We start from the raw sequence: 226,744 nt of genomic DNA on the forward strand, positions 1-226,744 counted from the left end.
TGGAAAGAAGGACCAGGGGAGACAGGACAGCAGCCTTCCAATATCTCAGGGGTGGCCACAAAGAAGAAGGAGTCAATCTATTCTCCAAAGCACCTGAGGGTAGAACAAGAAGCAATGGGTGGAAACTAAACAAGGAGAGAGGCAACTTAGAACTAAGGAGAAATTTCCTGACAGTCAGAACAATTAATCAATGGAACAGAAGTTGCCTCCAGAAGTTGTGAATGCCCCATCACTGTATGTTTGAAGCAGATGTTGGGTAACCATCTGTCTGAAATAGTGTAGGGTTTCCTGCCTAAGCAGAGGGTTGGACTAGAAGACCTCCAAGGTCCCTTCCAACTGTTGTTGTTGGGGCGGCATACAAATCCAATAAATAAAATAAATAAATTATTATTATTATACATCACGCAGCCCTAGGTGCTTGGGAAGCACCCGACTGGTGATGAAATACGAAATCCAGCATAGTGATCTCGTTTATTATTATTATTATTATTATTATTATTATTATTATTATTATTATTATTCTCCAAAGCACCTGAGGGTAGGACAAGAAGCAATGGGTGGAAACTAAACAAGGAGAGAAGCAACTTAGAACTAAGGAGACATTTCCTGACAGAACAATTAACCAGTGGAACAGCTTGCCTCCAGAAGTTGTGGGTGCTGCACCCACAACTTTTTAAAGAAGAAATTGGACAGACATTTGTGTGAATTGGTACAGGGCTGTTGCTTGCCCAGGCGGGGGGTTGGACTAGAAAACCTCTAAGTCCCTTCCAACTCTGGAATAGAATACAATTCTTTCTTGGCCAAGTGTGATTGGACACACAAGGAATTTGTCTTTGATGCATATGCTCTCATTGTACATAAAAGAAAAAGATACATTTGTCATGTGGTACAACACTTAATGATTGTCATAGGGGTCAAATAAGCAATGAGGAAAAAAATCAATATTAATAAAAATCTTAGGATACAAGCAACAAGTTACAGTCATACAGTCCAAAGTGGGAGGAAAAGGATGATAGGAAGGATGAGAAAAAACTAGTACAATACATTTGTCACAAGGTAGAACACTTAATGGTTGTCATAGGCGTCAAATAAGCAATGATGAAACAATCAATATTAATAAAATGTCAAGGATACAAGCAGCAATCATACAGTCATAAGTGGGAGGAAATTGGGCAATCTGTTATTAGCATTTAGCATTTCTACTTATATACCACTTCCGAGAGCTTTTCCCTCTAAGCGGTTTACAGAATCAGCCTCGAAGGAAGGAAGGAAGGTTAGAAGAAGGAAAGAAGGTGAGACGAAGGAAGGGAGGAAGGGAGGGAGATAGGGAGGAGAGCGAGGGAGGGAGGGGAGAATGAGGGGAGAGAAAGGGAAGGAGGGAGGAGGAATAAGGAGAAAGAAAGAAAGAAACGAAGGAAGGAAGGACAGAAGGAAGGAAGGAAGGAAAGAGGGATGAGGACAAGGAAGGAAGAAAGGAAGTAAGGAAGTAAGGAAGTAAGGAAGTAAGGAAGTAAGGAAGTAAGGAAGGAACGAAGGAAGGAACGAAGGAAGGAACGAAGGAACGAAGGAACGAAGGAACGAAGGAACGAAGGAACGAAGGAACGAAGGAACGAAGGAACGAAGGAACGAAGGAACGAAGGAACGAAGGAACGAAGGAACGAAGGAACATCAATAGCATTTTAGACTTATATACCGCTTTGTAGTGCTTTTACAGCCCTCTCCATGCGGTTTACAGAATCAGCCTCTTGCCCCCAACAATCTGGGTCCTCATTTGACCCACCAAGGAAGGAAGGAAGGAAGGAAGGAAGGAAGGAAGGAAGGAAGGAAGGAAGGAAGGAAGGAAGGAAGGAAGGAAGGAAGGAAGGAAGGAAGGAAGGAATAACAATAGCATTTAAACTTATATACCGCTTCGTAGTGCTTTCACAGCCCTCTCTAAGCAGTTGACAGAATTAGCCTCTTACCCCCAACAATCTGGGTCCTCATTTGACCCACCTCGGAAGGACGGAAGGCTGACTCAACCTTCAGCCAGTGGTGAGATTTGAACTTCTGAACTACAGCTAGCAGTTAGCCAAAGTAGCCTGCAGTGCTGCACTCTAACCACTGCATCACCCCAGCTCTTTTATTCTGTTAACCACTGGTGCATTTTTGTGCCTTTGGGTTGAAAGATTAAATAAACCTTCCAACCAACTTCTAGAGCAGTACCGCTAATCCACTGTCTGGAACCAGACCTCCCAATTCTTCGCGACCCCTCGAAGACGAAAATTAAAAATAACCCAGTGCTTTTAAAAAAAGAGGATAAAAAAGAGGCACCTCCTTCCATCTATGGTGGTCATGTCCCAAAGGGAAAAAGTACTGGAAGCAACTTAGAAAGTGTCTACAGAAATAACCAATGTAGCACAGAACTGGAAAAAGAGGATACACCATCAGAAAGAGAAATTATTAAGAAAATATATGACTGTGCAGAAATGGACAGACTTACCCAAAAACTCAAAAACAAAGAAGACTCAAAATACTACAAAATTTGGGAAAAATTTTATGAATGGGTAACAACAAGAAAAAAAGACAAAAAATTAAAATTAAAATTAGATGATACATGAAAATAACAATGATAGTGAACAAATACTAGATTCTGAACATCTTCAATTGATCTGATATTAAACTCAATCCAAACTGACCTTAGATAAAGTGTATGTCAGAATAAAACCTTTTAAAAACCACGGCAGCCATATGCCGCATACCAACAATTAAAGAAATTTGGAACTGTTACAAAACAGTTCAATGGGGGGGGGGGGGGGGTATGGGTGAAGGAAGGGCAAGAATGTACAAAGTATTTAGATAGAAAGTTTAGACTTTACTCTTAATTGTTGAAATAACAACCTTTTCGCTTTGAAATGACATGGAATATCTGTACAAAATAATTAAGAAGATAAGCACAATGATTATATAATTATAAATATATGTCGAAACAGTGATGTAAAATAAGATATATTTGCTCTTCCTTTGTAACCTTTGTAATATAATAAAAACTATTAAAAAGAAAAAAGAAATAACCAATGTAGCAATTGAATTTACACCTGAGTTCTTTCTCCTAGGCATTATTAGGAATTCATACGTTAAAAATGTTAAGTATTTAATATTACACATTATAACAGCCGCAAGAATAGCTTACGCAAGAAAATGGAAAAACCCACAGCTACCTAGCGACAAGGAGATAATTGAGAAAATATACGATTGTGCAGAGATGGACAGGTAAACTATGATATTGACAAAATTGAACGGGTCCAAAGACGGGCTACAAGAATGGTGGAAGGTCTTAAGTATAAAATGTATCAGGAAAGACTTAATGAACTCAATCTGTATAGTCTGGAGGACAGAAGGAAAAGGGGGGACATGATCGAAACATTTAAATATGTTAAAGGGCTAAATAAGGGTCCAGGAGGGAAGTGTTTTTAATAGGAAAGTGAACACAAGAACAAGGGACACAATCTGAAGTTAGTTGGGGGAAAGATCAAAGGCAACATGAGAAAATATTATTTTACTGAAAGAGTAGTAGATCCTTGGAACAAACTTCCAGCAGACGTGGTTGGTAAATCCACAGTAACCGAATTTAAACATGCCTGGGATAAACATATATCCATCCTAAGATAAAAATACAGGAAATAGTATAAGGGCAGACTAGATGGACCATGAGGTCTTTTTCTGCCGTCAGTCTTCTATGTTTCTATGTTTCTATGGAACTGAACAATCAAAAGCACTGAGGTTACTACTCTACCTGGACAAAGTCGTACAATTGGACACAAAAAAGCAAATCAACAATCAGAGATAGAACTTTACAAAGAAATATGTGTAAAAATAAATAACATATGAATAACATGTTAAAGGGTTAAATAAGGTCCAGGAGGGAAGTATTTTTAATAGGAAAGAGAACACAAGAACAATGGAAAATCTGAAGTTAGTTGGGGGAAAGATCAAAAGCAACATGAGAAAATATTATTTTACTGAAAGAGTAGTAGATCCTTGGAACAAACTTCCAGCAGACGTGGTTGGTAAATCCACAGGAACTGAATTTAAACATGCCTGGATAAACATATATCCATTGTAAGATAAAATACAGAAAATAGTATAAGGGCAGACGAGATGGACCAGGAGGTCTTTTTCTGCCGTCAGTCTTCTATGTTTCTAACATATCAATGTAAATGTAAATATATGGATGTCAACCCATTGGAAAGTATTAAAATGTACTAAGATGTAGATATGCCTGGGAGAAACATAGATCCATCCTAAAATAAAATACAGGAAATAGTATAAGGGCAGATTAGATGGACCAGGAGGTCTTTTTCTGCTGTCAATCTTCTATGTTTCTATATTAAAATGCAATAAAAAATATATTTTAAAAAAAGAGGGTAACAAGGAGTTATGGATTCTTCTGATCTATTTCAATGCTGGATTACCTATTAAAGCATCTTAAACAAAACCATCTCTCATAGTTCACCTCACCAAGACAATTGCAAATAACAGTGAGGAACAGCAATTTCGTTGTTTTAAATCTACTAGGACTTGTTTTCAACTAACTTTTGGGCTCTGGATCCAAACATAACCACAGTTTTTGTCTATCACGTCAACTTTTTAAGCTACAGGATACCCACAAAAGTCATACAAATTGTGCACATACAAGAATGGAAAGTAAAAACTTACCAAATATACTGTTTACAAATAATAATGTTATTCATACAAAAGCTATAATAGTTACTGCAAGTTAAATTGTGTCATACAAATAGTTGGTTTTTTTATCGAATGGTAATTATATATATTAAGGTAAAAAATTTCGCTTATAGCCTTTTCTGTTTAATCTGTGGACATTCTCACTTAATGCTCCAACAATAGTCAGCCATCATATATATACATCCCATCTACCTTGATCCCCTGCTTCCATGACCTTCAAATCTTGGTGGAATTGCACGCCCGGCTCACCGCTGACTGCACCAAGATTTTCTGGGAAGTTAGCAAGATGGCTATGTGAAAAATGTAATTTGATGCTCTTGTTGCCTAATTAACTATATTATATATATATATATATAAGGCGTAGAGAAAAAATGTGATGTGATAGAAATCTAGAAACCTAGAAGATTGATGGCAGAAAAGACCTCATGGTCCATCTAGTCTGCCTTTATACTATTTCCTGTATTTTATCTTAGGATGGATCTATGTTTATCCCAGGCATGTTTACATTCAGTTCCTGTGGATTTACCAACCACGTCTGCTGGAAGTTTGCTCCAGGATCTACTACTCTTTCAGTAAAATAATATTTTCTCATGTTGCTTTTGATCTTTCCCCCAACCTAACCTCAGATTGTGCCCCCTTGTTGTTGTGTTCACTTTCCTATTAAAAACACTTCCCTCCTGAACCTTATTTAACCCTTTAACATATTTAAATGTTTCAATCATGTCCCTTCTGTCCTCCAGACTATACAGATGGAGTTCATGAAGTCTTTCCTAATAAGTTTTATGCTTAAGACCTTCCACCATTCTTGTAGCCCGTCTTTGGACCCGTTCAATTTTGTCCATATCTTTTTGTAGGTGAGGTCTCCAGAACCGAACACAGTGTTCCAAATGTGGTCTCACCAGCGCTCTATATAAGGGGATCACAATCTCCCTCTTCCTGCTTGTTATTAGCCTCTAGCTATGCAGCCAAGCATCCTACTTACTTTCCCTACCGCACCGACCAAACTGTTCATTCCATTTTGAGACTGTCAGAAGAAAACTAACTACACAGTTTTGAAAGCAGCATGTCTAATTAACTACAAAAGAGCTCTAAAATCCAACTTAACAGAAATTGTGTTACAAATTGTTCCCCAGAGAGATGAACGAAGAAGCGCGGGGTGGGGGGGTGGGGGGATTAAGCCATTACCCTGCCTGAGCTTCTTCTGGGTCTTTGTGGAACATCTAGGCTGGGAAAGTCTTCTTATGCATTTTTCCCCCAAAGGGGGGGGGGGAACCTCACCTGGTCACACCTTTCTCTCCCAAGCTTTTGGAAGAAGGATGGGTTTCCTGAAGTTGTGGCAACCACCAAACCTCCACCGCATACTATTCCTGACAACTATTTCCTCCCACTAAATCACCACCACCTCCTAAAGCTGGCTTAAGAAGAAGGAGATGTTTACCTGGATACAGAAGGGGTGGGAGCTATCTCAGTGGAGGACACAGGTACAAGTTGTTGCCGGGTGGGAGAAGAGGCACAGGGCGATCTCCTGGCTGATGTCAACCGATGGAACAGAAGTTGCCTTCGGAAGTTGTGGGAACTTCATCCCTGGAGAATTATTTGTAAGAAATGGTGTAGGGTCTCCCCTGGTCTTGCTCTTCACCAGACTGTCCATGCCAGACTGTCCATGCCCAACCTAACACATGGCAACTTCAAATATTGGTCTAACACATGGCAACTTCAAATATCAACCAGCAAATGTTCTACCCTCCACATCGGCAAAACGAATCCAAACTGGTGTGCCTTTCGTCCCCTGTCCAATTTTCTTTCCTTTCTCTCACTTATCATATATATATTCTTTCTTTCATATATCCTCTCCTCTAAGTTCACTTTACCCTTATATATATTACTACATGTCTATTTTTCTTCCTATGTATTTGTGTACAGTATTGGACAAATGAATAAATTAAAATAAAATAAATAAAATATATAAACTGAATAAACAAAATCTCAGAGCCAACCCCCACTCAGTAAAAGACCTTGGAATTCTAATATCAAATGATCTAAGTGCCAAAGCCCCACTGCAACAATATCGCCAAAAAGGCTTCAAGAGTTGTTAACCTGATCCTATGCAGCTTCTGCTCTGGCAATCTCACACTACTCACCAGCATAGTTCCCTCTAAGCTGAGCAGTGAGCAATCGCTCACTTAAAAATCATCATCAACTCAGAGTTTTCCAAACCTGCCCAGAAGCCGAGAGGGAAATTTTATTATTATTTCTGTGTCGCCCAGTCCCGAAGGGACTGCCGCTCAGACACTATACTTTTCCTGCCCCACCCCAAAAAAAATTTAGAGAGAACACTGCTCACCAGAGCCTACAAAACTTTTGCCAGGACCCATCCTTGAATACAGCTCATCTGTCTGGAACCCATACAACATCTCGGACATCAACACCCTTGAAAATGTCCAAAGATACTTCACCAGAAGAGCCCTTCACTCCACCTCTTGAAACAGAATACCCTACGAAAATAGACTAACAATCCTAGGTCTAGAAAGCTTAGAACTATGGCGCCTAAAACACGATCTAAGTATTGCCCACAAGATCGTGTGCTGTAACGTTCTTCCTGTCAATGACTACTTCAGCTTCAACCACAACAACACAAGAGCACGCAACAGATTCAAACTTAATATGAAACCGCTCCAAACTTGACTGTAAAAAATATGACTTCAGCAACCAAGTAGTCTAAGCGTGGAACTCATTACTTAACTCAGTAGTGTCAACCCCTAACCCCCCAACATTTTTCCCTTAGACTCTCCACGATTGACCTCCTCCAGGTTCCTAAGAGGTCAGTAAGGGGCGTGCATAAGTGCACCAGTGTGCCTTCCGTCCCCTGTCCAATTGTCTTTCCTTATCTCATTTATCTTTTCTTCCTTTCAAATATGTTCACCTCTACTTTTATATCTTTTCTTCTATTCTTTTCTTTACTTATAGTATTACATATCTATTCTCTTCAATGTGTATTATGTATTGGACTAACCAACTAACTAACAAAATAAATAAATAAATAAATAAATAAATAAACAAATAAATAAATAAATCACCTCTCTTCATGTGTTTTAGCTCCCAGTCCCCTTATCATCCTGGTTGCTCTCTTCTGCCCTTTCTCTAGAGCAGTGGTTCTCAACCTTTCTAATGCCACGACCCCTTAATACAGTTCCTCATGTTGTGGTGACCCCCAACCATAAGTCTAGCCCCAATTTTCCAAGAGAGATTTAAGTTGATTGGCAGGAAGGTCAGAGGAACGGCCCCACTGTAAACGCCCTGATTGGCCGGATTGTAAAGATATATTCCAAGGCGCCAGAATAGAAGCTTTGGTTCCTAACACCTTGGGAAGTTTGTCTTAGGTGACCCCTTGTGAAACAGTCATTCGACCCCCAAAGGGGTCCTGACCCCCAAGTTGAGAACCACTGCTCTAGAGTCTCAATGTCTCCCATAGGTCATCTAGTCCAACCCACCCACCCTCGGTCAAACAGGAGTCCCTACACCATTACAGACAAATGGCAGTACAGTGTTCCCTCGATTTTCGCGGGTTCGAACTTCGCGAATAGCCTATACCACGTTTTTTAAAAAATATTAATTAAAAAATACTTTGCAGGGTTTTTTTCTATACCACGTTTTTCCCCATCCGATGACATCATACATCATCACCAAACTAATAATTTTTGCAAATAAATAACAAAAAAAATTATTGTTAATAAATAATTATGTTTATAAATATCAGGATCACTAAGTGTTTTATTCAACAGTGAGTACCAGTAATAGGGGTGAGTAAATGGTTGCTAAGGGAATGGGAAATGGTAATTTAGGGGTTTAAAGTGTTAAGGGAAGGCTTGGGATACTGTCCATAACCAAAAATGGTGTATTTACTGCCGCATCTCTACTTCGCGTGTTGTGGTTAGCTCTGGCCCCAGCTCCTGCCCCAAGGACTGTGGATGTGGGGGAGACATCCACATGCTGCAGGCCTGTTTTGCCCCCGGTGGAATCTTATGATGAAGGCTTCTTTGACCAAGAAGACATGAGTGACAGGGAGGAGGAGAGTGGGGCAGACAGCTCAGAAGGAGATCAATTATCTCTCTCCTCCTTGGATTCAGAACCAGAGTTAATGATACAGCCACGCATGCGGAGAGCGATGCATAGGCAGCAACAACTGAGAGATTATTATCAAAGAAAATGAGGCCACCTGTGGTTGGGTGGGGCTGTGGTCATTAGTGAGGCTGCTATAAAGAGCAGCCTGTGGGTTTGGCCATTGTGGAGGATTATCTGATCGTGTTTCGTGACTGCTTTACTGACTTCGACCTTTTGTCTGCTGATTTTTCCCCGCTTTGAAACTAAACAAGAGCAAAGTGTGTTTCACTTTGTGAAAGAAGAAGGACTGTGAATTGCCTCACAGCTGCAAGATAAGTATCACAGAACTGATAAGGGACTTGTACAAATTACCAGTTTGTTTGGAGACCAGTGCTCTTTGCTATACCGAAAGGAGGGCTTGGTTTAAGTGAATTTTCATTATAAAGAACATTGTTTTGAATTTTCAAACGTGTGTGTGCCTGAAATTTGTACCTGTGAACTTTTGGGAGGAGTCTACCAGAGAGCCCGACAGAACATCGTGGAAATGCGAATTTTGTGGCCGGTCTCGGGAACGCATCCCCCGTGAAATCGAGGGAACACTGTACAATCCCCTTTGAAAGTCTCCAATTTTGGAGCGCAGGCAACTTCTGTTCTACTTGGTTGATAGCTTTCACCGTCAGAAAGTTCCTCCTTTTTTCCAGGTGATGAATCTCTCCTTATTGTTCCTCACCTGGCCTTCTGATGCTTTGGAAAACAGCCTGACCCCTCCTCTCTGTAGTATATTGGATATTGGAAGACTGCTATCCTGTCTCCTCTGGTCCTTCTCTTTGGTAGACTATCCATGCCCAGTTCCTGCAACCTCTCTTCATATGTTTTTAGCTTCCAGTCCCCTTATCCTCCTGGTTGCTCTCCTCTGCCTTTCTCTTAAAGTCTCAGTGTCTTCTCTCCCTTCACCATGACCCCTCTCTCCCTACACACCCACACGCAACTGGACAACCTTCAAACACCATGGGGCTGCCAGAAGTCCCCTTCCAAAAATACTCAGCAGGTCATCAAAAAATACTCAGCCCGAGAAGATAATTAATAATAATAATAATAATAATAATAATAATAATAATAATAATAATAATAACAATAATAACAACAACAACAACAACAACAACAACAACATAGAAACATAGAAACATAGAAGTCTGACGGCAGAAAAAGACCTCATGGTCCATCTAGTCTGCCCTTATACTATTTTTCTGTATTTTATCTTAGGATGGATATATGTTTATCCAGGCATGTTTAAATTCAGTTACTGTGGATTTATCTACCACATCTGCTGGAAGTTTGTTCCAAGGATCTACTACTCTTCAGTAAAATAATATTTTTCTCATGTTGCTTTTGATCTTTCCCCCAACTAACTTCAGATTGTGTCCCCTTGTTCTTGTGTTCACTTTCCTATTAAAAACACTTCCCCTCCTGAACCTTATTTAACCCTTTAACAACAACAACAACAACAACAACAGAGTTTGGAAGGGATCTTGGAGGTCTTCTAGTCTGACCTCCTCCTTAGGCTAGGGAAACCCTACACCACTTCAGACAGATGGTTATCCAACATCTGCTTAAAAACTTCCAGTGTTGGGACATTCACAACTTCTGGAGGCAAGCTGTTCCACTGATCAACCGTTCTGACTGTTAGGAATTTTCTCCTTAGTTCTAAGTTGCTTCTCTCCTTATTTAGTTTCCACCCATTGCTTCTTGTCCTGCCCTCAGGTGCTTAGAGAACAACTTGACTCCTTCTTCTTTGTGGCAACCATTGAGATATTGGAAGACTGCTATCATGTTCCCCAAGTTGTGAACTCCCCAACTTTGGACATTTTCAAGAGGAGATTGGACTGTCATTTGACTGGGGTGCTGTAGATTTCCTGCTTAAGCAGGGGGTTGGACTTGATGACCTGCAAGGTCCTTTTCAACTCTAATAAATAAATAAATAAATGTCCCCCTAGTCCTTCTATTCAGTGAACTAGCCATGCCCAGTTCCTGCCACCGTTCTTCATATGTTTTAGCCTCCTGTCCCCTAATAATTTCTGTTGCTCTTTTCTGCACTTCTCAATATCCTTTTTGCATCATGGTGACCAATTTTGTTTTGTTAGATAGAGCCCATTGTTCAGTTTTCAAGATCCTTCTGTATTTTGCGCCTATAGAAACATAGAAGTCTGACGCAGAAAAAGACCTCATGGTCCATCTAGTCTGCCCTTATACTATTTTCTGTATTTTATCTTAGGATGGATCCATGTTTATCCCAGGCACGTTTCAATTCAGTTACTGTGGATTTACCAACCACGTCTGCTGGAAGTTTGTTCCAAGGATCTACTACTCTTTCAGTGAAATAATATTTTCTCACGTTGCTTTTGATCTTTTCCCCAACTAACTTCAGATTGTGTCCCCTTGTTCTTGTGTTCACTTTCCTATTAAAAACACTTCCCTCCTGAACCTTATTTAAACCCTTTAACATATTTAAATGTTTCGATCATGTCCCCCCTTTTCCTTCTGTCCTCCAGACTATACAGATGGAGTTCATGAAGTCTTTCCTGATACGTTTTATGCTTAAGACCTTCCACCATTCTTGTAGCCCATCTTTGGACCCGTTCAATCTTCTGGAGTGTTGGCTATTCCTGCCAGTTTGGTGTTATCTGCAAATTTGATGAGTTCCCCATTTATCCCCTCGTCCAAGTCATTGATGAAGATGTTGAAGAGTTCCTGGACCTAAAACAGAGCCTTGGGGTTCTCCATTACATCCATCCCTCCAGGTAGATGTAGTTCTATTGAGCACTACACATTAAGTGCGGTTCGTTAGCCAGTTATGAATCCATCTGGAGGTCCATCCCACATTTTATGTTGGTTGCCTCTATGTTGGTTGAGGCAGGCAGGAATCCCTTGAGTACCATTTGTTGGGGGTCAGGGAAAAGGGAGGGTCTTGCCTTCTCTTTCTGCTCAAGATCCCCATGGACAATTGGGGGGGCACTGTGTAACACAGAATGCTGGACTCGATGGGCTTTGGCCTGATTCCGCAGGGCTTTTCTTAGGTTCTTATGTTCTTATTTTCTACTTTATTTAGTAGTAGGTTATGGTCTACTTTGTCAAAAGCCTTACTGAAGTCCAAGTAAACCATATCGACAGCATCCCTCTGGTCCACTGATTTAGTAACTTTGTCAAAGAATGCTATAAGAATTAGACCTTGGCCCTCTGACCAATAAATGTAAAGTATGGTGTGATTGGACTGTATGATTGCGTATTACATTAGGGTTTTCAGTTGTATTTTAAATTATTGGATTTGTGCTACATGCTTATGTTTGTATCTATTCTGTGAGCTGCCCTGAGTCTTCAGAGTGGGGCGGCATACAAATCTAATAAATAATAATAATAATGATTATTTATTTATTTATTTGATTTGATTTGATTTGATTTGATTTGTATGCCGCCCCTCTCCGTGGACTCGGGGCGGCTAATAACGGTGATAAAGACAGCATGTAGAAATCCAATATTAAAACAGCTAAAAACCCTTGTTATAAAACCAATCATACATACAAACATACCATGCATAAATTGTAGAAGCCTAGGGGGAAAGAATATCTCAGTTCCCCCTTGCCTGACGGCAGAGGTGGGTTTTGAGGAGCTTATGAAAGGCAAGGAGGGTGGGGGCAGTTCTAATCTCTGGGGGGAGTTGGTTCCAGAGGGCTGGGGCCGCCACAGAGAAGGCTCTTCCTCTGGGTCCTGCTAAACGACATTGTTTACTTGACGGGACCCAGAGAAGGCCAACTCTGTGGGACCTAACTGGTCGCTGGGATTCGTGCAGCAGAAGGCGGTCCCGGAGATAATCTGGTCCGATGCCATGAAGGGCTTTATAGGTCATAACCAACACTTTGAATTGTGACCGGAAACTGATAGGCAACCAATGCAGACTGCGGAATAATAATAATGATGATGATGATGATGATGATGATGATGATGATGATAATAATAATAATAATAATAATAATAATAATAATAATAAAGAATGCTATAGATTTCAACCCAAAGAAGGTAGGAGGGAGGCGGAAAGAGGTTTTTCAGATCTAAGAAGTTCTTAGAAGTTTTTTTCCTCCAGAAAAGGTCCCAGTGTCTGTTTTTAATTGCTTTTTTTTCTGTTACACACATGCCCAACCTATTCTGGAACAAAGTGTTCAGGCCGCACCACCGATTCAACATTGCTTCCTTTCCGTGCAGCTCATCATGTGCTGGCGAGGAATTTACACAAAGACGTTCTGTCCTCGCAGCCAGGCGCACGGGAGGCTGGGCTGCTGCGGTGAGATGCCAAGCTATCGAACAATCTCAGCCACATCGATTCTCACCACTTCCTCTTTTGGCTGCATTTGCTTATCTGATGGGAGTTTGGCAATCTTCAGTAAAACCATCAGGAAGCAGTGCGGAGGCTGGGTTTATCTCCCAAGCACATGGAATGGCAGGCCACATGTTAGCAGACAAAGGGAGGAAAATGAGATGGTTCCCTTGTTTGTTTGTTTGTTTGTTTGTTTGTTTGTTTATTCATTTATTCATTCATCCGTTCATCCGTTCATCCGTTCATCCGTTCATCCGTTCATCCGTTCATCCGTTCATCCGTTCATCCGTTCATTCGTTCATTCGTTCATTCGTTTATTCGTTCATTCATTTCTTTGTTCATTCGTTTATTTGTTCATTTGTTTATTTGTTCATTCATTCATTTATTTATGATTGGTTGTTTGTTTGTTTGGTTGGTTGGTTGATTGATTGTACTTATATGCTGCTCATTCCAAAATGGAAAGAAAAGGACTGATAATAATAATAATAATAATAATAATAATAATAATAATAATAAGAAGAAGAAGAAGAAGAAGAAGAAGAAGAAGAAGAACAACAACAACAACAACAACAACAACAACAACAGAGTTGGAAGGGAACTATAGTAATAATTATTATAATAAATTAACAACAACAATAACAACAGAGTTGGAAGGGATCTTGGAGGTCTTCTAGTCCAACCCCCTGCTGAGGCAGGAAACCATACATTACTTCAGACAAATGGTTCTCCAACTAGACATACTCAGTTCCTGCAACCGTTCTTCCTATGTTTTATCCTTTTGTCTCCTAATCCTCTTTGTCACTCTTTTCTGCACTCTTTCTAGAGTCTCAACATCCTTTTTGCATCGTGGTGACCAAAACTGAATGCAGGAGTATTAACATTTCACATGATCTTCATTCTCTCCCTCTGTTAATGCAGCCTAGAACTCTGTTGGCTTTTTTGGCAGCTGTTGCACACGGCTGGCTTCTACTTAAATGGTTGTCCACTAGGACTCCACGGGAATAGAATAGAGTAGAGTAGAGTAGAGTAGAATAAAGAATAGAATAGAATAGAATAGAGTAGAGAAGAGTAGAGTAGAGTAGAGTAGAATCGAATCAAATCGAATCGAATAGAATAAAATAGAATTCTTTGTTGGCCAAGTGTGATTGGACACCCAAGGATCTGGTCTCTGGTGCAGAAGCTCTCAGCATACAAACAAACAACAAGGTGATAAATCTTGATGATAATCATAAAATACCTTCATCATAAATCACAGCATACAACACTCACTGATAAACACAGGATAACTAAATAACCAGTCAACACACATCACAATCAGATACTAAATTAAGGCCACCAACATCAATCATGAGAGTCAAACAACCGAGCTGTTTGTCAGAAGGTGCTTAGAATGCAGGGAAAATGGGAAGGCTTAAATAGTGATTGAAATACTCCAGTTCCCATCTTCCCCTGCCAATGAGACTTTGGACTTTGGGGTTGGGAGCAGTGGGGGTTGTAGTCACACCAGGAAAAACTGGTATGGAAGTGAGAGAAAGTTTATTTTTTTAATTGCTTCTTTCCCTAGGGCAGGGTTAGGCAACGTTTTGCTCTTCTATGACTTCTTCTTCTTGTTGTTGTTGTTGTTGTTCTTATTTTTATTGTTATTGTTATTGTTATTATCAATACAACACAGCAAACGAGATCACTATGCTGGATTTCGTATTTCATCACCAATTGGGCACTTCCCAAGCACCTAGGACTGTGTGATGTAGCGGCAAATTATGTGTGCTGATCCCAGTAAAGCGGCCTTTTGCAATTGACAGATGGAGATTTTGTCAATTCTGATGGTTTTCAAATGTCCACTGAAATCCTTTGGCACTGCGCCCAGTGTGCCAAGGACCACTGGGACCACTTTCACGGGCTTATGCCAGGGTCATTGCAGCTCGATTTTTAGATCTTTGTATTTTGCAAATTTCTCTAGCTGCTTCTCCTCAATTCTTCTGTCTCCTGGGATTGCGATGTCGATGATCCATACTTTCTTTTTCTCCACAATCAGGATGTCTGGTGTGTTATGCTTCAGAATTTGGTCAGTCCCACAGTGGTTTTGTTGCTCATTTTTCACCACTTTTTTCGGGCTTATGATCCCACCAGTTCTTTGCCACTGGTAGATAGTAGTTCTGGCACAAGTTCTAGTGGATCATCTGTGCCACAGCATCGTGTCTATGCTTGTAGTCAGTCTGTGAGATCTTTTTGCATCAGCTGAGTATGTGACCGATTGTTTCATCTGTTTCTTTACACTATTATTATCATCATCATCATCATCATCATCATCATCATCATCATTATTATTATTATTATTATTATTTCATAGAAGAGCCAACTTAGGCTACCCCTGCTCTAGAGTGAGATATATAAGCTCCTTCCCCCAATTCTAACATGCAAATTGATTGTTACTGCCCATTAACGATCCTGAGAACTGCCAATCTCCCGGGGGGGGGGGGGGAGCAGAATCCCTGCCTAATTATCACTCCAGTTGCGTTCATTAAGCCTCATGAACTAGGGAGGGGCCCCCTTCGCTCTGAATGAGCCTGCGGTGCGATGAGGCCACATGGTCACTAGAGGGCGGAAGAGGCGAGGAAGAGCGCTCGAAGGAAGAAGGCGAATGAATGAATAAGGCCGAAGGAAGGTGGCAAGAGGCGATCGGGCTCTCACCAGGCCGGGACCGGATCTCTGGCTGAGTGGATGCTACTGAGTGTGTTTGTGTGAGCTATAAACCATAGTGAAAAGAGCCTTTTCTGTGGTGGCCCCAACCCTCTGGAACCAGGTCCCCCCCGGAGATCAGAACTGCCCCCACCCTCCTTTCCTTTCGTAAAGTTCTTAAGACCCATCTCTGCCGACAGGCATGACGGAACTGAGACATCTCCCCTGGGCCTATACAGTTTATACATGGTATGTTTGTGTGTATGCTTGCTTTTAATAATGGGGGTTTTAGTGTTTTTTAAATTATTAGATTTGTTCTTACATTGTCTTTGTTATTGTTGTGAGCCGCCCCGAGTCTATGGAGAGGGGTGGCATACAAATCTAATAAATAATAATAATAACAATAATAATAATAATAATAATAATAATAATAATAATAATAATAATAATAATAATAATACTTGCCTGCCTGTCTGTCTCTATCATTTGTCTCTATATCTATCTATCCATCCATCCATTCATATTTTGTCTGTCTATCTATCTGTCTCTCTGTCTTTCTCCCTCCCTCTCTCCCTCCCTCCCTCCCTATCTATCTATCTATCTATCTATCTATGTTGCTTCTATCACTCTACTTCTATCTACATCCATCTATCCATCCATCCATCCATCCATCCATCCATCCATACATCCATCTTTTATCTGTCTGTCTGTCTTTTATCTATCTCATGTGTCTCTATCTAAATCTATCATCTATTCTATCTATCTTTCTATCTATCTATCTATCTATCATTTAACTCATGTATCTCTTTCTCAATTTAAATCTATCATCTATTTTCTCTCTCCATCCATCCATCCATCCATCTATTTATCTATCTATCTATCTATTACATTTGTTTGGGCTCAGTGTATAAGTCTATCCCCTCATCTAGGTTGTTCATGAATCTATTAGAGAATCCTGAGCCTAGGGTGGAACCTTGTAGTACCCTGCTGCTTACTTCTCTCCATGTGGACACGGACCCATTGAGGGCTACTCACTGGGTATGGTCAGTGAAGGGCTACCAAACTTTTTACTACTTATGTAGAATGCCCTGCATTTTCTTTCAACATCTTTCATTTTCGCTACCCCACTCCATTCCCCCCGTCTGGGCAGTAGCCCACCCCTGGGTACGGTTGGTCAGCCAGTTGCAGATGATGTAAAACTCTTCACCACCACTGATAACACAACTACTCTACAAAAAGACCTAGACTCGGTTTCTGACTGGTCCAACACATGGCAACTCCAAATCTCAACCAGCAAATGCTCTGTCCTACACATTGGCAAAAAGAATCAGAACTTCAAATACAACCTTAATAAAGAAATTATCACAGATAATCCCCACTCGGTCAAGGACCTCGGAATACTAATAACTAAAGATCTAAGTGCCAAATCCCACTGCAACAACATCGCTAAGAAGGCCTCAAGAGTTGTTAATCTAATCCTAAGTAGCTTCTGCTCTGGCAATCTCACACTACTTACCAGAGCTTACACAACTTTCGGCAGACCCATCCTCGAATAAAGCTCATCTGTTTGGAACCCATACCGCATCTCGGACATTAACACCCTTGAAAATGTCCAAAGATACTTCACCAGAAGAGCCCTTCACTCCCCCTACGAAACTAGACTTACAATCCTGGGTCTTGAAAGCTTAGAACTACGACGCCTTAAACATGATCTAAGTATTGCCCGCAAGATCATATGCTGCAATGTCCTGCCTGTCAAAGACTACTTCAGCTTCGATCACAACAACACAAGAGCACACAACAGATTTAAACTTAATATTAACCGCTCCAAACTTGACTGTAAAAAATATGACTTTAATAATCGGGTTGTCAAAGCGTGGAACTCATTACCGGACTCTGTAGTATCATCCCCTAACCCCCAACATTTTACCCTTAGACTGTCCACGGTCGACCTCTGCAGATTCCTAAGAGGTCAGTAAGGGGCGTGCATAAGCGCACTAGAGTGCCTTCTGTCCCCTCTCCTATAGTCTCTCCTATATTTCGTATTTCTTCTCTACCATATCCTCTATAACTGGTGAGACCACATTTGGAATACTGTGTTCAGTTCTGGAGACCTCACCTACAAAAAGATATTGACAAAATTGAACGGGTCCAAAGACGGGCTACAAGACTGGTGGAAGGTCTTGAGCATAAAACGTATCAGGAAAGACTTCATGGACTCAATCTGTATAGTCTGGAGGACAGAAGGAAAAGGGGGGACATGATCGAAACATTTAAATATATTAAAGGGTTAAATAAGGTCCAGGAGGGAAGTGTTTTTAATAGGAAAGTGAACACAAGAACAAGGGGGCACAATCTGAAGTTAGTTGGGGGAAAGATCAAAAGCAACATGAGAAAATATTATTTTACTGAAAGAGTAGTAGATCCTTGGAACAAACTTCCAGCAGATGTGGTAGATAAATCCACAGTCACTGAATTTCAACATGCCTGGGATAAACATAGATCCATTGTAAGATAAAATACAGAAAATAGTAGAAGGGCAGACTAGATGGACCATGAGGTCTTTTTCTGCCGTCAGACTTCTATGTTTCTATGTTTCTATAACCTTCATTGTGTATTATTGTGCATCGGCCAAAATAGATAGATAGATAGATAGAGACAGATAGATAGATAGATAGATAGATAGATAGATAGATAGATAGATAGATAGATAGAGACAGATAGATAGATAAAATGAAAAATAAATAAATAAAATAAAATAAATAAAATAAATAAAATAAATAAAATAAATAAAATAAATAAAATAAAATAAAATAAAATAAAATAATAAAATAATAAATAAAATAAAATAAAATAAAATAATCCATCTGGTTGTGTTGCTGTCTATCCCATTGGTGAAGGCTTTTCCTAGCTAGACCCACAATGCAGAAAGGGGAACCGTATTCTTTGGGGTACAGCTGCCCCTCCCGCTGCCCAGCCACATTGGGGAAGGGGGTCCCATTCCAGCAGCAGCCTTCCTGATCTAGTGTGGAGCCTCCAGGGATCCTGCTAAGCTCCTTCCCGCACCTAGAGCGAGCCTCCCTCCTTTCTCCCTCTTTCCACAGGTCCCCGGAAGTGGAGGCTGTGGCTTCTGAGTCACCCCAAACAGGATGCGCCTGGCAGGGAGCCCGATGCCCTGTTGCCTTCGGTCTGTTTGCAGGCCCGGAGCTTCGCCCGCAGCTGCAGCTGCCCGGTTGCATAAGACACCCGCTGATGCAACTGGCGCCTTTTTGCAAAAAAAGTTCTCTCTTGTTTCGCCACCTTGCTGGGTTGCAAAACTTACCAGGAAACATAGAAACCTAGAAGATTGACGGCAGAAAAAGACCTCCTGGTCCATCTAGTCTGCCCTTCTACTATTTCCTGTATTTTATCTTACGATGGATGGATGTTTATCCGAGGCATGTTTAAATTCAGTTCCTGTGGATTTACCAACCACGTCGCTGGAAGTTTGTTCCAAGGATCTACTACTCTTTCAGTAAAATAATATTTTCTCACGTTGCTTCTGATTCCCCCCCCCCCAACTAACCTCAGATTGTGCCCCCTTGTTCTTGGGTTCACTTTCCTATTAAAAACACTTCCCTCCTGAACCTTATCTAACCCTTTGACATATTTAAATGTTTCGATCATGTCCCCCCTTTTCCTTCTGTCCTCCAGACTCTACAGATTGAGTCCATGAAGTCTTTCCTGATACGTTTTATGCTTAAGACCTTCCACCATTTTTGTAGCCCGTCTTTGGAGCCGTTCAATTTTATCCATATCTTTTTGTAGGTGAGCTCTCCAGAACTGAACACAGTATTATTCCAAATGTGGTCTCACCAGCGCTCTATACAGTGGGATCACAATCTCCCTCTTCCTGCTTGTTATACCTCTAGCTATGCAGCCAAGCATTCTACTTGTGTTCCCAATTCCACACACTAGATACAAATACTTAATATTAGGTCGCTTGATAGTGATAGTCAACAATATGGTTGACAAATTATGTCTTATTTATTTATTTGTTTGTTTTGTCACAAACGTATTGGTCGTATACAAAGATAATATTTATATACATGATACTATTAAGAGAGAAACACTAGGACAGGGAATGGAAGGCACACTGGTGGACTTATGCACGCCCCTTACTGACCTCTTAGGAATCCGGAGAGGTCAATAGTGGAGAGTCTAAGGGTAAATTTTGGGGGGTCAGGTGATGATACTACAGAGTCTGGTAGTGAGTTCCATGCATCAACTACTTGGTGAATAAAGTCGTATTTCCTGCAGTTGAATTAATTTTAAGTTTGTATCTGTTGTGTGCTCGTGTGTTGTTGTGGTTGAAGCTGAAATAGTCATTGACAGGAAGGAAGTTGTAGCAGATGATTTTGTGGGCTATGCTTAGGTTGTGCTTAAGGCGACGTAGTTCTAAGCTTTCTAAACCTAGGATTGTAAGTCTAGTTGCGTAGGGGATTCTGTTGCGAGTGGAGGAGTGGTGGGCTCGTCTAAAGTATCTCTGGACATTTTCTAGAGTGTTAATGTCCAAGATGTGGTGTGGGTTCCAGATAAATGAGCTGTATTCAAGGATTGGTCTGGTGAAAGTTTTGTGAACTCTGGTTAGTAGTGTGAGATGACCGGAGCAGAAGCTATGTAGGATTTGGTTCACAACTCTTGAAGCCTTTTTGGTGATATTGTTGCAATGGGTGTTGGCACTTAGGTAATCGCTTTCCGGAAGACAAGTAAGTGGAGAGATTTGGGGAAAATTGATTCCAAAGGGTTGGAGCCACCACAGAGAAGGCTCTTCCCCAAGGCCCCACCAGCCGACATTGTTTGACGGACGGGACCTGGAGAAGGCCAACTCTGCCACAGCGAGGTATAATTTGAAAGTTCACATCCCTTGTCCCCCCCCAACCCGCAAACATGTCACGTTGCCCAATCAGGTTGTGCCAGTGTGGCCGGTCCTCCTTCCATTTCCGCCCAGATGGGTGGGCCTAGGATGACCTTGAACTCCTCAAAAGAATGCTTTGTGCCTGCACCTATTCCCTCCTGAAAATCCCCCCTCCCAAGTTCCCATCAACATCAGGACTTCTATGGATAGTGTGGCAAGCCGTTAATTTATCGCCAACTTCTGCACCGGCTTGACAGATATTTCATTACCCAACTAGGTAACAATATCAGTGCTAGAAGGGAGTAGGGTTGGGTTTCCCTGGCAAAACTCTCTTGGGGTGCATTATAAGGAAAGAGCCTGCTGTTTTATTTTCCCTGAGAACCGGTGCCTTCAATAATGTCTTCTATAATTGATGGACTTAGGTCTAATTAACCCGCTTAAGAATATAATTCTGCTCCGTGTTTACTCAGCAATCGGGTCCCTTGTGTAGCAACCGACTTTTCTTCTTCCTGAGCAATTAAAGTTCCATGTGCAGGAAAGGACGGGGGGAGTGCAGCTTAGTCCTTGAGGTACGGCCACAATTGAGCCCCTCCTTCCGGCTGCAAAGTGAGACATTTGAGTTTCGTCCCATTTTACAACGTTCCCTGCCAGAGATGTTAAGTGAATCACTGCAGTTGACAAAAGAAAATAGAATAGAATAGAATATAGAAAAATAGAATAGAATAGGATTTTAGAATAGAATGGAACATAGAAAATAAGAATAGGATAGAATAGAATAGAATTAGAATAGAAATATGCAATATGCAATAGAATAGAATATAGAAAATAAGGATAGAATAGAGCAGAACATAGAATAGAATATAGAAAAATGGAATAGAATAGAATTAGAATAGAATATAACATAGAAAATAAGAATAGAATAGAATTAGAATAGAATAGAATATGCAATAGAATATAACATAGAAAATAAGAATAGAATTAGAATAGAATAGAATATGCAATAGAATTAGAATAGAATAGAATATGCAATAGAATAGAATAGAATATAGAAAATAAGGGTAGAATAGAATAGTACATAGAATAGAATAGAATAGAATATAGAAAATAAGGATAGAATAGAACAGAATAGAATAGAACATAGAATAGAATAGAATAGAATTAGAATAGAATAGAATAGAATATGCAATAAAATAGAATAGAATAGAATATAGAAAATAAGGATAGAATAGAATAGAACATAGAATAGAATAGAATAGAATATAGAAAGTAAGGATAGAATAGAGCAGAACATAGAATAGAATAGAACATAGAACAGAAGAGAAAATGAAAGAGAAGAGAAGAGAATACAAGTAGAATATGGAATGGAATGGAATAGAAATAAGAGGAGAGGAGAGAAGAAGATACCTTGTAGGTTGCCTAATCCAACTTCCCACTTAAGTAAGAGTCCCCACAACATCCTATCCTATCCTATCCTATCCTGACAGGCGGCAGTCCAGTCTCTTCTTAAAAACCTCTAGTGACGGAGCACCCACAACCTCTTGAGGCAAGCAGTTCCCCAGGTTAATTGTCCTCGCTATTAGGAAGTTCCAGCTTGCTTCTCTCCTTCATTAGTTTCCATCCATTGTTGTAAATTGTACAGATTATAGTAGTAAGTAAGTCGTGGATTCCCTGCCAAAGATTCAACTCCACATTTGCTCTTCCATCTGATTTGACCCGTCCTGAACTCTCGGTTTCCAACCTGGAGTTTAGCAACTCGGGAGATGGCAACGTGTTGAAATAGGACGCAGCTGTTCTTTTGTGTGTGTGATGATTGTGGTTGTTGTTTCAGGGTGGGGCTTAGCAAGCTGTATTGATCAAGGACGCCTTTGGTGTGAAAGGAAGGAGAAGCAACAGCTGGAAAAAGGAACCTGGACAATGGTTTTTTAAAAAAACAGCAGATCACATGACAACTTATATCACCTCTGCATATATTTATACATATACGTACACTGCTCAAAAAAATAAAGGGAACACTTCAACAACACAATAGACCTCCAAGTAAATCAAACTTCTGTGAAATCAAACTGTCCACCTAGGAAGCAACACTGATGGACAATCAACTTCACCTGCTGTTGTGCACATTCAACTTTTGTACAGAACAAAGTATTCAAGGAGAATACAGTATTTCATTCATTCAGATATAGCATGTGTTATTTGAGTGTTCCCTTTATTTTTTTGAGCAGTATATATTATTATAAATAAATGTACCTTACAGTATAATAACTATTAAACAGTAATAGAATAATACTGCTGGCATTTACAAATCAAGAATTTACGAATTGCATAAATGTGCATAGGAGCAGTTTGCTTAAAGGTGTGAGTCAACTGAAATAGTTGACCCATAGCATTCTTTTCTTTTTCTTTATTTATTCTTCCTTCCTTTTTTTTCTTTCCTTTTCTCTTTTCATCCCTCTTTTCTTTCTTTTTCCTTTTAACCGTATATAAATTTAGTCTTGACGTATGTGATAAGACAACTAAATAAGAACAACCCATTGTCAATATGAGTCTTCGGAGAGGGGCAGCATACAAATCTAAATAATAGTAGTAGTAGTAGTAGTAATAATAATAATAATAATAATAATAATAATAATAATAATAATAATAATCCCGCTATATAGAGTGCTGGTGAGACCACATTTGGAATACTGTGTTCAGTTCTGGAGACCTCGCCTACAAAAAGATATTGATAAAATTGAACAGGTCCAAAAACGGGTTACAAGAATGCTGGAAGGTCTTAAGCATAAAACGTATCAGGAAAGACTTCATGAACTCAACGTGTATAGTCTGGAGGACAGAAGGAAAAGGGGGGGACATGATCGAAACATTTAAATATGTTAAAGGGTTAAATAAGGTTCAGGAGGGAAGTGTTTATAATAGGAAAGTGAACCCAAGAACAAGGGGACACAATCTGAAGTTAGTTGGGGGAAAGATCAAAAACAACATGAGAAAATATTATTTTACTGAAAGAGTAGTAGATCCTTGGAACAAACTTCCAGCAGACATGGTTGGTAAAAAAGAAAGTATGGATCATCAACATCGCAATCCCAGGGGACAGCAGAATTGAGGAGGAGCAGCTAGAGAAATTAGTGAAATACGAAGATCTAAAAATCGAGCTGCAATGACCCTGGCATAAGCCCGTGAAAGTGGTCCCAGTGGTACTTGGCACACTGGGCGCAGTGCCAAAGGATTTCAGTGGACATTTGAAAACCATCAGAATTGACAAAATCTCCATCTGTCAATTGCAAAAGGCCGCTTTACCTGGGGATCGGGCAAACAATAATTCGCCGCTACATCACGCAGTCCTAGGTGCTTGGGAAGCGCCCGACTGATGATGAAATACGAAATCCAGCATAGTGATCTCATTTGCTGCGTTGTATTGATATAATAATAATGATAATAATAATAATAATAATAATAATAATAATAATAATAATAATATTAAAATATTATTATTATTATTATTATTATTATTATTATTATTATTATTATTATTATTATTATTATTTATTAGATTTGTATGTCACCCCCTCTCCGAAAATTAGGGGTGGCTCACAGACTCAGGGCGGCTTATAAAAAATAAAATAATAAAAGGAAAGAGTAAAATAAAATAAAAAAATATTTTAAATTAAACAAATATAAAAAATAAAATCTGGGAAGAATAACCGACTCGGATAGAATTCTGCAACCCAATCCTGGTCCACAGAGATTGAATTTCATTTGTGTCAAATAAAATGATCACAATTTCTTCTTTTTTCTTTTTCTTTTAAACGCATCAGGCATGGGGGAATTGAGACATCTCCCCCAGGCTTATACAGTTTTATGTATGGTATGCTTGTGTTGTACAGTTTTTAATGATGGGTTTTTTAGATGCTTTTAAAAAAAATATTAGATTTGTTACATTGCACATTGTTATTATTGTTGTGAGCCGCCCCGAATCTCCGGAAGAGGGCGGTATACAAATCTAATAAATTATTATTATTATTATTATTATTATTATTATTATTATTATTATTATTATTATTATTATGTCAATACAACACAGCAAACAAGATCACTATGCTGGATTTTGTATTTCCTCACCAGTCGGGCGCTTCCCAAGCACCTAAGATTGCGTGATGTAGTGGCGAATTATGTGTGCCAATCCCAGTAAAACGGCCTTTTGCAATTGACAGATGGAGATTTTGTCAATTCCGAATGTCCGCTGAGATCCTTTGGCCCTGCGCCCAGCGTGCCAAGTACCACTGGGACCACTTTCATGGGCTTATGCCAGAGTCGTTGCAGCTCGATTTTTTAGATCTTTGTGTTTCACTAATTTCTCTAGCTGCTTCTCCTCAATTCTGCTGTCCCCTGGGATTGCGATGTCGATGATCCATACTTTCTTTTTCTTCACGATCACAATGTCTGGTGTGTTATGCTTCAGAATTCGATCAGTCTGAAGTCAGAAGTCCCACAGTAGTTTTGCTTGCTCATTTTTGACCACTTTTTCGAGCTTATGATCCCACCAGTTCTTTGCCACTGGTAAATGGTAGTTCCGGCACAAGTTCCAGTGGATCATCTGTGCCACAGCATCGTGTCTATGCTTGTAGTCAGTCTGTGTGATCTTTTTGCAGCAGCTGGGTATGTGATTGATTGTTTCATCTGTTTCTTTACAGAGTCTGCACTTTGGATCATCTGTTGATTTTCAATTCTGGCTTTGACAGCATTTGTTCTAATGGCCTGTTCTTGTGCTGCCAGTATTAGTCCTTCTGTCTCCTTTTTGAGTATTCCTCTTGTAAGCCATGACCAGGTCTTTTCCTTATCCACTTTGCTTTCAATCTTCTCCAAGAACTGGCCATGCAATGCTTTGTTCCGCCAACTGTCCATACGGCATTATTTGTAAGACGAGAACAACCTATTCTGTTGCTCTTGTTGTTGTTGTTGTTGTTATTATTATGACGATGATTATTATTATTATTACTACTTCTATTACTACTGCAAGTTAAATTGTGTTCATACAAATACTAGTTGTTTTTTTTTTAATTGAACGGTAACCATACATATTAAGGTAAAAAAAATTGCTTATAGCTTTTTCTGGAGTGTTTAATCTGTGGACATTCTTTATTATTATTATCAGGAAAACCCTTTTTTCAGTCTCCTCCCCCAGTGGATTTCTCCTCTTCCCGCCGTGTGTGTCCGGTGTGTCCAAACTCACGTGTGGCCGGCTGGGAGGGAGGGGGAGGACTCCCGAGCTGTGCAAGGCAGCAGCTGTGCTCACCGCACACACCCAGAATGTGCAAGGGGCTGTGTGGGCGTGTTTGCTCACCCACTGGGGGGTGTGGAGGGGGGAGAGAAGAGAGCTGGAGAGTCATGTTTAGATAAGTGCAGCCCTGCCAAAAGGAGGAGGCTGGCTGGGAAGTTTTTCCGCAGACAAGCTGGCGCCTCGGTACACCTGGGGAAGCTCAGGTTAAATGCGGTGCGCATTCCAGAGCTGCGCATTACAGCTGATTGAAACATTAACAAACAGGCGAGCCGAGCCAGGCTCCAGATGGGTTGGGTGGGAGCCAGAGGTGTGGGGGAGGGGGGGAGGGGAGGGAGGGAGCGCATGGATGAGTGCGCTCAGCAAACACCACCAGCTTTGCGTGGCTATGCGCCGTCTCTTTTTAATTTTTTTTATTAAAAATAAACTTTATTTGTAACACACAAAACACAAACAACCACACACACACACACAAAACATTAAAAGTTGGACAATTTGTAACGTGCCTGTCATACAATTCTAACAGTGCTTATTTTCTATTACACGGATTTTATTTAGACTAGACTAGAAAAGAATAGAGTAGATAAAACTTAATATAACTTATTGAAACTTATCAGGAAAGGCTTCATGAACTCAACCTGTCTAGTCTGGAGCAGTGTTTCCCAACCTTGGCAACTTGAAGATATTTGGACTTCAACTCCCAGAATTCCCCAGCCAGTGAATGCTGGCTGGGGAATTCTGGGAGTTGAAGTCCAGAAATCTTCAAGTTGCCAAGGTTGGGAAAGACTGGTCTGGAGGACAGATGGAAAAGGGGGGGGACAGGATCGAAACATTTAAATATGTTAAAGGGTTAAATAAGGTCCAGGAGGGAAGTGTTTTTAATAGGAAAGTGAACACAAGAACAAGGGGACACAATCTGAGGTTAGTTGGGGTAAAGATCAGAAGCAACATGAGAAAATATTATTTTCCTGAAAGAGTAGTAGATGCTTGGAACAAACTTCCAGCAGACGTGGTTGGTAAATCCACAGGAACTGAATTGAAACATGCCTGGGATAAACATAGATCCATTCTAAGATAAAATACAGGAAGTAGTATAAGGGCAGACTAGATGGACCATGAGGTCTTTTTCTGCCGTCAGTCTTCTATGTTTCTATGCTAGAGTAGAGCAGAGCAGAGCGGACTGGACTAGAATAGAATTAGAATAGAATGGAATGGAAGGGAAGAGAAGAGACTAGAATGGAATGGAATGGAATGGAATAGAATAGAATTCTTTAGTTGCCAAGTGTGATTGGACACACAAGGAATTTGTCTTTGGTGCAGATGCTCTCAGTATCCACAAAAGAAAAGAGACATTTGTCGAGAATCATGAGGTACAACACTTAATGACTATCATAGGGGTCAAATAAGCAAATCAGGAAACAATCAATATTAATATAAATCTTAAGGACAGAAGCAACACGTGACAGTCATACAGTCATAAGCAGGAGGAGATGGGTGATAGGAATGGTGAGAAAAACCTAGTAGTAATAGAAGTGCAGATTTAATAAATAGTTTGACAGTGTTGAGGGAATTATTTGTTTAGCAGAGTGATGGCATTCGGGGGGAAACTGTTCTTGTGTCTAGTTGTCTTGGTGTGCAGCGCTCTGTAGCGACGTTTTGAGGGTCGGAGTTGAAATAATTTGTGTCCAGGATGCGAAGGGTCAGTAAATATTTTCCCCTCCCTCTTTTTGACTCGTGCAGTCTACAGGTCCTCAACAGAAGGCAGGTTGGCAGCCATTGTTTTTCTGCAGTTCTGATTCTCCTCTGAAGTCTGTGTCGGTCTTGTTGGGTTGCAGAACCAAAACAGACAGTGATAGAGGTGCAGATGACAGACTCAATGATTCCTCTGTAGAACTGAATCAGCAGCTCCTTGGGCAGTTTGAGCTTCCTGAGCTGGCGCAGAAAGAACATTCTTTGTTGTGCTTTTTTGATGACGTTTTTGATGTTAGGTGACCATTTTAGGTCTTGAGATATGATAGAACCTACTGTTGAAACTGTGTTGTCGAGTATTGTGAGAGATGGTAGGATAGGAGGAGTTCTCTTATGTTCTACCACCCTTTCTACGGTTTCGAGTGTGTTCAGTTCTAGAGAGTGCCAGGTTGCACAATTTGCGCGCAACCCTCTCTTTCCTTCAATTTTTCATATTTTTTGTTTCACGCGCAGAAGCAAAATCTCCCTTGGGTGCGTGCGAGATTTTGGCGGTTTTTTTGCTTTCACGCAATGCGCGGAAACAAAAAAAATTCCAAAATCTCACGCATGTGTGCATTTCCTCATAAGATTCCAGCACATTCTCCGCTTCCTGCGCATGCTTTTTAATATGTTTGTGAGTGACATAGGGGAAGGTTTGCCTATTTGCCAATGACTCTAAAGTGTGCAATAGGGTTGATATTCCTGGAGGGGCCTGTAATATGGTAAATGATTTAGATTTACTAGATAAATGGTCAAAGCAATGGAAACTGCAATTTAATGTTTCCAAATGTAAAATAATGCACTTGGGGAAAAGGAATCCTCAATCTGAGTATTGCATTGGCAGTTCTGTGTTAGCAAAAACTTCAGAAGAGAAGGATTTAGGGGTAGTGATTTCTGACAGTCTCAAAATGGGTGAGCAGTGTGGTCGAGCAGTAGGAAAAGCAAGTAGGATGCTTGGCTGCATAGCTAGAGGTATAACAAGCAGGAAGAGGGAGATTGTGATCCCCTTATATAGAGCGCTGGTGAGACCACATTTGGAGTACTGTGTTCAGTTCTGGAGACCTCACCTACAAAAAGATATTGACAAAATTGAATGGGTCCAAAGACAGGCTACAACAAAGGTCCCCAAACTTGACATCTTTCAGACTTGTGGACTTCAACTCCCAGAATTCTCCACAAGTCTTAAAGTTGTCAAGTTTGGAGATCCTTGGGCTACAAGAATGGTGGAAGGTCTTAAGCATTAAACGTATCAGGAAAGACTTCATGAACTCAATCTGTATAGTCTGAAGGACAGAAAGAAAAGGGGGGACATGATTGAAACATTTAAATATGTTAAAGGGTTAAATAAGGTTCAGGAGGGAAGTGTTTTTAATAGGGAAGTGAACCCAAGAACAATGGGACACAATCTGAAGTTAGTTGGGGGAAAGATCAAAAGCAACATGAGAAAATATTATTTCACTGAAAGAGTAGTAGATCCTTGGAACAAACTTCCAGCAGATGTGGTAGATAAATCCACAGGAACTGAATTTAAACATGCCTGGGATAAACATAGATCCATTGTAAGATAAAATACAGAAAATAGTATAAGGGCAGACTAGATGGACCAGGAGGACTTTTTCTGCCATCAGACTTCTATGTTTCTATGCCCAGAAGAAAAACATGCTGGGGATATGTGTGCAAAACTCATGTGTGCATGAAAGACAATTGAAGCTGCATGCGCAGTGCACCATTAGCGGCAGCAGTAGCAATCCGAATTCTCCGGAGGTTTCCAGCTCCTTTTAATGTCCCATTTGTACTTTTCCCCATTGCCACTCTGGGAAACTGAGGCTGAAACCCTCCCAGGCCTTTTAGGGTTCCTGTGGAGCAGGCGGAATCGGCCCGGTTGCAGTGACTTTCTGCAGAAACTGGGTGGGTTAGGGTTGTGATGAGTAATGCGGCCGCTTCCTTGAGTGGGAAGGAACCAGTGGTTGCCAGGTGGAGGAGACACGGCAGCGAGTAAATGGGTTGTGCAGCTGCTAAGCTGGGGGCAGAGTTTACCAGGTGGAGCAGAGCTGGATTGCGGAAAGAATAGAGTTGGGATTACGAGACCTAGGAGATTTGCAGACTAAAAAAGCCAACACAATCCTAAGCTGCATCAACAGGGGAATACACTCCAAGACCAGGGAAGTCTTAATACCACTCTACTAAGCCCACACCTGGAGTACTGTGTTCAGTTCTGGTCACCACACTTCAAAAGAGACATTGAAACTCTGGAGAAGGTGCAGAAAAGAGTAACCATGATGATTAAGGGATTGGAAACCAAGACTTACGAAGAGAGACCGAGGGAACTGGGCATGGATAGCCTAGAGAAAAGGAGGGCCAGAGCGGACATGATAGCAGTCTACAAGTATACAAGGGGATGTCACAGAGAGGAGGGGATCACTTTATTCTTCAGGGCACCAGAGGGCCGGACGAGGAACAACGGCTGGAAGCTGACCAAGGAGAGATTCAACATGGAGATAAGGAGGAACTTCCTGACGGTCAGAGCGATCAACCAATGGAACAACCTACCAGCGGACATTGTGAACTCCAACACTCTGGACATTTTTAAGAGAAGATTGAACTGCCACTTGACTGGTGTACTATAGGGTTCCTGCTTGGGCAGGGGGTTGAACTCGATGGCCTTCGTGGTCCCTTTCAACTCTAACAATAAATAAATAAATGAATGAATGAATGAATGAATGAATGAATGAATGAATGAATGAATGAACGAACGAACGAATGAACGAACGAACGAACGAACGAACGAATGAATAACTACAATGGATTAAAGGCCTGGAAGACTAAAACGTGAATGGTTGCAGGATTCACCATGTTGGAGAGGGACCTTGGAGGTCATCTAGCCCAATCCCCTTCCCAAGCAGGAGACCCTACATCATTACCTGACTCAGTAATGTCAACTTTTAACCCCCAACATTTTTCCCTTAGACTATCCACGATTGACCTCTCCAGGTTCCTTAGAGGTCAGTAAGGGGCATGCATAAGTGCACCAGTGTGCCTTCCGTCCCCTGTCCAATTGTCTCTCCTTATCTCATTTATCTTTTCTTCCTTTCAAATATGTTCTCCTATACAGTACTTTTATATCTTTTCTTCTATTCTTTTCTTTATATTACTACATATCTATTCTCTTCAATGTGTATTATGTATTGGACTAACTAACTAACTAGCTAACTGAATGAATGAATGAATGAATGAATGAATGAATGAATGAATAAATAAATAAATTTCTGACTGAGGTGACTCCAGTTTCTTCTTGAAAACTTCCAGTGATAAAGTTCCCACAACTTCCGAAGGCAACTTCTGGTCCACCAGGTGATTGTTCTCACTATCATTACATTTCTTTTTATTTCTAAGTTGAATCTCTCCTTAATCAGTTTCCATCCATCATTTCTTGACTGGGCTTAGAAAAATAGAAGCCTAGAAGACTGACGGCAGAAAAAGACCTCCTGGTCCATCTAGTCTGCCCTTATACTATTTCCTGCATTTTATCTTAGGCTGGATATATGTTTATCCCAGGCATGTTTCAATTCAGTTCCTGTGGATTTGCCAACCACGTCTGTTGGAAGTTTGTTCCAAACATCTACCACTCTTTCAGGAAAATAATATTTTCTCACGTGGCTTCTGATCTTTCCCCCAACTAACCTCAGATGGTGTCCCCTTGTTCTTGTGTTCACTTTCCTATTAAAAACACTTCCCTCCTGAACCTTATTTAACCCTTTGACATATTTAAATGTTTTGATCATGTCCCCCCTTTTCCTTCTGTCCTCCAGACTAGACAGATTGAGTTCATGAAGTCTTTCCTGATACGTTTTATGCTTAAGACCTTCCACCATTCTTGTAGCCCGTCTTTGGACCTGTTCAATTTTATCCATCTCTTTTTGTAGACGAGGTCTCCAGAACTAGACACAGTATTATTCCAAATGGGGTCTCCCCAGCGCTCTATATAGCAGGATCACAATCTCCCTCTTCCTGCTTGTTATACCTCTAGCTATTCAGGCTTCAGGTGCTTTGAAAAACAGGTTGAGTCTCCACCCATCTGGCAGCCCTACCTTGGAGGAAGGGAAATATAATTAAAATTAGCTGAGATTAATTTATGGCAGGGAAAAAACCCATGTTAATCTACAGGGCTCAAAAATCAGAAATAATACCCAGTATCTTTTCTGACTCCCTAATTTTTGAAATGGAATAACAGAACTGGAAGGGGCCTTGGAGGTCTTCTAGTCCAACCCCCTGCTGAGGCAGGAAACCCTACACTACTTCAGACAGAAGGTTATCCAACATCTTCTAAAAAACTTCCAGTGTGGGGGCATTGACAACTTCTAGAGGCAAGCTGTTCCATTGGCTAATTCTTCCCACTGTCAGAAAATTCCTCCTTAGTTCTAAGTTGCTTCTTTCCTTGTTTAGTTTCCACCCATTGCTTCTTGTCCGACCCTCAGGTGCTTTGGAGAATAATTTGACTTTCTCTTCTTTGTGGCAATCCCTGATTTAATTCGGCTCCCAAAAACTTTTATCTCTAAACAAAATTAGTGAGTCGGAAAAGGCACCATCTGCTATTAAATGTAGACTGTTTGTTGGGTTTACCTAAAAGTAGTCCCTGATTTATGAGTGCAATGGATACCAACATTTCTGTCGCTAAGCGAGACAGTTTGAGTTTTGCCTTATTTTACCAGGTTTTTTTGTAAGCGTGAAAAAGGAGTCATGGATAACTCTTCAATGATGTAACTTTGAACAGTTATTAAACGAATTGTTTTTAATGGAGGACTACTTACCTATGCAATTAATATGAAGATTGGCCCTTTGAGAACGTCTGGACTTCAACTCCCAGAATTCCTGACCCAGCATGAAGGATGGCCCTTTGAGAACGTCTGGACTTCAACTCCCAGAATTCCTGAGCCAGCATGAAGGATGGCCCTTTGAGGACTTCTGGACTTCAACTCCCAGAATTCCTGACCCAGAATGAAGAAGGGTGGCTCTTTGAGGACTTCAACTCCCAGAATTCCTGAGCCAGCATGAAGGATGGCCCTTTGAGGACTTCTGGACTTCAACTCCCAGAATTCCTGACCCAGAATGAAGAAGGGTGGCTCTTTGAGGACTTCAACTCCCAGAATTCCTGAGCCTGCATGAAGGATGGCTCTTTGAGTACTTCTGGACTTCAACTCCCAGAATTCCTGACTGAGCATGGGGAAGGTTGGCCCTTTGAGGATTTCTGGTGTTCAAACTCTCAGAATTCTGGGAGTTGAAGTCCACAATTGATCAAAGGATCCATCTTTTCCACCTCTGGTTTAGAGCTCAAACCTGGTTCCACTAGTCCTAAAAGTCACCAAGGTTGCTGGCTGAGGAATTCTGGGAGTTGAAGTCCACAAGTCTTAAATTGGCCACTCAACCTGCCAGCCAGTCTCTAAGCCTTTTATGAGACCGTGGAAGTATGTAGAATCCTAGGGTGGCTGAGGAAGGGACCCCAGAGGTCATCTAGTCCAATGCCCGCTCAAGGTAGGAAACTTACCATCCTGGGTTCAGCACTTTTTCATTCCCAACCTGACCGAGACAAAAAAGTTTGGCCTCTTCTCTTCACTCAACACATTCACATAAAAACACATCTTCCGTCACTTTAAACTTGTGGACTTTTAACAAATGCCGGCTGGGGAATTCTGGGAGTTGAAGTCCAGAAAGCAGACATGCTTGGAGAAACACTGTTCTGATTGACGGCCATCCCTGACTTACAATTGGTGGGGCTTCCACTCTTGACCTCTTGAATAACCACCTCTTCGACTATGCCTCCCCCTCTCAATATAGACTGTGACATCAAACCTGAGATTCCCCTAACTGAGGGGCAGGCAAAGTTGGCTCATCTATGACTTGTGGACTTCAACTCCCAGAATTCCTGAGCCAACCATGCTAGCTCAGGAATTCTGGGAGTTGAAGTCCACATGTCATAGAAGAGCCAAATCTGCCTACCCCTGCCCTAACAGCACAGGTGAAGATGATAGTTGGGGAGCTCATCAAATTTGCAGACGACACCAAACTGGCAGGAATAGCCAACACTCCAGAAGAAAGGTGCAAAACACAGATGGATCTTGACAAACTTGAACAATGGGCGCTATTTAACAAAATGAAACTAAATAGTGAAAAAAGTCAGGTTCTACATTTAGGTAAGAGAAATAAAATGCACAGGTACAGTATAGGTGGCACATTCCTCAACAGTAATAACTGAATCCCAGCGACCAGTTAGGTCCCAGAGTGGGTCTTCTCCAGGTCCCATCAACTAAACAATGTCGCTTGGCGGGACCCAGGGGAAGAGCCTTCTCTGTGGTGGCCCCGGCCCTCTGGAACCAACTCCCCCCAGAAATTAGAATTGCCCCCACCCTCCTTGACAGCTTAAAACCCACCTCTGCCGCCAGGCATGGGGGAACTGAGATATTCTTTCCCCCTAGGCCTTTACAATGTTGTGCATGGTATGTCTGTCTGTCTGTATGTTTGGTTTTATAACAAAAGTTTTTAACTGTTCTAGTATTGGATTATTATTATATGCTGTTTTATTGCTGTTGTTAGCCGCCCAGTCTGTGGAGAGGGGCAGCATACGAATCCAATAAATAAGTAAGTAAGTAAGTAAGTAAGTAAGTAAATAAATAAATAAATAAATAGAGAGGGACCTTGAAGTCCTAGTGGACAACCATTGAAATAGGAGCCAGCCGTGTGCAGCAGCTGCCAAAAAAGCCAACACAGTTCTAGGCTGCATTAACAGAGGGAGAGAATCAAGATCACTTTAATACCACTTTATAAGGCCTTGGTAAGGCCACACTTGGAATACTGCAACCAGTTTTGGTCGTCAAAATGTAAAAACGATATTGAGACTCTAGGAAAAGTGTAGAGAAGAGCAACAAAGATGATTAGGAGATTGGAGGCTAAAACATATGAAGAACGGTTGCAGGAATTGGGCATGGCTAGTTTGATGAAAAGGAGGACCAGGGGAGATATAACAGTGGTCCAATATCTCAGGGGTTGCCACAAAGAAGAGGGAGTCAACCTATTCTCCAAAGCACCTGAATGTAGGAGAAGCAGCAATGTGTGGAAACTAAACAAGGAGAAAAGCAACTTAGAACTAAGGAGAAAATTCCTGACAGTGAGAACAATTAATCAGTGGAACAGCTTGCCACCAGAAGTTGTGAATGCTACAACAGTGGAAGTTTTTAAGAAGGGACTCAATCATTTATCTGAAGTGATGTAGTGTTTCCTGCCGAAGCAGGGGGTTGGACTAGAAGACCTCCAAGGTCCCTTCCAACTCTGTTATTATTATTATTAACAGCATAGCTTGGTGTCTCCCCAAACCCACGCCCCAACAACCACTCCTCCCAGCCCCAATGAAATGACACTACAAAAAAGGCCTTTTTTTCACAGCATATATGCATTTGTTAACAAGAGCAAAAAAAACTATGGTAGAAAAATATTCTCAGAAATACGAGCATTGTAATATACAATACAGAGTTGATTCTCAGAAAACTGAGACATATTCGCGGGAGGTTTCAGTCCCTGCTTTAAGAAAGCAGAATAAAAAGGCACTTTTTCCCATCCAGAGATGCAGGGATGGTACAATTTTTGAGTCCCAGTTCTAGCAGTTGGTCCCTTTCTGGAATGGGAAGTACCCAGAGTGATGAGATGAGGATTCCTCCCTCGCGTCTTGACCTCCCAAAATCCCAGTTTCCATCCACCGTCCAGCTCAAAATCTCGGGACGCTGCACCCTGTTTTCCCAGCCATTGGAGGGATAGGAATTATTTCTTCTCGGAAGGCTTTTTTTCAAAGGGATTTCTTCAGCGGCACAAGATTCGGTCGCAAGCAGGCTGTTTGGAAAGACAAAAGCCAAAACAACTTGTTAAATACACACACACAAAAAATCGGCAGTTGAAACATAGAAGACTGACGGCAGAAAAAGACCTCATGGTCCATCTAGTCTGCCCTTATACTATTTTCTGTATTTTATCTTAGGATGGATATATGTTTATCCCAGGCACGTTTCAATTCAGTGACTGTGGATTTACTAACCACGTCTGCTGGACGTTTGTTCCAAGCATCTACTACTCTTTCAGTGAAATAATATTTTCTCACGTTGCTTTTTATCTTTCCCCCAACTAACTTCAGATTGTGTCCCCTTGTTCTTGTGTTCACTTTCCTATTAAAAACACTTCCCTCCTGGACCTTATTTAACCCTTTAATATATTTAAATGTTTCGATCATGTTCCCCCTTGACGACAGTTGTGTCGTCAAGGGGGGGGGGAAATAGAGATTAATTAATTGTACGGTTTTGGTGGTCAAAAGAGGAATGGAGGGGAAAAAATACACCAGTTTGTAGATGCCACTGGAGTGAAGATTAACCAGCCCCCCCCCTTTTTAAAGAGAGTTGTGAACATGCCCTAAAGCAGCTGTTTCGTCGAGAGATTTCTTTTGTTGCAACTGGTTTAATTCCGGTCTCTTTTAAGAACAGAAAAGCCACGAGATAATAATAATAAAATGACCACTTCGCTAGAATCCAACAACAGATGGCCATGGACTGGCATGATTAAAAGAATCCTTCATATCATCATTAAATAAAATAAATAAACTTGGATTTATAATGGGGTAGGGTCAAAGATCTTCAAACTTGGCAGCTTTAAGACTTGTGGACTTCAACTCCCAGAATTCTCCAGCCAGCATAGCAAGGAATGAAAGTAGGTAGGAAGGAAGGAAGGAGGGAAGGAAGGAAAGAAAGGAGGGAAGGAAGGAAAGAAGTGGGAAGGAAGGAAGGAGGGAAGGAAGGAGGGAAGGAAGGAAAGAAGGAGGGAAGGAAGGAAAGAAGGAGGGAAGGAAGGAAGGAAGGGAGAAAGAAAGACAGAAAGAAAGAAAGAAAATTTGAGGCTCAGGATTGAATTGAGAGGTCCTTGGAGTTGGATGAGGCTGGTTTTCTTGTGAAGGTTTCATGGCCCATGAATAGAATAGAATAGAATTCTTTATTGGCCAAGTGTGATTGGACACACAAGGAATTTGTCTTTAGTGCAGATGCTCTCAGTGTACATAATAGAAACTATGCATTTGTCAATGGAACAACTACTTCCTGGGTGTATAATGGGGAGGAAGCAGCTGCAAACTTTGTACAAAACTAGACAAAAAGTATACTGCTCAAAAAAATAAAGGGAACACTTCAACAACACAATCTAACTCGAAGTAAATCAAACTTTTGTGAAATCAAACTCTCCACTTAGGAAGCAACACTGATTGACAATCCATTTCACATATTGTTGTGCACATTCAACTTTGTACTGAACAAAATATCCAATGAGAATATTTCATTCATTCAGATCTAGAATGTGTGGTCCCTTTATTTTTTGAGCAGTGTATATTTTATACAAAAGCCTAAAAATGTCAGGAACTTTTTTTTTATTTAAAAAAAATTCCTTTCTCCATTTGAGTGCAATTGCAAAGTTAAACCGGACAGATTTTGAATAGGGGGTGACCCAACTCAGAAGGCAGTTGACAAATTATCGGAGAAATCATTTCTAATGTCAAGATCCTAAAAGGTGACCTCCACCTCCCAGGGATCCAGTTTGCCTAGCGCCTTCTGTGGCTCACCAATTCTTCCTGAAAAGCCAAAAACAAACTTTCCAAAAACTTCTGTCTCGTTAGAAAACTGCTATCGCCCCCAAATGGGGCCGAACTATCCAAATTCAGCAAAAAATGTCCTTTTCTATAATTCTGCAAAACCTTGGCCAAGCTTCAAGTCGGGGGGGGGGGGGGGGGGGCTGGCCAAACCCATTGCTTGTGAGTGGGGGCAGTCAATGCCCATCCGAAGGATTGGCAAGGATAGTGAAAATGCCCTTCGAATAACTGACTGGCCTTTCCCAAGTGCCATTCGTGAAATTTATTTGGAGGAAGAGCAGGAAACACCGCACCGCCACCTGCGACAGCAATTGCGACACAGAAACTAGCAAAAACTCTGCAAAAGACAACTGCGGTCTGCTGACTTTAGTTCAGCAGTTCAAATCTCGCCGCCGGCTCAAGGTTGACTCAGCCTTCCGTCCTTTCGAGGTGGATAAAATGAGCACCCAGATTGATGGTTGGGCAATGTGCTGATTCTATAAACCACTTAGAGAGGCCTGTAAAAGCACTGTGAAGCGGTATATAAGTCTAGATGCTATTGCTATTTCCTTCTTTCTTTCTTTCCTTCCCTCCTCCCTCCCTCCCTTCTTTCTTTCTTCCTCCTTGCTTGATTTCTCTTGGCCGGTAAAATGAGGAAGCGGTATATAAGTCCAAATGCTAATGCTATTTCTTCCTTCCATCCTTTGTTCCTTCCTTCCTTCCTTCCCTTCCATCCATCCATCCAAGGTGGGTCAAAGGAGGACCCAGATTGTTGGGGGCAAGAGGCTGACTCTGTAAAGCGCTTAGAGAGGGCTGTAAAAGCGTCATGAAGCCGTATCTAAGTCTAAATATTATTGCTATTTCCTTCCTTCTTTCATTCTTTCTTTCCTTCCCTCCTCCCTTCCTTCCTCCTTGCTTGTTTTCTCTTGGTTGGTAAAATGAGGACCCAGATTGTTGGGGGAAATATGCTGATTCTGTAAACCGATTAGAGGGCTGGAAAAGCACTGTGAAGAGGTATAGAAGTCTAAATGCTATTGCTATTTCATTTTTTCTTTTCTTCTTCTTTCTCTCCCTCCTCCGTCCCTCCCTTCTTTCCTCCTTGCCTGCTTTCTCTTGTCCTTCCTTCCTTCCTTCCTTCCTTCGGTCAGTAAAATGCGGTCCCAGATTGTTGAGGGCAAATATGCTGACTCTCTGTAAACCACTTAGAGAAGGCTGTAAAGCACTGTGAAGTGGTATACAAGTCCAAATGCTAATGCTATTTCCTTCTTCCTTTCTTTCTGTCTTTCTTTCATCCTTCCTTGCTCTTCCTTCCATCCATCCTCCCTTGATGGGTCAAATGAGGACCCAGATTGTTGGGGGCAAGAAGCTGATTCTGTAAAGCGCTTAGAGAGGGCTGTAAAGCCCTGTGAAGTGGTATATAAGTCTAAATGCTATTGCTATTTCCTTCCTTCCTTTCATCCATCCTTCCAAAGTGAGTAAAATGAGGACCCAGATTGTTGGGGGCAAGAGGCTGATTCTATAAACAGAGAGGGCTGGAAAAGCACTTTGAAGCGGTATAGAAGTCTAAATGCTATTGCTCTTCCTTCCTTCCTTCCAAGGTGAGTAAATTGAGAACCCAGATTGTTGGGGGCAAGAAGCAGATTCTGTAAACTGCTTAGAGAAGGCTGCAAAAGCACTAGGAAGAAGCGGTATAGAAGTCAAAATGCTCTTGCGGAGCCTGGCAGTGCCCTGTAGGGTGGCAGAGATGGCCAGGGACCCAGAGATCGCTCCTTGCGCCCCCCTCTCCTCTCTCCCGGGGGGAGGGGGCAGGCGCGGCTCACCTCGGCTCCTCCGGCCGCCTCCTCCCCGTCCCGCGGCGGGTCTTGCAGCTCCAGCTGGAGGTCCCATATGTAGTCGATGACGTGCTGGAGGATCTCCACCTTGGAGACGCGGCGGTGGCGGGGCAAGGTGGGCACCAGGGCGGCCAGGCGGGAGTAGCAGCCCTTCATGTCCAGCAGCAGCGAGGCGGCGGCGGCAGCGGCGGCCGCTTGATCCGCTCGGCCCAAGCCCCGGGAAGCGCAGCTCGGACCAGGGGCCCCAGCGGCGGCGGCGGCGACCACCTTCATGTTTCAACGGACGTAAATCCGAGGACTGCGCACCAACACAGAGCAACGCCCCCGTCTATCGCAGCCGCGAGTGGCGCTCCGCCGCGAGAGCGCCGGCTTTTATACGGCTCCGAACGTCGGAGGCGGAGCCTCGCGACTTGCCGAGCGACCAATGACAAAGGGCCGCGGCTCGCCGGGCGACCAATGACAAAGGAGAAGGGCGCGGCTTCCCGCTCTCACGCTTTTCATTGATGCCGGGCCATCAACGCCGGGCGACCAATGAGGAAGAAGAGGGGCGCGGCTTCCCGATCTCACGCTTTTCATTGATGGGATTTTATTTTATTTTTTTGCAAACACGTGTTTCGCTCCCTTGGCTAATCGTGGGGAGGGGGGGGAGAAGGGGATCGGGCCCAGCTGCAGGTGGAGGCCGCCCCGGGACATGTGGGGGGGGGGGAGGTTTGAAAGGAGTTGATGGACAGCTTTTGACACTTCTCTCTCCCGCTTCTCCGTCGCCGCGACCCGCTGAGACGGAAGCAAACGCGTGTCGGAACATTCCTTTCCTCGCCTCGCTCTTCCGCGCCTCCGGGCTTCCCCCTCCCCCTTCAGGAAATTTCTTTGGGGAGAAAGAATTCAGCAGGCGATGATCCCGAGGAATGTTGCGTTGATACCTTTTTGTCCCCTCGCTTGAGTTGGGATGGGGCTGGACTAGATGACCTTAAAACATCCTTCCGACTCTAAGAATCATCTAATCTAATTTAATGACTGTAGGTTGTTGTTTGTATCCTTAAGATTTTTATTAATATTGTTTCCTCATTGCTTATTTGACCCCTATGACAATCATTAAGTGTCACGATTCTTGAGCACATCCACTAAAGACAAAGTTCTTGTGTGCCCAATCACATTTGGCCAATAAAGAATTCTATTCTATTCTATTCCATTCCATTATTCTATTCCATTATTCTATTCTATTCCATTCCATTATTCTATTCTATTCCATTCCATTATTATATTATATTCTAATTTATCTTTTCTTTGATGTACACTAAGAGCATATCCACCAAAGACAAATTTCTTGTGTGCCCAATCACATTTGGCCAATAAAGAATTCTATTCTATTCCTCTATTCCATTCCATTATTCTATTCTATTCCATTCCATTATTCTATTCTATTCCATTATTCTATTCTAATTTATCTTTTCTTTGATGTACACTAAGAGCATATCCACCAAAGACAAATTTCTTGTGTATCCAATCAGACTTGGCCAATAAAGAATTCTATTCTATTCCATTCTATTCTCCTCCCTTCCACTCCGGGGGAAAAAAACTGAGGCCGAAACAGCGACAAGCCAATATCTAATCTTGGCTTTCATCCTAGATGGGCTTTTTATGTGAACAGAGCCAGCGAATACAGCACGGGATGGTTGATAAATAACTCAGGTCGGTTTCCTGGTTCCAGCAACCTCGAAGGTATAGGATAGATAGACTCTCCTGCTTGCAGCAAGGGGCTGGGCTAGAAGACCTCGACGGTCCCTTCCAGCTGTCTTCGATTCCGACTCGAATTCTATCATCTTCACGCACGCGCGTCGTCTCAAGTTGTCCCTGGCAGGAATGGTGGTCGAAGGTGGACGGCTGGAATTTAGTTACTCAGTCAGCGGTCACAATCTACCCTCTTTTCTCCGCGTGTGTGTGTATTGATTGCGTTTTGTGTTATTTGCCGTGTTTTTCTGCACATTTTAACTGTTGTGTTATTTGTGTGTCATTTATTGTTTTTGTGTATCTAATATAATGTGTTTTGTATGTCATTTAGTGTATTTGGGAGGGGTATGTGTGAGAGAGATATAGATAGATAGATAGATAGATAGATAGATAGATAGATAGATAGATAGATAGATAGATAGATAGATAGATAGATGATAAAGATAAAGAGATGATAGATGAAATAGAAGATAGGTAGAAGATAACATAGATAGAAGAGATAGAAGAAACAGAAAGATAGATAGATACAAGATAAGATAGAAGAAATATAAGATAGGTAGAAGATAAGAGAAGAGATAGAAGATGGATGGATCGATGGGTAGGTAGATACTGTAGGTAGGTAGAAGAGAGAAGATAAGATAGAAGAAATAGAAGATAGAAGATAAGATAGAAGATAGATAGATAGATAGATAGATAGATAGATAGATAGATAGATAGATAGATAGATAGATAGATAGATAGATAGATAGAATAGAATAGAATTTTTATTGGCCAAGTGTGATTGGACACACAAGGAATTTGTCTTGGTGCATATGCTCTCAACGTACATAAAATAAAATACAGTATACATTTGTCAAGATAGATAGGAAGAAAGACAGAGAGAGATCGGCCTGAATTGTCACAGGAGGGACGAATTGGTCTCCACGTTTACTTTGAATGTGAAAATAACCAGCCGGGCAAAGAGGCGACAACCCCCCCCCCCGGGGAAAAAATCCACGCGGAAAGCTTCCCATGCCACGGGCGGGAACCGCGATCCCCGGGGGAACGCAGCCGCGGGGGAGGGGAGGCAGAGGGAGGATCGCTGCGTGGTCTCCCATCCCGCTCTCCGAACGCAACCGGCTCCTTCGCCACGCTCTCTCCTCCGTCCGCCCCCCCCCCCCCCCCCCAGAAAATCCTTCGGCTCTTACACCGATTTCCCCCTTCCCCCCCCCCCCAGTTACGTTCACACGACCTCCGGGGCCCCCGCCCTGCCCCGCAGCCGCCCTCCCCCGCCTCCCGCCGCTTCCCTGCCTGGACAAGCCGCGCAGACCTGCAGGCGCCAGGGCCCGTGACGTCACCCATTCATAAAAATCCGCCGCGCTGTCAGCTTGGCGCCGGGCGGCCGGTGCCCATGGCAACCAGAAGAGCGCGGGGCGGGGCCTTGCTGAATAGCGCCTCCGCCCGCCGCGCTCTTCCATTCACCTGGCAGGCCGCCCTTGGAAGCCGCGCAACTAGGCTCTTTTAGAATAGAAGAGCATTCTTCCTTGGGCAAGTGTGTTTGGACACCCAAGGAATTTGTCTTTGGTGCAGATGTTCTCAGTGTACACAATAGAAAAAGATACATTAGAATAGAATAGATTAATAGATGACCTACAAGGTCCCCTACAACTCTAATAACAAATAAATATAGGATAGGATAGAATAAAATAGAATAAGATGGAGTGGAGTAGAGTAGAATTGTGGAATAGAATAGAATTGTGGAATAGAATAGAATTGTAGAATAGAATAAGAAATGGAGTGGAGTAGAATAGAATACTGTATAATAGAAAGAGTGGATTAGAGTAGAATCGTGGAATAGAATATTATTTTATGGAAAGAGCAGTAGATGCTTGGAACAAACTTCCAGCCAACGTAGTTGGTCAATCCACCACAACTGAATTGAAGCATGCCTGGGATAAACATAGATCACATCCTAAGATGAAAAACAGGAAATAGTGTAAGGGCAGACTAGATGGACCAGGAGGTCTTTTTCTGCCGTCAATCTTCTACGTTTCTAAAATAGAATTGTAGAATAGGGGGTGTGCATAAGTGTATTTTTGTGCCTACCATTCCTGTCCTATTGTATTTTTTTAATCTTTTCTATCTCTACTTTAGACTTATGTTAAACATACGATACAATACTATATTTCTATGGCAAATAAATAAATAAATAAATAAATAAATAATAGAATATAGAATAAATTGGAATAGAATAGAATAGAATCATAGATTGGAATACACTAGAATAGGAAAGAATGGAATGGAGCAGAGTAGAATAGAATCGTAGAACAGAACAGAACAGAATTCTTTATAGGCCAAGTGTGATTGGACAGACAAGACATTTGCCTGGTGCCTTTGCCCTATGAAGCGGTATATAAGTCTACCTGCTATTGCTAGGATGCCCCAAATTCGAAGGGAGACCTGACTTGACTCACTGGCAAGAGCCCTCTCTCCAACTCACATATCATACATCACAATGTTTTTATTTATTTATTTATTCATTTATTCTTTGTCCAATATACAATACATATGAAAGAGAATAGACATTCAGTGATATATAAAAGATAGGAAGTAAAAAGGAAGAGAAGTAGGTGGGAAGGAAAGAATATACTGTATATGATAAGTGAGAAAGGAAAGATAATTGGACAGGGGACGAAAGGCACATCAGTGCACTTATCTACGCCCCTTACTGGCCTCTTAGGAACCTGGAGAGGTCAATCGTGGAGAGTCTGAGGAAGAAATGTTGGGGGTTGGGAGTTGACACTATTGAGTCCGGTAATGAGTTCCACGCTTCGATGACTCGAATGTACTCCCTGTTAGCGACTACTTCACCTTTAACAACAACAACACAAAAGCACACAATAGATGCAAACTAAATGTAAATCATTCGCTCCAAACTAGACTGCAGAAAATACGATTTCAGCAATCGAGGGGTCAAAGCCTGAAATTCATTACTGGACTCTGTGCTTTCTTCCCCCAACGACCAAAATCTTCAACCTTACATTATCTACAATCGACCTCTCCCCTTTTCTAAGATGTCTGTAAGGGGCGTGCATAAGAGGCTACCATTCCTGTCCTAATGTCTTTTCTATCTTTTCTATCTCTATTTTATACTTATATAATCCCAGCCGCCAATTAGGTCCCACAGAGTGGGTCTTCTCTGGGTCCGGTCAACTAAACAATGACATCTGGCGGGCCCCAGGGGAAGAGCCTTCTCTGTGGCGGCCCTGGCCCTCTGGAACCAACTCCCCCCCAGAGATTAGCCCCCACCCTCCTCGCCTTTCATAAGTTATTTAAAACTCATCTTTGCCACCAGGCATGGGGAAACTAACACACATCCCAATTGTCAAGGTTGGTGTATGGTTTGATTGGATTGTGTGATTATTTTACTTTATTATAAGGGTTTTAAATTGTACTGTATTTTTAAAATTGGATTTGTACACTGTTTATGTTGTTGTGAGCCACCCGAGATACAAACTAACTAACTAACTAACTAACTAACTAACTAACTAACTAACTAGATAGATAGATAGATAGATAGATAGATAGATAGATAGATAGATAGATAGATAGATAGATAGATAGATAGATAGATAGATAGATAGATGATAGGTAGGTAGGTAGGTAGGTAGGTAGATTAGATAGATTAGATAGATAGATAGATAGATAGATAGATAGATAGATAGATAGATAGATAGATAGATAGATAGATAGATAGATAGATAGATAGATGATAGATAGATAGATTTAAACATACTACAATACAATACTATATTTGTATGACAAATAAAATAAATAAATAAATAAAACTCACATCGCCTAACTGGGGACTCTAGGCGGCATACGAATGAATGAATGAATGAATGAATGAGCAAGGAAGAAAGAAGGAAGGAGAGAAAGACAGAAAAAAGAAAAGAAGAAAGAATATATATTGTATGAATATATTGTATATTATTTAATGAATGAATGAACAAGAAAGGAAAGAAAGGAAGGAAAGAAAAAGAAAGGAAGAAAGAAAGAAAGAGAAAGAAAGAAAAAATATATATGTTGTATGATTTACTTTGGTTGTGAGCCACCTAGAGTCCCCAGGGAGAGAGGTGGCATACAAATTACATGAATGAATGAATGAATGAATGAATGAAAAATAGAAGGAAGGAAAGAAAGAAAGAAAGAAGGAAAGAAAGAAAGAAAGAAAGAAAGAAATGGAGAGCAAGATCTGACTTGGCTCACTGGCAGGAGCCCTCTAGGCAGAAAAAAAATTGGGGGGGTCCTTCCCGCGCCTGCCTCTTCCCCCCCTGCCCCCCCCTCGGCCTGGAAGGAAGGCGGAGGGGGGGGTGAGCCGTGCAGCTGTGCGGGCTATTGTCGGCGTCGGCCGGCTTGAGACGGCGAGCCCAGACAGAGCGGCTCCATCGCTGCCCTGCATTGTTCTCCGCTGCCCCCGGGCCGGGCGGGGTGGTGGGACCGGCTGCCAAGAAAGCCGGACCCGAGCGAAGACTGAGCCCGCAGGAGAAAGGGAGGGAGGGGGTTCGGTTCTCAGGAGCCCACCGCGGTGGGAATGCGCGGACACGTGTTTTGGCAAGCGACCCGGGTCTTGCGGAAGGGCCCGCTGCTCCTTTCTTGCGCCCCGGTTCTCCAGCCCTTCCTCCATAAACTCCCACCGTTGAATTTAATGGGTTTTCTAAATGGTTTTAGGAGTTTTTATATTGTACTGTATTGGGCGTTTTATTTCGGTTGTGAGCCGCCTAGAGTCCCCTAGGAGGTAAGCGGCATGCAAATTGAATGAATGAATGAATGAGAGAGAAGGAAGGAAGGAAAGAGAGAAAGAAAGAAAAATTTAGAGTCCCTAAGGAGTTAGGTGGCATATAAATTGAATGAATGAATGAATGAGAGAGAAGGAAGGGAGAGAGAGAAAGAAAGAAAGAATAATATTTATTTATTTATTTATTTATTTATTTATTAGATTTGTATGCCGCCCCTCTCCGAAGACTCCCTAAGGAGTTAGGTTGCATACTAATTGAATGAATGAATGAATGAATGAGAGAAGGAAGGTAAGAGAGAGAGAAAGAAGAAAGAAAGAGAAAGAAAGAAAGAATCATATATTGTATGGTTTATTTTGGTTGTGAGCCGCCTAGAGTCCCTAGGGAGGGAGGTGGCATACCAATTGAATGAATGAATGAATGAGAAAGAAAGAAAGAGAAGGAAGGAAAGGAAAAGAAAGAAAGAGAAGGAAGGAAGGCAAATAAATAAAAGAAAGAAAGAGAAGGAAGGAAGGCAAATAAATAAAAGAAAGAAATAGAAGGAAGGAAGGGAAAGAAAGAAAGAAAATTTGAGGCTCAGGCTTGGATTGAGGGGTGTCCTTGGCATTGGCTGAGGTTGGTTTTCTTGTGAAGGTTTCATGGCCCAACATATCCTTCCTAGCCCTGATGAAGTTCCCTAACTAGGTCATGAAACATGCTAGAAAGACACCAAACCCGGAGGCCACCAAAGACCCCAGAGTCCTCCTCCTCCTCCTCTCTACAGCCTCTCTCCCTTCTGGCACTGATACTGTTCCCTAGTTGGGTCATGAAATCCACCAAGCTCAGAAAGCACTAAGGACCCCACTGACTTCCTCCTCCTGTTCCTCCTCCCCCCTACAAACTTCGCTCCCTTCTAGCACTGATGATGTTCACTAGTTGGGTAATGAGACGTCTTCGTCAAACATGTACAAGACAGTAGGTATTGGTGTAAACATAAACATTGGCAAAGTAGGTACAGGTAAATTAGGCAATAGGACTAGATTGCTTCTTGTAAACTATGAAACCTGTGCTAAAAAGTGGCCAAAGGAACTGACCATGTTGTATGGACCCAGCTGATTCCTGGACGGTTGATATAATTCGCTGGCTTCATCCTTGCCAGCCAAAAGATGGCATGTTTTGGGCTTATTTATTCTATTTTATTCTATTTTATTTTATTTTTTATTGATTGATTGATTGATTGGATTTGTATGCTGCCCCTCTCCGTAGACTCGGAGCGGCTAACAACAGTAATAAAAAACATCATATAAATCCAATACTAAAAGAACTAAAAAATCCTTATTGTAAAATCAAACATACAGTACATACAAACAAACATACCATGCATAAATTGTAAAGGCCTAGGGGGAAAGAATATCTCAGTTCCCCCATGCCTGACGGCAGAGGTGGGTTTTAAGGAGCTTACGAAAGGCAAGGAGGGTGGGGGCAATTCTAATCTCCGGGGGGAGTTGGTTCCAGAGGGCCGGGGCCACCACAGAGAAGGCTTTTCCCCTGGGTCCCGCCAAATGACATTGTTTTGTTGACGGGACCCGGAGAAGGCCCACTCTGTGGGACCTAACCAGTCGCTGTGATTCATGCAGCAGAAGGCGGTCTTGTAGATACCCTGGCCCGGTGCCATGAAGGGCTTTGTAGGTGATGACCAACACTTTGAATTGTCAAACAATTATAGAATTAGAGTGTGTATTAACATAACAAAGTATAAAGAAGTGATGAAAAGGATAATAGGACTGAAGGACAGAGACGGTAGGCACAATAGTGCACTCATGCACACCCCTTACAGACCTCTTAGAAAAGGGGAGAGGTCAACAGTAGATAATTTAAGGTTGAAGATTTTGGGGTTGTGGGGAGAAACATAGAAACATAGATTGACAGCAGAAAAAGACCTCACGGTCCATCTAGTCCTCCCTTATACTATTTCCTGTATTCTATCGTAGGATGAATCTATGTTTATCCCAGGCATGTTTAAATTCAGTTACTGTGGATTTACCAACCACGTCTGCGAGAAGTTTGTTCCAAGCATCTACTACTCTTTCAGTAAAATAACATTTTCTCACATTACTTCTGTGCCCCCTTATTCTTGTGTTCCCTTTCTTATTGAAAACACTCCCTCCCTTATTTAACCCTTTAACATATTTAAATGTTTCGATCATGTCCCCCCTTTCCCTTCTGTCCTCCAGACTCTACAGATTGAGTTCATGAAGTCTTTCCTGATACGTTTTATGCTGAAGACCTTCCACCATTCTTGTAGCCCATCTTTGGACCCGTTCAATTTTATCCATCTCTTTTTGTAGGTGAGGTCTCCAGAACGTGACACAGTATTATTCCAAATGTGGTCTCACCAGCACTCTATGCAGCGGGATCACAATCTCCCTCTTCCTGCTTGTTATACCTATACCTATGCAGCCAAGCCTTCTACTTGCTTTCCCTGCCGCCTGACTGCACTGTTCATCCATTTTGAGACTGTCAGAAATCACCACCCCTAAGAAACAACAGTCAGGTAGTGAATTCCAGGCGTTGACTGCTCAATTGCTGAAATTGTAGATTTACATTTAGTTTGTATCTATTGCGTGCTCTTGTGTTGTTGCTGTTAAAGGTGAAGTAGTCACTAACAGGAAGGATGTTATGGTGTATGATTTCATGAACAACAGTTAAATCAGTTCGGAAGTGACGTAGTTGTAAATGGTCTCAATGTGGTATTTGAATTCTGGAGGAGTAAGATAGTTTGTTTCCAGAGGAGGAGGGAAGGACTCTTCTTCTGAAATATTTCTCAATTGTATTAATGTCTGTTATGCAATGTGGGTTCCATACAGGTCAGCTGTTTTCCAGAATTGATTACCTCTGAGACGCCTTCTGCTGCACAAATCCGGTCAGGTCCCACAGAGTTGGTCTCCTCAGGGTCCCATCAGCCAGAAAATGTCATCTGGCAGGACCTAGGGGAAGAGCCTTCTCTGTGGGGGCCCCAGCCCTCTGGAATCAGCTCCCCCCCCCGGGATTCACACTGCCCCCACCCTCCTTGCCTTCCGAAAAAGTTTAAAGACTCATCTTTGTCGCCAGGCCTGGGGTCATTGATCTTTCCCCCTGACCAATGAGTGTTTTTAGTGTGTTTTATGGAGTGAATGATAATGAATGTTTTAAATTATTTTAGGATTTTTAGGGTTTCTTAATTATATTAATTGAATTAGAAATACTACTATATTTTTATATATCAAACTGCCCAAGGAGCTGCTGATCCAGTTCTGCAGAGGAATAATTGAGTCTGTCATCTGCCCCTCTATCACTGTCTGGTGCGGTTCTGCAACCCAACAGGACCGACACAGACTTCAGAGGAGAATCAGAACTGCAGAAAAAACAATGGCTGCCAACCTACCTTCCATCGAGGACCTGTAGACTGCACAAGTCAAAAAGAGGGCGGGGAAAATATTGACTGACCCCTCGCATCCTGGACATAAACTGCTTCAACTCCCACCCTCAAAACGTTACTACAGAGCTCTGCACACCAAGACAACTAGACACAAGAACAGGTTTTTCCCGAATGTCATCACTCTGCTAAACAAATAATTCCCTCAACATTGTCAGACTTTTTATTAAATCTTTTCTTATTTTAAATATTAGATTTGTTATATGTTGTTTCATTATTGTTGTTAGCAGCCCAGAGTCTACGGAGAGGGGTGGCATACAAATCTAATGAATGAATGAATGAATGAATGAATGAATGAATGAATGAACGAACGAACGAACAAACAAACAAACAAATAAATAAATAAATAAATAAATAATCTGCACTTCTATTCTACTAGTTTTTCTCATCATTCCTATCATCCTTTTCCTCCCACTTAGGACTGTATGACTGTAACTTGTTGCTTGTATCCTAAGATTTTTATTAATATTGATTGTTTCTTCATTGCTTATTTGACCCCTGTGACCATCATTAAGTGTTGTACCACATGAGCATCTGCACCAAAGACAAATTCCTTGTGTGTCCAATCACACTTGGCCAATAAAATTCTATTCTATTCTATTCATCTTGTGAGCTGCCCTGAGTCCTCGGAGAGGGGCGGCATACAAATCCAATTAATAAAATGAATAAATTGGTCTGACGAATGTTTTGAAGCTCTGGTTAGCAGTTCTGTTAGATATAGGGGTAGTGATTTCTGACAGTCTCAAAATGGGTGAGCAGTGTGGTCGGGCAGTAGGGAAAGCAAGTATGATGCTTGGCTGCATAGCTAGAGGTATAACAAGCAGGAAGAGGGAGATTGTTATCCCCTTATATAGAGCGCTGGTGAGACCATATTTGGAATACTGTGTTCAGTTCTGGAGACCTCACCTACAAAAAGATATTGACAAAATTGAACGGGTCCAAAGACGGGCTACAAGAATGGGGGAAGGTCTTAAGCATAAAACTGACCAGGAAAGACTTCATGGACTCAATCTGTATAGTCTGGAGGACAGAAGGAAAAGGGGGGACATGATCGAAACATTTAAATATGTTAAAGCAGGGGTAGGGAACGTTGGCTCTTCTATGACTTGTGGACTTCAACTCCCAGGATTCCTGAGCCAATCATTCTAGTTCAGAGAATTCTGGGAGTTGAGCCAATCATTCTAGTTCAGAGAATTGTGGACTTCAACTCCCAGGATTCCTGAGCCAATCATTCTAGTTCAGAGAATTCTGGGAGTTGAAGTCCACAAGTCATAGAAGAGCCAACGTTCCCTACCCCTGTGTTAAAGGGTTAAATAAGGTTCAGGAGGGAAGTGTTTTTAATAGGAAAGTGAACCCAAGAACAAGGGGGCACAATCTGAAGTTAGTTGGGGGAAAGATCAAAAGCAACGTGAGAAAATATTATTTTACTGAAAGAGTAGTAGATCCTTGGAACAAACTTCCAACAGACGTGGTTGGTAAATCCACAGTAACTGAATTTCAACATGCCTGGGATAAACATAGATCCATCCTAAGATAAAATACAGGAAATAGTATAAGGGCAGACTAGATGGACCAGGAGGTCTTTTTCTGCCGTCAATCTTCTATGTTTCTATGTTTCAGTTGGGGTGAAGCCGATCGTGTGAACGCAGCTATTTGTTCCCCAAACGTTGGGGAGGAAGGAGGCTTGGCATCTGCAGGGGCCTCAAATACTTCTTCCTTCGCTGGCAGATCAAAGATGGAACTTCAAAAGGCAGCGCAGTTTTTAGGAAGGTGGAGTTTGCAAATAGCTGCCTAAACAGCACCTGCAGCAGCTTCCAGAAAGCGCCTCCTGGGCGCAGCACCTGAGCCCAGGTGTGCTGCTACCCGCCGGTGCTTCCCTTCCAATCGGCCCCTCCCTATCCCAGGTAGCTTCCCATGGCCATAGAGCTAATCCACCCAAGGACGTTCCCATGGCGCTACAGGTCACCCTGTCTTCACCGCCATCCAGCTGACCGATAAGGCATCAGGTATGGGCCAACAGGTGGGCTGTACTTGCGGAACCGGTCTGGCGAGGCCTTGAGGGAAGCGGGCAGCCAAGTGTCACTCAAGCTCTGCTTTGGTTTCTAAAACAGGTCAAGGAGTTTTCAACCTTGGCCCCCTTGGAAAAACGGGTGGACTTCAACTCCCAGAATTCCCCAGTTGAAGCCACTGGACAGTTCTGGCCACCGCATCTCAAGAAGGATATAATGGACCTGGAAAAACTGGAACTGGACTGAAATGTCTTAATTTTATCATCTTTTCCAATTTTTCTTTTTATTTATTCTTTGTCCAATATACAATACATATAAGAGAATAGACATTAAGTAATATATATAAAGATAGAAAGTAAAAAAGAAGAGAAGTAGATGGGAGGGAGAAAAAATATATGATATAAGAGATAAGGAGAGAATACTGTATATAAGTATATATATATATATATATATATATATATATATATATATATATATATATATATATATATATATATATATTTTGTTTGTTTTCGTAGATTTGTTTTCGTAGATTTTCATGGGTATATGTATGTAGATTGTTCTGAGTTCGGGTTTTGCCCCGTGTAATATTTTGAGTGTCTGTGTGACGTTTCGGTGAAATCACATTCACCATCATCAGGCTGAAGTTTTAAGCTTCGTGTTGCTGTAAATATGGAAATTTCCATATTTACAGCAACACGAAGCTTAAAACTTCAGCCTGATGATGGTGAATGTGATTTCACCGAAACGTCGCACAGACACTCAAAATATTACACGGGGCAAAACCCGAACTCAGAACAATCTACATATATATATATATATATATATATATATATATATAGATAGATAGATAGATAGATAGATAGATAGATAGATAGATAGATAGATAGATATAGAGATAGATAGATAGATAGATAGATAGATAGATAGATAGATAGATAGATAGATAGATAGATAGATAGATAGATAAGGAGATAATATATATGATATATGAGATAAGGAAAGACAATTGGACAGGGGACGATAGGCACATCAGTGCACTTATATACGGCCCTTACTGGCCTCTTAGGAACCAGGAGAGGTCAATCGTGGAGAGTCTAAGGGAGAAATGTTGGGGGTTTGGGGATGACACTATGGAGTCCGGTAATGAGTGCCACGCTTCGACAACTCAATTTTTAAAGTCATATTTTTTACAGTCAAGTTTGGAGCGGTTAATATTAAGTTTGAATCTGTTGTGCGCTCTTGTGTTGTTGCGGTTGAAGCTGAAGTAGTCGTTGACCGGAAGGACGTTGCAGCATATGATCTTGTGGGCAATACTTAGATCATGTTTTAGGCACCGCAGTTCTAAGCTTTCAAGATCCAGGATAGTTAGTCTATTTTTGTAGGGTATTCTGTTTTGAGTGGAGGGCTCTTCTGGTGAAATATCTTTGGACGTTTTCGAGAGTGTTGATGTCTGAGATGTGGTGTGGGTTCCAGACAGATGAGCTGTACTTTGAGAATGGGTCTGGCATTGTTTGTTTTGCCGATGTGTTTGTGTTAAGGTTGTTTATGTATTTTTTGTGTATAACTTTTTAATCTTTAAATTTCAATAAAAACTTTTTTTTTTAAAAAAGGAATTGGAAAAGGTGCAAAAAAGAGCAACCAGAATGATCAAGGAAACGGAGCCCCTCCCTTATGAAACCAGGTGGCAACGTCTTGGTCTCTTCAGCCTTGAAAGACGGCGTTTAAAGGGTGACTTGATCGAAGGGTATAAAATCCTGCATGGGATAGAAAAAGTGGATGGAGAAATATTATTTTCTCTTATCACACAATCCTAGGATTAGGGGGCCCTCCCTAAATCTCATAGGTGAGAAAGCGAGGACAAATTAAGGGAAATATTTCTTTAACCAGAGGGTCCTTGGTTGATGGAATTCCCATCCAGAAGAGGTTGTGACAGCTGTCAGCCTGGAGAGCTTCAAGGCAGGATTGGACAGATTCATGGATGCCAAGTGTATCATAGGTAGTTATTGAAAAGGATGTCCAAGTGCCGCCTCTATGTTGGTTGAGGCAGGCAGGATTCCCTTGGGTCCCATTTGTTGGGGGTCAAGGGAAAGGGAGGGTTTTCCCTTCTCTTTCTGCTCAAGATCCCCAGGGACAATTGGTGGGACACAAAATGCTGGACTCAATGGGCTTTGGCCCGATTCAGCTTGGCTCTTCTTAGGTTCTTATGTCCCCAGCTGGCAAAGAATTCTGGCAGTTTACAACGAGAAATAATGGTGTGAATGGAACGAGAGATTGTGTGTTGCCTTTCCTTTCTGGAGGGAAATTGCAATTTATGGAGGCTCAGAAACTGGGGGATTCTGGGAGTTGGAGTCCACTGGTTTAAAACTGGAAAAACAGTGGTGTATGAACTGTGGAAAGTCATCATTTGCCCACTCCGGTGCAAGTGAATATGAAGTCATTAAAAGAAGATGATGGTTTAGTGACCATACAAAACTTTTGCCAGACCCATCCTAGACTACTGCTCATCTGTCTGGAACCCATACCACATCTCAGACATCAACACCCTTGAAAATGTCCAAAGATATTTCACCAGAAGAGCCCTTCACTCCTCCACTCGAAACAGAATATCCTACGAAAATAGACTAACAATCCTGGGCCTAGAAAGCCTAGAACTACAGAGCCTAAAACACGATTTGAGTATTGCCCACAAGATCATATGCTGCAATGTCCTGCCAGTCAATGACTACTTCAGCTTCAACCGCAACAACACAAGAGCACGCAACAGATTCAAACTTAATACGAACTGCGCCAAACTTGACTGTAAAAAATATGATTTCAACAATCGAGTTATCGAAGCTTGGAACTCACTACCTGACTCAATTGTGTCAACCCCTAACCCCCAACATTTCTCCCTTAGATCTCTCCAGGTTCCTAAGAGGCCATTAAGGGGCGTACATAAGTGCACTGGTGTGCCTTTCGTCCCCTGTCCAATTGTCTTTCCTTTCTTTCACCTATCATATATATTCTCTTCCTTTCATATATCCTCTCCTCTAAGTTCACTTTCACCCTCATTTATATTATCACATGTCTATTTTTTTCCTATGTACTTGTGTATTGGACAAATGAATAAATAAATAAAATAAAATAAAATAATTTAAAGTTACAAGGGTTATCTGGAAAGGAAGGTTACAAGGCACTTAGCTCTCACTCTGTTCCCAAGGACAGCTCTCAAAAAAAGGGGACTTATGTCCATTGTTTGTGCTTATATATCAGTATACTTGCATCCCGTTGCAGCAGCTCCCATGACCATGCGATCCAAATTTGAGATGTGTTTTATAATAATAATAACAACAACAACAACAACAACAACAACAACAGAGTTGGAAGGGACCTTGGAGGTCCTCTAGTCCAACCCCCTGCTTAGGCAGAAAACCCTGCACTACTTCAGACAGATGGTTATCCAACCTCTGCTTAAAAATCTCCAGTGTTGGAGTATTCACAACTTCTGGTGGCAAGATGTTCCACTGGTTAATTATTCTAACTGTCAGGAAATTTCTCCTTAATTCCACGTTGCTTCTCTCCATGATTAGTCTCCACCCATTGCTTCTTGTTCTCTCCTCTGGGGCTTTGGAGAATAGCTCGACTCCACATTCTTTGTGGCAACCCCTGAGATATTGGAAGGCTGCTATCATGTCTCCCCTGGTCCTTCTTTTCATTAAACCAGCCCTGCCCAGTTCCTGCAACTGTTCTTCATAGGTTTTAGTCTCCAGTCCCCTAATCCTCTTTGTGGCTCTTCTCCGCACTCTTTCTAGAGTCTCAACATCCTTTTTGCATCGTGGTGTCCAAAACTGGATGCCGTATTCCAGGTGTGGCCTCACCAAGGCCTTATAAAGTGATATTAACACTTCATGTGATCTTGATTCTCTCCCTCTGCTAATGCAGCCTAGAACTATGTTGGCTTTTTTGGCAGCTGCTGCACACGGCTGGCTCACATTTCAATGGTTGTCCACCAGGACTCCAAGATCCCTCTCATAGTTACAACTGTTGAGCAATGTACCACATATACTGTACCTGTGCACATACAGTGGTACCTCTACTAAAAACACCTCTACTTAAGAACTTTTCTAGATAAGAATCGGGTGTTCAAGATTTTTTTGCCTCTTCTCAAGAACCATTTTCCACTTATGAACCCGAACCTCCAAACTGTAACTGGAAAAGGCGAGGAGAAGCCTCCATGGGGCCTCTCTGGGAATTTCCTGGGAGGAAACAGGGCCGGAAAAGCTGGGGTTGAAGCCTCCATGGGGCCTCTCTAGGAATCTCCTGGGAAACAGGGCCGGAAGAGCAGGGAGAAGCCTCCGTGGGGCCTCCTTAGGAATCTCCTGGGAGAAAACAGGGCTGAAAAAGGCAGGGAGAAGCCTCCGTGGGGCCTCTCTTCGATTCTCCTGGGAGGAAACAGGGCCGGAAGAGGCAGGGAGAAGCCTCCGTGGGGCCTCTCTAGGAATCTACTGGAAGGAAACAGGGCTGGAAAAGGCGGGGAGAAGCCTCCGTGGGGCCTCTTTAGGAATCTCCTGGGAGGAAACAGGGCCTCCACCCTCCCTGTGGTTTCCCCAATCGCACACATTATTTGCTTTTACATTGATTCCTATGGGGAAAATTGCTTCTTCTTACAAACTTTTCTACTTAAGAACCTGGTCACGGAACGAATTAAGTTCACAAGTAGAGGTACCACTGTACTGTACCTGTTTTGCGAACCTTCTGACATGCAAAATCAATGGAGAAGCCGGAATCAATCACCCCCTGTGTGACTCGCATCAGAACTGCAGCAATAAAAGGTCATTAAAACGGGAGCGACTTTCTTGCTCAGCAACGGAATATTTGGGGCTCCGTGTAATGGCGCATCCTAGCGAGATAGTTTTGAGGACATGATCCCAGCCACGCAGCTTCCTTGGCACAAATGGGAAATGTCGTTTGTTTTTTTTCACGGCAACGGCGGTCACGTTTACCCGGTGACTTCACGAAAATAAGTCCGCGCGGTTTTTCTTCGTTTATTTATTTGCAAGTATTTATAGACGGCCCGATTTCCAGCAAGGGCTGTTTTGATGCTGGCTTCTTCCAGGATGTGATTTGCAAATTTCCAGCCCTGGGAATTTCCACGCCCGAGTCCTAAGCAGGGCCAAGCCTGCTTATTATTTTGGGACATTGGCCAGGTTGGGCTTTTAAATATTGTCACCTGAGCTTGGTGGGAGGGTGGGTAGAAAGGGGAGAGCAATTGCACGTCTGAAGTATGTTCCTATTTTTTAAAAAATTTATTTATTTATTAGATTTGTATGCCGCCCCTCTCCGTAGACTCGGGGCAGCTCACAACACAATAAAACAGTTCATGACAAATCTAATAATTTTCAATTTAAAATATTTAAAAACCCCATTGTTAAGCAGACATACGTACAAACATACCATACATAAATTGTATAAGTCTGGGGGAGATATCTCAGTTCCCCCATGCCTGACGACAAAGGTGGGTTTTGAGGAGTTTACGAAAGGCAAGGAGGGTAGGGGCAGTTCTAATCTCTGGGGGGAGCTGGTTCCAGAGAGTCGGGGCCGCCACAGAGAAGGCTCTTCCCCTGGGGCCTGCCAACCGACATTGTTTAGTTGATGGGACCCGGAGAAGGCCCACTCTGTGGGACCAATAATATTTTATTTGAAATATTATTTGCCCTCCAGTCACAGCCAATGGATTTGTCCTCCTGGCTGTGCTTTCTATCTGGGGTGGGTATTGGTGTTGGCCCGATGTAACCTTTGTGTGTTTTTGAGAAAAGCTTTTGTCTGTGGGATGGTGGTGACCCCTCTGGAAGGAATTATTTTTCACCCGCAGTCTTTTGAAAGAAAGCCACTGTTTTTTCTTTGCACAAAACCTCAGATCCTTCAGAGAAATTTTCTCTGGGCCACTTTGCTCTGTCAAGAAGTTTTCGATAGCTTCATCCCATCTCATGCAGATATTTTTATTTTATTTTATTATCATCTCTTTTATTCATTAAATGTGAAACACAGTCAACTGCATGTCACAAATACCACTGACTGGTGACATGGGTTCCTACCAGCGTCCTAGGTATCAGCCAGGCACCTTTTAAAAAATATACAGTGGTGCCTCTACTTACGAACTTAATGCGTTCCGTGACCAGGTTCTTAAGTAGAAAAGTTTGTAAAAAGAAGCAATTTTTCCCATAGGAATCAATCTAAAAGCAAATAATGCATGCGATTGGGCAGACCACAGGGAGGGTGGAGGCCCTGTTTCCTCCCAGGAGATTCCTAGAGAGGTCCCACGGAGGCTTCTCCCTGCCTCTTCCAGCCCTGTTTCCTCCCAGGAGATATCTAGAGAGGCCCCATGGAGTCTTCTCCCCGCCTCTTCTGGCCCTTTTTCCTCCCAGGAGATTCCTAGAGAGGTCCCACGGAGGCTTCTCCCCACCTTTTTCAGCCCTGTTTCCTCCCAGGAGATTCCTAGAGAGGCCCCACGGAGGCTTCTCCCTGCCTCTTCTGGCCCTGTTTCCTCCCAGGAGATACCTAGAGAGGCCCCATGGAGTCTTCTCCCCGCCTCTTCTGGCCCTTTTTCCTCCCAGGAGATTCCTAGAGAGGCACCATGGAGGCTTCTCCCCACCTTTTCTGGCCCTGTTTCCTCCCAGGAAATTCCTAGAGAGGCCCCACGGAGGCTTCTCCCCACCTTTTCCAGCCCTGTTTCCTCCCAGGAGATTACTAGAGAGGCCCCATGGAGGCTTCTCCCTGCCTCTTCTGGCCCTGTTTCCTCCCAGGAGATTCCTAGAGAGGCCCCACAGAGACCTCTCTCCGCCTTTTCCAGCCCTGTTTCCTCCCAGGAGATTCTTAGAGAGGCCCCACAGAGGCTTCTCTCTGCCTTTTCCAGTTAGAGTTTCAGAGGCTGGGGTTTGTAAGTGGAAAATGGTTCTTGAGTAGAGGCAAAAAAATCTTGAACACCCGGTTCTTATCTAGAAAAGTTCGTAAGTAGGGGTGTTCTTATGTAGGGGTACCACTGTATGATGTTCCACTTACACTCTCCAGAAGTATAAAAAAGAGCAAGGCACTTTCTTTCATGCATGGTGGAGGTGTCCCAAAGCTAAAAAATATTGGAGGAATCTCCATAGATGGTTAGAAGAAATAACAGGAACTATGGTTGAATTTACCCCGGAATTCTTTTTATTAGGTATTATCAGGAAAATATATCCCCAAAAAATTAAATATTTATTGCTACATATCATGACAGTGGCAAGAATTCCCTATGCACAAAAATGGAAGGATTCAAAAGTACCTGGAGATAAAGAGATAATTTTAAAACATCTTCGATTGTGCAGAAATGGACCGTTTAACCATGGGATTGAACGATAAAAAAGATTTGGACTATTATTCTAGACAATGTTGTATAAATGGATACAAAAAAGGAAAGCAAACTCACAGTGAAAATTGGTTTATTATACAAGATTATGTGTCCAGATATATGTACATATAGTATGCTGCTCAAAAAAATAAACAGAACACTCAAATAACACATCCTAAATCTGAGTGAATGAAATACTGTATTCTCATTGAATATTTCATTTCCACAACTATTCCATTTGCACAACAGCTTGGGAAATTAACTGTCAATTAGTGCTGCTTCCTAAGTGGACAGTTTGATTTCACAGAAGTTTGATTTACTTGGAGTTATATTCTGTTGTTTAAGTGTTCCATTTATTTATTTATTTTGAGCAGTATATATGGACAAGGATGTTAAAGTACAGATGTTGACCCACTTGAAAATATTAAACTTATCTGTGTGTAAGTGTTTGTTTATATGTTGTGTTTGTGGTTCTTTTAATATGGGGCTACCTTTGAAAAGTGTTTGGAAACTTCAGATCGTGCAGAATGCGAGAGCCATCGTGGGGCTTCCAAGCTTCGCCCATATTTCATCAACACTCCGTGGTCTGCATTGGCTGCCGATCGGTTTCCGGTCACAATTCAAAGTGTTGGTAATGACCTTTAAAGCCCTACATGGCATTGGGCCAGAATACATCCGGAACCGCCTTCTACCGCACAAATCCCAGCGGCCGATAAGGTCCCACAGAGTTGGCCTTCTCCGGGTCCCGTCGACCAAACAATGTCGTTTGGCGGGCCCCAGGGGAAGAGCCTTCTCTGTGGCAGCCCCGGCCCTCTGGAACCAACTCCCCCCAGAGATTAGAACGGCCCCCACCCTCCTTGTCTTTCGCAAATTACTTAAGACCCACCTTTGTCGCCAGGCATGGGGGACTTAAGTTATCCTTTTCCCCTAGGCTACTACAAGTTATGCATGGTATGTTTGTGTGTATGCTTGGTTTTTTATAATAAGGGTTTTTTAGTTGTTTTTATTAATTGGATTGTTCATGTTGTTTTACCACTGTTGTTAGCTGCCCCGAGTCTGTGGAGAGGGGCGGCATACAAATCCAATTAATAATAATAATAATAATAATAATAATAATAATAATAATAATAATATTCAATAAAATTACTATTTTTAAAATATATATGATGTTCTGAGTAGCGCAGTTTTTTGCAGTTCCGCTGCTGTTGTAATGTCTTGATTAGTTGATGGGGGTAACACCTTGAGTAGTTGATGCAGTTCAGGTCACCCCAATCTGCAAATATCAGCTAATCTGCATCAACTATTCAAGGCGTTGCCCCACCAACAAATCAGGACGTTACAACACAGCCAACCAACCCACTTGCAGAAGTTGAACCAGCACTCCACACACCCCCACCAGTATTTATAGAGGGAAGGCAGCTCAGACCTCGCTTTCTTCACCCGAGAACAAAACCAAAGACAACAGCCTGAAGATGAGGAGTGGGACCTGGTTGAAACGTTGCCAAGATTCTATCAAGCTCAACTCAGGAAGCTCAAACTGCCCAAGGAGCTGCTGATCCAGTTCTACCGAGGAATCATTGAGTCTGTCTTCTGCACCTCTATAACTGTCTGGTTCGGTTCTGCAACCCAACAAGACCGACACAGACTTCAGAGGAGAATCAGAACTGCAGAAAATACAATGGCTGCCAACCTGCCTTCCATTGAGGACCTGTAGACTGCACGGGTCAAAAAGAGGGCAAGGAAAATATTTACTGACCCCTCGCATCCTGGACATAAAGTATTTCAACTCCTACCCTCAAAACGTTACTACAGAGCACTGCACACCAAGACAACTAGACACAAGAACAGTTTTTCCCCCGAGCGCCATTACTCTGCTAAACAAATAATTCCCTCAAACACTGTCAAACTATTTACTAAGTCTGCACTACTATTACTACTAGTTTTTTCCCATCATTTCTATCACCCATTTTCTCCCGCTTATGACTGTATGACTGTCACTTGTTGCTTCTGTCCTTAAGATTTATATTAATATTGATTGTTTCTTCATTGCTGATTTGATCCCATGACAATTATTAAGTGTTGTACCTCCTGATTCTTGATAAATGTCTCTTTAATTTTATGTACACTGAGAGCATCTGCATCAAAGTCAAATTCCTTGTGTGTGAAATCACACTTGGCCAATAAAAGAATTCTATTCTATTCTGTTCTGTTCTATGTAATTTCTATTCTATTCTATTCCTTAAGTGTTGTACCACATGATTCTTGACAAATGTATATTTTTCTTTTACGTACACTGAGCGCATCTGCACCGAAGTCAAATTCCATGTGTGTCACATTTGGCCAAGAAAGAACAAAGAAGAGAATTCTGCATTTCTCACACTACTCATCAGAGCCTGCAAAACTTTTGCCAGACCCATCCTTGAATACAGCTCATCTGTCTGGAACCCATACCACATCTCGGACATTAACAACTTTGAAAACGTCCAAAGATATTTCACCAGAAGAGCCCTTCACTCCTCCACTCGAAACAGAACATCCTACGAGACTAGACTAAGAATCCTGGGTCTAGAAAGCTTAGAACTACAGCTAAACTAAAACTACAGCTTAGAACTAAAACACGATTTAAGTATTGCCCACAAGATCATATGCTGCAACGTCCTACCGGTCAATGACTACTTCAGCTTCAACCGCAACAACACAAGAGCACGCAACAGATTCAAACTTAATATTAACCGCTCCAAACTTGACTGTAAACAATATGACTTTAACAATCGAGTTGTCGAAGCGTGGAACTCATTACTGGACTCAATAGTGTCAACCCCTAACCCCCAACATTTCTCCCTTAGACTCTCCACGATTGACCTATCCAGGTTCCTAAGAGGCCAGTAAGGGGCGTACATAAGTGCACTGGTGTGCCTTATGTCCCCTGTCCTATAGTCTCTCCTATATCTCATTTATCACATATATTTTCTTCCTCTCATATATCTTCTCCTCTATTTTTACATATTATCTTTATATATATTACTTCATGTCTATTCTCTTCCATATGTATTGTGTATTGGACGAATGAATGAATGAATGAATGAATAAATGAATAAATAAATAAAATAAAAATTTGTCATTTTAAAATCATTTCTATCCATAAAATTCTTGTATTTCGGGTCTATGCTATTCATCCAATGCTGCCTTCTCCTTCCAACTGAGTTCTGAGTTTGTTTTTCCCAAACTGGGCTTCCCCATTCAGTGGTTTCCCCCCCAGTTCTCCATTTGGGGAGGGGGCTGCAGGGTTCCCACAGGGGCTCTCAAAGCAGCTAATTAGTTCCCATCTGCTGCCCAGCAGCCCCCTCCCCTCCATGGGGGTCTTTGAGCTTCTTTTCTGCTTTTCTTTGTCTGCAGGAATCTCGGGCCAGGAGAACAATTGGGAGAGGGGGGACCGCAGCCCCCCACCCCTCCGTTTGCATCTGGGCCTTCTGTCCCCATTAGCCCCCCCTCCATGTCAAAGCTTGGCCAGGGGTCATAGGTCAGGGGACCGCCGGCTCTTGCAGCCCAGGATGGAGATGCCCAGCTCACTGGGCACCATCGCTCCGGAGGGAGGGGCTGGGGGCAGACAGGAAGAGAGTGCTCCTGAGCATGTGCCGAGGGTTCAGCCCATCCAAAGAAGGGGATGTGTTGAGGATGGGCATCCCGTCAGTATTGGGGCTGGGGGAGGTGTCGAGATCTGGGTTCAGATTTGGCAAGGGGATCCATTGAGTCACCTTGTGTCAGCTGCTTTAGACCTTTGAGATATACAGGCCTTGTCAGCAGGGGGCCTGCCTCGGTGTCTCTGTTTCTGTGTGTGTGTTTGTGTGTGTATCATCTATCTACCTACCTACCTACCTATCTGTCTCTATCATCTATCTATCTATCTATCTATCTATCTATCTATCTATCTATCCATCCATTTATCATCTATCTACATTCTTATTATTATTATTATTATTATTATTATTATTATTATTATTAATTAGACTTGTATGCCGCCCCTCTCCGCAGACTCGGGGCGGCTCACAGCAACAATAAAACAATGTACAACAAATACATATCTACCTTTCTATCTACTTACCTACCTTCCTTCCTCTATCTATCAGTCTATCTGTCTAGCTGTCATCTATCCATCCATCCATCCATCCATCCATCCATCCATCCATCTATTATCTATCTATCTATCTATCTATCTATCTATCTATCTATCTTATCTATCTATCTATCTTATCTATCTAACTTATCTAACTTACCCATCTAGCAATCATCTATTTATCTACCCATCCATCCATCCATCATCTACCTACCTACCTACCTACCTATCATCTACAGTACCTATATCTATCTAACATTATCATCTATCTACCGACTTATCATCTCTCTCTCTCTCTCATCCATCCATCCATCCATTTATCATCTACATACCTACCTACCTTTCTGTCTGTCTGTCTGTCTCTCTGTCTGTCTATCTATCTAGCTATTTATCTATCTCTATCTACCCATCCATCCATCATCTACCTATCTACCTACCTACCTATCATCTATCCATCTATCTATCTATCTATCTATCTATCTATCTATCTATCTATCTATCTATCTATCATCTGTATCTATAGATAGAGATGATACCGATAGATAGGAGAGAGAGAGAGAGAATAGAGACATATTTTATCTATTTATCTTTCAATCTATATCATCTATTTCTCTCTTTAGTTAGCTATCTTTATGACTATCTCTATCTCAGTTATCTAATCACTTATTCTTTCTATCTATTTATCCATCCATCCATCTATCCATTATTTATCTGTCCACTCATCAGTTGGTCTATATTTATTTCCCTGCCCCCCTCTCTCTTCAGGTGCTTAGTACCTTCCCCCCCCCCAGTACAAAACAACCCCACTCGCTCCCATTTCAAGGAAAGCAGGTGGAGTCATTGGGGGGAGGGCTTTCCTACTCCTCTTATATAATAATCTTGCAACCCCCAACTGCAGCTTGGACCAGCTTGGCTGGGGTGTATGTGTTTGTGGTTTCAAATGGGGTTGTGTTGTTTTGCAAAGCCACCCTGGGCAGATGTTATAACCATAACTCATAACTGCTCCGAACTCGACTGCAAAAAATATGACTTTAGTAATCGAGTGGTTGGAGCTTGGATCTCACTACCAGACTCTGTAGTATCATCCCCTAACTTCCAAAATTTTACCCTTAGACTGTCCACTGTTGACCTCTTCCGATTCCTAAGAGGTCAGTAAGGGGCCTGCATAAGTGCGCCAGCGTGCCTTCCACCTCCTGTCCTAATCTTCATGACAAATCTAATAATTTAAAAACATTAAAAACCCATTATTAAAGCAGAAATACACACAAATATACCATACATAAATTGTATAGGCCCGGGGGAGATGTCTCAATTCCCCCATGCCTGATGGCAGAGGTGGGTTTTAAGGAGTTTACGAAAGGCAAGGAGGGTGGGGGCAATTCTAATCACCGGGGGGAGCTGGTTCCAGAGGGTCGGGGCCGCCACAGAGAAGGCTCTTCCCCTGGGACCCGCCTGTTGTGGTTAGCTCTGGCCCAGCTCCTGCCCCAAGGACTGTGGATGTGGGGGAGACATCCACATGCTGCAGGCCTGTTTTGCCCCCGGTGGAATCTGTTGATGAAGGCTCCTCTGACCAAGAAGACATGAGTGACAGGGAGGAGGAGAGTGTGGCAGACAGCTCAGAAGGAGATCAATTATCTAGCTCCTCCTTGGATTCAGAACAAGAGTTAATGATACAGCCACGCATGTGGAGAGCGATGCATAGGCAACAACAACTGAGAGATTATTATCAAAGAAAATGAGGCCACCTGTGGTTGGGTGGGGCTGTGGTCATTAATGAGGCTGCTATAAATAGCAGCCTGTGGATTTGGCCATTGTGGAGGATTATCTGATGGTTGTGTTTCGTGACTGCTTTACTGACTTTGACCTTTTGTGTGCTGATTTTCCCTCGCTTTGAAACTAAACCAGAGCAAAGTGTGTTTCACTTTGTGAAAGAAGAAGGACTGTGAATTGCCTCACAGCTGCAAGCTAAGTATCACAGAACTGATAAGGGACTTGTACCAATTACCAGTTTGTTTGGAGAGGAGTGCTCTTTGCTATACCAAAAGAGGGCTTGGGTTAAGTGACTTTCCATTATAAAGAACATTGTTTTGAATTTTCAAACGTGTGTGTGTCTGAAATTTGTACCTGTGAATTTTTGGGAGGAGTCTACCAGGGAGCCCGACAGAACACCGCCAAACAACATTGTTTAGTCGACGGGACCTGGAGAAGGCCAACTCTGTGGGACCTAACCGTGGGATGTACTGGGATGTACTTGACAAAACAAACAAATAAATAAATAAAAAACAATAAATAAATAAATGTTGCAGTTCCAGGCCGTCTCTGGAAGGAGGGGAGGGATTCAGCCCCATCCCAGGGAAGGGGATTGAAGCTCAGCCTCCTTTCCTCCCTCACCCCCCCACCCCGCCTACTCGGCTGGTGGGAAAACCAAACAGGTGTTTCCCAAGCCATGGAATGCCTGTTGCCTCTTTGCCCACGTTCCCCAGCCGGGGGACCTCTTCATTACCATTTGAATTCTGGGGAAAAGCTGGGGGGGGCACCCTCCAGGACCAGCCTCCCGGCCATATGGCGCCTGGTCTCAGCTAAGCTGGGAACCGCTGCCCAGCACCTTGAGCTTAGCGAAGGTTGCCCGGCAGCAGCCAAGATAAAAGAGACCGACGTCTAGAAGGTTGTGGGAAGACCACACAAGACAACGGCAGCCTTCTGGGGGTCTCGCCCTTCGCAGCAGCCAAGCCTGCTGGGGGAGACGGGGATGGGCTGGACACATTTGCTTCTGTCGTCCAGACACTCGAGTCAAAATGACAAGCTGGAAACATAGAAACATAGAAGACTGACGGCAGAAAAAGACCTCCTGGTCCATCTAGTCTGCCCTTGTTCTATTTCCTGTATTTTATCTTAGGATGGATCGATGTTTATCCCAGGCAGGTTTAAATTCAGTCACTGTGGATTTACTAACCATGTCTGCTGGAAGTTTGTTCTAAGCATTTACTAAGCTGGCAAGAACCTTGGAGGTCTTCTAGTCCAACCCCCCTACTCAAACAGGAGACCCTATAGCTGTGCCGCATGGCAATAAGGCCAAGTGATTATTTCAGGGTTCAAAAAAATATAAGATTGTCTTATTTTGGGGGAAGGAAGGAAGGAAAGAAGGAAAGAAGGAAGGAAGCAAGAAAGCAAGAAAAGAAAGGAGGGAGAAAGGAAGGAAAGGAGAGAGAAAGGAAGCAAGGAAGGAAGGAAAGGTGGGAGAAAGGAAGGAAGGAAGCAAGGAAAGAAGGAAGGAAGGAAGGAAGGAAAGGTGGGAGAAAGGAAGGAAGCAAGGAAAGAAGGAAGGAAGGAAGGAAGGAAAGGAGGGAGAAAGGAAGGAAGGAAGGAAAAAAGAAAGAAAGAAAGAAAGAAAGAATAGTTGAGGCTCAGGCTTGAATTGAGAAGTCCTTGGGGCTGGTTGAGGTTGGTTTTATTGTGAAGGTTTCATGGCTCATATATAGAACAGAACAGAATAGAATAGAATTATTTTATTGGCCAAGTGTGATTGGACACACAAGGAATTTGTCTTTAGTGCAGATGCTCTCAGTGTACATAAAAGAATAGAGACATTTCTCAAGAATCATGAGGTACAACACAATGATAGTCATAGGGGCCTTTCCTATTAAAAACTCTTCCCTCCTGAACCTTATTTAACCCTTTAACATATTTAAATGTTTCAATCATGTCCCCCCTTTCCCTTCTGTCCTCCAGACTATACAGATTGAGTTCATTAAGTCTTTCCTGATACGTTTTATGCTTAAGACCTTCCACCATTCTTGTAGCCCGTCTTTGGACCCCTTCAATTTGATCCATATCTTTTTGTAGGTGAGGTCTCCAGAACTGAACACAGTATTATTCTAAATGGGGTCTCACCAGCGCTCTATACAGTGGGATCATAATCTCCCTCTTCCTGCTTGTGATACCTCTAGCTATTTATCTTCCTATTATTATTATTTTATTCATTTGTCCAATACACAAATACATAGGAAGAAAAATAGACATGTGATAATATAAAAGAGGGTGAAGGTGAACTTAGAGGAGAGGATATATGAAAGGAAGAGAATATATATGATAGGTGAAAGAAAGGAAAGACAATTGGACAGGGGACGAAAGGCACACCAGTGCACTTATGTATGCCCCTTACTGGCCTCTTAGGAACCTGTCCTATGTCCTTAAGTTTTCCCTCCAAAATCCCAGTGGCTCCCTCTCTCTTTTTTGCCCCTTTCTTCAAATCCCTGGTTTCTTTTCAGGCAGCATTTCTGAGCCATTGGGGGAAGAGGAGGGGGGGGGAAGTGGGCAAATCTGAGGTTCATGGGGAGGGGGCTGCAAAGAATGAATGGCTGGCTGGCTTTGGTCCAGATGGTGCTCCCTTGGGCTGGGATATGGCTGGGCTCTTCAATTGCAGATCAAGAGAATGGGGGAAACCTTAGCATAACAAAGAGGGTCTCCAGGCCCAGCTGTGGAAAAGATGAGGTGCTCTGGGATGGGATTGAGGAGGGGGTCGAGGGAGGAGGCGGCGAAATCAAATGCACAGATCTGAGCCCCTTTGAGAAGAAGGGAATGTGCTTGCCCCCAAAATTTATTTTATTTATTTATTCGTTCGTTCGTTCGTTCGTTCATTTATTTATTTATTTGTCAAACAATTATAGGGTGGTAATTTGTACATATAAAACATTAGATAAGTAATGATAAAAAGTAGACAATAGGACAGGGACGGTAGGCACAATGGTTAAATAAGGTCCAGGAGGGAAGTGTTTTTAATAGGAAAGTGAACACAAGAACAAGGGGGCACAATCTGAAGGTAGTTGGGGGAAAGATCAGAAGCAACGTGAGAAAATATTATTTGACTAAAAGAGGAGTAGATCCTTGGAACAAACTTCCAGCAGACGTGGTTGGTAAATCCACAGTAACTGAATTGAAACCTGCCTGGGATAAACTTAGATCCATCCTAAGATAAAATACAGGAAATAGTATAAGGGCAGACTAGATGGACCAGGAGGTCTTTTCTGCCGTCAGTCTTCTATGTTTCTATGTTTCTATGGTGCGCTTATGCAGCCCCTTACAGACCTCTTACAAAGGAGGAGAGATCAATTATAGATAGTCTAAGGTTAAAGGTTTTGGGGTTAGGAGTAGAAACCCCAGAGTCAGTGCATTCCAGGCATTGATGACTCTGTTGCTGAAGTCGTATTTTTTGCAGTCAAGTTTGGAGCGGTTGACATTTAGTTTAAATCGATTTCGTGCTCGTGTGTTGTTGCGGTTGAAGGTGAAGTAGTCATTAACAGGCAGGACATTTTGTCTTCCGTAAACTACTTAAGACCCACCTATACCGCCAGGCATGGGGGATTTGAGACACCTTTCCCCCAGGCTTATTATAATTTATGTTTTGGTATGTATGTGCTGTTTGGTTTTAATTATGATAGGATTTTTTAGTTTTTTAATATTAGATTTGTGCCTGTATAATACTGTTTTTATCGTTGTTGTGAGCCGCCCCGAGTCTTCGGAGAGGGGCGGCATACAAATCTAATAAATTGTTAATTATTATTATTATTATTATTATTATTATTATTATTATTATTATATGATTTTATGAACTATAATTAAGTCAGAACAGAGATGATGGTTCTATGTAGGATCCACTACCCCAAATTTGGCGGATCTTTTTGGCAAATGGAGCCTTGGGCTTTCAATTCTTTCAAAATTTAAAATATTTAAATTTAAAGTTTAAAATATCCTGAGCCTATCCTCTGGAGCAGGGGCAGGCAAAGTTGGCTCTTCTATGACATGTGGACTTCAATTCCCAGAATTCCTGAGTTAGCATAATTGGCTCAGGAATTCTGGGAGTTGAAGTCCACAAGTCATAGAAGAGCCAACTTTGCCTATCCCTGCTCTGGGGTATTGGCTATTCCCACCAGCTTGGTGTCATCTGCAAATTTATTTAATTCCCCTTCTGTTCCTTCACCTTGGTCATTCTTTCTCTTCTCTTCTCCATATCCTTCCTCCTGCACGCTACAGAGCTTTCATATTAACAATGGTTTAATCCCAGAGGTTTAGCTGGCTGAAGCGTAGCTATCAGAGAGTTGTTGCTAATGGCGAGTATTCTGAGCAGAGCCTGGTTACAAGCGGTGTGCCACAAGGGTCTGTTCTGGGTCCTATTCTTTTTAATATGTTTATGAGTGACATAGGGGAAGGTTTGGTAGGGAAGGTTTGCCTATTTGCCGACGACTCTAAAGTGTGCAATAGGGTTGATATTCCTGGAGGCATCTGTAATATGGCAAATGATTTAGCTTTACTAGATGAGTGGTCAAAGCAATGGAAACTGCAGTTTAATGTTTCCAAATGTAAAACAATGCACTTGGGGAAAAGGAATCCTCAATCTGAGTATTGTATTGGCAGTTCTGTGTTAGCAAAAACTTCAGAAGAGAAGGATTTAGGGGAGGTGATTTCTGACAGTCTCAAAATGGGTGAATGCTGTCAGGCAGTAGGGAAAACAAGTAGAATGCTTGGCTGCATAGCTAGAGGTATAACAAGCAAAAGAGGAAGATTGTGATCCTGCTGTATAGAGTGCTGGTGAGACCCCATTTGGGGTACTGTGTCCAGTTCTGGAGACCTCACCTACAAAAAGATATTGGAAAAAATTGAACAGGTCCAAAGACGGGCTACAAAAATGGTGGAAGGTCTTAAGCATAAAACTTATCAGGAAAGACTTCATGAACTCAATCTGTATAATCTGGAGGACAGAAGGGAAAGGGGGGGGGACAGGATTGAAACATTTAAATATTTTAAAAGGTTAAATAAGGTTCAGGAGGAAAGTGTTTTTAATAGGAAAGTGAACTCAAGAACAAGGGGGCAAAATCTGAGATTAATTGGGGGAAAGATCAGAAGCAACGTGAGAAAATATTATTTTATTGAAAGAGTAGTAGATGTTTGGAACAAACTTCCAGCAGATGTGGTTGGTAAACCCACAGTAACTGAATTTAAACATGCAGACTAGATGGACCACAAGGTCTTTTTCTGCCGTCAATCTCCTAGGATTCTATGCTTCTGTTATGTGTCAGGTGCCTCCCTTTATGAATCCTAAAGTCCCATATAGAACTTTAACTTCAAGGCTGCCCCTGAAGAAGAGGTGGGGGCAGGGGGTCATTCTCCAAAGCCCTTGGAAACAGGACAAGAAACAACCCATGGAAACTTCATCCAAGGAGAGAAGCCGCCTAGAAATAAGGAGAAATTTTGCAACAAGGAGAACAATTTAACCAGTGGAATTACCTGCCTCCAGAAGTTGTGGGCGCTTTCATTGCTAGAGGTTTTTAAGAAAAGCTTGGACAGCCATTTGTCTGAACTGGAATAGGGTTTCCTGCCTGAGTGGGGGGGGGGAATAGACTATATGACCTCCAAGGTCCCTTCCAACTCTTGTGGTTCTGTATCCTGATGGTCCCATTTGATCCTGGTCCTTTTTGCATAGCCCTCAGTTTCCCAGCCTGGCATCCAGAGGACGGAGAAACGTGGTGGAGACGGAAACGGACGTGAGGTGGAGCAGGAAATTGAAAACAATCCCAGCCCCAGCCTCTGGTTCCAGCTGGTCTAGTCTGATGGTGGTAGAGGAGAAGGAGGTGGGAAGAACCTGCTGGAATTCAGGGTCACTTTTTTTTTTAACCTTCCTGGTCTTAGAGGATATTCCCAGATCTTTTTGGACCCGAAAATGTACAGGATATTACGGAGCTGATCAGGCCTGTCCGTTTGCATTCCGTTAGCTGCGTTCATACAACTCCCATAACTTGGCTTGAATATGTACATAGGAGTTATGACCGGTTCCTTAGCATAGATTGACCAACCATTGTCCTTTTAGGACCTGTGGACTTCGGCTCCCAGAATTCCAAAGTCGGCAGGTTGGGAATTGAAATCCACCCATCTTCAATTGGCCAAGATGGACCAGAGGAATAATAATAATAATAATAATAATAATAATAATAATAATAATAATAATAATAATAGATGATCCACTGGACCTTGTGCCGGAACTACCATTTACCAGTGGCAAAGAACTGGTGGGATCATAAGCCTGAAAAAGTGGTTGAAAATGAGCAAGCAAAACTACTGTGGGACTTCCAACTTCAGACTGACCGAATTCTGAAGCATAACACACCAGACATTGTGATCGTGGAGAAAAAGAAAGTATGGATCATCGACATCGCAATCCCAGGAGACAGCAGAATTGAGGAGAAGCAGCTAGAGAAATTAGTGAAATACGAAGATCTAAAAATCGAGCTGCAACGACTCTGGCATAAGCCAGTGAAAGTGGTCCCAGTGGTACTTGGCGCGTTGGGCGCAGTACCAAAGGATCTCAGCAGACATTTGAAAACCATCGGAATTGACAAAATCTCCATCTGTCAATTGCAAAAGGCCGCTTTACTGGGATAGGCAAACATAATTTGCTGCTACATCACACAGTCCTGGGTGCTTGGGAAGCGCCCGACTGGTGATGAAATACGAAATCTAGCATAGTGATCTTGTTGGCTGTGTTGTATTGACATAATAATAATAACAACAACAACAACAACAACAATAATTGTTGTTTTGTTGTTGTTATTATTATTATTGTTGTTGTTGTTGTTATTATTTATTTGATTTGCATTGATTTGATTTGATTTGATTTGCATGCCGCCCCTCTCCGAAGACTCGAATGTTGTCAATATAATTTATCTGAATTTCAGTAAGGCTTCTGACAAAGTAAACCACAACCTAAAGTAGGAAAATGTGGGATGGACAGCAACACCACCAGATGGATTCAAAACTGGCTGACCGACCACACTCAATGTGTAATGCTCAATGGAACTACGTCTACAAGGCTCTGTTTTAGGCCCAGTACTCTTCAAACATCTTCATCAATGACTTGGACAAGGGGATAGATGGGGAAATCATCAGATTTGCAGGTGACACCAAACTGGCAGGAATAGGCAAAACTCCAGGTGATAGGCACAAAATACAGAAGGATCTTGACCAACGTAAACAATGGGCGCTATCTAACAAAATGAAATTCAAGGGTGAAAAAAGTCAGGTTCTACATTTAGGCAAGAAAAACAAAATGCACAGGTACAGTATATGTGCTACCTTGCTCAACAGTAGTAAGTATGAGAAGGATCTTGGAATCCTAGTGGACAACCATTTAAATATAAGCCACTGGCCAAAAAAGCCAACACAGTTCTAGGCTGCATTGACAGAGGGAGAGAATCAAGAACACGTGAAGTTTTAATACCAGTTTATAAGGCCTTGGATAAGACCACACTTGGAATCCTGCATTCAGTTTTGGTCGCCACAATGCAAAAAGGATGTTGAGACTCTAGAAAAAGTGCAGAGAAGAGCAACAAAAAGGATTTAGGGCACTGGAGGCTAAAACATATGAAGAACAGTTGCAGGAACTGGGCAGGGCTAGTTTAATGAAAAGAAGGACCAGGGGAGACAGGATAGCAGTCTCTCAATATCTAAACGGTTGCCACAAAGAAGAGGGAGTCTTCTATTCTCCAAAGCACCTGAAGATAGAACAAGAAGTAATGGGTGGAAACTAATCAAGGAGAGAAGCAACTTAGAACTAAGGAGAAATTTCCTGACAGTTGGGACAATTAATCAGTGGAACAGAAGTTGCCTCCAGAAGTTGTGAATGCTCCAACGCTGGAAGTTTTTAAGAAGATGTTGGATAACCATCTGTCTGAAGCAGTGCAGGGTTTCCTGCCTAAGCAGGGGGTTGGACTAGAAGACCTCCAAGATCCCTTCCAACTCTGTTGTTGTTGTTGTTGTTGTTATTTCCAGAATTCCGGAGCCAGCAGGTTGGGAATTGAAATCCACCCATCTTCAATTGGCCAAGATTGACAAACACTGTTCTACATCAGTGTTTGAAGATGGGTAGACTTCAAGCCCCAACCTTCTGGCTCCAGAGTCCTGAAAATAACAACCACCACAACAATAACAACAACAATGTTTTCAAATAGGTGCTAGGACTCTTTTTCAATTGATTAAGTCGCATTATTTGAATAGCCATAAAAAGGACACATGATAGACAGCATTATTGATTGAAGAGCACAGTCATATTTTAAGGTTTTGTCCTGAACCCACAAGGTTCAGTAGGATAACAGATTAGGCAAGTAGCTCAATTTTCTTCAATTGCTATAAAAGTTCAGTTCTAAGAGAATGATTAAAATGACTAAAGCATTTATGGGTTAAAAACCTACTATTTAATTATTTCCTATTTTAAAAGTAATTAAGGACCATGCTAAGGTACCAGAGAAGGAAGGACAATTAAAAACTATTAAGTATTCAATAAACAGGGCATAAACGTACTACGACACTGCGTCCCTCCCTGTGGGGGTAGCAGCCCATTACTAAATACCACCCCTGACCCTATGGGAGCATCGGCCGTCCTCCATGGACGTTGCAAAGGGCCAAAGCCGGCATCAAGTGTCCAGAGGCGGGTGACCTCCAGGCCAGCTGCCCCCATGCATCGATTCCGTGCCTGGACTTTTGTGCAAAGCCAAAGGGAGGGAGGTTTCCTGGCTGGCCGGCATTTCCTCTGCGGGAGGGGCCGGCCAAGCTTTTCCCCATCTGGAGAGACCCCCACCGTGAGCAGGAAGGTGGCCTGAACAGCTGGCCAGACAGGCTGGAGCCAGGCTTCGTGGGGAGGGAGGGAGGGGGTGGCAGCAGCACAGGGAGGGTTGTGATTGCAGTGGCCCAGGTGTTTGGGGCAACCGAGGCAGGGGGGGAGGAGAGGAAGAAAAAGGGGGGCGCCTTCTGTAATGCCACCCTCCCCATCTCCATCCCACCCTCCCATGCAGGCAGAATAGGTGGTTCAAAATTGTTTCCTACTAACCCAAATGGATTCATATACAGTATACCAAAAAGAGAGAAGTAGAATACTCACGAAGCCCAGAAAATAGAATAAAATAGAACAAAATAGAATAAAATAGAATAAAATAGAATAAAATAGAATAAAATCCTTTATTGGTTATTGTTATTGTTAACAACGAGTATTCTGAGCAGAGTCAGGTTGCAAGCGGTGTGCCACAAGGGTCTGTTCTGGGTCCTATTCTTTTTAATATGTTTGTGAGTGACATAGGGGAAGGTTTGGTAGGGAAAGTTTGCCTATTTGCCGATGACTCTAAAGTGTGCAATAGGGTTGATATTCCTGGAGGCGTCTGTAATATGGTAAATGATTTAGCTTTACTAGATAAATGGTCAAAGCAATGGAAACTGCAGTTTAATGTTTCCAAATGTAAAATAATGCACTTGGGGAAAAGGAATCCTCAATCTGAGTATTGTATTTGCAGTTCTGTGTTAGCAAATACTTCAGAAGAAAAGGATTTAGGGGTAGTGATTTCTGACAGTCTCAAAATGGGTGAACAGTGCAGTCAGGCGGTAGGGAAAGCAAGTAGGATGCTTGGCTGCATAGCTAGAGCTATAACAAGCAGGAAGAGGGAGATTATGATCCCGCTATATAGAATGCTGGTGAGACCACATTTGGAATACTGTGCTCAGTTCTGGAGACCTCACCTACAAAAAGATATTGACAAAATTGAACGGGTCCAAAGACGGGCTACAAGAATGGTGGAAGGTCTTAAGCATAAAACGTATCAGGAAAGACTTCATGATCTCAATCTGTATAGTCTGGAGGACAGAAGGAAAAGGGGGGACATGATCAAAACATTTAAATACAGTGGAACCCCGACATAAGAGCTGCTCTACTTAAGAGCAACTCGAGATAAGAGCTGGGAGGGGAGAGATATTTTTGTTCTACTTACAAGCCCAAATTCGAGATACAAGCGCCAAGGAGCTGTCTCCTGAAGCCAAACGCTAACTTCCGCGTTCGGCTTCAGGAGACAGCTGCGAAGCGGCGCGCGTGTTTTAAAAGGTTGCAGCCGGCCTGGGGGGCTCGGGGGGGTGCTTGCAGCTTTCTTTCTTGCTCTTTTTCTTTCTCTCTTTTACCTTCCCTTCCTCTATTTCTTCTTTTCTTTCTCCTTCCCACCTTCTTCCCTCCCTCCCTCCCTTCACTCATTCCTCTCTTACTCTCCCCTTTCATAAGTTTCCTTGCTTCCTTCCTCTGTTCCTGTCCCTTCCCCCTTTCTTTCTTTCTTTCTTTCTTTCTTTCTTTCTTTCTTTCTTTCTTGCTCTTTTTCTTTCTCTCTTTTACCTTCCCTTCCTCTATTTCTTCTTTTCTTTCTCCTTCCCACCTTCTTCCCTCCCTCCCTCCCTCCCTTCACTCATTCCTCTCTTACTCTCCCCTTTCATAAGTTTCCTTGCTTCCTTCCTCTGTTCCTGTCCCTTCCCTCTTTCCTTCCTTCCTTCCCACCCTCCGTCCATTCATTCACCCATTCCTCTCTTGATCGCTTAAAGCCGGTCCCTGGTGCAAAAAGGGTTGGGGACCTCTGTCCTACAGGATTGGGTGGCAGAGAAGTTGAACATATGTAAATTTAAAAGTTTAAGAAAGTTTACAAGTTAAGTGAAAGAAACTTCATTATTCATTTATATGTACATGTACATTTCTTCATTAAAAACATGTCTTTCTGCATAATTTAGACTAACTTTGTGAGTTTTTTGAGGGCTGGAACCAATTAAAATTATTTACATTAATTCCTATGGGGAAAAGTCGTTCGAGATAAGAGCTGCTCGACTTAAGAGCCCAGGTCCGGAACGAATTAAACTCGTATCTCGAGGTACCACTGTATATTAAAGGGTTAAATAAGGTCCAGGAGGGAAGTGTTTTTAATAGGAAAGTGAACACAAGAACAAGGGGACACAATCTGAAGTTAGTTGGGGTAAAGATCAAAAGCAACATGAGAAAATATTATTTTACTGAAAGAGTAGTAGATCCTTGGAACAAACTTCCAGCAGACGTGGTAGATAAATCCACAGTAACTGAATTTCAACATGCCTGGGATAAACATATATCCATCCTAAGATAAAATACAGAAAATAGTATAAGGGCAGACTAGATGGACCAGGAGGTCTTTTTCTGCCGTCAGACTTCTATGTTTCTATGTTTATTGGCCAAGTGTGATTGGGCACAGCAAGGAATTTGTCTTTGGTGCAGATGCTCTCAGTGTACAGTGTACAAAATTAGACATTGATGCAATATTATTATAAAATATTATTATATTATAAAAATGAATAATATATATATTATGTACATATACATACATGAATACATACATGTGTATGTATACACACACACATATATATATATATACTGCTCAAAAATATATACTTATACTAATATATACTTATTACTTATTACTAATATATACATATATATGTATATGACGGTCTTGGTATACTCGGGTTTCTTCCTGTGTAGGTTTCAGAAATTTCTGGCGACGTTTCGACGAGGTCCCACTTGTCATCTTCAGGCTGGAGCTTCTGTCCTTGTCCTAGGGAAGAAACCCGAATATAACAAGACCATCATACCTGTACCCATGAAAAGCTACGAAAACAAATATATATATATTTGTTCGCCCTAGAACAAGGACAGAAGCACCAGCCTGAAGATGACAAGTGGGACCTCATCAAAACATCGCCAGAAATTTCTAAATCCTACATGGGAAGAAACCCGAATATTGAATGTGCACCACAACAGGCGAAATTGATTGTCAATCAGTGTTGCTTCCTAAGTGGACAGTTTGATTTCACAGAAGTTTGATTTACTTGGAGTTATATTCTGTTTTTTAAGTGTTCCCTTTATTTTTTTTTAGCAGTGTAGAGTAGTAGAGTATAAATTGCCTGACCCAGGGCAAGAAATCCATTGATTTATATAAACAATAGGGATGTAAAGTAACAACAACAACAACAGTTAGAAGGGACCTTGAAGGTCTTCTACTCCAACCCCCTGCTTAGGCAGGAAACCCTACACCGCTTCAAACAAATAGTTATCCAACATCCTCTTAAAAACTTCCAGTGCTGGAGCATTGACAACTTAGTTTTATGACCTATAAAGCCCTACATGGCATTGGACCAGAATATCTTCGGGACCATCTTCTGCCCCACGAATCCCAGCGACCGGTCAGGTCCCACAGAGTTGGCCTTCTCCGGGTCCCGTCGACTAAACAATGCCATCTGGCGGGACCCAGGGGAAGAGCCTTCTCTGTGGCGGCCCCGGACCTCTGGAATCAACTCCCCCCAGAGATTAGGACTGCCCCCACCCTCCTTGGCTTTCAAAAGCCTTTTGAAAACTCTTGAAGACCCACCTATGTCGCCAGGCATGGGGAAGCTGATATACCCCTAGCTACTATGGTTTTATGTATGGTCTGTTAGGTTGTGTGGCTGTTTTTTTCTTTTTATAACATTAGATTTGTACATGGTGTATTATTGTTGTGAGCTGCTCTGAGTCCTCGGAGAGGGGCGGCATAAAAATCTAATTTATTACTATTGCTATTGCTATTGCTATTGCTATTACTATTACTATTACTATTATTATGGAGGCAACTTCTGTGCCACTGGTTAATTGTTCTGTCAGGAAATTTCTCCTTAGTTCTAAGTTGCTTCTCTCTTTGTTTAGTTTCCACCCATTGCTTCTTGTTCTGCTCTCTTCCTTGTGGCAACCCCTGAGATATGAAATGTATGGCAAAGACAGGCTAGATACAAGTAAGGATTTATTAAATAAGATACTGTAAGTAATACCGATAGACATGTGGAAGAAATGGATGCTGAAACGAATTAGAAACGTAAACATTTATATGTACCGGTATATGAAATTTTGTACTGATCTTCAGCTAATAATTAAGATAGGAAGTTGGATTCCTAAAATTATGTTTTTATGTTACGTCATGTTTTTTTATAAAATAACAGAAATATTAATGCTAATAATAATAATAATTAAAAAACAGAATACTAATACTAATAATTCTATTATTATTACTACTAGTAGTAGTAGTAGTAATTGAATTATTAGTATTAGTATTAATATTTCTGTTATTTTATAAAAAACGTGACATAACATAAAAACATACTACTACTACTAGTAGTAGTAGTAGTAGTAATAATAATAATAATAATAATAACAACAACAACAACAACAAGAGCAATAGAATAGGTTGTTCTCGTCTTACAAAGTTACCAGGGCCCTGAAAAAGATGACTTAATGATAGTTTGTTCTACATTTATGACTCTCGCAGCTGAGGATTGAAAATTGGCAACCAGTTTGTATTTATTTATTTATTTTTATTTATTTATCTATTTATTTTGTCAAACAATTATAGGGTGATAATTTGTACAAATAAAACATTAGATAAGTCATGATAAAAAGAAACAAAAGAAGACAATAGGACAGGGAGGGTAGGCACAGTGGTGCGCTTATGCACGCCCCTGTATTTAGGACGGTTGAGGTATCCTGGTGTAAGAGGGTCACGTGACGATGGAGCTTTTGCAAACTACAGACCAGTCGGTAGGGAAGCTGTTGGGGTGATTCACTTAACAACGGGGCGAGACAGGTGGAGGAAATGAGGCCATATGCCCTGAACGGTTCTCTCACTTAGCAACAGAAATTTGGGACTCTCTTGGGATTCCTAAGTTGAGCACTTAGGTTGGAAGGGACTCCAAAGGTCTTCTAGACCAATTTGGTATAGGCCATACCAAATACCATACCAAATTTGGTATAGGCAGGGGATGATGGGAAATGTTGTACAACCCAGGCAGTGCACCCAGGCTGGTATGGACTGGCTGAGTCTGTCAGAGGACAAAGTTTTCAGGACAGTTGGCAGGAAAACTTATTCAGCAGTCAGTCTCTTTCTCTCTCATTCTTTCTCTTCCTCTACTTTCTTTCTCTTCTTTCCTTTCTTCCTCCCTTCCTTCCTCCCTCCCTCCTTTCCTCCCTTCCTTCCTTCCATCCATCCATCCATCCATCAATCCTTCTTTCTTTCTTTCTTTTTTTCCTTCTTACTTTCTTTTTTCTTTCCTTCCTTCCTTCCCTCTTTCTTTCTTTCTTTCTTTCATTCTTCTCTTTTTTCTTTCCTTCCTTCCTTCCTTCCTCCCTCCCTCCTTTCCTCCCTCCCTCCCTTCCATCCATCCATCCATCCATCAATCAATCCTTCTTTCTTTCTTTCTTTCTTTCTTTCCTTCCTCCCTTCCTTCCTTCCTTCCTCCCTCCCTCTTTTCCTCCCTCCCTTCCTTCCATCCATCCATCAATCCTTCTTTCTTTCTTTCTTTCTTTCCTTCCTTCCCTCTTTCTTTCTTTCTTTCTTCCTTCCTTCTCTTTTTTCTTTCCTTCTTTCTTTCTTTCTTTCTTCTTTTTCTTTTACTTTTCTTTCCAATTCTCCCATTCTCTTCTCCGGCCCAGGGTCAGGCGCCCTTCCTTGCAGCCGAGGCCACTAACTACATGGGCGAAAACCAACATCTGGAGTCTAGACTTGGTGACTCGGAGGGCTGGACTTCTGCGGGCCAGCAGTGCCCGGCTTGGCTGAACCCTGTTTGCTTAGCTGGAGCTATTTAATCGCCACTCCAGCGGCCTCTCTCTCCTCCTGGCGAGCCAAGGAAGGCGGCTGCAAGGAAGAAGCTGTGACAGCCATGCAGCAACATCTGCGGGAGGCGGCAAAGGGTCGCCCCATGCTAGGGGTGCGAGGCGCCGGGACTGTGGCTCCCGGCAGACGGATGGCGGGCGAACTTTCAATGCTGTTTGTGTGGATGGCAGAAGCCGGCCAGCAAACAAAGATACTTCACCAGAAGAGCCCTTCACTCCTCCACCCGGAACAGAACACCCTACGAAACTAGACTCACTATCCTGGGTCTAGAAAACTTACAACTACGACGCCTTAAACATGATCTAAGTATTGCCCACAAGATCATACACTGCAGAGTCCTGCCTGTCAATGACTACTTCAGCTTCAACCACAACAACACAGGAGCACACAAAAGATTTAAACTTAATATTAACCGCTCCAAATTGGACTGTAAAAAATACGACTTTAGTCATCGAGTTGTCGAAGCATGGAACTCATTACCGGACTCTGTGGTATCATCCCCTAACCCCCAACATTTTACCCTTAGACTCTCCACAATTGACCTCTCCAGATTCCTAAGAGGTCAGTAAGGGGCATGCATAATAATAACAATAATAACAACAACAACAATAACAACAACAACAACAACAATAATAATAATAATAATAATTATTATTATTATTATTTATTAGATTTGTATGCCACCCCTCTCCGAAGACTTCCGTCCCCTGTCCTCATGTTTCTCTCTTACTGGTATCACGTATATAAATATTATATCTTTGTATACCACCAATATGCACGTGACAAAACAAAGAAACCAATTATGCTAGCCCCGGAATTCTGGAAATTGAAGTCCACATGACATAGAAGAGCCAACTTTGCCTACCCCTGCCCTGCCCCAGAGGCAGGCTCAGGATCTAGATAAGTGCACCAGCGTGCCTTCCGTCCCCTGTCCTAATGTTTCTCTCTTACTGGTATCATGTATATAAATATTATATCTTTGTATACCACCAATACGTACATGACAAAACAAACAAACAACAAATATGTCTCTCTCGTGCCCCCTAGGCCATCAGCTGGGAGGGTCCCTTGGAAAGCCTTCATGGCATCGGACCAGAATACCTCTGGGACCGCCTTCTGCCACACAAATCCCAGCGGCCAATCATGTCCGACAGAGTTCGCCTTCTCCAGGTCCCATCAACTAAACAATGCCGTTTGGCAGGACCCAGGGGAAGAGCCTTCTCTGTGGCGGCACCGGCCTTCTGGAATCAACTCCCCCCGGAGATTCGAATTGCCCCTACTCTTCCCGCCTTCCGCAAGATGTTGGAGACCTATCTATGTCGCCAGGCATGGGGGGAATAACTATCTTGTCCACCTTTTTTCTGACTGTAATATATGAGAATGGTATGATTGTGCAGTAATGATCGTTTTTTAATATTTATGGGTTTTAAATTGTTTCTAACTTAAATTGGATTTGTACTTTGTATATTGTATTGCTGTTGTTGTGAGCCACCCCGAGTCTTCGGAGAGGCGCGGCATACAAATCTAATAAAACTAATAAAACTATAAACAACACCAGCAACAGAGGGTTACATTGATGTGGTGGGCTCTGCACCCCTCCCCAGAACAAGGCAGGCCCAAGGGGAGAAGAGGGAAGTGTCCAGAAAGGACCCACCTGCATCTGAACAGAAGGGTCAGTGTGAAGGCTGGCCGGAGAAGAGGGGGGGGCAAGCAAAACCCCCGCTGGGTCATCACTCCAGATGTGAAAACAACAGTGGCTCACCCCAGCTGCAGATCTGCAGTCTTTACTAGATAAGTGGTCAAAGCAATGGAAACTGCAATTTAATGTTTCCAAATGTAAAATAATGCACTTGGGGAAAAGGAATCCTCAATCTGAGTATTGCATTGGCAGTTCTGTGTTAGCAAAAACTTCAGAAGAGAAGGATTTAGGGGTCGTGATTTCTGACAGTCTCAAAATGGGTGAGCAGTGTGGTCGGGCAGTAGGAAAAGCAAGTAGGATGCTTGGCTGCATAGCTGGAGGTTAACAAGCAGGAAGAGGGAGATTGTGATCCCGCTGTATAGAGCGCTGGTGAGACCACATTTGGAATACTGTGTCCAGTTCTGGAGACCTCACCTACAAAAAGATATGGATCAAATTGAACGGGTCCAAAGACGGGCTACAAAAATGGTGGAAGGTCTTAAGCATAAAACGTATCAGGAAAGACTTCATGAACTCCATCTGTACAGTCTGGAGGACAGAAGGAAAAGGGGGGACATGATCGAAACGTTTAAATATGTGAAAGGGTTAAATAAGGTCCAAGAGGGAAGTGTTTTTAATAGGAAAGTGAACCCAAGAACAAGGGGACACAACCTGAGGTTAATTGGGGGAAAGATCAGAAGCCACGTGAGAAAATATGATTTTTACTGAAAGAGTAGAAGATGCTTGGAACAAACTTCCAGCAGACGTGGTTGGTAAATCCACAGTCAATGAATTCAGACATGCCTGGGATAAACATAGATCCATCCTAAGATAAAATACAGGAAATAGTATAAGGTCAGACTAGATGGACCAGGAGGTCCTTTTCTGCTGTCAATCTTCTATGTTTCTGATTCATCAGCAGTTCAAATCTCATCACCGGTTCAAGGTGGACTCAGCCTTCCATCCTTCCGAGGTGGGTAAAATGAGGACCTGGATTGTGGGGGCAATAGGCTGGCTCTGTTAAAAAAGTGCTATTGCTAACATGTTGTAAGCCGCCCTGAGTCTAAGGAGAAGGGAGGCATAAAAATTGAATAAATAAAATAAATAATAAATAAATCTGGTTTAGCTTCGGAAGTTGGCTACTATAGACAGTCCTCGACCTACAGCACTTCACTTACTGACCATTTGTGAAGTTATAGCAGTCCTGAATAAAAGGGACAGGACCGGGGTTTTTTTCACGCTTATATGACTTGCCACATCCCGTGATCAAAATTTGGACGCTTGGCAAAAAACGGCTCATATTTACAACGGTTTGCAGAATCCCAGAATTTCACTTTTGGATTCACTTAACAACCATGGCAGGAAAGGTCATAAAATGGGTCGAAAAACATCTTAACAGCTGTGTTGCTTAGCAATGGAAAATGTGGGGCTCCGTTGCAGTCTACCTGTATCTTTAAAATTGCCAAGGTTGAACACACACAAACAGCTCTAGCCAGGATGAGGCTGAAAGAACCAGATTGCCAGATGTTTTGGGGGTGGGTGGGGGCTAATAATTTGTCTGGGGTGGAATAGCAATAGCATTTCAGTCAACTAAGCTCTCTACATGGGGCTACCTTTGAAAAGTGTTCAGAAACTTCAGATCGTGCAGAACGCAGCCACGAGAGCCATCGGGGGGCTTCCAAGATTCACCCACGTTTCCTCAACACTCCGTGGCCTGCATTGGCTGCCGATCAGTTTCCGGTCACAATTCAAAGTGTTGGTCATGACCTTTAAAGCCCTACATGGCTTTGGACCAGATTACCTCTGGAACCGCCTGCTACCGCATGAATCCCAGCGACCGGTTAGGTCCCACAGAGTTGGCCTTCTCCGGGTCCCGTCGACTAAACAATGTCGTTTGGCGGGCCCCAGGGGAAGAGCCTTCTCTGTGGCGGCCCCGGCCCTCTGGAACCAACTCCCCCCGGAGATTAGAATTGCCCCCACCCTCCCTGTCTTTTGTAAACTACTCAAGACTCACTTATACCGCCAGGCATGGGGGAACTGAGATATTCCTTCCCCCTAGGCCATTACAGGTTATGCATGGTATGTTTGCGTGTCTGTTTGGTTTTATAATAAGGGTTTTTAGTTGTTTTATTAACTGGATTGTCACATGCTGTTTTTATCATTGTTGTTATAATAATAATAATAATAATAATAATAATAATAATAATATTATTATTATTATTATTATTATTATTATTATTATTAATTATTTGGACTTATATACCGCTTCCCACTGCATGTTGTCCCCGACAATCTGGCTCCTCATTTTATCGACCTCGAAAGGACGGAAGGCTGAGTCCACCTGGAGTCTGAGATTCGATCTGACAAACTGCTGGCAGATGGTGAGCAGCAGGAGTAGCTTGCAGTGCGGCACTGTAACCCCTGCACCACACAGGCTCTGTAGGGGGTTGGATTAGAAGACCTCCAAAAGTCCCTTCCAGCCCTCAGATATTAAGCCCGAGTGATTTGCAATTCATCCTGGGGTGAAAATTCATTTGTGGTTGGAGCAAATGGTGCAGAAGCTTAAGTGAAGCCGTCCACCTGGTAAACTTGCAAGATTCGTTCTTCTCCCCATATCCATGTATATATCCTCTGTTTGTTATATAGGTGGGTTTAGGCATAATCTTTTAAATTAACTGATTCTATCATGTTTATGTTGTGTATATTGGAAGTGGCGACCCTTGGAGAGCTGTATGCAATAAAATTTCATTTTAAGGTAGGTCGATTAGTGTACATTCAAAGTGACAATAAAGCTATTCTATTCTGTTCTGGTTCCGTTCCATATGTTCTGTTCTGTTGTTACCTATCCTGTCCTGTCCTATTCTATTCTGCATTCTCTTCTATTCTATTCCATCCCATCCCATATTCTATTCTATTCCATTCTGCATTCTACTCTATTCTATTTTATTCCATTCCATTCCATTTTCTATTCTACTCTATTCTGCATTCTATTTATTTTATTACATTCCATTTTCTATTCTATTCTGCATTCTATTCTATTCCTATTCTGCATTCTATTCTATTCTATTTTGCATTCTATTCTATTTTGCATTCTATTCTATTTTATTCCATTCCATTTCCTATTCTGTTCTATTCTACTCTGCATTCTATCTATTCCTATTCTATTCTGCATTCTATTCTATATTTTATTCTATTCTGCATTCTACTCTACTCTATTTTATATTCTATTCTATTACATTCTACATTCTATTCTATTCTGCATTCTATTGTATTCCTATTCTGCATTCTCTTCTCTTCCATTCCATTCCTTTCCAAATTTTCTCTTCTCTTCTCTTCTCTTCCATCCCATCCCATATTCTATTCTATTCCATTCTGCATTCTATTCTATTCTATTCTGCATTCTATTCTATTTTATTCCATTCCATTCCATTTTCTATTCTGTTCTATTCTATTCTGCATTCTATTCTATTCCTATTCTGCATTCTATTCTATTCTATACAGTATTCTATTCTATTCTGGATTCTATTCTATTTTATTCCATTCAATTCCACTTTCTATTCTGTTCTATTCTATTCTATTCTTTCTTGTTTTGTCCTGTTCTATTTGTACAGTTTGGGCATGGGGTGGCAGTGAACATAATAACTGGAGTTGGGTTGATACAATCCGAGGCTACTCATTGGGTAAATTCCAGGCCAAATACAGCTGGTTTCACTGAGCGCATGAGGCTGTTAAGAGGAGATAAAATCAGCCTATTATATAGCAAACATGCAGAAACCAGGCCCCTTAACCGGCAGGGGTGAGCGTGTTGTGTGAATGTATACAAGCTTCTGGGTGTTCCAGGACTCTTGAGAGGCGCTGGGCTGTCAAATGCAAATTTCCATTTCAAGCCAAAAATCTTCCTTGGCTGCCATATGGTCTTGATCTAAAGCCAGGATTGGCTTTAGCCTCCCAGCTGGTTTACCCTGCTAATTTTTGACTAGTGCAAAGCCTAGCCAGGGATAATTAACACACACACACATATACAAATGTTATTTATTATTTATTGAACCAAACCAAACTTTTTTCTGCCCGGAGGGCCTTTAAAGCAATGTCACCAGTTGTCTCTTTTTTTAATGCGAACCACTAAAAATCTGATGTTATAACTTTCAACTGACTGACACAGAAAAGGTTTGAAAGGTAAGGGGAGGGTTGATTCATTGTGAAAGGGGTGCAGAGCATAGTTGGGGCCACAAAGATGGTCCCTTCTTATGAGCTGGATGGTGGGGCGATCTTTTAAGAAAATTTCTCGTAATCTAACAACTCCAAATAAGTCCCTATCAAGAGAAAAGGACCCCCAAATCAAATCTGAATTTGTTAAAATTATCATGGAATCCTAGGGACTTTGGAGGTCCTCTAGTCCAACCCCAGATAAGGAATGTTGCTTAATGTTGCAACCCCCACCCAGAAAATCTGGCAGTTTGGGTCTTTCAGCATTGATCCCTCCATGCTTTTGACTGCTGCCCCACAGAATCTTACAGTCCACATAGGTGGACTTCAACTTCCAGAATTCCCCAGCCAGTGTGCTTTAAGATGGTGGACTTCAACTCCCATAATTCCCCAGCCAGCATGGTTTAAGATGGTGGACTTGAAATCCCAGAATTCCCCGACCAGCGTGGTTTAAGATGTCTGGAGTTCAAGTCCCAGAATTCCCCAGACAGCGTGGTTTAATATGATGGACTTCAAGTCCCAGAATTCCCCAGACAGCGTGGTTTAATATGATGGACTTCAAATCCCAGAATTCCCCGACCAGCGTGGTTTAAGATGTCTGGACTTCAAGTCCCAGAATTCCCCAGACAGCGTGGTTTAATATGATGGACTTCAAGTCCCAGAATTCCCCAGACAGCGTGGTTTAATATGATGGACTTCAACTCCCAGAATTCCCCAGCCAGTGTGTTTTAAGATGGTGGACTTCAAGTCCCAGAATTCCCCAGCCAGTGTGGTTTAATATGATGGACTTCAACTCCCAGAATTCCCCAGACAGCGTGGTTTAATATGATGGACTTCAACTCCCAGAATTCCCCAATCAATATGCTTTGAAATGGAAGTACTTCCAACTCCCAGAATTCTCCAGTGAGCATACTTTAAGATGGGTGGACCTCAGCATCAGAACTGCCTAGCCAACATCCTTTGAGGAATTCTGGGAGTTGAAGTCCACACATCTCAATGTGGCCGAGCCATTAATGTGACTCCTGTTTATTAGTCCAGAGTCACACGCTGCCCTCTGCTGTCCAGATTGAGAAATGATCTGGATTATCAGGGATGGATTTAAAGAACTTGATTGAAAGAAAAACACCTGGGCAAAAGGTATTCCAAGGCCTTTTGAGCAGGTGACGCACCTGTTTGGCTTCTCCAATAGAGGTCTACCAGCAACTATGAGCCGAGGTGGCGCAGTGGGTAGAGTGCAGTACTGCAGGCCACTAAAGCTGACAACTGCCTTCAGATATGGCTTGTGTGCCACCTGTGACAGCCCTATCCCATGCCAGACAAATGGTTGTCCAGTCTCTTCTTGAAACCTCCATTGTTGGAGCACCCACAACCTCTGGTGGCAAGCAGTTCCACTGCTTAATTGTTCTGTCAGGAGGTTTTTCCCTAGTTCTGAAGCATTTAAATGTGTTAAGGGGTTAAATAAGGTTCAGGAGGGAAGTGTTTTTAATAGGAAAGTGAACACAAGAACAAGGGGACACAGTCTGAAGTTAGTTGGGGGAAGGATCAGGGGCAACATGGGAAAATATTATTTGACTGAAAGAGTAGTAGATCCTTGGAACAAACTTCCAGCAGACGTGGTTGGTAAATCCACAGTAACTGAATTTAAACATGCCTGGGATAAACATATATCCATCCTAAGATAAAATACAGAAAATAGTATAAGGGCAAACTAGATGGATCATGAAGTCTTTTTCTGCCGTCAGTCTTCTATGTTTCTAGGTTTCTAACTTGCTTCTCTCCTTGATTAGTTTCCACCCATTGCTTCTTGTTCTACCCTCAGGTGCTTTGGAGAATAGCTCGACTCCCTCTTCTTTGTGGCAACTCCTGAGATATTGAAACACTGCTATCAAGTCTCCCCTGGTCCTTCTTTCCATCAAATTAGCCATGCCCAGCCCAGTTCCTGCAACCGTTCTTAGTAACATAGAAGATTGACAGCAGAAAAAGACCTCCTGGTCCATCTAGTCTGCCCTTATACTATTTCTCCTATTTTATCTTAGGATGGATCTATGCTTATCCCAGGCATGTTTAAATTCAGTATTTAAATTTAAATACCAACCACGTCTGCTGGAAGTTTGTTCCAAGTATCTACTACTCTTTCAGTCAAATATTTTCTCACGTTACTTCTAATGTTTCCAACTAACTTCAGATTGTGTCCCCTTGTTCTTGTGTTCACTTTCCTATTAAAAACACTTCTCTCCTGAACCTTATTCAACCCTTTAACACATTTAAATGTTTCGATCATGTCCCCCCTTTCCCTTCTGTCCTCCAGACTAGACAGATGGAGTTCACGAAGTCTTTCCTGATACGTTTTATGCTTAAGACCTTCCACCATTCTTGTAGCCCGTCTTTGGATCCATTCAATTTTGTCAATATCTTTTTGTAGGTGAGGTCTCCAGAACTGAACACAGTATTATTCTAAATGGGGTCTCACCAGCGCTCTATACAGTGGGATCACAATCTCCCTCTTCCTGCTTATTATACCTCTAGCTATGCAGCCAAGCATTCTACTTGCTTTCTCTACTGCCTGACTGCACTGCACTTCTTCATGTTTTAACCTCTAGTCTCCTAATCCTCTTTGTTGCTCTTCTCTGCACTCTTTCTACAGTCTCAATATCCTTTTTGCATCGTGGCGACCAAAACTGAAAGTTCCACTGGTTAATTGTCCTCACTATCAGGAAATTTCTCCTTAGTTCTAAGTTGCTTCCCTCCTTGATTAGTTTCCACCCATTGCTTCTTGTTCCACCCTCAGGTTCTTTGGAGAATAGCTTGACTCCTTCTTCTTTGTGGCAACCCCTGAGATATTGGAAGGCTGCTATCATGTCTCCCCTGGTCCTTCTTTTCATTTAAATCATATCTACCCAATTCCTGCAACTGTTTTTTAATTACTATTGGTCATACTGTTGCTTTCACAGTCGTTCTATTTCTATTTGCGGGCCTTCGGATTTGGTTGCCTTTCTCCAAGTTTTTATTGTTTTATCAAATTGATTTGATGACCGTCTCATGTAACCGATGTCCCCTTGTTGCCTCTGTAGACCATGAGACCTGCTAGTACTATCCACATAACATTTTGGGTTTGGCAATATATAAACCAGCTAACAATGAATGTTTGTATGTATTGAAGCACTACAGCTTTAAGAGTCAGTGTTAGAGATTGCCACAAGAGGGAGACAGAAATGTGATTCTCTGTTATTTCTGTTTGGAATTGCTGATTCATTGTGACTGCTGTAGTACGAACCGTGTGTTCGATGATAGTTTATGGGGCTACCTTTGAAAAGTGTTCGGAAACTTCAGATCGTGCAGAATGCGGCCGCGAGAGCTATTGTGGGGCTTCCCAGATTCGCCCACGTTTCTACAACACTCCGTGGTCTGCACTGGCTGCCGATCAGTTTCCAATCACAATTCAAAGTGTTGGTAATGACCTTTAAAGCCCTACATGGCATTGGACCAGAATACTTCTGGAACCGCCTTCTACCGCACGAATCCCAGTGGCCGATAAGGTCCCACAGAGTTGGCCTTCTCCGGGTCCCGTCGACCAAACAATGTCGTTTGGCGGGCCCCAGGGGAAGAGCCTTCTCTGTGGCGGCCCCGACCTTCTGGAACCAGCTCCCCCCAGAGATTAGGATTGCTCCCACCCTCCTTGCCTTTCGCAAACTCCTTAAAACTCACCTCTGCCGCCAGGCATGGGGGAACTAAGACATCTCCCCCAGACTTTTTATATTTCATGTTTGGTATGTATGTGCTGTATGGTTTTTAGGAATTTTTATATATTTTTTATTATTAGATTTGTCCCATTGTTACACTGTTTCTTATTACTGTTGTGAGCCGCCCCGAGTCTTCGGAGAGGGGCGGCATACAAATCTAATAAATAATAATAATAATAATAATAATAATAATAATAATAATAATAATAAATATTTGTAAGCTGTTCAAGTAAGGCTTATAGTATTGTTGATGCATTGAGAGTTATTGACTGATTTGACTATGTACGACTGGACTGTTTAACTTGATTATGATATTTGCTGAGTAAATACTATTTATACCAGTGGTTCTCAACCTGGGGGTGGGGAGCCCTTTGGGAGTCAAACAACCGTTTCACAGGGGTTACCTAAGACCCTGGGGAAAGACAAATTTCTTCACGGTGTTAGGAACTAAAGCTTATATTCTGGCCCCTTGGAATATATTTTTACAATCCGACCAATCAGGCGTTTACAGTGGGGGAGGGGGTCCCGCTGGGTGACTTTCCTGCCAATCAGCTTAAAGCTCTGTGGGAAGAATCGGCGCTAGACTTATGGTTGGCGGTCACCAAAACACGAGGAACTGTATTAAGGAGTCGCAGCATTAGAAAGGTTGAGAACTACTGATTTATACGCTTTGATGTATCTGGTTTGTACGACTGAACCATTAATCATATCTCCTGACTATCTTGTGGATACCTGTGAGAATTCCACATCCCCTTTGCATATGTCAGCACCATCTACTGTTTTGGTTGGGTTTCCAATATATTAAGATAAACCAGCATTGAACGTTAGAAGGAAATAACGATATTGCTTTAAGAGCCAGGCAGCAATTATGGGCTAGGCTGCAATTTGGTAATATAAAGGAGACAGATGTGCTGCTCTCTGTTACATTCTCATTCTGTTGTTGCTCTGCATTATGTTATTTATTTATTTTATTTATTAAATTTGTATGCCGCCCCTCTCCTTATGCTGCCTTGTCATGTAATGTTGGTTATACAGTGATCCCCCGCTCGTTGCGAGGGTTCCGTTCCAGGACCCCCCGCAACGAGCGGGTTTTCGCGAAGTAGCGCTGCGGAAGTAAAAACACCATCTGCGCATGTGCAGATGGTGTTTTTAACTTCCGCAGCGCTAGCGAGGAGCCGAAGATTGGGGGCGGCGCGGCTGTTTTAAAACGTCGCCGCCGACATGGGGGGCTCGCTAGCACCCCCCTGAACCCCCAACCCGGGTTTGGGGGGGTGCTAGCAAGCCCCCCATGTCGGCGGCGACGTTTTAAAACACCCGCGCAGCTTTCCAATGAGTCCCGAAGACAAACGCGGAAGTTTGACGTTTGTCTTCGGGACTCATTGGAAAGCTCCGATCGTTTTAAAACAGGCGTGCCGTTCTCCGCTGACTCCTGGCGAACTTCCCCGCTTTAGGAGTCAGCGGAGAACGGCGCGCCTGCTTTAAAACGATCGGAGCCGGCCGGCTCCGATCGTTTTAAAACAGGCGCGCCGTTCTCCGCTGACTCCTGGCGAACTTCCCGGGCGAAGGGCGGGCGAGCGGGTGCTGGGGGGGGCTTTGCCCTCCCGCCAGCAAGAGGGGGAAGACCCAGGGAAGCCGCCCAGCAGCTGATCTGCCCGGCGCCATCTACGCATGCGTGCCCATAGAAAAAAGGGCACGCATGCGCAGATGGTGTTTTGACTTCCGGGTTCAAAAATCGCAAATTACCCTGTTCGCAATGGTCGGGGACGCAATAACCGGGGATCACTGTATTGTTATTTATATGTGCTGGTTAAGTATTAATCTCTGAGCTGTGTGCAATATTATGTACAGAGTATGCTAAGAGCTGTGTGCAAGATATTGTGAAGAATAGATTATACTGATGTGAAAGTATTAAGAGAATAAGAGAATAGGCTGTCTGCTAATACTAAATGGTATACGGCGATACCTCGTCTTACGAACTTAATTCGTTCCGTGACCAGGTTCGTAAGTAGAAAAGTTTGTAAGACGAAGCAATTTTCCCCATAGGGATCAATGTAAAAGCAAATAATGCGTGCAACCCCATCCCAAAAGTCACCCCTTTTGCCTTGCGCCGCTGGGAATCCCCACCTCTGGACTTCCGTTGCCAGCCGAAGCACCTGTTCTTGCGTTGCTGGGATTTCCTTGAGTCTCCCCTCGCTGGGATTCAAAGCAGCGCCGGCAAAAATGAAGGGCTTCCCAGCGAGGGGAGACTCAGGGGAATCCCAGCATTTCGGCTGGCAACGGAAGTCTGGAGGTGGGGTTTCCCAGTGAGGGGAGGCTCAGGGGATTCCCAGCGCTTCAGCTGGCAACGGAAGTCTGAAAGCGGGGATTCCCAGCGAGGGGAGCCTCAGGGGAATCCCAGCGCTTAGGCTGGCAACAGAAGTCCGGAGGTGGGGCATCCCAGCGGCGGCAGCTCGGCTTCGTAAGGTGAAAATAGTTCGGAAGAAGAGGCAAAAAAATCATAAACACCGGGTTCGTATCACAAAAAGTTCGTATGAAGAGGCGTTCGTAAGACGAGGTATCACTGTATTATATCTGCTGTGGCTGAAGAAGATAATATGCTATATCTGTATTATAATTACTGTGTATATCCTGTAAATAATACCTTTAATATCCTGTTGACTTGTATTGTTGTCTGACCAAGCCACCACTGCCACATGTACTCTGGTTACAATACAGTACGTCTATCATTGGGTCTAGGCCAGTGTTTCCCAACCTTGGCCACTTGAAGATATTTGGACTTCTACTCCCAGAATTCCCCAGCCAGCGAATGCTGGCTGGGGAATTCTGGGAGTTGAAGTCCAGGTATCTTCAAGTGGCCAAGGTGGGAAACACTGATCTAGGCCTAGTGTATAATGCTGACAACATAATAATAATTCAGGGGTCACTCTACATACACCTTAACAAGACCCCAAATCCAGCCCCCACGATCACACCTCCCAGGTCCCAAGAATTATCCGTTCCGGTCCTCTTCTGGCTTTCATTTTTTTCCCTTTTAATATGAGAAGAAGCAAATCCACAATACAAAATTTAAAAATCAGAACCCCAGACCCCCTCCCTCTACCTCCCCAACCCTCCCCCCAGGTAATGAAGAAAGGAAGGGGGGGGGGGACTGGTGTCAAAAGCTTCTTTCGAGGAGGGGGAGAACCGTGGGAGGTAGGTGAGGAGGGGGAGAACCCTTAACTCCGTAAGCCCCCCCCTGCCTTTTTCCTCCCCCAGGGAGGGGATTCCAAGGAAGGCAGATCTGAGCCGCCAAAAGTCCGACAGACAGACAGACAGACGCACAGAGAGACAAGCGGACCCCACATATGGCTGTCGCGCTATCCAGTTTGGCTTGGAAAACAAAAATGAAAACCGTTTGCGATTTGGGGAAGGGGGAGGTCGGAGGGAGGGGGGGAGGAAGCCCAGCCTGGCCGGTCGTTCGCCGTTATTTCTCTTTCTTCTCGGGTTCTGTCTCTGTCACGTCTTCTTTGAGGTCTTCCTTGCCTTCCTTCGGGACGGTGTTCTCCTCGTAGCTGGGGAGAAAGAGGGAAAGGAGGGTGAGTGGGGCCGACTCCTGGCCAGAGGGGGGTCAGTTATAGTGCCCTTCCCCACCAGAATCTCAATTTAGGTCATTTTAAGTCCCAGAATTCTCCAGCAGCAGGCTTTAAGATGGGTGGACGTCCACTCCCAGAATTCCTCACTCAACAGGCTTTAAGATGGGTGGACGTCCACTCCCAGAATTCCCCAGCCAGTTAAACAACTAAGGCAAGAAAAGTTGCACAATGGAGCAAACTCGCTTCAATTTCTCAGTTAACCACATACATTTCGGGCTCCGTGGTAGTCGTAACTCCAGAACTACCTGTATCGTTCTGATGAACAACTGCCATAATTTGCTTAAAAACTGGTCGCAAGAAAGATCGTAAAATTGGACAAAACCCAGAAATACTGTCCTTCACTCCTCTCGAAACAAACTACCTTACTCCTCCAGACTTCAAATACATAATACCTCTAGATACGAGCTGCTCCACATGCAAGTATTCCAAGTTACGAGCCACGACGCGAGCGAAATTTCTGTTCGACACCCGAGCTCAAATTCGGGATATGAACCGAGCTTCCACTAGGTGGCGCAAGAATCCGTGCTTCTGGTTATTTCGGCGCGGAAAAACAAAGTCTAAAGGTATTCGTTTGAGATGCGAGTTGATCGACATACGAGCTCGGGTCTGGAACGAATTAAACTCGTATCTAGAGGTACTACTGTACTACGGTTAGACAATCTACATTTACGTCACCTCCGAACTGATTTAACTGTTGTTCCTAAGATCATACACAATAACATCCTTCCTGTCAGTGACTATTTCACCTTCAACAACAACAACAACACAAGAGCACGTAATAGATACAAACTAAATGTAAATCGCTCCAAATTTGACTGCAGAAAATACGACTTCAGCAACAGAGCAATCGATGCCTGGAACTCATTATGTGACTCAGGGGTTTCTTCCCCTAACCCCCAAATCTTCCCCTTTTCCAAGAGGTCTGTAAGGGGCGTGCATACGCGCACCATTGTGTATATCGTCCCTGTCTTTCAGTCCTATTATCCTATTATCCTTTTATTTATTTATTTATTTATTTATTTATTTATTTATTTATTTATTTATTTATTATTTAGATTTGTATGCCGCCCCGAGTCTGCGGAGAGGGGCGGCATACAAATCTAAATAATAAATAAATAAAATAAATTTTAAACGCTTCTTTATACTTTGTTATGTTAATACAATCTATAACTCTATACTTGTTTGACAAATACAACAAATAAACAAACAAACAAACACACACACACATACATACATACATACATACATACATATCCAGACAACTACTGGGGGTAGTTAAGGATGTGGTATTAATCCCTTATGTTATTCTATTTCTTTTCTTGTAGGACATGGCCTTTTCCTGAGGGTAGGCCGCCTGTCAGGCCCAAGCCATTTTATTTGGGTTCTTTGGCCTGCCACACTTTATGCTATTTTCATGCTTTATGCTATTAAAAAATTTAAATAATTTTATTAGGAAGGATAAATTCATATACATTATAAAACGACAAACACAAATACACACAAACATTTAAAAACTAGAGAGATCTAGAGTTCTCTCTTCCCTTACGTATATATTAATGCAGATTTTTCATATTGGTATTTTTCAATGCTTTCAAATTTAATTCTATGTCTTATATAAATAAAGGTAATTACTTAAGTTTATAATATATAAAAGAAAAAAGATGGAAACAGAAGCAAAAGTTAAATGTAAATTACCAATGATATTCATTCTGGGTTAAATAAGTGATTCTTACCAGATCATAAGAAATCTGGTATTTATCTGATTTTTACTTATGTATAATTTTAGCATATTTAACAAAAAAGAAATAAAAAATTCTCTATTTTTGTTCTTATATCTCCTTGATGTGACGTAAAGAAAAAAATTATTTGTTCCCCTTTTTTGCAGCCAATTATACCATTTATCCCAAATTTTGTAGAAGACTAAGTCTTCTTTCTTTTTAATATGCATGGTTAATCTATTCATTTTATGTTATTTTAAAATGTACTCTAAGCCGTGGGAATCTGGGAGCGGGAATTGCATGAAGGATATCTGCAGGTAGCCATGACAAATTCCTTCTAGATTGGTCAAGGTCATTCTTTGTCTCTGCACTCCTTCACCTGCACGGAAGGCGATGGGAGTTTGCCGCCAAGTTGGCAGGTGAAGATTGGTCAACGTGATGGATATGGGGGTTGTAGGGACCAGGGTTTGAATTTACAACTGGGTGCAGAAATCCCTGGGACTTCAGAATCGGGTTTCTCCCAGATGTACCAATATGGCTCTGCTAGTAAATTGGAACTTTTGAAGAATACTTTGCCTCGGACTCTTGATTTGATTTCCGATGCTATTTGGAACCCTGGCATTCGTGAGAATTAAAAATACAGTGGTACCTCGACATACGAGTTTAATTCGTTCCAGACCCAAGCTCGTAAGTCGATCAACTCGCATCTCGAACGAATGCCTTTAGACTTTGTTTTTTGCGCCGAGATAACCGGAAGCAAGGAGATTCTTGCGCCACCTAGTGGAAGCTCGGCTCGTATCCCGAATTTGAGCTCGGGTGTCGAACAGAAATTTCGCTCATGTCGCGGCTCGTAACTTGGAATACTCGCATGTGGAGCAGCTCGTATCTAGAGGTACCACTGTAACTTATTAATATTATTATTATCATTATTATCATTATTATTATTATTATTATTATTTAGATTTGTATGCCGCCCCTCTCTGTTATTGATGAGTGGCTCATGCCTTGCCCCTACCCTGGACCCTCCCCACTTGCCAGGGCCCTCGATTCTCACCCTACCTGGCCAGAGTCTCGCAGCGGGCAGGGCCTTGCCTTGGGGGGGCAGGGAGGAAAAGGGGGGGCTACATGACACTGGGATTCTGCTGACGGCGTCTGTGGGAACACGTCGGGCTCTGCTGCATAGAATCGGCCAAGCTGGACGGAGACCCGGAGACGTTAGGAAAATGGATGAGCCGCGGGGTGTGGGGCAAGATTTCGGCAGAAGACTCATAGCTGCAGAACACAGAGAGAAAGAGAGAAGGGGGGCAGGTAGGGAGGGGTAGGGAGGAGAGACAAAGTGGGGAGGGGGCAAAAGAAGAAAGAGAAGCTTAGGAAGAGTTGGCGAGGTGTAGATGAGCTGGCAAAGCTGCCCGCAATCCCTTTTGAGCTCGATTACCCCCAGAGGAAAGAGTTTGCAGGAGGGGCTGTCAAAACTGGGGTGGGGGGACCCATAGGGTGACCTGATGACAGAATAAAGAGAGTTGGAAGGGACCTTGGAGGTCTTCTAGTCCAACCCCCTGCTCCAGCAGGAGACCTTAGCACCAGCTAGGGGGAACCTTTTTTTCCGTGCGTGTGTACATGCCCGTTCCTATAGTTCAATGCCCCCCGCAGCCCGCCCCTTGCACATGTGCGCATGTCCCGTGCTGCCCCGCCTCCCCGCAGGCACACATGATACCCTCCTGCGCCCCCTTTTGTAAGCCGCCGAGAGTCCTTCGGGAATTGAGTGGCATATAAATTAGATTGATTGATTGATTGAATGAAGGAATAAATAAATACATTTATTTGGGTCTAGCAGGCCTCCCTGAAGCCTCATATAAATTTGAATGAATGAATGAATGAATGAATGAATGAATGAATACATAAATATGGGCCTAGCAGGCCTCCCAGAAGCCTCATATAAATTAGAATAAACAAACAAATAAATTTGGGCCTAGCAGGCTTCCCTGAAGCCTCATATAAATTAGAATAAATAAACAAAGAAACAAATAAATTTGGGCCAAGAAGGCCTCCCTGAAGCCTTATATAAATTAGAATAAACAAACAAATAAATTTGGGCCAAGAAAACCTCCCTGAAGCCTTATATAAATTAGAATAAATAAACAAACAAATAAATTTGGGCCAAGCAGGCCTCCCTGAAGCCTCATATAAATTAGAATGAATGAATGAATAAATAAATAAATTTGGGGTTAGCTGGTTTCCCTAAAGCCTCGTATAAATTAGAATAAATAAATTTGGGCCTAGCAGGCCTCCCTGAAGCCTCATATAAATTAGAATGAATGAATAAATAAATGAATTAATTAATTAATTTGAGGTTAGCAGGCTTCCCTGAAGCCTCATATAAATTAAATTAGATTAGATTAAAGAAACAAACAAACAAATTTGGGCTTGGCAGGCCTCCCTAAAGCCTCCAGAGGGCGGAAATGGCTCATTTCCCAACTTCTGGTGGGTCAGGAGGCCCGTTTTTCATCCTCCGAGGCCTCCAGAGGTTTCCTTGGAGCCTGGGGAGGGCAAAAACGGCCTCCCTCGAGGCTGAAAATGCCTTCCAGGAGCCTCTGCGGAGCCCTGTGCTTACCTGGCATCCAACATGGGTTCCTTGGAGACTCCAGGGAGGGGAGAGGCAGCATGGGCAGGGCCAGACTGGCGCACAGATGCACACTGGAGCTGAACTAGGAGAACTGCTCCCATGCACGCAGGTATGGCTCTATGTGCCACTGTATTGATTGACATTTGCCCTCTGGAGTAGTGAAGCCCAAATTTCATCTCCTGTCACTCTACAGTGGAGAAAAGCCTCGCCTTCAATCTCGAAACAGTCAAGAAATTCTCAGGGCAGCACTGACTGTCGATTTTGTGTGCTTCAATAAGCATCTCGGGCCCCCATCGCAGCAGCATTCATGCCCTTAGCATTCAGGTAGCGCATTACAGCGCGCACTTCACCCTTGGAGGGAAATGGAATGAGGACGCTCATCTCTAACCTTCCCTACAACGCCTGTCGATGATCTACTGACCCCTGGCACTGCTCATTCTCTTCCGCTGGCTTCCTGCTACACGATAGTCATACCAATAGTCGTTTGGCGGGACCCAGGGGAAGAGCCTTCTCTGTGGCGGCCCCGACCCTCTGGAACCAACTCCCCCCAGAGATCAGAATTGCCCCCACCCTCCTCGCCTTTCGTAAGCTCCTTAAAACCCACCTTTGTCGTCAGGCTTGGGGGAACTGAGATATTCCCTTCCCCCAATTTATGCATGGTAGGCTTGTGTGTATGTTTGGTTTTTTAAATAAGGGTTTTAAAAATTATTTTAAATATTAGATTTGTTATATGATGTTTCATTATTGTTATTAGCTGCCCCGAGTCTACGGAGAGGGACGGCATACAAATCTAATAAATGAATGAATGAATGAATGAATGAATGAATGAATGAATGAATGAATGAATGAATGAATAAATAAATAAATAAAATTCTCCCGTGAACATTCCCCACAGAGCTATGTGCCTAGTAACCATACTTTCTGGATAACCTTCGTACTACTCCACTCTCGATGCCAAGCCAAGCATGGAAGAACAATGTTCAAAAATTCCCTGAGATATGGTGGTCATATCTCAACAGATGCCATAACTCTTAGAAATGGGGTCATGAGATGTCTACAAGCCAACATCCTGCCTCAAGAGAGCAGGAAGGACCCCACAATCTTCTTCCTCCTCTCCCACTCCACAGACCCCACTCTCCCTTCTAGCACTGATCATGTTCCCTAGTTGGGTAGTGAAGCGTTTGCAAGAAAACAACCAAGCTCAGAGAGCACCAAGTACCCCACAGTCCTCCTCCCTCTCCTTCCCCCTCCATTCCCTCTTCTGTCTTCCTCCTCTTCCTCCTAGCACTGATGATGTTCCCTAGTTGGGTCATGAAACGTCAGCCAAAAAACCAAACTAAGCTCACAGAGCACCAAGTGGTCCTTTTCCTCCTCCAAGAAAAAATTCTGACGCTTGGCAACTGGTTCGTATTAATGATGATTGCAGTCTCCAAAGGTCATACGATTTTGGGCTCAACTGCGGTCATAAGGCGAGAACTACCAGTATCTGAGTTTTGAGCCTGTGGCGGAGACCCTAACTCACAAAAGGAGGCTACTCTTTAGGGAAGTCTGCCCACCACTTCTGTAGACTTACTGAGGAGGACGGAATTATCATCCCAGCACTCACAAACTACTGCGTTACACTTTACGACCACCTAAAAGTCATAAAATCAGGTTATGGATAAAACCACTTTAAGTCCATCACAGCTTATGAACCCTTAACGCGGAAGTGGATGATCTCTGGCGGGCCCGGGACAGGAGTTTATCCTCTGTCCTGGTGCTTCTTGACCTCTCAGCGGCTTTCGATACCATCGACCATGGTATCCTTCTGTGCCGGCTGGAGGGGTTGGGAGTGAGAGGCACTGTCCTCCAGTGGTTTTCCTCCTACCTCTCCGGTCGGTCGCAGTCGGTGTTAGTGGGGGGTCAGAGGTCGACCCCGAGGTCTCTCCTTTGTGGGGTGCCTCAGGGGTCAGTCCTCTCCCCCCTGCTATTCAATATCTACATGAAACCGCTGAGTGAGATCATCCAAGGGCATGGGGTGAGGTATCATCAGTACGCAGATGATACCCAGTTGTACATCTCCACTCCATGTCCAGTCAACGAAGCAGTGGAAGAGATGTGCCGGTGTCTGGAGGCTGTTGGGGTCTGGATGGATGTCAACAGACTCAAACTCAACCCGGATAAGACGGAGTGGCTGTGGTCTTGCCTCCCAAGGACAATTCCATCTGTCTGTCCATTACTCTGGGGAGGGAATTACTGACCCCCTCAGAGAGGGTCCGCAACTTGGGCGTCCTCCTCCATCCACAGCTCACATTAGAGAAACATCTTTCAGCTGTGGCGAGGGGGACGTTTGCCCAGGTTCGCCTGGTGCACCAGTTGTGGCCCTATCTGGACCGGGAGTCATTGCTCACAGTCACTCATGCCCTCATCACCTTGAGGTTCAACTACTGTAACGCTCTCTACATGGGGCTACCTTTGAAGAGTGTTCGGAAACTTCAGATCGTGCAGAATGAAGCTGCGAGAGCAATCATGGGCTTCCCTAGGTATGCTCATGTCACACCGACACTCCGCAGTCTGCATTGGTTGCCGATCAGTTTCCGGTCACAATTCAAAGTATTTGTTGTGATCCATAAAGCCCTTCATGGCATCAGGCCAGAATATCTCCGGGACCACCTTCTGCCGCACGAATCCCAGCGACCAGTTAGGTCCCACAGAGTGGGCCTTTTCCGGGTCCCGTCAACGAAACAATGTCATCTGGCGGGACCCAGGGGAAGAGCCTTCTCTGTGGTGGCCCCGACCCTCTGGAACCAGCTCCTCCCAGGGATCAGGACTGCCCCCACCCTCCTTGCCTTTCGCAAACTTCTTAAAGCCCACCTCTGCCGTCAGGCATGGGGGAACTGAGACATCTCCCATGGTATGTTTGTGTGTCACAAAAAAATAAGTCATGTGGTAAGTCATGTGGTCATTTCGTGACTTGAGAGCGGAAATTCCAGGCTCTGTGATGGTCATTAGTCGAGGACTAGACGTACCACACAAAATGGACTCACCTGAACATGTCGGCCACTTCTCCTTTGACCAAGGCGACCAGGAGAGGGAAACCGATGCAGGCCGGAACCAGGTACAAGAGGGCAGGCTGAGGAAGGAAGAGCAAGAGAGAACGGTAGAAGGCGAGGGGCAGGCCAGAGAGAATCAGGGTCCAGCCTGCTAAGATACCTCCCCTCCAGCGGAGGTGCTCACGAGCTTTTCGTGGTTCCCGGTGGGAAGCCTCCAATCTGGTGGGCTTTTGATTCCCAGAATTCCTCAGCCTTGGAAGTCCATAACTTTTGCTCTTCTGATACTTCTCGTCCCCAAGTCTACTACAGCTCCTGCTCCTCCACTACTTCTCTTTGGAAGTTCTACATTCTTTTCCCAAGCCTACTACAGATCTTGTAGTTTCGCTACATCTTTTGGGAAGTTCTATACTTTATCCCCAAGTTTACTACAGATCCTGCTACTCCACTTTTTGTTTTGGGAAGTTCTACATTCTTTCCTCAAATCTACTACAGATCCTGTCCCTTCACTACTGGTTTTTGGAAGTTATACACTCTTTCCCTAAGTCTACTACAGCTCCTACTTCTCCACTACTTCTCTTTGGAAGTTCTACATTCTTTCTCCAAGTCTACTAGAGCTCCTGTTCCTTCACTACTCCTCTTTGGAAGTTCTACACTTTTCTCCCATCTACTACAGCTCCTGCTCCTCCAATACTTCTCTTTGGAATTCCTACACTTTTCCTCCAAGTCTACTACAGCTCCTGTTCCTTCACTACTCCTCTTTGGAAGTTCTACACTTTTCTCCCATCTACTACAGCTCCTGCTCCTCCAATACTTCTCTTTGGAATTCCTACACTTTTCCTCCAAGTCTACTACAGCTCCTGTTCCTTCACTACTTCTCTTTGGAAGTTCTACACTTTTCCCCTAAGTCTACAACAGGTCTTGTTCCTCGTTTACTTTTTGAGCCGAGGTGGCGCAGTGGTTACGGTGCAGCACTGCAGGCTCCTTCAGCTAACTGCTAGCTGTAGTTCAGCAGTTCAAATCTCACCACCGGCTCCAGGTCGACTCAGCCTTCCTTCCTTCCCAGGTGGGTCAAATGAGGACCCAGATTGTTGGGGGCAAGAGGCTGATTCTGTAAACCGCTTAGAGAAGACTATAAAAGCACTATGAAGCGGTATGAAGCTCTTTTTTTTTGGAAATCCTACTTCTTGAGAAAAGTTCTTATTTGGCTTAGACGGCTTCAGACTGTTTCAATTTCCCAAATGAATACTTAAGTGCCAACCTCACTACACCCAACTCCCTCTCTACTCAGCGTTTACAGCCACAGTTTGCTGAACTGGATTGTCCTTTATGACTTGTGGACTTCAACTCCCAGAATTCCTGAGCCCCATCCCTGTCTTAAAGGGATACATAGAAACAGAAGATTGACTGCAGAAAAAGACCTCCTGCTCCATCTAGTCTGCCCTTATACTATTTCCTATATTTTATCTTAGGATGGATATATGTTTATCCCAGGCATGTTTAAATTCAGTTCCTGTGGATTTACCAACCACGTCTGCTGGAAGTTTGTTCCAAGCATCTACTACTCTTTCAGTGAAATAATATTTTTTCATGTTGCTTCTGATCTTTCCCCCAACTAACCTCAGATGGTGTCCCCTTGTTCTTGTGTTCACTTTCCTGTTAAAAACACTTCCCTCCTGAACCTTATTTAACCCTTTAACATATTTAAATGTTTCGATCATGTCCCCCCTTTTCCTTCTGTCCTCCAGACTCTACAGATTGAGTTCATGAAGTCTTTCCTGATACGTTTTATGCTGAAGACCTTCCACCATCCTTGTAGCCCGTCTTTGGACCCGTTCAATATGATCCATATCTTTTTGTAGGTGAGGTCTCCAGAACTGGACACAGTACAGTGTTCCCTCGATTTCCGCAGGGGATGCGTTCCAAGACCACCTGCGAAAGTCGAATTTCCGCGAAGTAGAGATGCGGAAGTAAATACTGTATACCATTTTTGGCTATGGACAGTATCACAAGCCATCCCTTAACACTTTAAACCCCTAAATTACCCTTTCCCATTCCCTTAACAACAATTACTCACCATTATTACTAGTACTCACCATTGAATAAGACACTTAGTGATCCTGATATTTATAAACATAATTATTTATTAACAATAATTTTTTTTATTTATTTATTTGCAAAAATTATTAGTTTGGCGATGACGTATGACGTCATCGGGTGGGAAAAACCGTGGTATAGGGAAAAACCCCGCAAAGTATTTTTTAATTAATATTTTTTGAAAAACTGTGGTATAGGCTATCTGCGAAGTTGGAACCCACAAAAATCGAGGGAACGCTGTATTCCAAATTCCAAAGACACATACATGGCCTATGTGTGTGTCCTCTCCCAGATTTCCACGGCTCATTTTTTGTTCCTGCAACGCTACTCAGCTCCTATGACCTGGTCTGGGGGAGGTGGGGGCCGGTCCAGGTAACTCACCTGAGCATGTTTGAAGACATGCATGATGAAGATAGTCACGCTGAGTCCGAAAATGTAGGCCACGAAACTGGTGTAGAAATACGTGTGGGTATTCTTCTTCAGGCTGTCATGATAAGAAAAGGGATGACAGAATTAGGACAGTCCAGAACTCACGTACAAACCCACAGGTTGAGCGAATTACGAAAATGGACCCAAAGAGAAAGTGGTGGTCAAGGAATAACAGTAAGAACAGAGCGAGAAGCATGTGCACACCAATGGTGCACAAATGGACCCTTTTGGCACGAACAAATGACTGGTCAATCTCTTTTTTAAAACCTCCAGAGATGAAGCACCCACAACTTCTGGAGACAAGTTGTTCCACTGATTAATTGTTCTGACTCTCAGGAAATTCCTCCTTAGTTCTAAGTTGCTTCTCTCCTTGATTAGTTTCCACCCATTGCTTCTTGTTCTACCCTCAGGTGCTTTGGAGAATAGGTTGACTCCCTCTTCTTTGTGGCAACACCTGAGATATTGGAAGGCTGCTATCATGTCTCCCCTGGTCCTTCTTTTAATTAAACTAGCCATACCCAGTTCCTGCGACCATTCTTCATATATTTTAGCCTCCAGTCCCCTAATCCTCTTTGTTGATTGATTTGATTTGATTGATTTATTGGATTTGTATGCCGCCCCTCTCCGCAGACTCGGGGCGGCTAACAACAGTAATAAAACAGTATATGACAATAATCCAATACTAAAAACAGTTAAAAACCCATTATATAAAAACCAATCATACATACAGACATACCATGCATAAAATTGTAAAGGCCTAGGGGGAAAGAGGGTCTCAATTCCCCCATGCCTGGCGGCAGAGGTGGGTTTTAAGCAGCTTACAAAAGGCAAGGAGGGTGGGGGCAATTCTAATCTCTGGGGGGAGTTGGTTCCAGAGGGCTGGGGCCGCCACAGAGAAGGCTCTTCCCCTGGGTCCCGCCAAGCGACATTGTTTGGTTGACGGGACCCGGAGAAGACCCACTCTGTGGGACCTAACTGGTCGCTGGGATTCGTGCAGCAGAAGGCGGTCCCTTTGTTGCTCTTCTCTGCACTCTTTCTAGAGTCTCAACATCATTTTTGCATTCTGGTGACCAAAACTGGATGCCGTATTCCACGTGTGGCCTTACCAAGGCCTCATAAAGTGGTATTAACCCTTCACATGATCTTGATTCTCTCCCTCTGTTAATGCAGCCTAGAATTTTGTTGGGTTTTTTGGCAGCTGCTGCACAAGAGTGGCTCATATTTAAATGGTTTTTCCACTAAGACTCCAAGGTCCCAGTTCTGTCCATAAGTTACTTCTGTCATGTCAACTAGACATCCCCAATTCCTGCAACTGTTCTCCATATATTTTAGCCTCCAGTCCCCTAACCATCTTTGTTGCTCTCAAATCAACCTTCTCTGCTCTCTGTTCTCTTAATGCTGGAAGGTGGGTGGGGGTTTTCAATTGTTAAGTTGTTGCAAAGGGTTTACCTGATATCAAAGCGCAGGAGAAGAGCGATGAAGATACCTGGAGGAAGAGAAGGCTGGATAAAGTCACTGAGAATCTAATGTTTTCAGTCCAGTTTTCCTGCCAGGCAGCTGGATTGTCTCATTCCAATGAGCAACCGGCCTACAGTGCCCCCTTGTGGCTACAAATTCAACATACAAAATACAAAACTCCTTGACTAAAAAACACAGTGCAGTCCCAACGTTTCCGATGTTAAGCAAGACAGTGGTGGATTTTGCACCCATTTACAGCTTTCCCAGCTGCAGTTGTTAAGCGAATTGCTACGGTTATTAAATTATTAATGTGATTGTTAGAAAGAAAGAAAAAAGAGAAGGAAAGAAAGAAAAAAAGGAGGGAAGGGAAGGAGAGAGAGAAAGGAAGGAAGGAAAAAAGGAGAGATAAAAGAAAAGAAGGAAGGATGAAGAAAGAGAGAGAGAGAGAAAGAAAGAAAGAAAGAAAGGAGGGAAGGTAGGAGGGAAGGGAAGGAGAGGAAGGAAGGAAGGAAGGAAGGAAGGAAAAAAGGAAGGAAGGAAGGAAAAAAGGAAGGAAAAAAGGAAAGAAGGAAGGAAGGAGGGAAGGAAGGAAGGGAAGAAAGAAGGAAGGAAGGAAGGAAAGTGGGGGAGGGAGGGAATCAGGGAGGAGAGATAAAAGAAAAGAAGGAAGGATGAAGAAAGAAAGAAAGAAAGAAAGAAAGAAAGAAAGAAAGAAAGAAAGAAAGAAAGAAAGAAAACCAACCAACCAACCCTCATACCATTTGCCTTACCAGGAATCACAATGTCCCCTAAGCCCAGCATGGCAAAATTGTCGGCTTCCAGGCCCTTCTCCAGCAGGTCTTGGGGGAAAACCACTGCAGGGGAAGAAGAACGAGAGTGGTGAGAAAGACAAATGGAAAAACCCATTGCAGGGGGAGGAGCCCCGGAAATTGGCACAAAAGACATTCAAGGGCAGTTGGTTCTGGGCTGGGAGGGGTCTTTTAGCCATAGAAAAGGGAAAGCCCTCCACTCTAAAGCAGGGGTCTCCAACCTTGGCCAGAGAGGGCTGCAAAAGCACTAGGAAGCGGTATATAAGTCTAAGTGATACTGCTATTCCTTCCTTCCTTCCTTCCTTCCTCCCCCCCCCCGCCCCTCCCCTTCCTTTCCTCCCTTCCAATGCAGTATGGCATTGCCCATGAGCCGCCCCGAGTTTGCGGAGAGGGGCGGCATATAAATCCAATAAATCTAATATAAATCCAATAAATCACTGCCAGCAATTCGATCCTGGCCAGCTTAAGGTCGATTCAGCCTTCCATACTTCCAAGGTGGGTCAAATAAGGACCCAGATTGTTGGGGCAAATATGCTGACTCTGTAAACCGTTAAGAGCAGAGGTGGGCAATTAATTTTGCCATGGGGCCGAATGAGAAATTGGGAGGGTTTTAGAGGGCTGGATTAATATAATTAACTCAGTTCTATCCAATACTGTATATTATTGGGTAGAACTCAGTTAATTATATTATAATTATATGTATATGTGTATATATGTGTGTGTGTGTGTGTGTGTGTGTGTGTGTGTTTTCATAGATTATATTATACTATATATTATATTATAATTATAAATTAATTGCCTACCCCTTCCTTCCTTCCTTCTCCAAATAGAGAGAAGCTTCTGTCTCTCTGATTTTCTCTGCCTTTTATTTCTGCTTTTGGGCAGTTCTTTACTTCTCTTTCAAAATATTCCTTTCAGGTGCCTCTCTTCAATTGACCTACATTGTCAGTTGAGAAAACATAGTGGAGGCTTTGCCTGAAAGTAGTTTTGGATTCCTCTTCTTCCTCCCCTCCCTTTTTTTCCCTGAGAGGTGGGGTGGGGGTTTGCTTTAAATTTCTTGGAAAGGCCAATGAAACCAATGAACAATTTAAAAAATGAGCATTTATTGGACTTTTGCAAAAGGGCATGGGAAGAGAATTTCTCCTTCCTTCCTTCCCTCCTTCCTCCATTTCCCCTTCTTCCTTCCTTCCTTCCTCCCTCCCTCCATTTCTCCTTCCTTCCTTCCAACCTCCGCAGGCTGGTTACAGACAGCAGGCGGGCCGCATCCAGCCCGCAGGCCACCCTTTGCCCAGGTCTGGCTTAGAGAGTGCTGTAAAAGTACTGTGAAGCGGAATATAAGTCTAAATGCTATTGCTACGAACTTGAATCATGGTGAACTGTCATTAAAGGCTTTGGGGGGGGGGGGTGAGGGGGGGTTCCATAGCTACTCACATTTGATGGGGGCTTCAAATGACTTGGCCACAGTCACCATCACATTGGTGCCAAATACCTAGGAAAGAGGAGAGCAGAATTAGAGAAGAGGGGTGATCGGCAGGCTGCGATCCATCAGGTGCAGCATAGTTGCAAGAGAATCTGTTTCTACCATACTTCTGAGCTTTTGGGGTATAATTTTTTTTAAAGTATTTTTCTCCAACTTAAAAACATACATGAATGAAAACACATATACCAGTGATGGTGAACCTTTTAGAGACCGAGTGCCCAAACTGCAACCCAAAACCCACTTATTTATCTCAAGGTGCCAACATGGCAATTTAACCTGAATAATGAGATTTTACTACCTAACGTAATGATAAACAAGGCAGAGTTCAGCTAATTGTTCTAAGAAAAACGGGATAGATTCAGTTTTATACCCCTTCATTTTTTTTCTGCTTTTGAAATATTTTATTTATTTATTTATTTATTTATTTATTTTTATATTTATTTATTTATTTTGATTTGATTTGATTTGATTTGTATGCCGCCCCCTCTCCGAAGACTTGGAGCGGCTCACAACAAGAATACAAAATACAAATCCAATGATTAAAACAGGAACACAGTTAAAAACCCTTGATTTAAAAACATTCATACAACCCAAACAAACCATACATAAAATGGAGCGGTCGAGGAGAATCAATTTCCCCACGCCTGGCGGCAAAGGTGGGTTTTTAGAAGTTTACAAAAGGCAAAGAGGGTGGGGGCAGTCCTAATCTCCAGGGGGAGTTGATTCCAGAAGGCTGGGGCCGCCACAGAGAAGGCTCTTCCTCTGGGTCCCGCCAGACGGCATTGTTTTGTCAACGGGACCCGGAGAAGGGCAACTCTGTGGGACCTAATCGGTTGCTGGGATTCGTGCGGCAGAAAGAGGTCCCGAAGGTATATATTGGCATTTAGAAGCAATTAAAACTACTCTCTTTGCAGGAGATTCTCCCTAACCCACCTTCTACCTGGCTTTGGTAAGTCAACTGGTCTGGGAAAATAAGGTGTGGCCTTGTGAGCGGATCAGGCATTAGATGGTAGCCAAGTGTTGTGGTTAGCTCTGGCCCAGCTCCTGCCCCAAGGACTGTGGGTGTGGGGGAGACATCCACATGCTGCAGGCCTGTTTTGCCCCCGGTGGAATCTGCTGATGAAGGCTCCTCTGACCAAGAAGACATGAGTAACAGGGAGGAGGAGAGTGTGGCAGACAGCTCAGAAGGAGATCAATTATCTAGCTCCTCCTTGGATTCAGAACAAGAGTTAATGATACAGCCACGCATGCGGAGAGCGATGCATAGGCAGCAACTGCTAAGAGATTATTATCAAAGAAAATGAGGCCACCTGTGATTGGGTGGGGCTGTGGTCATTAGTGAGGCTGCTATAAAGAGCAGCCTGTGGGTTTGGCCATTGTGGAGGATTATCTGATGGTTGTGTTTCATGACTGCTTTACTGACTTTGACCTTTTGTGTGCTGATTTTTCCCCACTTTGAAACTAAACCAGAGCAAAGTGTGTTTCACTTTGTGAAAGAAGAAGGACTGTGAATTGCCTCACGGCTTCAAGCTAAGTATCACAGAACTGATAAGGGACTTGTACAAATTACCAGTTTGTTTGGAGACGAGTGCTCTTTGCTGTACCAAAAGAGGGCTTGGTTTAAGGGAATTGTCATTATAAAGAACATATTTTTGAATTTGCAAAGGTGTGTGTGTCTGAAATTTGTACCTGTGAATTTTCAGGAGGATTCTACCAGAGAGCCCAACAGAACACCAAGGAGGAAGAGTAGAAAAGGCTAATAAATAAAGAACTAAAGAATGTCGCCCACAGGATCTGCCGAGCCTGGGAACAAACAGGGGACTTTACCCAAAAGACGTCGTAGATGAAGAGGCCTCCAAGCAGGATGCAGCCCGTGCTGACGTTGTTCAGGTGTAGGAGTTCCACCCCATTGAGGGAGAAGGCCAGGCCGAAGAGGTTGTTGGCAATCCAGTGCTGGGGGGAAAAGAGAAGAACTACCCTGAGCCACGCTTCCCTACCCACATCCCACACCAGTGATGGGCTGCACCCATTAGGGGTGGGATAGAGCACTGTTTCCCAACCTTGGCATACTTGAAGATATCTGGACTTCAACTCCCAGAATTCCCCAGCCAGCATTCGCTGGCTGGGGAATTCTGGGAATTGGAGTCCAGATATCTTCAAGTTGCCAAGGTTGGGAAACACTGGGATCGAGAATGGAATAAATTCTTTCTTGGCCAAATGTGATTGGACACACAAGGAATTTGTGTTTGGTGCAAATGCTCTCAGTGTATATAAAAGGAAATGATACATTTGTCAACAATAGAATAGAAGAGAATGGAATATAGAATAGAATAGAATTATTTTATTGGTCAAGTGTGATTGGACACACAAGGAATTTGTGTTTGGTGCAGATGCTCTCAGTGTATTAAAAAAATGATACATTTGTCAACAATAGAATAGAAGAGAATGGAATATAGAATAGAATAGAATAGAATAGAATTATTTTATTGGTCAAGTGTGATTGGACACATAAGGAATTTGTGTTTGGTGCAGATGCTCTCAGTGTATATAAAAGGAAATGATACATTTGTCAACAATAGAATAGAAGAGAATGGAATATAGAATAGAATAGAATAGAATTATTTTATTGGTCAAGTGTGATTGGACACACAAGGAATTTGTGTTTGGTGCAGATGCTCTCAGTGTATAAAAAAATGATACATTTGTCAACAATAGAATAGAAGAGAATGGAATATAGAATAGAATAGAATAGAAAAGAATTCTTTATTGGTCAAGTGTGATTGGACACACAAGGAATTTGTGTTTGGTGCAGATGCTCTCAGTGTATATTAAAAATATGATACATTTGTCAACAGTAGAATAGAAAAAAATAGAATGGAATGGAATATAGAATAGAATAGAATAGAATTAGAAGTCTTTATTAGCCAAGTGTGATTGGACACACAAGGAATTTTTCTTTGGTGCAGATGCTCTCAGTGTTCATAAAAGAAAAACATGCATTTGTCAAGAATCATGAGGTGTACATGATTATCATAGGGATCAAATAAGCAATCAGAAACAATCAATATTAATAGAAATCTTAGGATACAAGCAACAAATTCACAGCCCTACAGTAATAAGTGGGAGGAAATGGGTGATAGGAATGATGAGAAAAACTAGTAGAATAGAAGTGCAGATTTAGTAGAAAGTCTGACAGTGTGGAGGGAATTATTTGTTTAGCAGAGTGATGGCATTTGGGAAAAAACTGTTCTTGTGTCTAGTTGTCTTGGTGTGCAGTGCTCTGTAGCAACGTTTTGAGGGCAGGAGCTGAAACAGTTTGTGTCCAGGATGCGAGGGTTCCGTCAATATTTTCCCCGCCCTCTTTTTGACTCGTGCAGTATGCTAGTCCTCATTCTCAAGTGCTACTGCTATCCTGCCTGCCTCGCCCGCAGTTCAGCCTACCTTCCTCAGCAGGTACCAGACACCCACAACGCTGCTCACGGCCAGGCAGACGAGATCCTTGGTGTCAAACTCATAGTTCACAACCTCTGCAACAATACAAAGACATTTTCACATTTTAAATTATGAAATAGAATGGAAACTGGAAATGAACCTGGTATAGTATTGTATGGTATGTCTGTATGTATGTTTGGTTTTTATAATAACGGGTTTTTAATTGTCTTTAGTATTGGATTATTATTGTATGCTGTCTTGTTATTGCTGTTAGCCGCCCCGAGTCTCCGGAGAGGAGGGGCGGCATACAAATCCAATCAATCAATCAATCAATCAATCAATCAATAAACAAACCTATTAGGAATTATTAGAGATATTGGGGAAGAATTCAGCTCTGGTTAGAAGACATAGTGGAGAGACAAGTAGAAAAGAAACCTGGATTATTTTTACTAGGTATAGCTCGCGAACACTTTGATCAAGATCAATTGTTCTTAAAAATAGTTTTTTATTCATTATTTACACTAAAACAAAAACAGGACAAATACAATGCAAAGAAAAGAAGGCAATACAGCAATGCACACAATACACAAAAACGAAAGAATAAAAAAAAAATGAAACAGAGAAAAAAACAACAACATATATTTGCCAGCCTGTAGGTTGCCATTGTTACTACAGCTTTCACTATTGTTTACTACAGTGTTTCCCAACCTTGGCAACTGGAAGATATCTGGACTTCAACTCCCAGAATTCCCCAGCCAGCATTCGCTGGCTGGGGAATTCTGGGAGTTGAAGTCCAGATATCTTCCAGTTGCCAAGGTTGGGAAAACCTGTATTAGAGGACAACATAGAAAGGTAGATTATTAATTATATCAGCAAGATTGGGTTTTGCACAAAATTGGAAAAAAAGGAAACATACCAAGCAAAGAGATAGTGATTAGGAAAATGTGCAAAATTAACCAAACTTACATTAGAATTACAGAACAAACAAGATAAAGAACATTATACCATATGGGGCAAACTTTATAGCTGGACAGAAAAGAAAAAAAGGTTCAAATTAACCTTTAAGAAAAAGGGGAAATCGTAGAATTTATATTAAGCTTGTTGTTCTTGTTGTTACGGGTTTTTTTCTCTGTTTGGGTCTTGTGTTTTGAATAAAAATTTATTTTAAAAATATTTTTCAGTCACTAGTGTGAGGCTATGTTGAAGCTGGTCTACCCTAAAGATGAAGAAGGCGTGTTAAGCGAGGTGACGAAAAATCAGGGATTTTGTTTAAAAGATCCCTTTTGGAGGAAGGATAAGAAGCAATTGAATCCTTATGGAAATGTAGGGAGGGAAATGTCAGCTGAACCAGATGAAAGAAAGTTGGGCTTGAGACCATAGGAGCCTGCCCCCCAAATCCCATCAACAGGTGCCAAACGTGTAAATCAAGAAGGCAAGGGTAGCTGTCAGGTCTTGTCAATGCTCCAAGCTTCGTCTGAACAAGGGAACAAACTGAGGACCCGGATTGTGGGGGCCATAGGCTGGCTCTGTTAAAAAGTGCTATTGCTAACATGTTGTAAGCCGCCCTGAGTCTAAGGAGAAGGGAGGCATGAAAATTGAATGAATGAATGAATGAATGAATGAATGAATGAATGAATGAATGAATGAATGAATGAATGAACGAACAAACAAACAAACAAACAAACTTACCTTCTTTTGCTTCTCCAGAACCTTGAGTAAAAAGGAGTTGATACTGCTTGTTGGGAAAGTTGCCTGGGAAAAATTTATTCATCATGGGGCTGAAATGAGATCGGAGGAAGAGGAAGGTGAAAAAAAAGAAGGAAAGGGACTGTTGTTTTAAAATGCAGGGCAGCTGTATGGAAGGAAATCAGACAAAAATATCTTTTACAGATACCTTTAAAAAGACTATTTACGGGACCCTCTCCTGCCGCATACCTCCCAGGGGCCAATTAGATCACAGAGTTGACCTTCTCCAGGTCCCATCAACTAAAGCAATACAGGTTGGCAGGTCCACGGGGAAGGGCCTTCTCTGTGGCTGCCCCAGCCCTATAGAACCAACTACCACCACCACCCCTACGATGTCCGCACTGCTCCCACCCTACTGGCCTTCCGAAAGGCCATGAAAACCTGGCTCTGCCGGCAGGCCCAGGCACTGTGAATGTTAATATCTAGTAATGGTGATTGACTGGTATGTATGTGTGTTTGATTTGATAGATCGCTAGGGTTTTTATAATGTGTTTACAATGGTTTTTACTGGTTTTTTTATTATTTATATTTGACTTTTGTATCACTGTATTGTATTATTTATTGTTGTAAGTCGCCCTGAGTCCTATGGGATTGGGCAGCATGGAAGTCAAATAAATTAAATTAAATTGAATTTATTTATTTATTTAGAAACATAGAAGATTGATGGCAGAAAAAGACCCATCTGGTCTGCCCTTCTACTTTTTCCTGTATTTTATCTTAGAATGGGTATATGTTTATCCCAGGCATGTTTCAATTCAGTTCCTGTGGATTTACCAACCACGTCTGCTGGAAGTTTGTTCCAAGCATCTACTACTCTTTCAGTCAAATATTTTCTCATGTTGCTTCTGACCTTTCCCCCAACTAATCTCAGATTGTGTCCCCTTGTTCTTGTGTTCACTTTCCTATTAAAAGCACTTCCCTCATGAACCTTATTTAACCCTTTAACATATTTAAATGTTTCGATCATGTCCCCCCTTTCCCTTCTGTCCTCCAGACTATACAGATTGAGTTCATGAAGTCTTTCCTGATACGTTTTATGCTTAAGACCTTCCACCGTTCTTGTAGCCCATCTTTGGACCCGTTCAATTTTGTCAATATCTTTTTGCAGGTGAGGTCTCCAGAACTGGACACAGTATTCCAACGGGGCAGCATACAAGTCCAATTCATGAATAAATAATTTTTTTGCCCGTTTTTTGCAAAAAATGGTGTGGGCAAATGGTCTGGGGATCCCGCAGAGAGCTCCTGGAGAGTGGGGGGAAGGCAAAAATGCCTCCATTTTTGTGAAAAAATAGCCGATAAACGACCCTACAATCACCAGCCAAATTGCAGGGGTCAGAAGAGACGATTATAATCATCCCCAAGGACGTCTGACATAAGCCTTATCTCCTATTCCTTTTTTAAAAAAAACAAAGCAAAAGCTTTATTTTCTCTGTCTCGCATCGCTCGAGACAGCGAGACAGGCCGCGTGTCAATTAAACGAATAAGCATCCCGGCATTACAAGCTTCCTAGATGTTTTGCACTCGCAGTACATTGTGTTCTTGGCGTTTCTGGCCTTTACCTGATGGTGTGGGACAGGGCCAGGATCCCGAGGACGAAGAAATACATGGAGAGCAGCAGGTTGATATATTCTTGGGAGAAGATCTAAGAGGCAGGACAAAAACCAGACCAGGTGAAACTTCAGCTTTCCCAACAACACAAATGAAATTGTACGTAAGCAAGTAAGCAAGTATGTAAGTAAGTAAGTACCGGTAAGTAAGTAAGTAAGTAAGTAAGTAAGTAAGTAAGTAAGTAACTAAGTAAGTAAGTACCGGTAAGTAAGTACAGTAAGTAAGTAAGTAAGTACCGGTAAGTAAGTAAGTAAGTAAGTAACTAAGTAACTAAGTAACTAAGTAAGTAAGTACCGGTAAGTAAGTACGGTAAGTAAGTAAGTAAGTACCGGTAAGTAAGTAAGTAAGTAAGTAAGTAAGTAAGTAATTACCAGTAAGTAAGTAAGTATGTAAGTAAGTAAGTAAGTAAGTAAGTAAGTAAGTAAGTAAGTAAGTAAGTAAGTAAGTAAGTATGTAAGTAAGTAAGTAAGTAAGTAAGTACCAGTAAGTATGTAAGTAAGTAAGTACCGGTAAGTAAGTAAGTATGTAAGTAAGTAATTAAGTAAGTAAGTAAGTAAGTAAGTACCGGTAGGTAAGTAAGTAAGTAAGTACCAGTAAGTATGTAAGTAAGTAAGTAGTGGTAGGTAAGTAAGTAAGTAAGTAAGTAAGTACCAGTAAGTAAGTAAGTATGTAAGTAAGTAAGTATGTAAGTAAGTAAGTAAGTAAGAAAGTAAGTACCAGTAAGTAAGTAAGTAAGTAAGAAAGTAAGTAAGTAAGAAAGTAAGTACCGGTAAAGTAAGTAAGTAAGTACCAGTAAGTATGTATGTAAGTAAGTATGTAAGTATGTAAATATGTAAGTAAGTATGTAAGTAAGTAAGTAAGTATGTAAGTAAATAAGTATGTATGTAAGTATGTAAGTAAGTAAGTAAGTAAGTACCAGTAAGTAAGTAAGTACCAGTAAGTATGTAAGTAAGTAAGTACTGGTAAGTAAGTAAGTAAGTAAGTAAGTAAGTAAGTAAGTACCAGTAAGTAAGTAAGTAAGTACCGGTAAAGTAAGTAAGTAAGTATGTATGTAAGTACCAGTAAGTAAGTAAGTAAGTATGTAAGTAAGTAGTAAGTAAGTAAGCACCGGTAGGTAAGTAAGTAAGTAAGTAAGTAAGTAAGTAAGTAAGTAAGGAAGGAAGGAAGGAAGGAAGGAAGGAAGGAAGGAAGGAAGGAAGGAAGGAAGGAAGGAAGGATGCTGTATACTTTTGTAATACTTTTGTATGTCTTTTCTAAATAATTTTTTTTTTTAAAAATTCAGACTCCTGGCAACTGTGACTGCAACGGTCATAAATGTGAAAAACAATTATAAGTGGCGTCTTCAGGTGCTGTTGCAACTTCAAACAATCACTAAATGAATGATCGCCAAGTCCGGGGTTATTTGTGCAACATTTTAATGTTTTCTTAACTTTGTTTGATCAGCCTGCAACTGGCCCGGATTCGCGTGACGCTGAAGTGGGCAGCCTATAAGTGCAATCAGTAAAGGACGTTAAGTAAATATTCAGCTACGAGAAGAAGGGAGCCGATGAGGAAAGTTCCGTTCCAATGGGGCATCCCAGGTTCCTTTGTGGCTCAGCGCCTCCGTTTACAAACCCGCTCCGGGCACAGAACAAACCCCAAAGACAAACAAATCCTATTGCCAAGGGTTACTTCTAATTTACGCCACTGTGTTTTGACAGGCATTCAAAGCCGCGCCTGGCATCAGATTAACACCCAGGAATCAGGAGTGGTAACACGAGCATCTTCAAGAAATAAGAATATGAATACATATGAATACATATCCTTGAAAGTACAAAGCTGAAGGGATCAGATCCGGTGGCCTAGAGGTTAATTCTCTGCCTTACAAGGCAGAAGCCCCAGGATCAAATCCCAGTAAGGGTATGGCTAGCTGATGAGGCCAGAACAAGGCCGAAATAGCGCTATCCTACTCTCCCTTAATTTTCAAATTCAGCAAAAAAACCATGTGACACATTTATATATGTCACATGTTATTTTGATGAATTTGAAAATTAAGGGAGACTAGGATAGATCTATTTTGGCCTTATTTTGGCCTCATCAACTAGCCATACCCACTGGGACTTGAACCTGCAACCTTTGCATTGTAAGGCAGAGAATTATCCTCTAGGCTACAGTATCCAATCCCTTCAGCTCTGCACCAGGGAAGGGTTACATATATTTATATTATATATATATGACAGTCTTGGTATATATATATCACATGTTTTTGCTGAATGTTGAAAATTAAGGGAGATTAGGATAGCACTATTTCGGCCTTATTATATATATATTCATATATGTGTTCGCCCTAGAACAAGGACAGAAGCACATATATATATGTAGATTGTTCTGAGTTCGGGTTTTGCCCCGTGTAATATTTTGAGTGTCTATGAGACGTTTCGGTGAAATCACATTCACCATCATCATGCTGAAGTTGTAAGCTTCGTGCTGCTGTAAATATAGAAATATAGATAGATAGATAGATAGATAGATAGATAGATAGATAGATAGATAGATAGATAGCTCAAAATAACACATCCTAGATCTGAATGAATGAAATATTCTCATTGAATATTCCATTTGCATAACTATTCCATTTGCATAGCAGCATGTGAAGTTGACTGTCAATCATTGTTGCTTCCTAAGTGGACAGTTTGATTTCACAGAAGTTTGATTTACTTGGAGTTATATTGTGTTGTTTAAGTGTTCCCTTTATTTTTTTGAGCATATACCATATTTTTCAGAAGATAAGATGCACCCTTCCCCCCCTAAAAGAGGCTGATAATTTGGGTGCGTGGTATACTCTGAATGTAGCTTTTCCCCCCCAGCCGTAATTAGCTGCTAACAATCTTCCCAGCTCTTACAGCTTGCAAACTCTTTGATAGTTACTTTCTGCAAAGAATGTTTTCCAAACCCTGTCTTTGTAGGGGATTTTTTTAATTCTCTATTTCTTCCGAATGTTTCTTTCCAACCTTAACCAGGTGCTAAACAATGTTCCCAGCTCTTACGGGCTTGCAAGCTCTTCCTTTCATTGTTACTCTCTGCAAAGAATGTTTTCCAAGCCCTAAGTCTTTGCAGGGTTTTTTTCATTGCTCTATTTGCTCCAAATGCTTCTTTGCAGGTGCTAATGATGTTTCCAGCTGTTACTGGCTTGCAAGCTCTTTCACTGTTACTCTCTCCAAATAAGGTTTTTTTAAAGCCCTAACCCGGGGATAAAATAATGTGCTAAAGCTGTCCAAACTAAGGACGCTAACCAGATGAATACCTGGTAGGCAGATTCTTTTCCCTATTTTCCTCACCTAAAACTAAGGTGGGTTTTATACTCCCGTAGGTCTTATATTCCCAAAAATGCGGTATATTGATTTTCTGTTCTGCAGCTTTTTCACTCCCTTCCCCTACATTAAATCTGTTTAGGACCCTACTGCAAATAATAAGGAGAAGGGCAGCATAAAAATCGAATAAATGAATGAATAAATGAATGAATAAATAAATGAATAAATAAATAAATAGATAAATAATCTACAAACAAAAAGTCTGTAAGGAGTTGGGCGACTTATACATTCAATAAATTAAATTAAATTAAATTAAATCATAAACAGGATTAAGCCACTAGCAACTCCTAGTTTTTACAAGACCTGGGGCAAGCTGGGCCTTTCCCTCTGAAAACGAGAACCCATGTGGGCATCCAGACGATCCTTGAGAAAGCTCATTCCTCCTCCACAGGCTAACATTTGTAGGCGGGCGTCCTTAAAAAATACATCAGAAAAACTACTTTTTCATTCCCACAATAATAATTAATTAATTAATTAATTAGATTTGTATGCTGTCCCTCTCCAAGGCGTCAGTAGAGAGGAGGGGAATTATAGGAGATGAAAATAGCGGCCGCGGAGTCCTTGGTGCTCCTTGAATTTGGTCAGGGACTATTATTATTTTTGGGGCAGACGTTTTATGAAGTAATTTGGTAACATCGAACACTCCCTACTTCTAACACTGATGATGTTCACGAGTTGGGTCATAAAACATCTACAAGAAAACCACCCAGCTCAGAGAGCACCAAGGACCCCGCAGTCCTCCTCCTCCTCTCCCCCTTCTACTTCATTCCGCTTAGCCCACATCGTTTTAGCACTGATGATGTGTCCCAGCTGGGTAAAGAAACGTCTGTGAGAAAACCATCCATCGGCTTCCCCTTTGGCCTGAGGTCACCAAAGGGGGAATCACATCAGCCCTGGACGCCGCGACTGTGCTAAGTAAGTCTGTGGCCAAGGGTCTGAATTTGGATCGCTTGACCAGCGGGATGTCTGAACGGTTTTAATGGTGAAATTGGCTCTAAATCGCTTTTTCCAACCATCTGTTAGAAAGGAATGTGTACTATTGATATTTCCTTCCTTCCTCTCTTGCCCTCCTTCTCTTTTTCTCTCTTTTTCTTTCTCCTTCTCTCTCCTTCTCTTTCTTTCTCTCTTTTTCTTTCTTTCTCTTTCTCTCCTTCTCTTTCTTTCTCTCTCGTCTTTCTCTTTTTCTTTCTCCTTCTCTCTCCTTCTTTCTTTCTCTTTTTTTCTTTCTTTCTCTTTTTCTTTCTCTCCTTCTCTTTCTCTCTTTTTCTTTCTTTCTCTCTTTTTCTTTCTCTCTCTTTCTTTCTCTCTTTTTCTTTCTTTCTCTCTCTCTCTTTCTAAAGGCTACTTCAACTAACTGCTAGATGTAGTTCAGTAGTTCAAATCTCACCACCAGGTTCAAGGTCGACTCAGCCTTCCGTCCTTCCGAAGTGGGTCAAATGAGGACCCAGATTGTTGGGGGCAAGAGGCTGATTCTGTAAACTGCTTAGAGAGGGCTGTAAAAGCACTAGGAAGTGGTATATAAGTCTAAGTGCTATTGCTATTTCTTTCCTTCCTTCCGCCTTTCCTCTCTCTCTCCCTTTCTCTCTTTTCTCTCTCTCTCTCTCTTCCTTCCTTTCTTCCTCTCTCTCTCCCCCTCTTTCTTTCTTTCTCTCTTTTTCTTTATCTTTCTCCCTCTCCCTCTTTTTCTTTCTCTCTCTCTCTCTTTCTAAAAGCTACTTCAACTAACTGCTAGCTGTAGTTCAGCAGTTCAAATCTCAGGGGCCTTCCTTCCTTCCCAGGTGGATCAAATGAGGACCCCAATTGTTGGGGGCAAGAGGCTGACTCTGTAAACCGCTTAGAGAGGGCTGCAAAAGCACTGTGAAGCGGTATATAAGTCTAAATGCTATTGCTAATCCACCATCTTGAAGGAAACATGATTTGCCAAATTAATGACACTTCTTAGCCTAACGGGCACAGGCCGCGACGTTGCCCCGAGATTGGCAAACAGCTCGAACGTCTCAGGGAGAAGGTGAGGCTGCAAAAGGGCTGGAGAGGAGGAAATGGGGATCCCCCCCCTCCACTGCATGGGAAGCATGGTATTGCCTGGAGAAAGCCAGTGTTGTCTAGAGGTTAAGGCACTGGACTAGAAACCAGGAGATATTGCATTCTAGTCCCGCCTTAGGCATGAAAGCCGATTGGGTGATTTTGGATCAATCACAGGAGACTGTGAGTTCTAGTCCCGCCTTAGGCATGAAAGCTAGTTGGGTGGCTTTGGGCCAATCACCAGGAGACGGTGAGTTCTAGTCCTTCCTTTGGCATGAAAGTCAATTGGGTGGCTTTAGGCCAATCACAGGAGATTGTGAGTTCTAGTCCCGCCTTAGGCATGAAAGCTGGTTGGGTGACTTTGGGCCAATCACAGGAGATTGTGAGTTTTAGTCCTCCCTTAGGCATTAAATCTTTGGAGAAGGGCGGCATACAAATCTAATGTATTGTTGTTGTTGTTGTTGTTGTTGTTGTTGTTATTATTATTATTATTATTATTATTATTATTATTATTTCCAGCTAGGTGACTTTGGGCCAATCACCAGGAGACAGTGAGTTCTAGTCCTGCCTTAGCCATTTAGCCACGAAAGTTGGTTGGGTGACTTTGCATCAATCACTAGGAGACTGTGAGATCTAGTCCTGCCTTAGGCATGAAATTCGATTGGGTGACTTTAGGCCAATCACAGGAGATTGTGAATTCTAGTCCTCCCTTAGGCATTAAATCCAGGTGGGTGACTTTGGGCCAATCACCAGGAGGTGAGTTCTAGTTCCGCCTTAGGCACAAAAGCCAGCTGGGGGACTGTGAGCCAATCACCAGGCCAGGGTGAGTTCTAGTTCCTGGCTGGGGAATTCTGGGTATTGAAGTCCCCCCATTTTCAAACTGCCAAGGTTGAGAATCACTTCCTCTTACAGTAAAGAGTGAGAACGCAAAATGCCTTCCTAGAGCAGTGCTTCCCAACCTTGGCAACTTGAAGATATCTGGACTTCAACTACCAGAATTCCCCAGCCAGCGAATGCTGTCTGGGGAATTCTGGGAGTTGAAGTCCAAATATCTTCAAGTTGCTATGGTTGGGAAACACTGTCCTAGAGAATAGCCACCAGGCCATTTGCATTATGGATTATAAAATGTTTTTAACTTTTCCTGTTTGTCTCTGGCATTTTTTTTTCCCGACTTGCCTGAGGAAGCACCCTTGAATATTTTATGATATACTGAGCTCATATTCAAGCATCGAATCGCAGCGGGATCAGATCAGACTATCGCTCCTGTGACCTTTCCCTGCTGATGTAAAGGCTAAGATATTTTATAACTAAGTTGGCTTTAAAGCTTGCATTTGATTCTCACCCAATCCACGCGTGGTGGCTCTGGCTTCCCTGAAAATAATCCGCTTTTGATGCACAATAGCAGGTCTCTCACACTAAAAACCCTGCACAAACTTTTTTCTTAAAAAAGCTGATTATAGAGTAACTGATCTATAATTATCTGCGGCTTTCTTGACCTTTGGGAAACAAAACAGTTGCATTCCTCTGAATGGAACCAGTTTCTCCAGGATATGACAGACCAAACCAGGCCAAGCAGTTAAAAGGTGAGATTAGCAAGAGCATTTAGACTTATATATCACTTCGTAGTGCTTTTATAGCCCTCTCTAAGCACTTTACAGAATCAGCATATTGCCTCAAACAATCTGGGTCTCATTTGACCGAGGGAGGGAGGGGAGGGGGAGGGAGGGAGGGGAGGGGAGGGGAGGGAGGGAGGGAGGAAGGAAGGAAGGAAGGAAGGAAGGAAGGAAGGAAGGAAGGAAGGAAGGAAGGAAGGAAGGAAGGAAGGAAGGAAGGAAAGATAGCAATAGCATTTAGACTTATAGAAACATAGAAGACTGACGGCAGAAAAAAAACCTCATGATCCATCTAGTCTGCCCTTATACTATTTCCTGTATTTTATCTTAGGATGGATATATGTTTATCCCAGGCATGTTTAAATCCAGTTCCTGTGGATTTACCAACCATGTCTGCTGGAAGTTTGTTCCAAGCATCTAGTACTCTTTCAGTAAAATAATATACCGTTTCCTAGTGCTTTTACAGCCCTCTCTGTTTACAGAATCAGCCTCTTGCCCCCAACAATCTGGGTCTTCATTTGACCTACCTCGGAAGGATGGAAGGAAGGGAGGACGGAAGGAAAAAAGGAAGGAAGGAAGGACGGAAGGAAAAAAGGAAGGAAGGAAGGATTTCGACTTATATACAGTTTCCTAATGCTTTTACAGCCCTCTCTGTTTACAGAATCAGCCTCTTGCCCCCAACAATCTAGGGAGGGAGGGAGGGAGGGAGGGAGGGAGGGAGGGAGGGAGGGAGGGAGGGAGGAAGGAAGGAAGGAAGGAGAGGGGTGGCATACAAATCTAATAAATAAATAAGGAAGGAAGGAAAACAGCATTTAGACTTATATACCACTTCATAGTGCTTTTACAGTCTTCTCTAAGTGGTTTACAGAATCAATCTTTTGTCCCCAACAATCTGGGTCCTGATTTGACCCACCTCGGAAGGATGGAAGGCTGAGTCAACCTTGAGGTGGTGGTGAGATTTGAACTGCTGAACTACAGCTAGCCTGCAATGCTGCACTCTAACCACTGCACCACCCCGGCTCTTAATTAGGTTTGGCCTCCAAAAGCACACACTCCTTTCTGACAGATGGTAGGAAAAAGCTTCCAACCTATCCAAGGGGAACTGCAGCCCTTCCTGGTCACAAGATAAAAAATATTGGATTAGCTTCAAATCAGGGGAAATACAGTACACTGCTCAAAAAAATAAAGGGAACCCTCAAATAACACACCCTAGATCGGAATGAATAACATATTCCCAATGAATACTTCGTTCTGTACAAAGTTGCACAAGAACAGCATGTGAAATCGACTGTCAATCAGTGTTGCTTCCCAAGTGGACACTTTGATTTCACAGAAGTTTGATTTATTTGAAGTTATACTCTGTTGTTTAAGTGTTCCTTTTATTTTTTTTGAGCAGTGTGTAAATAGAGAGCAAAACCTCACTACTTTCTAGAAACATAGAAACAAAGAAGACTGACGGCAGAAAAAAGACCTCATGGTCCATCTAGTCTGCCCTTATACTATTTCCTGTATTTTATCTTAGGATGGATACATGTTTACCCCAGGCATGTTTAAATTCAGTTCCTGTGGATTTATCTACCACGTCTGCTGGAAGTTTGTTCCAAGGATCTACTACTCTTTCAGTGAAATAATATTTTCTCACATTGCTTCTGATCTTTCCCCCAACTAACCTCAGATTGTGTCCCTTTGTTCTTGTGTTCACTTTCCTATTAAAAACACTTCCCTCCTGGACCTTATTTAACCCTTTAACCTATTTAAATGTTTCGATCATGTCCCCCCTTTCCCTTCTGTCCTCCAGACTAAACAGATTGAGTTCATGAAGTCTTTCCTGATACGTTTTATGCTTAAGACCTTGCACCATTCTTGTAGCCCGTCTTTGGACCCGTTCAATTTTGTCAATATCTTTTTGTAGGTGAGGTCTCCAGAACTGAACACAGTATTATTCCAAATGTGGTCTCACCAGCACTCTATATAAGGGGATCACAATCTTCCTCTTCCTGCTTGTTATACCTCTAGCTATGCAGCCAAGCATCCTACTTGCTTTTCCTACCGCCCGACCACACTGCTCACGCATTTTGAGACTGTCAGAAATCACTACCCCTAAATCCTTCTCTTCTGAAGTTTTTGCTAACACAGAACTGCCAATGCAATACTCAGATTGAGGATTCCTTTTCCCCAAGTGCATTATTTTACATTTGGAAACATTAAACTGCAGTTTCCATTGCTTTGACCATTTATCTAGCACTGATGATGTTATATATTTGGGTTATGAAATGTCTGCAGGAAAACTACCAAGCACCAAACACCTTCTTCCCACACAGTCTTCCTCCTGTTCTTATTCTCTTTGCTTCCTCTCCCCTACTCCTACTCCTTCTTTACTCCACACTCTCTCCCAGCACTGATGCTGTTGTCTAGCTGGGTAATGTTTCTTTGCAGGTGCTAACAATGTTCCCAGCTCTTCCTGCTTGCAGGCTCTTTCCCTGTTACTCTCAGCGAAGAGTGTTTTCCAAACCCCGTTTTTGTAGGGTTTATTTTTCATTCTCTATTTGCTCCAAATGTTTCTTTCCAGCCCTAACCGGGTGCTAACAATGTTCCCAGCTCTTATCGGCTTGCAAGCTCTTTCTTTTTTTAAAATTTTATTTTATTTTACAAATGTGACATACAAGACAAAAGAAAAAAACATACATAAAAACGTATACATACAACATTTGGGAAATGAAAGTTTCCCCGCCTTTTTTGGGGGGATGTTTGATCAGAGAATTACACTTCTTTTACATAATATTAATTTTTGAATTCTTTTCTTTGACCTGTTGCTTTGCGTAAATTTTTATTTATTTCTTTATTGTTCTTTTCTTTAGCCAATCATAAAATTTTGCCCATGCTTTATATAGTAATCTGATTCTTCTTTTCCCTCTAATCTTTTGGATAGCCTGTCCATCTCCGCACAGTCTAGTATTTTTTTAATTATTATGTTTTCTTCCTGTATTTTGTCTGTTTTCCACTGGGCATATATTATTCTGGCAGCTGTTAGTATATGTATAACTAGGTATCTTACTTCTTTTTCTATTTTTTTTATTAAAAATACCCAATAAATATAATTCTGGGTTTTTTTTCCGATTTCTTCATTTGCTATTTCTTTTAACCAATTTGTTATTTTATTCTAAAACTTTTTTGCCTGTGTGCATGTCCACCATTGGCTTGCAAGCTCTTTCACTGTTACTCTCTGTGAAATTTTCTTTTTCCAAACCCTGTTTTTGTAGGGTTTATTTTCATTTTCTATTTGCTCCAAATGTTTCTTTCCAGCCCTAACCAGGTGCTGACAATGTTCCCAGCTCTTACCCACTTGCAAGCTCTTTCATTCTTACTCTCTGCGAAGAAGAATGTTTTTCAAGCCCTTGGTCTTTGCAGGTTTCCCTCCCCCCCCCCCCATTGCTCTACTTTACAAATCCCACTCCTTTCTAACGCTGATGATGTTACCTAGTCAGGTTATGAAACGTCTGCAAGAAAACAACCCAGCTCAGAAAGCACCAAGGACCTCATAGTTCTTTTTCTCTTCTCCTCCTCCTCCTCCTCTTCCCCCCTCCATAACCCCTCTCTCCCACCTAGCACTGATGATGTTACCTAATTGGGTCATGAAAAGTCTGGGAGAAAATAACCAAGCTCAAGGAGCACCAAGGATCCCACAATCCTCCTCTTCCTCCTCCTCCTTTTTTCAACCCCCACTTCCTTCTAGCACTGATGATGTTCCCTAGTTGGGTCGTGAAACGTCCACGAGAAAACAACCAAGCTCAGAAACACCAAAGACCCTAGAACAGTGTTTCCCATATATGCACAAAATTGGAAGGGGGAAGATATCCCCAAAGAGGAGGAGGTTATTAAGAAAATATTAGACTGCGCTGAAATGGATATGATGACAAGACGGTTAAATAACCAAGAAGAATCTGAATTTTATGTGATTTGGAATAAAGTGTATACATGGATAGACAAAAAGAAGAATTAAAAATGCGTATTAGTAGTATGGTTAGGATTTAATTTTTGTGTTTGTACTTTGCTTAGATATGAAGTTTATGTTTTGTTTTTCATAATAAGGTAATATAAAATTTCTTCTTTTCACTTAAAGTAATAGGTTGACTTAACACATTAATAATGTATTCTTTTTTCTGTAATGCAATTTGACTTCTTGAACAAGCGGGGTATCTGCAACCCCAATTTTATGTTAAATGTGTGTTTGTATGTTTGTCAATTTTAAGAAAATCAATAAAGTTTATTAAAAAAAGAAAGAAAAAAGAACAGTGTTTCCCAACCTTGGCAACTTGAAGATATTTGGACTTCAACTCCCTGGGAGTTGAAGTCCAAATATCTTCAAGTTGCCACGGTTGGGAAACACTGCCCTAAAATCTTCCTCCTCCTCCTCCTCCTCCTCCTCCTCTCCACAAGCCACATTCCCTTCTAGCACGGATGATGTTACCTAGTCAGGTTACGAAATGTCTGCAAGAAGATATTTAACCAAGAGAGAGAGAGAGAGCACTAAGGACCCCAGAGAAGAAATCTCCCCCACCCAGTTGTTGCATGACTTACTTTGAAGAAGAGATACAGGCCTAGGAGGGTACAGCTGGCAACGATAGGAAAACGGGCTGCGTCTCGGCTGGTGATGGTTTCGGGCATATCCGATGCATTCTAGAAAGAAACAGACCACGATTTGAGATTCCACCCCTGGGTGTAGCAGGCGAGAAGCCAGGCTCTTCGACTGCATTGCAGTAATCGAGATAGAAGGGTCTTGACAAACTTGAACAACGGGCACTCTCTAACAAAATGAAATTCAGTGGTGAAAAAAAGGAAGGTCCCAGCGGCCGATAAGGTCCCACAGAGTTGGCCTTCTCCGGGTCCCGTCGACTAAACAATGCCGTTTGGCGGGCCCCAGGGGAAGAGCCTTCTCTGTGGCGGCCCCGGCCCTCTGGAATCAACTCCCCCCCCAGAGATTAGAACTGCCCCCACCCTCCTTGTCTTTCGCAAATTACTTAAGACCCACCCGTATCGCCAGGCATGGGGGAACTGAGACACCTCCCCCAGGCTTTTACACTTTATGTAGGGTATGCGTGTGTTGCATGGTTTTTTAAATGATGGGTTTTTAACCGTCTTTTAATATTAGATTTGTTTTCCATTGTAACATTGTTATTGTTGTTGTTGTGAGCCGCCCTGAGTCTTCAGAGAGGGGCGGCATACAAATCTAATAAATAATAATAATAATAATAATTATTATTATTATTATTATTATTATTATTATTATTATTATTTAGGCCAGAAAAACAAAATGCACAGGTACAGTAATAATTGTGAGAAGGATCCTAGAGTCCTGGTGGACAACCATTGAGATAGGAGCCAGCCGTGTGCAGCAGCTGCCAAAAAAGCCAACCCAGTTCTAGGCTGCATCAACAGAGGGACAGAATCAAGATCACGTGAAGTATTAATACCACTTTATAAGGCCTTGGTAAGGCCACACCTGAAATGCGTTCAGTTTTGGTCACCCTGATGCAAAAAGGATATTGAGACTCTAGAAAGAGTGCAGAGAAGAGCAACAAAGAGGATTAGGGGACTGGAGGCTAAAACATCGGAAGAACAGTTGCAGGAACTGGGCACAGCTAGTTTAATGAAAGGGGGAGACAGGATAGCAGCCTTCCAGTATCTCAGGGGCTGCAACAAAGAAGGAGTCAAGCTATTCTCCAAAGCACTTTGTGTGACAACTTCTGAACTTTTCTTTTAACTCCCCTAAAATGGATTTTGTCATTATATATTGTTTTTATCATTGCTGTAAGCCGCCCCGAGTCTACGGAGAGCGGCAGCATACAAATCTAATAAATAAATAAATAATAATAATAATAATAATAATTTTTTTTAAAAAAAACAAACAGCAAACAACAAAAACTCTACAGAGTTGCAGCCATTTTCATTAGTCCTTTGCCCTAGAGATGTTTTGAATCACACTTTCCATTCTCCGTGCCCTGGTTTGGAGCTGCTGGCTGAATCCGATGTACGAGCAGCAATCCAAAATATCCAGAGAATGTCTGGGTTTTAAGGGGGATTTTTTTTTGGAAAAGATTCTGTTTTTTTTAAAAAAAAACAAACAAACCTCAGGTCCTTCGGTTTTAAATCAGATTGGAAAGTAAGCCGACGAAAAAAGGAGAATTTTGCTCCAAAAATCAAGGACAGGATGGAGATTTTTGGGGGTGGTGTGGGGTAGAGAATTTATAGATCCCAGATGTTGCCTCAATGACAACATGCCTCGAAACCTCGCGGAGAAATGTAGTTCGGCAAGATAGGAAGGAGGAATGGAGAAGTTCTGTGTTAGCCAAAACTTCAGAAGAGAAGGATTTAGGGGGAGTGATTTACAAGTCTCAAAATGGGAGAACAGTGTGGTCAGGCGGTAGGGAAAGCAGGTAGAATGCTTGGCTGCATAGCTAGAGGTATCACAAGCAGGAAGAGGGAGATTGTGATAGAGCGTACAGAGCGCTGGTGAGACCCCATTCGGAAGACTGTGTTCAGTTCTGGAGACCTCACCTACAAAAAGGTACTGAAAATAAAATTAAAATAATAATAATAAATAATAATAATAATAATAATAAAATTGAACAGGTCCAAAGACGAGCTACAAAAATGGTGAAAGTTCTTAAGCATCAAACGTATCAGGAAAGACTTAATGAACTCCATCTGTATAGTCTGGAGGACAGAAGGAAAAGGGGGGACATGATCGAAACATTTAAATATGTTAAAGGGTTAAATAAGGTCCAGGAGGGAAGTGTTTTTAATAGGAAAGTGAACACAAGAACAAGGGGACACAATCTGAAGTTAGTTGGGGGAGAGATCAGAAGCAACGTGAGAAAACATTATTTGACTGAAAGACTAGTAGATGCTTGGAACAAACTTCCAGCACACATGGTTGGTCAGTCCACAGGAACTGAATTTAAACATTACTGGGGTAAGGATAGATCCATCCAAAGATAAAATACAGGAAATAGTAGAAGGGCAGACTAGATGGACCAGGAGATCTTTTTCCACCGTCAATCTTCTATGTTTCTATGTATATTTCTATGCCGCTCCTCTCCGAGTCTACGGAGAGGGGCAGCATACAAATCTAATAAATAATAATAATAATAATAATAATAATAAGCCGCTATCCAAACCATGTGGGGTTTACTTCATCTGCCTGTGACATAAAAGGGCAGACTAGATGGATCATGAGGTCTTTTCCTGCTGTCATCTTTTTGTAGGTGAGGTCTCCAGAACTGGACACAGTCTTCCAAACGGGGTCTCACCAGCGCTCTATGTAGCGGGACCACAATCTCCCTCTTCCTGCTTGCTATACCTCTAGCTATGCAGCCAAGCATCCTACTTGAATAACCACTGTGCCACCAAGGCTCAGCCAAACTGAGGAATTTTGGGAGTTGAAGTCCACAAGTCTTTAAACATAGAAACATAGAAGACTGACGGCAGAAAAAGACCTCATGGTCCATCTAGTCTGCCCTTATACTATTTCCTGTATTTTATCTTACAATGGATATATGTTTATCATAGGCAGGTTTCAATTCAGTTACTGTGGATTTACCAACCACGTCTGCTGGAAGTTTGTTCCAAGGATCTACTACTCTTTCAGTAAAATAATATTTTCTGATGTTGCCTTTGATCTTTCCCCCAACTAACTTCAGATTGTGTCCCCTTGTTCTTGTGTTCACTTTCCTATGAAAAACACTTCCCTCCTGGACCCTATTTAACCCTTTAACATATTTAAATGTCCCCCCTTTTCCTTCTGTCCTCCAGACTCTACAGACTGTCCTCCAGACTATAAAGTTGCAAGGGTTGGAGACCCCTGCTTTAGGAAATAGGTTGACACCCCTATCCCCCGTCTTTTTTGTGGCGGCCCCTCCAAATAATGGAATCCTGCTATAAAGTCGCTCCCAATCCTTCTTTTTATTAAACCAGACCTAGCCAATTCCTGCAACTGTTCTTCGTATGTTTTAGCCTCCAGCCACTTCCTTCTCCTCCTCCTTGTTGCTCTTGTCTGGCCTGTTTCAAGAGCAGTGTTTCCCAACCTTGAAAACTTGAAGATATCTGGACTTCAACTCCCAGAATTCCCCAGCCAGCATTCACTGGCTGAGGAATTCTGGGAGTTGAAGTCCAAATATCTTCAAGTTGCCAAGGTTGGGAAACACTGTTCTAGAGTCTCAACATTTTTTTTTTTTAATCGTGGCAACCAGAACGTGATGCAGGATTACAAAGTATTGTCCAATAGAAACATAGAAGATTGACGGCATCCAGTCTGCCCTTACATTCCCTTTATTTTATCTTAGGATGGATTTATGTTTATTGACTTTATTTATTTATTTATTTATTTGTTGGATTTGTATGCCGCCCCTCTCCGTAGACGTATCTCAGGCAGGTTTAAATTCAGTGACTGTGGATTGACCAACCACGTCTGCTGGAAGTTTGTTACAAGCCTCTACTACTCTTTCAGTCAAATAATATTTTCTCACATTGCTTCTGATATTTCCCCCAACTAACCTCAGATTGTGGCCCCTTGTTTTTGGGTTCACTTTCCTATTAAAAACACTTCCCTCCTGAACCTTATTTAACCCTTTTAACATATTTAAATGTTTTGATCGTGTCCCCCCTTTCCCTTCTGTCCTCCAGACTATGCAGATTGAATTCATGAAGTCTTTCCTGATAAGTTGTGATCCTCACTTAGAGTTTTAACCATACTTTCCAAAGTCCTCTGGCAGTTGGGTGACATATAAATTAAATTAATAATAATTAATTGATTAATACTGGATTAAAACCCTGGACACATTCAGGCACCAGCAGCCACCAGCAGCTGTTAGTAGCCACACTTAAAATATGCTGCAGGAAGAGTAGAACCACATAGCCTGAAACTGGACAGCTGCTGCGAACGTCAGCAACTGAATCCAGAATGAATACACCCAATGCAAATCTTGACCTTTTGCACGGGTCACTGCATGTTCCCGAAGCAGTCGAAGTGTGTGAAGAGGTGGGACCTCTTTCTCATCGGGACCTCTTGGCTACTAACACATCAGCTCTTTTGGCCTGTTTTAGCTCACATCCGTGTGAAGGCTCCTCCTGGTATACATTCAGGAAGGGCAAGGAAAAAAACGAAGCAGAACCACCCTATTAAAATGTTTTGGCTTAAGGGGAGAGTGAGGCAACAAGGGGGGAAGGAGGGAGAAAAAGGGAAGGAGAGAGAAAGACAGAGAAAGAAAGAGGAAGTGAGGGGAGGGAGGGAGGGAGGGAGAGAGGAAGAAAGGAAGAAAGGAAGGAAGGAGGGAGGGAGAAAGAAAAGAAAGAAAGAAAGAAAGGAAGGAAGAAAGAAAGGAAGGAAGGAAGAAAGGAGGGCGGGAGGGATAGAAAGAAGGAAGTAACCGAAAGATAGAAATATGGGAGGGAGGGAGGGAGGAAAACATGAATAGTACTGTATTTATATGAATCTTTGGAGGAGGGAGGTTTTTATCCATTGTTTGATTTATTTTGAGACAGGCAGTTTAGAAGTGCGCAATATAAAGAAGGGGAGAAGAAGCGGAGAATAGGAAAGAGGCAAAAATTTGTGTGTTTTCCCCCCTCTATCGATTCAAAGCGAGCGGGGCGGGAACCATACCTTTAGTCAATCATTTGCACTAATCCTGGCGACCAGCTGTGATTTCACACACCCACAGCCTGCTGCCAAAAAAGGATGGGGGGAAGGCATCCAAAAAAGGATGGGGGGAAGGATGGGGGGAAGGAAGGGGACACCCCCTATTGCCGTACATGGAATCCCCTGTTGCCTCAAACACACAGAGACATAGAAGATTGACAGCAGAAAAAGACCTTGTAGTCCATCTAGTCTGCCCTTATACTATTTCCTGTATTTTTATCTTAGGATGGATGGATGTTTGTCCCAGACAAGTTTAAATTCAGTTCCTGTGGATTTACCAACCACATCTGCTAGAAGTTTGTTCCAGGCATCTACCCGTCTTTTAGTAAAATAATATTTTCTCACGTTGCTTCTGATCTTTCCCCCAACTAACTTCAGATTGTGTCCCCTTGTTCTTGTGTTCACTTTCCTATTAAAAACACTTCCCTCCTGAACCTTATTTAACCCTTTCATACATTTAAATGTTTCGATCATGTCCCCCCTTTTCCTTCTGTCCTCCAGACTCTACAGATTGAGTTCATTAAGTCTTTCCTGATAAGTTTTATGCTTCAGACCTTCCACCAGTCTTGTAACCCATCTTTGGACCCGTTCAATTTTGTCAATATCTTTTTGTAGTTGAGGTCTCCAGAACTCAACTACCACCCCGAGTCTGCGGAGAGGGGCGGCATACAAATCTAATAAATAATAATAATAAAATAATAATAATAATAATAACTGGACACAGTATTACAAATGAGGTCTCAACAGCGCTCTATACACACACACACCAGTCTTATTGGTCCCAATCAATTCTGCTGGTACAGATGGTCAGAACCAGCCAAGGTGGGAGCCCCGGAGGGAGTAAAATACACACCATCCCAAATGCAAGTGGGACGTAGACTACACCCCGTCTCTTAAGGGTCCCTTCAAAGTTGCACATAGTCCTCGACTTACGACCACAAGAGAGACCAAATTCTCATTGCTGAGCAAGGCGTTTCCTAAGCGAACCATGCTACCCACCCCAATTTCACAACCTCTCCGTCCACAATCTTCACCGTCATTAAGTGAGCAAATCTGGCTATCCCCACGGACTTTGCTGGTCAGGAGGTGGCAAAAAAAAGTGGGGGGGGGGGAAATCATGAGCCTCGGTGGGGCAGTGGTTAGAATGCAGTTCTGCAAGCTACTTCTGCCAATCACCGGCTGACAACAGTTTGGCAGATTGAATCTCACCAGGCTCAAGGTTGACTCAGCCTTCCATCTTTCTGAGGTGGGTAAAATGAAGACCCAGATTGTTGGGGGCAAAAATGCGGATTCTCTGCAAACTGCTTAGAGAGGGCTATAAAGCACTGTGAAGCGGTATATAAGTCTAAATGCTAAATGGCTGGAAAGCATGATGAAGCGGTATATAAGTCTAAAGGCTATTGCTATTCCTTCCTTCCTTTACGGTATTGCAGGCTAACTCTGCCCACTGCCAGCAATTCGATCCTGACCAGCTCAAGGTTTGACTCAGCCTTCCGTCCTTCCAAGGTGGCTAAAATCAGGACCCAGATTGTTGGGGGCAAATAGGCTGATTCTGTAAACCACTTAGAGAGGGCTGGAAAAGCACTATAAAGCGGTAGATAAGTATAAAGGCTGTTGCTATTACTATGCCTTCCTTTGCAGTATTGCAGGCTAACTTTGCCTACTGCCAGCAGTTCAATACTGACCAGCTCCAGGTTATCTCAGCTTTCCAAGGGAGGTAAAATGAAGACTCAGATTGTTGGGGGCAAGAAGCTGATTCTATAAACCGCTTAGAGAGGGCTGTAAAAGCACTGTGAAGCAGTATATAAATGCTATTGCTATGTAACACACCTGCCCTGGGACACTGCACGACCGTCGTAAAGACGAGTCACTCGCCCAGCGTGTGACTTTTGGGTCGTTCAGTGTGAAAAACGGTCCCTTTCTGAGAGGTTGTAACTGGGCGACACTAAATGCACGGTCGTAAGTCGAGGATTAGCTTCATGAAATTTGGCCCCTTTAAGAGGCGGGTGGACTTCAACTCCCAGGATTCCCCAGCCAGCTTTGCTTTGCTGGCCGGGGGAATCCTGGGAGGTGAAGTCCACCCGCCTCTTAAAGGGGCCAAATTTGATTTTTTTTTTTAAGAGACGAAAGCCCACACAACTGAGATAGACTGCCCCTGCTTGGGGAGGCTCTCCTCCTCCTTCTCTTTCCTCACCTTCCCTTTGGCGCAGGTGACGGAGCGCAGCGCCCCGAAGAAGATGGGCAGCAGAGCCATGACCACCAGGCTTCCGTAGGCCAAGGCCATGCCTTCCGGGGTGGCCGGGGGTCGCGTGCCGGCCGTGGGGGCTTCGGCCGCCCCGCTGCCGTTGTGCGCCTCGGCCTGCTCCATCGCCGCCACAAGCCCGCACTTCCGACCCGGCAGAGGCGGCCCCGCAAGCGCCCAGGGACACGTTCTCTTACCAGCCGGAAGTGGGCCGCGGCGCATGCGCCGGCGTCGCCACCCCGCGGGCACGCCCCCTGGAAACGACGGCGGCCCTGCCCGTTGCTAGGCAGCCGCCACCGCCGGGCCTACTAGGAGTAAAAGGGGGGAAAACCCGACTGGGTCGGCTCTTTCCCTCCCACCTTCACCCCTCCGGGCCTCGACAGTGGGGCCCTGAAGGTACGACATCCTTTCCTCCCGCTTCCCCCCCATCTCGGTTCCCCCGACGTGGCATTCCCACGTAATGATGGCGAGACACGTGTCAGGAGCTGCTTGTGCTGGGAGGATGATTCTCACCGCCTTTGTTGTCATTATTGGTGCGATATTGCAGCAATTATTATTTCTGTCATTACTGAGATTATTGTTGATGCTACCGCGGAGTCCCGGAGTCCCATTGGGATTGGGCGGCATAGAAGTCAAATTAATTAAATTAAATTAAATTATTATTGCTTATGATGATGATGCTATGTATGTTTTTGGCCTGAGTGGGAAGGCCTGATTTTTAATAATTGGGGTTTTATATTAATTGGATTTAGAACATTGTATTGTTTCTTTTATACGCTGTAAACTTCCCCAGTCCTCAGAGAGGGGCAGCATATAAATCCAATCAATCAATCATTGTTGTTGTTGTTATTACTACTATTATGTTTTAAAATGTATTTTCTATATTCTGTTGTAAGCAGCCCAGAGTCCTTCGGGAGTTGGTTGCCATAGAAATACTGTACAATAAATTAAATTCTTGCTTTCGTGCTTTCTTTCTCTCTCTCCCTCTTTCTTTCTTTCTTTCTTTCTTTCTTTATCTCTCCCTCCCTCTTTCTTTCTTTCTTTCTTTCTTTCTTTCTTTATCTCTCCCTCCCTCTTTCTTTCTTTCTTTCTTTCTTTATCTTTCCCTCCCTCTTTCTTTCTTTCTTTATCTCTCCCTCCCTCTTTCTTTCTCCCTCCCTCCCTTCTTTCTTTCTCCTGGTGATTGGCCCAAAGTCACCCAGTCAATTTTGACGCCCAAGGCAGGACTTGAACTCACCCTCTCCTGGTGATTGGCCCAAGGCCACCCAGTCAGCTTTCATGCTTAAGACTGGACTACAACTTACTGTATCCTGGTGATTGAAAAATCACTTGCCCAGCTTTATTGCCAAAGGCGGGACTAGAATTCACCATCTCCTGGGGATTTGACACCTAGTCACTTCTCACGACTAACCCAGCATTTCCTGGTGATTGGCCCATTCACCCAGCCAGCTTTCATGCCTAAATTGGGACTAGAATTCATCTGAAAAGCCAACTGGATCAAGGTTTTGTTTTTTTTAAGCAAGACATTTCCTTACCCATCCAAGTAACTTCATCAGTGCAGTTGAAAATAATTTTAATCATCATCTTTTTCTGGAGACCTCACCTACAAAAAGAGATTGACAAAATTGAACGGGTCCAAAGATGGGCTAGAAGAATGGTGGAGGGTCTTAAACATAAAACTTATCAGGAAAGACTTCTTGAACTCAATCTGTAGAGTCTGGAGGACAGAAGGGAAAGGGGGGACATGATCGAAACATTTAAATATGTTAAAGGGTTAAATGAGGTTCAGGAGGGAAGTGTTTTCAATAGGAAAGTGAACACAAGAACAAGGGGACACAATCTGAGGTTAGTTGGGGGAAAGATCAAAAGCAACGTGAGAAAATATTATTTCACTGAAAGAGTAGTAGATCCTTGGAACAAACTTCCAGCAGACATGGTTGGTAAATCCACAGGAACTGAATTTAAACCTGCCTGGGATAAACATATATCCATTGTAAGATAAAATACAGGAAAATAGTATAAGGGCAGACTAGATGGACCATGAGGTCTTTTTCTGCTGTCAGTCTTCTATGTTTCTATGTTTCTATTGATTTGATTTAACCTTTTTAGATACTTTTGGCCTGGATGATTGAGTCTTTGTTTGCATATTGACTGTGTGAGAAACAATCAGAAATTTGACGGAATAGTGAAGCAGAAGGCAGTTTATTGCACGTAAAGTACATTCTTGCGAGAGCAAGTGGCTAGCAGGTAGGAACACAGATGAATACATTTCTTCAACTGTTAATTCTCTCCACTCAAACCACAAATTCCTCCCTGTAGCCGTTTTCACAAACACGACGGGGTTGCAATCTTCCTGGAATGCTGGTTTCTCCATGAATTTCCCCATACTTAATCGGTTTCCCCACCTTTTCTACAGTTCCTTTTTTCCCATGCTACCTTTTGTCCTTTTTTTTATTTCTTAACTATATTTTTTGTTTCCTTACAATCCTTGCAGCATCAGCGTAACAAATTGACGCAATCGGTTAATTACTTTCTCCACTATGTGAATAGACCCTGTGGTTAAAACTGTTAACTAATCTGCTTGATCAAGCTGACTCTCTTACAGGAATAACAATTTCTTCGTGTTTTCCAGTCTTGAATTTTTTTTACCTTTACTGTCCTAATGTCCTACTGAACTTTTATTTATTTATTATTTATTTATTTATTTTATTTATTGGATTTGTATGCCGCCCCTCTCCGCAGACTCGGGGCGGCTAACAACAGTAATAAAACAGCATATAATAATAATCCAATACTAAAAACAGTTAAAAACCCATTATTATGAAAACCAAACATACATACAGATATACAGTACCATGCATAAAATTGTAAAGGCCTAGAGGGAAAGAGTATCTCAATTCCCCCATGCCTGGCAGCAGAGGTGGGTTTTAAGCAGTTTACGAAAGGCAAGGAGAGTGGGGGCAATTCTAATCTCTGGGGGGAGTTGGTTCCAGAGGGCCGGGGCCGCCACAGAGAAGGTTCTTCCCCTGGGTCCCACCAAGTGGCATTGTTTAGTTGACGGGACCCGGAGAAGGCCCACTCTGTGGGACCTAGCTGGTCACTGGGATTCATGCGGCAGAAGGCGGTCTGTGAGATAATCTGGTCCGGTGCCATGAAGGGCTTTATAAATCATAACCAACACTTTGAATTGTGACCGGAGACTGATTGGCAACCAATGCAGACTGTGGAATGTTGGTATAACATGGGCATATTTGGAAAAGCCCATGATTGCTCTTGCAGCTGCATTCTATGCATTTTATGCCCACATTTCTTTAAAAATAGCTTTATTTGCAAAAAAACCCCACCAACATTATCTCCATCAGTTTCTTACAACTGGAACTGAATGGAATATAATACAATTTTATTGGCCAAGTGTGATTGGACACACAAGGAATTTGTCTTTGGAGCAGATGCTCTCTGTGCACATAAAAGAAAAGATAAATTGGCCAAGAACCATAAGATATAGCACTCCAGCGGCTTTCTTGGAGCCCAGGGAGGGTGAAAATGCCACCGCACCCTCCCCCAGATGCCCTCGGAGGCCGAAAATGCCCTCCCAGACCTTCTACGTAAGTTGAAAATCATCTGGCCAGCGTGCTGGAACTGAGCCAGAGCAACAGCTCATGTGTCAGCAGATATGGTTTAACATGCCACAGGTTCGCCATCACTGCATTAGACCAAGTTTGAGCGATGATGATGTTCCCAAAGAGGGGAAGCCGTAGAGAAAGAGTATCTTGAGGGCACATACCATATTTTTTGGAGTATAAGTTGCACTGGAGTGTAATACACACCTTAGTTTTTTGGGAGGAAAATAAAAAAAAGAATCTGCTTACCAGATATTAATCTGGCTAGCGTCCTTAGTCTGGTCAGCTTCAGCACATTATTTTATTCCCTGTTTAGGGCTTTAAAAAAAACCTTATTGGGAGAGAGTAACAATGAAAGAGCTTGCAAGCTGGTAACCTGGGAACCTCATTAGCACCTGGTTGGGGCTGGAAAGAAACATTGGGGCAAATAGAGAATGAAAAAAAACCCTACATAGACAGAGTTTGGAAAACATTCTTAGCAGAGAGTAACAATGAAAGAGCTTGCAAGTAGGTAAGAGCTGGGAACATCTTTAGCACCTGGTTAGGGCTGGAAAGAAACTTACTCAGAGCTAGTAGAGCAATGGAAAAAACCCTGCAAAGACTTAGGGCTTGGAAAACATTCTTCGTAGAGAGAAACAATGAAGGAGCCTGCAAGGTAAGAGCTGGGAACATTGTTAGCAGCTAGTTAGGGCTGGGAGGGTGGGGGAAGCTATATTCATTATCTCAGGGACCGCCTTCTGCTGCACGAATCCCAACAACCAGTTAGGTCCCACAGAGTGGGTCTTCTCCGGGTCCCGTCAACTAAACAATGTCGCTTGGCGGGACCCAGGGGAAGAGCCTTCTCTGTGGCGGCCCCGGCCCTCTGGAACCAACTCCCCCAGAGATTAGAATTGCCCCCACCCTCCTTGCCTTTCGTAAGCTTCTTAAAACCCACCTCTGCCGCCAGGCATGGGGGAACTGAGATACTCTTTCCCCCTAAGCCTTTACAATTTTATGCATGGTTTGTCTGTATGTATGTTTGGTTTTATAATAAGGGTTTTTAACTGTTTTAGTATTGGATTGTTATATGCTGTTTTTATTACTGTTGTTAGCCGCCCTGAGTCTACGGAGAGGGGCGGCATACAAATCCAATAGATAGATAGATAGATAGATAGATAGATAGATAGATAGATAGATAGATAGATAGATAGATAGATAGATAGATAGATAGATAGATAATAAATAAATAAATTCAGAGTATAAGACGCATCCAAATTATCAGCTTCTTTTAGGGATGAGAAAGGTGCGTCTTATACTCCAAAAATACGGTAATGGCATTCTTTTGTTGGTGGCATCTGGGGCATGCCATCCTTGCTGAGGGCAGGAACAATAGGAGAACTGGAAGCGCGAAGGCCTTGGTAGAGAATGGCTAGCGCTCTAAACTCCCCCAGCACCCAGCTATCTCCAGCCTTGTTTGGGAGGGGGGAAATCTCATTTTGCAAGGTGTGCTTTGATGACAGAGGCTGTGTGTGCGTTTCTTTCATTTTTTTCTCCAGTCACACCCTTTTCTTTCTTTGGAAAGGATCACAGGAGATAACATGACAAGAAGCGATGGATGGCAACTGCGCAAGAAGAGAAGCAATCTAGAACTAAGGAGAAGTTTCCCGACAGTGAGAATAATTAACCAGTGGAACAGTTGGCTACCAGAAGTTATGAATGCTGGAAGTTTTTAAGAAGCGATTGGACCACCATTTGTCTGAAATGAGCAGGGGGTTGGACTAGAAGACCTCCAAGGTCCCTACTGTTACTATTATGAATACAGTGTTCCCTCGATTTTCGCGGGGGATGCGTTCTGAGACCGCCCGCGAAAGTTGAATTTCCGCGAAGTAGAGATGCGGAAGTAAATACACTATTTTTGACTATGGACAGTATCACAAGCCTTCCCTTAACACTTTAAACCCCTAAATTGCAATTTCCAATTCCCTTAGCAACCATTTAGATTATTACTCACCGTGTTTCTTTATTAAAATTTATTTTAAAAAAATATTTATTAAAGGTGGACAAAAGTTTGGTGATGATATATGACATCATCGGGCAGGAAAAACCGTGGTATAGGGGGGGAAACCACGAAGTATTTTTTAATTAATATTTTTGAAAAACCATGGTATAGACTGTTCGCGAAGTTCGAACCCGCGAAAATCGAGGGAACACTGTATAACTAGTTGGGTGCTACAATATGTAATTAACCAACAATGTATGTTTGATCATGTTTCTTTAAGAGTAATGATTCTGTTGGCCATAAGGGGGAGCCAGCAGCATTTTCTCTCGGTGGGAGAATTATTGTAGAATTGCTGTGTGTAGAGTATTGTGTGTTCTCGGTTTGTATTTGTATATGATTGATTGATGTCTCTGTGAATGACTTGGATTGTTACTGACTATTCTATTGGACATATGTAAATAATATTTATACTTAAATTAGATTGATCTGGGTTATTGGTTGGCTATCTACTACTGCCACATTTACTCTGTATAGTTTCGTCTCAGGAATATTGTACACAATTCTTTGATGTGCTAACATTGGTTAATGGGCCCAGAGTGTGATTTCTAGTGTGTGCATATTTGTTTTTCCAGTGTTATAAACCCAGTGAGAGTATTGCTTGTGAGTATTGTCAGCAATGGCTCAGCTGCAGTCCAGTAAAGTTTTCTCCATAACCCAGTTGGATGGGACGAACTATAGTTCCTGGTCGACAAAATGCAGTATGCTGTTACGCTGCGAAGGACTCTGGGATGTGGTCATTAACCCACCAGATATAACTGGTTTGGACCCTGATGTCGAGGACGACGCCCAGAAAATATCAGCGTTTGAACGGGACAATGAAAAAGCCTATAGCCTGATAGGACTGACACTGGACGATAAGCAGTTGGTTCATATCCGTGGAGTGAATTCAGCTGCTAAGTGTTGGGACATTTTGAAGCAGATTTATGTCCGTGAAAGTGTGGGGGCTCACATCCATCTTACACGGAAGCTGTTTCGCACTCGTTTGCAAAAAGGTGGAGACATGTTAGCTCACTTGACTTTGATGAAAGAGATTTTGTATGAGCTCCATGAAAAGGGACTTATTTTCTCCGAGCTGCATCAAGTATACATAATTCTTTCATCGCTGGATGAGAGCTATGATGACTACGTATCCTCATTGGAGGTGTTGCCCGGGGATGACCTTACAATGGCTGCTTTATCTGGACGGCTGCTGGAGGAGTCGAGAAGACGCCGGGACAGGCAGCAATTGAGAGATAAGCCACAACCACAAGAGAAGAAAGAAAAACGTTTCCCAAATGTTTATTCTCTAAGGAAATGTTATGCGTGTGGAGAAAAGGGCCATATAGCTAAATACTGTAAAAGAAATGGTAAACCGAGAGATGGAAATTATTAATTGCTTATAATGATATCGGTGTAGATATGAAGAAATAAGTCTAGAATGTTCATTGTAATTTATGGGTTGTTGATTAATAACCAGAATGTTTCTTTAGCTAGGCTGGAAAATGAAAGCAGCCAGAGAAGGCGGAATAAACTATGTTTAAAAGAAAAACTGTTAATGCTATATATCCCTTAATTACAGTATAATTTGGGAATTGAGATCCTCTTTCCCCCTAGGCCTTTACAATTCTATGCATGGTATGTATGTATGTATGTTTGGTTTTTATATTAATGGGTTTTTAATCATTTCTAATACCAAATTACTATTGTACACTGTTTTATTGTTGCTGTTAGCCGCCCTGAGTCTCCGGAGAGGGGCGGCATACAAATCCAATCAATCAATCAATAAATAAATAATAAATAAATAAATAAATAAATAAATTACTATCAGTAAAGTTTTGGTGCAGATGGGATAAACTGTAATATTTTAAAAAGATAGTTGCATTATTGAGAAACCAGGTAAGAAGGTTACTGCATGGCTACATAATGGTTTGTATATGCATTTAGAGATAAACCTCCAATTCAGGCTTGTCAGTACTATGTACTTCACCGTTTGAGTTAGTCAACATATGAACTAACCAGCAATGTATGTTTGGAGGAATTAGCATAATGTTGCTTTAAGGGCTGCAATTAGCTATAAAAGGGCGTCAGATGTGTTATTGCTGTTATTGTTGCTAATGCTTGCTATTGCTCTTGCTAACACTAACTCCCTGGTCTCACTCTCTGCTAGTTTTGTCTGTGTGACTATACTATAGACTTGTGTGCTAAATAATAATAATAATAATAATAATAATTATTATTATTATTATTATTATTATTATTATTATTATTATTATTATTATTTATTGGATTTGTATGCCGCCCCTCTTCGCAGACTGGTCTATGGTCTATATATTATGGATGTAAGTAATACCTATGGTATTATATAGAATTGTGTGTTCTACAGGAGAGAAATATTGTAGAATTATATATATATAGAGAGAGAGAGAACTGTGTTTTGAAGGGGAATATTATTTGTTAGCTGCTGTATGTATAGAACTGTATATTCTGATATCTGGTTTATATATGATTGCTTGACTTGGATATGTATGAAGTGACTATTTACTTACTACTAGTGAATATATGTAAATAATATTTATACTCTACTTAATCTGAGTTAATTGGCTGAATAACCACCACTGCCACATATACTCTGTTTTTAAGTTTAGAATTCTAACATTGCCCAGTGTGGGATGCTAACAAGGCTAATTCTGTATTTGGTCATAAGAAGCCAAATGATGAATGTATTCATTTATTGCATAGAAGAATGGGTCATCTGAATTTTCAACTTTTCGGGTGCTACAATACGTAATTTGTAATTACATATTGTAGCCAACAATGTATGTTTGATAATGTTTCTTTAAGAGTAATGTTTCTTTTGGCCATTAGAGGGAGCCAGCAGCATTTCCTCTTGGGGGAGAATGCTTGTAGAATTGCTGTGTGTAGAGAACTACAGTATGTGTTCTGATCTTGGTTTGTACTGTATTTGTATATTTATTGATTGATTGATTGATTGATTGATTGGATTTGTATATGATTGATTGATGTCTTTGTGAATGACTTAGATTATTATCGACTATTCTATTGGATATACAGTATGTAAATAATATGTATACTTAAATTGGATTGATCTGGGTTATTGGCTGGCTATCTACTACCGCCACATTTAGTTTTGTATAGTTTTGTCTTAGGAATATTGTACATAATTGTTTGACATGCTAACATCTGCCAACTCTGTTATCCTGACAAAATACAGTGGTACCTCTACCTACAAATGCCTCTACTTACGAACTTTTCTAGATACAAACTGGGTGTTCAAGATTTTTTTGCCTCTTCTCACGAACCATTTTCCACTTACAAACATGAGCCTCCAAAACTATAACCGGAAAAGGCAGGGAGAAGCCTCCGTGGGGCCTCTCTAGGAATCTCCTGGGAGGAAACAGGGCCGGAAAAGGTGGGGAGAAGCCTCTGCGGGGCCTCTCTAGGAATCTCCTGGGAGGAAACAGGGCCGGAAAAGGTGGGGAGAAGCCTCTGCGGGGCCTCTCTAGGAATCTCCTGGGAGGAAACAGGGCCGGAAAAGGTGGGGAGAAGCCTCCGTAGGGCCTCTCTAGGAATCTCCTGGGAGGAAACTGCCAGAAAAGGCGGGGAGAAGCCTCCATGGGGCCTCTCTAGGAATCTCCTGGGAGGAAACAGGGCCTCCACCCTCTCTGGGGTTTCCCCAATCGCATGCATTATTTGCTTTTACCTTGATTCCTATGGGAAAAATTGCTTCTTACAAACTTTTCTACTTAAGAACCCGGTCACGGAATGAATTAAGTTCGTAAGTAGAGGTACCACTATATAAGGGATTAGCACCAGACTAGGGGGAAAAAATTCACAGTGCTATTCCAACTTCAAATGGTCACTGAACGAACTGTTGTAAATCGCGGACTAAGTGTACATACAACTCAGGATTATATTCCATCTATCTAATGGACAATCCATGAAACCTTATTTATACTAATCTGTGGAACAACTTGCCTTTAGAAGTTGTGAATGCTCCAATCCTGGAAGTTTTAAAAAAGATGTTGGATCACTATTTGTCTGAAGTGTAGGGTTTCCTGCCTAAACAGGGGGTTGGACTAGAAGACCTCCAAGGTCCCTTCCAACTCTGTCATTGTCATTGTTGTCGTTGTTGTTGATCATAATAAAGGATTATCTTGCAAGGCCTGATTCATATGATTAGTGAAAACTATTTTATTGCCATTCCAGAAACAGAATGTTGGATGCGCAGCCTTGCACCTCCTACAAGGTCTTCTAATTATTATTATTATTCTTTTCAGGTGAGGAGGGGGAGTAGAACGACTAACTTCTTAGCATCAGAGCATGTTAATATACTACATAAGAAATTCTAATAATTGAAGGTCATTTCTTAGCAAGCACTTAGAAGCGAAGAGAACCATATGTGCCAAATTTCAAATTTTTAGGCTTTAAAGTTCTGGAGATTTTGTGATAAATGAATGGTGTTCGGCTTATAGATAGATAGATAGATAGATAGATAGATAGATAGATAGATAGATAGATAGATAGATAGATAGATAGATAGATAGAGATAGACAGACAGACAGACAGACAGACAGACAGACAGACAATGATAGATAGATAGATAGATAGATAGATAGATAGATAGATAGATAGATAGATAGATAGACAGACAGACAGACAGACAGACAGACAGACAGACCGACGATAGATAGATAGATAGATAGATAGACAGACAGACAGACAGATAGATAGATAGATGATAGATAGATGATAGATAGATAGACAGACAGACAGACAGACAGACAATGATAGATAGATAGATAGATAGATAGACAGACAGACAGACAGACAGACAGACCGACGATAGATAGATAGATAGATAGATAGATAGATAGATAGATAGATAGATAGATAGATAGATAGACAGACAGATAGACAGACAGATAGACAGACAGATAGATAGATGATATAGACGATAGATAGACAGAGACAGACAGATAGATAGATAGATAGATAGATAGATAGATAGATAGATGATAGATAGATAGACAGATGATAGATAGATAGATAGATAGATGATATAGATAGATAGATAGATAGATAGATAGATAGATAGATAGATAGATAGATAGATAGATAGATAGATAGATAGATAGATAGATAGTGTTCTGTCTGGGTTCCCCCAGACCTCAACACCAACTGGAAAAAACAGCCAGACACTCTGGTAAAAGCCAAAAGTATTTTATAGCTGGAAAAAATAAACACAGAGGAAAACCTGTTCTTCCCAACAGACAAGCTATAATACGTTACAGCAGAGTCCTGATGTCCAGACAATACAGCAAGCTTCTTGCTGGCAACCCCCCCCCCCCCCCCAAGGTTTCAATAGTCAAAGGCACAAACCAGGATTCCAAGACGCCAAAGTTCACAGCCAGGTCCCAAGACTCTCAAAGATAAAACTCCACAAGCCAGGAAGGGTGGGTCTGCCTTTTAGCCTTTCCAAAGAGCACCACACCCAAACCCAGCTGTTGCCTCTTTAATGCTGAAAGTACTTAGCCAATTGCTCCCTTCTCTGAGTAGCTCTTCTCTGTCGCAGATCAATTATGGCTTGTGCATTTTCCTCTAAGGAATCCAGGCTGCTTGCTGGGGAGAGCTCCCTCTGGTGGGACTCTGGCTGTCCTCCCTCTTCTTCAGCCTGGGATTCCTCCTCCTCGTCTGCCTGCACCTCCTGTTCCTCAGCCTCTCCCTCTGAGCTGGAAACCGACAGAAGATCAGCCGTTCCCTGAGGGGCCTCAGATGGAACCACAACAGATAGATAGATAGATAGGTAGGTAGGTAGGTAGGTAGGTAGGTAGGTAGGTAGGTAGGTAGGTAGATAGATAGATAGATAGATAGCAGACAGACAGACAATAGATAGGCAGATAGACTAATAGACATAGATGATAGACAGACAGAAGAATAGAATAGAATAGAATTCTGATTGGACAAACAAGGAATTTGTCTTTCGTGCAGATTCTCTCAGTGTACATAAAATAAAAGAGAGCGTGACAGATAGCTGATAGATGGACACAGAAAGACAGACAGATATATTGATAGATAGACAGACAGACTCATAGACTGATAGGTATGTAAGAAGACAGACAGAGACAGATTGATAGATAGAGGCAGGCAGGCAGACAGATAGATAGATAATAGAGTGTAGATAGAGAGACAGACTCAGTGATGGGCTACCAAAATTTTTACTCACTTTGGGTGTGGCTTATGCATTTTCTTTCAACATCTTTCAGTGCAAATTGGGGGCTCTGAGGTGGAACTCCATTTTCGCTCCCCCACTGCATTCTCCCCCGTCCGGGCAGTAGCCCATCCCTGGATCGACTGATAGTGTATGTATGTATGTATGAATGCATTTATTTATTTATTTATTTATTTTTATTTTGTCCAATACATAATATACATTGAAGCGAATACATATGTAATAATATAAGTAAAGAAAAGAATAGAAGAAAAGATATAAAAGTATAGGTGAACAAATTTGAAAGGAAGAAAATATAAATGAGATAAGGAGAGACAATTGGACAGGGGATGGAAGGCACACTGGTGCACTTATGCACGCCCCTTACCTCCAAGGTATCTGGAGAGGTCAATCGTGGAGAGTCTAAGGGAGAAATGTTGGGGGTTAGGGGTTGACACTACTGAGTCAGGTAATGAGTTCCACGCTTCGACAACTCGGTTGCTGAAGTCATATTTTTTACAGTCAAGGTAGACACAGACAGACAGACAAATAGAGTTGATTGGTGAGAGTTGGACCAATTATCGCAGGGGATTCTGGGCCGTAGGCTCATCCGGAAACCCTGGTGGGAAATCTGTCAGATCGGGAAATCAAGCCACAATGGGATTGCAGGAAGAGCAGGCCCCACGGAGAGTCCGTACCAGAATCTCAGCCTCCAGGGGGTAGCAGAATCCCATTAAATGGACTCTCCTGGTTGTGGAAAATCTGTAAAGTCAGCCGTCCAGCCTCTGTTTCTCCCAAAGCTGCTTTTGCAGTTGGCAAGTGGACTTCCTTGGGGGGGTTTTTCCCTTCTGAAGACATTTCGCTTCTCATCTGAGAAGCTTCTTCAACTCTGATTGGATGGTGAGGAACAGAAGGGTTTAGACTCCTTTCAAGAAAGCTGGACATTTGCATCCTTTGAGAGCAGGGGTCTGCAACCTTAAACAAAAGAGCCACCTGGACCCGTAGATCCCCCCAGAAAATAAAACACCGGGATCCACAAAACCAGGGTGGATAACTTGACGTCACTCACTTCCACCAGACACATGACTCCCTTAGCCACGCCTACCCAGCCAGTGCTTAGGGCAAAGGACAGGTCATTAAAAAACCCCAGGAACCACAAAACCCAAAATAGTGATAGAGTTCCATAGAGCAGAGGTCTCCCAACCTTGGCAACTTTATGAGATGTGGACTTCAACTCCCAGAATTCATACTCAGACTGACTACAAGCATAGACATGATGCTGTGGCACAGATGATCCACTGGAACTTGTGCCGGAACTACCATTTACCAGGGGCAAATAACTGGTGGGATCATAAGCCCAAAAAAGTGGTCGAAAATGAGCAAGCAAAACCACTGTGGGACTTCCGACTGACCGATTTCTGAAGCATAACACACCAGACATTGTGATCGTGGAGAAAAAGAAAGTATGGATCATCGACATCGCAATCCCAAGAGACAACAGAGTTGAGGAGAAGCAGCTAGAGAAATTAGTGTAATACGAAGATCTAAAAATCGAGCTGCAACGACTCTGGCATAAGCCGGTGAAAGTGGTCCCAGTGGTACTTGGCACGCTGGGCGCAGTACCAAAGGATCTCAGCGGACATTTGAAAACCATCGGAATTGACAAAATCTCCATCGGTCAATTGCAAAAGGCCGCTTTACTGGGATCGGCAAACATAATTCGCCGCTACATCACGCAGTCCTAGGGTGCGTGGGGAAGCGCCCGACTGGTGATGAAATATGAAATCCAGCATAGTGATCTCGTTTGCTGTGTTGTATTGACATAATAATAATAATAATCTGGGTCCTCATTTGACCCATGGAGGAAGGATGGAAGGTCAACCTTGAGTCAACCTTGAGCGGGTGGTGACATTTGAACTGCTGAACTATAATTAGCAGTTAGGTGAAGGAGCCTGCAGTGCTGCACTCTAACCACTGTGCCGAAATACTCCGAAACCCTCTCCCGGAGGGGAGCAACAGAAACAGACAGTGAAGTTGGTGTGTGTGTGTGTGTGTGAGAGAGAGAGAGAGAGAGAGATCTTCAACCTTAGACAGTCTTCAGTTGACCTCTCCCCGTTTCAAGGGGTCTGTAAGGGGCGTGCATAAGCGCACCATTGTGCCTACCGTCCCTGCCCTACTCTCCTATTGTCTTTTAAAATTATTAATTTGTATGTTACATTTATATAAACTACTATCCTGTACTTGATTGACAAAAATAAATAAATACAAATAAATAAATGCTTTGAATGCATGATGGATTTGGGTGACTGAAAGGGATGCGCTCAGAAAAAAAAAATCGCCCGTGTGAACTTTAGCCCAGTTTAAGTTCTGTGGTCGAGTCTGCGAAACCTCCTGGGTGCTTTTTGCCCTTCCTGGGAAGTTGCTTGTGCAAAGCTTCCCATCGTCCGATGTGGCAAGAAACGACACCCGGGAGGTTTTTGCCTCTGTACAAATCGATGGGGAGACCACACTTGGAGTCCTGTGTACAGTTCTGGTCACCGCACCTCAAGAAGGACGGAATGGAACTGGAAAAGGTGCAAAAAAGGGCAACAAGAATGGCCAAGGGGATGCCAGTGGGTTCGTATTTATGTCGATCGCAGCATCCTGGGGAGAGTGACGTGATTCCCCATTCCACCAATTTTGCAACCCTCGGACAAGCAAAAGTCCGCAGAGAATCCAGATTCACTTAACCAGGGGAAAGAAAAGTCTTAAAAAGTCTTTGTATTTGTATTTATATGCCGCTCTGCATCCTTATTAGAGTCAAATACAAATAATAAATCATTATTATGATTTAATAATGATTTAAACAGGGATTTAAACAGGGAGAGGTCCTCGCTTTACGACCACAATATCAGCCCAACTACTTGTGGTCGTAAGGTGAGGACTTCTCCCTGTACGTGGAGCAAAACTTCTCTCGGCTTCTTTCTGAGTGATCTTCTGCAGCGGGGCGAAGTTTGCAGCTCTCGAGTGAAACCGCCTTGTAAAAAGACTACTCAGATGTTCCACACAGCTGGAAAGGAGCCAGGAATCACTGGAAAATTGGCCGAAAAATGCATTTTCCTTTGGAATTCTTCCTTTCTTCGTAGAGTTGTTGATTAGCACGTTGGCGTTGGGGTTATTGTTTCCTATTGAAACATTTTTCCAATTTCCCAGCATCTTCTTTGTTTATATTTTTTTATATTTGTCTCCATAGTCCATATGTACATCTAATGCACAGACCTTGAAACATGTCAACAACATACATAAGTATACATTTTTATCCAATCTATCATGAATCAATATCCTGTTTTAGCACGTATTTTATACTGCTATTTACCAGTCTGTTATTCCTCCTTTCTTTACTCTCCCTTCCCTCTTTCTCCATCTCTTCCTTCTACCTTCTAACTCCTTCTCTCCCCATTCCTACATCCCTCCACTTCTTCTCTTCTTCCTTCACTTTTCCACTTCCTATAGGAGAAACCCTTCCGTCCTTCCACCTCTCACAATACTAGACAACACAGTATCAGCAGTAGAGACCTTCAAATTTCTGGGTTCTATCATATCTCAAAACCTAAAATGGTCACCTAACATCAAAAACGTCATCAAAAAAGCACCACAAAGAATGTTCTTTCTGCGCCAGCTCAGGAAGCTCAAACTGCCCAAGGAGCTGCTGATCCAGTTCTACAGAGGAATCATTGAGTCTGTCATCTGCACCTCTATAACTGTCTGGTTTGGTGCTGCAACCCAATAGGACCGACACAGACTTCAGTTCAGAGGAGAATCAGAACTGCAGAAAAAACAATGGCTGCCAACCTGCCTTCTGTTGAGGACCTGTATATTGCACGAGTCAAAAAGAGGGCGGTGAAAATATTTACTGACCCCTCGCATCCTGGCCACAAATTGTTTCAACTCCTACCCTCAAAACATTGCTACAGAGCACTGCACACCAAGACAACCAGACACAGGAACAGTTTTTTCCCGAACGCCATCACTCTGCTAAACAAATAATTCCCTCAACACTGTCAAACTTTTTACTAAGTCTGCATTACTATTACTCCTAGTTTTTCTCATCATTTCTATCACTCATTTCCTCCCACTTATGACTGTAACTTTGTTACTTGTATCCTAAGATTTTTATTAATACTGATTGTTTCTTCATTGCTTATTTGACCCCTATGACAATCATTAAATGTTTCTTCACAAATCTATATGTACACTGAGAGCATATGCACCAAGACAAATGCCTTGTGTGTCCAATCACACTTTGGCAATAAAAATTATATATACTATTCTTTTTCTCCTACATTCCCTCTCCCTAACATTCTAATCCTCAAAATCTCATTTTGTCGCCTGGGCTTACCACCTTTTATTAGATTATTATTAGAGTTGAAAGGGACCCTATATGTCATCTAGTCCAACCCCCACCCACCCCCGCCGCCCAAGCAGGATTCCCTACACCATTTCAGACAATCTCCCTTTGAAAGTCTCACACGCAGAAGGCTTGCAGAGGGTTAAAAACAAAGGAAATGGCGGCATTTGGGCAGGTGGGCAGGTGGGCGGAGCCTCAAACTGCTGCTACTACTGGTTCTCCGAAACGTCGATGATGGCCACTATTGGTACAGCCAAACCAGGTCAAACATAGAAACATAGAAGACTGACAGCAGAAGAAGACCTCATGATCCATCTAGTCTGCCCTTATACTATTTTCTGTATTTTATCTTAGGATGGATATATGTTTATCCCAGGCATGTTTAAATTCAGTTACTGTGGACTTATCTACCACGTCTGCTGGAAGTTTGTTCCAAGGATCTACTACTCTTTCAGTAAAATAATATTTTCTCATGTTGCCTTTGATCTTTCCCCCAGCTAACTTCAGATTGTGTCCCCTTGTTCTTGTGTTCACTTTCCTATTAAAAACACTTCCCTCCTGGACCTTATTTAACCCTTTAATATATTTAAATGTTTCGATCATGTCCCCCCTTTTCCTTCTGTCCTCCAGACTCTACAGATTGAGTTCATTAAGTCTTTCCTGATACGTTTTATGCTTAAGACCTTCCACCATTCTTGTAGCCTGAAGTAGACCCAGAGACAGGGTTTTGAGCAATCGGTACTTTTATTCAGCTCAGAGAACAAGTGACAGCTCAGCAAGTAAAGTGACAGTTCAGCGAGTACCGACTGGCTCTGCAGGGAGAAACCGCTTCTTTTATACTTTTGCGGTTCCCGCCAAAGCGAGAGCCGGCCGCGTCTGAGCCAATCAGGAGCGACTTCCTGCTTGGGCTCAGACAGCGCTGGAAAAGAGGAACAAACTATTTACAGCGTTACAAGGTAGCCATTCCAGGATACAACACCCCTCCCCTCATAGTTGGACTCATCCATCAAGAAAGCCACGTGACGAAGTCGTCCAATCGGTGAGGCCTTCGAGGCTCTCGCGCTGACCTGCGCAGTCCATTTTCTCCTTCGCCACTGACTGTGGAGGATGGCTCGCCGCTGCTCTCCCGGTGCGGCGGACTTGGCCTGGCGGGCCCAACGAAGGCCTCGGAGGACGAGGATGGCTCGGCGTCGCTGGATGGTTCCCCCTGGCCCGATAAGTCTCTTTGCGTGTTTCTTAGTTCGGGCAATGTACAAAAGTCTGTTGAAGGGGGAGAGTCCGAGTCAGCGGGTTGTTGCAATTGGTTTTCAGTTCGTTTCCGAATGTGGTCTATGTGTCGTTTCCACAAACGACCATCCTCCAGTTTAACAATATAAGTTTTGGGTGCGTTTTGCTTAACAATAATTCCCTTCATCCAGTTTACATTTCCATCAAAGCATTTTACATATACATTTTGACCCAAATACATTTCTCTTTCTGGTTTCATGCACATTTGGTTATTATTCACACAGAACCTTGGGTTTAACCTGTCTAATGGTGACCTCAACTTTCTCCCCATCAATAACTCTGCAGGGCTTACATGTGTGTGCGAGTTAGGGGTAATGTGCTGGGTTAATAAGAATTGGTCCAAGTTCTGTTGCACATCTCCAGGGCCTGACCTGTGCAATGCCTCCTTTGCCACCCTTACGTAACGTTCTGCCAACCCGTTAGCCCAGGGCGAGTAAGGCGAGATGAGGGCATGTCTGACCCCTAGGCCATCTAGGAATAATTCGAATTGCCTGGCTGTTAGTTGTGGTCCATTGTCAGACACTAATAGATCAGGGCAACCATGGGATGCAAACAGTCTGCTCAATACCTTGATAGTGGCACTTGTGGTTATGTTGTTCATTGCTATTATTTCCAACCATTTGGAGAAAGCATCAACCACTATTAGGAAGTACTGAGACCCCACTGGGCCAGCAAAATCAATGTGGATCCTAGACCAAGGGCCAGCAGGCTGTTCCCACTCAGCCGGAGTTGTTTTGGGGGGACTGGGCCTAGACTCTTGGCACGGGTCACACTTTGAAACCCAACTTTCAATATCAGCATCAAGCCCTGGCCACCATAAATGCCCCCTTGCTAGGCTCTTCATCCTGACAATCCCAGGATGGCCCACGTGTAACATTTTGAGTACCTTTTCCCTTAGGCGTTTGGGGATGATCACTCTATCCCCCCACAGCAAACAACCTTTTACATATGATAATTCAAGCCTTTTGTTCTTAAAATCACACAATTCAGGTTTAACAATATCATTTTGCCATCCCTTTAGAACACAGTTCACCACTTGTTTAAGGATTTGGTCTTGCTGCGTGTGTGCAGCTACCTCTTTTGCTGTGGTTAGTGGGTTTTCCTCGAGTTCTATCATTAGCACATCTGTGGCAGGAACAGGGTCTTCTACCAAGTCTGCTATGGGGCATCTGCTGAGGCCGTCTGCATGATTGATTTCCTTCCCCCCCTTGTGGGTGAGCTCATACTGATACCCTGAGAGGAAAAGGGCCCATCTGATTAGTCTTGGAGACATAAAAGGTGGAGTGGGCTTGTTGGGGGCTAGCAGGCCTAGTAGGGGTTTGTGGTCAGTGACTAGCTCAAAGCTTCTCCCAAAAATGTAATTGTGAAACTTCTTTACCCCTGCCACTAATGCTAGAGCCTCCTTGTCTAACTGGCTATAATTCCTCTCTGTGCTGGTCATGGTTCTTGAAAAGAATGCTATTGGGGCCTCTGTCTTATTCGGTAGAACGTGAGCTAAGACTCCTCCTATGCCGTACGGCGAAGCGTCGCACGTGAGCCTAATGGGTAGTGAAGCACTATATTGGACTACTACACTTTTAGAAGTTATTAAATTTTTTATTTGAGAAAAAGCTTCACGTTCAGTTTTCCCCCATGTCCAGCGGGCTTCCTTCTGGAGTAAACGATGGAGAGGCTCTGCTACTGTTGCCTTCTGCTTTAAAAAAACAGAATAAAAATTAAGGAGGCCCAAAAATGCCTGCAACTCATTCTTATCTTGTGGCTCTGGGGCTTCTCTAATTGCTCTCAGCTTCTCTGTTGTGGGGTGGATACCTTCCTTATCTATTTTATACCCAAGGAATTCAACACTGTCAGTTCCCCAGACACATTTATCAGGCTTGATTCGTAACCCTTTGTCCTGTAGCCTCTTAAGTACTTCCCTTATTCTTTTGTTCACTTGCCCCTGGTTTTCCCCTGCAATTAAGATGTCATCAAAATATGGAATTGCCCCATTTACCCCTGACAATAGGCGTTCCATGATGCTCTGGAATATTCCTGGGGCTATGCTTACCCCAAACTGTAACCTCGTGCATTTGAAAGCCCCCCTGTGTGTTACAATCGTTTGGGCGTTTGCTGTTTGTTCATCGACCGGAAGCTGCTGGTAAGCCTGGGCCAGGTCGATCTTTGCGAACCTTTTTCCCTCCCCCAGGGAGTGTAAGAGTTGTTGCACGACCGGGATGGGGTAGGGGTGGTGTTGGAGTGCCTTATTCAAGGTTGATTTGTAATCAGCGCAAACTCTTAAAGAGCCATCTGGCTTCAATGGTGTCACTATGGGAGTTTCCCATGGCCCCTGTTCCACAGGGACCAAAATACCTTGACTAATGAGTTTGTCCAGCTGCATGTCCAGCTTGGGGAGAAGCGGAAGGGGAACCCTGCGAGGTTTCAGTCTGACCGGTGGGACCTTTGGGTCGATAGAGAAAGATATAGGGGGTCCCTTATACAATCCCAAGGTGGGGCTGAACACTTCAGGGAACTCTTTCACAAAGTTAGGCATATTATCACAGTTTACATTACACACACCCGAAATTTCGATCCCCAACGGTTCCATCCACGCTAGACCCAGCAGGGAGTGTTTGGCCCCCGTCACAATAAGCATGGGAAGGGTACATTTCACATTCTTAAAGGCAATAGGTACATTTGCTGTTCCCAGGACCGAGATTACCCCCCCTTGGAAGTCTCTGATCACCAATGAGGTTTGAGTTAAGTCAGCCTTAGACACCTTAGGCATGTATAGTTTAAATTTTTCCCAGGGCATGATGGTATATCTCGAGCCCGTATCCAGCTCCATTGAGCAAGGCTGGTTATTTAGTAACAATGAGATAACAATTTTAGCCCCCTTTTTGGTTGCCGTGTTATTCACGGAAAATTTAGAGTTACCTCTATTGTAGTCGCGGTTAGCGCTTGAGTAGTTCCTTTGACCCGAGCTGCGGAACGGTCTCCTTTCTCGCGATTGGGGGGGTTGGTTTTGAGGTCGCTGGTATTGTTGTGTGGCAAACGTTTCTTCTGGTGCCGTTGCTCTGCATGCGATGGCGATGTGGCCTCTCCGGTTGCAACGGTGGCAAGTAGCGTCTCGGAAGGGGCATCGATGGCGCTGGTGATTTCCCCGGCAGCCCGCGCAGGGGGCTGGGTGAGTAGCTCTAGGATGTCTCGGCTGGTCTTGCAGGAGGAGGCAGTTGTCCCCGTTTCTAGTCGGCTGGCTGAGGTCGTCTGTTCCCTCGGCGCTGGGAGACTCGGCGTTGATTTTGGCAATGATTTCTCGCCTTCCGTGCTCCTTTAATTCTCTTGCCGCTGCGTCGGCTGCTTCCGCGGTTTGTGCTAATTTAATTACGGTTTGTAGCGTCGGCTCTTCTTCGGTGAGGAGTTTGTTTCTCACCGAGTTGTTCTTCATGCCGAAAACCAAGGCGTCGGTAAGGCGAGCTTCCGGGTCTTGAAACTTGCATTGAGCAAGTACCGTTCGAAGCCGCGTTGTGAATTGGCTGATTGACTCGGTTTCTCTCTGAGCCATCATGTGAAATTGATGCCGGTAAACCATGGCTGGTCTGGTTGGTTTAAAGTGGCTCGCTAGTTTCTGTTGAAGGACGTCCCACGCTGTGGCTCTTGCTTGTTCTGGCTCGGTGAGAGTTTGGGCAAGTCTACGGATCTCTGCGCCGCAGTAGTTGAGAAAAATAGCCCGTCTGCGATCGGCTCCGGCGTCCTGCATTCCCGCCGCCTCGAGGAATATCTCGAAGGTGGCCATGTACTCGTCCCATGTCATTTTCTCGGAATCGAAGAGTTCTGGAGCCTGGCCGATCTGGATTTTGTCCATGTTGCACGCGAAGTTCTTCCGTTCGTTCGTCGCCAGTGAAGTAGACCCAGAGACAGGGTTTTGAGCAATCGGTACTTTTATTCAGCTCAGAGAACAAGTGACAGCTCAGCAAGTAAAGTGACAGTTCAGCGAGTACCGACTGGCTCTGCAGGGAGAAACCGCTTCTTTTATACTTTTGCGGTTCCCGCCAAAGCGAGAGCCGGCCGCGTCTGAGCCAATCAGGAGCGACTTCCTGCTTGGGCTCAGACAGCGCTGGAAAAGAGGAACAAACTATTTACAGCGTTACAAGGTAGCCATTCCAGGATACAACATAGCCCATCTTTGGACCCGTTCAATTTTGTCAATATCTTTTTGAACGGGTCCAAAGATGGGCTACAAGAATGGTGGAAGGTCTTAAGCATAAAACGTATCAGGAAAGACTTAATGAACTCAACATATTATTATTATTATTATTATTATTATTATTATTATTATTATTATTAATACTTGTATGCTGCCCTTATCCTTACCCTTATGTTGGATCGACCAAGGAGAAAAACCACAGCCATACAAACCCACCCTGGCAGAGGAAAGTTCTAAATCGAACGAGCCCCAAATTTCATATTATTTATTTGCCAAGGCAAATGATTCTTCAGTGCACCTCTTTTTGTCTTTCAAAGAACCCATCAACATTTCTGAATGGAAGCTGATTTCAGGAGAAGGGAGGGAGACGGTTAGCTGGGGTTTTTTTTTAATGTCCTCTTTTAAAAATGCTCCGAGCATCTATTTTAAGGCTCCCAGAGAGATGAATCATGTATTCACATTTCAAGCTGAGAGCTAAGATAAGAGGCTCTTGGGAGCAATGGTTCTTTCTCATTCCCCCCTCCTTCCAAAAAAACCCCTTGGCCATTTGCCTTCTGTTGCTGTTTCTTTTGGACAGTGTCCTTTTTCTATTTTGTATTTTTAATCTTTTGAATAAAATGATGTTCGTGTACGAAGAGGACCTGCATCATGGAGTCTGTCATCTGCACCTCTATAACTGTCTGGTTTGGTTCTGCAACCCAACAGGACCGACACAGACTTCGGAGGAGAATCAGAACTGCAGAAAAAACAATGGCTCCCAACCTGCCTTCCGTTGAGGACCTGTAGACTGCACGAGTTAAAAAGAGGTCGGTGAAAATATCTACTGACCCCTCACATCCTGGACACAAACTTTTTCAACTCTTACCCTCCAAACGTCGCTACAGAGCCCTGCACACCAAGACAACCAGACACAAGAACAGTTTTTTCCCCGATCGCCATCACTCTACTAAACAAATAATTCCCTCAACAGTTTCAAACTTTTTACTAAGTCTGTACTGTACTGTACTTCTGTTTCTGCTAAACAAATAGTTCCCTCAACACTGTCAAACTATTTACTAGGTCTGCACTACTATCACTACTAGTTTTTTCTCATCATTTATATCACTCACTTATGACTGTATGACTGTAACGTATTGCTTTATTCTTAATATTTTTTTATTAATATCGACTGTTTCCTCATTGCTTATTGGACCCCTATGACAATCATTAAGTGTTGTTCCTCATGATTCTTGACAAATGTATCTTTTCTTTTATGTACATTGAGAGCATCTGCACCAAAGACAAATTTCTTGTGTGTCCAATCACACTTGTCATTGGCAATAAAGAATTTTATTCTCTAAAGAATTCTACTTATGACTGTTCATTCTTTCTCTCTCCCTCTCCCTCTCTCTCTTATTTTTATTTATTTATTTATTCATTCATTTGTCCAATACACAATACATATGGAAGAGAATAGACATGAAGTAATATATATAAAGATAATATGTAAAAATAGAGGAGAAGATATATGAAAGGAAGAAAATATACATGATATATGAGATAAAAGAAAGACAATTGGACAGGGGACGAAAGGCACAATAGTGCACTTATGTACGCCCCTTACTGACCTCTTAGGAACCTGGAGAGGTCAATCGTGGATAGTCTAAGGGAGAAATGTTGGGGGTTAGGGGTTGACACTATGGAGTCCGGTAATGAGTTCCACGCTTTGACAACTCGATTGTTAAAGTCATATTTTTTACAGTCAAGTTTGGAGCGGTTAATATTAAGTTTGAATCTGTTGCGTGCTCTTGTGTTGTTGCGGTTGAAGCTGAAGTAGTCGTTGACCGGAAGGACGTTGCAGCATATGATCTTGTGGGCAATAATTAGATCGTGTTTTAGGCGCCTCTTTCTCTCTTCTTTTATGTACACTGAGAGCATCTGAACCAAAAACAAATTCCTTGTGTGTCCAATCACACTTGGCAATAAGGAATTCTATTTGACAGCTAATGGGTTGTGGGCTATACGTGATGCGTCTGGACACATGAATAAAATAAGTACTGTGTTCAGTTCTGGAGACCTCACCTACAAAAAGATATTGACAAAATTGAACGGGTCCAAAGACGGGCTACAAGAATGGTGGAAGGTCTTAAGTATAAAACGTATCAGGAAAGACTGAATGAACTCAATCTGTATAGTCTGGAAGACAGAAGGAAAAGGGGGGACATGATCGAAACATTTAAATATGTTAAAGGGTTAAATAGGGTTCAGGAGGGAAGTGTTTTTAACAGGAAAGTGAACACAAGAACAAGGGGACACAATCTGAAGTTAGTTGGGGGAAAGATCAAAGGCAACATGAGAAAATATTATTTTACTGAAAGAGTAGTAGATCCTTGGAACAAACTTCCAGCAGACGTGGTTGGGAAAACCACAGTAACTGAATTTAAACATGCCTGGGATAAACATATATCCATCCTAAGATAAAATACAGGAAATAGTAGAAGGGCAGACTAGATGGACCAAGAGGTCTTTTTCTGCCGTCAGTCTTCTATGTTTCTATGTTTCTATGTTTCTAAAACACTAAGAACGACAACCAAATAAAAGAGGATAGGAGACAATGAGCATCCTTATTCTATCCTCTTTAGGAGGATAAGAGGATATTAGAATACCGTCAATGCTGTTGGTGCTTTCTGTGAAGTTTAAATCAATATTACAAATTTCTCTCCACAATTCTTAATCTTTCAAAATCTCACATGAAAGACGATAGGAAACCTTTGTTTGTTTTCCTGCACAATTTTTGGACACCCTTTTGCATGTACGCATAAATTTATTTATTTATTTTGTCCAATACACAATGAGGGTTTTAGTGGGTATATATCTATATATACATAATAAAATACATGTTGAAGGTTATAGAGGAGATACTCACAGTAAAATATATCTAAGAAAGAATAGAAAAGAAGATATAGGAATAGAACATATCAATGAAAGAATAGAAGAAGAGATATAGGAATAGAAGAAAGGAATAGGAGATATAGGAGAGCAATAGGACAGGGGACGGAAGGCACTCTAGTACACTTGTACTCGCCCCTTACTGACCTCTTAGGAATCTGGATAGGTCAACCATAGATAATCTAAGGGTAAAATGTTGGGGGTTTGGGGATGACACTATGGAGTCCGGTAATGAGTTCCACGCCTCGACAACTCGGTTACTGAAGTCATATTTTTTACAGTCAAGTTTGGAGTGGTTAATATTAAGTTTAAATCTGTTGTGTGCTCTTGTATTGTTGTGGTTGAAGCTGAAGTAGTTGCCGACAGGCAGGACGTTGCAGCATATGATCTTGTGGGCAATACTTAGATCTTGTTTAAGGCGTCTTAGTTCTAAACTTTCTAGGCCCAGGATTGAAAGTCTAGTCTCATAGGGGATTCTGTTTCGAGTGGAGGAGTGAAGGGCTCTTCTGGTGAAGGATCTTTGGACATTTTCAAGGGTGTTAATGTCTGAGATGCGATATGGGTTCCAAACAGATGAGCTGTATTCAAGGATGGGTCTGGCAAAAGTTTTGTAAGCTTTGGTAAGTAGTGTGAGTTTGCCAGAGCAGAAGCTACGTAGGATTAGGTTTACAACTCTTAAAGCCTTCTTGGCTATACAGTAGTCCCTCACCTATCGCTGGTGTTACGTTCCAGACCCGGCCGCGATAGGTGAAATCCGCGATGGAGGATTTATCGACTGATAGTACTTAGTTAAGTATTTATATTGTAATTGTTTGGTAAGTTTTCATTGTTTTAAGTGTTTATAAACCCTTCCCACACAGTATTTATTTTAGATACAGTATTTAAATACAGTATTTACAATTTTAGATTTTTTTTTTTTAAAAAAACACCTGCCGATCGAGTTCGGCAGGCTGTTTAAATCTGCCGATCGACTTCATCAGAAACCCGCGATGAAGTGAAGCCGCAGTAGGTGAAGCGCGGTATAGCGAGGGACTACTGTATTGTTGCAGTGGGCTTTGGCACTTAAATCTTTTGTTATTAGCATACCAAGGTCTTTAACCGAGTGGGGATTATCTGTGATAATTTGATTATTCAGTTCGTATTTGGAGTTCAGATTTTCCTTCATGGCTTTATGTTTCTTTGCAACCGGTGAATCAAAGTTAGTGTGGCTTATAGAAGTCAAATGAATTGAATGAAATTATCCAGCCCACTGGCTTAACTTGACGGGCGAATCTACTTTGTCCTGACGAAGAAAATATGCCCCTTTCATCCATCCGTCTGATAAATTATAACCTAACAAGGACCTGGCTGCAGTAAGTAGATCTCTTTGCTGCGGCAGCTCCAACTTTTAAACAACTTGCAAAAAACCACAATTGTTTTGTTTCCATATAATCAGCTCAATTCTTGGAAAATTCCCCTCCTGGCTCACCCGTCCTATTTATAAAAACGGCAGCACAGGGGATGATGCTAGAAGGAAAACACACCGTGAGGAAGCTGTAATGTTGGAAGCCTTGGCAACAGAACAGTGAATTGAGGGCACAGTCTGGGTGCAACTTGTTAGAGAGATGCCAGAGAGTATAGAAAGTGTGCAGAGAAGAGCTCCAAAGTGAGGGACCAACAGCGCACACACACCTCCTAGAAGAATGAAATATTTTGAGGAATATTTGTTAGGTTCAGTGCAATCAATTGCTTCCAGGAATGGTGGGTTATTCCATCATTGGAGGTTTCCAAAAACAGACTGTGGATTTCACAGGCATGATATAATGTCACTTGTCACTTTGTAGGGGAGGTTTGCCTATTTGCTGATGACTCTAAAGTGTGCAATAGGGTTGATATTCCTGGAGGCGTCTGTAATATGGTAAATGATTTAGCTTTACTAGATAAATGGTCAAAGCAATGGAAACTGCAGTTTAATGTTTCCAAATGTAAAATAATGCACTTGGGGAAAAGGAATCCTCAATCTGAGTATTGTATTATTATTGACCCAAATCAGCATGGCTTTACTGAAGGCAAATCATGTCAGACTAATCTCATTGATTTCTTTGACTATGTCACAAAGGTGTTGGATCAAGGTGGTGCCGTGGATATTGCCTATCTGGACTTCAACAAAGCCTTTGATATGGTTCCACATAAAGAGCTGATAGATAAATTAGTGAAGATTGGACTTAATCCCTGGATAGTTCAGTGAATTTCGAGTTGGCTGAAGCATAGACATCAGAGAGTTATTGTTAATGGCGAGTATTCTGAGCAGAGACAGGTTACAAGCGGTGTGCCACAAGGGTCTGTTCTGGGTCTTATTCTTTTTAATATGTTTGTGAGTGACATAGGGGAAGGTCTGGTAGGGAAGGTTTGCCTATTTGTTGATGACTCTAAAGTGTGCAATAGGGTTGATATTCCTGGAGGCGTCTGTAATATGGCAAATGATTTAGCTTTACTGGATAAATGGTCAAAGCAATGGAAACTGCAGTTTAATGTTTCCAAATGTAAAATAATGCACTTGGGGAAAAGGAATTCTCAATCTGAGTATTGCATTGGCAGTTCTGTGTTAGCAAAAACTTCAGAAGAGAAGGATTTAGGGGTAGTGATTTCTGACAGTCTCAAAATGGGTGAGCAGTGTGGTCGGGCGGTAGGAAAAGCAAGTAGGATGCTTGGCTGCATAGCTAGAGGTATAACAAGCAGGAAGAGGGAGATTGTGATCCCCTTATATAGAGCGCTGGTGAGACCACATTTGAAATACTGTGTTCAGTTCTGGAGACCTTACGTACAAAAAGATATTGACAAAATTGAACTGGTCCAAAAACGGGCTACAAGAATGGTGGAAGGTCTTAAGCATAAAACGTATCAGGAAAGACTTAATGAACTCCATCTGTATAGTCTGGAGGACAGGGAAAAAAAGGGGGACATGATCAAAACATTTAAATATGTTAAAGGATTAAATAATGTCCAGAAGGGAAGTGTTTTTAATAGGAAAGTGAACACAAGAACAAGGGGACACAATCTGAAGTTAGTTGGGGGAAAGATCAAAGGCAACATGAGAAAATATTATTTAACTGAAAGAGTAGTAGATCCCTGGAACTCTTCTTTGTGGCAACCCCTGAGATATTGGAAGACTGCTATCCTGTCTCCCCTGGTCCTTCTTTTCATTAAACTAGACACATACCCAGTTCCTACAACCGTTCTTCATGTGTTTTAGCCTCCAGTCCCCTAAATCCTCTTTGTCGCTCTTCTCTGTCCTCTTTCTTGTTACACCAAAGACTTTTTTTAAACTCCGTGAATGGCTCCTCGCCAGCCCTGCCCCCAGAAACGGTTAGAGAGGCATGAAATTAAATAGGAGCTGACATATCCCAGACCCAACAATTTATGACAGGCCCAATCAACCTCCAGCAACGTCCATCATTGTCTTAACCAGGGCTGTCAATCTACCTCCCACTCACCCCTCACGCACCAATTTTCTATTTTTGAAATCTCAGGGAGGCAGGAGATAAAACTTAGAAACTCATGATTTAACCGGCTGCAGGGAGGCTGCAAAGAGGGGAAAACTTGACTTGCTAGACATTAGACATGAACAAATATATTCCGCCCTCCTAGATTTATGCCACCCAGGGATGCATTACTCAAGAGCCAAGAATTTGAGGGTCTCGGGTGGAAAAAATACATTTTAGTGTTAAAATGATTTGCAAAACTGGCATTCTCTCTCACGTCACACATCCTCCAGATTTCACTAATTTCCCCATGTGTTGTGGTTAGCTCTGGCCCAGCTCCTGCCCCAAGGACTGTGGATGTGGGGGAGACATCCACATGGTGCAGGCCTGTTTTGCCCCCGGTGGAATCTGCTGTTGAAGGCTCCTCTGACCAAGAAGACAGGAGTGACAGGGAGGAGGAGAGTGGAGCAGACAGCTCAGAAGTAGATCAATTACTGTATCTAGCTCCTCCTTGGATTCACAACAAGAGTTAATGATACAGCCACGCATGCGGAGAGCGATGCATAGGCAACAACAACTGAGAGATTATTATCAAAGAAAATGAGGCCACCTGTGGTTGGGTGGGGCTGTGGTCATTAGTGAGGCTGCTATAAAGAGCAGCCTGTGGGTTTGGCCATTGTATCTGTGCATTTTTGGGAAGATTCTACCAGAGAGCTCGACAGAACACCATGGAGAGATGGCACCTCAAAATACAGACCGTTGAAGGGACCATTCCAAGTTCCAACGATGCTGGAAAATGGGACCTGTGCGACCTGTTTTTTAACACTTTTCGACCATTGCAGCCTCTCTGTGGTCCCGCGATCGAAATTCAGACACTCGGCAACTGACTTGTATTATGACGGTTATAAGTGGGATGAGTTGGATTCACTTAACAACCCGGTTACCGAGACATCACCTACAAAAAGATGTTGATCAAATTGAACGGGTCCAAAGACAGGCTACAAGAATGGTGGAAGGTCTTCAGCATAAAACATATCAGGAAAGATTTAATGAACTCAATCTGTCTAGTCTGGAGGACAGAAGGGAAAGGGGGGACATGATCAAAACATTTAAATATGTTAAAGGGTTCAATAAGGTTCAGGAGGGAAGTGTTTTTAATAGGAAAGTGAACCCAAGAACAAGGGGACACAATCTGAGGTTAGTTGGGGGAAAGATCAGAAGTAACATGAGAAAATTTGATTTGACTGAAAGAGTAGTAGAAGCTTGGAACAAACTTCCATTAGACATGCTTGGTCAATCCACAGGAACTGAATTTAAACATGCCTGTGATAAACATAGATCCATCCTAAGATAAAATACAAGAAATAGTATAAGGGCAGACTAGATGGACCATGAGGTCTTTTTCTGCCGTCAATCTTCTATGTTTCTATGTTTCTAAAAATATATTGATAAACCTGAACAGGTCCAAAGACGGGTTACAAAAAGAGTGGAAGGTCTTAAGCATAAAACGTATCAGGAAAGACTTCATGAACTCAGTCTGTAGAGTCTGGAGGACAGAAGGTAAAGGGGGGATGTGATTGAAACATTTAAATATGTTAAAGGGTTAAATAAGGTTCAGGAGGGAAGTGTTTTTAATAGGAGAGTGAACACAAGAACAAGGGGACACAATCTGAAGTTAGTTGGGGGAAAGATCAGAAGCAACGTGAGAAAACATTATTTCACTGAAAGAGTAGTAGATCCTTTGAACAAACTTCCAGCAGACGTGGTTGGTAAATCCACAGTCACTGAATTGAAACATGCCTGGGATAAACATATATCCATTGTAAGATAAAATACAGGAAATAGTATAAGGGCAGACTAGATGGACCAGGAGGTCTTTTTCCGCCGTCAATCTTCTATGTTTCTATTTATATGCCACTAACCATGTGGAGGGTACTTAATCTGCCTGTGACATAACTGACCTGACATTCTTTAAAAGAAATGTAGTCCTCGCCTTACGACTACAATTGAGCCCAAAGTTCCGTTGCTAAGGGAAGAGAGTTTTGAATTCAGTTTGCCCCATTTCTCTCCCTACCAGAGTTGTTAGGTGAATCACTGCAGTTGTTACCTTAAACTTGGTCCCTTTAAGACTTTTTGCATGCACTGGCTGAGGAATTCTGGGAATTGAAGTCCACAAGTCTTAAAGGGACCATGTTTGGAGATGGGTCCAACTGTGGGATTCTGGGAGTTAGTCCACATGTCTTAAAAAAGCAACGTTTGGAGACCTGCTGGCTGGAGGATTCTGGGAGTTGAAGTCCACAAGTCTCAAACGGGACCACGTTTGGAGACCTGCCCAGCTGGGGGATTCTGGGAGTTGGTCCACAAATCTTAAAGGGGACATGTTTTGAGACCTGCCCAGCTGGAGGATTCTGGGAATTGAAGTCCACAAGTCTTAAAGGGGCCACGTTTGGAGATCGGTCCAGCTGGGGGATTCTGGGAATTGAAGTCCACAAGTCTTAAAGGGACCACGTTTGGAGACCTGCCAGCTGGAGGATTCTGGGAATTGAAGTTCACAAGTCTTAAAGGGGCCACGTTTGGAGACCTTCCGGCTGGAGGATTCTGGGAATTGAAGTCCACAAGTCTTAAAGGGGCCACGTTTGGAGACCTGCCGGCTGGAGGATTCTGGGAATTGAAGTCCACAAGTCTTAAAGGGGCCCCGTTTGGAGACCTGCCGGCTGGGGGATTCTGGGAGTTGAAGTCCACAAGTCTTAAAGGGGCCACATTTGGAGACCTTCCGGCTGGAGGATTCTGGGAATTGAAGTCCACAAGTCTTAAAGGGGCCACATTTGGAGACCTGCCAGCTGGAGGATTCTGGGAATTGAAGTCCACAAGTCTTAAAGGGGCCACATTTGGAGACCTGCCGGCTGGAGGATTCTGGGAATTGAAGTCCACAAGTCTTAAAGGGGCCCCGTTTGGAGACCTGCCGGCTGGGGGATTCTGGGAGTTGAAGTCCACAAGTCTTAAAGGGGCCACATTTGGAGACCTTCTGGCTGGAGGATTCTGGGAATTGAAGTCCACAAGTCTTAAAGGGGCCACATTTGGAGACCTGCCAGCTGGAGGATTCTGGGAATTGAAGTCCACAAATCTTAAATGAGCCACATTTGGAGACCTGCCAGCTAGGGGATTCTGGGAATTGAAGTCCACAAGTCTTAAAGGGGCCACATTTGGAGACCTGCCAGCTGGAGGATTCTGGGAATTGAAGTCCACAAGTCTTAAAGGGGCCACGTTTGGAGATCGGTCCAGCTGGGGGATTCTGGGAATTGAAGTCCACAAGTCTTAAAGGGACCACGTTTGGAGACCTGCCAGCTGGAGGATTCTGGGAATTGAAGTCCACAAGTCTTAAAGGGGCCACGTTTGGAGACCATCCGGCTGGAGGATTCTGGGAATTGAAGTCCACAAGTCTTAAAGGGGCCACGTTTGGAGACCTGCCGGCTGGAGGATTCTGGGAATTGAAGTCCACAAGTCTTAAAGGGGCCACGTTTGGAGACCTGCCGGCTGGGGGATTCTGGGAGTTGAAGTCCACAAGTCTTAAAAGGGCCACATTTGGAGACCTGCCAGCTGGAGGATTCTGGGAATTGAAGTCCACAAGTCTTAAAGGGGCTACGTTTGGAGACCTGCCGGCTGGAGGATTCTGGGAATTGAAGTCCACAAATCTTAAATGAGCCACATTTGGAGACCTGCCAGCTAGGGGATTCTGGGAGTTGAAGTCCAGAAGTCTTAAAGGCCCATGTTTTGAGACCTGCCCAGCTGGGGGATTCTGGGAATTGAAGTCCACAAGTCTTAAAGGAGCCACGTTTGGAGATCGGTCCAGCTGGGGGATTCTGGGAGTTGAAGTCCAGAAGTCTTAAAGGGGCCATGTTCGGAGACGCCTGTTCTTACAAGAGCCCTCTGTGTTTTGTCCAAGTCGTAGCCCTTCGGCTGCTTCTAATCTCTGCCCAGATGTGGCGGTTATCTCCCTCCCCACCACTTCCTGTGTTTGCGCCCCGCATTTTTTGTGTCGGATCTCACTGTTTCCATTCCTCCCCTTGCCAACTTTCCATCCACAGCTCTGCTTTCTCTCCCTCCCCTCCTTTCTCCCCTTCCATCTCTTGCCGAATGACCAAGTGCATTGAAAATGAATTTTTTAAGAACACTTTTTTTGTTCTTTTTTTCCGCAGGATGAGAGGGGGGAGCAGGCAGCCTGCAGGGCAGGGAGTGGGGGCTGGGAGGGGGCTAGATTGGTGGTGGTGGGAGATATTCCGGGAACGTGCAAACGCATTGCAGGAAATCCCCCGGTTTCTTTGGCCAGCTCATTCCTAGTCAGGAGGCCAAACACGAGATTTGTTAAGCATTGCAAAGCACTTGATAAATATGTTGCATTTCTTTCTTTCGTTTTAAAGGGGTTTTTTAAATTTTATTCATTTATTTATATTTATATTGGTTTTGTCAAGTATGTATTGGTGGGATATGAAGATATAATAGTAGATGCTTGGAACAAACTTCCAGCAGACGTGGTTGGTCAATCCACAGTAACACATGGCAACTCCAAATCTCAACTAGCAAATGCTACACATTGGGAAGAAGAATCTGAACTCCAAATACGAACTGAATAATCAAATTATCACAGATAATCCCCACTCGGTTAAAGACCTCGGTATACTAATAATAAAAGATTTAAGTGCCAAAGCCCACTGCAACAACATAGCCAAGAAGGCTTCAAGAGTTGTAAACCTAATCCTACGTAGCTTCTGCTCTGGCAATCTCACACTACTTACCAGAGCTTACAAAACTTTTGCCAGACCCATCCTCGAATACAGCTCATCTGTTTGGAACCCATATCGCATCTCAGACATTAACACTCTTGAAAATGTCCAAAGATACTTCACCAGAAGAGCCCTTCAGTGCTCCATTCGAAAAAGAATACCCTACGAAACTAGACTTTCAATCCTGGGCCTAGAAAGCTTAGAACTAAGACGCCTTAAACAAGATCTAAGTATTGCCCACAAGATCATATACTGCAACATCCTGCCTATCGGCGACTACTTCAGCTTCAACCACAACAACACAAGAGCACACAACATATTTAAACTTAATATTAACCGCTCCAAACTTGACTGTAAAAAATATGACTTCAGTAACAGAGTTGTCGAAGCGTGGAATTCATTACCGGACTCCATAGTGTCATCCCCAAACCCCCAACACTTTACCCTTAGATTATCTATGGTTGACCTATCCAGATTCCTAAGAGGTCAGTAAGGGGCAAGTACAAGTGCACTAGAGTGCCTTCCGTCCCCTGTCCTATTGCTCTCCTATATCTCCTATACCTTTCTTCTATTCCTATGTCTCTTCTTCTATTCTTTCATTAATATGTTCTATTCCTATATCTTCTTTTCTATTATTTCTTAGATATATTTTACTATGAGTATCTCCTCTATAACCTTCATCATGTATTTTACTATGTGTATATAAATATATACCCACTAAAACCCTCATTGTGTATTGGACAAAATAAATAAATAAATTGAATTGAATTGAATTGAATTGAAACATGCCTGGGATAAACATAGATCCATCCTAAAATAAAATACAGGAAATAGTAGAAGGGCAGGCTAGATGGACCAGGAGGTCTTTTTCTGCCGTCAGTCTTCTATGTTTCTATAATAATATTTATATACATGATGGTAGTAAAAGAGAAACATTAGGACAGGGGACGGAAGGCACGCTGTTGTACTTATGCGCACCCCTTAGGAATTGGGAGAGGTCAACAGTGGGTAAAGTTAGGAGATGATACGACAGAGTCTGGTAGTGAGTTCCAGGCATCAACTACTCGGTTACTAAAGTCGTATTTCCTGCAGTCGAGTTTACTTTGAGTTTGTATCTGTGGTGTGCTCATGTGCTGTTGCGGTTGAAGCTGAAGTAGTCATTGACAGGAAGGACGTTGTAGCAGATGGTTTTATGGGCTATGCTTAGGTTGTGTTGAAGGTGATGTAATTTCTAAGCTTGCTAAACCTAGGATTTTTATTCCCGTACAGACATTTTGCATACTCATTGTTATGGTTAGCTCTGGCCCAGCTCCTGCCCCAAGGACTGTGGATGTGGGGGAGACATCCACATGCTGCAGGACTGTTTTGCCCCCGGTGGAATCTGCTGATGAAGGCTCCTCTGACCAAGAAGACATAAGTGACAGGGAGGAGGAGAGTGTGGCAGACAGCTCAGAAGGAGATCAATCATCTAGCTCCTCCTTGGATTCAGAACAAGAGTTAATGATACAGCCACGCATGCGGAGAGCGATGCATAGGCAGCAACAACTGAGAGAGTATTATCAAAGAAAATGAGGCCCCCTGTGGTTGGGTGGGGCTGTGGTAATTAGTGAGGCTGCTATAAAGAGCAGCCTGTGGGTTTGGCCTTTGTGGAGGATTATCTGATCGTTGTGTTTCGTGACTGCTTTACTGACTTTGACCTTTTGTGTGCTGATTTTTCCCCGCTTGGAAACTAAACCAGAGCCAAGTGTGTTTCACTTTGTGAAAGAAGAAGGACTGTGAATTGCCTCACAGCTGCAACTAAGGATCACAGAACTGATAAGGGACTTGTACAAATTACCAGTTTGTTTGGAGACGGCTGCTCTTTGCTATACCAAAAGAGGGCTTGGTTTAAGTGAATTTTCATTATAAAGAACATTGTTTTGAATTTTCAAACGTGTGTGTGTGAAATTTGTACCTGTGAATTTTTGGGAGGAGTCTACCAGAGAGCCCGACAGAACACTCATCATCTCATTTCTCATTTCATTCTTTTTTGCAAAAGTCTTTACAAATATATTTGTTTCTTCCCCCAATCCCAAAACCTTCAACCTTACATTATCTACAATAGACCTCTCCCCTTTTCGAAGAGCTCTGTAAGGGGTGTGCATAAGCGCACCATTGTGTCTACCGTTCCTGTCCTAATGTCTTTTTATATTTTCTATCTCTACTTTATACTTATATTATGTTAAACATACTACAATACAATACTACATTTGTATGACAAATAAAATAAATAAAATAAAATTATCTTATTGCTTTATTAGTTCAAGTTTGCTTTTTCTTAAAAAACCCATCCTCCCTTCCTATCTCATACAGCCCTTCTTTCTTTCTTCTTCCCTTCCTCTTCCTCTCTCCAAAGCTACTTCCTATTCCTTCTCTCCTTCTCCTCTTTCGCCCATTCCAAACATCTGGAATCTCTGGGAGATTTCAGAATGGGCGCAGGAAGGGAAAGCACATCAGCATCGCTCCCTGGAGCCTGGCCAACCCGGGCAAAAGTGTTCCCAGCCTCTTCTCAAACTCACCAAGTCCTCTTGGATTAGGCTGCAAAGTCCAAACAACAGCTTGCTAGGAGGATCCTTTCCTCCTCTTCTTCCTCCCCCCTTCCACTCTTCCTCCACTTCCCTCTCTTTTTCTTCCCCTTCTCCTTCCCCTTCCACTCTTCCTTCCCCTCCGTCTCTTCCTCCTTTTCTTCCCCTTTCCCTCCCTCTCTTCCTCCTCCTCCTCCTCTTCCTCCTCTTCCCTCTCTTCCTCTTTTTCTTCTCCTTTCCCTTCCTCTTGTCCTCCTCTTCTCTCTCCTCCTCCCTCTCTTCCTCTTTTTCTTCCCCTTCTCCTTTTCCTTCCTCGCTTCCCCCTCGTCCTCTCCTCCCTCTCTTCCTCCTTTTCTTCCCCTTCTCATTTCTCTTCCTCTCTTCCTCTTCCTCTCCCTCCTCCTCCCTCTCTTCCTCTCCTTTCCCTTCCTCTCTTCCTCCTCTTCTTTCTCCCTCCTCCCTCTCTTCCTCCTTTTCTTCACCTCCTTTTCCTTCCTCTCTTCCTTCTCCTCTTCTTCTCCATCCTCTTCTCTCTCTTCCTTTTTCTTTCCCTTCTCCTTTCCCTTCCTCTCTTCCTCCTTGTCCTCTTCCTCTCCTCCCTCCTCCCTCCTCCCTCTCTTCCCTCCTTTTCTTCCTCTTCTCCTTTCCCTTCCTCTCTTCCTCCTCTTCCTCTCCTCGCTCCTCCCAATCTTCCTCCTTTTCTTCCTCTTCTTCCTCCCCCTCCTCTCTCCCCTCCCTCGCTTCCTCTTCCACCTCTTCCTCCCCTTCCCCTAGGAGAAAAGTCAGCACCCGTCCACCCTCCTGGTTTTAACATACCTGTGAATGGAACAAGGGATTGTGTGTGGATTTTCTGAATGGAAATTACAATTTACGGAAGTTCAGAAACTGGGGCATTCTGGGAGTCGGAGCCCCCTGGTTTAAAATTGGAGAAACAATGGTGTATGAACTGCAGAAAGTCGGCGCTCATCCACCCTCCCAGAGAATGAAATATTTGGGGGGATATTAAAAAAGAAGGGATAGAATATTTCCCCTAAAGGAGAAATGGGAGAAACCAGCCCCAGGCAACCCTGTCCCGAAGCCAGTGTTTGCTGGCTGGGGAACTCTGGGAGTTGACGTCCAGATATCTTCAAGTGGCCAAGGTTGGGAAACACTGCCCTGAGCAGACCCTGAGAAGACCAGCTCTTAGAAATGTCGATTGGGTGATCCATTCAGAAAAGACTGGGTCAGACCGAGACTCCGGATAAGCAACACAATTAGGCAAGCCAAAGGCTGACAAGATTAGCTCAGGCAAACGCCTAGGATTTGCGTTTTTCCTTTTGCGAATAGAGCCAGCCATTTATTATTTATTTATTTATTTATTACTTAGATTTGTATGCCGCCCCTCTCCGAAGACTCGGGGCGGCATACAAATGAACCCACTGAAATCAAAAAGGTATAAAAAGTGACCCTACTCTCAACTCCCTTTTGTCAGCTGTCCCAGAACAGCATGCTGTGGTTCTGCTCACAAATAAACTTCCTTTCCAATCAGCCCCCATTTTATTCCCTGCTTGGGACTAGAAATGGATTTTTCTTTCCCCCCCCCTCCTCCCCCCCCCTCCCTATTTCTCCTTCACCCCACTCCTTTTTCCTTCTTCTCCCTCTTCTTTCTCCTCTTGTTATTTATCCTCCTCTTCCTCCTCCTTATCCCGTCTCCTCCCCCAACACCCTCTCTTTCTCCTCCTCCTCCTCTGTTTTCTAACAATTTTCAAGGGGACTGAGCTAAGGAGTGGGGTGGCACAAGGCGCAGCACTGCAGGCTACTAGTTCAGCAGTTCAAATCTCACCACCGGCTCCAAGTGGATTCAGCCTTCTGTCCTTCCTTGGTGGGTCAAATGAGGACCCAGAATGTTGGGGGCAAGAGGCTGATTCTGTAAACCACTTAGAGGGGGCTGTCAAAGCACAATGAAGCAGTATATAAGTCTAAATGCTATTGCTATTCCTTCCTTTCCCCCTTCCTCTCCTTCCTTTCTTCTTTCCTTCTTTCCTTCCTTCCTTCCTTCCTAAAATGAAGACCCAGATTGTTGGGGGCAAGAGGCTGATTAGCCTTTGACAGCCTTAGAGGGGGCGGTCAAAGCACCATGAAGTGGTATATAAGTCTAAATGCTATTGCTATTCCTTCCTTCCTTCCTTCTTTCCTTCCTAAAATGAGGACCCAGATTGTTGGGGGCAAGAGGCTGATTCTATAAACTGCTTAGTGAGGGCTGTCAAAGCACCATGAAGCGGTATATAAGTCTAAACGCTATTGCTACAAGCCTTCCTCTTCCCCCACCCTCGCTGCGGCTGACCAAACGAATCCTGCAAAGCCCAGGGGTAGTGCCCCCCCCTTCCCTCTCCTCCGTAAAACAACCCTGGCAACTCCCACCAGCTATGGAAACTTTTGACCTGACCCCAAGAAGGAGCAGTTTCTGGAGCTGAAGTTCAGGCTGGCACGGGGCCCAGCCAAGCTCCCCTTCCGCCACTGTCCGGCCCCCTGGCCCTCCCTCCTCCCTACCACCGTTGCGGCCTTTCGAGGAAAGCGCCTGGAGACACACACGGTTCCTGTGGCATCGGTTTTATTTACAACTGCGCAAGCTGGAGAGGAGGCAACCTTGGCAGCTCAGGAACGGCGATGGTATCCCCACCAGGAGTTTGGCTCTCCGTCTGGAAGTCCTCCTCGTTGCAATTCCAGTCTGACCCCCCCTCCTCTCCGGGACAGCCCCTCAAATATGGGAACACTGTTATCAGGCCACTTCTGGTCCTTCTTTACATTAAAGTAGACAAACCCCATGCGTGCAGCTGTTCTTTGTTCTTTATATTGCTGCCAATCTGCCTTCCATTGAGGACCTGTATACTGCACGAGTCAAAAAGAGGGCGGGGAAAATATTTACTGACCCCTCACATCCTGGACACAAATTGTTTCAACTCCTACCCTCAAAACGTCGATACAGAGCACTGCACACCAAGACAACTAGACACAAGAACAGTTTTTTCCCGAACGCCATCACTCTACTAAACAAATAATTCCCTCAACACTGTCAGACTTTCTACTAAATCTGCACTTCTATTCTACTAGTTTTTCTCATCATTCCAATCACCCATTTCCTCCCATGTTGACTGTATGACTGTAACTTGTTGCTTATATCCTAAGATTTTTATTAATATTGCTTCTTCATTGCTTATTTGACCCCTATGACAATCATGAAGTGTTGTACCACATGATTCTTGACAAATGTATATTTTATTTTATGTACGCTGAGAGCATATGCACCAAGACAAATTCCTTGTGTGTCCAATCACACTTGGCCAATAAAAATTCTATTCTATTCTATTCTATTCTATTCTATATGCTTTAATCTCCAGTTCCCCAAATTAATTGTTCTCACTATCAGAAAGTTTCTCCTTCGTTCTAAGTTGCTTCTCTCCTTGTTTAGTTTCCACCCATTGCTTCTTGTTCTACCCTCAGGTGCTTTGGAGAATAGCTTGACTCCTTCTTCTTTGTGGCAACCCCAGAGATATTGGAAGGCTGCTATCATGTCTCCCCTGGTCCTTCTTTTCATTAAACTAGACATACCCCATTCGTGCAACCGTTCATTGTTCTTCATATGCTTTAATCTCCAGTTCCCCAAATTAATTGTTCTCACTATCAGGAAATTTCTCCTTAGTTCTAAGTTGCTTCTCTCCTTGTTTAGTTTCCACCCATTGCTTCTGCACTTCTATTTCTATTAGTTTTTTTCTCATCATTCCTATCATCCTTTTCCTCCCACTTAGGACTGTATGACTGCAACTTGTTACTTGTATCCTAAGATTTTTTTAAAATATTGATTGTTTCTTCATCGCTTAGTTGACCCCTATGGCAATCATTAAGTGTTGTACCACATGATTCTTGACAAATGTATCTTTTCTTTTATGTACACTGAGAGCATCTGCACCAAAGACAAATTCCTTGTGTGTCCAATCATAGTTCCCTCTAAGCTGAGCAGTGAGCAATCGCTCACTTAAAAATCATCATCAACTCAGAGTTTTCCAAACCTGCCCAGAAGCCGAGAGGGAAAGAGTGAGAGGGAAGGAGAGAGAGAGGAAGAGAGGAAGAGAGAGAAACAGATAGAAAAAAGAGAGGAAGGAAAAGAGAAAGAAAAAGAATGGGAGTAAGGAAGAGAGAAAGAAAATCAAAATCTAGTTTGAAACTAGCTCAACTATTTAAGTGGCATTTTGATATTGATAGAGTTGCCCTATTATGAGCTCACTGTTATAGACACACAGTATTTTTTTATTTTTTTATTTATTTATTATTATTTTTATTTATTTATTATTTCTGTGCCGCCCAGTCCCGAAGGGAATGCCGCTCACAAACTATACTTTTCCGCCCACCCCAAAAAAAAATTAGAGGGAACACTGTGTCCAATCACACTTGAACGATAAAGAATTCTATTCTATTCTATTCTATTCTGTTCCGTTCCGTTCCGTTCCGTTCCGTTCCATTCCATTCCATTCCATTCAGAAAATAGTATAAGGGCAGACTAGATGGACCATGAGGTCTTTTTCTGCCGTCAGACTTCTATGTTTCTATGTTTCTATTCCATTTTATTCTATTCTATTCTATTCCATTCTATTCTTCTTATTCTACGCTCAGGTGCTTTGGAGAATAGGTTGACTCCTTCTTCTTTGGGGCAACCCCTGAAGGCTGCTATCATGTCTCCCCTGGTCCTTCTTTTCATTAAACTAGACAGGCCCAGTTCATGCAACCATTCTTTGTTTTTTACATGTTTTAGTCTCTAGTTCCCCAAATTAATTGTTCTCAATATCAGACATTTTCTCCTTAGTTCTAAGTTGCTTCTCTCCTTGTTTAGTTTCCACCCATTGCTTCTTGTTCTACCCTCAGGTGCTTTGGAGAATAGCTTGACTCCCTTTTCTTTGTGGCAACCCCTGAGATATTGGAAGGCTGCTATCATGTCTTCCCTGGTCCTTCTTTCCATTAAACTAGCCAGGCCCAGTTCCTGCAACCGTTCTTTGTTTTTTACATGCTTTAGTCTCCAGACCCCCAAATTAATTGTTCTCACTTAGTTCTAAGTTACATCTCTCCTAGTTTAATTTCCACCCATTGCTTCTTGTTCCACTCTCAGGTCCTTTGGAGAATAGCTTGACTCCCTCTTCTTTGTGGCAACCCCTGAGATATTGGAACATTGCTATCATGTCTCCCCTGGTGCTTCTTTTCATTAAACTAGACATGCCCAGTTACTGCGGCCCTTCTTCATATGTTTTTTGCTTCCAGTCCCCTAGTCCTCTTTGTCGCTCTTCTCTGCACTCTTTCTAGAGTCTCAACATCCTTTTTGCATCCTGGTTACCAAAACTGGATGCAGCATTTCAGGTGTGGCCTTACCAAGGCCTTATAAAATGGCATTAACACTTTGTGTGATCTTGGTTCTATCCCTCTGTTGACGCAGCCTAGAACTGTGTTGGCTTTTTGGGCAGCTGCTGCACACGGCTGGCTCCTAGTTCAATGGTTGTCCACTAGGATTCCAAAATCCCTCTCGCAGTTACTACTGTTGAGCCAGGACTTCAAGATCCCTCTGACAGTTGTAGGCGTTTGCAAAGCCAAAGAAGACCGAGTCCAAACCCTCAGGGGTGAAAGAGGGGCGAGTGAACAAGGACGTCCAGTTGTCTCTCACAGCACCGAAAGGTCGTGGCATGACTTCGAGCGGACCTTCAGGGCAACTTTCTGGTTGTTGCGGGCCACCAACCGGTCCAGGAAACGCCGCACCTTCTTGGTCAAGCTCTCCTTGCGCTTGTAGAGTGACCGGCGCCGTTCGTTGGCCTCCTGGCTGTCCTGACGTAGCCGGATCTGCCGCACGACCCCTTCGAAAAGTTCGCTCACGTTGTGCTGGAGAGCCGCGGACGTCTCGATGAATTTGCAGTCGAAAACCACGGCGCAGGCCCGGCCTTCTGCAAGGGGGAAAAGTGCCAGGCTGTGAGAAGATTGATGGATGTCTCTGTCAGAAATAAGTTCATTTCTGAAGGTAATATGACAATGCAAGTAAATGGATTGTAACCATGGGAGAGGCTGATGTAAGCCATAATCTGCATGTATTCATGGGTTTGCGAATTGTGCGGCAACCTGACTGGCCATCCTATATAAGGAGGAACACCCTTGCATGGGTGTGGTTTTGTTACAGTGGGAGGTTTGTTACAGAGTGGTTTGTAACTGAGTGGTTAGTAGTAGTGATGGGCGAACCCAACGGTGTTCGGGTTCGGCAAGTTCGGACGAACTTCATGCAAACTTCGGCTGAACCCGAACGGTCCGTGGCGCCAAAGTTCCGCCCTCGGAATCCCATCATTTTTTATTTTTACGGATTTTTAATTTTTATTTATTTTTATTTTTACGAAAAAGGACACCGCAGCGGCGCCACAAGCAAAGGGAGGTCCTTTCACGAAAAAATAAAAATCTCTTCGTGGGATTCCCCACTTCCTTCAAAGGGAGGTCTTTCCATGTAAAATTTTTTTTTTATTTTTACAAAAAAGGATGCCGCAGCAGCGTTGCAAGCAAAGGGAGGTCTTTTCATGTAAAAATAAAAACAATTATTTTTAAGTGACAGGACCTCCCTTTGCTTGCGGCGCTACTGCGGCATCCTTTTTCGTAAAAATAAAAATAAATAAAAATAAAAAATCCGTTAAAATAAAAAACAATGGTATTCCAGGTGTGGAGCTTTGGCGCCACGGATATTCGGGTTCGGGTTTGGCCGAACTTTGCGTGAATAATGTTCCCAGCTGTTACCTGCTTGCAAGCTCCTTCACTGTTACTCTCTGTGAATAATGTTTTCCAAACTCTGTCTTTGCAGGGTTTTTTCATTGCTCTACTTCCTCAGAATCTTTCTTTCCAGCCCTAACCAGGTGCTAATGATGTTCCCAGCTCTTACCCGCTTGCAAGCTCTTTCATTGTTACTCTCTCCGAGTGAATTTTTTTTTTAAACCCTGAGGATAAAATAATGTGCTAGGTAGAGACTAGATAGATAGATAGATAGATAGATAGATAGATAGATAGATAGATAGATAGATAGATAGAGCAAAAGAGAGAAATGATAGATAGATAGATAGATAGATAGATAGATAGATAGATAGATAGAGAAATAGAGAAAGAGAGAAAGAGAGAGAGAGAGAGCGAAAGAGAGAGATGATAGATAGATAGATAGATAGATATGATAGATAGATAGAGAAATAGAGAGAGAGAGAGACAGAGTGAGAGAGAGAGAAAGAGAGAGGTGATAGATAGATAGTAGATAGATAGAGAAATAGAGAGAGAGAGACAGAATGAGAGAGAGAGAAAGAGAGAGGTGATAGATAGGTAGATAGATAGATAGATAGATAGATAGATAGATAGATAGATAGATAGATAGATAGATAGTAGATAGATAGATAGATAGATAGATAGATAGATAGATAGATGAGAGAGAGAGAGAGAGATGGCAGACTCCCAAGTGCCAGTTATGAAAAACTTTTTAAAGCTTTCTTCTTTTCACTGACCTAAGGATTCTTAGATGGAAGGATTCTTTCATGCAGCACAGAAAGCTTGATTAGAGCTATATGTTCACCGGCTCAAGGTCAACTCATCCTTCCCTCCTTCCAAGGTGGGTAAATCCGGATCCAAATTGTTGGGAGCAAGAGGCTGACACTGCAAACTGCTTAGAGAGGGCTGGAAAGCAGCATATAACACTTAAGGACCGCTGCTATATCTACATACATAAAAAGTTGACCAACAAGCGCTTAACACCAAATGTGGGAAGAGAAACTCGGGAAAAGTGTTGCCTCACACTGATTTTGGCCATGCAGGGGCATTCGCTGGAGAAAGCAATTTTGTTTGGATGAGTTCAGGGTAAAAGTAAACCAGGCCGCCGAAGAACTCGGTGGCTGGAGCCCATCAAAGCTGACACCAGCCCGAGCATGGGAAAACTCAAAGAACAATTTACACATAACACTTGCATTGAGAATTGTTTCTGCCCAATATTGGAAAAATGAAAATATAATTGAAAAAAATAACAGCATGCACAGAAATGGATAAGCTAACAAAGGAATTAAAAAATATGGATGATTCTGAATATTTTAATCGATGGGATAAGTTTTATCACTGGCTGGAAGAAAAGGAAAAATAATAATAATAATAATAATAATAATAATAATAATAATAATAAGAAGAAGAAGAAGAAGAAGAAGAAGAAGAAGAAGAAGAAGAAGAAAAAGAAGATTATTATTATTATTATTATTATTATTATTATTATTATTATTATTATTATTATTATTATTTATTGGATTTGTATGCAGCACCTCTCCGAAGAATTAAAGATATACAGTCAAGGAAAAGTTAAGAAAATTGGAAAGTAAAAGAACAGGTTCGGTGAGAAAGGGGAACTTAAGAAGAGATACTGGAGTAAGAACAATGTATAGAAATGATATATACTGCTCAAAAAAATTAAAGGAACCCTCAAAGAACCCATCCTAGAACTGAATGAATGAAACACTTTCATTGAATCCTTTCTTCTGTACGAAGTTGAATGTGCACAACAGCAGGTGAAATTGATTGTCAATCAGTGTTGCTTCCTAAGTGGGCAGTTTGATTTCACAGAAGTTTGATTGACTTGGAGTTATATTGTGTTCTTTAAGTGTCTCCTTTATTTTCTTGAGCACTGCATATTATGTAAATATTAGCTTTGTAATAGAGAATAAGCACACTAAGAATTATGCTACAGGTATCTCTCACAGCGTCCAAGGTTTTTAAATGTCTTTTGTGTTGCGTTTTGTATGACTATAAATAAAGAAATATTTCTTTTTCTTTCTTTCTTTTAAAAAGGAAAACTCAAAGAAACAGAACAAGATTGGAAGGCGTGGAGAGACCGCCTGGCCCATAAAACAGAACAGAATTACAGAGCTGGAAAAGGGACCTTCAGAGGTCTTCGAGTCCAACCCCCTGCTCAAGCAGGAGACCCTCTATACAAATGGTTATTGCAATCTCCTCTTAAAAGCCTCCAGCAGTGATGGAGCACGTACGATTTCTGGTGGCAAGCAGTTCCACTGGTTAATTGTTCCAACTTTCAGGAAATCTCTCCTTAATTCCAGGTTGGTTCGCTCCTTGATTGGATTCTCTCCATTGTTTCTGGTCCTACCTTCAGGAGCTATGGAAAACCTATGGAAAGTAGGTGGACCCCCTCTGCCCTCCAACATTGGAAGGCTGCTATCACATCCTCTTCATTAGACTAGACCAGTGATGGCGAAGCTTTTTTGGTTCACGTGCCAAAGGGAGTGTGAGGATATGTTGGCATGCATGCATGTGCCCACACCCCTTCCCTCCCCCCACGTATGCGCACTCCCCAGGCACTGCCCCCATGAAACAAAGAAACATAGAAGACTGATGGCAGAAAAAGACCTCGTGATCCCTCTAGTCTGCACTTATACTATTTATTTATTTATTTATTTATTTATTACTTAGATTTGTATGCCGCCCCTCTCCGAAGACTCGGGGCGGCTAACAACATGTAGAAACAAATCATAAGCAATCAGACAAATTTAAAATATTTAAATATTTAAAAAACCCCATATGCTAACAGACACACACACAGACATACCATGCATAAATTAAACGTGCCCAGGGGGGAGATGTTTCAGTTCCCCCATGCCTGACGGCAAAGGTGGGTTTTAAGGAGTTTACGGAAGGCAGGAAGAGTAGGGGCAGTTCTAATCTCCGGGGGGAGTTGGTTCCAGAGGGCCGGTGCCGCCACAGAGAAGGCTCTTCCCCTGGGGCCCGCCAACCGACATTGTTTAGTTGACGGGACCCGGAGAAGGCCAACTCTGTGGGACCTAATCGGTCGCTGGGATTCGTGCGGCAGGAGGCGGTCTCGGAGATATTCTGGTCCGATGCCATGAAGGGCTTTAAAGGTCATAACCAACACTTTGAATTGTGACCGGAAATTGATCGGCAGCCAATGCAGACTGCGGAGTGATGGTGAAACATGGGCATACCTAGGTAGGCCCATGACTGCTCTCGCAGCTGCATTTTGCACGATCTGAAGTTTCCGAACACTTTTCAAAGGTAGCCCCATGTAGAGAGCATTACAGTAGTCGAATCTCGAGGTGATGAGGGCATGAGTGACTGTGAGCAATGAGTCCCGGTCCAGATAGGGCCGCAACTGGTGCACCAGGCGAACCTGGGCAAACGCCCCCCTCGCCACAGCTGAAAGATGTTGTTCTAATGTGAGCTGTGGATCGAGGAGGACGCCCAAGTTGCGGACCCTCTCTGAGGGGGTCAATAATTCCCCCCCCCAGGGTAATGGACGGACAGATGGGATTGTCCTTGGGAGGCAAAACCCACAGCCACTCCGTCTTATCCGGGTTGAGCTTGAGTCTGTTGACACCCATCCAGGCCCCAACAGCCTCTAGGCACCGGCACATCACTTCCACTGCTTCGTTGACTGGGCATGGGGTGGAGATGTAAAGCTGGGTATCATCCGCATATTGATGATACCTCACCCCATGTCCTTGGATGATCTCGCCCAGCGGTTTCATGTAGATGTTGAATAGCAGGGGGGAGAGGACCGACCCCTGAGGCACCCCACAAGGGAGAGACCTAGGAGTCGACCTCTGTCCCCCCACTAACACCGACTGCGACCGGCCAGAGAGGTATTTTAGCTTAGGGTGGATCTATGTTTATCCCAGGCATGTTTCAATTCAGTTCCTGGGGTTTTACCAACCACGTCTGCTGGAAGTTTGTTTCAAGCACCTACTACTCTTTCAGTAAAATAATATTTTCTCACGTTACTTCTAATCTAACCTCAGATTGTGCCCCCTTGTTCTTGTGTTCACTTTCCTATTGAAAACACTTCTCTCCTGAACCTTATTTAACCTTTTCACATATTTAAATGTTTCGACACTGTCCCCCCTTTCCCTTCTGTTCTCCAGACTAGACAGATTGAGTTCATGAAGTCTTTCCTGATAAAAGTTTTATGCTTAAGATCTTCCACCGTTTTTGTAGCCTGTCTTTGGACCTGTTCAATTTTGTCAATATCTTTTTCTAGGTGAGGTCTCCAGAACTGAACACAGTATTCCAAATGGGGTCTCACCAGCGTTCTATATAGCAGGATCACTGTTTCCCTCTTCCTGCTTGTTATACCTCTAGCTATGCAGCCAAGCATTCTACCTGCTTTCTCTACCGCCTGATTGCACTGTTCACCCATTTTGAGACTGTCAGAAATCACGACCCCTAAAGGAATGCACACAATCCTCCCATCCCCGCACATGTTCACTAAAGCCTGAAACGTGAAAAACTGAAAGTTTGAAAAAACACACTTCCAGTATGCCTATTGGGCTGTTTTTTGCACTCTGGAGGGTTCACAGAAGCTTCCTGAATCACCGGAGTGCAAAAACATCACAATGGGCAAACCGGAAGTGTGTTTTCCGAACTTCCGGTTTGCCGTTGTGCTGATTTTTGCATTCTGGAAGGTTCAGGGAAGCTTCCTGAATGCCTGGAGTGCAAAAAACTGATAATGGGAAAACCGGAAGTGCATTTTTCTGAACTTCCTGTTTGCCCAATGGGCTGTTTTTGCACTTTGGAAGGTTCAGGGAAGATTCCTGAATCACCGCAGTGCAAAAACATCACAATGGGCAAACCGGAAGTGCGTTTTTCTGAACTTCTGGTTTGTCGTTGTGCTGGCTTTTGTACTCTGGGGCTTCTGGAAGTTTCCCTGAAGCACCCAGTGAAGAGTGAAGTGGCCTTCCCCAAGGCCGAAAATCATCTAGCCAGTGCGCACACGTGCGCTGGAGCTGACATAGGGCAACGTCTTGCATGCCCTCCGATATAGTTTTGCCATCATGGGACTAGATATGCCCAATTCCTCTAACTGTTCTTGGGAGTGGACCATTCTAACTGGTTCTCCCCCAACCCACATTCCTCCAACAAGAACCATTTCAGATCGTGCAGAACGCGGCCACGAGAGCCATCGTGGGGCTTCCAAGATTCGCCCACGTTTCTTCAACACTCCGTGGCTTGCATTGGCTGCCGATCAGTTTCCGGTCACAATTCAAAGTGTTGGTCATGACCTTTAAAGCCCTGCATGGCATTGGACCAGTCTACCTCCGGAACCGCCTGCTACCGCACGAATCCCAGCGACCGATAAGGTCCCACAGAATTGGCCTTCTCCGGGTCCTGTCGACTAAACAATGTTGTTTGGTGGGCCCCAGGGGAAGAGCCTTCTCTGTGGCAGCCCCGGCCTTCGGGAACCAACTCCCCCCGGAGATTAGAACTGCCCCCACCCTCCCTGTCTTTCGTAAACTACTCAAGACTCACTTATACCGCCAGGCATGGGGGAGCTGAGATATTCCTCCCCCCTAGGCCATTACAAGTTATGCATGGTATGTCTGTGTGTGTCTGGTTTATAATAAGGGTTTTTAGTTGTTTTATTATTGGATTGTCACATGCTGTTTTTATTATTGTTGTTAGCCGCCCCGAGTCTACGGAGAGGGACAGCATACAAATCCACTAAATTATTATTATTATTATTAATGTTAATATTATTATTATTAATATTATTATTATTATTATTATTATTATTATTATTATTATTATTATTATTATTTTCCCGTGGGCCCCCGTGGTTTGAGCAATGGAGACCCTCCCTCCCCAAGACCTTCCGGAAACCGGCTCGGACCCTTTTTGGACCCACCTTCCACCGAGACCTCTCGGGAGCGCACCAGGTCGCTCTTGTTGCCCACCAGGATGATGGGAAGGTTCTCCGCCTGCCGGGACCTCCGGAGTTGGATGCGCAGCTCGGAGGCGCTCTCGAAGCTCCCCCGGTCCGTGATGGAGTAGACGATCACGTAGGCGTCTCCCAGCTGCAGGCGGGAGTTCTCTTCCTCCGACGGCTGCAAGAAGAGGGGACGAGAGGGGCACTCAGAAGAGGGCAAGGGTCTCCCCTGCCCTCCGCCCCACCCTGACCCATGCCCAGCCAAGAGGGGGAGGAACACATCTCGGCCTCCTTTCCTGGCTGGCAGAGGCGCCTCTCACAAACAGGAGGCGGCGGGTTCAATCCTAGGTGGAGGCACCATGAGAATACATCTGCTATTTAACATTCTTATTGAAAGACTGTGTAAATAACAATAGTCAACATATCAGTTGACTTAGTTTCTTTTTCTTCCTTTCCTATTTCTTTTTACTTCTTTTCTTCCTTCTCTTTTTCTTTTTTTCCCCTTTCTTCCTGCGTTTCCTTTTTCTTTTACTTGTCTTTGTAATTGTATTTCATCTTTTTCCCTCTTTTTCTCTTTTTTATATTCAAAGAACAAATAGATTTTTTTTAAAAAAGAATATATCTGCTGAATAGAACTCCACCCGGGCAACAGGAAAGGCGATGGGCCAGTAAAACACTCTGCTCCATTCAGTTGCCCAGACTCTACCTTGCAAGGGATTATGGGGGGTCGTTAAAAGATTATGATGATCCTTTTCTTGCTAGCACAAAGTACAGGTAGCCCTAGAACTCCCCCCAAGTCACCCAGCTGGCTTTCATGCCTAAGGCGGGACTAGAACTCACAGTCTCCTGGTGATTGGCCCAAAGTCACCCAGCTGTTTTTCACGCCTAAGGCGGGACTAGAACTCCCCGTCTCCTGGTGATTGGCCCAAAGTCACCCAGTTAGCTTTCATGCCTAAGGTGGGACTAGAACTCCCCATCTCCTGGTGATTGGCCCAAAGTCACTCAGTTAGCTTTCATGCCTAAAATGGGGCTAGAATTCACCGTCTCCTGGTGATTGGCCCAAAGTCACCCAATCAGCTTTCATGCCTAAGGCGGGACTAGAAATCACAGTCTTCAGTTTTCTAGTCCGGTTCCTTAACCAGCAGACCAAAGCAACAGCCTTCTGCAAAATTTCACAGTGTCTACATTGGTGTTTCTTCATCTTGAGAGCTTTAAGGTAGGTGCCCCGGTCCCTTTCTCTCAGCCCAGCCCACCTCAAAGGGTTGTTGTTGCAGAGGGGTAGAATAGGACAAGGAGGTTGTGTTGTATATATTGGAGGTGAGGGATATGGAAGGAAATTTCATCTTAACGTAGGCCAATTAGTGTACATTTAAAGTGATGGTAATAATTGCAAAAATAATAATGGTGCAATACAAACAATAGAGTCCTTCTAAATTTAATAATTTAATTTTAATTTTAATTATTAAATTTATAAGCTGCCCAACTCCTTCAGGGCTCTATTGTTTGTATTGCACAATTATTATTTTTGCAAAGAGCTCAAGGCACTGCATCTATTTCAAGTTAGCATAACTTTACCGTCACTTTAATCATACACCAACTTTATATTATATTATATTATATTATATTATATTATATTATATTATATTATATTATATTATATTATATTATATTATATTATATTATATTATATTATATTATATTATATTATATTATATTATATTATATTATATTATATTATATTATATTATATTATATTATATTATATTATATTATATTATATTATTATTATACTATACTATACTATACTAATATACTATACTATACTATACTACATTTATTTATTTATTGGATTTGTATGCCGCCCCTCTCCGTAGACTCGGGGCGGCTATTACATTACATTATATTATATTTGCTCTTCCTTTAAATTTAAATTAATTTAAATTAATTAAAATTAAATTTTGCCCTCTGGTCAGGAGGAGCTCTTTGCAAATTTCCCCCAGGCAAGCTCCCTTACCTGTTTGGGAAAGCTACCCCTGCCCTGGGTCTCTGGGTAAGATCATTCTCACCTACCCTCTTTTCCGCTTCCCACGTGTCAATCACCACCAGCGTGGTCTCCTCCCCGTCCACAGACAAGGTGCGCTCAAAGGTGTCATCTGGAAAAAAAGCAGAGGCAGAACCGGGTGCGAATGGCGACGGATGGCTTCAGAATTAGCAATAAAAAGGAAATTGCTAATTGCAATTGTCCTGGGACTATTCAACGAGTGTCATCCCAATTATGTACGCTATTACCTATTATCCAATAGTTTTATACTCTTATATACTTGATTGATTGATTGATTGATTAAGTGAGTGATTGGATTTGTATGCCGCCCCTCTCCGAGGACTCGGGGCAGCTCACATGTCAAACAACATAACAATGCATCTAAAAATCCAATTAATATGGCTAAAATATACATTATCTTACAATCATTAAGATTTAAGGTTCCCTCTGTCACATTTTTTCCCCTTTCTTATCACATTTCTTATCACATTATTTTCTTCTCCTAATTCACGCATTAACGAGTCTTTGGAGAGGGGCGGCATACAAATCTAATAAATTATTATTATTATTATTATTATTATTATTATTATTATTAATTTTACTTTTCTTTTTGAGCCCAATTATATCATCTAGCCCAAATTTTATAGTCCCTTATTTTCTCTCACGCTCGCTCTTGCTTTCTTATAGACGTTTCGTGACCCAACTAGGGAACATCATCAATACTAGAAGGAAGGGGGTGGTTGCAGAGATGGGAAGGGAGAGGAGAGGAGGAGGAGGAGAACTGTGGGATCCTTTCTGCTCTCTGAGCCTGCAGACCTTTCATGACCAAACTAGGTAACATCATCAGTGCTGGAAGGAAAGAAAGGAAGGAACGAACGAAGGAAGGAAGGAACCAACGAACGAAGGAACCAACGAACGAAGGAACCAATGAAGGAACGAAGGAATGAGGGAGGGAGGGAGGAAGGAAGGAATGAAGGAACGAAGGAACAAAGGAACAAAGGAATGAAGGAACGAAGGAACGAAGGAATGAAGGAAGGGAGGAAGGAACGAAGGAAGGAATGAAGGAAGGAACAAAGGAACAAAGGAAGGAACGAAGGAAGGAACGAAGGAAGGAACGAAGGAACCAACGAAGGAACCAACGAAGGAACCAACGAAGGAACGAAGGAACAAAGGAACAAAGGAAGGAACGAAGGAACAAAGGAAGGAACAAAGGAATGAAGGAAGGAACAAAGGAACAAAGGAAGGAACGAAGGAAGGAACGAAGGAACGAAGGAACGAAGGAATGAAGGAACCAACTAAGGAACGAAGGAACAAAGGAAGGAACAAAGGAACAAAGGAAGGAACGAAGGAACGAAGGAACCAACGAAGGAACAAAAGAAGGAGGGAGGAAGGAAGGAAGGAACGAACGAACGAACGGAGGAAGGGAGGAACGAACGAACGAAGGAAGGAATGAAGGAACGAAGGAACCAATGAATGAACGAAGGAAGGAACAAAGGAACAAAGGAAGGAACAAAGGAACAAAGGAACCAATGAAGGAACGAAGGAACCAATGAAGGAACCAACGAAGGAACGAAAGAAGGAGAGAGGGAGGAAGGAAGGAAGGAACGAAGGAACGAACGGAGGAAGGGAGGAAGGAAGGAAGGAAGGAAGGAAGGAACAAAGGAAGGAAGGAAGGAAGGAAGGAAGGAAGGAACAAAGGAAGGAATGAAGGAACGGAGGAACGGAGGAACAAAGGAATGAAGGAAGGAACGGAGGAACGAAGGAACGGAGGAAGGAATGGAGGAACGGAAGAACAAAGGAAGGAACGAGGAAGGGAGGAAGGAGGGCAAGGGGAGTGGGAGAAGGACTGTGGTGTCCTTGGTACTCTGAGCTTGATGGTTTTCTTGCAGACCTTTCATGACCAAAGTAGGTAACACCCTCAGTGCTAAAAGGAAGTGGGATAGGAAAAGAGGAGGAGGGGGAGGAGAGGGATTGTGGCCGTCCTTGATGCTCTCTGAGCTTGGTGCTTTTCTTGCAAACGTTTCACGATCCAACTAGGTGACCTCATCAGTGCAACAAACCTCCCACTGATGACATTGCCTAGTTGGGTCCAGACGTTGTGAATGCTCCAACACTGGAAGTTTTGAAGCAGATGTTGGAGAACCATCTGTCTGAAGTAGTGTAGGGTTTCCTGCCTAAGCAGGGGGTTGGACTAGAAGACCTCCAAGGCCCCTTCTAACTCTGTTGTTATTATTAAAAAAGAAATTCTGGGTCTTTCTCTCGCCCCATTATTCTCCCCCAGGGAAGACCTAGAGGGCCCCCTACCTCTCTGCTGCTCCAGCGAGTCCCTTTCTTGCACTCCGGCAAAGAGGCTCATCAAACTGCTTTTGCCCACCCCGGGATCGCCGAGCAGGACCACACGGTAAAGGGACCCACAGGATTCCTCTGAGCCGGAGGATTCCGACCGCCAGCCCCCACAGGGCTCCGGGTGGCGAGTTCGAGGTTCGTAGGATAAAGACTGTCCCAACGGTGGATGGCAGAGTTCAGCCCGTCTGTTCCCGGGGTTGAGCCTCTCCCGGTGGGAGGCCGGAAGGGGGGTACTGGCCCGTCTCTGGCACGGAGCCCCGGGGCTTCCCCGCTGGACGTCGGTCATCATCTTCGGTCCAAGAGAATCGGTTCCACGGTTAGCTTGGCGGGTTCTGGGGAAAGAGGAGGGTCCACTTGTCCTCCAAAGCACCTTCAGGCAGGACGCGAAACGATGGATGGAAGCTCACCGAGGAGACAGAATCCGGTCTAGAATGAAGGATAAACAGTGAGAAGTAATTAACCGGCGGAACTGCTTGCCACCAGAAGTTGTGGAAGCTGCAACACTGGAGGTTTTCGAGAAGAGATTGGGGAACCGTTTGTCTGGAATAGTATATAGGATCTCTTGCTTGAGCAGGGGGTTGGACTAGAAGACCTCCAGGGTCCCTTTCAGCTCTATTCTGATTGATGGATGGGTTCATTGAACAGGGGGTTGGACTAGAAGACCTCCAGGGTCCCTTCCAGCTCTGTTTTGATTGATTGATTGATTGATTGACTGATTGATTGAACAGGGGGCTCAACAGGAAATAGTATAAGGTCAGACTAGATGGACCATGAGCTCTTTTTCTGCCGTCAACCTTCTATGTTTCTATGATTCAGCAGGGGGTTAGACTAGAAGACCTCTAAGGTCCCTTCCTCCTCTATTTTGATTGATGGATTGATTGAACTGGGGGTTGGATTACAAGACCTCTAATGTCTCTTCCAGCTCTATTCTGATTGATTGATTGATTGATTGATTGATTGATTGATTGATTGAACAGGGTGTTAGACTGGAAAACCTCTACTGTTCCTTCCAGCTCTATTATGATGGATGGATGGATGAATGGATGGATGAATTGATTGATTGAACAGGGGGTTAACTAGAGGAGTGGTCCCCAACGTTTTTTCCACCAGGGACCAGTTTCAGCAAGACAATTTTTCTATGGCCCAGTGGGGGCGGAAAGGGGCGTGGTTGGGGGCGGGATTAAGCATGGGGGTGCTGGTCCTCCCCGCCCCTCTTTCCCGCCATCGTCCTGTGGCCGGCAGAACCTGCCTCCCAAGCCCTCTTGCCCAGCGGGAGCTAAGCGCTGGAGAGAGGGGGTCAGGCTGGCCCTCCTGCCTCCCCCCAGCCAAAAACGCAAAAGAGCCCCGCGGAAGAAGCCAAAAGAGGCTTGAGCCTCTCAGTCCTTCCCGCCCCTCTGTCCCATCCATCGTCCTGTGGCCGGCAGAACCTGCCTCCCGAGGCCTCTTGCCCGGTGGGAGGCGAAGCGCTGGAGGGAGGGGGTGGCGGCATGAGGGCCGGCAGCTGCTGACTCCACGGACCGGTGCAACATGCCCCGCGGCCCGGTACTGGTCCGCGGCCCGGTGGTTGGGGACCCCTGATTACTAGAGGACCTCCAAGGTTCTTTCCAACTCTATTCTGATTGATAAATTGATTGATTGATTGAACAGTGAGCTAGATTAAACACAAGAGCAGTATTCCACTATTTTAGGGATATTCTCCAAAGCCCCTGAAGGCAGGACTAGAAGCAATGGATGGAAACTAACCAAGGAGAGAAGCAACTTAGAACTAAGGAGAAACTTTCCAACAGTGAGGACAATTAACCATTGGAACAACTTGCCTCTAGAAGTTGTGGTTGCTCCATCTCTGTCTCTCTTTCTGCCTCTATCTCACTCTCCTCTCTCTCTCTCTCTCTCTTTATTTTTCTTTCTCTTTCTCTCTCTCCTCTCTCTCTTTCTGCCTCTCTGTCTCTGTCTTTCTCTCTCTCTTTCCCCCCTTTCTCTGTCTTTCTGTCTGTCTCTGGTTCTCTCCCTCCCCTCTGTGTGTGTCTCGCTCTCCTCTGTCTCTCTCTCTCTGTGTGTGTGTCTCTGTCTCTCACTCACTCCACTCTCTCTCTCACACACACACCTGTCTCTCTCTCCTCTCTGTCTCTGTGTCTCATTCGCTCCCTCCCCTGTGTGTGTCTCTCCCTCTCCTGTCTCTCTCTGCCTGTTTCCCCCGTTTTTCTGTCTGTCTCTGTCTCTCACTCTCTCACTCCACTCTCTCTCTTTCTTTCCCTGTCTCCCCCACTCTCTCTGCCTCTATGTCTCTGTCTTTCTTTGCCTCTCTCTCTCTCTTTCCCCACTTTCTCTCTCAGTCTCTGCCTCCCCTCTCTCCTCCCCCTCTGTCTATCTCCCTCCCTCCATTCCCTCCCTCTCCCTCTCTCATTCTCGCTCTCTCTCTGGGTTGCAATTCAACTCTGGTTTCTTGCCAGGGCACCAGCAACCCAACGCCGGGCAAGCTGGTTTTTGCCAGCTCCCAGCTTCCAAAACACGGTTCAAATTTCACAAAGGAAACCGGGTTCCTATTGTCAGCCGCGGCGTCAAGTTCCACCGCGCCTTCCGCAACCGACGGCCGCCTCCGCGGAACGCGGGTTTTGCAGCGAAGTTCAGGAAAAAAGAAAAAGAGGCGAGGGTGCACCCGAGCATGTGCAAAGCGCGTCGCCCTGCTTTTCCCACGGGGGTGATTCCCCAAGGGGAGGGGCGCGCTTCGATTTGGGTGTAGGGGTCTCCGATCCAGGGGTATCCAACCTTGGCAACTTTTAAGACTTGTGGAGTTCTGGAAGTTATCTATCTATCTATCTATCTATCTATCTATCTATCTATCTATCTATCTATCTATCTATCTTTCTTTCTTTCTCTCTCTCTCTCTCTCTCTTTCTTTGTATCTAGCTAGCTAGCTATCCATCCATCCATCTATCTATATCATCCATCGATATCATCTATCTTATCTATCGATCTATATCTATTATCTTTTTATTTATATCTATCTATCTATCTATCTATCTATCTATCTATCTATCTATCTGTCTTTTTATCCCTCCATCCATCCATCTAAGTCTTATCCACAAAACTTAAAAAGTTAAAGAAAAAGAGTCGGAAGGGACCTTGGGGGTCATCTAGTCCAACCCCTTCGCGCAAGCAGGAGACCCTACCCTGTTTTCTAACCAATGGCGGTCCCATCTCTCCTTGGAATCCTCTCCAGGGATGAAGCTCCCGCAAAACTTCCGAAGGCAACTTCTCTCCCACCGGCGGATTGTTCCCAAAGCTGCCAGAATTAAATCCGGAATCCAGAAACCTCGCGAAAGGCAAATTCCGGGTAGGAAATCTTTCCAGGGCACGGTTGCATGGCCTCGGGGGTTCCCCTCACTCGCTCGCATCTCGTGGTCTGGGGAGGGAGCTCCAAAAGTCCACCTGAGCGAGGATCGAGCGCGACTGCACCCACTCACCCACCCATTGCAATGGATGAGACACCCCCCCCCCCCCCCGCCGCCGCTTTACAAGTTTCCAACTGGGTGTAAACTTCTCCAGGCTTACCAGCTCGACGGGTCGCTCTCCGGGTGTCCTCCGGCCGCCGCCGCCGCCCACAACCTTCCGCCCGATCCAGCCCGTCCGGCTTCATGGCGCAGCGCCGGGCAAGGCAGGGCAGGCGGGGGCTTTTTAAGCGGAGCGGTGGCGCCCCCGCCCCGTCGCAGCTGCGGGCGAGAGACACACCCCCAGCGGGCCCAGATGGACACCCACCCTCTTCCCGTCCTCCTTCCCTCCTTCCCCGCCGCCCTTCCCAAACAGGACAGAAAGTAGGGGGTCTCTTGAGGGCATCCAAAACGGCTCGGGGCAGAGGGTCTCCCGCGAGAAGTGATCCGGGGAGAAGGAGCCGAGCCCTGCAACGACTGGGGGGGGGGCTGCACAACCCTACAAAAGCCCTACTTCAGCTTCAACCGCAACAACACACGAGCATACAACCGATGCAGTAGGTAGGTACTTAACTTTGTAGGTTAAGCAGGTACTTAACTTTGCAAACTAAGTAAACCGCTCTAAATTCGACAGCACGAAATGAGTAGCTGATGCAGGGAACTCACTACCAGACTGTAGTTTCATCCCCTAACCCCCAAAATTTTACGCTTAGACTGTCCACTGTTGACCTCTCTCGAGTCCTAAGAGGTCAGTAAGGGGCATGCATAAGTCCATCAGCCTGCCTTCCGTCCCCTGTCCTCATGGTTGTTTGTTTGTTTGTTTATTCTATTTAATTAATTAATTTGACTTCTATGTCGCCCATAGGACTCAAGGCAGCTCACAGCAGTATAAAACTACAATAACAATAATAAAAAGAAGTTTCCCCTCTTATTAGTGCCCATCTCATGTATGTAAACAGCATATCTATGTATACTAACAAGAGAGAGAGAGACAGAGACAGAGACAGACAGATAAAGAAACAAATATAGGTAGGTAGGTAGGTAGGTAGGTAGATAGATAGATAGATAGATAGATAGATAGATAGATAGATAGATAGATAGATAGATAGATAGATAGATAGATAGATAGATACATAGATAGATTGATAGATTTATAGATAGATAGATAGATAGATAGATAGATAGATAGATAGATAGATAGATAGATAGATAGATAGATAGATATAGATAGATAGATAGATAGATAGATGATAGATAGATAGATAGATAGATTGATAGATGATAGATACATAGATAGATAGATAGATTGATAGATTTATAGATAGATAGATAGATAGATAGATAGATAGATAGAGAGAGATAGATAGATAGATTGATTGATAGATAGATTGATAGATAGATAGATAGATAGATGATAGATAGATAGATTGATAGATGATAGATAGATAGATAGATAGATAGATAGATAGATAGATAGATAGATAGATTTATAGGTAGATAGATTTATAGATAGATACGATAGATAGATAGATAGATAGATAGATAGATAGATAGATAGATAGATAGATAGATAGATAGATAGATTTATAGACAGATACATAGATTTATAGATTAGATAGATAGATAGATAGATAGATAGATAGATAGATTGATTGATTGATTGATTGATTGATAGATGATAGATAGATAGATAGATAGATTTATAGATAGATAGATTTATAGATACGATAGATAGATAGATAGATAGATAGATAGATTTATAGACAGATAGATAGATAGATAGATTTATAGACAGATAGATAGATTTATAGATTAGATAGATAGATAGATAGATTTATAGATAGATACGATAGATAGATAGATAGATAGATAGATTGATTGATAGATTGATAGATAGATAGATAGATAGATGATAGATAGATAGATAGATAGATATATAGATAGATGATAGATAGATAGATAGATTTATAGATAGATAGATTTATAGATAGATACGATAGATAGATAGATAGATAGATAGATAGATAGATAGATAGATTTATAGATAGATAGATTTATAGATAGATACGATAGATAGATAGATAGATAGATAGATAGATAGATAGATAGATAGATAGATAGATTTATAGATAGATAGATAGATTTATAGACAGATAGATTTATAGATTAGATAGATAGATAGATAGATAGATAGATAGATTTATAGATAGATAGATAGATAGATAGATAGATAGATAGATAGATAGATACGAGATATATAGATAGATAGATAGATAGATAGATAGATAGATAGATGATAGATAGATAGATAGATAGATAGATAGATAGATTTATAGATAGATACGATAGATAGATAGATTGATAGATTGATAGATAGATAGATAGATAGATAGATAGATAGATAGATAGATAGATAGATAGATAGATAGATAGATAGATAGATAGATAAAAGGATTGATAGACAGACAGACAGATTTATATGTCTAGCGAAGAGAAGGACCAGGAGAGACAGGATAGCAGTCTTCCAATATTTGAGGGGCTGACACGGAGAGGAGGGGGTCAGGCTGTTTCCCAAAGCACCAGAAAGCCAGACAAGGAACAATTGATGGAAACTGAACAAGGAGAAATTCAAACAGGAAATAAGGAGGAACTTTCTGTAGTGAGAATAATCAACCAATAGAACAGAATTTGCCTTCGGAAGTTGTGGCAGCTTCATCCCTGGAAGCTTTGAAGAAGAGACTGGACCGCTATCGGTCAGAAATGGTGTAGGGACTCATGCTTAAGCGGGGGGGGGGGGGGGGGTTGGACTACTAGATGACCTACAAGGTCCCTTCCAGCTCTAAAATAACACACCTTTTCTGAAGCAAAAGGCCCTACAAAATCTGGACAAATGTCTGTCTAGACTTCTTGAGAGCTTCCAAGTGATGGAGCATCCACAACTTCTGGTGGCAAGCTGTTCCACTGGTGAATTGTTCCCACTGTCAGGAAATTCCTCCACTTCCCTCAAGTTCCCTCCTTTGATTAGTTTGCATCCATTGTTTCTTGTATCCATTTATTTCTTCCAGTGCTTTGGAAAACAGGCCAAACCCCTTCTTCTTTGGGGCAGCCCCCTCAAATGGCTGGAAGACTGCTATCATGTCTGTCCTTCCTGTTGTGGTTAGCTCTGGCCCAGCTCCTGCCCCAAGGACTGTGGATGTGGGGGAGACATCCACATGCTGCAGGCCTGTTTTGCCCCTGGTGGAATCTGCTGATGAAGGCTCCTCTGACCAAGAAGACATGAGTGACAGGGAGGAGGAGAATGTGGCAGACAGCTCAGAAGGAGATCAATTATCTAGCTCCTCCTTGGATTCAGAACAAGAGTTAATGATACAGCGGAGAGCGATGCATAGGCAACAACAACTGCGAGATTATTATCAAAGAAAATGAGGCCACCTGTGGTTGGGTGGAGCTGTGGTCATTAGGGAGGCTGCTATAAATAGCAGCCTGTGGGTTTGGCCATTGTGGAGGATTATCTGATCGTTGTGTTTCGTGACTGCTTTACTGACTTTGACCTTTTGTGTGCTGATTTTCCCCCGCTTTGAAACTAAACCAGGGCAAAGTGTGTGTCACTTTGTGAAAGAAGAAGGACTGTGAATTGCCTCACAGCTGCAAGCTAAGTATCTCAGAACTGATAAGGGACTTGTACAAATTACCAGTTTGTTTGGAGACGAGTGTTCTTTGCTATACCAAAAGAGGGCTTAGGTTAAGTGAATTTTCATTATAAAGAACATTGTTTTGAATTTTCACATGTGTGTGTGTCTGAAATTTGTACCTGTGAATTTTTGGGAGGATTCTACCAGAGAGCCTGACAGAACACCTTCCGATATTGTTATTCCGCATTGGAGATCCAGATGGCTCCCTGGGGCCGTTCGGAGACCGAGGGGAAGCTGTGAGAAAGGGTTTAACAAGAGCAACAGATGCTCGGGCCTGCCCAAACTCAGCCCTCCGTTGCAATGTTGATGCTTTCCAGGACTTTCCGTCCCCATCCCAGTATGGAATTGCTCAGAAAATGTGCTTTTTTTTTTTTAAAGAGAGAGAGGTCCCTCCCCATCTTTTTTTATTCCGAATTTGCCCACTTTAAGACTTGTGGACTTCAATTCCCAGAATTCCTGAGCCAGCTTTGCTGGCTGAGGAACTCTGGGAGTTGAAGTCCACGAGTCTTAAAGCGGCCAAGGTTGCTGGCTGAGGAATTCTGGGAGTTGAAGTCTCCAGTCTTAAAGTGGCCAAGGTTGCTGGCTGAGGAATTCTGGGAGTTGAAGTCCACAAGTCTTAATAGAATAGAATTCTTTCCTGTGATTGGACAAACAAGTGTGATTGGAGAAACAAGGAATTTATCTTTGGTGCAGATGCTCTCAATGTACATGAAAGGAAAGATACTTTTGGCAAGAATCAGGAGTTGCCAAGGTTGGAGACCCCCTACCCTAGGCCAACAAACACTGCCGGTAAACCTTAACTTACAACCAAAACTGACAAGGACTACCTGGTTTTATATTTATTTGTATTTATTTATTTGCTACCTTACTTTATTAGGTTTTTTTTTAAATAAACAACTCGCACAGTGGAGCTAGTCCTCAATGTATGATCACAAGTGAGCCCAATATTCCCGTGGTTAAGCGTGACAACTCCTTGGAGAGTTCGGTTTCATTTTATGACTTGTCTTGCCACCGTTGGCTTTAAACAGTCACTAAATGAATGGAAGTAAGTTGTGCAGGACAACCTCAAAGCTGGACAAAGCTACGGACATTTTTCCTTTGCTACAATTTTGTCCTTTTCATCTGCGTTTCTTTCTCTGCTCCGCTTCGGACCAAAATTTTCATAATCTCTCCATCTTCAAGATGTGTATGTCATGATTTGAACCGGAGTCCTTAATAAAGGAGTTGCTTTGATGTAAATGGAATAGAATTGAATGAACGAGCTGGAAGGGAGCTTGGAGGTCTTCTAGCCCAACCCCTTACTCAGTAGTATAGCCTTTATTGTCATTGTACATCATTTAGACCAGCGGTTGGAGACCCCTGATGTAGACAATGAAATTGGTTTTAGCCTCACTGGTGCAATCCATGACAAGCAAGAAAAATATTATAAAGAATAAGTCCTATGCAAGTAATTAGTGGAAGAAAAAAATAAGAACCTCTACCATAGCTAGAGGTATCACAAGCAGGAAGAGGGAGATTGTGATCCTGCTGTATAGAGTGCTGGTGAGACCCCATTTGGAATAATACTGTATTCAGTTCTGGAGACCTCACCTACAAAAAGAGATGGATCAAATTGAACGGGTCCAAAGACGGGCTACAAAAATGGTGGAAGGTCTTAAGCATAAAACGTATCAGGAAAGACTTAATGAACGCAATCTGTATAGTGCGGAGGACAGAAGGGAAAGTGGGGACATGATCGAAACATTTAAATATGTTAAACATTCAGGAGGGAAGTGTTTTTAATAGGAAAGTGAACACAAGAACAAGGGGGCACAATCTGAAGTTAGTTGGGGGAAAGATCAGAAGCAATATGAGAAAATATTATTTTACCGAAAGAGTAGTAGATCCTTGGAGCAAACTTCCAGCAGACTGTGGTTGGTCAATCCACAGTCACTGAATTGAAACATGCCTGAGATAAACATAGATCCATCCTAAGATAAAATACAGGAAATAGTATAAGGGCAGATTAGATGGACCATAAGGTCTTCTATGTTTCTAAGAATTAGTCATATGTTTCAGGCAGGAGAACCTATACAATCTCAGACAGGTGACTTTTCCATCTCTTCTTAAAAACCTCCAGTGATAAAGCACCTGCAACTTCTGGTGGCAAACGGTTCCACTGGTTAATTGTTCATATTGTCAGGAAATTTCTGCTGAGTTTGAGGTTGCTTCTCTCCTTTTATTAGTTTCCATCCATTGCTTCTCATTCTGGCCTTCAGGTGCTTTGGAGAATAATTTGACCCCCTATTCTTTCTTGCAGCCAGGGTTGGGTTGTAACTTACCTCACTGCCAATCCGCTTCCTCCCATTCCATGTGGATGTATTTGATGTGCACGGATAGTGCAGAAAATATTATTATTATTAATAATAATATTAATATTATTATTAATATTATTATTATTATTATTATTATTATTATTATTATTATTATTATTATTATAAAAGCAAATGCAGTGCCGGAAATTTTGGCTTCTGCGCATAGTCAGAAGGAATAAAACCAGAAAAAAATAAATTATTTTTTAAAAATACAGTAAATGGCAGTTTCCAGACTGACATTGACCGTACCAGTTCGGTGATGTTACCAGCAGGTTGCTATCGGTTTGACCAAGCAGGTCCAAACCAAAAATAACCCATCTCTAATGGCAGTCCCTCAAATTTAATTTAATTTTAATTTATTTTATTCAATTTGTATGCTGCCCAATTCCAAATCTGGTAGACTGCTATCAGATCCCCCCTACTCCTTTTCTCTAGATTAGCCAAATGCAATTCCTGCAGCCGTTCTTCCTGTTTTAATCTCCAGGCTTTGGCTCCTCTTAGTTACTCTTCTCTGAACTTTTTCCAAAATCTCAACATCTTTTTTTGCAGTAGGGGGAACAAAATTGCATAGCGATGGGTTGCAGTTAAAGATCAGATCAGAGCCGTGAGGTGTATAGCACCTTTTAAATTGACCAACTTAAAAATGCCATCTGTCTCCACCTAGTGGTAGATTCGGAAGCTGCAATGAAAAAAGCCTGGATCCATTCTCTCTCTCTTTCTCCCTCTCGGAAATGTGCTGGCTGGAGAATTCTGGGAGTTGAAGTCCACAAGTCTTAACAGTGGCCAAGTTTGAGGACTCCTGGCCTGCCCCAAGCCATTTCAGACAAGTGGATATCCAGTCTCTTCTTAAAAACCTCCAGTGATGGAGCAGCCACAACTTCTGGTGGCAAGCAGTTCCATTGGTTAATTGTCCTTGTTATTAGGAATTTTCTCCTTAATTCCAGGTTGCTTCTCTCCTTGATTAGTTTCCATCCATTGCTTCTTGTCCTGTCTTTAGGGGCTTTGGAGAATAGGTGGATCCCTTCTTCTTTGTGTCACCCCTTCAAATATTGGATTGATTGCCATCATGTCACCCTAGTCAGGGGTGGATTCTAACATCTTCATTTTTAAAAAATTTTAAATGAACAGAAGGGGAAAAAATTCAAAATTAATTTTTTTCTAAAAAATATGGTAGCACCCATGGACCAGCATCAACCAAACTGGCTCTGTGACATCATGACTTCACCAGCGGGACGCTACCAGTTCGGGCGAACCCACCTCTGCCCTAGTCCTCCTTTTCATTAACTTCCAATTCCTGCATTCGTTCTTCCTAGATTATAACCTTCAATCCTCCAATCATCTTCATTGCTGAGGAACTCTGGGAGTTGAAGTCCACAAGTCTTAAAGTGGCCAAGGTTGCAGGCTGAGGAATTCTGGGAGTTGAAGTCCACAAGTCTTAAAGTGGCCAAGGTTGCAGGCTGAGGAATTCTGGGAGTTGAAGTCCACAAGTCTTAAAGTGGCCAAGGTTGCAGGCTGAGGAATTCTGGGAGTTTATTTATTTAATTGGATTTGTATGCAGTCCACAAGTCTTAAAGTGGCCAAAGTTGGAGACCCCTCCTGTAAAACATATTGTATAGTGTTCTTAATGTGTATATTTGCATGTATTCTGCATTTGTTCCGTTTTATTTTTACCTTGTTATTTTTTGCATTTATTTTTCTTTGTCTTGTTTTTTTTCCTTGCATTTGTATTTTGCCTTTGTGTTTTTTAAAGTTGGGGAATTAATAAAGAGTATTGAAAAGAAAAAAGAAAGAAATGCTGAGCTCAATTGGGAATACCAACACAGTTCTAGGCTGCATCAACAGAGGGAGAGAATCAAGATCACGTGAAGGGTTAATACCAGTTTATAAGGCCTTGGTAAGGCCACACTTGGAATCCTGCATTCAGTTTTGGTTGCCACGATGCAAAAAGGATGTTGAGACTCTAGAAAGAGGGCAGAGAAGAGGAACAAAAGTGATGAAAGGACTGGAGGCTAAAACATATGAAGAACGGTTGCAGAAACTGGGCATGGCTAGTTTAATGGAAAGAAGGACCGGGGGAGACATGATAGAAGCCTTCCAATATCTCAGGGATTGCTACAAAAAAGGAGTCAACCTATTCTCCAAAGCACCTGAGAGTAGAACAAGAAGCAATGGGTGGAAACTAAACAAGGAGAGAAGCAACTTAGAACTTAGGAGATCTTTCCTGACAGTTAGAGCAATTAATCCGTGGAACAGAAGTTGCCTCCAGAATCTGTGAATGCTCTAACACCAGAAATTTTTAAGCAGATGTTGGATAACCACAGAGTTGTTCCTGGTCCCGTCAACTAAACAATGTCGTTTGGCGGGACCCAGGGGAAGAGCTTTCTCTGTGGCGGCCCCGACCCTCTGGAACCAGCTCCCTCCGGAAATTAGAACTGCCCCCACCCTCCTTGCCTTTCGTAAACTCCTTAAAACCCACCTCTGCCGTCAGGCTTGGGGGAATTGAGACATCTCCCCCGGGCCTATACAGTTTATGCATGGTATGTTTGTGTGTATGTTTGCTTTTAATAATTTTTTAATAATTATTAGATTTGTTGTACATTGTTTTATTGTTGCTGTGAGCCGCCCTGAGTCTACGGAGAGGGGCGGCATACAAATGTAAGAAAGAAAGAAAGAAAGAAAGAAAGAAAGAAAGAAAGAAAGAAAGAAAGAAAGAAAGAAAGAAAGAGGGAGGGAGGGAGGGAAGGAGGGAAACAAACAAACAAACAAACAAACAAACAAACAACCATCTTGCTGGAGTAGTGTAGGGTCTCCTGCCTAAGCAAGGGATTGGACTAGAATAGTGTTTCCCAACCTTTTTTGAGCCGCGGCACATTATTCATATTTTCAAAATCCTGGGGAACACTGAAAGGGGCGGGGCGGGGCGGGGGGGGCGGGCTAAAGAAAAGTTTGGACAAAAAACCCCTCTCTCTTCCTCCCTTTCGCTCTATTTCTCCCTCTTTCTCTCTTTTCCTTCCTTCCCTTCTTTCTCTCTCTCCATCCCTCTTTCTTTCTTTCTTCCTCTCTTTTTTGCTCTCTTTCTCTCTCCCTCCTTCCCTTCCTCTATGTCTTTCTCTCTCCCTTGCTCTCTCTCTCTCTCTCTGTCTCTCTTGCTATCTCTTTCTTGCTTTTTTCTCTCTCTCTTGCTCTCTCTCTTTCACTGTCTTGCTATATGTCTCTTTCTTTCTCTTTGCCTCTCTTGCTATCTCTCTTTCTTTCTCTCTCTTTCTCTCTCTCTCTTTCTCTGCCTCTCTTTCTTGCTCTGTCTCTCTTTCTCTGCCTCTCTTGCTATGTCTCTCTTTTTCTCTCTCTCTGCCTCTCTTATATGTCTCTCTTTCTTTCTCTCTCTCTCTCAGCTGACTGCAAGCGGGAGCCCTGACGGCGGCAGCTGGACGTGCTGCTGAACACCATATATGCCAGGCCCGCAGCGCCAGCATGTACAACGTCCAGCAGCACGTCCAACCGCCACCGTCAGGGCTCCCGCTTGCAGTCAGCTGAGAGAGAGAGAGAGAGAGCGCTCCCTCTCGCCGCCGCCATCTCCCCGCGACTGCCTGCGGCTGCCCCCCCCCCCCACTCCCATCGCCAGTGCCCTCCCGCCGGGCCACAAAGGACACTTGCCGTCGACGCCAGAGAAGCTCCAGCTGGGCGGGGCGCTGCCGGTACTTCCGTCCTGGGGCTCCCGCTCACAGCTGTCAACCGGCTCCTGCTCGATGCCGCGGTTTTCGGCGCTCTCCTGCTGGGCCCCAAAGAAGGAAGGCGGGAAAAAGGCGCAAAGAATGGAGCTCTCCTTCTTCCTGCCTTCCTTCTTTGGGGCCCAGCAGGAGAGCGCCGAAAACCGCGGCATCGAGCAGGAGCCGGGGGATAGCTGCGAGCGGGAGCCCCAGGACGGAAGTACTGGCAGTGCCCCGCCCAGCTGGAGCTTGGCGGCACACCTGGCCATGTCTCGCGGCACACTAGTGTGCCGCGGCACACCGGTTGGGAAACGCTGGACTAGAAGACCTCCAAAGTCCATTTCAACTATTATTATTATTATTATTATTATTATTATTATTATTATTATTATTATTATTATTATTATTATTATTATTATTATTACAATTGGTTCTTGGAGGTGCTCCGACCATAAGTTCACCACCATTCAGTCAGATCAAGGCTGCCTTTAATAGAAGAAATTAAATCACCGACATATTTCAACGAAGAAATTTAAAGACGGCTGCAAGATTTACCACGGCTACGCTCTGGCCAGAAGGCAACACCCAATCCGAGCCAAACCCAACCAACAATGGAGCCCAAGCAGGTTTTAGTTATCAAAACGCGTCCTTCCCTCTTCCTTTTCAGCGGCTACAAGGGGAAATCTTCATCGGTGGGGATGTTCAGAACAACCTCCATGTCTGGGGTGCATCTATGGGGTGAGAAAGAGAGAGAGAGAGAGAGAGAGAGAAAAGCAGACGTGAGATTATGAGTACAGATTAGGCAAAACCTGGCTCAAAAAACCCAGTAGTTGTGACGGGACCTTGGAACCATTGGACCAGAATATCTCCGGGACCGCCTTCTGCCACACGAATCCCAGCGACCAGTTAGGTCCCACAGAGTTGGCCTTCTCCGACTCCCGTCGACGAAACAATGTCGTCTGGCGGGACCCAGGGGAAGAGCCTTCTCTGTGGCGGCCCCGACCCTCTGGAATCAACTCCCCCCGGAGATTAGGATTGCCCCCACCCTCCTTGCCTTTCGCAAATTCCTTAAAACCTACCTCTGTCGTCAGGCATGGGGAAATTGATTCCCCTGGGCCATTTCCTTTACGTATGGTTTGTATGAGATATATGATTGTTTTTTATATTAAAGGTTTTAAATTGTTTTAACCATTGAATTCATGCTGTTTTGTTGTTGTGAGCCGCTCCGAGTCTTCGGAGAGGGGCGGCATACAAATCTAATTAATAATAATAATAACAACAACAACAACAACAACAACCTGTTCTATCCCGGATCTACGCAGATTGAAAACAAAGGAATAATCCACGGGCTGATATTGCAAATCAACCTTTTTATACATAGAAAGCATCATTTATACAAGCCAAATTCATGCATGTGAGTTCATCTGGGCAGCTTCCCTGTGAAAGGAATTAAAAGATAGTCCAGCGGCTAAGATCAAAGCTAAATTGTGCATTCCTTCATGAGATAAAGAGGCTGCAGTTTCACTGACTTACAGTTACAGCTTCCCAGACTCTCCGCAGACAGGGGAATTCTACTCCAAGGATTTTAGCAGGGAAATAACAGTTGGCTAGCGTAACAATGCTGGAACCTCAAACATCAACTGACTCCGTTGCAAAACGTTGAAACTCCACCCCGAATTTCCCATCAGCCACCCTTAAATACCTATGGGGAGTGGTCCACAATTCCCTAGAGTTAACAAACTACAGACTACTTCCTTTTCCCATACAAGTATTCTTGTCTTTTTCTTAATCTTCTAAAGCGAGCATCTAATAAAGGATCCTGATCTTCCTCCTCTAAGTCAGACTCTACTGTCACTGGCATCTCTGCCACCTCTGGTGGTCCTTCAGGTTCATCCAGGTCTATTTCTCCCTCACTCTCACTCTCTGCATCAGCTGGGAGGTATATATTGATTCTGTCATTTTCTATCATTTCCTCAAATTTGCCGCTGAATTTCATTTTTTGGATCAACCCTATCAAATACTGCCAATTTACATTGTCAAACGCTTTTTGTGCACCCAGGAAAAAAAGAGCTATCTACTTTCTTGGATGTACTTCCTAATATTCCAATATACTGTATCTAAGACAATCCTTGTATTCTTTTTTATTTGTTGTATTGATAAAAATCCATTTTTTAAAATTATTATTATTATTATTATTATTATTATTATTATTATTATTATTATTATTATTATTTATTAGATTTATATGCCGCCCCTCTCTGTAGACTCCAAATTTGATCCAAATTGATAATTTTATTTAATATATTTTTAAATTCTTAATTCTTTCAGCCATAATTAGCATAAAAATTTTGTAGTAAGCGTTCATCAACGAAATCGGCCTATAATTATATCATTATATTAAAAAATATAATTACTTGGGCTGCCGCAAAAGGATGTCCGGGAAAATGGTGTTGTAGGGGTCGCCGAGAGCGCCGTGCAGGAAGGCGATGTTCTTATGCAGCTCCCCCACTTCGTTCACCAGGTCGTCGATCACCTGAAAAAGGAAAACCAGATTGTTGAGGGCAAGAGGCTGATTCTGCAAAACAGAGAGAGCTGCAAAAGCACTGTGAAGTGGTATATAAGTCTAAATGCTATTGCTATTGCCCTTCCTTCATTCCTTCCTTCCTTCCTTCCCTCCCTTCCTTCCCTTCCTTCCTTCCCTTCCTTCCTTTCTTCCTTCCTTCCCTTCCTTCCTTCCTCCCTTCCTTTCTTCCTTCCCTTCCTTCCCTCCCTCCCTTCCCTTCCTTCCCTTCCCTCCCTTCCTCTCTCCCTTCCCTTCCCTTCCTTCCTTCCTCCATCCCTTCCTTCCTTCCTTCCCTCCCTCCCTCCCTTCCTCTTTAGATCAGGTGGCACAGTGATTAGAGTGCAACACTGCAGGCTACTTCAGCTAACTGCTACGAGTCCGCGAGTTCCTGGCCAAGCACCAGGTGCCAACGCTGCCCCATGCCCCCCTATAGTCCTGACGTCGCCCAAGCAGACTTCTTTTTGTTCCCAGCCCTGAAAGGAACCCGTTTTTCGTCCACAACCTAAGCATGGCTCACAAAATAATCTGCTACAACGTCCTTCCTGTCAATGACTACTTCAGCTTCAACCACAACAACACACAAGCACACAACAGATTTAAAGTTACTGTAAACTGCTCCAAACTTGACTGCAAAAAATATGACTTTAGTAATCTAATGGTCGAAGCATGGAATTCATTACCAGACTCTGTAGTGTCATCTCCTAGCCCCCAAAACTTTACCCGTAGACTATCCACAGTTGACCTCCCCCAATTCCTAAGAGGTGAGTAAGGGGCATGCATAAGTGCACCAGAGTGCCTTCCGTCCCCTGTCGTAATGTCTCTCTTATGTTTTTATTAGCTTAGAAACATAGTCTGATGGCAGAAAAAGACCTCATGGTCCATCTAGTCTGCCCTTATACTATTTTCTGTATTTTATCTTAGGATGGATCTATGTTTATCCCAGGCATGTTTAAATTCAGTGACTGTGGATTTATCTACCATGTCTGCTGTAGTTTGTTCCAAGGATCTACTACTCTTTCAGTAAAATAATATTTTCTCATGTTACTTTTGATCTTTCTCCCAACTAACTTCAGATTGTGTCCCCTTGTTCTTGTGTTCACTTTCCTATTAAAAACACTTCCCTCCTGAACCTTCATGAATATAAACTCTGTTATTCCCAATGACTATTATTTCTTCTACAGTGGTACCTCAAGATACGAACCCCTCGTCTTACGAACAACTCGTGATACGAACCCGGGGTTCAGAAAAATTTTGCCTCTTCTTACGAACTTTTTTCGAGTTACGAACCGGCGTCCGGAGACTGCTGGGAAGCCGCGCGGCTGTTTTAAAAGGTGACAGCCGGGCGGCGGGGCTTCCCAGCAGCCTCCCGAACGCCGGTTCGTAACTTCAAAAAAGTTCGTAAGAAGAGGCAAAATTTTTCTGAACTCCGGGTTCGGTTCGGGAGGTTGCTGGGAAGCCCCCCAGGCCGGCTGTCACCTTTTAAAATAGCCGCTCGGCTTCCCAGCAGTCTCCGAACGCCGAACGCGGAAGTTCGGGTTTGGCGTTCGGCTTCGGGAAGCTGCTGGGAAGCCGTGCGGCTGTTTTAAAAGGTGACAGCCGGCCTGGGGGGCTTCCCAGCAACCTCCCGAACCCCGAACCTTTGCCGAACTTCCGGGTTCGGGAGGTTGCTGGGAAGCCCCCCAGGCCGGCTGTCACCTTTTAAAATAGTCGCGCGGCTTCCCAGCAGTCGCCGAACGCCCTTTTTTTGCGGGGGGGTTTTTTGGTTGCACGGATTAATTGACTTTTCATTGTTTCCTATGGGAAACAATGTTTCGTCTTACGAACCTTTCGTCTTACGAACCTCCCCCTGGAACCAATTAGGTTCGTAAGACGAGGTATGACTGTATATTATTCCTAATGTTTTTCTATTCTTCAGTTGATGTATATTGCTATGATTATATCCTCACAAATCTATGTTATGTATTAGACAAAATAAAAAAATAAAAATAAAAATAATAAACTGGCTGCAATCCCCAGGTTTTCTTGCCTCCTTTTGCACGCCTATCTGCCTTCTCAGTTCCGTGTTGTTCCGGTGCATCTGCTCCAGGCCGTCCTGATACTGCAACAGCGTCTTCTACAACGTCAAAAAAAGAACAAGAAAATTCAAGAGGGATGTTGGAGTCTTAGTGGACAACCAGCTAAATACGAGGGTCGCCCAGAAAGTAATGCACCACATTTTTTTTTCTAAGTAATGGTACGAATGCAAAACTTTAGATTAATAATAATAATAATAATAATAATAATAATAATAATAATAATAATTAAAAAAAAATTGTATGCCGCCCCTCTCCAAGGACTCGGAACGGTAAATAATACAGCAACAAATCTATTATTATTATTATTATTATTATTATTATTATTAATTAGATTTGTATGCCGCCCCTCTCCAAGGACTCGGGGCGGCTCACAACAATAATAAAATACAATAAGCTGTGGTACAAATCTAATATTAGTAAAAACTGAAGTTTAAACCTCTTAATATTAAAAAACAATCGGTACTACACAATCATACCATTCTCAAGTGCTATAATCAGAAAAGGGAGAAGGGGAAATCAGTCTCCCTATGCCTGGTGACATAAGTGGGTCTTTAACATCTTGCGGAAGAAGGGGAGGGTGGGGGCAATTCGAATCTCCGGGGGGAGTTGATTCCAGAAGGCCGGGGCCGCCACAGAGAAGGCTCTTCCCCTGGGTCCCGCCAGACGGCATTGTTTAGTCAACGGGACCTAATCAGCCACTGGGACTTGTGCGGCAGAAGGCAATCCCATAGGTATATATCAGGGATCGCCTTCTGCTGCACGAATCCCAGCAACCAGTTAGGTCCCACAGAGTGGGCCTTCTCCGGGTCCCGTCGACTAAACAATGTCATTTGGCGGGACCCAGGGGAAGAGCCTTCTCTGTGGCGGACCCGGCCAACTCCCCCCCAAGATTAGAATTGCCCCCACCCTCCTTGGCTTTCGTGAGCTTCTTAAAACCCACCTCTGCCGTCAGGCATGGGGGAACTGAGATATTCTTTCTCCCTAGGCCTTTACAATTTTATGCATGGTATGTTTGTATGTATGGTTGGTTTTATAATAAGGTTTTTTTTAGTTGTTTAGTATTGGATTGTTACATGCTGTTTTTTATCACTGTTGTTAGCCACCCCGAGTCTGTGGAGAAGGGCGGCATACAAATCCAATAATAATAATATATACTTGTACATTATTTCAATTGCCAGGAGTGTGTGTGTAAATTTTACATTTCTTCAGACAGATAGCGTAGCTGCAGCAGTGTTTCAAAATGGCATCCGTAAGTGATCTTCTATGGACGAAAAACGGGTTCCTTTCAGGGCTGGGAACAAAAAGAAGTCTGCTTGGGCGACGTCAGGACTGTAGGGGGGCGTGGGGCAGCGTTGGCACCTGGGGCTTGGCCAGGAACTCGCGGACTCGTGGCGCATTGTGGCAAGGTGCATTTTTCGTCCATAGAAGAGATCCAATCAGCCGTGACGAAGACCTTGCGCGAGGTCCCCGAAGACGCCTTCCAGGGCGCGTACTGGTCATGGCAGAGTCGCTGCAAACATGTGTAGAGGCCCAAGGACGGTACTTATGAAGAATTTTAAGTGTTTGTGCAAATCTGTTCAACTGCTCACAGTCACTCATGCCCTCATCACCTCGAGGCTCGACTACTGTAACGCTCTCTACATGGGGCTACCTTTGACTACTATCCAGGGATTAAGTCCAATCTTCACTAATTTATCTATCAGCTCTTTATGTGGAACCGTATCAAAGGCTTTGCTGAAGTCCAGATAGGCAATATCCACGGCACCACCTTCATCCAACACCTTTGTGAGTTCTTTGACTATGTCACAAAGGTGTTGGATGAAGGTGGTGCCGTGGATATTGCCTATCTGGACTTCAGCAAAGCCTTTGATACGGTTCCACATAAAGAGCTGATAGATAAATTAGTGAAGATTGGACTTAATCCCTGGATAGTTCAGTGGATTTCAAGCTGGCTGAAGCATAGACATCAGAGAGTTATTGTTAATGGCGAGTATTCTGAGCAGAGTCAGGTTACAAGCGGTGTGCCACAAGGGTCTGTTCTGGGTCCTATTCTTTTTAATATATTTGTGAGTGACATAGGGGAAGGTTTGGTAGGGAAGGTTTGCCTATTTGCCGATGACTCTAAAGTGTGCAATAGGGTTGATATTCCTGGAGGGGTCTGTAATATGGTAAATGATTTAGCGTTACTAGATAAATGGTCAAAGCAATGGAAACTGCAGTTTAATGTTTCCAAATGTAAAACAATGCACTTGGGGAAAAGGAATCCTAAATCTGAGTATTGCATTGGCAGTTCTGTGTTAGCAAAAACTTCAGAAGAGAAGGATTTAGGGGTAGTGATTTCTGACAGTCTCAAAATGGGTGAACAGTGTGGTCGGGCGGTAGGAAAGGCAAGTAGGATGCTTGGCTGCATAGCTAGGGGTATAACAAGCAGGAAGAGGGAGATTGTGATCCCCTTATATAGAGCGCTGGTGAGACCACATTTGGAGTACTGTGTTCAGTTCTGGAGACCTCACCTACAAAAAGATATTGACAAGATTGAACGGGTCCAAAGACGGGCTACAAGAATGGTGGAAGGTCTTAAGCATCAAACGTATCAGGAAAGACTGAATGAACTCAATCTGTATAGTCTGGAAGACAGAAGGAAAAGGGGGGACATGATCGAAACATTTAAATATGTTAAAGGGTTAAATAGGGTTCAGGAGGGAAGTGTTTTTAACAGGAAAGTGAACACAAGAACAAGGGGACACAATCTGAAGTTAGTTGGGGGAAAGATCAAAGGCAACATGAGAAAATATTATTTTACTGAAAGAGTAGTAGATCCTTGGAACAAACTTCCAGCAGACGTGGTTGGGAAATCCACAGTAACTGAATTTAAACATGCCTGGGATAAACATATATCCATCCTAAGATAAAATACAGGAAATAGTAAAAGGGCAGACTAGATGGACCAAGAGGTCTTTTTCTGCCGTCAGTCTTCTATGTTTCTATGTTTCTATGAAAAGTGTTCGGAAACTTCAGATCGTGCAGAATGCAGCTGCGAGAGCAATCATGGGCTTCCCCAAATATGCCCATGTCACACCAACACTCCGCAGTCTGCATTGGTTGCCAATCAGCTTCCGGTCACAATTCAAAGTGTTGGTTATGACCTATAAAGCCCTTCATGGCACCGGACCAGAGTACCGTGTTTCCCCGATAGTAAGGCAGTGTCTTACTATCTTTTTACCCCCAAAAGCCCCACTGTGTCTTACTTTGGGGGTATGTCTTACATTGTCCCGGGCACCGGGGCCGGCTCGTCTTCGGGCGCGGGGAGCTGCCAGAAAGGAGGCGGGCGCCGACCTCGACATTCGGCGGGTTGCGGGGAGCATCCCCTCGCCGCTCCCGGCAATGTTTCTCGGCAGGGGAGGCCAACTCCGCGGCGACACGGACGCTTGGCTGGCTGGCTAAAGGCAGGTCAAGGGGTGGATGGGCAGTCAAAAAGGGTGAGCGGCCGCCGCTGTGCCCTCCTTCGCCCGCCTCCTTTCCGGCAGCTCCCTGCGCGCCCCTCGCCTTTGCTCGCCACGGCGCCACCGCCTCTTCCCCTGCCGAGGCTCAGCTGCAAGCGGCCAGCGAGGCCGAGCGGCTCTGAGGCGAGCGGAAAGGAGGCGGGCGAAGGAGGGCGCAGCTCCGGCCGCTCGCCTCGGAGCCTCGCAGCCTCGCTGGCCGCTTGCAGCTGAGCCTCGGCAGGGGAAGAGGCGGTGGCGCTGCGGCGAGCGAAGGCGAGGGGCGCGCGGGGAGCTTGGAAGCAATGTCATCGCCCCCCCCCGCAATACCGTTTATCTACCGTGTTTCCCCGAAAGTAAGACATATGTCTTACTTTCGGGGTATGGCTTATATAAGCCGACCCCCCTGAAACCCCCCATATGTCTTACAATCGGGGGGGGTCTTACTATCGGGGAAACACGGTATCTCAGGGACCGCCTTCTGCTGCACGAATCCCAGCGACCAGTTAGGCCCCACAGAGTGGGTCTTCTCCGGGTCCCGTCAACTAAACAATGCCGCTTGGCGGGACCCAGGGGAAGAGCCTTCTCTGTGGCGGCCCTGGCCCTCTGGAACCAACTCCCCCCAGAGATTAGAATTGCCCCCACCCTCCTTGCCTTTCGTAAGCTACTTAAAACCCACCTCTGCCGTCAGGCATGGGGGAATTGAGATACTCTTTCCCCCTAGGCCTTTACAATTTTATGCATGGTATGTCTGTATGTATGTTTGGTTTTTATATTTACAGTGATCTCTCGATTAGCGCGGGGGTTACGTTCCAAGACCTCCCGCGCTAATCGATTTCCGCGTTATAGTGGTGCGGAAGTAAAAAACACCATCTGCACATGCGCGCCATTTTTTTCATGGCCGCACATGCGCAGATGGTGGAGTTTGCGTGTGGGCGGCGGGGAAGACCAAGGGAAGGTTCCTTCAGCCGCCCAACAGCTGATCTGCTCCGCAGCGCGGAAGCAGCGAGGAGCCGAAGATGGGGTTTCCCCGTTGCCCAGGCAAAGGGGAAACCCCAAGATCGCTTGCCGCTTGCCGTATTGCAGCGAAGGAGGCGAAGCAAGGCTCCAAGCTGCAATACGGCAAGCGGCAAGCGATCTTGGGGTTTCCCCTTTGCCTGGGCGGCGCTGGGGCCATGCGGAGCCGCTCATCTAGGGGGGCGTGGACCAGCAAGGTGCCCTCCGCTCTCTCTCTTTCTCTCCCTGTTACCGGTGTGGTATAAGAGAGAGAAAGAAAGAGAAAGGAGGGCGACTTGCCAGTCCACGCCCCCCTGGATGAGCGGCCCCGCATGGCCCCAGCGCCGGACTCCGCCGTTGCCTCCGCCCTTGTTCGGCTCTGCAGCTGAGAGGCCACGTCCACCCCCTCCTCGGTGTCCCCAGCACCCAGCGTCCCCACGCCGCCTCCACCTCCCGGTAATGCGCCCGACCTCTGCCTCTCTCTTTCTCTCTCATATACCACAGCGGCAACAGGGAGAGAAAGAGAGAGAGAACTAGCGCGGACTTATTTTTTAATTAATATTTTTTGAAAAACCGCGTTGCAGCGTTTCGCGCTAATCGAGACCGTGCTAATCGAGGGATCACTGTAATGGGTTTTTTAATCGTTTTTAGTATTGGATTATTATTGTATACTGTCTTATTATTGCTGTTAGCCGCCCCGAGTCTCCGGAGAGGGGCGGCATACAAATCCAATTAATAATAATAATAATAATAATAATAATAATAATAATAATAATAATAATAATAATAATAATAATAACTTTTTAAAAAATGCATTACTTTTGGAACGCACCCTGTATATGGGAATGGGACTTTTTGCCTCCGCCAGTTGGATGAAGCTCTTTCCTCCACAGCAGCTGATCGGCCGCTGCCTTCACTCCCTCGCCCAAAGGCCCCTAGCTCTTGGCCCCAGCCCTTTGGCCGCAAAAATCCAAATTCAGCCACAGCCTTTTGGCCACATGGGACACTTCGCCACCATCCAATCAGAACGGTTGTTACAAAATGCTACTTTTGGGAGGAAAGAATGGGACAGTTTGCTCTTTCATACACAAACACACACATTGAATGATAGAGAGGGAAGGGACCTCGGTGGCCATCTAGTCTGACCCCCTTCTCATTCAGGAGACTTACAGAATGATAGAGAGGGAAGGGACCGTGGTGGCCATCTAGTCTGACCTGACCCACTTTCTCATTCAGGAGACTTACAGAACTGTTCTGATTGGATGGTGGCGAAGTGTCCCATGTGGCCAAAAGGCTGTGGCTGAATTTGGATTTTTGTGGCTAAAGGGCTGGGGCCAAGAGCTAGGGGCCTTTGGGCGAGGGAGTGAAGGCAGCGGCCGATCAGCTGCTGCGGAGGAAAGAGCTTCATCCAACTGGTGGAGGCTAAATGTCCTAAACCCCCTGTATATACACCATTCCAGACAAATGGCTGTTCAGTCTCCCACCCTCAGCTAGAACTGAAGAGGCTTTTTGGGATGAGGAGTGAAACTTTTTTTGGGGGGGGGGGACTTGGGAAAAACCACCGTTGGGCCAGTCAAGAGCGATTCCACTCACATCGGCCACAGACTGGAGAATGTGCTCCTGTTCGTCCCTGGCTTTTCCGGCTAAGGACTCCAGGAAACGCCGGGCGAGGTCCTCGGTGTCTTCCAATTCATCCTGGAGGAGGCAGAAGAGGAGAAGGTGAGGAGGGAGGGGTCTTCATAAAAGGGTCAAAGGGCTGTAAGATCCCACAACACCCCCCCTCCCCTTTCAGACATGGGTTTCCTGGGAAGGACATGGCCCCACCTGTTGCTCCTCGTTCAAGTTCCGGATGCTGCGCAGAAGAGAGGAGATCTGGACCGCCTTCAGTGGATACTCCTTGTCCATGTAGGTTCTCAAGACGTTGACCTCTTCTTGCAGCGTGTGGACTCGGGAACTGACCTGTTTCAGCTCCTGGTCCATTTCTGAAGACGGGAGAACAGAGAATAGAAGTGGGACTGGACACACAGGGAATTTGTCTTTGGTGCAGATGCCTGCAGTGTACATTAAAAAAAAAGACATTAGAATAGAATTAGAATAGAGTAGAATAGAGTAGGGTAGGGTAGAGTAGAGTTGAATGGAATAGAATAATGGAATGGAACAGAATAGATTAGAATGGAATAATGGAATGGAATGGAATGGAATAATAGAATGGAATGGAATAGAATAGAATAATGGAATAGAATAGAATAATGGAATGGAATGGAATGGAACAGAATAGATTAGAATGGAATAATGGAATGGAATGGAATGGAATAGAATAATGGAATGGAATGGAATAGATTAGAATAGAATAACAGAATGGAATAGATTAGAATAGAATAATGGAATGGAATAGATTAGAATAGAATAATGGAATAGAATAGAATAGAATAGAATAATGGAATGGAATGGAATAGAATAGAATAGAAGTCTTCACCAAGTGGGACTGGACACACAAGGAATTTGTCTTGGTGCAGATGCTCTCAGTGTCCATAAAAGAAAAAGATACACTTGTCAAGAATCATGAGGTACAACACTTAATGATTGTCTTAGGGGGTCAAATAAGCAATGAGGAAACAATATTAATTAAAATCTTAAGCTTAGTATATTAAAAAAAAAATTAAACATTCCGGAGACCATGGTGTCTATCGTTTCTTCATCTATAACTATACCTGAAACTTGCATTTTTAGGATAATTCATGATAAATATATAGATACAGATATAGATATATAGATATCTACAATCATAGATACAAACACACATTCTCTCTCACACACACACATACTACTGGACTTTAATCACGTGACCAGCTACCAAATGAATGAATGAATGAATGAACGAACGAACGAACGATTGATTGATTGAATGAATTAATGCAAGGACCAGTCACTGCTCCCTTTGGTCAATGCGGCCATAACTTTGCACGGTCCCTAAGCGAATGGTTTGAAGTCAAGGGCTACCTACCTCTACATGAAGAGGGAGTGCTTGCTAAGCCGCCTGGCCAGAAGACACTACTCCTTCCTTGGGGGATTTGAAAACCGTGGGGCTCCCCCTCTGCCCAGCCCCCCCTTCCCCCGCCTCCAGGTGAGAAGGACAGGTGGGGGCCACTTACTGGCCATTTTCTTCTCCACCTTCTTCTCCGCGCTGCTGAGCTCTGCTTTGGCCACGCCAACTTGGTTCTGATTGGAGTCTCGGAGAGTGGTGATGATCCGCTGTGGGATTTGAAGCACAGTGGTTAGCCAGTGGGACCGCTCGCCACCAGATGTTGTGGGTGCTCCATGCCTGGAGGTTTTCAAGAAGGGACCGGACGGCTGCCTGCCTGAACTGGTCTAGGGTCTCCTGGATGAGCAAGGGGGTCAGACTAGAAGACGTCCTGTTAGTAGCCGGTACATAACTGGATGGGCTTGGCAATACATAAAACAATGTATGCTTAGACATATTGAAAGACTGTTGCTTTAAGAGTTAGTGTTACAGATCTCTCCCCCTCTCTCCCCTTATTCTTCCTTGTTTGCTTCCCTTCTTTCTTTCTTTCCTCCTTTCTTTCTTTCCCTCCTTCATTCTTTCCTTCTCTTTTTTTCTTTTTCTTCCCTCCCTCCCTTTCTTCTTTGCTTCTTTCCTTTCTTTCTTTCTTTCTTTCCCTCCTTCCTTCATTCCCCCCCTTTCTTTCTTCTTCCTTCCTTCCTTCTTTTTTTCTACCCTCCCTCCTTTCTTTCTTTATTCCTTTCTTCCTTTTTTCTTTATCTCTTTCCTCCCCTCCCTTCCCTTTCTTTCTTTTCCTCTTTCTTCCTTTTCCTTTCTTTCTCTGCTACCTTCCCTTTCTTTCTTTCTTCCTTCTTTCTTCCTTCCTTTCTATTTCTTTTCCACCATTCCTCTTCTTTCTTCCTCCCTCCCTCCCTTCCTTCTTTTTCTTTTCTACCCTCCCTCCCTCCTTTCTCATTCTTTCTTTCTCTTTCTCTTTCTTTCTTCCTTTGTTCCTTTTTTCTTTACCTCCTTCCCTCCCTTCCCTTTCTTTCTTTTTCTCCCTTTCTTCCTTTTTTCTTTCTTTCTTCTCTGCTACCTTCCCTTTCTTTCTTCTTCCTGCCTTCTTTCTTTCCCTTTTTCACCCTCCCTCCCTCCTTCCTATTTATTTATTTGTTTGTTTGTTGGAGTCTCCAAGGACTTGGGGCAGCTTTCTTTCTTTCTTTCTTTCCCTCTTTCCTTCCCTTTCTTTCTTCTTCCTTCCTTCCTTTCTTTTCCATTGTCCCTCCTCTTTTTTCCTTCCTTCCTTCCTTCCTTCCTCCCTCTTTCTTTCTTTCTGAATTTCAGAGTTGGAAGGGACCTCAGAGGTCTTCTGCCCAGCCCATTGCTCAAACAGGAGACCCTCTGCCCTTTCAGACCCAGGGTTGCCTTGTCTCAACAAAGAAACTGTTCAGGGGGACCCAAAGCCAACCTGCTCATCCCTTGCTCTATGGTGAAGACCCCCCCCCCATGGCCTGTGCACCCCCCGGGCTCCAAGCGGCCCCTCCCCAGGCAGCCTCACCCCAAACATGTCGTACTGCTGCAGAAGGGACCTGGCCTGAGTGGCCGAATTGGCTTCCGCCTCTTGGATGCTCTCCATCAGCTCCTTATTCTTCTCCATCAGCACGGAGGAATGGCGCTTCAGTTCTTCTAGGCTGGCCGTCTTGCTCTTCGAAAGACGCTAAGGGGTTGGAAGGAAGGAAGGAAAGGAGGGAGGAAGGAAGGAAGGAAGATAGGGGAGGGAGGAGGGAAGGAAGGAAAGAGAAGGGAGGGAGGGAGGGAGGAGGAAGGAAGGAAGGAAGGAGCGAGGGAGGGAGCGAGTAAGGAAGAAGAAAGAGGAAGGAAGGAAGGAAGGAAGGAAGGAAGGAAGGAAGGAAGGAAGGAAGGAAGGAAGGAGGAGGGAGAGAAGGAGGAATTATAATAATTTAATAACAATAATTTATTAGATTTGTATGCCGCCCCTCTCCGAAGACTCTCCCTCCATTTCTTTCTTTCTCTCTCTCTTTTCTCTCCTCCTCCTCTCCTTTCCTTTCTTTCCTTCCTCCTCAAGATCAACCTAGCTTCCTTCTTCCTTCCTTTCCTCCCCCTCCCTTTCTTTCTTTCCTTCCTCCCTCTTTCCTTTTCCTTCCTTCCTTCTCTTCCCTTCCTTCCTCAAGATCATCTTTCCTTTTTTCCTTCTTTCCTCCCTCCCTTTCTTTCTTTCCTTTCTCCCTCATTCCTTTTCCTTCCTTCCTTCTCTTCCCTTCCTTCCTCAAGATCATCTTTCCTTTTTTCCTTCTTTCCTCCCTCCCTTTCATTCCTCCCTCCCTCATTTCCCTTCCTTCTTCCTACCTTCCTTCCAAATCAACTTTCTTTTTTTCCTTCCTTCCTTCCTTCCTTCCTTCCATCCTTTGTTCCTTCCTTCCAAATCAACTTTCCTCCCTCCCTCCCTTTATTTCCTGTCTTTCTCAATCTGTCCATCTCAGCCAAGAGGTTTTCAGTGGCTTAAGAATTTTAAAATTTCTCTCTTTCTTCAGGGGTTAACTCTTTGACTCAGCCTTCCATTCTTCCAAGGTGGGTCACATAAGGACCCAGATTGTTGGGGGCAATAGATTGACTCTGTAAACCGATTAGAGGGGGCTGTGAAAGCACTAGGAAGTGGTATGTAAGTCAAAGTCTATTGCTATTTGCACATCTATTTCAGAACATAACAAGGAGGTCTGATCCCCATATCTGAACTTCTGGTTTCAAACCCCCCGCCCCCTCCCGGGGAAGACCATGTGAAATCTGGACTCCCAGCCAGGAAACACCCCCACCCCCACCCCGCTTCCAGGGGCTCTTCCCTTCAGGTACCTGCAGGATTCTGATGTTGGCCTTGGTCATTTCTTCGGTCAGGGCTTGGTGCCACCCGACCTTATGCCTCATGGAGGGGGAGGCCTTCAAAGCCAGGCTCCAGGCCTTTCGGTCATCTAGAAAGAGAACAGAAGTGTGGGGGGGAAGACCCCTGAGGCCGCTGCTCGGAGGACAACAGGTCAGGGAAGGAGGGGCGCGAGATTCTGGACCACAAATACCAGAGAGCAAATGTTTTTGTGTAGCAAGGAAGACTAAGGCTAGGAACCAGGCGGTTGGGAGTTCCAGTACTGCCTTAGGTCTGATGGGCAGTTGGGTGAGTTTGGCCAACCACCAGGAGATTGTGAAATAGTTTGTATTTCTCCTTCCTTCCTTCCTCCTTTCCTTCCTCCTTTCCATTCTTCCTTCTTCATCCATCTTTCTTTTCTTTCCTCTTCCCTCCCTTTCTTCCTTACTTCCACCCATCTCTCCTTCCTTCCATCTTTTTCATTCTTTCTTTCTTTTTCCTTCATCTTTCCTTCCTCTTCCCTACCCCTTCTTTCTTTCTTTCTTTCTTTCCTTTCTTCTTTCTCTTTCTTTCTGTCTTTCTTCATTCCCTCCTTCCTTCCTTTCTTTCTTTCTTTCTTTCTGTCTTTATTTATGACTTCCTTCTTTCCTTCCTTCCTTCCTTTTTTCTTTCTTTCTTTCTTTCTTTCTTTCTGTCTTTCTTTCTGTCTTCCTTCCTTCCTTCCTTCCTTCTTTCTTTCTTACTTTCTTTCTCTCTTTCTGTCTGTCTGTCTTCCTTCCTTCCTTCTTTCTTTCTTTCTGTCTGTCTTCCTTCCTTCCTCCTTCCTTCCTTCCTTCCTTCCTCCCTTCCTTCCTTCTACAAACCTAGCAGACAACTTTTTTACCTACTAAGAGACATGAGTAACCATTTGCCTGAAGTGGGGTTTCCTACCTGAGCAGAGGGTTGGACTAGAAGACCTCCAAGGTCCCTTCCAACTCTGTTGTTGTTGTTGTTGTTGTTACTAACCCCCAAGGGAACTCTTACCAAAAAGGAAACACTGGAAATGCCGTCAGCCAAGCTCTTCCCCCACCTGTTTTCCTGGACTGCATCTTCTGCAGGAATTTCTTCCCTTCCTTCTTCGTCCCCGGAGTCATGGAGGGCGGCAGGTGTAACCTGAATTTGGGTCTTCTGGGGGCCTCTTCCCTTTCCCATTGGCTGTAATCCTAAATGCCAGAGGAGAAAAATGGACAGGACAGGCAGGTCATCGTCATCAAAACAATGGGACACTCACTGATTTTCCCAGCCTCTCTGGAAATGAATGGAAGCCTGAAAGTCCTCGATTTACGTCCACAATTGAGCTCAAAATTTCCGTTGCTAAGTGAGACATTGGTAAAATGGAACTGTGCTCTATTAACGCTCTGCCTTGCCACACTTGTCAATTTGAAGCATGGCAGGTGTTAAATTAGAATTAATAACTGCGGTGGCGCAGTGGTTAGAGTGTAGTGCTACAGGCTACTTTTTCTAACTGCCGACTGCCTGCAGCTTGGCAGATCGAATCTCACCAGGCTCAAGGTTGACTCAGCTTTCCATCCTTCCGATGTAGGTAAAATGAGAAACTGGATTGTTGCTGGCAATATAAGCTGACTCTTAGAGAGGGCTGTAAAGCACTGTGAAGTGGTATACGAGTCCAGGGGATGTTGCTATTCCTTCCTTCCTTCCCTTCCTTATTTCCTTTCTTCCCTTCCTTCATTCCTTCCTTTCTTCCCTCCCTCCTTTCCTTCTTTTCTTCCTTTCCTTCCCTCCCTTCCCTCCCTTCCCTTCCTTCCTCCCTTCCAATGCAGTATTGTAGGCTGACTCTGCCCACTGGCAGCAATTTGACCCTGGCCGGCTCAGACTTATATCCTTCTGAAGTGGGTAAAATCAAGATTGTTTGGGGCAAGAGGCTGATTCTGTAAACCACTTAGAGAGGGCTGCAAAGTACTGTGAAGCGGTATATAAGTCTAAGTGCTATTGCTATTCCTTCCTCCCTCCCTCCCTCCCTCCCTCCTCTCTTTCCTTTCCTTTCCTTCCTTCCTTCCTTCCTTCCGAGGTGGGTAAAATGAGGACCCAGATTGTTGGGGCAAAGAGCCTGACTCTGTAAACTGCCTTCGAGACGGTTGTAAAGCACCGTGAAGTGGTATATAACTTTAAGTGCTGTTGCTATTGCTAAGGTCATCAGGGATAGTGCTGATATTGCAATAGGTAACTAGGGTTGATCAGTGTTAAGTAGCTAACCCTGATGATGTTGCATAGTTTGGCTAATGTAACATCTGAAAGAAAACAATCAAGAAGGGAATGTATTTTGTGGAGTGGAAGAGGAGGAGGAGGAGGACTGTGAGGTCCTTGGTGCTCTGAGCTTGGTAGTTTTCTTACATCAGGCGTTTGATTACCCAAACTAGTAACACTGATGATGTTACCTAGTTGGGCCATGAAACATCTGCAAGAAAATAACCAACCTCAGAGAGCACCAAGGACTTCATAGTTCTCCTCCTACCTTCTAGTACTGATGATGTTACCTAGTGGGATCACGAAATGTTTGCAAGAAAGCAACCAAGGAACACACATATCTCTACTCCTACCTATTCTCTCTCTGAAAAATATCAACTTAAAATAATCTTGTCACCCACCCACATACCAGCGTAGCATTGAAATACTATTTGGTTTGACCAGGAAAGCCAATTCCCTCCAGCCATCTTCTGCTGAAACATACATATTTCCTTTTATGAAACGATAATAATGTGGATTTGTGCACAGCTGTTCCATTTTATTACCTAGTGCAGGGGTAGGCAAACTTGGCTCTTCTATGACTTGTGGACTTCAACTCCCAGAATTCCTGAGCCAATCATGCTAGCTCAGGAATTCTGGGAGTTGAAGTCCACATGTCATAGAAGAGGGAAGTTTGCCTAATAATGATAATGATAATCATTTATTAGATTTGTATGCCGCCCCTGTCCGAAGAATCGAAAACTACCCCTGACCTAGCTGGTAAAGAATACAAAAAGTACAATTTGGATCTTTTAAACCATATTGCTTCCTTTTTTTGAAAAATAGTATTTCCCCTTCTTTGCGCAACTCACCGTTTGGTTTAAGGAACTGATAAAACTCTTGGGGTACAAACTTAGGCCTCTGGACCACATTTTTGGAGCCAAGGAAAAGCCGTGCAAGAGGAAATGTCAGCACCTGGAGGGACGATGAAGAATTATATATAATTCTTATATATACAAAGAAGAAATGGACAAAATCCTAAAAATCCATTGTGGTCAAATCTTGCAAAGTCTGGTGTTCTTGTCTCTTTAAAACGAAACTTTTTTTCAGAGGAAAAATAAGCAATATGAAAGCCGCCCTGAGTCCCTAGGGAATTGGGCAGCATAGAAATAAAATTAAATAAGCAAAACACCGTAATATTTTGGGAATGGGTGAGAGATCCTGATGACCTCAAACCATTATTTTATTCTCTTAATATTGCACGAGATGGAGTATTTTAGACTGCCCACCTGTCCTGCGTCAGAGAGGCTGCTGATAATGTAGCAAATAAAGTGCTTTCTTAGCTTTTATATGGCACTCATTTTTTGGTGTGTGATGGATGTTGTAGGCTGCCGGAAGTCATGTCTAATTAAAATTAATGACATTACTTTTATTGTCTATTTTATACTATTTTATTGTTGTAAGGCAACCAGAGTCCTTTGGGATTGGGCAGCAGGAAGGAAGGAAGGAAGGAAGGAAGGAAGGAAGGAAGGAAGGAAGGAAGGAAGGAAGGAAGGAAGGAAGGAAGGAAGGAAGGAAGGAAGGGAAGGAAGGAAGGGAAGGAAGGGAAGGAAGGAAGGGAAGGAAGGGAAGGAAGGAAGGTTTATTTAATTTAAAAAGAAATTAAATTTAAATTTAACAAACCCTTGGAATGGACAGGGAGGAAATTAAAAGGTGGCTTCCACCTCCCCACCCCCCCAAGAAAAATACAGGAGCACAAATGTTGGGCCAGAATTTTATTCCAGTGTATTTATTTTATTAATCTAGGAGAAGTTTTAATATGCTTAGCTAGTCCATGTATGATATGCCATAATGCTAAATAAAATAATGCAATGCAATGCAATGCAATGCAATAAATAAATGAAATGACATTAAGTAAAAATAAAATAAAATATACACAAAACAAAAGAAAAGAAAACAATTCCAGGGGTAAGTCTCAATTTAGGTTCCCCCCCCCCCTGCACCAGCACGGAGAACCTGAGGGACGTAGCAGCAGCCAATACCCGGAAACCGCTGCAGTTTAGTTTCTAGGGGTTGACTGCGCCCGTCCCTGGAGGCGCTCCATTTAAGATGGAGCCAACCCCGCCCCGTTCCCACTTTACCTGCTTCTCGCGCCCGAGCGCGTGAGTGAGTGTCTCCCCCGTTTCCTAGCAACGCAGCACGCGCCCTGTCTCCATGGCGACCCGGGAGGGCCTACGGAAGCCTCGCGGGCTCCAAGCATCTCCGCCATTCGCGTCCCCACTGATCACTCCACCGTCGACGTCCCCGCCTCCACCATCACCCGTTCTTTCCATTGGCCGCGTCCATGCCGCGAAGGACCCCGCCTTGCGGCTCCGCTTGGCGCGTGCGCAGCCCACCTTTCACTAGATAGCCTTTCCTTGCTTAGGCCGCCTCTATCGCCAACCTGGCGCTCTTCGCTTCCCCAAAAATGAGTTGACTTGTGCTTCCCATTAATTGGTCTCTGTATTATTATTATTATTATTATTATTATTATTATTATTATTATTATTATTATTATTATTATTATTGTTTATTATTTGATTTGTATGCTGCCCCTCTCCGAAGACTTATTAGTAGTAGTAGTAGTAGTAGTAGCAGTAGCAGCAGTAGTAGTATTGTGTTGTGGTTGTTAGTAGTAATAGTAGTAGTAGTAGTACAAGTATTTTATTACTAATAAATTATTACTAATTTATTATTATTAATTATTATTATTAACCAACCTAGGTCACCATCTCCTAACTGTAACTTTTGAATGTAATTGTCTACTTTTTAATGTTTTAGAAATATTTGTTTTTTAAATAAATTATATATAATTTATATATAATTTAGACAAAGAATCACACGCACAAACACACACACATATACACACTGCTCAAAAAAATAAAGGGAACACTTAAACATAAGAAGATAACTCCAAGTACAGTAAATCAAACTTCTGTGAAATCAAACTGTTAGAAAGCAACACCTATTGACAATCCATTTCATTTTGTTGTCAGCATATTCAACAAAACAAAGTATTCAATTCCTTCAGATCTATTATTTATTTATTCATTTGTCCAATACACAAATACATAGGAAGAAAAATAGACATGTGGTAATATATATAAGGGTAAAAGTGAACTTAGAGGAGAGGATATATGAAAGGAAGAGAATATATATGATAGGTGAGAAAGGAAAGACAATTGGACAGGGGATGAAAGGCACACCAGTGCACTTATGCACGTCCCTTACTGGCCTCTTAGGAACCTGGAGAGGTCAATCGTGGAGAGTCTAAGGGAGAAATGTTGGGGGTTAGGGGTTGACACTATGGAGTCTGGTAATGAGTTCCACGCTTCGATAACTCGATTGTTGAAATCATATTTTTTACAGTCAAGTTTGCAGCAGTTCGTATTGAGTTTGAATCTGTTGCGTGCTCTTGTGTTGTTGCGGTTGAAGCTGAAGTAGTCATTGACCGGTAGGACGTTGCAGCATATGATCTTGTGGGCAATACTCAAATCGTGTTTTAGGCGTCGTAGTTCTAGGCTTTCTAGGCCCAGGATGGGTTCTATTGAGTGTTCCCCCTTTTTTTTTCTTTTGAGCAGTGTATTTAAGTAGGGTTGGACAAGCCAAGAGCTGTGAAGCCCATGTGCCTGCAAACATGTCTGGAGCCAATTCTGATGGTCCTTTATTGTTATGCAGATCGATTTGGCCTTTTCTTAATGATTGTGCTGATTGGGGGGGGGGGGGGGGGGGTTGTCACTGTAGCAGGAAATTTGGGAGGAAAAAAAGAACTTTGGGGAAGAGAGAGCCAGCCAAGGCAAGGGGTGTCCTATTGTCCTTATTATCCTTTCTATCACTACGTTCTACTTATGTTAATATGTACTATAATGCTATGTACTTGTTTGACAAATAAATAAATAAAATAAAAATTCAGAAACCTTTTCCTCTTCCCCTCGCCCAATATATATGCCTCCCCCCTTCCCAGGAGTAGAAGCTAAGAGCTGTCCCAGATGTCAGGCCCAGCCAGGAGATATAGACCCATCTATGTCGCCAGGCTTAGGGCAGCTAGATCATGCCTCCTACTTATCTGACCATTAAATGTTATGTGTGGATGTGATTGAATAAACTGACTGTTTTTTATATAATGGGATTTTAATTTACTGTTTTTAACTATTAGATTTGTATACATATTGTTTGTATTCATGTTGTGACCCGCTCCTGGTCCTCGGAGAGGGGCGGCATACAAGTCTAATTAATAATAATAATAATAATAATAATAATAAAGCGGACCAGAAAAATTTGATCTACAGGAAGCCTAGAAGTTCACATTGGCTCTGATAAAAGAATCTTGCAGATCAGGTTTTGCTGAATAAATTTCCTCCTCCACCTCCTCCTTCTTCCCATTCTTCTCTTTCTTTTCTTCTCTTCCGAGTAGATGCAGAAGCAAAAAAGCACCAATATCTCTCTCGTGCGTGCATCCTCTTGTGAAATTTTACTTCACAAGACATGCACAGAAGCCAAGCATAGCTCCATTTCTGCAACCATAGCTCCATTTCTGCTACTACTGCACCATCCCCACCCGTCCAGGTAGTAACATAATACTGCTTATGACTGTTTTTAATCATTATAAAAGGTTCTACATTTAGGCAAGAAAAACAAAATGCACAGGAACAGTAATATGGCGGGACCCAGGGGAAGAGCCTTCTCTGTGGTGGCCCCGGCCCTCTGGAACCAGCTCCCCCCGGAGATCAGAATTGCCCCCGCCCTCCTTGCCTTTCGTAACCTCCTTAAAACCCACCTCTGTCGTCAGGCATGGGGGAATTGAGATATCCCCTTTCCCCTAGGTCTATACAATTTATGCATGGTATGTTGTGTGTACGCTTTGCTTTTTTAATAAGGGGTTTTTAGTTACTTAAATATTAGATTTGTCATTCATTGTTTTGTTATTGCTGTGAGCCGCCCCAAGTCTATTGAGAGGAGCGGCATACAAATCTAAATAAATAAATAAATAAATATGTGGTACATTGCTCAACAGCAGCAACTGTGAGAGTCCTAGTGGACAACCATTTAAATATGAGCCAGCCATGTGCAACAGCCATCAAAAAAGCCAACACAGTTCTAGGCTGCATTAACAGAGGGATAGAATCAAGATCACGTGAAGGGTTAATACCACTTTATAAGGGCTTGGTGAGGCCACATTTGGAATACGGCATTCAGCGGCCAATAAGGTCCCACAGAGTTGGCCTTCTCTGGGTCCCGTCGACTAAACAATGTCGTTTGGCGGGCCCCAGGGAAAGAGCCTTCTCTGTGGTGGCCCCGGCCCTCGGGAACCAACTCCCCCCCGGAGATTAGAACTGCCCCCACCCTCCCTGTCTTTCGTAAACTACTCAAGACTCATTTATGCCGCCAGGCATGGGGGAGTTGAGATATTCCTTCCCCTTAGGCCATTACAAGTTATGTATGGTATGTTTGTGTGTATGTTTCCTTTTATTATAAGGGTTTTTAGTTGTTTTATTAATTGGATTGCTACATGCTGTTTTTTATCATTGTTGTTAGCCACCCCGAGTCTGCGGAGAGGGGTGGCATACAAATCCAATAAATAAATAAATAAAAATAAAAAATGCTGATTTTATTTATTTTTTATTCTAATCCCCAAACAATACCTTCACTCTCAAGTTATTTTTTTTAGGACTACTTGCAAATAAAATAATAAATAAAATATTTATTTTATTTAATAAATATAATAAATAAATAAAATATTTATAGCACTCTATAAATAAGAAATAAGAACTATATAAATTGTTTTTCTTCTGCAGTGCTGAGAAAACTTGGAAGTCAGTGCTTTCTTTTCCCTTCTTTCTTTGCTCCGCACTTTCTCTAATCCTCTTTCTCAGCATATATCATTTATACTAGGACGGTATCGATGCAAGTTTTGCAAAGTAAACCAATAAATAAATGCATTATATTTTGCATTTCTTAACTGCCCAGTGACCATCCCTTTCAGAGAGGGAGAGCGGGGTGGTGGGTACGATATCATTATTTATAATCCCAATCAAATTACGATTCAGCATTTGCTGAAGTTTTATCAAATGTATTTATAATTTTAATGGCTTGAGGATCGAAGTGGGTTGGGTGGCTTTCATCTGCCATGTGTTGCAAAGGACCACCAGGCATGGCACACTTGATGCTCAGCCCATCCCCAGCGCCCAGCGATGCCCCCTCGGCCAATCTGGCGATGTTTTCCAAGCATCCAAACCAGCTGGCACAAAAGCAGGAAAAGCCAGCGAGAATGCCCGGCTGATGTTGCCAAAGCGACTGGGAGCTTCCTGGGGCAGGGAAGGCTCCGATTGGCTGCCCGGCCTGACTGAAAACATCCCAGAACAGGTGAGCAGCTCATTGGTCGCCCGGGTGACAGCAAGGAGGGAAGGGCAGAAAGCGCTTTGGATTGGCTGGCCGGCTGAGTGATGGGTTGCCCTGGCGCCTCATCCTGCAAGGAGGCAGTTTCCGTGGCAACAGGAGTTGTAAAGGAAAGGGAGTGGGGCCTAGGCAGGCCTGGGTGAAAGGGGAGAGATGCCTTTAGAGATGGGTTGCAAAAAAAAAAAAAAATTAAATTAAAATTACAATCCCTGCCTCTCAGCTGGATCATCAGGCCACCAGCTGGGCCCCTGATTTCATAAGAGGCTTTGCTTCTGAATATGTGTGCATGTGTATAATACACACACAATATACTCTATATGTGTGTTTGTATTTGTGTATACTATATAAATATACACGTTCATGTCTGTATAATATTATATACTGTATATATATGGAGAGAGACAGAGAGAGAGACATTATATGTTTGTGAGTGCGTATATATATATATACGTGTGTGTAATACACGCACACATGTATACACATACTATACACAGTGTATAGTATGTACACACACACACCTACATACATACACATACACATACAGGTATATTTATATACAGAGAGTATATTATGTATACTGTATTATTATTATTATTATTATTATTAATATTATTATTATTATTATTATTATTATTATTATTATCTGAAATTAGTTGGGGGAAAGATCAAAAGCAACATGAGAAAATATTATTTTACTGAAAGAGTAGTAGATCCGTGGAACAAACTTCCAGCAGACGTGGTTGGTAAATCCACAGTAACTGAATTTAAACATGCCTGGGATAAACATAGATCCATCCTAAGATAAAATACAGGAAATAGTATAAGGGCAGACTAGATGGACCATGAGGTCTTTTTCTGCCGTCAGTCTTCTAGGTTTCTAGCTTTCTATTATTGTTATTATTTTTATTGTTATTATTATTATTATTATTATTATTATTATTATTATTATTTTATTTGACTTCTATGCCGCCCAATCCGAAGGACTCAGGGCAGCTTACAACAATATAAAAATACAATAAAAAGAAGTCAAATATAAATTTAAACAATAATCCCAGTTAAAACCCACAACTCAACAATCCAATCAACACATACATGTATATGTACACACATGTACATGGGCATATAGTACATGTACATGTATATAAAGTATATTTATTTATATAAATCAGAACACTTTTGCAGATGAACAAATTAATAACAGCTTTTAAAAATAATTTCTGTTTTTTCTTTATTTCTTCTGCTGGCACCCAGAACAAATAGTTCACAAATATAAGCGAGGAATAAGCAAGGATTCAGATCTGCCGAAAAGCCACAATTGAAATAAGCCAGGATTTGAAAACCATCCTTCATTTCAAATGCTGGATTGGTAACGGACAAAAAACCTTAAATAAATCATAATTTGGAAGAATTCAGTCTTCATTCTAATCCAAAGATAGCTTCCACTTAGTATTGTGTGTGTATGTGTGTGTGTGTGAATAACAGATATAATAAAACATATTTTATATATAAATATATATAAGATAACCAGAAATAACTTTATTAGTGATAAGAAAAATTAAAAATGAATTACATTTAATAATTTCATAGTAAATATATGCATATCTATTTTTTCCCTTTTGGATGTTTAATTATCCTCACTTTGCCATTGTAAACCATTTTCACCCTAATTGAATCTTTCAGTTTGATGTTCATTTTCCTACGTTGCTTTTACTTATCGCTCCTATTCCGTTGCACGTCGCCCAGAGCTCCGCTTCGAAGGAGGCGGGTGGCTCAATAATAGGAAACATAAATAAATGAAATAAATAAATAAAACCCTCAGCTTCTCCCAGCCTTGCACAAAGGTGGAAAGGAGGGGAGAAATCTTCCTTTTGCTGTCTGCTCAGCGCCTTCCGAACGCTCCCTGGCTGCAGATTAAGAAAGAGGAAGGCTGGAAAAAGCCACATTGGCTGGTGGATGTTGGAGAATCTTTTGGCTCTGGACAGCGAAAGACTGGAAATAAAATAATTTTCCTCACCAAGATTGTCCTGTCAAAATTAAGGGATTGACATGAAAAAAAATACCAGGAGGAAAGGTTTTTTATAGGTTGCCTGAGGAAAAGATAAACCATAGAAACTGTTCTGCCAGGCTCTCTGGTAGGATATTCTGGTCCAAAGCCCTTCATGGCATCGGACCAGAATATCTCCAAGACCGCCTTCTGCCGCACGAATCCCAGCGACCGATTAGGTCCCACAGAGTTGGCCTTCTCCGGGTCCCGTCAACTAAACAATGTCGGTCGGCGGGCCCCAGGGGAAGAGCCTTCTCTGTGGCGGCCCCGACTCTCTGGAACCAACTCTCCCCAGAGATTAGAACTGCCCCTACTCTCCTTGCCTTTCGTAAGCTCCTTAAAGCCCACCTTTGTCGTCAGGCATGGGGGAACTGAGACATCTCCCCCGGGCCTATACAATTTATGCATGGTATGTTTGTATGTATGTTTGCTTAGTAAATGGAGTTTTTAAAATATTTTAAACTATAATTTAGATTTGTCATGAATTGTTTTATGTTGTTGTGAGCCGCCCTGAGTCTGCGGAGAGGGGCGGCATACAAATCTAAATAATAAAATAATAAATAAATAAATAAAGCCTCCCGGAAATTCAAGGGTACAAATTTCAGACACACACACACACCTTTGAAAATTCAAAACAATGTTCTTTATCCTAAAATTCAAAATAAACTAAGCACTCTTTTTGTATTGCAAAGAACACTCCCAAAACAACCAGGTAGACTGTGCAATTTCCCTTAAGCAGTCATTAAGTACTTAGCTAGCAGCTGTGAAGAAATTTCACACCCCTTCTTCTTCCAAGGAAGTGAGACACACACACACAAACACACTCATTGCTCTGCTTTGTTTTCAAAGGCTTGAAAAATCAACAAAGTCCAGAAACCAGCAACACAGGATTCCTGACGAACTGCGACCAGATACTCTTCCACAAAGGCCAAACCCACACGCTGCTATTTATAGCAGCAGCCCTAATTACTGGAGCCCCACCCAAACACAGGTGGCCGCTCTTATCTCCTGTAAGATGTCCTTACTTGGTCTCTTCTACGCATAATTCTGCGTTTGCGTGGGTCCAAAACGTCTTCATCCGAATCAATGGAAGATAAGGAAGATTGACTGCCTGGGCTGTGTGCCAAGCCCCCCTCTGCCGAGTCACTCCCACCTTCTTCTTCGTCTGAGGAAACTAAACTCTGAACTGATTCTGTCGGCAATAACACAGGCCTGTGACATGTTGAAGTTTCCCTGCATTCATCTCCACATTCCCTGGGGCAGGAGTTTGGCCAGAGCCAACCACAACAGAAACATAGAAGATTGACGTCAGAAAAAGACCTCCTGGTCCATCTAGTCTGCCCTTATACTATTTCCTGTATTTTATCTTAGGATGGATCTATGTTTATCACCAGGCATCTTTAAATCCAGTTTCCTGTGGATTGACCAACCACTCTGCTGGAAGTTTGTTCAAGCATCTACTACTCTTTCAGTCAAATCATATTTTCTCATGTTGCTTCTGATCTTTCCCCCAACTAACTTCAGATTGTGCCCCCTTGTTCTTGTCTTCACTTTCCTATTAAAACACTCCCTCCTGAACCTTATTTAACTCTTTCACATATTTAAATGTTTCGATCGTGTCCCCCTTTCCTTTCCGTCCTCCAGACTATACAGATGGAGTTCATGAAGTCTTTCCTGATCAGTTTTATGCTTAAGACCTTCCACCATTCTTGTAGCCCGTCTTTGGACCCGTTCAACTTTGTCAATATCTTTTTGTAGGTTAAGTCTCCAGAACTGAACACAGTATTCGAAATGTGGTGTAATAAAATCTCCTTTGACTTGCACTTCTGTGTGTCGTTGTTGTGTTCTAGACCAGTGATCCCAACCTTGGCAACTTGAAGACATCTGGACTTCAACTCCCAGAATTCCCCAGCCAGCATTTGCTGGCTGGGGAATTCTGGGAGTTGAAGTCCAAATATCTTCAAGTTGCCAAGGTTGGGAAACACTGTTCTAGACAACAGTGCGCCCGTATTTGCCATCAGTGGAAGGGCTTGCCTTCAGAGGTTGTGGGGGCTCCATCATTGGGGGTTTCCAAAGAAGAGATACGACAAACACTTGTTTGAAAATTCTAGAATATAGCTCACCTGGTGTGGAATGCACACTGCATATCAGATATTAATACAATCGAAGGAGTCCAGAAATACTTCACAAGAAGAGTCCTTCACTCCTCCTCACGTAACAAATTACCCTACTCCCCCAGACTTCAAATACTAAATCTAGAAGGTTTACAACTACGTCGTCTCTGAACTGATTTAACTGTTGTTCATAAAATCATACATCATAATGTACTCCCTGTCAGTGACTAACTTCACCTTTAACAACAACAACAACACAAGAGCACGTAATAGATACGAACTGAATGTAAATCGCTCCAAACGTGACTGCAGAAAATACGATTTCGGCAATAGAGTGGCCACTGCCTGGAACTCATTACCTGACTCTGTTGTTGCTTCCCCCAACCCCAAAATCTTCAATCTTACATTATCTACAATTGACCTCTCCCCTTTTCTAAGAGGTCTGTAAGGGGCGTGCATAAGTGCACTTATGTACGAATGCCCCTGTCCTACTGTCTTATTTTCCTTTCTATTACTACTTTCTATTTATGTTATTTATTTATTTATTTATTTATTTATTTATTTATTTATTTATTTATTTATTTATTTATTTATTGGATTTGTATGACGCCCCTCTCCAGAGACTCGGGGCGGCTAACAGCGACAATAAAACAGTGTACAATAGTAATTTGGTATTGATGATTAAAAATCAATTAATATAAAACCAAACATACATACATACATACCATGCATAGAATTGTAAAGCCTAGGCGGGGAAAGAGGATCTCAATTCCCCCATGCCTGGCGGCAGAGGTGGGTTTTAAGTTGTTTACGAAAGGCAAGGAGGGTGGGGGCAGTTCCAATCTCTGGGGGGAGTTGGTTTCAGAGGGCTGGGGCCACCACAGAGAACGCTCTTCCCTGGGTCCCGCCAGGCGACATTGCTTAGTTGACGGGACCCGGAGAAGATCCACTCTGTGGGACCTAACTGGTCGCTGGGATTCATGCAGCAGAAGGCGGTCCCTGAGGTAATCTGGTCCGGTGCCATGAAGGGCTTTATAGGTCATAACCAACACTTTGAATTGTGACCGGAAACTGATCGGCACCAATGCAGACTGCGGAGTGTTGGTGTAACATGGGCATTTTTGGGGAAGCCCATGATTGCTCTCGCAGCCGCATTCTGCACGATCTGAAGTTTCCGAACATTTTCAAAGGTAGCCCCATGTAGAGAGCGTTACAGTAGTCAAGCCTCGAGGTGATGAGGGCATGAGTGACTGTGAGCAGTGACTCCCGGTCCAAGTAGGGTCGCAACTGGTGCACAAGGCGAACCTGGGCAAACGTCCCCCTCGCCACAGTTATGTTATGGTTATGTTAATATGTACTATAATACTATACTTGTTTGACA

At 43.1% G+C, this 226,744-nt stretch overlaps 4 protein-coding genes and 1 long non-coding RNA gene across 8 annotated transcripts; 1 reads left to right on the plus strand and 4 right to left on the minus strand.

The window, feature by feature from the left end:
* Positions 1 to 35,188: 35,188 nt before the first annotated feature.
* On the minus strand, positions 35,189 to 39,594 carry LOC139165550 (DNA-binding protein inhibitor ID-1-like). The gene is made up of 2 exons (XM_070748739.1): positions 39,232 to 39,594; positions 35,189 to 35,643 (listed from the first exon to the last, which is right to left on the minus strand). The coding sequence occupies exons 1-2, from the start codon at positions 39,514 to 39,516 to the stop codon at positions 35,614 to 35,616; spliced, it is 315 nt and encodes a 104-aa protein (XP_070604840.1). The 5' UTR covers positions 39,517 to 39,594; the 3' UTR covers positions 35,189 to 35,613.
* Positions 39,595 to 91,828: 52,234 nt separating this feature from the next.
* On the minus strand, positions 91,829 to 132,049 carry HM13 (histocompatibility minor 13). Of its 2 annotated transcripts, XM_070744363.1 has the most exons (13): positions 131,753 to 132,008; positions 124,443 to 124,541; positions 112,831 to 112,913; positions 111,215 to 111,303; positions 109,535 to 109,620; positions 107,921 to 108,046; positions 106,045 to 106,102; positions 104,575 to 104,658; positions 103,796 to 103,832; positions 102,299 to 102,401; positions 99,818 to 99,903; positions 95,228 to 95,440; positions 91,829 to 92,369 (listed from the first exon to the last, which is right to left on the minus strand). In XM_070744363.1, exons 1-12 carry the CDS (start codon positions 131,924 to 131,926, stop codon positions 95,290 to 95,292), a joined length of 1,176 nt encoding a protein of 391 aa, XP_070600464.1. In that variant the 5' UTR covers positions 131,927 to 132,008; the 3' UTR covers positions 91,829 to 92,369; positions 95,228 to 95,289. The 2 variants fall into 2 exon arrangements, with proteins under 2 accessions (XP_070600464.1, XP_070600465.1); XM_070744364.1 differs by lacking the exon at positions 95,228 to 95,440 and having other exon boundaries at positions 131,753 to 132,049.
* A 30-nt stretch (positions 132,050 to 132,079) lies between these two features.
* On the plus strand, positions 132,080 to 141,618 carry LOC139163533 (uncharacterized). Of its 2 annotated transcripts, XR_011558495.1 has the most exons (3): positions 132,080 to 132,196; positions 133,910 to 134,047; positions 136,982 to 141,618. It is a non-coding gene; the product is annotated as an uncharacterized lncRNA (long non-coding RNA). The 2 variants fall into 2 exon arrangements; XR_011558496.1 differs by lacking the exon at positions 133,910 to 134,047.
* A 29,918-nt stretch (positions 141,619 to 171,536) lies between these two features.
* REM1 (RRAD and GEM like GTPase 1) lies at positions 171,537 to 188,030 on the minus strand. The gene is made up of 5 exons (XM_070748740.1): positions 187,933 to 188,030; positions 184,339 to 184,806; positions 182,064 to 182,146; positions 179,973 to 180,171; positions 171,537 to 173,214 (listed from the first exon to the last, which is right to left on the minus strand). Exons 2-5 carry the CDS (start codon positions 184,667 to 184,669, stop codon positions 172,937 to 172,939), a joined length of 891 nt encoding a protein of 296 aa, XP_070604841.1. The 5' UTR covers positions 184,670 to 184,806; positions 187,933 to 188,030; the 3' UTR covers positions 171,537 to 172,936.
* A 10,002-nt stretch (positions 188,031 to 198,032) lies between these two features.
* On the minus strand, positions 198,033 to 217,067 carry C3H20orf96 (chromosome 3 C20orf96 homolog). 2 transcript variants are annotated; one of them, XM_070748742.1, is made up of 11 exons: positions 216,912 to 217,067; positions 215,643 to 215,745; positions 213,617 to 213,749; positions 212,544 to 212,659; positions 211,234 to 211,392; positions 209,827 to 209,926; positions 208,499 to 208,656; positions 208,268 to 208,369; positions 202,151 to 202,237; positions 199,976 to 200,094; positions 198,033 to 198,292 (listed from the first exon to the last, which is right to left on the minus strand). In XM_070748742.1, exons 2-11 carry the CDS (start codon positions 215,700 to 215,702, stop codon positions 198,232 to 198,234), a joined length of 1,095 nt encoding a protein of 364 aa, XP_070604843.1. In that variant the 5' UTR covers positions 215,703 to 215,745; positions 216,912 to 217,067; the 3' UTR covers positions 198,033 to 198,231. The 2 variants fall into 2 exon arrangements, with proteins under 2 accessions (XP_070604843.1, XP_070604842.1); XM_070748741.1 differs by having other exon boundaries at positions 208,499 to 208,725; positions 216,912 to 216,987.
* Between the last annotated feature and the right edge of the window lie 9,677 nt (positions 217,068 to 226,744).

Source organism: Erythrolamprus reginae, chromosome 3, assembly GCF_031021105.1.
Source record: "Erythrolamprus reginae isolate rEryReg1 chromosome 3, rEryReg1.hap1, whole genome shotgun sequence".
NCBI lineage: Eukaryota > Metazoa > Chordata > Lepidosauria > Squamata > Dipsadidae > Erythrolamprus > Erythrolamprus reginae.

Coding starts and splice junctions, on each gene's coding strand:
- HM13 (XM_070744364.1), bottom strand. CDS start 132,022: ATGCGCCGCGGCCCACTTCCGGCTGGTAAGAGAACGTGTCCCTGGGCG. Junction 111,304..112,830: donor GCCCTGTCCCACACCATCAG/GTAAAGGCCAGA, acceptor ATCTCATTTCAG/CCCCATGATGAATAAATTTT. Junction 108,047..109,534: donor TCTGGTACCTGCTGAGGAAG/GTAGGCTGAACT, acceptor TTTTCCCCCCAG/CACTGGATTGCCAACAACCT.
- REM1 (XM_070748740.1), bottom strand. CDS start 184,669: ATGATGACCGACGTCCAGCGGGGAAGCCCCGGGGCTCCGTGCCAGAGA. Junction 180,172..182,063: donor CGTGGGAAGCGGAAAAGAGG/GTAGGTGAGAAT, acceptor CTCTTCTTGCAG/CCGTCGGAGGAAGAGAACTC. Junction 173,215..179,972: donor CCGAGAGGTCTCGGTGGAAG/GTGGGTCCAAAA, acceptor TCCCCCTTGCAG/AAGGCCGGGCCTGCGCCGTG.
- C3H20orf96 (XM_070748741.1), bottom strand. CDS start 215,702: ATGTGGTCCAGAGGCCTAAGTTTGTACCCCAAGAGTTTTATCAGTTCC. Junction 208,726..209,826: donor GGTGGAGAAGAAAATGGCCA/GTAAGTGGCCCC, acceptor TGTACACTGCAG/GCATCTGCACCAAAGACAAA. Junction 202,238..208,267: donor TTCTCCAGTCTGTGGCCGAT/GTGAGTGGAATC, acceptor TTGACGTTGTAG/AAGACGCTGTTGCAGTATCA.
- LOC139165550 (XM_070748739.1), bottom strand. CDS start 39,516: ATGAAGGTGGTCGCCGCCGCCGCCGCTGGGGCCCCTGGTCCGAGCTGC. Junction 35,644..39,231: donor AGGCGGCCGGAGGAGCCGAG/GTGAGCCGCGCC, acceptor CTTTCCAAACAG/CCTGCTTGCGACCGAATCTT.